General features: G+C 38.1%; 1 protein-coding gene, 2 long non-coding RNA genes and 3 pseudogenes across 4 annotated transcripts, besides 2 other annotated features; 2 read left to right on the top strand and 4 right to left on the bottom strand.

Moving 5' to 3' along the window:
• Positions 34,073-105,156, bottom strand: LOC124902897 (uncharacterized). Of its 2 annotated transcripts, XR_007063242.1 has the most exons (5): positions 104,869-105,156; positions 45,693-45,764; positions 42,399-42,496; positions 38,063-38,165; positions 34,073-35,654 (listed from the first exon to the last, which is right to left on the bottom strand). XR_007063242.1 is itself a non-coding variant. In XM_047429950.1 (4 exons), the coding sequence occupies exons 1-4, from the start codon at positions 104,939-104,941 to the stop codon at positions 35,469-35,471; spliced, it is 429 nt and encodes a 142-aa protein (XP_047285906.1). In that variant the 5' UTR covers positions 104,942-105,156; the 3' UTR covers positions 34,073-35,468. The 2 variants fall into 2 exon arrangements, 1 of the variants encoding a protein (XP_047285906.1); XM_047429950.1 differs by lacking the exon at positions 38,063-38,165.
• Positions 89,862-89,921: an enhancer, noted in NCBI's record as "active region_6101". NCBI's record gives its function as "activates an Ori minimal core promoter by ATAC-STARR-seq in GM12878 lymphoblastoid cells {active_cell/tissue: GM12878}" and the evidence as "EXISTENCE:reporter gene assay evidence [ECO:0000049][PMID:35858748]".
• Positions 102,549-102,837, bottom strand: RN7SL38P (RNA, 7SL, cytoplasmic 38, pseudogene; annotated as a pseudogene).
• Positions 103,954-194,268, top strand: LOC105369698 (uncharacterized). The gene is made up of 3 exons (XR_001749046.2): positions 103,954-104,279; positions 191,815-192,022; positions 192,120-194,268. It is a non-coding gene; the product is annotated as an uncharacterized LOC105369698 (long non-coding RNA).
• RPL21P102 (ribosomal protein L21 pseudogene 102) lies at positions 166,427-166,972 on the bottom strand (annotated as a pseudogene).
• Positions 217,386-217,887: an enhancer, noted in NCBI's record as "NANOG hESC enhancer chr12:24744672-24745173 (GRCh37/hg19 assembly coordinates)". NCBI's record gives its function as "activates a minimal SCP1, AML or CMV promoter by ChIP-STARR-seq in primed H9 embryonic stem cells {active_cell/tissue: H9 hESC(primed)}" and the evidence as "EXISTENCE:reporter gene assay evidence [ECO:0000049][PMID:30033119]".
• Positions 224,525-226,504, bottom strand: KNOP1P1 (lysine rich nucleolar protein 1 pseudogene 1; annotated as a pseudogene).
• Positions 225,457-242,661, top strand: LINC00477 (long intergenic non-protein coding RNA 477). The gene is made up of 4 exons (NR_029451.2): positions 225,457-226,669; positions 237,968-238,091; positions 241,836-241,963; positions 242,417-242,661. It is a non-coding gene; the product is annotated as a long intergenic non-protein coding RNA 477 (long non-coding RNA).

Below are 242,901 nucleotides of genomic sequence, written 5' to 3'. Positions count from 1 at the left end.
AGATATCTGCAATTCTATTTTTGTTACAGCACTGTTTACAATAGCTATGATTTGGAAGCAACCTAAGTGTCCATCAATAGATGAATGGATGAAGAAAATGTGGTACATGTACACAATGGAGTACTATTCAGCCAGGAAAAAGAATGAGATCCTGTCATTTGCAACAACTTGAATGGAACTGGAGGTCATTATGCTAAGTGAAATAAGCCAGGCACAGAAAGACAAACTTTGCATGTTCTCACTTATTTGTGGGATCTAAAAGAACTATTGAACTCATGGAGATAGAGCGTAGAATGGTTACAAGAGGCTGGGAAGGGTAATGTTGGTGGGGAGGACAGAGGAAGTGGGAATGGTTAATGAGTACAAAAAAATAGAAAGAATGAATAAGACCTCCTATTTGATATCACAACAAAGTTACTATAGTCAATAATAACCTAATTGTACATTTTGAAATAACTTAGAGAATAATTGGATTATTTGTAACTCAAAGGATAAACACATGAGGGGATGCATACCCCATTCTCCACGAAGTGCTTATTTCACATTTCATGCCTGTGTCAAAACATCTCATGTACCCCATAAATATATACACCTACTATGTACCCACAGAAATTAAAAATATAAAAAAGATAGTTACATAATCTAGTAAACACTTCTCATGAAAAATTTGTTTGTGATAATGATAAGCAAAGGTGATGCATACTTTAATCTCTGGCTTCTTCCAAGCCATTGTAGGATGCCACAAAACAGCTTTCTTAACATGCAAGTAGCCTAATAATTAACAGGATGGTTAAGGGCCATTGGCTGATCCTGTGATCTTGAGTAAGTTTCTTAAATTGGCAAAAAAAAAAAAAAAAAAAAAAAAGGAGATCATAAACATACCAATCTTGGCCAGGCGCAGTGGCTCATGCCTGTAATTCCAGCACTTTGGGAGGCTGAGGTGGGCGGATCACCTGAGGTCTGGAGTTCAAGACCAGCCTGACCAACATGGAGAAACCCCGTCTCTACTAAAAATACAAAATTAGCTGGACGTGGTGGCACATGCCTGTAATCCCAGCTACGAGGGAGGCTGTGGCAGGAGAATTGCTTGAACCCAGAAGGCGGAGGTTGCAGTGAGCCAAGATCGCACCGTTGCACTCCAGCTTGGGCAACAAGAGCAAAACTCCATCTCAAAAAAAAAAAAAAAAAATAGTACCAATCTTATTGGTTATAAGGATTAGTGAGAATATAAATATCTTACAACAGTTCATGTGTAAAATGTAAACTGATGGAATTTTATTAAAAATGAATGAACCCAAAGACAGAAAGGGGCTAATAGCTCACAAAAGTCCTGTGTGAAGAAGCTGTGGTGACAACTTGCAGGATCACATTTCTGTAACCAAACAGCCCACAGCCGAGATGTAGACGCTTCTTATGTCTGTAGAATAATCACTGGGCTTGTTTTCTAGCTATGTATGTATGCAACAGGGACAGTGTTGATCGAAACCCATGATCATTCCTCTCCACCCAGTGGAGGTGGTAAATGTTCCTAGGTTCAGAGCACAGCTGCTTGGGACAGGGGGATAATCTAGCATTCCCAGACTGCTTAGAGTGAGTTAAAAATGTGTGATTTACTCAAGTCTGGAGGTAAAAACCAGGGCTGGATTAAACAATGATGATCGATTATTGAAAAATAGACGTTTTTCGTTTTTACAAATATAAGTTCTATGCTCCCCATGAATACAACAGTGATGATTCATTTCATGCGTCAACTTAACTAGGCTACGGTGCCCTCTTGATTGGTAAAACACTAACCTAAATGTTGCTGTGAAGTTATCTTTTAGATGTGATTAATATTTAAATCAGTAGACTGAGAAAAGCAGATCACCCTCCATAATGTGAGAAAGTGAGTGGGCCTCATCCGATCCATTGAAGGCCTTAAGAGCAAAGACAGGAGGAATTTGGCCTTAAAACTGCAAATGGAAATTCTGCCTGAATTTCCAACCTGCTTGGCCTGCCCTGCAGATTTCAGACTCAAGATCATAACGTCAACTCTTACCTGAATTTCCAACCAGTTGGCTTGCTGTACAGAATGTGGACTCGTCAGCCTCTACAATTTTATGAGACAGTTGAATTCCTTAGAAAAAATTAATCTCTCTCTTCATGTATATATGTAGGTAGATAGATATAGATAGCAGTACAGTGCCTATTTATTCTTTATAGAATCCTGACAAATACAACAACAAACAACATTTTTACTTACAGTTTCCTCTACTAAGTAAAAAAATCACGTACTCTATTGTTCTCTTTGGACTCAGGCAAGCCTATTCTTTCAGAAAATTGTTCATCACATAAGGCACTAGTGATAGTGTACTCTAATCATAAACATAGTACCTAAGAAAAAAATAAGAATTCCAGGATGGGCAACGTTGCACAACCCAAAGTAACTAAATGAGGGCGGACATCAAAAGTGTATTTTCAGGCATCAATGGGAGAAATAGTTCTGAGTGTTAGGCCATGAAATGCCTTAAATTATTGTTATTATTATTGTGTTTAGGGCCTGAATCTATGCCCCGAGAATGCAACATGGCCAAAAGTAGACAGAAAAAGCTTTTTTGGTATAATTGAAGGATGGGATGATTTTGTCATGTAAGAGCCATTTTAACGATAAAAGTCAGCTTCATAGTTTTACTAAAATGTGTGGCTGCAGTGATCACCATGGCTGTCACCCAGACCTCCTGTCTACACAGTATGACAACCAGGTTCAACCCCAGACTTACTGGTGCTCCCACTACCAGGTTCAAGTTAGGAAACATCTCTGTAGTCATTTCAACTTTCATATCTCTGTATTCCACATCTATTAAAGTTATCTTTTGCAAGTCAGTTTTTGTAAACTCCTGAATAAAGAGAACAAATTGATCTGCATCTGCAGTGAGATTTGACAAGGCAACTTAAAAGGCAGTAAGGAGCTGAACAAGGTTAAGTGAGGGAGATGGGGATTATCCACAGCAGCTCTTCACCAGTTTGGTTCTCACAAAAGGAGAAGATGATCTCATATTTTGCATGAAGGAAAGGAAGAGAATTTTCCTTGGACTTGCTTGTTTCATAGTCATGAGGTTAACGGTTGCATTTTCTGCAAGAGCATTTTCCACCCAGTTTAATGCAAACTTTCTTTAACAGCAAACGTCCTCCTCCTGATACTATTCAATAATTATTATTCTTGCTAATCATTGACTTGAATGGCTAGATTTCACAGTCAAATGTACAAAGTCTGGTAGATAATTTTGTTTTTATATTTCCCTTTTATTCATAATCATTCAATTTCCCCACAGCCATCTAGGAGACTATGAGAACTTGTAATTATTTATGTCAATGTTTTCCTCTCCCACTAGACTAGTAATTCTTCAAGATATTACATCTAACACATTTTCCAATATTCTCAGAACAAAATTCTTTAATCACATATGAATAGTATGCATTGAGCCTCCAGCCTAGTGTCTGACATCTAGTAATCACAAAATATTTGGCAGACCTATCTGGGCACTATTTAGCTCCAAGGATTGAAGGCTTCTGGTTTCCAGGCTCAATCTCACCCAATGCATGAGTTAATTGGCAATAGGCCTGATGGTGCATTAACAGCTGAGGTTCAGGGGCATGAGCTTAGCTTTGCTGCCCTAATCCCAGCATCTGGTATCTCTTGGATGAGTCCTTGGGTTTCACCAAGCTAGAGCTTTCTTCCTAACCCACAAGATATGTGTCTATCCATCCTGATTGACTGGATTTCTGCCCTGGTATAGTTCTCTGTAAGAGGCAGTGTTCTCAGAGTCTTAGCCCGCTTGACCAGGGCCCAACCACCTTCTCAAGCCTGGACTTTGTCTCTTCCCACCCAGATATAGATGGGTCCAGTTTCCATCTAGATGAACATCTTTGAAACATAACCATGACCTCTTGCTCAATTATGGTTATTGCTAAACCCCACCAAGCAGTCTTTAACTCTTCAATACTAAGAATGGCTTTCATTAGACCCGAGTTTGCCATAACCCCTTGGATATGGTAATTTGAACTATTCCCTACCTCCTTCAGCTTGCCTGGCTCTGGTCTGTAATGCTTTGTCTGCCAGTTTGCTCCCTAGGTCTCAACTTAAAAGAACTCCCTCTTGGTCCAAAGAGGCAACCATTTAGCTTGGAAAATCATGTTAGCTTCTTGCTGTCTGGGTTTCCTCTCATTTAATTAATTTTTTTTTCTTTAGAGAGTAATGTCTTTTAAAACCCAACATTGCATCTACTGGATGAGTTTTGAATGTTTTGCACTCAAGGGATTGTTACCACACTAGCAGTATCAGCAACTGCTGGTCTGGGTGCTTTTTAGAAATGCAGAATCTCAAGCCCTCCCCCAAACTACTGAATCAGAATCTGCATTTTAACAAGATGTTTTATCTACACATTCACTTTTTTTTTGAGACAGGGATCTCGCTATGTTGCCCAGGATGGAGTGCAGTGGCTATTCACAGGTGTGTTCATAGCATGTGATATGGTTTGGCTGTGTCCTCACCCAAATCTCATCTTGAATTGTAGCACTCTTAATCTCCACATGTCACGGGAGGGACCCAGTGGGAGATAATTGAATCATAGGGGCAGGTTTTTCCTATGGTGTTCTTATGATAGTGAATATGTCTCATGAGATCTGATGGTTTTATAAAGGGCAGTTTCCCTGCACATGCTCTCTTGCCTGCCACCTTGTAAGACATGCCTTTGCTCCTCCTTTGCCTTCTGCCATGATTGTGAGGCCTCCCCAGTCATGTGGAACTGTGAGTCCATTAAAATTCTTTTTCTTTATAAATTACCAAGTCTCCAGTATTTCTTCAAAACAGTATAAAAATGAAGTAATACAACATGCTACACCCTGAAATTCCTGGCATCAAGTGATCCTCCTGCCTCAGCCTCCTGAGTAGCTGTGACTGCACGTAAGCACATTCAAATTTGAAAGTGCTGATCTAAAAAATCTCTCAGCATCACATCAAATACAGGGGCTAAGGAGAAACTATTGTGAAGTTAGAAATAAGATTCATTTGGCCGGGTGCAGTGGCTCACGCCTGTAATCCCAGCACTTTGGGAGGCCAAGACAGGTGGATCGTGAGGTCAGGAGTTCAAGACCAGCCTGACCAACATGGTGAAACTACATCTCTACTAAAAATACAAAAATTAGCCAAGCGTGGTGGTGCATACCTATAATCCCAGCTACTCAGGAGGCTGAGGCAGGAGAATTGCTTGAACCCAGGAGGTGGAGGTTGCAGTGAGCTGAGATCATGCCACTGCACTCCAGCCTGAGTGACAGAGAGAGACTCTGTCTCAAAAAAAAAAAAAGAAAAAAAGAAATGATTCAGTTGAAAAACAGAATTAATTTTATAAATAAAAGAATTCATTCTGAAGCTGAAGTGATTTTACATCATCATACTCAATGTAGCCTTGTGTTTGCTCGGAACCCAACATATGCAGGTTTGATTCTGAAATGTTCCTAACCTGCCAATGCTTTCTTGAGCTTTCTCCTGGAACTTCCTTTATGTCTGAGTTTCGTGTAAGTAAATTATCACTGTGGTCTTTGAAAATTACCACACAGGAAATAACAGGAAACTGTTAATTACTGAATTCCTGCATACTATTTATTCTTTATATTTAGAGTTACTGTAGAGCCTCTGGGCATATATGCACAATTAAAAAGATGAGAGTCTCAGCCAAGTTGCAGCTGTTCTTAAGTTTCTTGGAACACTAACCTAGATAAGTGCTTCCTTTTATGTTAACCTATGTTCTCTGCCAATGACAGTTGGTTGGCTGATAACCTGGGGGATGTGAGCCTGTTAATGAGGTATCACAGGTGCAGCTCTCAGCCCAAGTGATTCCAATGAGTTATCCTTCCCTAGTTATGAATGTAGTAGTGACATAGGATTCTTTTGGTGCCACTTCCCAGTCAGGAACCTCTGTGGCCGGCAGTACCTCTGCCCAGGCTTTGCGTGGGCAGGCTGCACTTGGCTCATTCCCTGGCCCAGATCCCACAACCACTGTGGCTGCATCCTCAGCCCAAGGAGGGACCATGTGTGCTGCAAGCAGCTTCCACAAATGGGTGCCCACATTCTGACGAGGGGGATGCAGTGGTGCTCAAAAACTCAGAGATGCTAGCAAATGTGGAGCTCCAAGAGGGCATCACAGCTTCTGCTCAGGAAGTCCCAAGGTTGGGGCCCCCAAGAAGCACTACAGCTCTCTCTTGTTCCTGCCTTTGCAGCCCAATGAACAGGGACGTGTCACAACTCATTCAGTCCCAACGTCTGCAGCTTGGCGAAGCATGTTACAGCCCTATTTGCTCCCACTGTTTGGAGGGTTCCCAGTTTCCAGTTCTTGTCCCACAACAAAGAAGAATGAAGTATACAGACACCAGAGAGTGAGCAAGGCAGAGAAGAATTTTATTGAGCAACAGAAAAGCTCTTGACAACAAGAGGGGACCCGAAATGGGTAGCCCTATGTGTGAGAGGGGGCCCAAAAGTGGATAGCTGTCTGTGAGGCTGAGTCTGGGGTTTTTATGGGTTCAGAATGGGGGAGTGTGTGCTGAGTGGTCCATAGGTGGTCCTGGAAAAAGCACCATTTGATTGGTTAAAAGCCATCATAGAAGTATTCACTCTGATCATAGATTCTATACTGAACTGGCAGCTCAGTATAGAATTTGTCTCCCACTGTTATCAGCAGGTTTCCTAGAACCTGAAATTAGGGTGCTGAGAGTCAAGTCAGTTGGGTTTAGCTCCTGTCAGAATCACAGTTCCTTGTTCTATTGTAGACCAGAAGTAATTCGTACATCGGGCTGGACTGTGTCTAAACCAGCACAGATATGAGGAATTTTTTCTGTTTTAACTATCCCCAGAGGAGGAACTGTAACTAACCCTTTCAGGAGATCTTTTCTCTCAAGTCTAAATCCTTTTTGCTATTAAGGAAAAATATTTTCAGACCAGACTTTGAGGCTCATGCCTATAATCCCAGCACTTTGAAACTTGAGGCCAGGAGTTTGAGACTAGACTGGGTAACATGATGAGACACTGTCTCTACAAAAAATAAAAAACATTAGCTATGCAGGGTGGCACATGCCTGTGATCCCAGCTATTTGGGAGGCTGAGGTGGGAGGATCATTCAAGCACAGGAGTGCAAGGCTGCAGTGAGCTATGATTGTGCCACTATGCTCCAGCCTGGGTGATAGAGCAAGACCCTGTTTCTAAAAAAAAAAAAAAAAAAAAAAAAAAAAAAAAAAAAAAAAAAAAATTATATTTTATCTATAGACAGGCTTGAAGAAAATCTGATTTCCATACAATAAAATATTATTTTGTTGTCAATAATTTTGCTTCTCTAGGTGAAATTGCAAGGTTTCCGCTCTGTGTCACGTTTTTTCTTATCAAACTTTGTACCTATCTGCAGCGTCTCAGACTCTGGGCTTTTCTCACCCTTCAGTCTGTGGACCTGGACAATGGGCCTTGGTAACATCCTAGTCAGTAGAGAGGTCACAGTCCTTTTAATTGGTACTGCTGTGATACTTCTGGGTATGACGCTCATTCTGCTCTTTTGCTTTACTCCTCCAGTGATTTCTTCAGTGTCCTTTTCTTTTCAGCCATGATGGTTGTCTCTATGACCTCTCATTAGCTTGTTTAAGATACTTTCTCCAGGCCAGGCATGGTGGCTCCTGCCACTCACTTTGGGAGGCCTAGGCAGCTGGATCACGAAGTCAGGAGATCGAGACCATCCTGGCCAACGTGGTGAAACCCCGTTTCTACTAAAAATATAAAAATTAGCTGGGTTTGGTGGCATGTGCCTGTAGTCCCAGCTACCCAGGAGGCTGAGGCAGGAGAATCGCTTGGACCTGGGAGGCAGAGGTTGCAGTGAGCCAAGATTGCACCACTGTACTCCAGCCTGGGCGACAGAGTGAGACTCCGTCTCAAAAAAAAAAAAAAAGTTTCTCCAATTTACCAATAAATATTTTGAAGTCCACTTCTTTTTTTTAAAACTTTTTTTTTTAGTAGGGTATCGTTCTATTGTTCAGGTTGGAGTGCAATGTTGTATCATGGCTCACTGCAGCCTTAACCTCCCAGGCTCAAGTGATCCTCCCTCCTCAGCCTCCCAAGTGGCTGGGACTAAAGGAGTGTGCCACCATGCCTGGATAATTTTTTTAAGGTTTTTTGTAGAGACAGTGTCTCACTATATTATCCAGGCTACTTGAGGTCTATTTCTAGTTCCCAGGTGTTCCCTTAGTCACAAAAGTAAAATTCGGTGTTACTAGTGACTAAATGAAAAGGAAATTCAAGGCAGTTGTATTATAATGCTGAGCATCAGACTGGAGTCAGGAGTTGAGACTCTTCCCTTCTCTGTTCCTGCCAACTTTACTCACTGGCTGCATAGCTTTGACCGATTGACTGCTGTAAAAAGAAAGGTTTCAAGTAGTGACCTCTGAAGTCCCTTCCAATTCTAAGCTTTCTCAACTCTAGAAATCTATCATTAATGGACTCAGATGGTCTTCTCCATCCCTCTCTTCCCTCATGATTCCCAGTTCTAAGAGGTGGCTTGCTTAACAATTACTCTTAGGAAAGAGTTATTAGCAAAGTTAAGAAGTGAGTAATCTACTTCTTAAAAAGAAACTATTAGGAAATATATACAAAATCTAAAACACTGTAAAGATCAATACCTTCATCATCCAGGCAGACCCACCTAACAAGTTTAATAATGTTACCATTAAAGTTTAATCCTCTGGGTATCCTCTCATCTATTGCAATCCCCCCTCTACTCTTGGCAGATAACCTCTCTCCAGGATAGTTATTTAATCTTTAATGTAAATTTAAGTCATAGTGTTACCCCTGCAAGGACTATTGTACTCAAGCCTCATCTCTAATAAGAAAATAAATAGGTTTTATATAACTTTAGTAGAATTTTTGGCAGATGGAGAAGACGTGGGGAGCAGAGAGTCCTTCCCAGTGGTAATAGCTGGCTGTGAGAATCATAATATACTTACATTCCATCCCATGTATCTCAACCAAGTGCATTTCCCCTGTTGCTGATGCTTTATTTACATTTGTAGGGCTCTAACAACAGGCTTTAATTCGGACTTTTGTTTCCAATTTTGTATCTGCTTAATCTTGTTCATCAGCTTTTTCACTAGAAACTGAATTTGGCAGGATATTGGAACAATAATGACATATAAGGCAGAGAGAACTACTCTAATTTCCATTAGTTTGATAATGAATTTGTTCAATTTAGAACAAATATTAGTCATCATGTCAACCTGAGCTGCCATTCACCTGTAACAAAATGTGGAGTTGCTGTGCTGCACTTCTGCCCACAATGTTTCCAATGTCCTCTCTTGCCTTTCCTTGCTAACCACTTACCAGCCATACTGGCCAACTTCCAGCTTCTCAAATATACTCAGATCCACCTCCTCCAAATCCATTTGCATATTCTATTCCTTCTGCTTGGAATGATCCCAACCTGATTTTTAGGACACTAGTCATTTCTCCTACTCCATTTCCTCAAAGAGCTCTTCTTGCTTCTTGGCCACCTTGGCTAGAGTGGCTCCTCACCTACATCATTCTCATCTTAGCACTCTCTTAGTTTTCATCATGGCACATAGTACAATTGCAATTGTTTTATTGATTTGCTTGTTTACCCTCTCCTCCATTAAAATATAAGCACTATGCAGACAGACACCCTTTCTGTTTTATTTATCAATTGCCTACCATAGTCTTTAGCAATAGGAGATGTTTAGTGAATATGTTTTTCAAAAAAAAAAAAGGAAGGAAAAAAAGAAAGAAAAAGGGAAGCAAGCTAGCTTTCTTTTTTAAAAAAATTTATATTTATTTAGAGATGGGGTTTGGCCATGTTGCCCAGGCTGGTCTTGAACTCCTGAGCTCAAGTGATCCACCAGCCTTGGTTTCCCAAAATGCTGACATTACAGGCATAAGCCACCACCATGCCAACCTAGCTTTCTTTAGGTATTAATCCTTTGCCTTTTTTTTTTTTTTTTGCTTATCCATAAAAAATGTCTACTGACTATGGTTCCAAGCGTTTTTTCCCCAATGATTTCTATTGCCTGGTAAATTGAAATTTTCTTCATGAGGTAATTGGTTTGAAAGAGAATCTTGGAATTTTTCAAGTCTTTAGAAGAGACTTCTAGCTCCTGTAGTAGTAGTCAACTCTCTTTGGAGGGTTATTGTAGATTAAAAAACACACATATACCTTTTTACCTTGAGATAATTAGATTCACACGCATTGTAAGAAATAATTCATAAGGATTCTATGTATCCTTCCCTCAGTTTCCCCCAGTGGTACTATCTTGCATTACTATAGCACCTCACAACCAGGAAAATTATTGTCTTTAATAAAGTGAGGGTTTTTTTTTTTTCAGTTCTAATTCTTTATCACTCTCCACCTCTTTCACTAAAGGGCTTGAGGTCACTTATAAAAAGGACAAATATAATGCATAAAATTAATGTAATTAATTTTAAAATTAATTATAAAGGAGAAATCAAGGTGAAAAAGTAAAAAAATATGTTAACACTTGGGGCTAATTCAAAGTTTATAACTTGGTTCTCTGCAAAGTCAATGGATTATAATTAATTTAGATGTGGAAATACACCGACTCTTCAGAGGGAGAGAGACAAAGACTTTCTTGCTTTCTAAAAGAATAAAAAGTTTTAATAAGAGACAACAAAGTATGTTTCTTAAAAAAATACTTTCCTCGAGTTGCAGTGAATGTGACAAGTAGAGAACCACAACGCTACATATCTACCTTCAACATGACATGAGACTTTATTATAGATCTTCCAGGCCCTATGAAACACTCAATGCTAAATTATCAAACTTCACTAAATGACATTATATTATTAAACTACTATCACAGGAAGCAGGCAATTATTGAGTCATTTACAAATATTCTCATTCTCCTCCTTCTGGGCCCTTGTTAAGTTTGTGATTTCCTGGCCCCTTGAAGATAGGCTTGGCCAGTGACTTGCTCTGACCAATAAAATATAAGCAGGGGTGACATGTGCCACTTCTAAGTGGAAGCATTTGATTGCTGGTGCTCAACTGCAAACTTCCTTTTCCCTACTTCAGTGGTCACAGAATCACAAGTTTCATGAAACATCTGTCATCTTGGGTCTGTGAGTGACTAAATTAGGCAGAGATCCCTGCTGATCTATGTTAGACATGTTGCATAAATAAGAAAAAAAACCTGGCTGGAATCATTGAAGTTTGAGGGTTGTTCATATTACAAATGTTAAAATGGCCTATCTTGATTGGTATTGAAAAAAAATCCCTTAAAATGTATTTATTTGACTATTCTATCAAATCAGGCTCTGATTCTTTGGGCTAGATATTGTCCATTTCTTCCCCTTACTGAGTAGGGAAAAGACTGGTCCCAGTATCTATAAATGGATCTCTCTGCCAATTTAGTCATAAGTAGGATTTACTCTTTGTGCTAAAAAGTAATCCACCCATGACAATCCACATGCAAATGACTCTAGTAACACATTGAAACTTTGGGAACATGACTAGCCCAATAACAACTCATTAACTAGTTAAAGGAGAATAGCAGATTATTAAAACCCAAACCTAGAGGGTCAAGTTACAAAGTGATTGAGACTCCGTGAAATGGAAGGTTGGCTGCGTTTGTTTTTGATACTCCTGAGACCTGCCATTGATGTGGCCTGCATCTAGCACTTCATCCTTAAAGCACTGTGTTATCTTTGGTGATGAAAGGAAGGGAGAAAAGGTACTCATAGGCAGCATTTTTAATTATCTGTTAATTGGATGAAATGGCAAATAAAGTGCCTAAAGGCCATATGCATATTCATAGATTGTCTTCAAAGGGTACCATTACTAAAGCCAATGAAAAAGATTATGAGTTAATATTGGATTGCGATTTAGGGCAGAGCAGGGCGAGACATATTCAGATATCTTTCTCCAAATAGTTACTAAGATTAATTTGTCTCCCTGGTTTTATATGAGGATGGCGGTGCTACAATTTGCCTGGAAGTAGAGCATGTTTGTCAAAGTAGCAAGTCCCACAGCGGGTAGTTGTTGGCAATTTTCCTGATTGCTCTGGGTGTACGATACTCTTAGGCACAGGATGAATATTTTACCCAAAATAAAAGTTTAGATAATATTTTTCATGATATTCATGTCTAATATGATTTCCATCAGAAACAATTATTTCTGCTTGTGGTAGAAAGCAAATACAATATTCTCTTTGTGAATTTCCATGGGAACATGAAAATAATTTTTTTTTAAGCAGTAGCAATTTTTTTATTTTGACAGAGCTTCCAAGAAAAGTATGGAAAAGAGATTTTGGGATACCATGTTGAAATTCTTTCTCTGCTTTGCAGAATATTTCGACATTTAAGATTTAATGTTCAAGTGACAATGCAGTAAGCATAAGTTCCAATTCCACAGGGCCCAGAATGGATGAGAATTACACACACTTTCCTCTGTCTGTCCTGGTTCTGCCCCGCTGCTGAGGTCACTGCAGGGGAAGATATGGAAGGAGAAAAAGCCACACACATCCCCAGGGCACCCTCTAAGTGCCTGAGTTTTTTTGTCACTATTTTCCTGCCACTTCAGATAACGCAAGGCAGCTGGCAAAATACAAATGCTCAGTGACCAAAGTTTGGAGATTTCCAAGATGAAAATATTTTCACGTTGTTAGTTTCATCTTTGTTAGTTGGGTCTATCTGAACGAGCTATTGACTTAAAAAAACTTTTTTTTAAAATTAATAGACTTTCTTTTTTAGAGCTGTTTTACATTTATAGAAAAATTGAGCAGAAGGTACAGAGCGTCTCTATTTATTCTCCTCTCACACCAACCTTCTTGCCAGATTCCTTTATTATTAATGTATCACAATGGCATAGTACATTTGTTACCATTGATAAACTAATATTGATACATGATTATTAACTAAAGTCCACTAGTGACTTAGTTTACATGAGGGTTCGCTTTTTTATTTTTGTGACGGAGTCTTGCTCTGTCGCCCAGGCTGGAGTGCAGTGGCGCGATCTTGGCTCACTGCAAGCTCCGCTTCCTGGGTTCACGCCATTCTCCTGCCTCAGCCTCCCGAGTAGCTGGGACTACAGGCGCCCGCCAGCAAGCCCAGCTAATTTTTTGTATTTTTAGTAGAGATGGGGTTTCACGTGTTAACCAGGAGAGGGTTCACTTTTTTTGCTGTATGGTTGTATGGGTTTTGAGAAATGCATAATGTCCTATCTCCATCATTACAGTATCATGCAGAATAATTTCACCACACTAAAAATACCCTATAAAAGACATTGAATTTTATAGCTATTTTAGAATTGTGTTACCAGTCTCATTCCCCTGAGGATACAGTCTAGCTCCACAAGGCTGTGTCATGTACCATCAGGTGCTCTGAAATAATGAGCAATGTGTGGCATGGTGGTGGCAGTTCCAGGAATTGGCTCTGCAGCAGGAATGCTCTGCCACCCCGAAGTCATTTAGCCTCTCTCATCTGTAAAATAAAGACAGGAGTATTACTTAATACATGAGATATTAAATGAGATACTACATAAAAGGGACTTAAAACAATGCCAGGCAGAGAGCAGATACTCAATACAGTTTAGCTGTAATTGTTATTAGCTGTAATTGTTATTACTCAAAATGAATATATAGATATAGAACTAAACACACATACACGCACACACAAGTGAAAGTGAAACTAGAAAAATCTGAATATGATGGGTCGGTTGTAGCAATCATCAACGTACTGCTTGTGATAGCATGCAAAAATGTTAACACTGGGGAAACTAAGTACATGTAGGATCTCTGTATTATTTTTTTATTTTTATTTTTTCAGAGATAGGATCTCACTCTGTTGCCTAGGCTGGAGAGCAGTAGTGCAATCATAGCCCACTGCAGCCTTGAACTCCTGGGTTTAAGTGATCCTGCTGTCTCAACCTCCCAAGTAGCTGGGACTACAGGCATGCGCCACCACACCCTCCTCACTTTTAAATTTTTATTTTCGTAGAGACAAGGTCTAACTATGTTGTCCAGGCTTCTCTGTATTATTTCTTCCAATTGCATGTGAATCTATATTATCTCAATAAACATTTCAATTTAAAATGATTAAAGTGGTCGTGTGGGCAAGGTGTTGGAGGAATTGCTTAAGATTTACAAGAATGCTAGTGATGAGCAACGATCACGTGGAATCATCCATCAATCCTAGCTAGGAACCAAAGCAGGCTGGGACAGCCTTTAGGAAAAGTTGGAGAAAATTGAATATGGAATGGGGATTGATAGGAAAGTTCTTAGGGAATTTTCTTCTTCATTTTTGTTGGGAGTGATCCAGGTATTATGGTTATAAAAGGGGGAAAGTGAGTTTAGTGCCTCAATTCTCCCTGCAACCCCATGACAAGCTGATTATTAGAAAATCTCCTTACACAACTCATCACTTTAAATTTACAACCACCCCTAGACTCTCAACGTCCACTCAAAATTTCTAGAAGTGACGCTCAATAACCCAAAGCAGGCCATTATTTTGCCCAAGATCTAAGCCTTTAGACACAGAAAAGAAAAAAAAAAACTCTCTATAAGAGGGTCACTAGCACCATGGGACACATTGTCAACAAGGAATTAATTAATCATACATAAGGTGCAGTCTTTCTCCCAAAATGGACTACCCAGATGTGAAATGGACTGACAGGCTCTACTGAGGATTTGGTTTCCTTGAATTTAAATGCCACAGATGTAGTTCCAGCAAGAAAAATGAATGGGTAATTATCACTATCACTTGGCCCAGTGATGGCCTGTATGTTTTAGATGCTTCCTTTCCATTTACTTTGACAGAGGCATTTAATGTCCTGGTTTGTTAAACACTTTGTTCACATAAACAGCTGTATCTTGGGAATTTCCTTATTGTCCAGTTTCTAGTTCTTGCAAATGATGACTGCATTTATTAGTAGGAACGTTTGCGGGTAATGCCTTTTCACCTACGAAGATATTCTGATTGCTTAGAAGTTTTATATAAGAACTGCTCTATCTCGGCTTCAAAGAGTTGTAATAACACATGCATTTTTTTTGTTTTGTTTTCTCTCAAGAGCTTTCGTCAACCCAGCTTCTCCCTCCTTGATCATTTCTGACAGAAATGTTACCAGCATGAACATGCTTGTAGTATTCCTGGAACTGTTCTGTTAAACCAAATTTTTAAAGGTATTTTGAATTCAAATTGTATGAGAATAAGCTCCTGTGGGGAATTTTCACCGAATATAAATATATGTTATTTCTAGTCCTATTCTTAAAATTATAAAATTTGTTTAAATATGTGTACTTCACAGATCAGATATTTATGACATATATTATCCACACCTCCCCACAGTAGTGGCTCTGAACTTTTGTGGAGTATTTCCAATAGGCTAAACAGTTAAAATCACATACAAGTTGCCAAGGCCATTGGATTTAGTTTTTTTCTGGCTTAGTATTATTTCTTTCAACAACTTTATTCATATATTCTGGATTACTTCTCATTTTTTCTCAAAGAAAATATTGTCTCACAAATCAAAGGGTTTTGTTGTTTGTTTGTTTGTTTTGCCTGAGAATGGGAAGATGTTTGTTTAGCTGATGATTTAGCCATCACAATATCCCCAGTTGTGAAGAAAAAAAATAGGGAGAGGCAGAAAAGTCTTGTTAACAAGTAATCTCTGGGTCTCCTTCAGATTCCATATTCTGTGGATCAACTCCTTGTTAGGTCAGAAGAACACCCAGGGGACTAATGGCATCTAAACATCTAACATTTGTTTTTAAATGATAATTTCTATCTCTCCAGCTACTCTCCCCAACTTGAAATGTCCCATTTGGTTTAGCTTTCCCCAGATTTAATTTTTCCCTGGCACAAAATTAAAGCTCTTTTGGTAAATATTAGCTTGCTTGAAACCCACTGAAGCTTGAAGGCAGTTATTTTCAGATAAGAAAAATTTATCATTTTATCTATGAGTAAACAGACATGAAATATTACTCTGAGAGATGAAAAAGGAGGACCTTATAAGTACATTAAGTCAAGTCTTTTTGATACATTTTCAAACAATTGCACCAGCAGTAGTTATGCCAAGAAAAATATGGCTCTTTAAGGTAGATCTCCTATCTTTGAAAGTTGAAACTAAGGAGGATAACTCTAACTTTCATTTAGGGCATTCAATTTGAATGCCTCCTCTACACACACACACACACACACACACACACACACACACACGCACACACACACACACACACGCACCTTCTGAGTATTAATTTGAAACTAAATACCTGGATTAAAATGTATTTCTAGATAGACAGATAAAACCTAGTAGAGTGTCATTTATAGTTTTTAACATGTGGAACAGTTTTTCTCTCTGTGTTCAGTGTTGACCCTTCTATGGCTTTAGTTGAACTGTTTGGTCTCATTTAGCCCTTGTTTAACTATATGACAGTCATAGATGAGTGTTATTAGGTAAGTCCCCCTGTCCCCATTAAGTGTCACTCGTGCTAGATTAGTTTAGTTTGATTTTGGATGTAAGCGCCTAAAAGCTGAAGTCCCTGTTTAGTACTACTGTAGTTTATCTCACAGCTCAATATTTTGGAGTTTTTAAAGGTGAAAGAGTATTTTGATCTCTTCAAAGAGCAAAACCTGTTCTCAGACGAAATCAGTCTTTAGTGGAGAACTGCCTCCTTTAATGTCTGATGAACACTTTTCTGGAATATAATTTTTGTACCTTCCTCCGTAAGAGTTTAAGTTAATGTTTTATTCTGCAGCCTTTCCAAGCAACTCCTGTTATTTTCACTTTGATCTTGTCCTTATTTTAGCTTTTCTAAAATAATCGAATTTTCATTGCTTGAGTTGAGTAGCAGGAGCATACATTCCCAGATAATGTGCGCTTTCCAACCCTTCCTCATTTATACTAAACATCTCAAACTTGTCTTGTCTTCAGTAATTAGAGATGTCTTCATTGATTTTGGCTGCCAGAATCAATCCAGGCTATTTTTTACATCAGACTTTGCTTGGGTTTTGTTTCTTGAGGTAGACACAATTACTTTTTACCTTTAAAAAGCCATGTAGGCCTTTCCTTCCGATCTTAAATTAGCTTTGAGTCTGACTTGTTTCCACTCAATACAAAGGAGCGTTGTTCCTTCTGTGTTTTCATGCCTTCTGGTCGGCGACTTCCCTCAATGTCCTTTCTATCTTTACAGTTCTAGTGCTTGACAGCAAGTCCCTAGGAATCCTTACAGTCTACTAAACACAAAATGGTGTTCTTTCCTCAAGGAAGTTATAATTTTGTGCAGGAAAGAAGGGTAGGATAAAGTCATATATTGCCATAGTTTATTATGAATGGCTAGGATTAATTTGGAAGTGCTTCCTAGATTATGTGGATTTACAGCCAACTGTATGGAAAATCTTCAGAGATTTCTGACTTCCTCTGTAACACTAGAAGACTTGTTGAGTAGATTTCTTGTATTTATCAATACTCACTTTACAACCCTAATAGAGGACTGCAGGTGGCAGATATGATGGTATTCGGTGGGTTGAATGTGGGTAACTTCTAGTTTAAAGTAAATGCACACTTTTTTCCTCCTTTGGGAAATGCAGATAAGTTCAGAAGACCCTCTAGTTTTTATTAATGGGATTATGAAAGGTCGTGTTAGTTGAAATTAATTCCATTCATTCTGGATTTGAATGAGAGGCAGTTAAGACAGGAAGGAATGGAACATCTGACTAACAGGTGTTGTTCCACGTGAAATTCTCAGCAGTAAACCAGGGAGCACAGGAAGCTGCCACATGCAACCCATGTAGGTGATGTGAAGGAAATGGGTGTTGGTGTGGGCAGAGGAAAAAATGAAAGCCTTGGCAATGAAGAGGTGGGTCAAGAGTGTGAAAGAACAGTCCAGAAAAGGGGTTGATGGGTTTTGAAGAGAAGAGACTTTTATTTCTTCTTAGTTCAGGCTATGTTTAGGTGTTAACCTAATTACTATTTACTTCCCTGCAAAATGAGAGAGTAAGTCCTTGCACAGAATGTTTGGCTAATGCCTGTGGCCAAAAGTTTTATAAAGTTTTGTAGTAATACTTCAAAAAGAAAGTATTTTCTCTAGCTCTAAGACAGTGTTTGAGATATATGGGAATCTACTTTTAGAAATTAAAATATTCTCTTTTTGGCATTCTTCTCTCTCTGCATCTTCTAAGGCTCATACTATTTTCTTAACTCACTTTTGAGTAGCCCTTGCATACCAGGTATTGAACAAGCTCCAGGCTCAGAAATACATGATCTCTGTCCTCAAACAAACTTACTTTTGCTTAATGTTTAAAAATGAGTAATTAGGTCATGAAAGGGTTTTACAAATATTTCAACTAAAACCCAGTAGCATTGATTAATTTCTAGAGGCAGCTAAATAAGACCCATTTGATTTTTGTTAAGGAAAAATCAGGGATTCTTCTTTGGTTATACCTGGAAGTGTTCATTTTTTTCATTGCTATATAATAGCTATTGCCCCAATTAATATGGAAACAAATGGAGATTTGCTTAGAATTGAAATGCTGTGTTGTGTAAGCGATTCTACTGATGAGTCAATATTTGATTGTTTTTGAACTGAATTTTTAATAATTTTTGAATTTTTTCAAAATTTTTATTATTTCAATAATTTTATTGTTTTTGAACTGAATGATATAGATACTAACTTCTATGACATCTACTTCACTTGTAGAAAAAGAAGGGGGAAGAAAGCAAGTTCTAAAAGTGTCTGATCATACCTCTCAACTGATTTAATAATGCTTAACCTTTTAGGATGGAAACAGGCACAACTTAACCAAAGAAAATGCCATTACTAAAATGCATTATCAATCTCCTGTGAAGCAGTGATGAAATGCAAAGGAGCAGTATTTTTTATGTTTGATGGAAAGATGTTGCAATGTTTCTTGTTGTAAGAAGCCAAATATTTAAAAATGAACATACACTCTCTGTTGCTCAATAGGTAAGAATTATATACTTTGAATGCCCCTCACTGCAGCTGGTTTACCAGACAGGTGTGTTCTCTTCCATTGTTTAGCCATGCAGCATGTAAGACATTTTAAAGTTGTTATTGGCCGGGCACGGTGGCTCATGCCTGTAATCCCAGCACTTTGGGAGGCCGAGGTGGGCGGATCACCAGAGATTAGGAGTTCGAGACCAGCCTGGCCAACATGGTGAAACCCCATCTCTACTAAAAAAATACAAAAATTAGCCAGGCATGGTGGCAGGCGCCTGTAATCCCAGCTACTCAGGAGGCTGAGGCAGGAGAATCTCTCGAACCCGGGAGGCAGAGGTTGCAGTGATCCGAGATCGCGCCATTGCAATCCAGCCTGGACAACAAGAGTGAAACTCTGTCTCAAAAAACAAACAAAAAAAGTTGTTATTAACGCTTTTTAATTAGATGTAGTAATTTGAAACATTGCATAGAACATTACAGTTTTTGGTGGTGGTTTTAGTTTCCATGCTTCATGTGTACATGTTTTTAGAAGTGCCTTCTATTTTTGAAGTATTTAGGGAAAAAAGTTGAGAAAGTAATACATCTTGGAAATTTTTTATATAGACACTGTATATTTAGGTTCATAAGTATATTTAAAATTGTTTTAAATACTAAAATTGTTTACTTTAGTACTGAAAATGATTTACTGTCTTTTACGGTTTCATTATTTATGTTTATACTGTAAAATATCTGCAGGAAATCTGACATTTCCTAAGAGGATTTTTTGGCCAAGTACCCACCTAAGTAGAAATTTATCTTGGCTTTGTGAAGTCCTGGATATATTTCTAAAATGAGCATAGTACTATGTGTCAGTTAGTACAGAAGTCTTCTTCCAGAAGGATATGGGATATCAGCTTGATCCTAACTCATTTTGTTTTAGAAAATGAAGCCAAAGGATGGATAAAGTTCTAGACTTGCTTTAAAAACCTTAAAGTAGCTGGACATGGTGGCACCTGTCTATAGTCCCAGCTACTCTGGAGGCTGAGCTAGGAGGATCAATTAAGGCCAAGAGTTCCAGGCTGTAGTGTGATATGATAGCTGCTGTGAATAGCCCCTGCACTTCATTCAGCCAGGGCAACATAGCGAGACCCTGTCCCACAAACAAACAAACAAACACATATGGAATAATAACGTCTCTCTCATTTCCAAAAATGACTGTGTTGGTGCATATTTGTGCAATGATGGGAAGGATGGGTAGGGAATAGAGTGAGTTATGTTAGTAGGAATTACACGTGGTCAAGGAACCATCAACTCATATCTCCAAGGGCCCAAGGCAATGTTGCTACAACATTTTCTCAAATGGACTTCTCTTTACCTGAGAAGAGTAAAATAATGTAGTATACGTTAGCTGAGGAAATTATTATTTGCCTATGAGCCCTGAGAGTAATCAGGTAATTATCACAGAAATCAGATAGTAAGCCCTTACGAAACTTAACATATTTTTTGCTTTCCTGTTGTATTCTTGCCAGACTTTTGTGGCATTCATATTTGTGGTAGGCAAAGTCCAAACATTTGGCTGTGGCAAAATGTTGGATTCTTAACAGCCGGGCAAGAACCAGTAGCAGGAGAGAATACAGTGAGTGAGGGAGCAGAGTCAGAAGATGTGGGCAACAGATACTGGTACCCTGGATTGTCTGTTAGCAGCCCAGCATCCCTCCTGCCCCTGCTACATTTACCTCCTGCAGGGGAAAACTCTGGAAATACAATTCTCAAAATCTCTTTTCAATATGTTTGTGGGCTACAGCCTGCCCAGTGACAGACCTTTGATTGATGCCCAGTGCAGAATGGAAGAGCCATTACTCTCCAGTGGCCACTGAGATCATTGATAGTGACTTCCTTTGGCTTCTGGGGTCCTCCTGGGAGTTGCCCACTGTGGTGCCACAGGTGGCTGATGATTATTGGAGCATCCTTTCCTGTAATCTTTGTCCTTCCTTGTGTGCTGAAAGCTGGGGTCCTGACCTTTACTTCTCTGCCCTTCCAGGGGTTTTTGTAAGCCTCTAATGGACTGTATCAGATATCTTTCTGTTTGAAACAACAGGGAGTGGCTTCCATTTTCTTAACTAAATCCTGACTTACCTCAACTGATAGACCAACTTTTGTATCTACATAATGTGTTCCTTCCACCGTCATGTGGCTATTTGTGTAGGTTCAAGGAAGCTGCTGATATTCATGACCAAATCCATCCCCAGATAATTTATATGAATCAGTGGTTGAAATGGAGAGATGGACCTTGCTACCATAAATTTTACTTTGTATCTACAGACACAAACTGGGCATCTCCTATCCTGAATTTACAACAGATTTCAGAGCACTGATTTATGTGCCAATTGTAGAATCTGAGAAGTAAGAAATGATCTGTAAGGCAATCACTTACATTCAAACATCGAGGAAGGTAAATGATCACATTGAATTTGTTTATTTCACTTATAAGTGCCCAATTTGATCAGTAGCTCCGGTCCTAATTTCTGTCTGTTAATAAAGAAGACTGCAAAATGATATACATGGGTCTTCCAGGGAACAGATGCTGAGATGGATTTAGGAATATGAGTAGTTTATGGAGAATAGTGCCTGTGAAAAGAGGAGGGATAGAAATCGGACGAGCAGAGCTTCAGAGCATTATGTCGTCTAACAGAGCCTTGGCCAGCCCAGTGGGGTGCGCTGGCGCTAAGATCTCCCATGAGAAGAGCCTTACATTGGGCAGAAATGGTCAAGCCCTAGTACCCCAGCTGTGCTCAGTCTTTTCTTGGGGGTTGTCCAGGAAGGGAATGGCTTGGACTCAAAAGCTGAATGCGATCCTGAAGGTGCTGGAGCTGAAGGCGGTCAGCCAAATGTGCTCTTTGTAGCTGAATGGCAAATTCTTGAATGGAGATCCAAGCAGTGCACCTTCATGGCTCTCATGGTTCTTAAAAGCATTTTAAGCCTTCAGCTATGCAGCAGTTTTTCCCTCTTTATTCCCATACTTTATTTTAATTTATTATAGGTTCTTAAAGATTTGGGGTGAGAGCCCCTACTCCCTTAGCATCTGCAGCAACATGGAACTGAAATGATAAAATTTTCAACCAGAACATTCCCTGTCACCTTACCATGACCCATGTTGTTTTTGATTGACAACACCAACAGCTACTCAAATGTAACACAATGAAGACAAATCTCAACTTCTAGAATCATGATACTACTCCCTATCTACTTCTTAAGCAAGACGCTGAGAATCATCTTTAGTTTCCCACAATTTATATTCTGCAAAAATAAGCAGAGTAGATATCAGACATTTACTGAGAGCAGATCGTGTGCTAGGTACTTTTGGGGGTACTCTTATAGTTTATTATGTATCCTTATTTTACAGATGAAGAAACTGAAACACTGAAACATTACAACTTAGTCACAGTTTTTACAGCCTGTAAGTAAATTTGCTGAGATTCAAATTCAGACATTTTGACTCTGACCATGTAGGAATAGTCAGTTGAGAGTTTGTTGAGAGCTATTTATCTGCCTGGTAACAATTTAACTCAAAACAATCTAACAAGACAAGTACTATTATTTACCTCTTTTTATAGAGGAGGAAAGTACACTAAATGATTAAAGAACTTAGCCAAGGTCAAACAGCTACATAGAAGAGCATGAATTCAAGCTTAGGACTGTAACTTGGGAGCCCGTGCTCTTTTAGGCATTTTTTTGTAGTGACGGCTGTGCAGTGGAGAGCTGATGCCAGCCTGCTGTCTTCAGGTACACTTGTATATATATATATATATTTTTTTTAGCGCCAAATTCTCAGGCTAAGCTTCGGTCATCTTTTCATTGTATAACTTGAATGTTTTCCACTGCCTCCATTACTCTGTTAAGGCTAGAACAATAAATCCATCTTTTTTGTTACCCACATCAACCTGTAACATGGCTGTGCCTTGTTAAATACCCGGAGAGGCACATTATCTGTAGGATTTATTCAACTGCCTTAGCTTAACAGGTTGTACTAGGTTGTCTTATGAGCACTCCCCAAACCTCATTGTACATCCCGATCTCTAGGAGGGCATTTCAGTAATAAACATCTCCATACCCCACATCAGAGCTACTGAACTGAAATATTTGGGGTTGGAACCCAGGCATCTACATTTTTATCACACATCTCCTGTTGGTTATTTTGTATTCAAGTAGGCACTGATCTCCAAACTGTGTTCTGAAGAGGCTCAGATGTCAGCAGAAAGGAGGTTTATTAGAGGAGATCTGACATACCTTACCTCAAGCAGAATAGCTCCACTTTCAGCTTATTTATACATTGGGGTTCCACTAGATATTATTTGATAAAAGTGTTCCATTCCTTTTTTTAACCACTACCATTCTCTAATCTGAAAGATTAGAGAAATATGTAGAGATCAACTCTATGTATTGTCTTGTCTAATACCTCAGCAGCATCACAAAGTTCCTAATGCTTTTCTTTCCCAGTCCGCCAGGATACTTCTTTTCATTGTGAAAATATTTATTGCATCCTGTCTCTTCTTGATTGTCATAGACAACTGGAATTGAGCTGGAAATACCCCCAGTGTACCATTTTTTAATTTTTTTCTCAGCACTGAAATCATTGCATGTATATAATTACAAAATGGAAACACTGAAAAAAAAACCTTAGTTTTTCTTTCTTTTTCTTTTTTTTTGAGACAAGGTCTGGTTCTGTCACCCAAGCTGGAGTGCAGTGGCACGATCAGGGCTCACCGCAACCTCTGCCTCCTGAGCTCAAGCGATCCTCCCACCTCAGTCTCCTCAAGTAGCTGAGACTACAGGCACCCACCACCACCATCATACCCAGCTAACATTTGTATTAAAAAAAAACTTAGTTTTTCATTGAATAGATTTTTACATATCTATATGACCTTGTTTATATATGCCCTTTTATATATTAACATGTTTTGGGGAAAAGGAGTACTTAATTTGCTTACTATAATATTCAAAATCTGAGTCAGGTGTATTTGGAAGCTGCAATCACTATGCTAAAGTGATGTTTCTGCCGCTTAATGGAATACCAGGTATTTTCTTCCTGTGTTGTAATGATTATAGACTATACCCCTAAGACTTCATGTTGTTAGTCTAGGGAACTTAGTAGGGAGCGTTGTTCAGGGAATGTGAGTGGACAATATTAAGCACAAATTTCTGATGACGCCTAGAGGTATAATGCAGAGTGTACCCATAATATTATGTTCACACAGAAAGTTTCAGAATTTTTGCCTGGTGAAAGTGATATGAACATGAAATAAAACACATACTATTTTAAAAACTATACTTTATTGTGTATTTATATCACTTTCATATCTGCTAATATATATCTGAGAAAATTACAAGCACCCTGAAGTTTTAACTTCTCAACTAGGGGCAACCATTGCCACACTTCTTTGTACACAAAACCTTATGGCTTTCACCAGCTCTCTGCAAAGCCGTGTGCGAAATAGTTCATGTGCATCATCGCAAACCATCTTTGATATGACTGTATAAAATAGCTATCATTTATTATCCCATTGACAGATAAGGAAGCCGAGGTCTAGAGAGGTTAGGAAACTTTCAAAGGATATATGTTAGGGAATAGAGGCAGTTGGATATAAACCTCAGCAGTTTAATTTTAGAAGCCAAGTCCTACTATAATGCTATTTTCCCCAGTCTTCCAGTGAAATGAACTGCAAATGTCAGCTCACCAATCATTAGCCAAATGCTTTTAATCCTCTCTGTCTTTTCCTATTGCCTTCTTTCAAGGATCTGCCATGCTCTTGTAGAGTAAACACTGCCTTTATCACTTTAGAAGATGGAAGATATAACAACTTGGCAGATACATGAATTATTTCAACTCTCTAAGGTTCAGGTCTTCTGAAAAATGGGCACATCAACCCTATAGCATTGTTGCAAAAATTAAATGAAATAATATGTACAGATGTGCTATACACAGGTCCTAGCCAAATGACATTTGGTAAATGTTAGCTTGTCTGCTTACCTGCTTTCCTCCTTTTATCTTTGTTACTAGCTCTGCAAAACAAACGAGCAGAGAGACACAAAAACCCTAAGCTGCTTTTTATTCTTTCATCAAGTATGCATAATTGAAGGTGTTCAAGGAAAGAATGGATGACTCTTTGATTGAATGGTGTGGCTGGAATTCAAGCCATTTTGGTGATTGGCTCAACCAGCCCTTCATTCACCTTAAATCTTCAATTCTATGATCCCATGGCAAATCACCAATCAGAATGTGTCATTTTATCTTTAAAGGATTTAATTACAGGTAAATTTTTTTTTCTCCTTGTTTCCTACCTCTTCCTATAGTGTCAAAAACAGAGATACGAGGCAGAATGACTTCCAACTCAGCCGCACAAAGGTTGCAGAGAATAAGTAGTAGTGCATTTATTTAATAGCCTGGAATTAAAATTGATGATAATAAAGCAGAATGGAAATACGTGCTTTTATCTCTATGGTAGTTTGGCTGTTGCCCAGATTGTGATCAATAACTCATTCAAAGGAAGTCTATGTTGCAAGAAATTCACTTAAGTTTATTTGGGTAATTTCTCTATCATTGGACATTTAAATTTTGTATTAGGGTTTACTTTACTTGCTGTACTTGGTAAAGACTACAATCTCAGTGTTTTAAACCAGTGTAAGTTTCTTTCTTGTTCACACAAAGCATAATGTGTATGTTCCTCGTCAGAGATTATCTTCCACCTGGTCATTCCAGGGAAGGACCCAGGGTCCTTTGATCTAGTTTTGTCATCATCTAGAGCTCTAGGTTTCTTTACTGTATTCTCTGTATTTCACCAACTTGAAGAGAGCATAGAGGATCACTCAGGAGATATTTAGGGACTAGTACTTGAAGTTGTATCATCACTTCTGCCCACATTCTGTCACCCAGAATACAGCCCCATGATCATCTCTAACAGGGGAAATGTAGCCCAGTGGTGTGTCCATGAGGGAGGGGAAACAGACTTTGCTGAATATCAGCAGTTTCTGTCGTAGGTTATTTTTTGCTATTATAAACAATGCTGAGATGAACACCATTTTTAAAATTTATTTCTTTTTTTAATTTAAATTCTGGAATACATGTGCAGAACGTGCAGGTTTGTTACACAGGTATACGTGTGCCATGGTGGTTTGCTGCACCTATTGACCAGTCCTCTAGGTTCCCTCCCCTCACCACCCCCACCCCCCAACAGGCCTTGGCGTGTGATGTTCCCCTCTCTGTGTCCATGTGTTCTCTATGTTCAGCTCCCACTTATGAATGATAACATGCAGTGTTTGGCTTTCTGTTCCTGTGTTAGTTTGCTGAGGATGATGGCTTCCAGCTTCATCCATAGTTCCTGCAAAGGACATTATCTCATTTCTTTTTATGGCTGTGTAGTATTCCATGGAACACCACTTTATTTCAATCTTTGTTCACATCATTAAACTTTTACTTATTTAAAGCGAAAAATTTGGGTCCAAGACTTGCTTTAAGACATATGTTAGCATTTTAATACTGCCCTTCTGAAAACTTGGATTAATTTTTTTCTGCCACCAACATTATGTAATAGTGACTACTTCCACATATCCTTATCGACAAGCATGTTCTTGCAGAATCCTAGTCAATTAGATATGAACATTAGTTTCTTCAACTGCAAAATAATATCTATGATACAGGGATAGTGTTGCTATCAAGTTATGTGGTTGTGAACGTGACTTATACATTATATTTGTATACATTTTTGTTTTGATTTTGAGAGGGAAGTTTGGATAGACCAGGAAGAGCTGATATTCATCTTCAAGTCCTTTCAAAAACTCAGTACCTTTATTTTGTTACCAAATTTGAAAAATTATAAAAACAGGCTTCTATTTTCCAAAATGTCCTCTCTTCTCATTCCTCAGTGAGAAACATCAAACACATCACAAAGTGACAAACTATTCTCTACAGATTTCTTCTCCTCCAGAAAATTTAAGGTGATGGGCATAGGTTACAGATAATTGAAGACTAAGAGCAATGTTGTCAACCAAGAGCTGCCTCTATTTTTAGTTGTCACAAGCATCTCCTGGTCAGGAGAGGAAATGATTTTAACATGGAGCAAGTTGTTGGGTATTTCTTTAACAACTGTCCTTTTCCTCTTCTAGATTAATCATGAAGCGCTAATGGCATCCTGAGAGCCCAGCAGCTCATGTATCTGTGTTACTGTTACAAATGCAATAAAACTGGATGCTGAGATGAGGACTTAGCCTCAAAATTATCTATCACTGACATACAAATGGCATGACTGTAGAAAAAAAATAGGAATAATCACAGAGTATTTCAGTGTTGAAAGGAAGGTGAGAAAGTTATCTATATGTTCCCAAAGACATTCAAAGCTGAACCCTTCAGTAAAACAGACATTAAAGGTTAGAAAATAATAACATTTATTGAATGCATGAATATGTATAGATGTGTGTATGGGCACGTGTGTGTGTGTGTGTGAACATGCACACTGCTGACCAGGTTGAAGGGTGGGGCAGGGCGAGGGGCAGAGGTTGAGTGTTGGAAGAAATAAGGACTGACTCATCACCTAAAGAATATTGAATTTAGTAGGGAGATTCTTAAGAAATGGTCATTTTAAGAATACTTACCTAATATGTATTAGTGAGAGAAAATTAACAAATTGTAGTATAAGTTCATAAGCACTAAAATAGCAAATCTTCTCTGTCTCCAACATAATGATAATCTACCACAGCCAACATACTGACTCCACCAAAAGTCAAGAGATTAAATTTTGTATATTTAGATATGGTTTTTAATTAGTGCTCTCTCGTATCCTGTGGTAGGCAGAATAATGGCCTCCCAAAAGATGTCTGTGTCTTAATTTCTGGAACCTGTGAATATGTCACATGATGTGGACAAAGGAACTTTGCAGATATCATTAAGATTAAGGACCTTGAGATGAGGAGATTAACCTGGATAGGTTGTATGGATGGACTCAACCTAATCACCTGAATCTTCTCCTTAAGAGCAGAGAAACATTCCCAGCTGAGGTTAGAATCAGTGGGCAATGTGACTATGGATGAATGGTTCAAGAGATGCAATATGGCTGGCTTTGAAGATGAAGGAAGATGGCTATAAGCCAAGGAATATTGGTGGCCTCTCAAAGCTGTGTCTTCCGTAGACTAAAAATGGCAAGGAAACAGATTCTCCCCTAAGTGCCCTGCTGACACCTTAATTTTAGCGCAGTGAGACCCATTGCAGACTTCTAACCTATAAGCAATATTGAGAACCCAAAGATAATACATTTGCATTGTTTAAGTTCGTGATACTTCGTTACAGCAGCAGTAGAAAACTAATGCAAACCCTCTCTGAAAGTCCTACCTGGGGAAGGACTTTCCCCTTTATTTACCATACAGTTGTTTTGTTCATGAACAATAGATGGTGCTAGGCATCCATGTTTCTAGTGTTGTCAGCCAGATCCTCTAATTTAACATAATTAAGACCATATGACAACAGTTGAAACATTTATTCATGAGTCTATAAATCACATTGTTACAGATTCTGAAAAACTGCATCAGAATAGTGATGAATGCAAGATGTTGGAGATTTGCTTGCTATAACTTAACAGTAACTACTTATTTAAAACCCAAAGAACAATGAAACCTATTTTCTCTTTGCTACATTGAATCATTTACCTCTCTTAAAAATGTTAAAATATAAACATCAACTCTCCTTCAAAACACTGAATGCCCCGAAGCAGCACAGAGTATGAAAGTGAATTGGAGGTCAGAAACTACAGGGAAAAAAATGTCTGCAATAGAAGTAATGCTGCTGTTGTTTGTTTTTTCATCTGTTGTGCGGTGCAACACTTAAGCAGCAAAAGATGACATTCTTTTTTTCTTGCAAATTATTCATTATATGTTTTCTTTAATTAATGTCGACTTTCAACAAATGCAACTTTGTGTTTTGTTCCTAGTGGACAAGGTTATATCTATTTGACTATTTTTTGAATAGTATAAAACATGTGTATATGTAGATTTTTATATTTGGTTGTTATAACTCTTAAAAGCATGATCTGTGCTGTGGTATTATGATGATTATTTAGAGACAGGGTCTTGCTCTGTCACCCAGGCTGGAGTACAGAGGTGCAATCAATCATAGCTCACTGAAACCCCAAACTCCTGGGCTCAAGTCATCTTCCAGCCTCAGCCTCCTGAGTAGCTGAGGTGTATACCAACATAATGGGTTAATTTAATTTTTTTTTTTTTTTTTTTTGTAGAGACAGGGTTTCACTATATTGCCTGGGCCTGTGATGAACACCTGGCCTCAAGAGATCCTCCTGCCTCAGCCTCCAAAAGCTCTGTGATTACAGGTGTGAGCCACCATGCCCAGCAATAATTTTTTTTTTTTGCCTCTGTTCTGTACTAAATTCTCTTACTCTAATTTAATAAAACAAGTGATTGATATCTTCAGTGTGATGATTCGTGTTGTATAATGCAGCATTTTGATACTCAAGCAAACCCATTATATTAAGAGGAAAAGATGGTGCCTTCTGGGCATGTAGGGAGCAATGTGTTTGGAGAGATTTAGAAACACTTGATGATCTCAATATCAGCTCAATCACTGTTTTCATTCCTTTTTCAAAAACAGTACATTAAATATACTTATTTTCTGAATAAAAGCAAACACAGCCCTGAAGGATGAATATCTTTCAACTGAAAGTGAAGGCACGCAAATACATACCCACTCAGAAAAACCACAAACTCATGGGAACTGAACATTTAATGCTCTGAAATTCTAAGACCACAGACTAGAAATATAGATAATGACAGGACTATCAAGGGGACGAAACATAATGTCAAGAAGACATCTCACTTCCGTCTAGGTAAGTGACTTCTTAATCTCTTCTAAGCACAGTTCAAGACTTTTCCTGAAAGCCTCCTCCACCACTCAAGGGCCAGTCCAGGAAGACATCGCTCCTCTACAGGTAAAAAGAAGGAATCACGGGAAAGACAATATATTTGCACAGTGACTACCCCAAATCACTGTTTATTCTGAGCACAACTGTTTTCTACTTGGGCTCTTAATTTAGTGAAATTAATGTTCAAAGAGACTAAATCATGTGACTAAAAAGAAATACAAGTCATTAAGGGCCACACACACATGAAGAAAGATATGCTTTAAAAATTACAATTAATTTGTAAAATCTACTTAAGGAAAGGAGAAACCAAAGCTGTGATTTCCTATTGAAGAATCAGGGAACTGGCAACAGTTTTAATTTTCAGCAGCGTCATAAAACAGGAGAGCATTTTATTGTAAATCCAATGTTGTGGGCAAAATGTTTCCACAAGCAAATATTAGAAATTTATAGAAATTATTTACGTTGTATTTGTGCGCTTCATAGGAGCAGCGTGAGGAATTATGTGTGATGAGTGGTAAAAGTGAAGTAGGGTGGGAGGGGGTAGGGGTGCAGAGATAAGATGGCCAATGGATGAGGCTGGTATCTAAGGGCTTATAAGAGATCAGTTTCATTTAAAACTGACTCAAATGACCACCAGAGGGACTCCAAAGTTCACTCATTGATTCTATACTTCAGGCAAGAACTGTTTTAGAAGATTCATACATGGTGTACTCATACACCATGCTAAATAGTTAAAATATAGATAAAACACAGCAATAGGTGTTAACCATTAATTCAGGGAAAGAAACTCAGTTGCTTAAAATTGAGAGCTTTCAAAGATCAATAGTGAGGGTAAGAAAAAACCCCAATAATCATCAATGAGAGATTTGTTAAATAGCTAAATTTGGTCTGTGTTCCCTGCTAACGATCTAAGACACTGTTAGGCAGGCAGGGTTTTATTTCTCTGGATTTTCAGTGTCTCTGTTCTGCCAGAAGATGTTGCTCCAATATAGCTAGGCTTTGGAGGACAAAGTAATGTGGCATGAAATGTGGGCAGACTGGGTAAAAATGTAAACTGTGCAAGTGTGTAGAATTAAGGCACAAAGATATCCATTATATGGGGAAAAGAGGGCCTTACTGTAGTATGTGTCCTCACTATAAATAGTTTAGCAAAATGTAAACATGAAATATTTCCCCAGTGATATTTGCAGCCACATAAACAGTAGCCCTACTTTTCTTTTCATTAAATCTCATTTCTTAATAAAGGGACTTCTGTAGGGTAAAATCTGGGCAAAACTGAATGATCTGTAACTTTTTTATAACCAAGTATAGTATACATAGAATAAAAACTGGAATTTAAAATCAGCAGTTTTCTTTTTTCTTTTCTTTCTTTCCTTTTTTACAAACACAGCTTTGCTTTAATGTATAAAATCCCATATGTTATAGAAACAACCACAGTGGGTACATTAAGGAAGACAAACTAACAAAGGATTAAGGAAAATGGAATACAGTTCTCTTTTCCATAGAAGTAGGGTTTCTTCTGATATTAGCAAGCAAAATTCAAACTGAATACTTCTTTTAAAAATCTTATGTATAGTCATTCAAAATTTTAAACCTGATTATTAAAAAGAATGTCTTTTAACTGAGTTAAAATGCGATTTCACTCACACTTAATCCAGAATATATTAATTTTACTTTCAAAATTCAGACCAGGGCAACTATTTTTTTAATGAAGATGTTTACACCACAGCAAGCAAAATAAATCAAGCATTTTCAATATAGGACTGCAGCTTACCCCGAGTGAGCTCAGCAAAGGTAAACAAACCAAGATATACTAAGACTTAGAGATAATCCAGTCTCCTTTTAGATACTAGGTCTCAACCTTCCTCCTCTTCATTTTTTTAGAAAAATAAAATTGGTAAAAATGAATCAATGGAATTTGTGAATGCCCTTTCCAGTTAGTTTTGCCAAGTTTACACTTACTTTGAAATTTTGGCCCAGGCATGATTTTGTCTAGAAAGTTTTCTCTGACTCCTAGGAAAAGAGACACTGAAAACAGAACAGAAACCCTGAAAATCTATAGAAATAAAACACTGCCTGCCTAACAGTGCGACACCCCATTGGTATTATAGAGTACTCTGTACCTGTTTCCGCCGTAGCATTTATTCTACGATAAACAGGGCCATGTCTTATTTGTCTAATGCTTGGCACCAGGCCTGCAAGGTAGACAGATGTTGACTAAATGTTCGTATGACTGAGCTAAAATGAAATTAATGAAGACTCAAAAAATAGGTCAATTAGTTCTTTGGCAATCAGTTTTCGGTTTCCTTCAATCGCCGATTGTAACAACCTTTGCAGAGCTTTGTAGAAAATCAAGACTCCTGCTTGTTAAAACAAAGCAAACCAAACTCTGCAGGGACAGACCTGATTAAGGAAGGCTGCCCCTAGTTGTGTTTGAATATTGTGTTGGGAATCAAATAGCTGCAGAAGAGGTCAGCGGGATTGTGCCTAGGGTTTGGAAGATGAAAAGGGAGAAAGTATCAGGGCTAATAACCAGATTTAAAAGCTCTGTGAGTTCCATGGGAAAAAAAAAAAAAAAACTTTGGAAGAGTGTGAAACACAGTCTGAGAATACATTTATTTTATTCTGTCTTAGATATGTGACTGACAGGACATATGGCGAAATACTTAATACTTGAACTCAGTTCAAGAATGTTAGGCAAAACAAAAAAAAAAAGGAAGAAAAAAGAAAAACCACATAAAATTGCCCTAATAGGTTTTGATTGTAGAACTGAAAAAAGTAATTACAAGACTTCAGTACAGTAACCTTTCAGGTCCAACTCAGAGATGTAATTTATTGTTTTAAACGTTTTACTTTCTCATTTTTTTCATTTTTCTAAGGAGAATTATTTTTTCCTCTATTGAAGCTCTATACAATCAGCCTTATTTCTGTCATCAACTCTGATATGTAAAGAAAAATTCTTGATCGATCCAGAGAAAATTCTGGTCCAATGATTAAGTCACAAAGCATTTTAAAAAGAAATGTTTGTGTTTATTTCATAAGTAACCATTTTCTATTTTATATGAAGGAGTTAAAAACTAGTGTATAATCTCATGACAGCTTTCATTGATCCAAAAAGAAACTCAATAACAGATTTGATTCTGTTTGGGAAGGAGTAAATTGCTTATTTTAAGGTTATTTCCTAACTATTTCTAGGCCCTTAAATTGTAGTGAACCAATAATCTGAACGATAAGCAAGCAATATTTCCTCAACATGGAGACTGGATCCTTAAACTAAGATAGCAGCCAGTGGAGTTGCCTTTTCCGTAGGGGAGAGATGTTAATAAATGGCTAAGTCTATGCAATACGTCGTGAAAGGGAGTTTTACACTTCGTATCTTTATTTAAGGGAAAACTTTTTCGTAATTAAGATTGTGATGTGATCTGGTAGAAAATTTTACACACTAATTAGATTAAGTGAAAAGCATGCAAATCTGTGTTAACTTTATGTTAAATATGCACAGACTATTCATTCAACAAATACATATTGAATGCCTGCTATGCGCCATGCATGTTCCAGGTACACTTGTCCCTCGGTGATATGGTTTGGCTGTGTCCTCACCCAAATCTCATGTTGAATTGTAGCCCCCATAATTCCCACGTGTTGTGGGAGGGACCCAGTGGGAGATAATTGAATCATGGAGCTGGTTTGCCCCATACTGTTCTCATGATAGTGAATCAGTCTCATGAGATCTGATGTTTTTATAAGGGGTTTTTCCCCATTCCCTTGGGTCTCATTCTCTCTCTTACCTGCCACCATGTAAGACGTGCCTTTCGTCTTCTGCCATGATTGTGAGGCCTCCCCAGCCATGTGGAACTGTGAGTCAGTTAAACCTCTTTTTCTTTATAAATCACCCAGTCTTGGGTGTGTCTTTATCAGCGGCATGAAAACGGACTAATACGCTTGGTATCTGTTGATTAGTTCCAGAACCTCCTTTGGATACCAACATTCAAAGATGTTCAAGTCCCTGACATAAAATGTGGTAGTATTTGCACATAACTTACATACATCCTCTCGTTTACTTTACATCATTGCTCTATTACTTATAATACCTAACCGAATGCAATGCTTTGTAAATAATGGTTATAACGTATTGTTAAGGGAGTAAGGACAAGAAAAGTCTGTATATATTCAGTACAGATGCAATATAAATTTTTTATTTTTAAATTTTATTTTTAATTTAAATTCAGATGGTACATGTGCAGGTTTGTTATATGGGTATATTCTGTGATGCTGAGATTTGGGCTTCTAATGAGCCCATTGCTCAAATAGTAAACATGGTACCCAATAGGTAGTTATTCAACCCTTGCCCTCCTTCTCAGATGCATTTTTTTTTTCCAAATATTTTCAGTCCACCGTTCCATCTCCACGGATGTGGAACCATGGATACGGAGGACTAACTGTACTTGGGATACATGAGTGAACCAGACAGACAAAGATCCCTGCCTTGTGAAGCTTGCATTCCAGCAAAGGGGTCACAGGATAAAAGCCATGTAGCTAGAGCCGAGTGAGCGAGGGGGAGGGAAGTAGAAAATAGGTCAAAGGAGTCTGAGGGGTCAGGATATGTGGGCTTCACAGGACACTGCTAAGGACTTTGATTAAACTCTCAGCAAGATGAGGGCTGCAACCTGGCTTACTTTGGAAAAGAATCCTTCCGGCTGCTGTTTTGAGCACAGACTGTACCAGCAGACAGGCCTGTTAGTTGGTAATTGAGTTATCCAGATGAGAGATGATGGTAGCTTGGACCAGGGTGGTAGACACGGAGATGGTAAGAAGTATTGAACTCTGGCTATATTTTGAAGGTAGAGTCAACAGGATTTTCTGCCAGATTAGATAGGGGCTGTGTGGGAGAGAGGTAAGGATAACTGGAAATACCGACAATATGGAGAATTGGAAGAAATGGGTTGGTGCAATAGGTATAGACAACTCTTCTGGGAAGAACTCATAGAGAGAAGAAGAAAGAAATGGCATTTTAATCATAGGAAATATGGGATCAGGAGAAAGTAATTTTATTTTTAATTAATTATTTATTTATTTTGAGACAGTGTCTTGCTCTGTCGCCCAAGCTGGAGTGCAGCACACCCTGCTAATTTTTGTATTTTTAGTAGAGATGGGGTTTTGTCATGTTGGCCAGGCTGGTCTCAAACTCCTAGCCTCAAGTGATCTGCCAGCCTTGGCCTCCCAAAGTGCTAGGATTATAGACATGAGCCACAGTGCCTGGTCAGTTTTAGATGGGAGAAATAACAGCATATGAATATGTGAATGGGATGATCCAGGAGAGAGGCAAAATTTAATGATGCTGTAGAAAGGGGAGAATTATTGCACTGATGTCCCTGTGTGGGCTAGAGGGGTCTAAGTGTCAAAAGTCCAAGTGGAGGGTCCAGCTCTAATAGGAAATGGAGTCTGGATGATTCATCTGTGAAAACTGTCAGGGAGAGAGCATATGTAACTGTGGGGGGACTGGAATTCTAATAAAGATCTGCTGGACACAGAGCTCAAGCTTTATGCACTTTGCTATGCTGCAGGAAGAGAAAATGGAGCTAATCATGCCATTAAACCACCCACTTCGACGACTGATATACTTGTCATAGTCCATGGAATGTAGAGAAGCATCATATTGTCTTGGAAAGCAGGGGCATCAGAAGACTTCCCGGATCTTCCATGGGGTGTGTGAGTTATCATTTGTAAAGTGAGAATGTGGTTACCCGTAGTGCCCTGATTCCAGGATTGCTGTGAGGATCAAAAGAAACAATATACATGGAAGTGCTTTAAGTTATGAAAAGATGTACGAAACATACTCTAATACTCAAGGGTAAACTGCCCCAAGTCCTTTGTACTTATTTCCTCTGTGTAGAATACTTCTCCCCTAGTTCTTTACACATCTCCCTCCTTTTTATCATTCCTGTCTCAGCTCAGTGAGGTCCTCTTTGACCATGCTGAAGCGATCCCCACTCCCCACTGCCTCAATCATTCTCTATCCCATTACTGTATCTTATTATCTTCTTAGCACTAATACATATTTAAAATGATCTTGCATAATTATTTTCCTGTTTATACATTGACTGTCTGTCTTCCCCTGCTGAAATGTACACATATAGGAGGGCAGGAACTTTGTTTTTTCTTCCCAGAGCCTAGAATAGTGCCTCACACATAATGAGTCTTCAAGAAATATCTATTGAAAGAATGACTGAATACTATTATTATCCAAATTAGAGATTACATTCCAAAATAAAATAACAATTTAAGGAAAATACTAAGAAACTGTTAGTTTTATTACTTAACTCTGCACAGCAATAATGAATGACTTTAATTCAGTGTAAGCTTCCAAAATAGTTCACCAACCATTCTCCTCTTCTGTGATTTCCCTCCAGGAGAAAAATCTTATTTGATGTGCTTAACAACTGTATTAATTCATCACCGTCACAAACATGAGAGAGTTGTAGCAAATTGCATATGTTTAGAAACATTCAATAAATATTAAGTAAAGAAAGGAGACCTCTCTCTTATTTTAATAGAGTTAGTGTCTCCCTTCTTAGAAAATGTTAATGTTCTTTTCTTATTTTACTTGATTACAATAAAGAAATACTATGACTTAAGAGAATGTCTAGGAAGGGAAGTGTACTCACAGTCTGGGCCCAAGGCCCAGTAGGCTGTTCTCCCTTCTAAAAAGGCTTTCAAGAGACAGTCTTTGCACCTCTTTAATCCTCACCAAGAGTTCATGTGATTGTGTATGACTCCTTTCATGTCATATGGACTGAGCTCTCAAAAATGTGAACTCATAAGTAGTGGTCATTAGGCCTTTGCTTCCAAAAATCCAGTTATTTTCCAGTGAGGTTACCAGGCTTCACACACCAGAACTTGTCACAGAAAAATTAACACACAGCTTTTGCTAATGGGTAGACAGGGAAGCAAAGTGAGAATTGACCCACTATGTTTAATAATAGGTGACTATAAAGCGATAAAATAGATTTATGGAAGGACTGTGGGCTAACTTTCCCCCTATGCCCCCATAACATTTCTTTACTTCCTATGTTAATAGATGTGGTGTGACTTGCAGGATTTTTTTGCAGCAGAAAATAAAATTTCTCTTATTTCAAATATTATAGCTATCTTGCATTCCTTCTTTCTTTTCTTCCTTTTCCCTTCCTTTCTCATTTCCTTCCTTCTTTCCTTTCTTCATCTTTCTGTCCTTCATTCCCTTCCTTCTATTCTTTCTCAGATGCTGCCTTTCTACATAATGAGACCTCTCAAGGAGACAGTAGTCCATCCTTCTTAGAACTTGCCAAGAAAGTAGAATAATTCTAAAGTAATAGAAAGTCTATCTTCGTTGCATTTCTGTTAGAAAGAGATTTCCATCATCTGTTTGCTTCCCTGTGTGAGCATTCAGAGCCCTGTTTGCAGCTGCAGAGATAAGAACTGTGAGTTTTGCTGTAGACTTGAGTCTGACCATGGTGATGGCCCACCAAGCAACAAAGGGAAAGAAAGTCTATAATTTTCCTTTCCTTCCCTACACTGGGGCACCAAAGTCTAAAAAGGTAGAAATTCTTATTGAATTCTCTTAATTACTGAGAAGATGTTTCCAAGGAAGACCATGTGGATTCGAAGCAATGAAAATCAAGTTCATTTTCTCGTGGAACTATAAAATGCAACTGCCTCATCATTTATTATCCATATTTCTAGCCTTTTGCAGAGCCTATATCAGCCCTTATCTCTTTGATTATAACTGTTTACCTGCCTTCCTCACTAGACTATGAGTCCTACAGAGTAAGTTATCTTAGTTACTTTGAATTCCCAGGGCTTGCATAGTATGGATCACATAATAGACAGTGAGTAAATGTTTTGGCAATGAATGAATCAATAAACGAGTTACATTCAAGTATACTTCTTACTGAATTCTGTGTTAAATTTGTGCCACACAATCTGTCACAGTGCCCCAGGACTGCCCATCCTCGGTCCTCCCTCTGTGGATTGGCCTGGAAAACTCTGTACTGCCTTTAGCAGATGGTGATATGTGAAAGGTACAAACTACAGACTAATTCACATCAAGTAGGTTTGCAAGAAACTTCAGTGCATGACCACCAGCAGGCAGAGAAAAATTCCAGAAACAAAATTGCAGATACATTTATGTAGAACATTACCGTTTTCAAACTGCTTTCACTCCCAAAGAAGTGATTCTGTCCAGATGTTTTTCAATATGAATGACACATTTCTGCAGAAGTATCAATATTTCGATCTCTTCTCCTTCATTAAAAAAAAGTAAAGCCAAAATTATTTATATAATTCTTCTTGGACCAGTCAGTTGTAGTTGATACCAAGGACACATAGTTTCTGATGATGGAGTTAAACTAGTAGAATATAGGACAGGTGTGGTTCAGTAGAACTTGCCCTGTCACCATTTCAATTCCATCCTCCAGGTTGGAAAAGAGTCATTATTTGGACACCTTATGAAATCAGGGCATGATGGAAGAAACGGATGGATGATTAACAATAGTACAGCTGTGCTTTTTCTTGTCATCAAATAGCAGTGTTTGGGTCCAGACTCTATTTTAAAAAAAGGAGGGGACAAAAACAATCTAGCAGTAATTTACAACAAACTCACAGAGCACACACGATATGCTCATAAACTGGCCCATAGTTTGTTGCCTGACCTCAGCAAAAGGAGGTCAATGTGATTTCATCACCCAGACCTCCACATTCAGAAGATCCGGGGGTGGATACGTTGCTGGCCATATACGGAATAAAAGTAATGATGTTAAGTTTTTAAAAGAGAATATATTGTAAACTGTTATTTCCTCATTGCTTTTGATAGAGGTTTTTGTTTATTTGTCACCCCTCTCCAAACAAAACAAAATCCAAGCCATTGAGGATGAGGATGGAAATCTTGTACAAACAGTACAGCTTTTCTTGAACTTCAATAGGGCCGAAGCAACGGAGATCTGCATGCCAAAATCAGTGCTCATATCTGTCTCATAAAATTTAGAGAAGACTGTAACTTATGCAATGTAGATTATAAGATGAATTGAAGAATGATAAATCAGATCAATCTGGCACAGGGCATCCTGAAGAATAGGTTAATAGGTATACATTGAAATTCTATCACATGACTGAAAGCTAAAAATTAGTTAGATAGGAGAAATAAGGTCAAGAAATCTATTGCACAACATGGCGACTATAGTGAGTAATATACTGTGTTCTTGAAAAATGCTAAGAGAGTGGATGTAATGTTCTCACCACACAAATGATAACTACATGAAGTAGCGCATATGTTAATTGGATAGATTTAGTCATTCCACAATTTATATATATTTCAGAGCACCATGTTGCACACGGTAAATACATATTATTTTATCTGTCAATTCTTTTTTTAAGAAAGTTAAAAATCAGCCATTAATTTCCTTTGATTTACCTCTTTTCTTCAGTTTCAGTTTGAAATAGCAGCAACAATATATAGACTTTGGGTATAAACTCATCTTTCCCAAGGACAAATGGTCAGTAAGGGAGGGTCCACATACATACATTTATCCAATTTTGAGGGCAATTCATTTTTTTTTTTATTGTTAGGAAGAATCTTGATTGTGAAGGTGGTTTTTAAAGCAATGGCTCCTGAAATCCTCCAGAATAAAGCAGTAACATACTGTTGCATATATAGATTTTTAAAAATCAGATTTGCAGGGTCAAATGATCCTTTGAAAGAAAGTTAATTTTATGTTAATATGATTCATGTAGTCACAATTATCCAGGTTACTGAATCAGACTTCCGTTTTCCTTTGCCTGAGAAGTAGCGTGGCCTCTTTTTATGATACAGTTCCCCTTGAGCGTCCCAGTAGGTTATCAAAGTGAACAAACACTTAAACCTTCTCCAAGCCCCACCTGCTGAAATGGAGTTTTGTAGAACTTGGCATTGGCATTCAGTTATAGTCAACTCCTGATTGGTTATGTGGGTGGATAATATTGATTATTAAGATTAAGCTGGGCTGGGTGTGGTGGCTCACACTTGTAATCCCAGTACTTTGGGAGGCTGAGGCTGGAGGATCACTTGAGCCCAGGAGTTTGAGATCAGCCTGGACAACACAGTGAGACCCCTGACCCCCATCCCTACACACATAAAAAAAAAATTAGCCAGGCATGGTGATGCACACCTGTAGTACCAGCTACTTAGGAGGCTGAGGTGGGAGGATCACTTGAGCCCAGGAGGTTGAGGCTGCCGTGAGCTGTAATTGCACCACTGCACTCCAGCCTGGGTAACAGAGTGAAATCCTGTCAAAAAAAAAAAAAAAAAAAAAAGAAGAAAAGAAAAAAAGAAAAAGAAGAAAAAGAAATAAAAAGAAAAAAAGATTAGAGTGATTTTTTTTCACTCAGGAACCTTAATCACAGAGAATAGACTGGAGGTTAGACGTATTGGCCAACGTAGCACCAAGAGAGAAGTTTCTTGATATCTTTTTATTCTTAATATAGGGGAATTGTGCTTTCAAGTTTGTCATGTATCTGTGGGCAGTTTGGTGTGTCTTTAAACAGACAATTGGATTTCTTTAATCTTTTTTTGTTTTTTTTGACGGAGTGTTGCTCTGTACCCCCGGCTGGAGTGCAGTGGCATGATCTCGGCTCACTGCACCCTCTGCCTCCCAGATCCAAGTGATTCTCCTGCCTCAGCCTCCCGATAGCTGGGATTACAGGTGCATGCCACCATGCCTGGCTAATTTTTGTATTTTTAGTAGGGACAGGGTTTCACCATGGATTTCTTTAATCTCATGTAAAGTGCTGTGCAAATGCAGCTCAAGTCCATTTTTCTAGCCAAATAGCTCCTTCTGATTCCAAAAGCAGAGCCTGAGACAAGGACTTGGGTACAGGTAGCATTTTGGAAGGTGAGAGATTCGGGAGAGTGAGACAAGAAAGACAGAAATTCAATAAAGTATGTGTCTCTGAGCTGCTTGCTGTTGTGGACAATAGGGGCTTCAGCTTTTCAAGAACCATGTACATTGCTTCTCAGAATTGTTCCTCTGAAGGACATGGAGGTGAGGCACTTAGCTCTCATTACTGTGAATTCTCCCCAGGGTCATTCTCTCCTGCACTTCTGGGTTTGCCCTCTGGGCAGCTTGAGCAAGCTCTAGAGGCCTTGGGAAAGAGCTTGAGACTAGAAAGCTGAGAGACCATGGGCACTCAGGCTGGGAGGCTCTTGGTTTACATGAGAACTGCACTGCCCTCCCTGTTGCAGGTACAACCCAAGGTGAATTGAGAGGAGACACTGTGGAACACCAAAAGCATGCACTTCATCCTTCTATGTAGACTTTTTGAGCCATAGCTGAATAAATTTTATTTTAGTATATGTTTTCCTTAATGAACATTCTAGTAAAACGGATACTCCAGGAAACATGTTGATCCTGGGGTGTTGAGTAGGCCTGGCATACCCATTTAGAAGGCCAGAAATAAACTTGGATTTGGAAATCATAGTGGGATATGCAACTTGCCTAGGAGTTCTCCAGGGATGGTGGGCACAAGCAGTACTCAATGGTGCCAGGAGGGAAGGTAGCTTCAAACTTGTTTTTCGTCTGTCCCCTTAAGCCTTCCCTTAGCTTCTCCAGATTATATTCATCTCTCTCTTTTAGTTTTTAACCATAGAACTTGGAGTTTTATTACATTTTATTTTATTGCTGAGAACTTCTCGTGGCTTGAGATATGACTGTGGATCACACAACTCATAAGATCAGAAGCCTGACCCAGGCTCTCTAATTCCAAGCCCAGTGCAATTTCTGTTAACCAAGGTTACCCCAGAGAAACAAAAACTGGCTGAAAGATGGAAAATATGTCCAGATGAAGGTCTGTTTGATCAAATAGTGTGTTACGCACATTACAATGTATTCACAGGCTGGGGAGCTTTCTCAAGAACAAAGAGTCCAGAAAATTAGTCTGCAGAAGGCAGTTTGGGGTTTGGTCTCTGTCACCGAAGGGAAGAGGTAAAAACATTTGTTGAGTGCTTGCTCTAAGGATGGTGTTAGCCTAAGCCATTTCTGTACAGTTGATTATTGTTACTCACAGTAGTTAAATTTTATAAAGTCGCTGTAAACTCTGAAATAGCAAATACTGAACCACTGCTCCTAAGGGAAATACAGGGTTAGGTTCCTGCAAGCCTCTGGTCACAGTATTGTTGTTAATTGGTCAATACATAACCATGTTTTATGTATGTTTCTGTTTAAGGACAGAAATCAACATATATTGTTGATTCATTACATTGAACTCTTGGCCAACAGCACTACAGCTTCATGCCTGAACATAGCTTATCTAACACATTTTCTCTAGAAGGCATGTCACAACCTTCTTGCACTTAGGAACACTAGATAGCACTTCAGCACTATGTTTGTGGAGGCATTATGAACAAAGAAATTACAACAAAACCCACAAAATGCAAAAAATGTGGCACTAAAGAGACCATGAAAAAGACACTTGTTTACAGTATGAGAGCTGAAACAAGAGGCATACCTGGTTCAACCTCAGCTGAACGTGGATTCCAGGTGACTCAATGTTTTTCCCCACTCTGTGCATGTCTGAGAATGACCACAAAGGCTCCACAAGCATTGCTTTTGAGATTACAAATAAATGTTAGCAAGTAGGGGAATTTGCAAATAGGGAATACACAAATCATGTAGATTGACTATATGTATCTCATTTAATCTCCATAAAAACCTCTGAGCAATATATTGCATTTCCCTCCACTTATAGGAGAAAAAAGTGACATAACTGGCCCAAAGTCACAAAGCTAATGTGAGGGCAACAGGAATTTCATAGTTATTGTTGTTTTCCTTTTTCAATTTAACTGTAAATAACTCAATATGTATCTTAAAGATAATGACTCTTCTAAAGACATTAACACAATGCCATTATCGCACCTAAAATAGCAGTTTCTTAATATGAAAAAGTCACCGTTAGTTCTCCAATTTCTTCCTAAGTCATTCTTTTACAGTTGGTTTGGGGGATATGTCTCTTAATTATCTTTTAACTGGTAAGTTCTACTTTTTTCTCCCTCCCCCCACCCCTTGTAATTTATTCATTGAAAGACAAGGCACATTGGGAGGCCAAGGTAGGAGGATTGCTTGGCCTGAGGAGTCTGAGACCAGCTTAGGCAACATAGCAAGACCCCATCTCTACAAAAAAATTTTAAAATGAAAAATTAGCCGGGCATGGTGGTGAGCACTTGTAGTCCCAGCTACTCAGGAGGCTGAGGTGGGAGGATCACTGGAGCCCAGGCTGCAGTGGGCTATCATTGTGCCACTGCACTACAGCCTGGGTGGGAAGGAAGGAAGGAAGGAAGGAAGGAAAGAAGGAAAGAAGGAAGGGAGAAAGAGAGAGAAAGGAAGGAAGGAAGGAAAACACAATCATTATCTTTTCTGTGTTTCCATTTTCTCCCCAACAGCAACAAAGCTCATAAAAAACTTGAGGCTCAACTTTAGTAATCATGAAAGATCTTGTTAACATAGCTAGCACAATACCTGTTTTCTTATTTGCTGCCTGTTCTCATCTTTCCATTCTATTCCTATTGTCTCTTCATTAAGTTTCTTTCAATCCATTTATATTTTTTCCATGACTGTATTGCATGCATTATTATAAACCATCTCAAAACATTTTTCTTTGCATATGCAAGAATATTCCTATAGACACATATATGGAAACAAACTTGAGTCCACTTGGCTCTAAAGCCGAGGTTTTTCTATTCTCCTTGTTGTCAACCTCTGGGCTTTATTTTCTCACCAACCTCTTCTGGTAAATGGGTATGCTAACAATATTTACTCTCTTGCTAGAGTTGCATTTGGAAGAAAGAAGATGGTCTATGAGTCTGACACACATACTTAAATACTAAATGTTTGCTGAATGAGAGATTAAATGAATGATTAAATGGAAATGCATCCTAAACCACAATAATGCTATGTAAGTGTTGTTAAAAATTACAAATGATTGAATAAAACAGTCTGAACAGAGAAAACAGAATTCCCTCTCAGGATAAAGTTGTTATTGCTCACTTGTAAAGCTAACTTCATTAAGGAAGCAGATGATTTAAGGCTGTGGGTTTTTCCTTTTCTTCTCTTTCTCTGGTCATTTTCTTGCCCATGAACACTACCAGGATAGAGGAGTAGAGAAAGGAGGTAAAAGGTCAGCTGATCTTGCCTTTCTGTTGAGGATCTGGAAGGCAGTTTTTGCCAGGGAAAATGTATAAAGTTATTGAGATTGTTGTTGTTTTCTTTGAATTTCAATTATCTATATTTTTTTCTGTCCTTCACACTAAAATGTAAACTTCATGAGGGTAAGAGTTTGTCATTTTTTTTATTGTCTATTTCCTTTCCTAAAATGGATCCTGATTAATAGGTGCTCAATAAATATTTGTGGAACTGATTCCTAGATGTCGCTGATGCCTTGATTATAGTTAGATCTGGTTTATGAATGCAATGGACAGGCTAGTCACAGTGCTGGCCAAAGTTCACCCTTCCTTCTAACAGAAGTTGTCATGCTCCTAGTTTTCTCTACAAGGAAGATGTCTTAAGCTTTTTCCTAAGCAGGGGTGGCCATGTTTTATAAATCTCCTCCATCTTCCATCTAAATATATGCACCTGAACCAAAATTAGTCAAATTCATAGTACTGCAAGTGACATATAAGCAGTACTCAAAACCTCACCTGAAGAAGCTCGATGATGGGAAAACCATGAAGGGCCAAGAGAAAACTAAAGCTGTGAGTAAGCCAAAGTTATGTGTATGCAGAAGCTATAAAAATAGAAACCAGGAGATAGTAAAGAAAAGGCATTTGGTCAAGGGTGACAAATTTGGTTGGTAATGACAAGAATGGGTAAAACAAAGACAGAGATGGGTTGAGTGACTTAATGGCAAAGCTTTGATAAGTTTCTATGCCTTAGGAGGTGTCTTAGGTCAGGTTTTCTGGAAACAGATTTGAGGTGGGAGATTTGTGTGCAGGAAGAGAAAGGGAAACAGAATTAGGCAAAAGGAGAGAATGAGTTCTGATGCAACAGAGCTACACCTGATCTAATGGGAGTTCTGGAGTTGGGATGGCCATCAAAGTTGTGTCTGAGTGAAGCAAGGGGCATAGACCAGTCCTTGTACATGGGCTGCTTCCTATGGAGGTTCATAACCTTGGGAACTGGTGGCTCGCTTTGGCCAAGGGCGATTCGTGCAGAGAGTCTCCATGATTAGGCATCACTCACAGTAGTGGGGAGGGGAGGTAGGAACCTTAGTCTTGAAAGGGAGATCCGAGCATTGAACCCTGGTATCCACAACATGAAAGTGTCAAAATAACTCCATTTCCAGCACTGTCTTAGATCCCTCTTGTTTTTTTCTTTTTTTTTCCATGGAGTCTCACTCTGTCACCCAGGCTGGAGTGCAATGGCCCAATCTCGGCTCACTGCAACCTCCATCTCCCAGGTTCAAGTGATTCTCCTGCCTCAGCCTCCTGAGTAGCTGGGATTACAGGGGCCCGCCATCACATCCAGCTAATTTTTGTATTTTTAGTAGAGATGAGGTTTCACCATGTTGGTCAGGCTGGTCTCGAACTCCTGATCTCAGGTGATCCACCCGCCTTGGCCTCCCAAAGTGCTGGGGTTACGGGCATGAGCCACCACGCTCGGCCCCCTCTTGGTTTTAAACTATACTTTTATCTCTGTGAAGCCCCGACGCATGGCTGTTCTTAGCTCCCCCAAATATTCCTGTCTCGGTGTTGTATATATACATACCTGCATATAATTACCTCTCCTCCCATTTCTTCAAGTTGCTTACCTAACATAAGAAGTGCATCCTTTCTATCAAGCACTAAGGAGACGGGCACGAACATTAAAGGATGAATGCTGGCTGGAAGAATACAATTAATATAATCAGCTTTAATATTAATAGACCCACTAACATTAAATCAATACTGAACCTTCCTATTTATGAATGAATTCACTGAAATCTATGAATCCTGTACCTACATAATGGATATTGATTCTTTCTTTATGAGAAGTTCAGACTGTGGAAAAGCCATAAGGGCAAGGTTTGGATTGATTTCTGTAAGTAAGAGAGATAATCCTAAGAAAGTTGCAAAGGCCCTGAAGATACACAGGCTGAAGTGACAGAACAATTTTAGGGAAAGTCTGTCTGCATGGCCTATTGGTTTCAGGATGACCTTTGGAGCTAGAAAGGCCCAGACATGATACCACCACTGTATTACCTTGGGCAAGTCCCTAAACCACTCTGAATTTCTGCCCTTCATTTCTAAAATCAAGATTGCAATACGTTACCCAAAGGGTTGTTGTGAGAACTAAGTGAAACAATATATGTCTCCCATGATAGTGCTTGGTATGTAGTAGCCATCCTTTTACCATTATCGCAGCCAGTTCTATTGACTGCCTGGACTCCTGATTCGTCTTGCCATGCAATTGAATGTAATGAATACTCTTGGGTATGGTTCTTCCTTATCCTTCAGCCAGATTCCAGTGGCTCTAGAGCTGCTCTGGGAATATACAGTGGGAAAAGTATCCAAGGACCTAAATAGAACCCTTAACTTAGCCAAGCCTTCCCAGTAAATTAAAATGGGCCCAAGAATTTCCTTGCCTGCCTCAGCCCCTTACAAATGGCTCAGACTGAGGGCCTCTGCCAATGGCTCAGCTCTGCGAAGATCTGGTTAATTCAGCAACACTCCTGGGTTATAGTATGCTGGGTCTCCTTTTCCTCCTTTGGTCTAGGTGCATCTCTTGAACTCTTCAGAATACCAGGAAGATTCCTTGAACTGTTACTGAACTCGCCAGGAGTTTGTCAAATCACTGTATCCATGATGGGTGGAAGTTCCATAAATTGTCGGCTTCTAGTTTCCTTGCTGGGCCCTTCAGGTGCTAAACTGTTACAGTTCCATAGCCAGAGCTGGATCTCTAGGATGGTGAACTTCGGTCAGAACATTAGCTCCAGGGAATAATATTTCTGGTTTTAGGCCAGTCCTGTGACAAAAACTGTAAAACCCCCAGGAGAACGAGGTGGTGAACACCGACACTCTGGGGGACCATTCCAATGGCCTGCATTCAGGTCTGTGGTCTCCAGGCACAAAAAGTAATCCTGATATGATGTGTTCTTGTAATCTAGGGAAGGCCTTTAAAAAATGTTGGAACAAATAGTGTCCCAAATTGGTTCCGTAATTAAGGTATGCAGAGCTCGGCTTCAAAGATCCCTTCTGCCTGTTTTAAGGGATGCTGTTAGTGAGCACATAATTGTATATAGTAGCTGTAGAGCCATTACAGGAGCTTAGTCTATACAGAAAGCTTTGGATATTAGGTGCTTCTGGGACATTGCTTCTACGGTAATGTCTCATCTGCAGATATTACCCCAAATGTGCACTTTTCCCCATTATATTTTATTTTTTAAAGCCAGAGAGTTTGCATTTGGGTACAGTTTTGTAACAGGATGAATAGGTACCCAAAAGATACTTCGATAGCTATGAAAGGTAAAAACATAATGAGAAAACTAATAAAGATTTCAAGGATACAATTCTCATGACCTGTTACAGTTGCGTGTGGGGTAGAGAAGCAGCACTAGGATGGCCCCAGAGAGGGAACATTCTATTTTGTTTAGAGTCAGCCCTATGCCAGACACTGTTTTAGGCACTTTATCTTATCCTGACTAGGTCAGGATAGTAGGAGATTGGAAATTCAAAACAAGCTGGGGAGTTTTGTTTTCCCTAAAGGTTTTGGTGGAAAACAGATTAAACATGGGACCATGATTAAGAGAAAACCATTGAGGACAATGATTCGATTCCTTCTGGACAGTCGGTGTCCAGCCCGTATTAGTTGAAAATCTTTCTTCCTGTTTTGTAATGAATATGCCCTTAATATGTAAAAATTATCAAACAGTTGAAGAGTAAAACCAAATAACCCGAAGCAGTGGCAGGGTTAATGAGAAAAATAATCCAAATTCCTTGCTTAAAATGGCTAATTTTAAGTAGTAAAGGAATTATTATTATTATTATTATTTTAGTAGACACTAAATCATGTTCGAGTCCCGCACCCCCCAGCCCCCAACACACACACTTTTAACTTTTATAGTCTAATCTGTTGCATAACGGACCACATACAAAGACTTGGTTAAGAAAACCTCCTCCCAGCCTGTTGCAATATTTATAAAGCCCTTGCTTTTTAACACACTGTGAGAAGGGCTTAATAAAACAAAGGGCATCATAATTTATTGTTTTAAGATTATTGATTCAATAAATTAACAATAATTTCCATGAAGGGTAGGAACCCTGGTGCCATAAAAGTTTATTTATTCCTCCTTTAACTAGCATTGATTAGAGTATTCAAATTGTCCCAGTACTCTGTAATCACTCTTTATAGGTGAAATGCCCTCCGCTGTGCAGGAGACAGTAAAATAAACATTCAACCAGAAGTGACAATGGTGCCTTTAAAAACAAGAAACACTTGATTTTTTTTTTCCTTCAAAAGGAAAGGAATAGTTCAGATAGTGCTTTTAATACAGGCTGTGTGCCTATTGGACGCTGCTCCCTGATATGCTGCAATCACAAATTGTAAGAGGCTATTGCAATTGTTAGCAAACAGGTAGGATCTAAATGGTGATATTTATATCCCATAACTCCAACTAAGAGATCTTTTTGCTGTTGTTGTTTGGGTTTAAAGTATCACTCCACATTGCATTTAAGAACTAGGTGGATTTTTTTCCCCACAAATATATTGTTTCAGTGCTTTTGTTTCTCAAGTGGTGACTGAACCTTCAAGGTGAGGTGGTGAGGGCATTGTAAAACTGTTAATAACTTGAACAAACAGGTACTGCTTTTTATTTCACAGCCACAGTGCAGATTCGTTGGAAGTAACTATCTGAAGGAATGAGAACAATGGACATCGAAGGCCTGCACCTGGGTTTCCCCTGTCCTCAGGACCAATACTTACTTCATTAGCATACTAATATGATAGGGTCATCTTTTGCTTTCATATATTCACCCATGCTGTGTCTCTTCTCTCTTTGGCGTCTGGATAACATGTTTTTATTTTTGAGCTTCAGTGCTGTATTTTTCAGTGTGATTTCTTTTCTTTTCCAACCAACAAGAAGTCTGTGTCCTGAAATATGACTTAGAACCAGGCATTTGCGGTAATTAATAAAGTGAAATGAAATAAAATACAATAAACCTCTTAAGTAACTAAAGGCTTATGATTTACATAGGCTTTAAATGATTGTTGGTGTTAAATTGTTTCTCAGAATGCAACTCAGGAATTTGAAGTTGTCAGATTAACTGCTGTATTTACTGGTCTGTTTGATTAGGTGAGCATAGTTTATATTCCCTCTTGGAGACCTAAATAGCAACCATTTCCTACCAAAACAGCACTGAGAACAAAGGCCCCATTCACAGGGCAGTGGGCATTGCTCTGTAGGCCTTTGTATCTGAAACAGCATGGTTACTAAGTACCTCTAAAAGGAAAAGGTGCAACTAATTTTTAAAATGTACACGTTAACAGGCAGAAAAAGAATCACATTGCATACCAAACAAATGTATTCCATGGAAAATGAATGGAGTGTTTTTTCTACTGCAGGCCTTCTTTCCAAGGCTGTAATAATAAAAAAAAATGATGGTGGTCATTTTTGAAGGACATCGGACAACAGAAAACCAACATTGGCAGGCATACTCTGGTCTCCTCATTTTCACTATTTGCAAACACCCTCAGGATGGATTCACATATTTTTGGTCAATAACCATCCTTTTGAGAACTTCCTTAGGCTGGGCTCTGTACTAGGCATTGGAGGCATACAGTCCAATAAGCCCTCTCCTTCCTTTTCTCCTTAGTCTTATTACTTACGTTTCAGAGTTCGAATGATGTCATGGCATTGGTTGTTTCAATGACAAAGATAGAGTACAGGGGAGGGATAGCTTCTTGGAGAAGATGACCGCTAAGCTGAGTCCTAGAGGCAAAGGCTGGGGCAGGAAATCCTGGTAGAGGGAATCACACCAGCAAAAGTTGGGAAATACCAGGGTCTGTACAGGAAGCGACAAAAAGCTTCTTCTTCTCCTTCTTTTTATTTTTTTTTTGATATGGAGTCTTGTTCTGTCACCCAGGCTGGAGTGCAGGGGCACGATCTCAGCTCACTGCAACCTCTGCCATCCGGGTTTAAGAGATTCTCTTGCCTCAGCCTCCTGAGAAGCTGGAAGTACAGGAACACACCAACCTGCTGGGCTAATTTTTATATTTTTAGTAGAGACTGGGTTTTGCCATGTTGGCCAGACTGGTATGGAACTCCTGACCTCAAGTGATCCTCCCACCTTGTCCTCCCAAAGTGCTGGGATTACAGGCATGAGTCACCACGCCCAGCCGAGGAAGCTACAAGAGGCTTCTGTTGCTGAGTCATGAAGTGGACTGCAAGAAGATAAAGAGAAAGGAGATAGCTGGATCCAGAGTCCCTCTTGTACCATGGTAAGTAATTTGGACTTGATCCTGTAGGAGACTCTGTGATCCTTGGAAGGGTTTTGAGGGATACAGAGACAGATAAAGCCGGCCAGTCTGCACAATCCAAACTCCCAAGAGATGAATTGGTCAGCTGTTCGTTTAGGGTCCCAAAGCAAATCTCATCACACTGGTCAAATGTATTTTCTGGACCTTTCTTTTCTCACTTCACTGTCTACACTGTTTGAATTCACCAGATAGCCACTCAATATTTCACTTTTCTTGGAAAGTTACTGCATCAATCATTAAGAGAAGTCATTTGTTACCTACGAAGACTCACAGCCATCATATTATTGGGGATTTCTGAAAGGATAATATGGGATAACTCCAGATCCTTAGTGTCCTTAGAGCCTTAGGAGTTTAAAGGAAACTCAAAAGCATTCTCCAGAGGAATAGGGGTAATGAAAAATTATGCACGAAAAGTTTTTGAAACTAAATAAACACAACCTGGCCTCTCTCACCTCAGCTGCCATATTCTGATAGTTATTTTCCCTTTACAATGCAATAAGAGTAAGGGGATATTTCAGTGAATCACATGCTCTTTCAGTTACATATATTGGAAAAACACACTCTCTTAACATAACTGGTATGTCATTCAGAAGTAAAATATTTAATTTCTGATCCCAAACTGATCACTTCAGCTAGCCATGTGGGTTGGCAGGACAGTTGTGTACATTTGCCAAGATTCCAACTTTTTAACCTCTGCAGTGGAATCATCATTCTACAATGGGAGAACTACATATAGGGTAGAACAGGAAATTGGCATATCAGTTGAGTCTGGACTCGATTTTCCTCTACCCTGTTGTTTTCACCACTTCTATGAGGATAAATATCATCTTGTGTGCTTGCTAGGTATGCAGATTACCAGACTTGTTCCCTGTAAATTTTGGTGCAGAGAGTCTGTTTCACGGCCCAGGAATCCATTTTTACTAAGCACTCCAGGTGTTCATGATCTTTAGGGGACTTTGGGAAACATTGCAAAAATGATTAAGTAAATTGAGTAAAACAGCATTCTTCGACTTACTGTATATTATTAAGCTTTAAATGGAACACTGTAATATAGGGCTTACTGAGCATCAAAATAATGAGGAGATGGTTGGGGTTATACATTTTATAATTTTGCAAGCCATTTTAGTAGAAGGAATGATGGCAATATAAAAGCAACTGTGCCAAATTTTTTTATTGGGTCTCCAGATCATTTTACTAAAGTAAGTACTGCCGATTAGGTTGGGGTAAAAAAATGTGGATCGGGCTATAATATTTTCCTTTCATTACAAAGTGAAACAGATTTATTGGCACTTTGGTTAAGAAAAATAAATTATTTGTTTATTCCAAAGACACCTACTGCCTGCTTATGACAATAAAAGTCATCGTTTGGGTCTATGGCAACTGCTATGTAATCTTTCTCATTGACACTATGTCTCAATATAAGCCATTAAAAATTGAAACTCATTTAAGGTACAAAAATATGCTTTCCAGCAATGGTTTTTAAGCTATTTTTTGTGGCAGCTGAACACTTTTTTTCCAAAACCCGATATAGTTTCCAATATAGAAACAAGTTAGGAGCAGCTATGTTTTCAGCAGCGGCTGCGGAGTAGGGGGAGGGTTGTCTACCGGGTTTTCCCAGCTCTGACCAGATTCGTCAGCTAAATCAGCACCTTCCTAATTTATCAGCCTCTCTGTGGTAGACGAGGAGAGTTCAAGTCTTTAGGATAACAAAAAAGTTGATGTTATATGACAAACGATGTTATGGTAACTCCTGCAACACCTCCAGTAAATGAGCAGGACAGAGTTTGAAAACCTTTGCTTGAGTTTTTCTTCAGAGATGATAGCCTTGGTTCATTCAGCCAACACAGTGCCTACCACATACTAGATACCAATGAAAGTTTTACTGCGAGTATTTTAATAGTATGTTAACACAGTGTCATAGATTTTTCAGAGTTTCTATTCTTTCACAGAGAATTATTATGATCTTAATAAAGCACAGAGGACCTGTGGAGGAAATGGAAGAAAATGTTTCTGCCCAACTGATAAACATGTGCATGCACTTTCAGAATAACGTCCCACCAGTAACAGTGATATCCTAACTTTGTGTGTGGGCAGCCTCTGGTGTGCAGCAAGATGGACTGGGATTAGAAGGCAAGACTGTTTCTGTTTAACTTGCTTTGCGCAGTGCCGTCTGCAGGTGGGCACTCAACAAAAGCTGCCAGTCTTAGCATCCAGAGATGTGGTTGTGATCAGTCATCATATTATTAAATTATTCATCTCATATTAAGTGACCACAATTTCAACATTGGCTTCTCTTGACAGATGTACAATTCATATAGACGATTGGAACTATATTCGGTGCGTGCTGTGATTTCATTTGCAATGCCACTCATAGTGGAAGAAATATGCCACACTTTTTTAAGCAAACAGGCTTCTTTTCACAGTGGACAGAGAATACTGTTAAACAGAGGAAACACAATATCCCTTTTCATAGCAAGAGATCAAATGTCTGCAGAAGAGTTTAATTTATACTTCTCCATGTGCCAGAGCCCAGTCTGAGACATAGCAGCATTTAAGTCCTTTCAATCAGGGCATAGTTTCCACCCTGGATGACTTCATCTCTTTAAAAATAGAATAAATGGAATTCAACATTATACTATGGGTAGGGATTATAGGAAATTAAAAGACATATAGTGCTCAACACACTAAATAATTGTGACATTGAGCTGGGAAAATAGTACTTCTGCAGAAAGTCTTTTCTGGGTATTATTTGTTAAAAAGGTTTTCTCTAGCTTTCTGGGAGAGTAGGAGAAAAGTATTGCAGTGTGGACCAGGAAGTAACTTTTATACTATGTGTGCTCAAAGTTTTTCCTCTTGAAAATATATGTAAGCATTAAGTTAGATCAGAGGTGCAACTTGAGTTCACGGTCCACCAGTCCTGCTGTCCGAGTCTTTCTGGATTCTCTGGTTTTGAAAGATTCTATTGGAGAATCTTTGGTTTTGCTGTGTTGATGATGATATGCTGAAAGTCAGCAATCTGCAGACTGTGCTCATCTGAAGTTTGTTTAGATACAGGTAGAGAGGTTAGGAGGAATCCCGTTTGGCTCAAAGAAGGCTCTGAGGTTAAAATATGATAGCATACTCTACGAACATCCTAAAATGTAAGCATGCAACATGCCCTGAGTTGTTTTTATAAAAACCAGAGTTTGTTTGTTGGTTTATATAGAAATTACCAAGAAGAGGCAAAGCTATGATGTTGAAAAGTAAAAGGGAAGCAAATTGTTCTCTGGAGGATCTTTTCATCACAGCTTACTTGCTGGCTGACTTTTGACATGACTTAAATGGTTATGTACGTGAGGTAATGTGATGTGTGATCCTAATAAATGAATATACACACCAGACCCGCCTGCAAGGGGTATATTACAAATAAGTCTTCTGTTGATGAATGATGAAAATACAATACCTTCATTTTGTTGTGCTCTCTTTACAATCATGTCTGTGGCATTAAATGGTTGCAGTGTTGAGATTTGCTCGCCTTTTAAAAAGAGCTCAGTGAGTAGGCTTTCCCTTTAGGAAGATTACTGTGGGAAAAATGGGGGCTCTGAGAGAGAGCAAGTACAAATCCATTGCAGGTGAGCCAGCACAATTTAATCACATAGTATATATTATAATACATCCCTAGGAATTCATGTTTGGTTTGAATTTGCCTGCCCAATCGGCCATAAGGAGATAGAAATGGCTTACAGTGGTTTCTGGTGCCTTGAGCTGAGTGTATGCTACTTTTCTGTTCACACATACTCAACAAAGGAGGCGGCAGCAGCTGCACAAAAGAGTTCTAGGGAGAGAGATGTACAGGTAGGAGTTTTTAAATCTTGACATCCTGATAAGATTTCAGCATGGCTTCAAAGCTTGTTCAAAAAAAAATGACCTATATTGCCAGTTTTTCTTTTGAAAATCCTAATCTGTTGCTAAAACAGAGCAAACCAAGTTCTCTTTTGTGAACTTGAGTAAACACATTCTTCATCACCATCAAAGATTGTGGCAAGACGAGGGAAGGACTTGCCTTTGTGATTCAAGAGTCCTTGATGAGTATTCTGTGCATATTTGTGGGTACAGTCATATCTTTCAAAGAACAACCCAAACCAAATACTTCTGGTAATCTCCAGGCTTTTAATGTGTGACAAAGCAGGGTAACGGGTTCAGGCATGTGAACTGGAGCCTTCCTGCGCATGTAGCACCAGATCAATAGCCCCACTTGCTCTTCTGGGGCACCTGCTTATGGAAGGAGTTCAAAATATCAGAGAAATAAGCATTACACAAACAGATGGGGAAACTAAAGCAATGAAAAGCTCTTGACCTGGCCAAAGTCAATAAGACTGGTCAATAAAGGAGTGGAGAGCAGAGAACTTAAATTGCTGAGCTCTTTGTTACAATATCATTTACAGAATCTGATGCCTTTGAGTTGGTGCGAAGGGTGACTAGGGTGAGTCTTGAGGTCATAGAGACTAATGTGTTCCACCACAGAGAACGGAGTGCTTCCATTTACCCAAATTACAGTTATTCTTATTCTTTGTGAATGTTTCAAGGAGGAAAAATGAGACTCCGTCTTGTTGGTGGCTTCTATGGTACTCTTAAAATGGGAAGTAAATTGAAAATGGGTTGGTGATGGAAACTGTATTAGTCAGAGTTCCCCAGAGAAACAGAACCAATAGGATACATACACACACACACACACACACACACACACACACACACATACATATATATATATATATATATATATATATATATATATATATATATATATATATATATATAGAGAGAGAGAGAGAGAGAGAGAGAGAGAGAGAGAGAGAGAGAGAAACGTATTTTAAGACTTTGGCTCACACTATTGTGGAGGCTTGGCAAGTCCAAAATCTGCAGTGTAGATCGTCAAGCTGGAGACCCAGGGAAGAAATGATGCAGTTTAAGTGATGAAGGGAGGCAGCTGGCTGAATTTCCTCTTCTTTAGGGGAGGCCAGTCTTTTTCTATTAAGGCCCCCAATGGATTGAATGAGGCCAACTCACATTATGGAGGGTGATCTGCTTTACTGAAAGTCTACTGATTTAAATATTAATCTCATGTAAACAACACTTTCACAGAAACATGTAGAATAATGTTTGGCCAAATACCTGAGTACCATGATTCAGTCAAATTGATACATAAAATTAACCATCATAGAACTCTAACAGGATAAGTATTGAGATGGGAGACCCTCTGCGGATGCTGGGTGCTAGAGACCTGGCCATGCAGGATATAAGCAAATATGTTTTCTGGTGGCAACAGATAATTTTCCTTTTCATTGGTTATGGTGAGAAGTGGCCTGAAAGTCATTTAGAATAAATTTCATACTCACAAGAAACTAATATCATGGAGAAAAAGATGCGCTGGGAAATTTTATCATCAGAGAAGATCACGTACTCTCATATAGCACACAAATAGATATGTAAACCTCTAAGCACTGGCCCAAAACTTGAAGTAAGTCATTTTCAAATGAAAAAAGAAAATTCAAATGAACATTCAAAACATGATCTATAAAGATCTATTAACAAATATATAATTTGCTTCTACTATAATATGGCACATTATCAGGTCCTGATTAATTATTCCCTTTGATAAGGTTGGCAAGGTTTTAAACACTTCTTCAGTCTTATAGATAGAAAGGTCAGCTTTGGAAATCATCCCTTAACAAATCCCATAGGTAGATAAGTGAGAGTATCTCTGTATATATGTTATCTCTGTATTATTTTTATATGAAAAGTACTTCTGCCAAGCCACTAACTCATTGGGTGTGAGTGTAGATAATTACGTGTTAATGTACTTTTCTCTTTTGCCCTTACAGGCGCATATACATATACATGTACAAAGGCATGAGGATAAGAACTCTACTTCTACTGTGATAATATCAGTCAATCAATATTTACTTTTGGGTACCTACTATGCACTAGGCCCTGTGCTAAACTCCAGGAATACAATGAGAAACATGATGTTCACAATTTATCTTCTATACGACTTGGAACTTATATTCTGGTGAAAGAGAGAGATACCAAAAATTAACAGACAAATAAATAAAATAGTTATAATCAGTGCAAATGTTATAAAGTTAAGGGATAGGAGCTTAATGAAGAAAATAAAGAGACCTACTTTAAATAGAGAGATAGGCAAGGAAATTGCTAAGTAGTTAATATTTAGCCTGAAGCTCAGAGGATGACAGCATTCTAGGCAGAGGAAGCAGTCATTTGACAAATTTGCAGGAAGAGGAAAAAACTCGGATACTAGAGTGGTTGGTGCAGAGCCCAGGGGTCATATGAGTTGAAACTGGGAAGGTGAACAGGACCTCACAAATCATTATAAGGGCTTTAGATTTTATTCTGAGAGCTACAGGAAGACACTAAAGTGGTAGAGTGACATTAGACAAAATTTATATTTTAACAAGATAATTATTGCTGCTATATTGAGCGTGGCTTGGTGAGAGGTAAAAATGGAAGATGTGAGATCAACTGAACTTAAAATAGTCCGTGCAATGAGATGAAGGTGAACTAGTGTAAGGTAGTAATGGAAGAAGAGATGAAGGAAAACAATCTCATTCAGATATATTTGGAGGCCAGTCATGGTGCCTCATGCCTGTAATCCCAGCACTTTGGGAAGCCGAGGCAGACAGATCGCTTGTACTCAGGAGTCTGAGACCAGTCTGGGCAAGATGTCAAAACCATGTCTCCACAAAAAAAAAAAAAAAAAAAAAGAAAAAGAAAAATTAGCTGGACATGGTGGCACACACCTGTGGTCCCTGCTACTCAGGAGTCTGAGGTGAGAGGATTATTCGAACCCAGGAGGTTGAGGCTGCAGTGAGCCAAGATCACGCCACTGCACTCTAACCTGGGTGACAAGAGTGAGACCGTGTTCTCAAAAACAAGACAAAACAAAACAAACAAAAGCTATATTTGGAGCTAGATTTGACAATACTTTCTATCGTATGGATATGGGGCAGGAGGAAACAAAAAAACCAGAATGACACTTCTATTTCTCATTTGAGCAACTGAGTGGTTGGTGGTGCCTTTTACTGAGAAGAAGTCTGAGCTTCTGATGGGGAAACAGTTTTGAGGAAAAAAATCAAGAATTTCATGTTGAATTTGTTAAGTTGCAAATGTCTGCAAGATGTCTGATTTAAATAAGCAATATTGTGTATGAGTATGGGGCTTGGAAGTAAGGTCTAAATGGGAAGAAACTTTTTGGGTTATCAGAATTCACATGGTATTTAAACCCATGGGAATGGTGAGATATCTGAGTAAGTGATGCAGAGAAGATAAGAGCCTTTTCATTTCAGCCCTGAGTTAGATTTCAGCTCTAATCCAAATAGATTTGGAGATTCATTACAGGAGAAGCAACTGGCCAAAGAGAATGGGAAGGAACAGCTAGTAAATTTCAAGGAAAATCAAAGTGATGTCTCAAATGCCAAGAAAAGAGGTAATGCCAAGATAATACACAACAAATACTGAGGATAGAGAAATGTCCATTGAATTGACACGGACATCATCACAGGAATAGTGCCCTTCCATTGAAAGTGCTTAGAGCAGAAATCAGATTGCAGAAAATTAAAGTATAAATGGGAGGTGAGCAAATGGAGAGAAATGTACGTAAATCATTCTTTTGAGAGATATAGGGATGGAGGAGAGTAGAAAAATGGAGTGATTGCAGAAAAGAAATGTGATTTCATTTTTAACGGTAAGTCTCAAGTATGTATGTTTTCTGATAACATTGACTTGTGATGCATAAGAAAGTACAACCGAAGGAACCAAGAAGCTACTCTGGAGGTTGAAGTGGAGATAGAATAAGAGCACACATGGATAAACTGAATGGCAGTTTTAGTATGACTCATATGGAAAATATCTATAATAAACATTCTAATATACTTTTCCCTTTCTAACTCAAATCTATTCTAAGCAGATTCTTCAAGGTTTAACAGAATACCTCAACCTGTGAAATAACTTGCTGTCATTGTGGCATAACCTTTCAGAGAAGGAGAGATCATTATTGAGAAGGTAATTCAAGCTATAGTATTTCTTTAAAAGAAAATGTAAATGTCTCTTTAATTTCCTGATTCTTTGCTTCTAAATCTGCAATGTCCAGTTGATCTGCCTCAAGAGGCTTAGATGGCAGCAAAATCTCTCTCACCCTTTGTAAAAATCAGCCCAGTAAAGCTTGTGGCATTCAGGATCTGAGGTTCTCATGATTTCCTGTGCTGATTTTAAAATAACTCTATATTAGACAAAATTTCAATCTCTAAACTCAGCCTCAATTAATGTAACTTTCTTCATTTATATAAAATTGAATTTGAGTCCTCATTTGGACAAAAGGCAAAAGCATATTTTCAGTCAATTCAGGGTCACTTTTACTTGCCTTGGACAGTTGTTATGATCTGGATGAATCGTGTAGTGCCAGGATGTTTGGATGAAAGTGGCACGTGCTCCTCTTCTTTGCAATTTATCCATGTCGTCATCTGCTGAGGTGCCCTTATTATCTGGTCTTCAGTCATAGGTCCACATAGATTTCTCTATCAGTTTCTCATCCCTTCCAGTCCCTGGGCTTTTGTGTCATGCCTGACCTCCTCTTGGATACCCAGGAAACACTCCACGGATAGCCTACAACTCTGGGCTGCAACAAACTCTGTGAGGCTGCTTCAGGGACAGCTGCCTGGACACCTGCATGGGCCCTTTGTGCTCGGGACTCTTGAGCTATAGAAAAGCAGAAGGCAGATTTCTCTCTGTTCTCACATTCCACAAATCTATCCAGGAATTTCTACCCACCCCCTCCTAAGAGTTGGCCTGTGGTCAGGAAGATGTACAAACCAGGGATCCCGTTTCTTTAGCTCTCTACCATCAAAAGCCCTCAACCTTGAACTCCTCTCTTTCCTGAATCAGAATAATATTTATTTAGTTTGAGAGCAGGGTCACCTGGTACTATATATTCCAAATCTGCAATCTGTGGCCTGACCTAAACTTTATAACTTTTAAAAAACAACTTTATTGAGATATAATTCTGATATCATACAGCTCACCCATTTTCATTGTACAATTCAAAGGTTTTTGTGATTCATAGAGTTATACAGTCATTACCACAATTTCTAACCTAAACTTTTTTGAAACTTTACAAAGCCAAGGGTTTGATTTTTTTTTTTGCATTACGTTTCCAGGAGCACTGAAAAGGTACCTGAAGGGAAGGAATGGACAAGCATAAAGGAAAATACATATAGGGAAATCTTGACGAGATATGAAAACATTAGCCTGCCACAATGCACGGTTCCCAGTGGCCCCCAGCCTGACCTTGTGGCGCTCTTGAGTGCGGTGTAAATACCTGTGCAATATGGATCTGGTCTACTGCATAAAGCATGGTTGAGTTTGTTTGCAGAAGGTCTTCATCTTTCTCTACTGTTCCTCATTTCATCTCGTTTAAACTTATAAACTTCTGTTTTACATGATTCATCTAACTTCTGAGAACGAAGCTGCCCAGGGAGCCTGCTATTAGGTTGTTTATTCCATCCGCATATTTATGTCATGTTAGCCTGAGCTTTGTTTCATATGGAACTTGTTCCAAATTCAACCTGTGTCTTCTTGTACATCCAGGTATTGCCATCATACTGGAAAAGCATTCTGGCTTAGGACATGCTTCATTTCTGTGGTCAGGATTTGTGGGGGCTCCACTGGATCAAGGCACTCCCCATAGGCCTGTGATAGCAATGGTCACTGCCATTTGTTGGGAGCTTACAAACTGTCAGGCACTGTCAAGTTCCTAACATACGTTATCTTGCTCACAGTGAGATTGCAGAAGCCCATGAGCCACAAACTCATCACTTGCGTATAAAAGGTATGCCTGAAGATGCAACATTGTGTTGTTCAGCTAAGTAATTGTATGCGATGGCTCAATTATGTTGAGTCATAACAGGAAATCTTGACCCTTCCCCTACAATTTGATAATTTTCACAGATCTGGGCAAATCTGAGTATAGATCCAAATTATCTTAATTTCTTAATGACCTAAAGCCAATGAATCAAAACCTTGTCACAACACCTCGCTTACCTGGTCTCACGTTTCTCTAATTTCCATCAATATGTGGCAAAAAAAAGAAGAAAATAAAAAGAAACAAAGAAAAAAATTTCTTTTTATAGAGTTCTGGCATTTATGTTTTTTATTTTGCTTGAGAAAGGGAAATGGACAAAGAAGTAAAAAGAGCTATCGGAAAAACTGCCAGCCTAGCAATTAGCATTTTCTTGGATCCTAAGGAAACTCCTGGCCATATTCAGTGTTTTGTTTTTGTTTGTTTTGCTTTTGCCAAAGGTGAAGGCCAGTGTTGCAGGTAAAATATTTTACTTTTTGTGTTGCCAACATTTATTCCTTATGGCTGTTGTGCCTCTCTGTCATATCTCAGGGCAGAAATTCCCTTATGAGCTACATGATTAGGAATGCAATGAGGACTATTAAATATATTTGAATACAGGCAGCAAAATTGCCACGCAGCCCATCTCAGGAGACCATCCAAAAGTATTATGTGTGCGCACGAATGAATCCTGCCGATACACAGTCCCCTCATTTAGTCCTCGATTTCATTCTTCCTTTCACGACGATCCCCTTTAGTTTAAGTTCAGCCTCTTAGTCCCCCAGCAACCTGACTCCCAAACTTATGCTAATGTCAGGAAGCAAGCACAGATGTGAAAAACGAAGGGGTGAGGGGGGAGAGTGGAAGAGACCAAAAGGAGCAAAATTACAAACAAACGGAGAGCTGAGGTTTGCAAGGCTTCTTTCCTGTGATCTTTTTGGAGACAGGCCTTCTACACACGTCGCTGTTCTATCACAATGGTTCTGTGCCTGGGTGTTCAACTTTCAGCCATGAAAATAATTGCCAGAGTACCTGTGGTTATTTGAAGATTAGACATAACGTTTGGTGACTTTCAAATAGGGGCAGCCAGGATTCCATTTATATAAGCCCCATGCAATGGAAAAATCCAGATACGAAGTTGAAAACATTTCAAGAGCAATAATATAATAGCAATAATAGCTAATGTTTATTGCGTGTTTGGTGTGCTTTGTGCCAGAAGATAATGACCTGCGGACTCTACTATTATCTCATTTATTCCTTATACCAGTCATATGAGGAATGCCCCCAGCTAAGAAGCTAAGGTTCTTGGAGATGCAGGATGATGCCTGAGGTCACACAGTCACTTAGGGAAAGAGGCTTTAGTGATGCCACTCTTTATCACTATTTCCTCACTGCCTTGTCCTCATAGCTAGCTCTTCTTCTGAAAAATTTTTTAAAATAATGAAAATAAAAAGATAGGTTCTCTCAGTCAAAAGCCTTGCAGAATGAGCAGTACAAAGTCCAGGAATGGAATGTTGTTAAAAGTTCCCACTTAATTTTTTTACTTATCTGACACTTGAGTGCCACATGGAAACCCCAGAAAATGACAGACCAAAGCCTTCTGCCGGGGGATTCAGGGTACCCATTGTCCTGCCTCCACCTGGCAATGTCTCAGAGCCCCAGCCCGGTCCCATTAGTGCCTGTGGGCGCCGCAGGCAGCCTTTTGGAAATGGAAGCACTCTCCCCTGCCTGCCCTCCACTCTCTTGTGAGGTGTTAACACAAACACCACACAGTCCAGGATCGGTTCAATATTTATTTTAAAATTGCTTTTTTTTTTTCCAGCAAGGTCCCAGATTTTGGAGGCTTTGGGGTGGCTGAACAACTGAATATGTGCCTCCAAAGATGTCATAAAAATGTGGGTAACTGAGGGTGAAGTGTGCATACATACACACATGCATTTGCCTTATGAAAGTGATCTCTTAGGAGTGTCAAATGTTCACTGGCCAAGAGAAACAAAAATGAGGAGGTATTTAGGACAGATAAAGCTGAGCTGATTACAATGGAAACATTTATATATATTTATTGAAAAACACTCAGACCACCTCAACGTTGTGTTTTTTCCTTTTTATTAAAGTATGATATACATGCAAAAAAGTGCATAAATCATGAAGGCACAGTTTGACAAGTTTTTGCAAAGTGAACACATTACTGTAACCAGTACCCAGATTAAAAAAGAAAATATGGGCCCCAGAAACCTCTGTTGTTCCCCTCCCAGCTGCTGCCTTCCCTCCAGGCAATCACTTGACTTCTAACCCATAGATTAGTTTTGTGCATTTTTGAGTTCTACGTAAATAGAATCATATACTAAGTTCTCCTCCATGTGCCTGCTTTCTTTGGTTCTATACTATGTCTGTGTATCTGCATATAGCAATAGTTTATTCATGCTTGTTTTATAGTATTTCATTTCATAAATAGACTGCAAAATATCTAATCTGTTGGTAAACTTTCAATAGTTTCCAGTTTGAGGCTATTATGAATAGGACTGCTACAAACATTCCTTGTGCATGTTTTTTAGTGAAGATATGTTTCTATATCTGTTAGGATAGTCATAAATGTTAAAAACAGAATTCTTACCAGTTTTATACTGTCTTACGTGTAACATTTATTTCATGAATTTTTGACTCTATTATTAAAGCATTAGTGTTGTATTCTTTTCTTTTTAATCTTGCCTCCTTCTGAACTTTGTTTTCTTTCTTCCTGAACTTTCTTGCTTCCTAAAACAAAACTGACCTCAGACACTGGGAAAAATCTAAAATGCATAGCTCCAAGCTCATCATCTGAGGATGTAATAATGAGTGTGTTGTTGTAAATTACTTTTCATCATGGTCCGTGCTGCCTTCAAAGGTCAGGCCTTCATCCCTTGTGTGTTCTGTGGGAGTACACGGTGCATGTGACCAAAAGCAGAGCTGTTTCCAACAAAATTCAGTAAGGTTTTTGCCCTTCTCACAAAAGTTGTGCTTTTTTAAGGTAAAAGAATCTACATTTGATTCTCTGAATCTAGCTCATTTTAATATGAGCCATTTTTGTATGCAAAGGAGTGCTGACACCAGCAAGTTTTATAGTACTGATTACTATGGAAACATTTATCTATAAATATAAAATCCTTTAAAGCTTAGCCTTTTATCTTTATAGAAAAAGGCCTGTTTATGTCATTTCTAAGATTCCAGCTTTAATGTAGACATGAGCTATTCTAATGCCAAACAAGATAACCTTAGTGTTGGAGCCGTGTGAGTTTTGAAAAGTGGAATTTGTGCTAAAACTATTATTTTTTGATAAAATATTAATAATGAAACGAATTTTATTTTATTTTATTTTATTTTGAGACAGAGTTTTGCTCTTCTTGCCCAGGTTGGAGTGCAATGGCACGATCTCGGCTCACCGCAACCTCTGTCTCCCGGGTTCAAGAGATTCTCCTGAAACAAAAATATTTTTAAAAGCACACTTAAGCCAAAAGCTCTGGTTTGTTGAATTCCTTTTGTAGAATTTATATTGTGAATATGTCTCACATTTTTTTCCTTTCTAACTCATTGTTCCCTCCATTCTTTGTGCATGTGTATGTGGGTTTGTGTGTGTGTTTGTAAGCTGTGATGATGGCCAAAATGGAGATGATTGGTTTGTTAACATTTTCTGTTGGCACATTTATGGATTTTTCTTCTTTAAAGTTCATGTAAAATCAGAAATGATGATGTAATATGTATGTTATTATCACTTCTTTTTCCTCTTTTATTAAAACATAGCACTTTAGTTATTTTTTAGGCTATTTATTTTTTATATAAAAATTAGATGTATTTATTTTGGGGGTACATGTGATAATTTGATACATTCATATAATCAGATCAGAGTAATTGGGATGCCCATCACTTTAAATATTTATCTTTTCTTTATGCTACAGACATTTGAATTATTCTCTTCCAGCTATTTTGAAATGTATGATCGACTGATGTTAACTATAGTCACCCTACTGATCTGTCAAACACCAGGTCTTAAATAACTAGAGGTTTATAAGAGAAAAATACTGCAAAATAAAAGGGGAGAGGATGCCAGTCGGCTCACAGCAGAGCATCTGATGCTTCCTGCTTCTCAGTGGTGATGGGCGAATACATTTAGATTAAATGATGGGAATTTAATCCTGACTTCAAAGGTCAGGCCTTCATCCCTTGTGTGTTCTGTGGGAGTACACGGAGCATGTGACCAAAAGCAGAGCAGTTTCCAACAAAATTCATGGGAAAGGCTCTCTTTCCTTCCAGGCACATCTTCACCTGAACAAGGTAACTTTTGTCCTCATATTTTTCCATCCAAATTGGAGTTGTATGTTGCCCAAAGAGAACATCTCTCTCTACTTTCACTCAAACATAAAAGTTTACCATTATTTTTCTTCAAATGTCTTCATACCTCAACTCTATCTCTCACCGAACAACTGCAAGTTACACCAAAATAACTACAGTCCCCTTAGTCAAAACCCTCTGAGACTCTTCTAAACATCAAGAAGAGGATAACTAGCAGCATCCTTTTCTTAAAAAATTACACTACAACAAAATAGATAATTGGCACCTTTAAAGCAGCACCTTATCAATGCAGTTTTACAGAACCCGACAAATGACTAACAAGGAGAAAGGGAGGAGAGTGATGCCTTGGCACGGGAGGAAGGCATATTCTGCAATCTTCTGTGCATACCAGTTGTCGTGGAAGAGCTGAAGTGCTACGTGACAAATTCCAGAGGAGCTGCTTCCCACCATTGCTTCAAGAATGGGAATGAAACGTTAAAAAACAGTGGCTGTCACAATGGTGGAAATCAACTTTCTGATTGCCGAATTCCTGCATATTTGTCTTGACGGTATATAAATAGGGGTTAGAAAAATCTTAGAGACACCATCAGTTTAGGCATTTTAAGATGTTGTCAGGACCAACTTCAGTTGCCAGATAAATCCTGTCTGAAGGGAAGTGAGAGCACATTGACAGAATATAGTGGAAATTATTATGGCAACATAGAATTGTAGAATCATAGGATTGGAAGAGGGCCAGAGGCTTATCTATTCTGGCCACCCATGTCTTAGCTCCAGTGTTATAGACACAGAAGAAAAAAACAAATTTAAAAGGTGTTAAACAATAAGGGCCAGAGAGTCAAATATCTTTTCAGCATTCTCCTTTGATCTGTTATTTTCTCTTTCCTTTGAGCACCAGGAAAAGGGATTCAACTATGGAATATATGTTTAATGCTGCAGACAGCAGCAACACATATGGTATATGCATTGCTCTTAAGTGGTATAGACGGGGCTGACTGGGGGATTATGACATAAGGAATGTTCGCTGGCACACTCCTACCTTCACTGTCTCCATGCTCCTCACCAACCCTTCTTTCTCTCTTCCATGCCAAGCGGTACTTCCCCTCTAGGCTTAATCCAACCTTGATTTCTTCACTTGTAACACAGCAATAATTTTACACACTTCACAGTGTTGAGAAAATTCCATGAAATAATGTCAATGATGTCTTTTTTTTTTTTTTTTTTTTTTTTTTTTTGAGACGGAATCTTTCTCTGTCACCCAGGCTGGAGTGTAGTGGCATGATCTTGGCTCTCTGCAACCTTCCCCTCCAGGTTCAAGCATTTCTCCTGTCTCAGCCTCCCAAGTAGTTGGGATTACAGGCACCCACCACCATACCTGACTAAGTTTTGTATTTTTAGAAGAGTCAGGGTTTCACTGTGTTGGCCAGGCTGGTCTTGAACTCCTGGTCTCATGTGATCCGCCCACCTCAGCCTCCCAGAGTGCTGGGATTACAGGTCAATGATGTGTTGAGTTCCATGTTCAGCACATGTTAAGGCCTCAGTAAGTGATATTTTTAATTATTTCTGCTAATTGCTAAAGGTGTAATACATCCAAGGGTATTTAGAATATAAAATGGGACTTGAATATGGGAAAAACAATCAAAAGATGAGGTTGATATTTGAGAGCAGAGAGCTACCTATTCCACAATTATTTAATGGACATCTACTATATACCAAACCCTCTGCTTGGGGGCTGGGAATAGAAGTTTAAAAAATACTTATTTTTCTTAGCCTCATAGAATGAATAGTCTAGTGAAGGAAACCAACCATGAGCCATAACCACACAAGAGTCTGTGTAGCTATAATTTTTTTTTTTAAAGACAGGGTCTCCCTCTATCACCCAGGCTGGAGTGTAGTGGCAGGATCACCACTCACTGCAGCCCCAACCTCCCAGGCTTAGGCAATCCTCCCACCTCAGCCAACCGAGTAGCCAGGACTACCCGCTCAGGCTACTGCACCCGGCTAATTTTTGTATTTTTTGTAGAGACGAGGTTTTGCCATGTTGCCCAGGCTGGTCTTGAACTCCTGGACTCAAGTGATCTGCCCATCTTGGCCACCCAAAGTGGTGGGATTGCAGGTGTGAGCCACCAAGCCTGGTTCCTACAATTGTTAATAAGAGCAATAAAGGAAAAATACAGGAAGACGTGAACCTGTATTATGTGAACATCAAATTTCAAAAGAGATGGTCAAAGAAGCCTATCTGAGACGTGACATTTAAGTTGAGTTAGGTGAGGAAGAGGTGGGAGACACCTCTTCCTGACAGCACAGATGGGTGTATGGGTGCACGTCTTGGGAGACTGGCCTTGAGTAAAGTGGGAGGAGTTGTAAAGAGAAGAAATTGGCTTACATGAGGAGACTGACTGTCTTTGCTCTTCCCCTACCCAACCCCCACGGTCTATTGGTTCCACTGCCAGGAACTCAAGTTTCGGGGGAAGCCACACTGCAGTGACTTCTCAGATTGAATTGCAGGGGACTGGGGCACTTCCTTCATTTCTCACAAAGCAGATGGCTGCTTCCCTTTTCATTCCTTACTTAAAAGGTACTGCATAAAACTCAGCCTGTTGTCTCAGTATTTGTCCACCCAAGTGAACCTCCCGGGTCTCTGAAGCCAAGATTGGGCCTGAAAGCACCTTTCAGTCCCAAACCTTAAGAACTGTAGGATTTGATAAACCTAATATGACCCTGACTTTCTTGTTACTTTTTAACTCAACTGTGAACTGAGCTTAAAATCTTTCAAAGAAAACCTAGGGAACTTGTTTCAGCTAGACCTAAACTCATGGGTTTTTTTTGTTTTTTTAAACTAATAAACCAGAATTAAATCAGAACATTGAACAGGCTGAACCTAAATAGTTATTTCATTTTGTTTGAGTATCTGTCCTGAAGAAAGAAGATTAATTGTGGGGCCATTGAAAGATTTTTATGTTTGGTTTCATTGCAATCAGAAATTGCAATCAATATTAATAGATATTTGGGAAATTTCAGAATGTTGGTTTTCATTTTTCTGAAGACATTTTTGGCAAGAAATATGTATTTCTTGTTGTCAGCCTAGGACTTCTACATTCCCCCTACAATTTTCAAGTGCCTCTAATTCCTGTAAGAACCAGAAAATTGAGATTTATGTCAAAATTAAAAAATAAAAATTAAAGATTTGGTTCTTTCTTGGTGCTCCCTCTTGCTTTCCATTATAATTGTGTTTTATGTTAGTCCTGGTAAAGGAAAAAGCAATTTGGGAGTGTTTTATTTCTAGTCAAAAGTTTCTTTTTTGTGAAGAGACGTGGAAAAGCCAGATGAGATGGGGCAGTGTAGTGACATGCAAAAACAATTTTGACTCAAGAGATAGAGTCCATTTGAGAAAACCCTTTTGGGTCTGGATACTGCAGCGAGTTGCATTTTGTCCCTTGGTACCAACAAGAGCAGGTTCTACCGAGGCAGTGAGTTCCTCTTAATGCTTCATTGTTTGCAAAGCATTTCATAAGTTGACTTTGGGTTCTAGACACCGAGTCCTGGGTAATTGCTCAAAATTTCCCCTTTGTTTGAGCTCCAGTTGAACCGAGCCATGGTGCTTAATGATAACCTCTCAATTAGTAGCAATGCTAACAAAGAAAGTTTCAAGTTGAGTTGCTAATGACCTAGTTTTTGACTTTCGAAAATAACCGGAGCTCTAGTAGGATCTTTCAGATAAATTTGAATTCGGTTGCAAACAACGTATCTATACAAACACAAACCTTCAACTCCTACCCACCCTACCCCCGCCACCCTACCCACAGAAAGATCCATTTTGGAAAGAAAAACATTTCTGAGTCCATTAAGTTCTAAACCACTTTTATATTTTACCATTTAATTCTCATAATAATGCAGTGACATAGGTTTTATTATCTCGATTCTTCAGATAAAAGAATTGAACCTGCTTTATGTGCAGTGACTACGTATCACACAGTTAGTAGGGGGCAGAGCCAAGATTTGGCGTTTTTTTTTTTTTTTTTTTTTGACTCTGCAGTTTATTTTTCATGATGCACAAATAACTGTAGTGCAAAAACAAATAATATAGAAAGTCTTTTTACAAAAGCTGGCCATCATTACAATTGGGTCCTCTGTCTCTGCAGGATGGGTGGTTCCACAGCACTGTGTCGGATTGGCTGAGAGTGCTGGTAAGATTGGAATGGGATTTCCTCTGTTATCTTCTGTGTTAGAAAGGACCAGAACTGTTAAGACTAGTTCTCCTCTCTATACTCTTACTCCAGAATGAACTCTTGAACCTGTGGGGACAGGAAACTCTGTGGCTTCTCTCCCTTTGGTCCCAAGCATCTTTAAAATATGCCATCTGCTTATTGTTGGACCTGATGACTCATCACTTCCTGGTTTTCTTTTTCTGCTTTGTTTTTTTTTTTTTTTGAGACGGAATCTTGCTCTGTCGCCCAGGCTGGAGTGCAGTGGCGCGCTCTCAGCTCACAGCAACTTCCGGGTTCAAGCGATTCTCCTGCCTCAGCTTCCTGATTAGCTGGGATTACAGGCACACACCACCATGCCCTGTAATTTTTGTAGTTTTAGTAGAGACGGGGTTTTACCACGTTGGCCAGGATGGTCTCGAACCCCCGAACTCAAGCGATCGGCCCGCCTCGGCCTCCCAAAGTGCTGGGATTACAGGCGTGAGCCACCTCGCCTGGCCCTCTGCATCTTTTAATTGTGGACTATACTTCCTAGGGCTTCTTGCATTTCAGTAATGGGCTGAGTTTTAATTAGCTAATATCTGTAAAGTCTTTGAATGTCTTAGGGGGAACAAAATGCTAAGTAAATTTAACACTTTACACAAATATTAATATTTAGGGAGTTAACAATTACATGCAAAACTGTAATACAATAACTCATGGAAATCTTTTCTCACCTATGTTAATAAATACAAAATTTCTATAGACTGTTAGCATCAATTTTGCAAACTCAGAACTAAAAGAAATTTAATATTTGCATTTCTGGTCTTTTTGTTTATATTTGTAAATCCAAATTTACAGTGACTGGAATGTAAAGTTCTCAGCTGTAGTAATGTCTGGGTTAAAACTTCAGACTTTGAAGTTACCACTTGCTTGAGAGGAGTAAACTGGGAAGACAGTTGATGTTTCTGCTATTATAAAGGTGGGGCCCTTTTCAATAAAACCTCTGGAAGGATTGCTCTGGATAGATTAATATGAAGTTATTGTAGTATTTCTTGTTTAAATACTTTGGATGTAGCTTTGGAACTATAGTTCTGAGGCAACCAAGAGAATGGGGCACCCCTTACCCCCACCCACACGTATACATAATCCCACTGGAATATTGAGTACGTGGGGCTCATTAACTAAGTAAAGTGTGAGTAATGTAATGTAAGTAATAACACTGACTTACATTTGGTGTTGCCAAATATTTCTCCAATGTGACATCCCCATTAGAATCTAGCCAGTCAGGAAAGTGGAGTTTAGTTTTTAAGGGCCAAATATTATCCTAAACTGTAATCTACACACCCTGCCACCTCTCATTTGACTAACTTCTGAAGTTCAGAGATACACAGTCATGAGACAGGAAAATACAAAAGATAGTGCATTACACATATCACATACTCAATAAAACTTTGTTGAGTTAAATTAAATTGAATTAAACAGTGACTAAACTAATCCAGATTAAGACATTCCATCCTTAACAGTTCCATTTTTGTTGTTGTTGATTTTGGACTCACTTCAGAGAAAAAGAACAAAGTATCCTTTTAGAAACTTATTTTTTTAAAAGTCCATTTTGGTTTCTTCCAAATCAAATGTGAAGCCTAGGGGAGTCTGAAATTATCCTTCTATTGCCTACAGCTCAACAAATGACAAATCACCTGATGAAAAATTTATCAAAATCACCAAAAAAAAAAAAAAATCCCCTCTTTTTATTATGTTTCCTCTTTCCACATCTTTTTTCCTCACTGCAACATATTATTTCTAGTCTTTATGGAAAAGATGTTTTTCTTTTGAGAAAATGTTGGTAGTTTTGGCTCCAATCTTAAGTAGCACTTAATATTTCCAGCATGGGGCACTTAATATTTTCTAAGAAAATTAATTATCTTAAAGGGATCAAAATGTAGTAGCCAACATTGCTGGAATTCATGCTATACTGCAGGATAAGAAATGAGGCTATGAGCCTCAGTTTCCCCATCTGTAAAAAGAAACACTTAGACTAAGATCAGTTTAAGCCTTAGCATTCAATGAGGTTCATTCAACATCATGAAACCTCAAAATGTTGATGTTCAAAGGCCTCCCCCAGGAAAAGAATCCACAGGAAATGCCACTTGGTATCCAGGGCCACTGCGCTCCTAGAAGGGAATTTGTTGGGGTATTGTTTATTATTGGAAAGAAGACTGTGGGACTTGAGAAAACTCAGAAATCTTAGGTCATATCTACATACATAGTTTTTTTTGTGTTGGTCTTTTTAAAAATTGCAGAATAGTGCATTTTGTTAGTATGGTTCTCATGTACTGCCGTTGGTCCACTATGTAATAACAAATCTATGGTTTGGCTGAAATACTCACTTTTCAACTGATTAGGTGACATTATGTGGACATAACCTTAGACCTGGCTAATTTAGATTTGCTTTATACAAACAACTGAACTTTTTAGCTTATCCTTTCACTTTATCATGTAAAAATCTTAGACTGCAGGAGTTGGAATGTACCATAGAGATTTACACCAATCTCATCATTTCCTAGTTGAGGAAACTGTCAAGAAAGAGAAATAGAACTTAGGTTTTCTTTCGCTCTAGTTTTATACTTGATTTTGTAGATGATTCTGGCAACATGCCTTAGGTTTATGTGGCTATAATAGTGGGAAATTCTTATATCCTCAAAACTGTCATTTAAAAAAAATAAACATCCTGGCTTTGAAAAAAATTAAACCCACTACAGTGAGCTATTTTAGTTGAAACTCACTAACATTTAATTCTAATAATTGAGTCTATCTATCCATCTGTCTGTCCATCTATTGATCTAACTATCTAAACCACACTTTGAAGATTAAATGAGATCACATATGTAAGGCATCTAGCTGGTAAATAGTAGGTACTCAATACATGTGGGTTTCCTCTTTCCTGCAGCCCACCCCTGCTTGCCCTGCCGTGCACAAATGAGTGTGTTCCTTCACAACCCCCAGTTGAAAACAGAGATCTTCTAGATCTGAGCATTATCACAAAGACAGCAGAAAATGTTTAGAAGAACGCTTCAATGGCAGCAGGCAGAGAAATGCACTTGTAAATGGATCCTATTTCTCAGATATCTCGGGCCTTCTTTTTATCTTTTGTTAATGTGCAGTGATTGTGGTTGGAACAAAATTTAGCATATGATTTTTGATTCATGTGAAGCATAATAGTTAGAGTCTTAAAATTATTGAGGTATATTATGTAAAATAATTTTATCTGCTGAAACACTGACTTTTACTATACTATAGCAATTCCTGCTTTCTTATTCCTAATAGCATCTTGGGCATATTTTATCATTTACCAATCACCAGTAGTTAAACCGTAGTCCAGACCTGTTTAAAATTTCAATCTTATATCCAGTTTAAAACTTTTTTCCTTCCTCATTATAGGGTAGATTTGTGAATTAAGGAGTTTGAAGCGGGGAAGGAGGCAAGCTGCGGCACTGTGTAACATCTTCCTCTCCCTCTTCAAAGTTTAGCTCCTTCAATTTACATACAGGAAGGAGGAAGCAAGAAGGGAAGGAAATAACTACATTATAGTGTTCTATGAGGTTGACTGTCCATATCCTCCCATCATCTTCAGTCATTTTTTAAATACTGACTGTGGGGTAGGAGTTACGGTAGTGGTTGTTGGTAACAGGGTCAGTTATGTATTTTCTAATACAGCCGATTACAATTGTCAGAAGCTCATTGGTGGCCATCTCTGGACTGGGCACTTTGCACTATTACCCTGAGCTTTGAATCATAACTGCAATTTTGGAGAACAGAAAAGTCCCTCCTACTCAACATCTATTATAGCAGCCTAGTAATTCCTGAGTCAAATTTATATTTATAAGTATACCTTGTGTGTTTGTAGTGAATTGTCTGTAGGATAAAACGATGTAACTGAGAACCTTTGATGAGACTGTCACTGAGGACCACACTGCATAAGGAGGTAAAGTACAAGATTTGGATGTACGTTAGGTTTCCTCAACAGAGCATTTCTTACAATTCTTAACCTTTGATTCTCAATCTCTCTCTCTCTCTCTCTCTCTCTCTCTCTCTCTCTCTCTCTCACACACACACACACACACACACACACACACACACACTCCAATACTGTTCTTTCCTAGCTTTTCCCTTCTCAGGAAATGATGCCACTATGCATTGTGAACTGCCACAGCCACAGGCTTTCAGAGACATAGGATAACAACACGGTCATGGAACTGAAAGATTCTTGGGACCTTATTTGACAACTGCCCACTCTTTCCCCAATTTTGGTTGCTTAAACTAAGTCACTTTACTATCATAGACAAGAAAGTCCTAACATATGGAATAATTTATGCCATCTCTTATCTTTGAATACATATTTGCACAATAAAGTCCTAATATATGGAATCATATATGACATCTCTTATCTTTGAATAGGTATTTACATTTTACAGTCAAAAAAATAGAGTAGAGGCATCAAATCCAGAACAGTGCTAAGTGATCCTGTGATGGCAAAATGTTACATATAGGCTCAAAGCAGCTACTGATTAAGGAAATTTTATGTTGATTTATTTTGGTAGAGCAAAACATTAAAAGAAAGTATGTACTTAAGCGAGTTTGAACCTAGAACTCAAACTAATGTATCCTTCTCTCTAGAATCAGCATTGAATTCAATTCGAATCAGCATATATTTACTAATTCCTACTACGTGCAGAGCATTGTTCTTATATCTAGGGGAAAAAGTTAATGGATTTAAGGGATCACTTTGTAGACTGTCTTTTTTGATTATCTGAAGGAAATATATTTTTGTTACAACTCAGTTACAGAAAGATAAGATTTGTATGACAGATCTATAAACCTATTTCTTCTAGCAATATTTTCCAAAGTCTCAAGGCAATAATGTTTTATTTCTACCCAGCTGGAAAAATGTTAAATTACTCACTTAGCAATTGTAATAATAAACTTAATTTCACACAGTTTGAGCTATCTTAACTTTGTCAAGGCTTGGATTCTCAATATTAGTCTTTCAAATGAAAGCAACAAATGTTTTTGTCATTTTTCTTAAAATTAGACCTCTAGATTATGTCAATTCTTAAAAAGTGGAGTTGAAGGTGATAAAAGATGTTTGAACTGTCCAAACTTACTATACAACTTGTCTTTAAAACCTGGTCCAGAGTGCACAGTTGAGATGTGGCAGATCAGTCTCAATGACTCTTCCAGTCACTTTATATCCATGGTCACTGGATGATCTCTAGGGATGTGGAAACAGTTTGTCTTTGGTGACTACCCACTATCGTCTTTGTTATGCCTTTTCTGGATACGTGTCTCTGGGATGTCTTACAGTTGTACTGCATTCTGACTGCTAAAATCAGGTGCGATAATGCAGGCTAAATATTATCTCAGTGTTACTCTTTTTTCCCCTTTTTGTTCTACCTCCCCTCACTTATCCCTCTACAAGCACATCAAACATCTTATTCTTTCTTGTTGATGATTCCAATTAGATAGAGGGAGGGGCTTGGTTCAATTATCTTGAGTTTTGAATGACCACTAGCTGGCCTAGTGTATTCTAGTCCCAGGAGCATGTATATTTACAAGTCAATTTTTCTTTAATCTAGGAAGTGAAAGCTCAATGGTGGGGTCTCAGGCAATAGAACAAGAAAAGCTTTAAACTTAGCTCTGAGGGAAGAGCTATATTTCGTTGTCATTTACCCCTTGCCATTTTACTTACCTTTGTGAAGTGTTTCTATCTTATACATTTTCCTAAACAACAACTTTAGAACACACACACACAGTATGCATGTATTCAAATTCTTAAATTCTTACAGAAGTCATAAATTTGTCTGGTGTCAAGAACTGTTAAGGGGCTGAAATTTTACCCTACTTGCAAGCTAAGTTAGCCTGCCACCATTTCATAAATGTGAACAGAGGACACAAGACTCTTGGATAAGAGACAGAGGACAGTTTATTACCAACAGCAGCAACACAGCCCTCAGCCCCCTGAGCCCTAATTCCCACAGGATGAGCCAAAGAGGGCTAGATGGCACCCAAATATGTAGTAGGTTGTGTTTCAGGAGAAGAACCTGTACATAGAACACCTGGATCTTTCATAGTAAGAAGTCTACATAAATGCCCTTTGCTCTGGAAGGAAACATTGTCTTTTACACTAAGCTCACAGCTCAACCAAACAAATTCCCCTCTCCCATCTTTTTCTTTTTTCTCCACCAAAAGCTCTCTATCAAGTGGCAGGGGCATCATTACTTCTATTTCAAACTTCAGGGACCCCTTGACTCTGCAGCCACAGATATATTGCATTCTTGCCATGGCTGCAAAGTTTGCACTCTCTGGATGATTCAGACATTAACCTTCTTTGAGGATCCAGCTTACTCAGGGGAACCTGGTGGTCATTATCAAGAAAATGTCTTAAGGTTTTGCCCAGTTTGTTACCTTCAACAGCACTGTAAGTCCAACCAGGGCAATAAGAACCCAGGTACTCATCAACACCTCATCTATGGTTTCACCTGGGAGTTTGTCCTGGAGAAATCTCTCTGAGAATGCTAAAGTTTCCTTGTTTCGTTCAGTACCTATTACAAGAAACTGTAAGACCTTTTCTGTCATCTCCAAGTAGATTTAGAATGGGTGTGATAGGTGGGTGTGAGCCATAAGATGGGTTGACTCTTACCATTCTTCCTTAAGAAGTATTATGAAGCCTGCTCTTCATCTCCTAAGCATATCAGGTCAAAGTTTTATTGATGTACCTGGTTTCTACCTATATGGTCAAAATTTCATTCCTGTTATACTCAATGTAAGTTGTGTCTCTGTAACTCTTGTCTGAAAGGGGATATACCCAGGATGAATCTTGATGCCATTTGTTCCCACTTGGAGGGCCTGATGCTGATTGGCAGAATGGAAAGTAAGTCTCCTCCACCTCAGGGAGTGCTAGCAAAAACAGGACAGCATTTGGGCAGCTTTCTTTGAATCTAATTTCTGGTATTTAGCCTTCAACCACCTTCCAAATGCCTCCTCATTAGTAGGCAATAAAGAGGAGAAACATTTATTGCCTGGCACACTATACTATGTGGACAAAATGTTCACCACTGATTTTTATGAACTTCCTTTATATCCCTTTAACTGGCCTGTGAGGCCTCCATTCTTTCTCTCCCATAAAGCCATGTGTCTGTCAGCATCATCTCATCCTCATCTATAAAACTGTCAAACACTGTGAATAGTCTGAGATTTTACCTTACTTGCAAACTAACAAGTTAGGCCACTACAGTTTCATAGATGCTGGTAGAAGACACAAGACTCCTAAATCAGAGACAAAGAACAATTTATTATTTGCAGCAAGAAGTAGACAGAGAGTCCACATTTTTGTGTCAGTTATTTCAGATTCAATTTGCATAGGGTGATATGAAAAGGGCCAGATGATACCTGCACACATAGTGGTTTGTGTTATAGGAGAGATATTCTGAGCTTACTGGAATAGAATATTTTATAATGGTCAGTAAGCATACCTGTTCTTTCATCCAGGGGGATATGCCATTTTCAGCTTCCAAAGCTATAAGCAAACCTACTTTTTGCTCTGGAGAGAGATACTATCTCTATATTCAAAGGCTGTTTCTGATAGAAACTTCCTTGAAAAGATGATCTAGAACAAAGGTCAACAATTCTCTTTCAAGATGTGCAGAAATATAATACACCCGTGGAGAACTGTTTCCCTACATCTGGGATTACAGGCAGCCCTTATTTCATGATTATAAGGGACCCATTGAAAACAATAACACAAGAAAGCCAGCTTGGGAAATATTAATGAGAGTTTTGGTTTCTTTTCTGAGAGTTGGAAAGTACATTTCAATGAACAATATATTTAGCAGTGTATCAAATGTTATATGAAGATATGTCAAATGTTATATTAAGATCACATGTTTATAGAAGATACACACTGAGATTTCTTCTGCAAGTTTTCACATGACACATTCTCATGACCTGTCACTCTTCCTAATGAGGGAGACAAGATCATAGTATTTTAGTCAATGAGCCTGGACTCAACTCATTTCATTGTATTCCTTAGATTGCAAAAAACCATTGAACTTTATAGCAAAAGTGGATTCAGCAGATATTTTGCATTGCAAGTATTGAACTGTGTCTGCAAGGCAGTGGTGCCAATCTGAAAACTTTATTTTTCTGTTTAGGAACATGATAGGATTTTATCTTACTAATAAAAAGAAGCATCACTTTTCTCTTCATCCTGTGACCTCTAATATGTACATGTTTTCATTCAAATGCATCTTTCCAATAGCTAAAATAATTGCACAAGATTTGTATAATTTGTTTGACAAATAGGTAGATTTCATGTCCACTGTAGTTACATTGATTATAGGGAATTTTCCACCACTGGGGTAAACTGAGTTAGTCTTAAGTACTAATTAGCTTTGGATCGTTCATATTTGGCACTCCTAGTTACTGTGTAAATTTAGGCAGAGTAAGTAACCCCTGAACCTTAGTTTTTTACTCTATAGAATCGGGGGATAGAAAATTCTCTTATCAGCAAACTTATAAGGACTACTGGGACAAAATCAAAGCATCTAAAAAAACTTTGTACAATGCATAGTACATGATAAGGTCTCAATAAATGTCTGTCCCTTCCGTCTTATGTGGTTTGACTATATACGGATAGAAAGCCCTCATTCCTTATTGTCATGTTTTTCATTGGTGCACAGATTCCTCACTAATTCAGGAACAGAAATTAATCCTCCCTGAAGGACTTTGCCTTCTTACACCAGAGAACCAACTCCTCTGCCCACTTATTTGATATTGCATTGTTTATCATGACCTCTAGGATTGCAGCCATGTTGAATAATGAAGACTCACTATATAAACACAGACAAGTCCTGAGATGTGATTCCATGTGAGAGCTTCTGACAGAGGGGAGTGTGTTAAAAAGCTAAAGAACAGATTTGCAAAGCCTAAAATCCTTAGAATCTCAGCTTCAAATCCTGGCAGGATTGAATTAGCTTTTTTTTTTCCTCTGGAGTAGTTAAACTTAGTTTCATGTGTTTTGTCTGAGTACTGCGTGTGGGAGTGGGAATCTATATCATTCAGATGGAAGCTTTCATCTGTTTCAAGCCTGTATGTATATTAAAACAGCCATGAAATTTTATATGTGCTAAAATCCTAAAAATATCAGCAGAGACCTTAAGAGAATCAGACAGTGGGTTGAAGAAAGATTTAATATTCAGTATTTCTCTTTTCTATTTTTTTGTTGCATTCTTTTTATAAAAAGTTGAGTTGACAGGGGCTTGAAAAATGTACTTTGAAAGCCAAGCAATTGTCTAGTTAATGCATTCTATTAAGATGACAATTGCAAACAGTTTAAAATAAAACAAAACCACCACCTATTTTTCAACAGCAGGGTTTTAGGACCCAGGTTGTTCAAATGAGAGTCTTAAATTTTCTTTTTATTTAGCTTAAAAAAAAAAAAACAAAACAGCTCCAGTAGTGTTGCCAACATAATCTTAAATTCCCTTCGTTTGAGCATACAGAGAACAAGAGGAGGAAGTACAGATGCCTCAGAGGGACAAATTGCATCAGTGGATGGGAGTCTATCCTGAAAAATGGGTATTCCTAGCTCTTAAATTGAGGTCATAGTTTCTTGTTCTCAGAGTTCTGTATCATTTCTTTTTAAAATAATTTGTCAAGTTCAGCATGCCTTGTTTGCTAGACAGCAATGTGACTGTCCATCTCCTAAAACAATCAAGATTGCTTTATTAAGTAGAACCTAATGCATATCTGCACCAGAACAGGATTCCAGGAGGCTGGAGAATACATTCTGGAGCCATCTGCAGACTAGCCTTGGGCTTCCAAGCCAATGTCCCAATGGCTAAGGAACTGTAGATATGTTACTGAGTTCACTTACACCTTCATTCCGTGACCCTGAGGACAACACACCTTCATTGCACTCAACCCTAGACCCCATATCTTCTCCTTCTACCCACTCCTCCACATGAAAGTCAGAGGTAGACATATGAGTGCCTATTTTTGGTAAATGTCATGGTTTTTCACATCACTGAGTAAGCATGAAAATTTCTCTCTAAATATTTGAATCACTTCATTTATAGTCAAAAACACTTTCTCAAAATGAACATTGTGAAGCCAACCAATTTGACTACACATCTGGGTTTGAACCCCAAAGAGGCAGAAACACTATAGTTAATCAAACTAATTTGTATTGCTATTCTTATCTGGTGGTCTCACTTTGAGGAAACCACAAAGATGTCATTTGGGAAGTGTCAGCTTTAGGGGTGGGGCTGAGTTGGGGATGTTGGTCCTTTGATGGTAATGGTTGTATAAAACACAACATAAAATTGTGAAAAAACATTTGTAGTGAACTTTTTTAAAAACACATTTACTTTTTAGAGCAGTAGTTTTGAATTATGACAATTTGGAAAGAATGATGCAGTATGACATGATGCAAAGAACAAATCCCTGACTTTAAGGAAAACTGACCCCCAGTCCTGCCTCTGCTATTATTCAGTTTTGTTGGGTTGGGCAAGTCACATACCAACATGGTGTCAATCCCTTCTTTATAAAATAAGAAATTGGTTTAGCTCAGAGTTCCCCAAATTTGTACTTCAGACCTGTGAAGTTGTCTGCAAAAGTAAAAGTAATTTTGTGATAAAATAAATTGAGAATTACTGCATACTATGCTGTTCAAATGTACACTGACATATTGATATCTGTGAAATGTTCTGCAGTTGGACACATGGTTTAACTTTCTTTTCTTTTCCCTTTTCTTTTCTTGTTTTTGTAGGGACATGGTCTCACCTGTGTTGCTGTGTTGCTCAGGCTGGTGTCAAACTCCTGAGCTCAAGCGATCTTCCTGCCTCTGCCTCCAAAAGTGCTGGGATTACAGGTGTGAGCCACTATGCCTGACTTTAGTACAGTATTTTCCAAAATTTTTTTTGTCTGGTGACATACCTTAATATCTCTTAAGAATAGAGTATCACAGATATCTTTTGGAAACCCTGGGTTCAATGATCTCTAAGACCCTTTCCAGTTAGCATTCAATTATACTAGTAACTCTGTTTTTGTTATTTATTGTATTTTGTCAATAAGGAAGTTTTTTTGTTGATTTCCGGTAATTTCTCAGTTGAAATAATTTAGCTGCCTAGGGATTCATTAGAATGAGTCATTGGTCCTCCTGCCCCATGTAAGGTACTTTCCAGTTTTAAAGTTTATGATTCTAAGATTCTAATTTGAGATCAGCGACAAGTCTTCTTATAAGAAAAATTAATTGTATTCTTTTTTTTTTTTTTAGACATAGTCTCACTCTGTCACCCAGCCTGGAGTGCAGTGGTGCGATCTCGGCTCACTGCAAGCTCCGCCTCCTGAGTTCAAGTGATTGTCCTGCCTCAGCCTCCCGAGTAGCTGGGACTACAGGCACCCGCCACCGTGCCCGACTGATTTTTTGTATTTTTAGTGGAGACGGGGTTTCACCGAGTTAGCCAGGATGGTCTCGATCTCCTGACCCGTGATCCGCCCGCCTCGGCCTCCCAAAGTGCTGGGATTACAGGCGTGAGCCACTGTGCCCGGCCAATTAATTGTATTTTTTGCCTTCTAGAAAACCTTATGTTGCTTCATATTCTTGTTAACCTGCAAAATTTTTTTTCCAAATTCTCATTTTAAAAGAATAATAGATTTATCTATAAGCAACAGAGACATTTTGTACCCTCATGGTTAGTAGTTTTAATTTTTCGGAAAAATCATGTTACTCATTACGTAATATCTGTAACTAAATTTTAAACTATGGATTGGTACAAGTTTACACAGGCATTAAAATTTCCGATTATTCCTTAGGACATTACATAGGAGTATATGTGTTGTTGATTTTGTTATTAAAACACTTTCTTTCATTAACAATGTACCTCTTCTGTTCAGAAAAATGAAAAGGAAAGAGTACATGACCACATCTTTAAATAGATGTTCAAGTTCATTTAAAAAGATTATTTTTTATTTAAAACATTACAACCTCATCACCTGCAGACTATTTCTTTCATCAAAGTGGCTTAAGATGTATTGCATTTTGATAAAAAACTGCTTCCAATGGCTACAGCATCAAAAAGTAAATACTATGTATTTTATTTACCATGAAAAAGGTAGTGAAAGTTTCCCCAGTTTCTTAATCTGTAATTGGTCACTCTTTCTGTAGAGAGATATTGAGGATGGTAAAATACTCCCAGTACCCACAAGGTGGCATGGCCTTCTTGTTCAATCCAGTTTCATTTATTATTTCTGCTTTATCTGCTACTATATTTTAGATTCTGCTCTTTTATTAAAGTTTTGAATTTCACTTTATGGTTTTATTTTTCTTCACTTGCAGCCAATGGACAGTACTGGAATTTCTAGACAGAAATATATTTTTTAAAGAAATATTAAAGTAAAACTCTTCTACATCTTCTATTGTTTCAGTCCACTTTGGAGCTGACTTTAAATTATTTGACTGTGTATGAAGCCTAGTGATTATAAACTGCCTAATAAACACTAGATACTCAATAAATATTTGCTGTGGAATTTCATGAGTTGTCTTACTGAAAAAAAGGTATTAAAATACTCATTTTTTACCAGAACAATTTATGGATACTTTATATCTTTCCACTTGCTGGTGAAAAAGCTCTGCCTCTTTTGCTCAGGAAGTACTGTTATTTTACGGTATTATAAAAATATGTCATAAATTAGGGTGAAATCTCCATCCTATCTCAATTATAAAAAAGGCACGGTGAATTCACTTCAGTCCTTTACTCAGTAAACATTTGTGGACCCTCTCTCTGTACCCAGCACTGTGCCAAGGGCTGAAGAAAACATAAGGATGAGTAGAACATGGATAAGGGAATAAGCATGTAATTGCAAGAGCAGAATCATCACTCACCCATTCATTCATTCATTCAACAAATATTTATTGAGTTTACTGTGTTTCAGGTGTTATAAGAAGGTAAATAATAAATAAAATGGCCAAAAATCTTACACTAGAGTAGACAGACAATAATCTAGATAAATAAAATAAACACATAAAATGAGTGAACTCTATAGTATGTTCAATAACGATACATGCTAAGGAGAAAACATAAAGCAGAGAGAGGAGAGAAGCCTCTTGGGCCAGGAGAGGATTAGGTTGGCTATATTTTTATTTTGGGTCATGAGATAAGGTCTCTGTCTCTCTCTGCAAAACGACCTGAAGAAGGTACAGAAGTGAACTGTGTGGTTGTCTGGAGGGAAGAACACTCTAGGCAGCAGAGACACTAAGTACAAAGGCTCCCAGTGGGACTGGGTCACTGTCGCGTACTCTGTTGGGGTTGCTAAAACAAAATGCCATCAAATGGGTGGCTTATAAACAACAGAAATGGATTTCTCATAGTTGTAGAGGCTGGGAAGTCCAAGATCAAGGTAGAGTCTCTCTCTGGTGAGGGCCCCCTTTCTGGGTCACAGACTGTACCTTCTCACTGTGTCCTCACATGGTGGAAGGGATGAGAGTCTCTCTGGGGTCTCTTTTATAAGGCACTAATTTCACTTACGAAGGCTCTGCCCTCACGGCCTAATCACCTCCCAAGGGCCCCATCTCTGAATACCATCACTTTAGGGGTTGGAATTTTGGCATATGAGTTATGAGGTGGGTACAAACATTCAGACCACAGCACTCATTTAATGTGTGCTACCCCAGAGTCCTACATAAAATGAGATGGGAGCAAAGGAGACTGAGGGGCTCCTTGAGGAAAGTGAAAGAGGATTTAGCTGAGGAAGAGAAATCTACCCCACACCCAGTGGACAAAGGTGCTCCTGGTTGAGCAAAGCCATAGAGGCATGAAAGCCAAAGATGTGGTTGTGTGGGAAGTAAGAAGAAAAATGAGGCTGTAAATAGGACGAACATATAATAGTCCTGTATGCACAACCCTATTTTATATCCACTTGGGGGGAAAAGCAGTGATTTCACCAGATTAATTTTGAGGGAAAAAAATTTAGGTAAATCATAAAATACAATGAACAGACAATATATGTGCAGGATAATATTAACTTACTCGAATCTGTTTTCCTCTCCAAAAAAAATTTATATTCCTTCTCATTGGGATTACAAAATTTTGACTTCAGGATGCATAAACAGACAGATAGTAAAAGTTTTGAGCATTCTGTATTTTCTAGATATCAGTTCTGCTTTTGTGATAAGGCCCCGGATGCAGTGTCTACCTGGCAATGCACTAAATTTTAGATATCTGAGATCTCTACAATGGATAGCATAAGTCTCTTTTATGAGAGGTTTCGTCAGAGGAAGAGCTCAAGTGATTCTATCTGACGGCTTCTTTTTCTAGGCTTTAAACCTTTAGTGGGGGTCAGATAAGGGGATGGGAAAATATCCCTTGATTGTTTTGGAGAAAACTTAATCTGACACTTTAAATGTTAACTACTTAGGGGCTAAATGAATGTATACATCTGCTGCTGCAGTTATGGTTCTTAGTTTTCGGGTTTTGTTTTTTTAAGGCAATACGGTGGATTTAAATTTCAGGCTCCCACTTCAGGTGTGCAAACTACCATTCATTCTTCTAAAATTCAACTTAATTTCTATTTTCAGATATCATTCCACTGGCATGTGAGGAAACTTAGTTCCAGGACTATTATTGGAACCCTTCCTTCACTGAGGTTGTGGCACTTGATAGTTGTAATTAAGGCCGAGATGTTAGGTGAGGTGGGGTCTGCTCCACACAGACTGACACAGGGAAACTGTCAACCCTCTGTCCACAGGGCACCTCCAGGCCTGTGGGCCCCCTGCTAGTACTTTGACAACTTTGGGAGCAGGAACTTGCTGTTTCCTGGCATGCTAGGGCCAAGGGAATCCTTGCAAGGCCATGCTTCGTCACATACAAATGAATGCTAATTCCCTAACTGGGTTCATGTTCTCACTCCTGGGATTAGCCATTATTTCTTCAGGATCCACTTGTCTTCTTTGCTCTCCTCCCCAGAAGCCAGAAGAAAGTGTTTTGAGGTCTTGAAGGGAAATCCCTCTGCCTTTGTGACTTCCCTACTAGCTGACCTGTAACCTAATTATCATCATTCTCCTAAGTGTTGGGCTGTTGAAAACCAAGTGTATGAAGATCAGAGGATATTTTCTGGCCCCACATAGACCTGTTCTGATTTTCTGTTCTAAGCAGGAAAGGGAAGAAGAGAAACACTAAAAAGAAGGAAAAAAGTATTATTTTACAAATATCATCCTACCCTATTTATATAATTTCGTACACATACAGGCTGTGTACATATATATATATATATATTCATATGTGTGTGCCACTGTAACTAAGGCATTTATTCATATGTGTGTTCCCGTGTTTTTGTGGGAAGGCAAAGTTACTGATCTCTGCTGGGCAATCTTAGGCAACTCCTTTAACATCTTACAGTGTTAATTTTCTAATATATAAATGGTGAACATTAAGGCCTTCAACTCCTAACTGGAAGCTTGTTGTAAGGATTAAATGAGGTAATTGTGGGGACGTGGTCGATCACTAGGCATTTTATATGGTTTGGCTGTGTCCCCACCCAAATCTCATCTTGAATTGTAGTTCCCGTAATCCCCATGTGTCATGGGAGGGACGTGGTACGAGGTAATTTAATCATGGAGGCAGTTACCCTCATGTTGTTTTCGTGATAGTGAGTGAGATCTGATGGTTTTATAAAGGGTTTTTCCCTCTTTTGCTCAGCACTTTTCATTCCTGCCATCATCTGAAGAAGGACGTGTTTGCTTCCCCTTCAGCCATGATTCTAAGTTTCCTGTGGCCTCCCCAGCCCTGTGGAACTGTGAGTCAATTAAATCTCTTTCCTTTATAAATTACCCAGTCTTAGTCAGTCCTTTATAACAGCATGAGAAGGGACTAATACAGCATGTATACACACACATACAGCTCCAAGAACACACTTCTGTTTTTAGTTCAAACACTGTGTTTTGAATTTCAAGTGACCCTATGTTTTCAAGAGCACTAAATTTAGTGACAAAACAAAATTAGTAGACTTCTTAGATAGAATATTAGTTTATATTTTCTTTCCTAGGATGGGTAGGAAATTTCACTATCCTTGCAGATCCTCCTGTTTGTCCCAAACTGTAAATCTCTTCCATTCTGTCTGTTTCCTTCTTAACACGAGTAGCAACTTCACAAAGACATTATGTTGTCCACATCTCTCAGAATGCTGTGGCATGTTCAGGGCTGAAGTATGGGATGATGTATGGAGTAGAGGAGAAGTAGAAGCCAGAGGTTTGCATCTGCCTTTGGACAGCATAGCCCTAAGTTCCAAGCCAGCTTCCATTTCTGTTCCTCAAATGATGGGACTGTGGGAGGCAAAGCCCAGGACATCTGAATGGATGAACTTGCATGGGGCAACAGGAGAGGATCTGGCATTCCAGGCATGCCAGCTGCTTCTCCCCTTCCTGGCCCTTCCCCTGTCTACACTGCATTCACCCCCCAACAGGTTTGCACATACACACACATCAGCAGAGTCCTGTGACCTGGAACAAACAGATGAGGGTTTTCAGATTGTATTATCCCCCACACTTATGAACGTGGCACATTTTAATTCCTGTCTTTTCTTTCTTTTTTTTTTTTCTTTCTGATTCTACTTAGCTATTTTTTCCTCACCCCATTGCTCTAAGAAAGATGAGTGTCAGGTATGGTTTGGGGTTTGTTTGGGTTCTTTGTTCCATAGAAAAATAATAGCTATCACTTACTGAACACTTACTATTTGCCTGGCATTATGCTGAGCACCTTACATTCATTATGTAACTTAATCCCTCAACAAACCTATGAAGTAAGAAGTACTATTTCCTTATTACACTCACAGACAAGCAAACTGAAGTTTAGCAAGGCTAAGTGGCTTGCCCCTGGGTCACATAGTAAGTGGCAAAACCAAGATATGAACCCAGGCAGTCTGGCTCTAGAGCTTATGCCTTAAGCATGACATATGGATAAGGAAACTGAGGTACAGAAGGATTCCAGGTACTCATTCTAAGTTCCAAAGTGAAAAAATGTTTTCGTCCTGATAGTCAATCCAGTATTCCATTCCATTGTCTTTGATCAAGTTCAGATGCCAAGTGGAAGAAAGAGCTTCATTTGGGAGCATTGCTTGCACAAGCCCTGTGCATCAGATTTCAGAGCCCTGGTTTCTTGAGGATGAAGCAGAACCTGTTGCAAGCTTTCCCTGATCGGGTGCCTCAACTCCTTTTCTACATATTGGCAGAGGTGGCTCCAGGACCCCAAACTGAAGCATTTGGGAGGAATAACTTTAAGAAATATATAGTTATAAATACAAAATTAGATGTATTTATTTATTTAGAATGAGACATGAAATCATATCAAGTGACAAATGTCAGAAAGCTAACAAGTACACAAACATCCTGAAATCTATAGGAATCATATTTTTTAATGAGTATAACCTTGTTAATACTTTTTTCCTCAGTTTTTTTTCCTATTTAATTTTCAATGCTTTTTTCTATAACAATAAAAAAGTCAGCCCTTTCCTTAGGATGGTTGATAGATTTTTATTTAATTGCTAGTTGAGATGTACAAAACATTGGCAACTTTATACACAGACACGCTTGCTTTGGGCAGCGTTACTACAGGTTTTTGCCATATCAACACCAGAATTCTGACAATTTCTATTTCACAAACTTTATATTCAAAAAAAAAAAATGTGTAGTGTATTTGTAGTTGTATATACAACATTATCAAGTATTGTATTAGTCTGTTTTCATGCTGCTGATAAAGGCATACCTGAGACTGGGAAGAAAAAGAGGTTTAATGGACTTACAGTTCCACATGGCTGGGGAGGCCTCACAATCATGGTGGAAGACAAGGAGGGGCAAGTCACGTATTACATGGAAGGCAGCAGGCAAAGAGAGAGAGAACTTGTGCAGGGAAACTCCACCTTGTAAAGCCATCAGATCTTGTGAAACGTATTCACTATCATAAGAACGGCACAGAAAAGACCTGCCCCCATGATTCAATTACCTCCCACTGGGTTCCTCCTACAACACATGGGAATTCAAGATGGGATTTGGATGGGGACACAGCCAAACCACATCAAGGATATTCCTGACAGAATAGAACTTCTATTATGACTAAGAATTAAGAAAAACTCAATTCTTTACTTATACATTTACATGTTACAGAAGATTTATTCTCAGACTAACTTGTGATTCCATCAATTTCAAACCTGGGCTGCTCTCTCTTACCCACACGCTTTCAGTGCTGGGTGTCATGGCACCTGTTCCTATCACAATAGAACCTCTGACCTGTACCTCATGGCACAACACCAGGAGAGTCGGCACAGTGGGCAGGAAATAAAACTCAACACTACACTAAAATGGCTAGCAATGTGCCAACTACACATGAATATTGCTTCAAACCACATCAACATGTCCCACTGAACCAAAAAAATGTGCACCTCCACCCAACCTCCCCTTGGAAGATTCAAGAAACAACCATGGCCACACCAACATCATTGGAATGGGGAAAAGTGGAACAGAAAGTTGGAGTAAAGAGGGATAACTTTCTTTTTTTCTTTCTTTTCTTTCTTTTCTTTTTTTTTTTTTTTTTTGACAAGATGTGACTCCATTGCCTGGGCTGGAGTGCAGTGGCACAATCTCTGCTCACTGCAACTCCATGCTCAAGCAATTCTACAATTTCAGCCTCCCAAGTAGCTGGGACTACAGGCATTCACCATCACGCCCAGCTAGTTTTTGTATTTTTGTATTTTTGTATTTATTTATTTATTTTTTTGGTAGAGGCGGGATTTTGCCATATTGCTCAGGCTGGTCTCAAACTCCCAGACTCCAGCAATCCTCCTGCCTTGGTCTCCCAAAATGTTGGGATTACAGGTGTGAGCTACCATGCCCTGCCAAGATAGCTTTCTAAACCAAAATATATATACTTAATATCTTATTTAAAAAAAACCCTCATGGCACATATTTCTTTACCCACTCTCAGATTTTTGGATAGAAAGAAACTATGTGAAGGAAGGACCCTGGAGCTTAAACTTCATGAGCTTTATTGGGCAAAGGAAGTCTTTCTAACCATTATGATATTTTTTTCTTCATATGAAAAGAGAATGAGTATTCTTCCCTTTTGGACCATATTTAAGGAGCGTTTTTCTCAAACTTCTTTGTAATAAAACCTTGACTGCTTAAGATGTATTTGTACTTGGTTCATCATTAGCTGTTGAGGCATTTTTTGCATACCCATCTTTTTTGGACATAGGGTCATGAGAATTCAATTTAAAAAATCACAAGTCCTTGAATATTCTCAATTTATCTCTGTGACACTAGGCTTTAAAGAAAGCAGGGGCAGAGTTGGAACTTGACTAGCAAATGACCACAGTTATGGTTGTAATACTAGTCAATTATGACATAAAAATACAGTGAGTCACAGTGGGACACCAACCTAACTTATTGGAAGCAAAAAAAAAAAAAAAGTTAACCAGTTGTTTTGTTTTCCTATATAAACAGCTGGTTTAATTTTCACATTAGATAAATTCATAAATTTCCTCATATGTATAATGAACAAAGTCCTGCCTCCTCCTAAACTGAACAGAAACCATGTTTATTTTGCTTACTCTCATGTCCCCAGTTTCCAGAATGTTAGCAACTACAGGGTAGTTAATATATAAATATTTGGTGAAGGAATGAAATCAGAAGACATCAATTATTCAGCTTGAGTTATTTCTATGCCACATACAAATACACATGTCCTATGGCTGCCATAGCAAATTATCACAATTTAGTGACTTAAAACATTATACATTTATTATCTACAATTCTGAAGGTCAGAAGTCTGAAATGAGTTTTATGAAGCTAAAACAAAGCCATCAGCAGGGTTTATTCCTTGTGGAGGCTCCAAGGGAAAATCTATTTCCTTGACTTTTCCAGCTTTTAGAGGCTTCCTGCTTGTCTTGGCTCATGGCCCCCTCCTCTATCTTCAAAGCACATGGTTCCAACCTCAGATTCTTTTATCCCATCTCCTTTCTGATGTTTGATAGGGAGATGGGACAAGAGATCTTGCCTCCCTCTTATAATAAGGACCCTTGTGATGACACTGGGCCCACCTCGATAATCCAGAGTATTCTCCCCATCTCAAAACATTTAGCTTAATTCCATCTGCAGAGTCTCTTTAGCTACATAAAGTAAGATTTTCACAGGTTCTGGAGATGTGGATGTAGACATCTCTGGGGGCCATTATTCTGTCCACACAGTTTGAGAAATCACTCCCAGAATATTTGTTTTTAGGGACAGTTACTGGAATTCATTGAATTTAGACCTGGTTTCTGGGCTAGTATTTTGTCATTGAGACAATACTTTTACTAAAGCAGAAATTTTTAAAAAGCACTTTAATGTCAAGAGAGATTTACTGGACACAAAGACCACAAAGAGGTCTATATTAATACTGAGAAGCAATATAGACTTGGGGGAAATTTGCTCTCTTTATTGTAGCAATTTATAATCTGGATGAATGGATATATCACAGATATTTGATTCTCACCACCCCTCCCGTATCAGTTTTTTCCTTATTGCCTCTACAGTTCTGGGAGATACTCAATATGCTGTATGAGTAAGGACTTGCTCTTCTCTGTTGCCTCTCTTCTCCTCTGTATGAGTTACACTAAAACTAACTTGGCTCAAGTGACAAGATGAAGATACTTGTTTAATGGTGTTTCTCAGAGAGCAGACAACAACTTAATTAAAGAGGGCATATGATAAATGAAAATATTTTCAGGAGAATATGAGTTACAAATTACCTCAATACAAATTAATAAGCAACGGAACTCCTGACACAGTCTAGGTGCTCAATAAATATTTGTTGAACTAATTACACATTTATATGTAGTATGAGGATTACTTCACCTCCATACAGCAGCTCACTTCTATAGACACCTTGGCTGGGATGTAACAGTGACTCTAAAGGCACAAACTCCACAGTTAAATGATGAAAAGACAAAAACAAGAAGGAAGAGGTCCTGGGATCTAATGAGGACCTTGTGGACAATGAGCATGAAGAAATTCTTTTGAGAGCTGGGGTCTCCCATTGCACATTGGAACATCATAGTGCCAGTGCCTAGGTCTGACTCAACAAAGCACCACCACTGAGTCATCTGACCACTTCCTGGGTTTTCCCCCTTGAAGCCTTCACACCCAGGGTCTGCATGCACCCCACCCTGCAGGGGATGATCTCAACTGGGTTCATTAACTAAAGCCTTGACAGACCCTTCTGATGTAATGGTCCCTGTGAAACCCAGAGTCCCATCTCTGGAGACTGTGAGGGAAGAGGGTTTAAGCAATGACAATTAGTTGGGAATTTTTTCCTTCATGTCATCTGTGAGAACCATCTGACCTCACAAGCAAGACTCTCTGTGGTGAGAAAGGGTGGTGTGTGCCTTACAGGAAATTCGAAAATGACTTCAGGGCATTACATACATGATTAGCAAGAGGGTAAAATATAGGATTGGAATCTTGCTTCTGATTTTTAGAGTAGAAAGAAAATTGGGCTAGGGCGGGGGAAGAGAGGTCACTGAGGAAGGGTGTATTTGATGATACAGCCTGAAGGAAAAAGAGCTCTCCATAGCCTTCCTCATTTCTTCCGCAAATATTTATTGAGCACTTGGGATGGAGCAAGTCACTGTTCTAGCCCTTCCTCCTCCTCATCCCTGTTTTCTCCTCCTGCCAACTTTCTTTTTGTTGTTCCGAGTTTGAATATTTTTCACACTCAGAGCTGTATAAACTTCTCTTCATCACCAGATTCTTTGATCTATGAACAATAGCAGCTCTTTGAATAGCAGAATAGGAATATCTGTTTCATAATTTCACTTTTTCTACAGACTTTGAACATCACCATGTCAGGAAAACGTAAAGTTAAAGGGTTCCCATGGTTTGACCACACCCTGACCTCCTTTTGGTTTTCTTATTCCCTTTTCATAGTGTTTTTATTTTTTACCCAATTTGGTCACACTCTTTTGAGGCTAATTATATACTGGCCTTGCAATCTTCACAAGATTTGCACATGACAAGTTCTGATTTGCTTGTTAGTCAGTGAAGGCAATCTTCAAAATGAAGCTTCATAAATAACCAAAAGGAAGATTTCATACTCAACAGTAAAGCTAATTTATACTTACAAGGATTTTTCCATGATGCATTATACAGTGTTAGGCATAATATTTTAATCTCCTACACTTTAACACACATTTCAGCCATCCTGACTTTGATTGACCTATGGCGTCTGGATGCTTCATAATGTATTGTGGAACATACAGCACTACATCATATTATGGGCTGTAATGTGTTATTATGCAATTTCTTCAGACTCTCTCTCCTTCACTTTCTTTTTTTTCTTTTTCTTTTTTTTTTTTGAGACAGAGTCTCACTCTGTTGCCCAGGCTGGAGTGCAGTGGCAAGATCATGGCTCACGGCAGCCTCAACCTCCTGAGCCCAAGCAATCCTCCCACCTCAGCCTCCTGAGTAGCTGGAACTACAGGCACGCACCACCACACCTGGCTATTTTTTTTTTTTTTGTATGTTTTGTAAAGATAGGGTTTCACTATGTTGCCCAGGCTGAACTCCTGGGATCCGCCCATCTCGGCCTCCCAAAGTGTTGGGATTACAGGCATGAGCCACCGCGCAGGGCTTCTCCTTCACTTTCTTACTCATATGTACACACACACACGCACGCATGCACAAGCATCTATGCACACACACACAGTTAGATGCTTATATTAAGTGGTCCCCAAACTTAAGTGATATTTCTCCCTCTTCTATGACATTGCCCACTAGTTATTTTCTGTTAGCTGAACAAAAGCAATTCCATTCATTTCTGAGAGACTCTAAAGACGTGTTTACATAGATAGCAACTCATGCCAACAACCTAAATGTGGAATCATTCTTCCTAGGTTTCCCTCAGCACTCACCATATAGTACCATCAATGATCTAACCAAAAAATAACCTGTTCAGAGAAAATGTGTTGTCATAAACAAGGTGCACAGAGATCTGGGTTCTAGAAATTGCTCAACTGTTAATTAGCATTGTGACCTTCAGGAACTCATTTAACCTTTCAGAACCTTTTAAACCTCTCCTATCTACTTCCTGGGTTAGGAGGATACAATAGGGTAATGTCTGTGAAAGGAGCCTAAACGACTGAATCGTTCACATGAGCAACTTTTAAAGTCAACCCTATCCAACTTTGCAGAGCTGTTTTAGAATAAAAAATTATTTCTTTGTGCTCAACCATATCAGTTGTAAAACTATTTTAGAAGTGGGGATTGATTAACTTTTAAGGCAACCAACCACATTTATTCAAAGAAACTGTATGAGCACACTATATTAGGCACTACAAAATCCTAATTTGTTTACATTCCAAGATTCAAATTCAGGCCCCTTCTGTGACACTCAAATTCCGCACCTCTATACCTAATCAGACTCAGACACTTTACAAAATACTGACAACTTGTGACAGCTGTAAGTATAGCTATCCTTCAAAAATCCAGGTGGACAGAGACTTCGCTTTTCATAGGATTTCCCACATACACAACCAATTAAGAGATTAAAAGGACATACCAGTTTTAAAATGTGTTATTCACTGACACAGGCAGTGTTCTGGCACTGTGTTTTGACTGCACTGACAGGAGCATATTTATAGGGAAGAATTCCACCTAGATTCTTTTGTTCAGCTCATTACAATTGATTTGTTACTGGTGTAAACTCAGGATTATTATAATAATTAGTGCAGACATTAATGTAATGAAATAGTGTTTTCCAGCTAAAGTAATATTCAAACGCAAGCCTGGTTTTCCTCCACTGTTAACTGGAGTCCTCCGAACACTCCGAGACTGAGGCGGTTCTTGATGCTCCATATTAAGCCGAGGTTCCTTTACTTTTATTCTTTTTTTGGTTTCACTGTTGAACCTTTCTAGGTCGCAATTACACTTAGTTTCTATAATGCAGTGCCAATGAAGTGACAAACGCTATCGCATAAGTCAAAGGCAGGATTTGGAGAGTGCAGGTGTTCAGAAGTTTGCACACCATGCAGTGTTTGACTGTGGGATTCATTATGGCTTACGGGAAGATAGCAGCCCTTGAAGGGCTCCAGTGACAGAAACACATTTGCAGCTTGCTGCCAAGCCATACAGATGTGGAGGCAATGTTTAAAATCATCTAATAGAGATGTGTTCAAGATCACCTGAGCCACCTTTGTGGCTCTAGGGCCAGGTTTGTTAGAGCCACAGGCTCACACACCTGCCAAGAAGTGTGAACACCCCTCCAGGTCTTTGTAAAATGCATCTGTGTGTAACTTTTGATAGCTTTTACAAAACATGCAATTACTGTTCAGAGTGACTTTCCTTCAGCTGCTTTCTAGTCATGGGAAGTAGGTGGAAACATTTCTCAGTGGGCTGGAATTCCAAATGCCACTTGGATCCTGGGCTATGGGCCTTTTTATATTGTTTGTGCATGTATTTCAGGCATGTTCGAGCTGAGGGGCTTAGCGTTCAAAGGGCACGTAGTCTGGAAAAATCACAGGTTTCTGTTAAAAATTCACCTTTGTAATAAATGTGGGAATGGCGATTTGAAGTAAATAATAAGAAATCATTAAGTTGTGGTGAACAAAATGTGCCAATTTGCTCTGACATTTCACAGTATCAATTGCCTTCTTATGTGTCAAAATCATGAATAAGATTTTTTTGGGAGGGGGGTGTTGGAATGATATGTTGAGTTGCAAACTCGTTAACAGTAGTCATTGGAAATGGAAGAAAATGGTGTTGAAGTAGTTGCTGCAGCCTTGGTGGTAAAGGGAATGAGGAGGCTTACCACAGCTTTCTCCTGTTGCCTGAAGCCTGAGACCCTGTAACAATCTCCAGGACAGTCACCTGAGAGGGAGACCCACCTGCATCTGAGCTGGGGGACTCTGGGCTTTCATAGCTTTAGAGATTTGGGAGTTGCAAATCAAATTCTTCATATTTGGCCATATGAAAAACATTCACCCTCAGAAAACTTGAGTGGAGGCAATGGTGACCATTTTACATTAATTTATTTTGGTCTGCGGTTAATTCTCTAGCAGCTTCAGTTAGCACTGGAGTCTTTCAGCACCACGGATCCTTTCTTCTATCACATGAACCTTCTTTTCTCCTTCACCCTTCAGGTCCAGCTCTGTACCTTTCCTCAGAAGTCCCCTTGCGGGCACTTCTTTCCATTGGAACTGCTCCGTTGTGGCACAAGAATTATATTTGCTCTCAGGCCAGAGGGTGTGAAATTCTTTCCTAAGGTTATGACCTTCCAGAGGAGACCCTGGCCCTCATTCTAGGAAGTCACGGCTTGCAACATCCTCTCAGGGAAGTTTTTGACAAATCACACTGTCAGCGATGATAAAGAATAGTAAAAGTTCAAGTCAACCCAGTGCTCTTGCTGAAGGCCTGGCCTTGTCAAGGCTTCTGGTGCAACCTGCAACCTGCTGCCTCAACCCCACCCCCATGCCTCCACAGACTCTTCCTTGCTAGCAATGAATCACGTGCCTCTGCTTTCCCAATTGAACCCTACTGAGTCTCTTCGGCCTCTGGGCTTCTCAGCCTGGATCTTTGCTGTGGAGAGCCTTGGCAGGACTGACGCTGTTTCTCCAGGTATGTTTTACGCTATTAACAACACTGTTTTTAACAGCTGTATAGAAGCTTCGCACAAGAGAGCACCGATTCCATTTGTATGAAATTCAAGAATAGGCCAACTAATCTATGGTGACACAGATCAGATCCCCTGTGAGGGTCAGAGTGTTTTTCAAAGAGGGCAATTTCTGGGTGATAGAAATATTTTATATGTTGGCTGGGCTGTTGGTTATACAAGAAAATACATTTGTCAAAACTCATTGAACTGAATACTTAATATCTGTGCATCTCACGGTTTATAAATTTTACCGCAGTAAAAATAAAAACTGTATCATGGGGGGAAAAAGAATAATGAAAGTTCCAGTTACACACAGTTAATAATGACAAGAATCAAAATGTGTAGCGAGTCTAGCTCAGGAAATACCTTACTTAGAGATATTATTCTTTTCTCTCCTTTCCTTTCCTTTCTTTTCCTTTCCTTTCCTTTCCATTCCCTCCCTTCTTTCCTTCCATCCGCCCTTCCTTCCTTCCTTCTTTCCTTCCTTCTTATTACATTACTTCTGTGTGCTTGTATATCAAAAAACAAATGGTACGTTTCAATGAAGTGATTTGCATGGAGTTTAATAAACGGGCTATTGGCAAGCATTTGCATGGACTGGAGTAAGGAAATGAACAAGGTGTAGTGCACAACTGTGGGTCTTAGTAACAGCGGGGAGCCACTGCCACCCCTAGGCCTGAAGGGATAACAGTCAGAAGAGTTCCTGCAACCCAGAAAGGAATGCTCTATGGAGCAGGCCTCCTGAGAGGAGCCACGGCCTTAAAGAAAGGGACACAGCCGGCCGGGTACGGTGGCTCACGCCTGTAATCTCAGCACTTTCGGAGGCCGAGGCGGGTGGATCACGAGGTCAGGAGTTTGAGACGAGCCTGGCCAAGATGGTGAAACCTCGTCTCTACTAAAAATACAAAAATTAGACAGGTGTGGTGGTGCACGCCTGTAGTCCCAGCTACTTGGGAGGCTGAGGCAGGAGAATCGTTTGAACCCAGGAGGCGGAGGTTGCAGTGAGTCGAGATCATGCCATTGCACTCCAGCCTGGGCAACAAGAGCGAAACTCTGTCTAAAAAAACAAAAAAACAAAAAACAAAAACAAAAAAAAAAAAAGAAAGGGACACAGCCAATTCCCAGCTACTTGGCTCATTTCCAGACCTTATTGTCTTCTTACCTCTCAGTGCCCAGCCGGGGCCTCCCAAAGACCTACACAACCAGAAGCTAACTAGAAGGGAGCTTGCAGTCCGGGCTCCCAAGATACAGAGCTAGGAGAGGGGTGAAAAGTGGATGTGGGGGACAAGCCAAGGATGTACAGCCCCACTGGTCACTGGAGTACCCCCGGTGTTATGAATACAGCAAAGGCAAAAAACCCTGCTACTCAGGAATCATACATCCTTGATGGAGGCACTAGAAAAAAAAAAGGAGGACTAAAATATGTAATCAATACGTGGGCACAGAGAAGACAGAGCGTCTAAACCAGATGGAAAACTGAGACAGAGCGGGTGTTGGAGACAAGGCTGGGGAGCACTGTCATCAAAGGCTTCCTCCAAGAGGCATGGCCTCTGCTCAGTCTTCAATAGGGTGCAGGTAGAGATGGAAGAGAGCACATGAGAGTGGGTGGGACAGCTCGTACAAAGGCCAAGCAGTGAGAGGCTGGTTCCATGTTGCAAAGACTGGACCATATGGTAAAAGGACAAGAGGCTGGAGGTGAAGCTGGAAGAGAAGACGAGGGCCAGGTCACAGACAGTGGTGGTTGGGTGCAAACTTCATTCTGTGGACAATAGATAGCCACTGAGATAGTCTCAGTAGGCAAGCAACACAGCCAAATGTCACTTTCAAAGATTGTGCAGTAATGAGGCAGTGTCTGTGCTGGTTTGAGGTGAGGTGAGATTGGAGTCTGGAGACGAGTTAGGAGCTAAGAGTGAGAGAGTCAGTGGGAGGCAAAGAGAGAGACACACAGAGCACTCCTCTCCAAAGCCTGGAACACCCATACCTGGCTTTCCCTCTCTGTATCCACACAACGTACACATTCCCTGCCCATGTAAGCTGCTCCTACTCCTGAGCCATGCCAAGAAGGAATGTGTCTTTCCATCAGTGGACTCCTCAAACTAAATTTTGTTTGAGCTCCCCTCCCTGGTGTCTCTTCTCTGCTAGGGCTGGGCTGAATGTTCTTCTCCAGGCCCCCAAAGGACTCCCAGGTTCAAGCTGTTCTCCAGGCTCCCAAAGGACTCCCAGGTTCAAGCGATTCTCCTTGAGAATAAACCCCTATGTCCTAACATTTACAGCATTACAGTGAAAGGAACTGCTCATGTCTCTATTCCACCCACTGAGAAGTGAGGTTCTTGGAGGCTGGGGCCTCATCTTTTGTACCCCTGTATCTGCAGATCTTGGTCCACAGTAGGTTTTTTATAAGTTCCCTGCCTTAAATTGAACTGAACTTCTGACCTTTTCTCTGCCTAAGCTCCCAGCTTTTGGAAAGATGGAGTTGGAGAGAGAAAGAGCATCCTCTTGACTGGCCAGATTCACTGAATTGACCCTGAGGCTCCAAAGGGTGACAGATAGTACAGTCAGATCACATCACATGTGAATTCCCACCCAGATGTCTTGGTTCTCTAAAGTTCCCTTTACCCCAGAGTTATTTCTTACCTTCTGAAGATCCAAGAGCAACATCAAGTGAAATAGTATTTTGGAGAAATTTGTGAACTATAAAGAGACACATAGCATTGACTTATTGTATATCAGGTATATTAATTAATAATTAATTTCTTTCTTTTCTTTCTTTTTTTTTTTTTTTTTTTTGAGATGGAGCCTCACTCTGTTGCCCAGGCTAGTGCAGGGGCATGACCTCAGCTCACTGCAACCTTCACCTCCCAGGTTCAAGCAATTCTTTTGCCTCAGCCTCCTGAGTAGCTGAGACTACAGGTGCCTGCCACCATGCCGAGCTAATTTTTGTATTTTTAGTAGAAACTGGGTTTCACCATGTTGACCTGGCTGGTCTCAAACTCCTGACCTCAAGTGATCCACCCACCTCGGCCTCCCAAGGTGCTGGGATTACAGGCGTGAGCCACGGTGCCTGGCCAATAATTAATTTCTTAGATACCTGGATATAGTCAGTTTACATATGAACACAGGAAACACTGAAAAATATACCAATCAGATCAGGCAGTCTCCAATAAAGCCTGAAGCATAAGGGTTCAAATCTGCTATATGTGCTCTTCTATCCTAAATTTCCTCAAGAAAAGATGAAATAATCCAAACAGTGAGGCAATGCTGCTGGCCTGGCTATCCCAAAGGACGTAGTGGTGGAAGGATGTATTACAAGGAGACAGTTGCTAGGAGGGTAAAGGCAAATTAGAAAGTTACAATTTACTGGCATGTACTTTTGGGGCCAGACAGCTTATCTTTAATGCTCATTACAGTCAGGTAGCGTAGATGTAATTTTTATCCTCATTTTACAGATAGGTTCTCTGAAGTTAAAAATTAGTTTTTTCATTCACCAGACACTTATTGGGCCCCTATTAGATGGCAGGCACTGTGTTAGTTCAGCACCTTTTCGAAAGCCACTCAGCAGAGCTGGGTTCTGAACTCTCATCGGTCTATATGTCGAAAGACTGTGATCTTTTCACTACACAGTTTTCCTTTTCCAGCCCACTCAGTGGTAGCTTTGGAGCAAGATTTCCATTGTATTAGTAAAACAGTGACTTTTTGGGACACTGTGTTAGTGCAATATTTTCAAACTTACAGGGTTCAGATAGCATCTCACCTAAAGCTCCCAGCATTTTAACACCAAGTCTGCTGAAGCTGCAGGCAGTCTAATTCAGTCTTGTGCACAGTTCTCTATGTGGGCAGCATGCATCTGTAGAAGCTTTCAGTGGGCGGGATTTAATTCCCCATACTTTTAGTTATGTTGTTACTGGGACTTTAATATGTCCTGAGTTTTGACAGAGCAATTATAAAACACATGTTAGTTATTTCTGTGACAAATATAGGCTCCATGGATGCCTTGAATAAACTTTTCTTTCCTTCATACTGTACTACACCCAACCCTCCCCTTCACGGCTCCCTGTGGCCTACTTCAGGGCAATTAATAAGAAAAATATCTTCCCTTCTCACACCTCTCAGATATTTTAACTTGAATGGGACTCTTATGGCTGGTGGCCACCAGCTTCAACATCGCTCCATGCTATTTTCAAAGATTGTTGTGAAATGTGTGGGAACAAAGTCACAAGGCCCACCACTGTGTGCTCAATAGTATAATGGCCATGCCAGTTGCAAGCCATACTGCAAAGACCAGTTTAAAAGCAAGCTCCCAGAGAGTGAAACACTGGGTTTGATGACATCAAAGGTAGATGCTTCTCCTTCCATGGGTCTCTGTTCTCCTCTACGGATTTTCCACCATCAAAGTACCTCTCTATGAGCGAAGTCAAATCTTTCTTGAAGCCACAAGTGAATAATTCAATTAATAATTAATTTTTGTTTATTTAGAAAGCTATGGGAGATTAAGGGAAAAAATCTAATTATAAAAATAAGAGCTAAAATTTATTTAGTTCCTATTATTTTTGAATACTTACTATGAGCTAGACAGTATGCTAAGGAATTTACGTACATCTAATTTTACCCTTACAAAAACTCCTATACCATAACAAAATTCAGCCATTCATTCATCCACTCAATCAGTCATTCAGTCATTCAACAAACATGCCCTTAGCATTTACTACATGTGAGGTACTATTCTAGGTCTTGGGAATACAGTTTTGAATAAGATACAGGTCTGGGCCGGGTGTGGTGGCTCATGCCTGTAATCCCAGCACTTCGGAAGGTTAAGGCAGGCAGATCACAAGGCCAGGAGTTCAAGACCAGCCTGACCACCCCATCTCTACTAAAAATACAAAAATTAGCTGGGAGTGGTGGCACATGCCTGTAGTCCCAGCTACTCGAGAGGTTGAGGCAGGAAAATTGCTTGAACCTGGGAGGTGGAGGTTACAGTGAGCTGAGATTGTGTCACTGCACTCCAGCCTGGGTGATAGAGCAAGACTCCATCTCAAAAAAAAAAAAGAAGACTCAGGTCTGATTGAGTTAAAATCTAGCCATGAAAGCAGATAGCAAACAAGAAGGTAAAGATAATTTCAGATAGTAATGAGTGGCATAAAGAAAATAAAATGGGATGGTGCAATAAAGATTGACATTACATAGAGTAATCAGGAAAGAACTCTTTGAGGCTGTGCCAGACCTAAGTGATAGGACAAAGTCAGATGTACTTTTATCTAAGAGAAGAACACTCTTAAAAAAAGCATAAGCACAGAGATCCTGGAATTGTAAATAAATTAAGAGAAACAGGAAGAAACCTAGTCTGGCCGGACCATAGTTAGCAAATGAGAGAATATTAGATTAGGGATAAGATCATAGATTAGTGCCGGTACTTACAAGGCTTTGTAGGCTATGGAAGGAATTAGATTGTATTCTGAGGATCAGAACAGGAGAGTGGTGTGGTCTGATTTATAATTTTAAAAGATCACTACGGAAAATGACGTGTAGGCATCTGAGATTATAAACAGAGAGATAAGTTACAGGACTATTGAATAGTTCAGGAGAAAGATCAGGGTGGTTTAGACTCTGGTGGTAGACATGAAAATGATTGCATATTCAGGACAGAGGCAGGAGAAGTTTTGGAGGTGGAGCTGTTAGGCATTAAGATAAATGTGGGTGAAGATGATGGGAAGAAAATGAAGGATGACTCATAGTTTTCAGCTTGAGCAGTTAAAGTGTGTCATAATTGAGAGGGGAATGAGTGGGGGAAGAGTGGGGTTTTTTGTGTGTTCTTTTTGGTGGGGATGGGTTGAGGAAAATCCAGTTTTGTTTGACATGGATTTTAGGCATTCAATAAAGATGCCAAGTTGGACAGATGGGTCTAGCACCTGGCAGAGCAGTCAGGGCTGGACATATAAATTTGGGAGTTATTAGCATTTTAACTTTCAGGTAAAGACTTGGGACTGAATGTGATATCCTAGCAATAATGCAGAAAAGGAAGAAAAGAGTTCAGGCCTGAGTTCTAAGTCACTTCAAGACTTAAAAGTTAGGTAGAGAGAGAGGATCTGGCAGAGGAGTTTAAAAGGGAGAGGCCAGTAAAGTAGGTAGAAAACCAGGAGAGAGTGGAGTCACCAGATGCCAAGAGATGACAGTGAAGGAAAGTGATCTCTCATGTTAGTTGATGTTGACAGGTTGAACAAGATAACAGCAGAGAGTGACGATGGAATGACATGGAAGCCAAGGAAAGTGAAGCTTGAACAGAGAGAAATGAGAATTGTGGAAGTAGGACTAGACAGAGGCATAGACAGATAGAGTCGCTTGCTCAGAGTTTGAACCAAATTCAAGATTTGAACCCAGGGAGTCTGATTTCAAAGCTAGACTAATAAACTTATCTCTGTGTCTGGGAAAAGGATAAAGTCATCCCTATCCCTTCTTTTATGAGTAACCACTGCTCAGTGACATTAGAAAGACAATGAACTGTGGATGTTCTCTGATCTAGAGAAGGGCTGTGTAACTCTGACCAGATAGGCACTGTGGGGCAGATTGTGCCAGGAAAGGCAATATGGTAGGAGATATTTTGAGAGAGCATCTTTCAAATTACATAGTTTAATTATTTACATATGTATAGCTCTTTACATTTCATAAAGCATTATATTATACATTCTCTCATTTGATTTCCACAGCAACCCAGTAAGTTAGAAATAGTTCCAACAAGAAGGCATATACCTGAAGGGCAATTCATGAGAAAAGCAGGGCCAAGATTCCAGTTACATGTGAATCATTTGAGAGATTAAATCATTTTTGTTTGGTTTTCTGTCAGCATAGCTAGTTTGACCTCTGTCTTGATATGAATGCTGAAAACCCTCTACTATTATACTATGCACTCATCAATTCATCCACTCATTCATCCACCTGTCCACCTATCCATCCATTTGTGAGAACTGCACTGCACACCTGGCTTTAGCTTTGTCATAAGGTCTTCATCATCAAATCCTGGTTCTTATCCTTGAGCAGTGTATGCTCGTTGAGAAGAAAAAGTAACAAAAGTACATAAAGACAGCATTGGCTATGATCAACATACAGACATGTATGGTGCCTTATGTGCCAGGCACTTAACTCTCTTTTCTTCCTTTCCTGCATTATTGCTAGAATATCACATTCAGTCCCAAGTCTTTACCACCTATAAGTTAACATGCTAATAACTCCCAAATTTATATGTCCAGCCCTGACTGCTCTCCCGGGTGCTAGACCTATCTGTTAATCTGTTATCTGCCAGGGTTAATACAGATCAAAATTTGCTGGTCAGAAGAAGCATGATAAAACCCAAAGAAGAAATTGGTCAGTTTGCTCTGAATGAGGTAAAATGACTTCATAGAAGTGTTGCCAGATTGGATTGATGGATTTTAAGGTACAGGGGTAGATGCAAGGAAGGGAAGGTGTTGCAAAAGATTTACCACCAATTCTTCAGGCAGAAGGAGTAACATGAGTGAGGGCATGGAGGGGTGAAACAATGTCGGTGTGTTTGTGCAATTGCAGTTAGCTTAGCATGTCTAAGCACAGGCTAGAGATAGAGGGTGGGTAAAGTGATAAATAAGATTACATCAGTGTTAGTAATAGCTAATGACAACACAATAATTATTTCACTGAAACTTCAGACAAACCCAATGAGATGAATACTACAATTTCTCCCATTTTACATATATGAAAACTGAGGCATTAAGAATTTAAGTAATTTGCTCTAGATCACAAAGCTAGGCAGCTGAAATGAGATTTGAACCTAGGCAAACTGGTTCCAGAGTTCCATTCCTCAAGCACCACATTGAAGACCTATTTTGCAATTCTAAAATTTGTTTTTTTCTCTACAGGAAATGGGAATCCAGTGAAATTTCATATGCAGTCACTTTAGTAGAATCTCATGGTTCCTTGGGTAGAATTCAGGCTTTTCTGGATAGAATTCAGGGTATCTATGAACTTGGATAGAAAAAATATGTATATATATTTTAACAATAGGGTCTTGCTATGTTGCCCAGGCTGGAGTGCAGTGGCTATTCACAGGCGATCCAACTACTGATCAGCACCGGAGTTATGACCTGCTCTGCTTCCGACCTGGGTCCATTCACCCCTCCTTTGCCAGCCCCGTAGGCCCCGCTAACAGGAGGTTACCATACTGATGCTGAACTTAGTGCAGACACTCAACTGGCATAGCTCACTACAGCCCAGAACTTTTGGGCTCAAGGGTTCCTCCTGCTTCAGCCTCCCAAGTAACTGGGACTACAGGCACATGCCACCATGCCCAGCTACATCTTTATACAAATGTCTAACTGTACCATAGTGTTTTCTTAAACTATTAATTTAGGTAAAAAATGTCAGTAGTATTCATGGCACCTGTGACTGAAATATTTTCACATCTCATCAAATTTGTTTTTGGTATCTTGAAATGATATTTACACTCTGTGCTACTCAAAATTACAATAGTTATTAGACCTGATACTAGATCTTATTATTTAATGCATTAATGAGGATATGCATACATTATTATATCACGAATTTATTTTTAAAATTTAGATAGCTGTATTTCAATGTAACTTTTTTGTAATTCTCTACATTTAAAATCATTATTAAGAGAAGAGATCCACAGGCTTCTCCAGTCTGCCAGAAGAATCAAGGTACACATACATTTGATATAGTTCAAATTCCCATGCTATATAAAAATCCCCTTGATTCCATTATTTAGAGGCAACTGTGTGGAATTAGTTTGTTTCCAGTGACTGGGGAGTTCACTAATAAATAAATACCTATTGTTTCTTTAAAGCTCAAAAATTTTAAAGAATTCTTTTTTATATTGGAAGTTATAACTGCTTTGTTAGACTTTCTCTTCTCTCCTCACTTTTAGAATTGCCCTTCCCTCTTGAGCTACATTCCTTTTAAAAAATGTGAAAAATTTCTGTCTGGTTTCTTTGAAATCTGTTTTCCTGAAGGCCGAAGTGGCTTTCTGACTCTTCCCAGAATTCCCACTGCTCACTCTTACAAATCTCCAAAATATAGGGGTAAATATCTCACAAATTTCCTGTCCCTGACGCATCATCATCTAGCCCTTCCCTGAAATTCATAGTTAAGTTGCAGTTCCCCTTATCACTTCCTCAAACATCTGAGAGATGAAACTATTAGTAAAGCGAGTCAAGAATTTACCAGATACATGCTTTTAGCAGAATGAAACTTTCAGCAGCTGTGTAGATAAAGCCTCGGCCCTACCCCCATCACTTCTGGATCCTGTTCTGTGTCAGTATTATTGGCTATATTCAGAAAACACTATGCATCTCCTCTCTGGCCATTTAGTGTAAAGCTGACTTCCATGACAATATCAATTCTATTTCTCTCTCCTTTTATCATCACCCAACTCATCATCGCATTTCTACACATTGCTTCATGAATTTTCATACAGGTGCATGCTTTCCTGACAAGTTAGATCTATTTCTTTTGTAAAAGTTTATCTTTCCACTGCCATCTTCCAGTTGGCAATCATCTCCTTCTTCCCATCAAGTCACATTGATTTCTGTTTTCCTTGGCTGCCACTGTAAATTTGCTGCAAGGAAAGGATTAACAGTTCCTGGAGACTATCTGTGCTGCACCGGGTATAACCACAGAGTTAGAAAGGACTGCTACCGGCACCCCTCAAAGGAAACTTGGCAAAAGAAATCCACTTCCCATCACCTTGCCACAGCTGCAAATGCCATTGTCAGGTAATTTATATTGAACTTTTAAAAAGTGTTTCAAGACAGAAAAATAGTGGGAGTTGGTAGAGGCAGTGCTGTTTTTACACTTCTCATTTGTTCCTTGGTGTCTGAGATATAAGTTCACTCAAAAAAGAATGTTAGGAACTAGTTTTACTCCAAATGCCAAAAGAACAGTACTCTTAGCTATTTTCTGACTAAAGGGGGCTAGAATAATATATAGAAGAAATTAATCAATACTACTTCTTTCTTTTCCCAAGGTGTTTTGTTTCCATTTATAAGTCTGAGATGAAATCTTTCAGAAAAAAGAAAAATGAAGGGTGAAAAAGCAAAGTACCCAGTTCTGGAATTCCTGAACCTAAATACATATACTTTTTTCATAGTATTTTTGAAGTTATATTTACAGAGAACAAATCTATTCATAACACATGAGCCAGTTTCTTTGGCTCATGCATTTATTTTGGTAGAGATTGGGATAAAACCAGTACAACCTTTAGAAGGTAGTGACTCAAAACAGTAAGAGGCTCTATGGCTGAGAATGCCCAGATGGCTGGTTTGTTTGAGCATGGAAGATAAGTAAAGATGCCGCAATGCTTACCGTTACTACTGGACAAAATCTTGCGATGGCCTATTTGAAAGGCAGTAGGAAGCCGAAGTCCAATAACGATCATAAAATGAATATTGAATAAGCTATTTACTCTGGTGTAGTGAAAGACATCTACGTTTAAACCTGAAGATTTAGAGATCTCATGTATCTTCTCGTCTAACCTAAGAATTCAAAGGATGAGAACTGGTAGGCCACAGAACTAGATGGCTATGAAGTGAGCCAAGAGCACGAGGCTCCTAACTGCCAGTCTCTTGCGCAGCCTATTGCCTTGAAGAAATTGCTGGGCACATTGATCCCTCTCCTTTTCTCCTCTAGCTTCCACGACATCATCTCTTGGTTTTTCTCTTGTCATCTGACCATTTCCTCTAAATTTAAAGTTCTTCAATCATAGGCTCCTGCTTTTTAAAATGTTCACTTCACCTAAGTTTTCACCTTTGGGCTTCTTCTCTTTTCAATCGACATTCTCCTTGGGCAAACTTTTCCCCTGCTGTTACCTCAGTTACCAAGGGAGAAGGGAAGAGGGGGCAACAAGCATCAAGCACAGCACAATGATTCACTAAGGATAGGAAATATCCAAAAAGACTGTAAGAAGGGGAGTTATTTATGGCCAAATTTTCAGCAAAGTGGTGGGTCAGAAGATCCAGAGATTAAAGAGAGTCGTTTGGGGGAGAAACACAGACTACTTTTAATTTACAGAAATTTGGAAGAGAGAATATGGCAGCCAACTGAAAGAGACTTTTGGTTTTATTTTTAGGATGGGAGATAATTTGAGCGTATTGATTAGCTGAATGCAGGGCCAATAATGAGGTGGGCTGAAAATGAGAGGGTGAGAGAACTGATGGAGTGAAATCCCAGATAAGTTATGGGAAGCCAGGGTCAAGGGGACAGATGGAGGGACAGGCCTTGAACAGCAGAGCACCTCATCCTCTGAGAGTGGACAGAAGAGGTAAGGATGGGTGAATGTAGATCTGTTGATATGTTGGGGGGACATTTGGGCCAATTTATGACAGATTCTTTCCCTTTTATAAGTAAGTAACAAAGCAAGATGTTCTTCAGAAAGTGAGAGAAATCTCACAAATATCAGCCCTCATATTTGAAATGAGAGGAATGAAAGCAAATGCTTTCATTCACTCAATAAGTGAGGTGAAGAGACCATAGCTAAGAACACATCAAGAATTCATGCACAGCACTGAGGAACCAGTTGAAGCTGGAAAAATATATTTGTAGTGGTTCACATCTGCATGGTAATTTTTTCTTCAGTTATGCTTATTTGACTAGATATAGGAGAATAAAATTCACATTATTGATCCAGCATTTTCCTGAGAAGAATTTGGTGCATGGAAGGTACACTAAAAGAGACAGAAATTTAAAAGATTGTGCTAGACCGTTTTTGTATTGCTATAAAGAAACAGTAGAGATTAGGTATTTCAATTAAGAAAAGAGGCTTTATTGGCTCACAGTTCTGCAGGCTACATAGCCATGGTGCCGGCATCTGCTCAGTTTCTCGGGAGGCTCCAGGAAGCTTTTACTCATGGTGGAAGGCAAGGTAGGAGCAGGTACATTACATGGCAAGAGCAGGAGCAAGAGAAGGGGGAAGATGCCACAGAATTTTAAACAACCAGATCCCTCAAGAACTCACTATTGCATTGTGAGGACAGAACCAAGCCATGAAGGATCTACTCCTATGACCCAAACACCTCCTAACAGGCCCACCTCCAACACTGGGGATTCCATTTTAGCATGAGATTTGGGCAGGACAAATATCAAATCCATATCAATGATCAATCACACATCCAAGGAGTAACGACACTAGAGGATTTGAAAAGCACTTACATCCAATGGAATACAGGCATTTAAGCACCTACTTGACAGTTTGGTGAGTTTTACCAATTTTTTTTTTTTTTTTGAGGTAGATTCTTGCTCTGTCACCCAGGCTGGAGTGCAGTGGCACGATCTCTGCTCACTGCAAGCTGCGCCCCTCGGGGTTCACGCCATTCTCCTGCCTCAGCCTCCTGAGTAGCTGGGACTACAGGCACCCGCCACCACGCCCGCCTAATGTTTTTGTATTTTCAATAGAGACAGGGTTCCACAGTGTTTACCAGGATGGTCTCGATCTCCTGACCTCATGATCCACCTGCCTCGGCCTCCCAAAGTGCTGGGATTACAGGCGTGAGCCACCACGCCCAGCCCCAAATATTTATACTAATATAACCTTCACCACAATCAAGGTATGGAACAATTCTATTACTACAAAAAGGTTTTTTTCTTTACATTTAAACACCTATTCATTACTGATAGCCCTCTTCATTCCTTTGTGTAGATTTGTTTCCACATGGTATTATTTTCCTTACACTTAAAAAACTATCTTCAACACTTATGTTTATTTTTATTTATTTTTTTTTTATTTTTGAGATGGAGTCCCACTCTGTCACCCAGGCTGGAGTGCAGTGGTGCGATCTCACCTCACTGCAACCTCCACCTCCCGGGCTCAAGCAATTCTCCTGCCTCAGACTCCCAAGTAGCTGGGATTACAGGCACGTGCCACCATGCCCAGCAAAGTTTTGTATTTTTAGTAGAGACGGGGTTTCGCTATGTTGGCCAGGCTAGTCTTGAACTCCCGACCTCAGTTGATCTGCCCACCTTGGCCTCCCAAAGTGCTGGAATTACAGGCGTGAGCCACTGTGCCTGGCTGAAGAAGCTATTTCGACACAGCTCTTTCAACATGATAAAAAAAAATCATCAAAGTTATAGATTATGATCATTATTTTTTAAATTACCAACAAGAAGAAATAGACATCCTTTCCTCATCCTAAACCTCTTCCTCCCATAATCCTTTTCTGCTGAAGAGTAAGATGCCAGTGGCTTGAAAAACAGGATGGAGATCACAGGCAATGAGGACAACGGTGTAGGACTTAAGAAACATCTGACTGACAAGACAAGTGATATTTGCAAAAAAATTAGTTATTTGTCAATTTTTCTCATTTAAGAAAAGGTCATCAGTTTCTCTAAGCATTTTTTGTTAATTGAGGTATAATTAATATATGATAAAATTCACATTTTTAAAGTGTACAACTAGGTAGTTTTTAGTATTTTCACAAAGTTGTGTAACCACCACCTATAGTTTCTTAATTACAGACAATTTTTATCACTCCAAAAGGAAACACCAAACTCATTAGTATTCATGTCTCATTTCCCCTCCCCGTCCTGGCCCCTGGAAACTACCAATCTACTTTCTATTTCTATGGGTTTGTCTAGTCCGGATTCCTCAGTTAAATAGAATCATATGACATGTGGCCTTTTGCGTCTGTCTTCTTTCATTTGGCATAATGTTTTCAAGGTTCATCCATGTTATAATACATATCAGTACTTCATTCCTTTTTATGGCTGAAAAATATTCTATTGTAGGGATAAACCACATTTTGTTTATTCACTCAATTGATAGACATTTGGGCTGTTTTTACTTTTAAAATTATGAATAATGGTGCTATAAACCTTAATGTACAACTTTCTGTGTGGACATATTTTTATTTATCTTGGGTAGATACCTAGGAGTGGAATTACTGAGTTATATGGTAACTATGTTTAACTTTTTTGAGAAACTGCCAAACTGTTTTCCAAAGTGGCTACATCATTTTATATTCCCACCAGCAATGTATGAGAATTCCAGTTTCTCCACATCCTTGTCAACACTTGTCATTGTCTGTCTCTCTGATTATAGCCATGCTAATGGGTATGAACCTCATTGAGGTTTTCATTTGCATTTCACTAATGAATAATGATGTTGAGCATCTTTTTATTTATTGGTTATTTGTACAACTTCTTTGGAGAAATGTCCATTGAAATCCTTTGTTCCTTTTTAAATTTTTTTTAAATTGTTGAGTTGTGTAAGTACTTTATGTATTCTGGATACCAGTTTCTTATCAGATACATGATTTATAAATACTTTCCCCCATTCTGTGGGTTGTTTTTTCACTTTCTTGATGGTTTACTTTGAAGCACAGAAGTTTTTAATTTTGATGAAGTCTAATTCATCTTTTTTTTCCCTTGTTACCTGTGTTTTTGGTCTTATGTCTAAGAAACAATTGCCTAATCCAAGGTCATAAAGATTTATGCCTATGCTTTCTTCTAAAAGTTGTGTACTTTTAGCTCTTACATTTTGGCCTTTGATTCATTTTGAGTTCATTTTTGTATATGGTGTGATGTATTCTCAAACCATTTTGATTGATCTACATTGCTGTATTTTGAATGATCTTCATCTTAAACACTGATTTCTCTCATAAAATTGTGAAGGTTATATTATTTTACTGTCAGTTAACACATGTGTTTTTCTATCTAATAATCAATATATTTTCCTCTGTCCTTAAAAATATAGAGGACAGCAACTCCGTATTTTTTAAGCTTTCTCTTTTTCCATTTTTCTTTTAGGGCTATGTACTAGATAGTAAGCCTGACCTTGCTATGTTTCTTAGTTCAATTAGGGGAAATGCTCATTTAAATTTTAAATAGCTCTCTTAGTACTCGATTGTAAGACAGATGTGATAATATTTTTAGAACCCAGCTTCAGAAGACAGTTATACACATTTTATTTTCCGGATACAGAGGTTATTTGTATACCTATACAAGTCAAATAATTAAAGTCAAACCTCCTTTAATCGTGGTAGATGAGAAGGATGAATAGACAGGGTCATTAGTGTCTGATTCAGGAAATCCTTGAAGATGTTTAAATGAGTGATTTTAAATTAACTGTTTTACCATAGCTACATAAAAATGGCTTTGTGGAAATAATTTCCTTTAGCAAAAATACTTTTTTCCAAATTTTTTAATAAAGATCTTTTTAAATGACTATTATATTCAATCAAGTGGATGGATATACCATACTGTATTAATTTTTTTTGTTTCAAAATCCTATCCTTTAAGTGGATTCTAAATGGATTTATCATATCCTGTACAATATACCTAACATTTGGGTTAGCTCTAGCCAAGCTTATTGACTAGAGCTATGAAAGTGTTAGTTTTTCTCTTTCTCTTGTGGCCAACTTTTAATGCTCCTTATAATAAGTAACTATTAAATACCCAAAAGATATTCAGTTGTGTTAAAAGAGCCATTTATAAACATTTATTTCTCTAAATGTAAGTTTCTATATAGTTTCATTTAAGTCATTTATATTCTTACTTTCCAGAGTGAATTAACCAAATGAAAAAATTCTATTAAAATTGGCCTTTTAGCCTAAAAGAACAAAAAATGACTTGTGTACTTGGCAAAAGGACAGAGATATTGTTTATCTGGACAAGGCAGCAACCAGTGAATGTAAAATAATGATTTTTTTGAAAACTGCCTCAACATACCATTGAGTATTCTCACACACTTTCTGGTGGGCTCTTCTGTGGCTCTGGTCTTCACACTGGCCTTTGGTCCACAATGCAAATCATAGGTGTTGGGACAGGTCGCTATGTGAAACTATTCCCGTAGAAAGAAAGCAATGCAGCTTCCTAATACAAGGGAAAAAAAGAGCAAAGAAATACTTAAGCTCTCAACTTAAAATATGCAAGACATTTGCTTATTTGCTTTGTCAATATTAGAGAATTTCTTGTTACAGGATATTAGCTGAGGTTGAGAGGCCTTAAAAGTCCCAAGTAAGATATTAAAAACAGTTAACATTTAAGAATCATTGAGAGTCCTTTTCCCTATTTTTTAAGGCATATGCTAATCATCAGTTGAAATCAGGTATTTCCTCTCATGGAGTACTATTCCATAGTTAAGTAAAAGATAGGGTTTCCTTTGAAGTATCTGATCACTGCTTGTTGTAGGGGAACTGACAAGGAAGGGCATTCATTATGTTTTTTTAACCATATAGAAACTTGATTTAACAGTTTATAAGGATGACATTTATTTTAAGCTATTGCATTGAATATAATATTTCCCTAGGACTGTATTTTCATTTACTCTTAGTATATTACCCATTATTTTATTTAGTCATGAAACTCACTTATTTAATTCAAATGCTTTCATTTGCTCAATAAGTTTGCTCAGTAAGAATTAATTGAGTAGTAACCAGCACCAGGCACTGGGATCCATAACACTCTCCAGGAGAGAGACCAGTGGGTTATTTTTGGGCTTAATATGCTAATGGGTTGGGGGTACAAGGAGCCACTGTATTCAAAACAGAATTGTGTGTTGCTTCTTGAGGCAGGGAGGATACTGTATGTATCTTTGTATCTCCAGTTATATTTTAGGCACCCAAGTACATTTTTTTGAATTGAATTGAGTAGAATCATATAGTGTTTGTCTTGGAAATGTATATCAAAGATCATTTAGTGTCTAGTCTAAGAGGTTCGTAGAAGTGTCCAGAGATTGCCAAAAGGCGGGATGAGAAGGCAGATTTCTAAGAGTCCCCAACTTATATTTTAATTAGTATAGCCTCCATTTTATTTACTAGGCACCTGTATAACATTTTGGTTTTTATTAAGATGTATCTACTACTAAAGAAATTTAGAAAACCACTGATAATTCAATTGCCTCATTTTACATTAAAATTTCTGTAATTTTACAAATAAGGCAAATCTATTTTTCAGCATACTGTATCAGTTACACATTATTTAATCTTTTAAACAACAGATATAGTTCAGATCACGTCCTCTGCCCTTAATTCCTTTTTTTTTTTTTTTGGTAGCTGTTTAAAAAAGAAATGGGGGAGTGTGACAGCCTAAAAATAATTTTCTCAAGAAATGATGAAGCAATAGAGTACAAAAGCCTTTGAAGATCTCTAGCAAGCTATGTCAGTGTCTGTAATGTGAAACTGCTTGAGGTCTCTTCAATGCTGTGTGCCCTCACACTGTGAATGAATTCATTAAAACAATGCAGAATTCATCTGGGGCAAAAAAATAAGGAAACTAATTTTTACATGGCTACGGAGTGAGGATAAGATTCTCTCTTAATTTCCTTGGCCTAATGGAGAACACATACATATGCTATCAGCTCATCTCTATCATTAAAAATAAGTTAGAAATGAGAACATGCACAATCATATCAAGGCTTGTCGATTTAAAAAATCCACCCAAGAAAGATGTTTTGGAGATTACTGAGACTCTCAGCTCCCATCAAAGGTGAAAGGAGATTCAGAGAGCAAAGCATCAGTTAATGTTGAGATCTTTATTATAAAGCAAAGCAAAATTGCCTCCTGCAGGTAACTTGGTGTTGATACCTGCAGAAAGAGAGTGCTTCCAGATGACTGATCTGATCGTGTGTCATACACTTAAACCTAGGTAGTCCAGGCTTAAGTCAACAAGACTGATTGAAAACTTTGAGGGCCATGAAATGACGACACTGTCATGAAAGATGTGTCTCTTTGCAAGCAGAAAATTACAGAAAGCACTAAAAATAAGCATTTTTTTTTCCTACAACTGAGATTGTGGAACTTTTTTAACTCCAGAGAATGGAATGCAACTCTCTGGTGGACTTTTGTCTTCTATTTTCAAAAGCGTTTCTTACAGCTGAAAATTTCAAAGGCACAGTTGAGACTAAATGTTATTTACAAATTCCAGAAGTCTACGAACTTCCTTTTCTTCATAAAATGGTCATATCAACCCCAGCTGAATATTTTGAGTTCATGTGTCTATCAAAAATGTAGTGAACTAAATGCCTACGAAGTCAGCTGAGGCCACATGATTACTGAAAAACACGATACAAAAAGTGAAGAAATGAAGGCAGTCCTCATGGTCCCTTGCGCAGTGGCAGGCCTATCACACCATTTTAGTGTTTAAATGCCAACATGATGAAGCAGCTAAAAGCAAAGGTCATTAGTCTTCCGTGGATATGAGAAAAATGGCTATAAAAGTAGCAAGGAAGGAGTAGACAGGCAGTGAGCGAAAGCACAGCAGGTTGCAAAAGTAGAGTTAGAGAGTAGTTAAGGCAAGATGGGGAGAGGTTGAGAGGGTGGAGAATGGATGCCTGGCCAACGACAGAGAAGTAGAGTCACAAAAATAAGGGATCAGCATATAGAAGCCACCAAACATTTACTGAAATGGAATTGAGTAACATTAGTAATAGGTAGTAGGAGACAGAGATGAGTTGGTGTAGACCCTTTCTTTCCTTTTTCTGCATTCCATCACAGTAAAAAGTAAAATGATATGATTAAATTGTTTTTCTAATGAAAAAGAAATGACCACTCATGACAGCTCTTTGCTGAGTGTCTAAAATGCGTGCTATACGTATCTTGGTAACAAAGTATATTTTGTCCTTATCCCTTAAATATGTTATAATTCTAGTTGTACTTATTACATAAATTCCCTAAGGGACAATTCACCTTTGGTTGCAGAGATGTAATCTTTGTATTTCTTATAACAATTTTTCTGAGTTTTATTTTGTGACCTTTTCTCAGATGACCATTTTGAAAAATAAATTTTTGATTTTTTGTCAATGTGAAATACTTGGTGTACTCTAAAAAGACACATAGGCTTATAACAAAGCTTAAATAAAACCAAGCAAAATGTTACTACTATGCTCTTTCAAACTCTGCTTTCTACAACGGCAACCACTTTCAACAGAGGCTTTATCTCTCTATTTCCAGATACTGTGTCTGTATGACAGTGCACTTCTCTTACACACCCCCCCCCCACACACATTTCCCTAGAATGGTAACGGGCAGTTTTTCTAATATGAACTATAGACTTTAAAGCTCTTGCTAAGTGTGTTCTGCTGAACAACTAGAACACTTTTCTCATTTCTGCAAGAGTGCCCATGATTTGTGGCACTGGCCCAAGCAAATCCAAAAATCAGCTTTAGCAGAATATAAAGCTCACAAACCTGGACCTAGACTCAGTCTCCAGCTTTTCTGGGAGAAATTTTACATACTCCTTGGTAATTTGGATGGCGTTATTGTTATTCAGAGTTCATTCTTCTAATTTGAGTCACATCTGTGACTGCTTAGCTGAACTGGGAGCCTCAGCATTAAGCTCTATCTTCATTTGCTCAGGGGACACATGGTGTGTGTGGGAGCCATCATGCTTTGTTTTTACAAATCAAACTCTTAATTAATTACTGAACATACTGCAATTCACTAATCAAGCTGTATTTTTTTTCAGACATTTCTGACTGGTAAATATCTAGTCATCTGGCTTTGCAATATATCCTCTTGTCCTTGCTTTAGACAAAAATGGTGGGAGTCATTGGAAATGTTTCTTTGTATATGTGATTTGTTCATTGTCATGCATGAACTTGGAAGAAAACAATTTCTCATTGAACTTTGTATTTGTTTAGGCTACATTGAGAGACAGTGTTTTTGAGTCAGAAGAAGTATTAATTGCAAAATTGTAAAGACTTGGGTTCAAATTCTGGCTTTGTCATTTCTAATTGATTGAACTTTAAAGTTTCCTATTTGTAAAACGTGTTTTGAAAATTAAATGAGAAAAAACACATACAGCACTCACTACTGTGCTTGGCATCTAGCCAGGAGTGAAGTTGCTAATCATTCATTCCTTTACTCCAACGAATACTTACGGAACACCAACAATTTCCTAGGCCCTTGGGCATGGAGGAAATAATGGCGGGCCAGGTAGACATAGCATCTCATCACATGAGGCTTACACTCTGGAGGGGAAGGGTCCTAATAAACCAGAAATAAATAAATAAGCTAAATATTTGCATGTATATTATAATCTCTCTCTATTTTGTTTTCTGGATCATTGTGTACCTATCTCATTTTGCCTGTAGATGGAAAGATGAGCAGTATCTTACACCCTCTTCTGTGTCAATATCACCATTGCGTATATTAGGAAACATATATCTATTGAATAAATAAAGGAACAAATGTAAGAAAATCTCTAGGCTGTCTATATATTTAGAATGGTTTATGCCTATAAAATTGTTTTATAGGAATATTTTATTAAGCATATGATTTACAAAATTTAAAAACTTCTTGAGATGTAAAGAGGCAGTGTAGTGCAAAGGTTAAGAATAATGAGTGCCCTGCACCCAGATGTCCCGAGTTCAAATTGAAGTAAAACTGGTTACTAGCAGTATGACTTACCCTCTCTGTGCCTCAGTTCCCCCACAAGTAAATATGAATAACAAATATCTATGTAACATAGTTCTCATGCAGATCAAAGCAGTTATTTCACGCAGAGCACTTGGAACAATGTCTGGTTCATGGCAAGCACTTAATATGTAAACATTAGTTATTTTTCTTTAACTGAGAACTATTTTTCAAATAGGGATCTATAACCAAATGGGAGTTCTTGGGAATATACCCAGGAATCTTCAATTCTGTATACAAAGTTTATATTTTGCATTTTCATTTTGATGAAAAATTTCTAAATATTAAAATTAGCTTATTTTGGAATATCTACTAAGCAATTTCAGTGACCATATTTGTACTTGCACTTAAAGTTGCTTTAGGTGATCACCTGACATGACCATGTTTAACTTTTAGTTTCTCAATCTGGGATTCCATATATTCTTGGGAGTTTACAAATTTTCAAGACAGAAAAATATTATTTTAGAACATTCAGCATATATGTGTTATAGGTCATAATAGAAATGTTCATGATGCAAAATTATCTGTTATTCAACACATATTTACTGTGGTCATCATTAGTGCTGTCTGCCAATTGTTTTGAACTCTCTGTCTTCAGGTCACATGGTAGGATGTCACTTCTTAGCCTTGTTTGAGTTTAGATGGTAAGGATATCAGGGGGCTGGCCAATGAGTGGTGAGCAAAATGGACACGTTATTTCTGTACTAAAGTGTTTCAATGCTGATGTAAGACCTCCTAGAACCTATGTTTTAAGTTTTAGCTGTTCATTGGCTGCAACCTTGAGCCTCCCTGCCAACTTAAGTTGGGTATGCAGCATTTGTGAGAAGTAATCCCTCCGCTGACTTAACCTATCATGGTTTACATGTTGTTTTTCACCATTACACCCTGACTGGTATGTACCTTTATTTCACCTACTGTGTTCAAAACATGTTGATGTGTTGTATAAATCAGAAGTAATCCAGTTTCCTAGTGCAGCCTTCTCCTCTCAGTGTATGCCCTGCCAAATAATATTTTAAGGACTAAGTTAATGTGAGCCCTCTTGTCTGAAACTACCACTAGTAATTCCATCAAGTTCATGTTATTCTCTCTGATAAATGAGAAGAATAATAAAACACCTACAATCTCTACACTTCTCACCAGATGGTAAGTAAACAATAAGAATTTATACCTTTATTCCTACAAGAGAAATGGAGAGCTGACCCAGAAAAAAATAAATATTACTTGGCAAGATGTTCAAACTCCACCCAACCCTCGATATGCTTAATCCCAGCTTGGATCTCTATTAGGTTGCCCAGCAGTGGTTCCTGGAGGCAGCTTGAGGCAGGTGCAGAGGGCAGTGGTTACTGTTAACAGTGGTTCCTTGATGCCCCGTTTCCTGGTCATGATTCTCAGCAAAGCCTCAGCAGCAATCCTTTAGAAATGATATTGCCTTTTTTACTCTCGGTCAGTCACAAGACCCAGCTGAGCCCACTGGAGGCAATGTGACAGTCTTTAAAAGAATATATCTTTTAGACAACTGCATGTAAGTGTCACTCTGGCTGCAAGTTTAGGTCTAGTTGAGCTAATGGAAAAAGGAAATTGTCTTCTTGCGTTTATTACCATGCAATCTAATAATATCTCTGCTCTGCCCCAAAGTGAAACACGGGCCCAATGTCCTACAGGTTCTTTCTCATCCCCGAGCTCACTGTCCAAATCTTTCTGAGATATTCTTCCAGGGGACTGGAGTTTATATCCCAACATTTTCTCATGGCAGGACCTGAACTCAAAGAAAGAGGCCCGATCTCAACCAGAAAATCTACTTCATAAACCACCCATCCCATATGTTCAGTCTGGATTAGGTGCTTGGAAAAATTACCCCCAAGACACAAAAAGACATCCCAGCTCACATCTAAAGCTCTAAAGCAGGAATATGGAAGTGAGATACTTTGTCTTTTAGCAACATTTAGACCTCATGAAACATTAATGAGTACATTGGAGAAATTTTTTCTCTGGAAGCACCAGAAAAGAAATTAATAAGTGCTTAATATAAGCGATTAAGCTACCATATTGCACAAAAGAGGGAAAGAGGGAAGAAATAAGGCCAGAAAGTTTTATGGGGACATGACCACGAAGGATTTTTAAGACATATTAGAAAGTTTGGCTTTATCATTAGGACAATGGAAAGTCATTAAAAGATCTAGGTAACATGGTAAGATTTGCATTTTACATGATCACTCCGCTTTTAGTGCAAGATGTTGGGGTCAAGACTTGGAGTAAAGACAGAAGTAAGGAAGTTGCTTCAGACATTCAGGTGAGAGAGTGGAGGCTTTGACCTGATCGGGTGGGAGATTTAGTATGCAGTCACAAACTTGGGAGTCAACATAGAAGTGAGTGTTTCACAGCGACCTGAGGAATTGAGAGAGCACAGGGAATGTATGGAGAGAACAGGCTCAAGGATAGACCCAAGAGGAGCATCAGTCTTCAGAAGCCTGCCCGAAAAAAGAGTTGCTGAAGGAAACTGAGGAGTATCAGGAAATAGGTATACCAGGAAAGAGTAGTCTCACAAAGCCTAGAGGCGACATTATTTTTAATAGTGTTGTTGTCTGGGTGCGGTGGCTCACGCCAGTAATCCCAGCACTTCAGAGGCCGAGGCAGGTGGATCACAAGGTCAGGAGATCAAGACCATCCTGGCTAACACGATGAAACCCCGTCTCTACTAAAAATATAAAAAATTAGCTGGGTGTGGTGGCAGGCCCCAGTAGTCCCAGCTACTCAGGAGGCTGAGGCAGGAGAATCGCTTGAACCCAGGAGGCGGAGGTTGCAGTGAGCCAAGATTGTGCCACTGTACTCCAGCATGGGCAACAGAGTGAAACTCTATCTCAATTAAAAAAAAAAAAGCAGTGTAAAAAAAAATGTAGTATTGTTAAGAGTTACATACATTAGGAACCGAAACCTTTTTGTTTTCATTCAAAATTTTTTAAATTTTTAATTTAATTTAATTTTTTCCTTACACATAATTTTCTTTAGTAATCTTTAACTGAATTTTATTTTATTTTTTATAATGTCAATTTTTATTATAGATATGGTTTGAATGTTTTGTCTCCTCCATATGTCATGTTGAGATGTAATCTCCAATGTTCAAGGTAGGGCCTGGTGAGAGGTATGGGGCCATGGCAGCAGATCCCTTATGAATGGCTTTGTGCCCTCCCCACAGTAATGAATGGTAATGAGCTCATGTGAGATCTGGTTGTTTAAAAGTGTGTGGCACTTCCCCCTCTTCCTTGCTCTCTCTTTTGCCATGTGATATGCTGGCACCCCCTTCACTTTCGACCGTGATTGTAAGCTTCCTGAAGCCCTCACCAGAAGCAGATGCCAATATCATGCTTCCTGTACAGCCCATAGGACCATAAGCCAAATAAACCTCTTGTCGTAAATTACCTAGCCTCGGGTATTCCCTGACAGCAATACAAAATGGACTGATACAAAGAGGTACACATGCCGGTTTGTTACACGGGTGTATTGCATGATGCTGAGGTTTGGGGCACAAATGATCCTGTCACCTAGGTAGTAAGCATTGTACCCAATAGGTAGTTTTTCTGCCCTCCCCTTTCTCCCCCCAAGTAGTTCCCAGGGTCTATTGTTTCTATCCTTATGTCCACGTGTACCCAGTGCTTAGCTTCTGCTTACAAGTGAGAACAAGCAGTATTTAGTAACCAAAACCTTTCTATTGAATTTAATAACCAAGAGATTCCCGTTGGAGCAAGTGGTGTCAATGGACCACAGCAGGAAAAATTATACTGTGGTAAGTTGATGAGTAGAAGAAAAGTGAAGAAGTGAAGAGAACAAATATAAGTAGCTCTTTCAAGAAACTAGGCTTTGAAAGGAAGGAGAGAAAGGAGAAAAGCTGCAAAGAGACACAGGGCTCAAGGAAAGTTTCTTTGGTTTTACTGATAGTTTTAAGGAGAAAGGGAGAAGACCTGGAGAAATGGAAAGAAGGACTTGCTCCAAGGAACAAGCCAGAATGGAATTCAATGTATAGGTGGGGAGATTAACTTTACACTTTAAGGACAATACCTCTCCCATTGCACCTGGAGGGAAGCAGAGAGGATGGCTGTGGCTACAATTACATTTCCAAGTTTGGTCACAGTCAGTTAAGGGAGTTCTTATCTCCTGGCTATTTTCCTTTTGGAGTAGGAGGTGAGAGCATCTGTTGAGATTGAGGTTGAGGTTGGAAGTTTGAGGAGAGTGGAGATTCTTTGAAAGGACTGCTATAACGAATTGGAGACAGAGCTGAAGATGGAAACACGAAAGTCTTCCTTCCAATCTGGGGAAGATTATATCTTGCTCACAAATGAGATGTTAAATGAGATGACATATGGTAAGTCATACATGGTTGGTACAAAATAACTCAGTAAATAGTAGTTATTATTATTATCAACATCCTTTTCTTTTCCTTCTCCTATTTTGTACCACAACACTAATTCTAGCTTTTATCTATAGCTCCACCTCTTTCCTTCAGTTTGATCTGTTTGGTGTCTTTTAGTTTCTTTCCAGCCTCCCTCTGCAGTTTGGTGGTTTTACATAACACCTTCTTGATACTGTCCAAACTAATATGGCCTGGATCCCAGGGTATCTCCTGATTCTCCCAGAAGGACAGTTTCTCATCTCTCTCTAGAGCTCATCTTCAGACCCCAAAAAATATTGAGTTCAGGAGACTCTGTGAGCTTTCTGTAGCTCCCCAGAGCTTATTTGCAAGTTTAATATAATAATGGTCCCAGTTTCCAATAACACGATTCCATGAAAATAAATAGGTTAGAGGATCATATTTCATTGTTTATAATATGATAAAGCTGAAAGTATGACTTGAGGTTCTTGCATGCAAAAGGAGGCAGCTATTGTGTCTTTTATATTTGCAATTGCCAACCCACATACCATAGGTTAATGTATCTTAAAAAAAAAAACCCTCACTTTTATAATAAAACAAAACTGATATCCACAATGTTGCTTCTTCCACTGTTTGAGCTGCTGTCAAAGACACTTTGGCCCGTTTATCCAGTGCTTTCTCCCCTCCTGGAGCTCTCAGCTTCAGCTTCAGCTTAGGACCTTCTCTCCACACTGCATGACTGGAGTCTTGCAGGGATCTTGGCTCTGACGATCTGTCTACATTTCAGAGTCGGAGAACATAGGACAGCCATCCTGCCTTTTCCCAACTCCTTGTCCTCATTTATTATCCTAGGCAGGCTTTTCCCACCTCCCACTCCCTGGACCCAGCCATGTCCTGCTCCTCTCACCCATTGCCACTTCCAGGTGGATAATACCAAACTGAATGCTTTATAAGTGGATGAAAGAGTTAAAGGCTCACAATAGATGATTACTGAACACTATGGAGAAATTAAGCCTCCTTTTTAATAAATGATAAGCCCTTCTCATGTCTGGTGATCCAAAACTGTATTTCATGAGGCTGACCATGCATATATCAAATCATAAAACTCTTACAACTCATACCCTGACTGCATTTTCAGGGGTATCTACTATATATTTCAATCTTATTATTAAGGCAGTGGAGCTTCATCAGTGCTCACTACATAAGAAATCATATGAAAGTCTATTATAACTTTAAAAGTACACAAGAAATGTGGCTTTTGATGCCTGGTAGAGGGGGCATGTAGACATACCGGAAACATCATCAGCTCTCTATCCCATTGAAGTTTGTTTGAAAGAAACTGAGGATGCAGGTACAAAATGGCTGAGTGATTTTTTTTTCTGACCAACGGAGCCGCTCGTTAGCAACTTGAAAGGATGCCTAGATCCAAAATAGTATTAAACAAGTGTTTCTTCAATATGAGATCATTATGTTTCTCTTCTAAATCCAAATACTAATTGCAACCTTGCTGTGAGCATACAATATTAAGGCCATCATAGCCATGGCAACAGAATGCAACATGAAGTGGAATCCTATCATCTGCACAGTGTTGTTAGTGGTTTGGGTGGCAGACGAGCACTTTCTTACAACATCGCTATACAACATCGCTAATGTCCAATTCCACAGAGGGGATTGCATTGCATACCTTTAGGCAATTTTGCCACACAGGTTCTGTTATCTTTGAACATTCTGTGTATCTCTATAATTAATTTCAATACAGGATGGCTTGTTAATCCACAGACAAAAATACAAGCACAAATTAAAATTTCAACAGGCACTTTACAATGGTCATTTACATTTCAAAATTAAACCCATAATAAAAACTTTTGTGTACTTATAATTGGACTGATTTTTAACACCCAATGATAAACATCTATGTAAATAGCCTCCCAAAGATTTTACACTTAAGAAAAAAAAGCACTTTAAATGAGCTGCTTAAAGTCACCTTCTCTGCTTTGCATGATAATTGTAATGCAAAATAATAAACAGCACAGGGCACCGAGTACAACACTTTTAGGATGATAGGGTGCCATTTATATGAAGATAATTAGGTATTTAAAACCTACCAATACCAATTTAAAAACCTACCAATTAAAAAAAAAACAGTGTGCTTACAGTAAACTCATTGAAATAAATTTCCATTCGCCTTTGCTGTGCTTTCATTGCAAATATGTCCACAGCTTGTACAGACCCAAGGACTCTGTTTTTGTGTGTAGGAAGTGAGGTGTAGATTAAGAGTTCGTAACCCAACCTCTCTTTCTCTAAAAAGAAAAAGTATTTTGTGGAAATTTGCTGTAAACATATGAACCATATGCCATTGTTAAAAAGAAAAGAAACACTTGTGTTGGCGGAAAGACTTGTTACTATTAGGAAGATTGAGGCGTGAACAGAACTCCAAGCTCATTTTCTCCTAGATTTTGTTGGAAAGAGCAAAAGAGACAATGGGATCTGCCATCAACATTCAGAGGCAAATGCATTGGGCTTTGCTTTCAGAGTTATTGAAACAAAATTCACCTTCTCAAGAATTTACCTGAGAACAGACCATGAAATTCATGCAAAAGCAAGAAATAAAAAGGCCATGCAGTTTTCTCAGATATGTAAAACATGCCATGTCATTTAGAGTGCAAGAAATGGGTAACACTTGAGCAGTAAATTTCTAGCAGATCAGCTGATTTTTTCAAACCATTATTAGTGTTATCTTTATTCGTTAATTCACTCATTCATTTATCAAACATTTAATAGTCTCTTGCTTTGTGTTAGACAGTATACTAGAAGCTGGCAATTCAAATATGAATTCAACTCAAAGAGATGAAACATACATGTAAACATACAAGTAATTTTGGTAAAATAGGGGAAACTTATTAATGAGTTCTATACAAAGTGCAATGGAGGCAGAAAGAACAAAATGACTTAATTTCCTGTCAGAAAAGATTTCATGACAACAGGTAACATTTGAAGTAAGTGTTGAAGGGTAATCAGGTGTTTGATGGAGGATGAAGAAAGGAGAAAATTAGGTAGAGAAGTCTGGAAGGGACTTTAGAAGCTGCAGACATCAAAGCAAGGGGCTTTGGTACCTGCAGGTACATAGTTCTAGATCACAGGATGTTTGTCTGCAGTATATTCAGTGCTTCCCTATTTACCATTCTATTAAATCTTATTTCTTCAGCCTGATCTACAAAGCATTTCGTACAAGTTTAGGGGGAATATTGTTGACATAAATAATTGTAAAGCCCAGGAAATTATTATAGGCAGAGCTGAATTTAAGTGTTCAGAAGAATCTTTCTCTGTCTCTAGAATTTGCTTTCCTTAGTATTGGCTCCATCCTTAGAGCTACACCATATAAGTCTAGCAAACCCAGCAGAAATTTTGATTTGTATAAGGAAGGATTTTTTTCCAAAGGAAAAACTGGATTGTTCTTCCTGAATTGTTCACCAACTTCCCAGAACCATTTATTGACTAATCAGAGTTATTTTATGTATACAAAAAAACTGGGACAGCCAGTATTCTTCACTATATATTTAGTTAAATCGTGAGTTAATTCATTCAGTAAACGTCTATTGGATGCTTACTATATGTCAGGTACTGTTTCAGTGATCCGTGTATATATCTTTGACATATTTTTATTTTTAAAATCTTTGCAATTTGTTTTATTGTCTGTTGAGTCAATGTTTTAAAAAATGTGGACTACATAGTTCTGAAGATACTGAGGCTATTTTAGACCCAGAAATAAAAGATGTGGAATCAAGCAGTGTGAATGTTATATCCCTTTCAGTTCTCTTTCATATTTCTAATTATGTCAGCAAAAAGTCTGTCTGGTTCCTGCTTGTCTCTAATATCCTTTTAACGAAAAAGAACGAGACTTTGGTTTAGAAATTTTGATAGGCTCGTAGATAGACAAAATTTAATGACAATGTTTTATTTGAAAAATTTTATAACTTTTATATAATTTTAACATGATTAAGGTTCTAAAAATTTTTAATATAAAAATTTTATTTTAATTTATATAATTATATCCTATTAAAGACAAAAAGTGCTGGTTTTCTAGTTATGCTGCTTCTTCTTATGTAAAGTTATTTATGTAATATATAGAAACTGTTTTAAACAAAGATTTGAAGTAATTAATTTGTTGGTAATATGTGAATGGAGTAAAAATTGTGAGGACAATATGCAAACAACTGAAATGTGCAATATCCCATAATAAGGAATGACTCTCCTGCCATTCTAAAATTTTTAAAGGGAGCAACTCTTCTTTCTCACTACTAAGTACCATATTCGATATTGGTTTAAGAGTTACTGTTTTTGTCACTTGGGGACGTGTCTTTCCATTTCTTTATAGAAACATAACTTTCTCCTTTTATACGCAACTTAATTTTAGGCTTTACTATATGTTTGAAGTGTTGTATTTGTGCAGAATACTGGCCAGAACTCCAGGGCACTCAGGCAGGAGAAAGAAATAAAGCATATTCAAATAGGAAGAGAGGAAGTCAAATTGTCTCTATTTGCAGATGACATGATTGTATATTTAGAAAACCCCAGCGTCTTGGCACAAAATCTTCTTAAGCTGATGAACAACTTCCGCAAAGTCTCAGGATACAAAATCAATGTGCAAAAATCACAAGCATTCCTATACACCAATAACAGACAAACAGAGAGCCAAATCATGAGTGAACTCCCATTCACAATTGCTATAAAGAGAATAAAATATCTAGGAATACAACTGACAAGGGATGTTAAGGACCTCTTCAAGGAGAACTGCAAACCACTGCTCAAGGAAATAAGAAAGGACACAAACAAATGGAAAAACATTCCATGTTCATGGATAGGAAGAATCAATATTGTGATAATGGCCATACTGCCCAAGGTAATTTATAGATTCAATGCTATCCCCATCAAGCTACCATTGACTTTCTTCACAGAATTAGAGAAATTATTTAAATTTCATATGGAACCAAAAGAGAGCCCGTATAGCCAAGACAATCCTTAGCAAAAAGAACAAAGCTGGAGGCATCATGCTACCTGATTTCAAACTATACTACAAGGCTACGGGAACCAAAACAGCATGGTACTGGTGCTAAAACAGATATAGAGACCAATGGAACAGAACAGAGGCCTCAGAAATAACGCCACACATCTACAACCACCTGATCTTTAACCAACCTGACAAAAACAAGCGATGGAGAAAGGATTCCCTATTTAATAAATGGTGTTGGGAAAACTGGCTAACCATATGCAGAAAACTGAAAGTGGACCCCTTCCTTACACCTTATACAAAAATTAACTCAAGATGGATTAAAGACTTAAACGTAAGACTTAAAACCATAAAAAACCTAGAAGAAAATCCAGACAATACCATTCAGGACATAGGCATGGGCAAAGACTTCATGACTAAAACACCAAAAGCAATGGCAACAGAAGCCAAAATTGACAAATGGGACCTAATTAAACTAAAGAGCTTCTGCACAGCAAAAGAAACTATCATCAGAGTGAACAGGCAACCTACAGAATGGCAGAAAAATTTTGCAATCTATCCATCTGACAAAGGGCTAATATCCAGAATCTACATGGAACTTAAACAAATTTACAAGAAAAAAGCAAACAACCCCATCAAAAAGTGGGCAAAGGATATGAACAGACATTTCTCGAGAGAAGACATTTATGCAGCCAACAAACATGAAAAAAAGCTCATCATCACTGGTCGTTAGAGAAATGGAAATCAAAACCACAATGAGATACTATCTCATGCCAGTTAGAATGGTGATCATTAAAAAGTCAGGAAACAACAGATGCTGCAGAAGATGTGGAGAAATAGGAATGCTTTTACACTGTTGGTGGGAGTGTAAATTAGTTCAACCATTGTGGAAGACAGTGTGGCAATTCCTCAAGAATCTAGAACCAGAAATACCATTTGACCCATCAATCCCATTCCTGGGTATATACCCAAAGGATTATAAATCATTCTACTATAAAGACACATGCACACATACATTTATTGCAGCACTACACACAATAGCAAAGACTTGGAACTAACCCAAATGCCCATCAATGATAGACTGGACAGAGAAAATGTGGCACATATACACCATGGGATACTATGCAGCCATAAAAAAGGATGAGTTCATGTCCTTTGTAGGGACATGGATGAAGCTGGAAACTATCATTCTCAGCAAACTAACACAGGAACAGAAAACCAAACATGGCATGTTCTCACTTACAAGTGGGAGTTGAACAATGAGAACACATGGACACAGGGAGGGCAACATCACACACCAGGGCCTGTTGAGGGCTGGCGGGCTAGGGGAGGGATAGCTTTAGGAGAAATACCGAATGTAGATGATGGGTTGATGAGTGCAGCAAACCACCATGGCACATGGATACCTATGTAACAAACCTGCACATTCTGCACATGTATCCCAGAACCTAAAGTATAATTTAAAAAATATATGTTTAAGGCAAAATAAATAAATAAAATACTGGCCAGAACCAAGACTCTGATAGAACTTAAATTGGTGGTAGTAATCGTTGTTTTCAAAGTAGCCAATTTGTTTGCATTCAGCTGTCTTCTTCTTGACCACCCCAAGCTAGACTTTATATATGGCAAAGCCAAACTTACCTGACCAATATTTGTGAAATAGAATTTTTGCCAGATGGCCACTCTGAAAGATTCTATAGCAAGAAGGTAAAGTTCTTCCGTTCTGAAAGATCAGAATTTTGAAAACTAGACTAGAATTTGTACATAATCTAATGCATTTATGTTTTATAGATAACCAAGAGTCCCTTTTCTAAGGGACTACTAAATAACTTTGAAAAATATTGTACGGTTGGCTGATTTTAAATATTCATTTGCATAAATTATCAATGTTTATTCATATTAAGGCAGGGCAAATTTCTTATTCTTCATTATATTTAAATTAATGTATATAAGGTTCAATCAGAATTTATGTTTCCTAATTTTTATTTTTCTGTTCAGTTATTAATAGTGGAATAAAGCAAGGCATTTTGTCCTTGTTATACCAGCTTAAGATATTTGTAGGCTATTTGCTTACAGATAATATGAGTTTATCAGAAGTTCATGGGCTTGAATAATAAAAAAATTTGAAGTTTGGAAGAATAAATAGGAAACAGAAGAAACAGGAAAAGTTAATGAGTTCCCTCAAAATAAGAGGGAGATGGAAAACAGCTTCAAAGAGTATATCAGAATCAAATAAATGGCTAGAAATTAATTGGGAAACTTATATAATGTAAATAAATAGAAAAATATAGAAAGTCATCATAAACAGGAAAGTGACCATTTATTTTCTTATTTTTTTTTCACTTTAAAATACAAAAACATGTAGGCCTTTAACTGACTGTAAAGAAGTCACTGTAAGGCATGAAGGTGAGAGAAATTCACTTTTCTTTCATTGTGCATCTCAATGTCACATGCTTTGCTTTGTCCCCTTTTGTTATCTCCAAAACACATGCATATCAAGTGAAAAATAATATATCAGAAATATGGAGAAATAAATCTTTACATACCAAAAAAACTGAACTATTTCTACTCCCCAAAATATTTGCATATTAACAGTGCTGTAAATACTAAATTAGCAGAAATAATAAATTAAATTGATTCTACCATGATTTGCTTAAATTATTTTGCATATCTTCATAATTATACCTCAAAAGAAGAAAATAAAGGATAAATTATAAGTGGAAGTTTTATTACAATGTTAATAATAGTTGATATTTAATTGTGATCACAACTTTAATCTTATCTTTTTCCCACGAATAGCTCATCTTTCTTCTTATTATCTTGTTTTCAGTACAGAATTATCACCCACTGGTTTTCAATTACAGAGATGCCCGTATTGATTCTACTCTTGATTTTAGCTCACAACTGAAAAATTACTCATTTAAGCCTATAAAGCTGTATTCTGTAGCTAGTTTAAGCTCTTTTAAAAAATTATGTCGACTCAAAATACAGAAAGATAAAACTCATAAACAGTACTGTTCAGTTATATGAAGCTATTGGGAAACAGACTTTAAATTATTTTAACTCAATTCACTATTAAAATGTAAGAAGACAAATAGTAATCAAAAATGTCATCACCATATGGAGGAAAACTTGATGTCAGTCACAGCATTTATAAAGAACAGGTGGCGCTTAAGCAATCAAAAACCCCTTATGGAATTATACAAATGTAACCTAAATTCCATAGATCTGTGGTAAAGTGATGTACATAAATTAGACAAAAGATCTTTTATTAACACATACATTCTAAATTGTTTGACTATAATTTCCAAAGTTTCAGAAGGAATGAAAATATTCTCCCATACATCACATTGTTTACTTCTACATTTTCTAAGGAAATAATTGCATTCTTTGTTTCTTGTCAAAGACTGTGCACATTATTTATTTTAAGAGGGAGCTCTGTCTCTGAAACTACTGTAGGTGTTCTAATATACTTCATCTCAGGGAGCTGGCAGTGGGAGTGAGGGGAGAGGCAGATCCTGGGGGTGGCCTGGTCTTGAAGACCGTCAGCCGGGCCATTAGTGTGTGACTGGTCCCAGCTCCACAAAGGGGACTCACTATTCAGCCACAGCACCTGCTGTCCAGAGAAGCTGTTTGGAATCCTCTCAGTCTGAGAGCAGTGCTGGTTCTCCACAGTGTGCAAATCTTAAACCAAAGCCAAATTTTCTGAACTTAAATTTTACACAGTTCGGAGGAAGCCATTTGGGGGATAAAGAAAGCTGGCTGGAGCAAGTGAAAATACTGAAGCAAAACCCTAACTTCAAAATGTTTTGAGGAAGAGCAGATTAGTATTTTGACCTATGCTTTTGTAGCAATTTTTAAATTCTCACAATAAAAATCTCCTTATACTTTGATATTTCCAAATAATGTTAATAGTTATGCCCATTGATAATTGGAATAGAACTCTCATTTTGAAAACACATTCTGGGCTTGTATTTCATTTGAGGTCTTCTATGTGACTTGAGGAGAGCAATTAGTGGCCGCAGATTTTCCACTGTTAATAGGTGAGCCTTGTAATTACCTCCGAAAGGAAATTCCCCTTTCTGAGTTCTTCCATATTAATCTAATTTCTGGAATTCACTGCGTAGTGTGAAATCCCAGATGGCGGACTGGAGTGCTACTGACTCAGTTTGTTTCACATTTTTATTCAGAATTCACATAAATGTCAACTTTCCGCTGATTTTTTTCTTTAACAGGAGAAGAAAATTCAAGGTTAAATTTTTGAAGAAAATAAATTGAGTTCCTCTCAACTGCACAGATCTACTAAGCAGAAGTCAGTCATTAAGATCAGGACTAAGTTGTTTCCATCATTTTATGTATTTTAGTGCTTTTATGTTCACTTTCTTTTTAGAGTATGTTAAAAATGCACAAGTTGCTTTTGACCTACCTAATATCTTGATAATTCCTCTGTGCTTAAATTATGATATACCCAATCGTTGATTACAAGGCAGCTGGTAGCAGTAAAAGTTGCAGATTCAAATTTACTTCTCACGTACGAAACTACCTTAATCTTAAGGCATAATTAAACTCATATTAACATTTCCATATACTGACTCTTACAGCACTTATTGTGTGCTTCTCTTAGAGCACTTGTCACTTTCTACCTGGCCCAGTATACATATACATACCTCCCCTGAACTTCTGTAAGAAGGAATGGAAACTTGCTTATGTATCTATCACTGATCCTGTGTCTCAAAACACCTGACATGAAATAAAATCAATAAATATCTGCAGAATGAATAAAACAAAAGATAAATGAATGCATGTTATATTAGCCTCTTGATATTTTCTTTAGGGTGCTATTTTAAAAATGTATCAAATCAGATCACAACTATTCCCCCAATAATGAATGGATTTGTTATACGGCTTCTGATTTGGGGATAGCATTGGATATCAGTATTTATGCTGACAAATCTTATGTCAGAAATATTTTCATTCATATTTTTAGATTTATTTAGGTGGATTCAGTGTTAGTGTCATTTTTGGTCTAAAAAAATGAGTATACCACCTTCTACCTAGTATAGCCTGAGTATGTGAGGCGGTAAGGGGCTGTTTCTAAATTATATTAAGCATCTTTAAATACCACTTAGGGTGAAGGGAAGAATTGCTTAACTTTTTTTTTTTTTTTCAGAATATTCTAGGGCACACTGTGAGTTGCTAAATTATAAGTAAATAAATAACATACAAACATATATATACACACATACACATGCACACACACAAACAGGGAACATAGAAGACAGGAGTATGCATTTTCCTGTTGAGCATATAATAGCAAAAATAGTAATAATAGTTGTTAATATTTATTTAGAACTGCCAATTGTTGACAATGCACTGTGCTAAGTGCTTTATATGCAATTTCCAACTTAATTCCAACAATCATCCTACACTATAGGTACTACTGTTACCCTCTTTTTTCAGAGAAAAACACTGAAGTTTATGGAAATTCAGTAACATGACCAAGGTGATGGGTGATAAGTAGCAGGATGAGGATTCACACCTAAGTATATCTCACCCTATGCCTTTATTCTTCATTTTGCTATGTGGTCCCCGTGTTTGTGTGTGAAGTTGCTGGTCATTAGCATGACCAGCGGGGGTCCCATATCCAATCAAAGATACCCATGTTTGCTTCTTATGTTAAATCTTTACCTCCTTCTTCACCCATAAACATAGGGCAGTCAATGCAATCCAATTGCCAGTGAAATTTCGAATAAAATTTCTTCTCTGGAAATGTGCACTGAGGTTAGAGATTTAAGTGTCACCCCCTCATCTAGAGGGTGTAGAGCTGGTGCCCTCTTGTAAGAAGCAGAAAGAATTTGAATCCATCTGCGAAGTCACCTCTTTCTGGTAATCAGGGGATCTTCCCCCACTGGGTTCAAAGGGCTTCCCTCTTCTTTGTTGTGCAATTTCTAAAGCATTGTGCAATACATAAAGAAAAGACCAAGAACATATCATTGCCTTGGAAACTGCTATGGAATTTGACAGACTGTAGGTTGTTCAGAGCAAATGTTCTGTTGCTGCACGGAGTCCATGCAGTAGCAATGACTGGCAAAGTGGCTGAATGCTCATCTGTTAATCTTGATGTCAACTTAACTTGTCATCCCTGCCCTAAGGATAGGGCGGGAAGTTTGTCTTGTTTGGCTTTCTTTAAATAAGGACATTTGAATTATTTCATTCCCAACTGTCAATGATGAAATACAAAGACAAGGGCTATAGACAAAACAGCAGCTTTCTGGGGGTAGCTATCCATAGCTGATGGAGATGACAGCATTTGAAACCTCTATATTTTTATTAAATGAATTCTAACAGCATAATCTTGGGAAGCTATACTGCTTCTTTTAAAAATAATTGCAACTCTTATGCCACATTTATAACAGCAAAAGGTAAAGAAAAACCTTCTGGCTGCAGACAATACTACTTACTGTGGTCCTTTCTAATGAAATGTAAAAACAAATAAAACTCAGTAAAAAATAGGAGGAAAAAAATTAAGAAATGAAGGTAAGGAGTCAGTCCTTGGGAGCTGTTTTCCAAGAACCAAATGTGACTCTGGCTAGTTGTAGCATTTTATTTATTTGTTTGTTGGTGGAAACACTGAGAATAAAAATAAAAGTGATCCTTTTGTGATCCTGTTTGGCCGTGACAGATTCCTTCAGCATTGCCATAGTAACTGAGAGAAGTGCATTTATGAATAGACTTAGATTTCTAAGGCTTGAGTTTCCTGCCAAGAAGAGAACACAGGGTGGGGAAAACAGGGGAAAGTCAAGGCAAAGGAAAAGAAAACAGATTAAGGTGTTGATTTCCAAATTCTCTCATTTGGAGGTGCAGGAATACAATGGTCCGAGACAATCTCACCTTCTTGGGCCACCTAAGATTTTTAGACATTAAAATTCTTCCTTTTTCAGCAACTTTAGGCAATTTCTTCAGTTCATTTCAATACCAAGAAGGGGAAAACAGCCCTCTGGATCATCAACATTTATGCATAGGACGAAGGAGAAAGCCCTCTGATATGGCTAGATAAGAACACAGAGCAGAGTTAGCAAAGGTGAATGTAAACTGGGCAAGGGAAGTAACAGTCACACTTCAGGCAAATGACCTCCAGTAAAGAAAAATCACTCAGCCACCTTGTCCTACTTTTCTTTTTGCTGAGTGTCTTGATAAATGTTTCTCTAAATAATAATAGAAAGAACAATGAAAGAGAGGTGATAAATGGTGACCCACACAGTTCTGTCAGAGAACACAGAGATGCACCATGGTGAGCAGGTGCATAAGATGGGCAACTACTGCACAATCCCAGCTAGTTTCTGGCAAGAAGGAACATGAGCTCACTGGTGCCTGATCTTCCTATTTTTCAAGAGAAGCTGAAAGTCAGGGTTTATACATGAAATCTTTTGATGTTTTAGGCATGCTCAAAGATTTTAAAATAACATTAGGTCAAACCTAAAAATGGCTGGGCGCAGTGGGTCACACCAGTAATCTCAACACTTTGGGAGGCCGAGGCAGGTGAATCACTTGAGGTCAGGAGTTCGAGACCAACCTGGCCAACATGGTGAAACCCCGTCTCTACTAAAAACACTAAAATTAGCCAGGCGCGGTTGTGGGCGCCTGTAATCCCAGCTACTCGGGAGTCTGAGGCAGGAGAATCACTTGAACCTGGGGGGCAGAAGTTGCAGTGAGTCGAGATAGTACTACTGCACTCCAGCCTGGATGACAGAGTGAAACTCTGTCTCAAAAAAAAAAAAAAAAAAAAATTAAAAATTATCTTTAGGTCATAGATCACCAGTTCCTGACTTCCAGAGTGTGAGGCTAAACTCATACTTGTATCTCTGGAGCAAGAGCCAATAGTAACAAGGAAGTGACCAGAGATGAGAGATTCTAGAGATGGAGATGGGCAGCAGAGGGGATGTAGTATGAAACCTGGAAGAACTATGATCACCAGTCTCCAGGGCTTGAGGTAGAAAACAGATGCTTTGGGTTTCATATTTTAATATTCAATAAATATTTGTTGAGTGCCTGTTCTACGTCAGAAAATATGCCAAACAAACTTTCCTAGGCCACTTCGTTCTCTAATTTTTTGGTTTTGTGATATAATTGTTTTAACAAATAACAAACAGATGTAGGATTATACATATTCACACATATAGGGCTATATGTAGTATGAACATAAAATTTAAACAACAATAATAAAATGAACACCCATCTATCTACCTCCCACTTTAAGAGACAGCCTATTATGTGGACTTTTGGGCTTGTTGTATGTTGTTTCCAAATTGCATCCTTCTTTCATGCCCAGATGCTGTGATTTGAATGTGTCTTCTCCAAAATTCAGGTATTGAAACTTAATTGCCAATGTGATGGTATGAAGAGGTGGGGCCTTTAAGAGGTGATTAGGTCATGAAGGCTTCTCCCATCATGAATGGGATTAAGGCTCTTACAAAAGAGGCTTCACACAGCCTTGAGTTCACTTGCCCTTCTTCCTTTCTCCATGTAAGGACACAGCATTTCATCTCTTTGGAGGATGTAGCGACCCGGTACCATCTTGGAAGCAGAAAGCAGCCGTTACTGGACTATTGAACCAGCTTGAGCCTTGATCTTGGACTTCCCAGCCTTTAGAACACTGGGAAATACATTTTTGTTTTGTGTAAGTTACCTAGTCTCAGGTATTCTGCTATAGCAGCACAAAATGGACTGACTATAATCACTATTTTCAATTTTGTATATATAGCTTCCTTGTTTTTTTTTTTAGTTTTTGTAGTTTAATCTAGTTGTTTTCATTTGTTTATACATGATTAATTCTACCATAGTTGTATATATGTATAAACTAGAATATATAAATACCTATTATAAAGTATTCATATTTCAGGGTTGAGAATCCCTTGAGCAGAAATGTTTTGAATTTTTTTTTAATTTTTGAGTATTTGCACATACATAATGCGATATCCTAGGTATAGGACTGAAGTCTAAACATGAAAGTCATTTATGTTTTTATACATCTTATACACATAGCTTGAAAGTAATTTTATCCAATAGTCTAAATAATTTTGTGCACCTGCACATGTAATCAGGTGTGAAATTTTCTACTTACAGTTCATGTTTTGGATTTTGGATTCCAGATTTTTGAATGAGAGATGCTCAACGTGTGCATAGTATAGTATTCTATGTATATGGTATATTCGTTAACATTGCATTTTATAGGTGTTTAGTTTTTTCCATATTTGAATTCTATACTCTATACAAAGGGAATTACACTCCATAAATTTTTCTAACTTGCTGTTCTTTTGGTTCAACAATATTTTTAAGTTCATCCATATTGATATTTATAGATATACTTAACATATTCTCATTGCTATGTACTTATTTATTCCATTGTATTATGGAATGTGTATATCCATATTTATTCCATTGTATTATGGAATGTGTATATCCATATTTATTCCATTGTATTATGGAAAGTGTATATCCATTCTACTATTAAATATTATTTGGGGTGTTTCTGGTTTTTTTGCTGTCTTGAACTATGTTGCTATCCACATTTTTATCCATGCTTCCTGGATTAATGAGGATTCTCTAGAGAAACAGAATCAATAGGCTACATATTCATCTGACATATACCAAGAGGCTATATATATCTATTATAAAGAATTGGCTCATGTAATTATGGAGGCTGAGAAGCCACCAGATTACAGCCAGTAAACTGGAGACCCAGAAGAACCAATGTTTAGTTCCAGTGAAGAAAAGTCAATATTTTAGTTCGAGTCCAAAGGTTATGAGACTTATGTCTCAGCTCAAAGCAGTCAAGCAGGAGGAGTTCCCTTCTACTCAAAGGAGGGTCATTCTTTTGTTCTATTTAGTGTTGATTAGATGAGCGCTACCCTCCTTAGGTAGGCCAATCTTTTTACACAGTCTACCATTTCAGATGTTAATCTGATCCAAATACACCCTCACAGACACATCCATAATAACGTTTAACCAAATATCTGGTCACCCTGTGGCCTAGTCAAGTTGACATGAAATTAGTCATCAGACATCTTGATGCATTTGTGCAAAAATTCCTTAGGAAATATTTTTTAAGGGCAATTGCAGATCATAGAGTATGTACATGTTCAACATCAGTTTGTTTTTCAAAGTGGTTGTACCAATGTACATTTTTTTTTTTTTTTTTGAGTCAGAGTCTCGCTCTGTCACCCATGCTGGAGTGCAGTGGCTCGATCTCGGCTCACTGCAACCTCTGCCTCCCAGGTTCAAGCAATTCTCCTGTCTCAATCTCCTGAGTAGCTGGGGCTACAGGCGCCTGCCACTATGCCCGGCTAGTTTTTGGTATTTTTAGTAGAGACGGGGTTTCACCATGTTGGTCAGACTGGACTCAAACTCCTGACCTTGTGATCCACCCTCCTCAGCCTCCCAAAGTGCTGGGATTACAGGTGTGAGCCACCACACCCGGCAGCAATGTACATTTCTACTAGCAATCTATGAGAGTTGCCAATGCTCCACATGCTTGGCAAAATTTTTGTCAGAATTTTTGACAATGTAATGACTATAAAGTAGAGTCTTATTTTGGTTTGAATATGTATGTCTCTGATTAATAATGAAGTTGGATGTCATTATATGTTTATGGCTCAGGCATGTTTACTTTCCTGTGAAATTCTTCAGCTCATTGACAATTTTTCAAAGACTGCACATCTTTTTCTGATTGAGTTATAAGAGTTCTTTACATATTCTGGATACTAATCATTTGTCAGTTGCATGTGTTGCAAATATCTTTTCCTGGTCCACAGTTTGTCTTTTCACTTTCTTTATGGTGTCTTTTGATGAATGTAAATTCTGATTCTTAATATTTGCATTTATATTCATCAATCTTTTCTCTTATAGTTTTTGGTTTTCCCATCTTATTAAGAATTCCTTCTCAATCTTGAGATATTTTCTTTAAATTTTCTTCTAAACATTTAAAAAATGTTCCCTTTTTGGTGAGAGCGGTGGCTCATGCCTGTAATCCCAGCACTTTGAGAGGCCAAGGCAGGCAGATTGCTTGAGCCCTGGGAGTTGGAGACTAGCCTGGGCAACGTGGCAAACCCCATCTCAACAAAAAAAATATGAAAATCAGCTGGGTGTGGTGGTGCATGCCTGTGGTCCCAGCTACTCAGGAGGCTGAGGTGGGAGGATCGCTTGAGTGTAGGAGATGGGAGTTGCAGTGAGCCAAGATTGCCGTGCTGCACCCAGCCTGGACAATAGAGTGAAGGAGTGAGACCCTGTCTCAAAAACAAAAAAAAAAAGAAAAGAAAAAGAAATTCCCCTTTCAGGGCGCCTCTGCCCGGCCGCCCCTTCTGGGAAGTGAGGAGCCCCTCTGCCCGGCTGCCACCCCATCTGGGAGGTGTACCCAACAGCTCATTGAGAACGGGCCATGATGACGATGGCGGTTTTGTCGAATAGAAAAGGGGAAAATGTGGGGAAAAGATAGAGAAATCAGATTATTGCTGTGTCTGTGTAGAAAGAAGTAGACATGGGAAACTCCATTTTGTTCTGTACTAAGAAAAATTCTTCTGCCTTGGGATGCTGTTAATCTATAACCTTACCCCCAACCCCGTGCTCTCTGAAACATGTGCTGTGTCCACTCAGGGTTAAATGGATTAAGGGCGGTGCAAGATGTGCTTTGTTAAACAGATGCTTGAAGGCAGCATGCTCGTTAAGAGTCATCACCACTCCCTAATCTCAAGTACCCAGGGACACAAACACTGCGGAAGGCCGCAGGGTCCTCTGCCTAGGAAAGCCAGAGACCCTTGTTCACTTGTTTATCTGCTGACCTTCCCTCCACTATTGTCCTATGACCCTGCCAAATCCCTCTCTGAGAGAAACACCCAAGAATGATCAATAAATACTAAAAAAAAAAATTAAAAAAAAAAAAGAAATTCCCCTTTCATGAAAGATCTTAAATCACATGGACTTCATTTTTGCACATAATATAAGATAGGAATCATTTTGTTTCCTATAAGGATAGACAGTTCTTTCCACATTTTTTTTAGTCTATTCTTTCCTCACATGTCAACAATCCAGCTTTGTCATGTGTCAAATTTCCATGTATATGTAAGTCTGTTCTTCTGTTTTGTTTAGCTATCCTTTTGCTGATAATATGCTTTCTTCATGCTACAGATTTACAATAAGTTTTGATTTCTTATTAGTGGAGAAAGTCATTTCAAAAGTGTTTTAGCGATCCTTGGCCCTTTGCTTTTACATATCAATGTTAGAATCAGTTAATTAATGTTTATGAAAACAGGATGTTTGGAATACCATTGAACCCATAAAGCAATTAATATTAAAATACTAAATCTGGCTGGGCATGGTGGCTCACATCTGTGATCCCAGCACTCTGGGTGGCAGAGGTGGGAGCATCACTCGAGGCTAGGAGTTTGAGACCAGCCTGGGCAATGCAGTGAGACCCCCATCTCCACAAAAATTTTAAAGATTAGCCAGGTATGGTGGTGCATACCTGTAGCCCAGCTACTTGGGAAGCTGAAGTGGGAGGACTGCTTGAGCTGAGGAGTTTGAGATTATAGTAAGTGATGATGATGCCACTGTACTCCAGCCTGTGTGAATAATAAAGAAATAACATAAAAGAAAAGAAAATATTAAATCTCTCTATTAAAGAACATCATGCATCTCTGCATTTATTTAGATCTTCCTTAATGTCTTTAAATAAAATGTAAGTTTTATCTACTTAAAATTCTTAGACATTTTACTTAGATTTATTACTTGATTACTTACAATTTTGTTACTATTTTAAGTAGTCTCTTATATTGTTACATTTTCTAGGTATTTTTGAATAATTATAGCAAAGTAGTTGACTTCTGTATGTCAGTTTTACTTCTGGCAAATTTGTCAAGTTCTCTTATTAATTCTTATAAATTCTCCATGAAGTCTTTTAGGCTTTCCATGCAGACAATCAAATCATATGTGAATAATAGTTATTTTCCTTGATGATTTTTTTTCTTGTCTTATTTGCTAATCAGGGACTGTGGTATAACATTCGCTAGAAGATATTCTTAAACGTCTTTTCTAAGAATCAACTTTTGTCTTGTATTCTCTCCACTGTATTTTTAAAAATTATTTTATTGATTTCTGCTCCTCTACTATTTCCTTCATTTTGCTTTTCTTGGGCATATTCTGTTTTTGTTTTTCTACTTTCTTGGTAGGATGCTTAGCTTATTTATCATAGTGTTGCTCTTTTTGGATCTACACATCAAAGGCCATACACTTCTCTTTACTGCTTTTGCTACCTTTTACATTTTGATAAGTGGGTCTTTATTTGTGTTTCATTTTGATTTTTTCCATTTAAGCATACCTTAAATTCTTTTATTATTACGTCTTGTACCCATTGGTTGATTAGAAGTATGTATTTTTTTTCAAATTATGCCTTAGCCTTGTAATGTTCTGCATCACAAACAATCTCACTTCTGGGGTAGCCAGCGCTGTTATGATCAGACCTGAGAATAGTGGCAGCAAAATCTTTAGAGAAACAAAAGAGGAATGGAAATGCAAGTGGATGGAGTAAAATATAATTATTTTAAAATGTGTCTGTACAGATTTTGTTTCTTTAATAAGCAGGTTCTTTGTTATGTTGAATCTATGAAAAAGATCAGTCCCTAGTCACTCAATATTTTTGCGCTTCTTTACTCTTTTAGTTTTTTCTTGCTTATCCTGAGACTTGGACTATCTTTCTGAAGCTGAGATAATTTTGCTATTCCCCAAATGGGGGATTTAGAAGAAAATTCTTCATTTAATGTGTAATATTCGGTCTTACTGAGAAAAGAGCCTAAGTCAGGAGTTCTTTTATATGCTCTCATTACCCATCTAGAAACTAACCTCCGTCATTGTCATATACCCCATCTTGCCCCTAATTATTACACAGAGGATCTAAGGCCAACCCCTTCATTCATGCACTAAATCTCAGCCCCTCTAGTCTACCTACGTATATTGCTTCAGCAATTCTCTGCAGCTCTGTTACTTCATCAATACTTTCTTCGTTATTAGATTATTCCCAACAGCCTACAAATGTGCAATAATGTGTACAATCGTTAAAAATGAAAACCTCTGGGTCCCACATAGCTCTCCAGCTACAACTCTAGTTCTCCCTCTTTTTCAGAAAATGTCCTTAAAGGAGTTGTTTATAGGCCCTGACTCCAATCCCCCTGCCCATTCTCTACCCACTAGCCAACTTTAGTATTTCAGAAAATTTGTAAGCATGTACAAAAGTAAACAGAATAGTTTCCACTTTCAGTAATGGCCAAGTAGCTCTTATCAGACAAATGGCAGCTATACATTCTGAACAAAATATGAAAAACAACTACCTGAAAACTCTGAAGAGTGAAAAGAGTCATGCAGAGATTGAATGGGAGTTGATACATGTAAGAAAAGCGTGACACGAGGGAAGTTTTCTAATTTTTACAGCTTTTAACCTGCAAGTTGGCACCACATGGGGTAGCTAAAGCTCAGGCAGAAACCTGGCTGGATGTTTTACTGGCACAAGAAATTAGAGAACAGAGATCAGGATAATTGGTAAGGGAGGCAGGATGTAACAGAAAGAAGACAGCCACAGACAGGAACCTCAAATCTGCATAAAAACTTTGCCCAAATCTCTGGCTGAACTACACATGCATGGAATGGGCACCAAGCAAACCCAACTAAGGCTGAAAGAATTGAACTGATATTTCACTACTTGAAGTTTCTGTTCAGCCAAGTTAACTATCTGCCAAAGCAAAGCAAAGCAAAGCAAAGCAAAGCAAAGCAAAGCAAAGCAAAGCAAAGCAAAGCAAAACAAACCAAAAAAGACAAGTACACTTTGGAGGAACATTACAGAATACAGTCTCTTGATGTATTATTCACAATGTCCAGGATTAAAGAGAAAGGAGAAAATGTGACTCCTATCAAGAGAAAAAATCAATGGAGACCAACCCTGAGAAGACTTAGATGTGGGAGAAGCAGCTATTATAATAAAGCTCAAGGATAGAAATGAAAATATGCTCATAATTAATGAAAACATAGAAAACCTCAGTAGGGAAAAAGAAACCATTAAAAAGAACCTAATAGAAATTCAAGAACTGATAAATAGAAAAGTAAAATAAACCTCTATTACTGATCACCCAACTTTTACAATTATGAACTTATTGCCAAATGATGTTGTTTCCTCTTTATCCCCACCAAATTTCACTCCTATCACCACAATGTAACTTTGAAACAAAATCTGACACCACAGCATTTCATATATAAACATTTCAGATGTTTTACTCAGAGATAAGGAACCCTTTTCAAAAATCAGTCCACAATACCATAAAGAACCTAAAGCAATGTATCAATAATTTCTTGACGTCTAATATCTGGTCAGTGTTCAAATTTCCAATTATATGTAATTGGAAATATATACATACATACACTGTGATGAAATCACCTAATGATGCATTTCTCAGAACATGTCTCTTGTTAATTTACAGCCAGTTGTCACTTAATAACAGAGATATGTTCTGAGAAATGCATCATTGGGTGGTTTCATCACAGTGTGAATATCATAGAGTGTACTTACACAAACGTACATGGTACAGCCTACCACACACCTAGGTTATATGGTAGAGCCTTGCTCCTAGGCTACAAACCTGTACAGCGTGGTCCTGTACTGAATACTGTAGGCAATTATAATTGGTATGGTAACTGTGTATTCAAACATATCTAAACTTAGAATAGGTACTGTAAAAATACAATATAGAAGATGTAAAATGGCACACCTGTATAGGGTACTTACCGTGAATGAAGCTTGTGGCTTGCAGGACTGGAAGTTGCTCTCAGTGAGTCAGCAAGTGAGTGCAGAGTGAATGTGAAGGTCCAGCACATTGCTGTACACTACTGTAGATTTTATAAATACTGTGACTTTGTTTACATTAGTTTTATTAATTCTTTTCTTCAGTAGTAAATTAACAGCTTACTGTAACTTTTTTACTTGCTAAACTTTTAAATTTTTTTAACTGTTTGACTTTTTTATAATAACACTTAGCTTAAAACACACATTGTACAGCTGTTCAAAAATTTTTTATATCCTTATTCTATATGCTTTTTTCTGTTTTTAATTTTTAATATATTTTTGTTTACTTTTCAAACTTTTTTTTTAAAAAAACAAGACACAAACGCACACATTAGCCTAGGCCTACACAGGGTCAGGATCATCAATATCACTCCACATCTTGTCCCACTGAGAGATCTTCAGGAGCAATAACGCGCGTGGAGCTGTCACTTCCTATGATAACAATTCCTTCTTCTGGAATACCTCCTGAAAGATTTGCCTGAGGCTGTTTTCAAATTAGCTTCTTCGATAAGGAGAAAGAATACACACTAAACTAATGATAAAAAGTATACTACAGTAAATACGTAACCCAGTACCCTCATCATTTATTATCATTATCAAGTATTAGGTACTGTACATAATTGGTTGTGCTACCCTATTATACGACTAACAGTGCAGTAGGTTTGCTTACACTAGCATCACCACAAACATGTGAGTAATGCATTGTACTATGTTACAACAGCTATGACATCACTCTGTGATAAGAATGTTTCAGCTCCATTATAATCTATGAGACCACCACCATGTATATGGTCCATCATTGACTGAAAAGTCACCATGCAGTATCTGACTATATTTATCAATTTGGCTATTTGAATAAGAACTATATTCTGCAAGGTTCATGCATTGCAATTCATTCATGTGCCTCTTGTCATCTATAGGCTCCCCCTTTGTCTTTTTTTTCTTCAATATATCTGTGAAATAAATCAGATGTTTTGTTCTGCATTTTCTAAGAATCTGGGTATTTCCAATTGTATCCTTATGGTATCATTAATACGTTCTTCTTTCTTCTTCTGTATTTGTCATACATTGGTACTTGTATTTAGAAGATTAATCAGATTCAAGTTTATACATTTTGAGATTTTTGATAAAAATACTCATAGATGGTGATATATTCTTCCATCGGCAGGCACATAATGTCTGATGGCTTCCTCTTTGTGACATTAGGAGTCATTGATGCTCAAAGTCCAGATCTTTTAGTTTGTTACAGTTTGTAAAACAGCAGTATTCTTATTCCTTCATTTCCAGCTGGTGAGCTTTAGAAAGTGTAAATTTCTCAACATATACATTTTGGTACAGTTCGGATAGGAAATACCAGAAACATGCTAGATATTCTTTTATTTACCAGTTTTCTACTAACGTATGTCAGAAGTAGCATTTATTCTAGGATGAGATTTGTCCTATTTCTAAAGTATGGACATTTTGGGATCTGTACTGAATGGCTAGTATATTCTCCACTCTGGTTGATCAAAACTCCAATGTCTCCTAGATGTGTTCACACTGCCAACTCTCCAGGACTTGTTCATTTCCTTACATCTCAGAATTGACCTAGGCATCTGGACTTAATATTCAGTCATAGACTCAGACACCCCTAGCCATATTTCTGAAGCTCTCTGTTGGCTTAACTCCTTTCCAGTACTCTGCCTGTCAAATTCCAGATTTTTCCATCTGTCTAACTCCAATCTCTGTCTTTTGAATTGAGAGCCTGGGACACTAACTTTGTTTCTTTCCTCTCCAGGATCCTGTCCTGTATTGCAGGCTGTCCAGTGTTTAAAAATAGAGGTTCAAATATTTCACCCTGTTTTTTAGGTGTTTGTAGCAGGAAGTTTAGTGTGGAACCAGTTAGTTCATCCTGGTGAAACTCTCACAAGTCCTTCTGGCATGACCCTGGGAACCAGAAAGCTTCTCTGCTAGCTGATATGACACAATGTCTCCAGTTAATCTTGTACATTTTGGCTGCAGATTTTGCATCAGTGTTTTTCTCTAAGGATCCCTTGTACCTTTTATGGGAAATGGTATTTGAAGACTACGACCTGGGTGCTAGAGAAATGCATTGCTACTGAGTTATTTTTTGTTTCTAGGTTTTTTTTTTTGCCAGAGCTAGGATTTATCTAGGTTGATACCTGCACTGACAGCTATATGTAGATATACAAATCTTTTATATTATTTCTTCCTGAACCCACTCCATCAGGTTTTTACACTATCGCTATACTAGAACTTTTCTTATGAAGACCACCAATGTCCTTCTGTTTTCTAAATCCCTTGGTCAATTCTCAGTCTTTTATGTTTTCGACATATCAGTGGCCTTTGACACAGTTGATCCCTCTCCCTCTTCTGAATTACTTTATTCCTTTATCATCCAGGATATCATCATTTTCTACTCAGTATCTCCACTTGGATAGCCCAAAGGCATCTCACAGTTAACATGTCCACACATATACTCTTGATTTCCCTCCTGAAGTTTTCTTTTTACATAGTATTTTTCATCACAATGAATAGTAACTCTACCCTTCCAGTTTCTCAGGGACAAATCTTGGAATAAGTCTTGACTCCTCTCTTTTTTCCAGACCTCAGATTCTATCCATTGAATCTAATTCTCTTGGCTCCACCTTCAAACTATATCTAGGACTTGACTTCTCACCACTTCCATCATTACAATTCTGTAATTAGCCATCATTATTTCTTGACTGGATTATTGCAATAGTCTCCTATCTCATCACCCTATTTCCAGACTTACCTATAAAGCCTCAGCCAGAATAATCTCATTAAAATGTAAGTCATGTCATATTATAGCACCATCCCAAATCCTTTGAAATCTCCTAACTTTGGAGTGAAAAAAACAACATTATTAAAATGGCTCACAAGACTCTACGTGACTTATACTATCACCTCCTCTGACTTTACCTTCTTTTATTCTCCCCTCAACTCACTCCGTCTACACCAGCCAGACTGTCCTCCTTTTTATTTATTTATTTATTTATTTATTTTGATGGAGTCTAGCTCTCTCTCCCAGGCTGGAGTGCAGTGGCGAGATCTCGGCTCACTGCAAACTCTGCCTTCTGGGTTCACGCTATTCTCCTGCCTCAGCCTCCCAAGTAGCTGGGACTACAGGTGCCTGCCACCATGCCTGGCTAATTTTTGTATTTTTAGTAGAGACGGTGTTTCACTGTGTTAACTAGGATGGTCTCAATCTCCTGACCTCATGATCTGCCCGCCTTGGCCTCCCAAAGTGCTGGGATTACAGGCGTGAGCCACCACGCCCAGCCCCTTTTTATTTCTTGAGCATACCAAGGATGCTCCTCCCTTAGGAGTTTGTACTTGCTATGTCCAGGACCGGGAGTACTCTTCTTCCAGATATTTTCATGCCTCATTCTTCTCCTCCTTTCGGTCACCTTCTCTGTAGCATTTATCTTATCTATCATCCCATATAATTTCCTTATTTATTGGTTTAGTATATACTCTTTGTCACTAGACTCTTAGTTCCACGAGGACAAACAGAACATCTAGAACACATCAGAAATTTAATATGTTGTTTAAAGAATGAATGAACAAATATTTACTGAGCACTTACTATGCGCCAGGGACTGTGCTGCTTGCTGGTACATGTATATAACATATAATCCCTGCCCTCAAAGGAAGTGGGAGAGGCAAATGAGCAATTTGCTCATACAAAGCTTTTGACACTAGCCTTGCACTTCCATGCATCTAGTGTATTGTTATGATACATAGCCCTTTGACCTTTGTGAAAACCAGCCTCTAAAAATAGCCTAGGGAGCCAGCTCTGAGAAAGCCAAATTGGGAATTGATGCCACCACTTTTCGTAGCTTTAGGAAAATCCAAGAACCTTTCTGCTTCTGTTTCCCCAGCTGTAAAATAGGATTAATAGTTCCTGCTTCACAGGAGTCTTTTGAAGATTCTTTCATTCATGTAGTAATATTTATTGAAAATGGTAAGTGCTAAGTAGTATTATGCCTAATTAATTAGGTCCTCATCTCCCTGGTGTGGGCTATGGTGTCTGGCTGGTCATTAATAAAATATGCTGGAAGCTTTGCAGATTTTCCTTTCAGAGCTTTCCTGATGGTTGCATACTCAGTGCACGAATTGAGCATCCAACCTTGTAGTTAAATACATACAGCTGCTTGAGTTCTACCACGCTCACATTTGTTTAGTTCTCAGACAATACAAAATTGGAAGGTGCTAAAAACACCAGTTAAGAAAGAAATACTACAAAGGATCCCAGGGTGGTTAGTAATAAAACCTGGAAATAAAACTAAGTCTCAATTTGAAATTTGCCAGATAATACCAATGGGAATCCTAATACCTCTTCTGAAAAATTCAAGTGGGAGTGAGATAATAGTCAAATAATAAGCTATATTATAACTAGGTGCCATGGACTACATTGTAGGGGGAATTGTAAAAGGATGTAGGATAAGACACCAATAATGAATGATATTTATATTAATGTTATATCACAACACAGGAAAAGATTTTTTTTCTGAGAACATACTTACAATAAAACTATTTTAATCTGGGTTCCCCAGAAAGCAGACCCTATCTGCTATTATTTTACAATAACATGCAATCCAAAAGAGCAGGCATGAGGCATACACAAAGTGAAGCAGAGAAGGAGGTGTCTTCGTTCATTTTGTGCTGCTATAAGAGAATGACACAGACTGGATAATTTACAATGAACGAAAACGTATTGGCTCATGGTTCTGTAGGCTAGGAAGTCCAAGATCAAGGGACCAGCATCTGGTAAGAGTCATGTGCTGTGTCATCCCACAGTGGAAGGCAGAAGAGCAAGAGGGGGCAGAACTCATCCTTTAAAAAAAATCTGTTTCCATAGCATTAATCCATTCATGAGGTTGATGCCCCATGACCCAAACACATCCCATTAGGCCCCACTTCCCAATAACTCCAAATTGGGGATCAAGTTTTCAACACATGAACGATGAACTTTGAGGGACACATTCAAACAATTGCAGAGGGGAAGCCAATACTAGAATGTGTTACCAAGCTGGCCATTGCTACATACAAGTGATGACTCAATATGTGGGAACACATCCTTCTGTCCTTTCTCAGATGACATCGTAAAATTGTTGAATCTCAGGACTTACATCTTACGTATTCATTCAAAGATTCCTACCTTCCTGAGCCTTCCAACCCTTTCACACTATGCCAAGGAAATTCTGGTGTCTTGATGTCATTTACTGTTTGATCATCATCGTATTCAAGTTTCAAGGGGCCATTCCGATAAGCTACTACGACTGGTTCCAGGAATTCTTGACAAAAGTATGTGTTTCATGTCAATAACAGTTCCTGCTTTACTGGAGTCTTTTGAGGATTCTTTCATTCATGTAGTAATATTTATAGAAAATGGTAAGTGCTAAGTAGTATTATGCCTAATTAATTAGGTCCTCATCTCCCCGGTGTGGGTTATGGTGTTTTCATGTCAATAAGATCTCCCCTGTGTAGCCTTATACTGCACATCCTCTGTCCCCATCTGAGTCAGACATATATTTTAGAGTTGGAAGGGTGGAATATTTAATACTATCTCCTACCTAGTGGAAGAATTCTTCTTGAAATACTGTTCAGCAGCAGTCATTGTTTGCATAATTCAGTGACAAGGTGTTCACCATGTTATAAGGACACCTATTCCATATTCCCATTGTTCCTAATAGATAATTCTTTTTTCTATTGGTCAAAAAATCAATCCACCTATAATTTTCAAGTAACTTTAATTTGTCTTTACTATTCTTTGTTTATTTGACTTCTCTTCAACTTTGCATATTACGTCTGGAAGAGTTTTTTTTTTTTTCCTTAGAAGCCTATCTTCTCCCAGCTTTTGTGATTCTCTATTTTTACTTTTGTAGCTATAGGTATTTTCTATCAAGCCTCCTTTGTCAGGTTCTCCTGAATTTGTCCCTAAATGACCATATTTCCCAGGCTGCTTCTTTGGTCACCTGGTTTTCTCCACCAACACATACATCCTGTGTGTCCTCATACAAATATCTAACTTCAGCTTCCAACTCCTGGTTCTTCATGTCTGACGCAGAGCACTCAGAGAATCCAAGCTTTGTGTTTTCAATCTCTGCTGAATATCTTTACTTGGATGTTCCATAGACTCCAAAGTTGAAAGTGTTCCAAACAGGACTCAGATTCTTTTTGTGCCAAATCTGCTTCTTCTGCTGTTCCCCTATCCTGGTGAATGGGACTACCAGGCAATTATTTACTACTATGGTTTGAATGTGTTCTCCTCAAAATTCATGTTAAAATTTAATCCCCATTGTGATGGTTTTAAGAGGTGGAGGCTTTGGGAAGTGATTAAATCATGGGGGCTCTGCCTTCATGAATGGATCAGTGCCTTGTAAAAGGGCTGAAGGGAACTAGCTCAGACCCTGTTTGCTCTTCAGCCCTTCTGCCAGGTAAGAACAAAGCCTTCTCCCCTTCTGCAATAAGAAGATGCAGCAAGAAGACCCTCACCAGCTACTGAATGCAAGCACCTTGATCTTGGATGTCTCAGCCTCCAGAACCATACGTTTCCATTATTTATATTTATTTTATTTTTTATTTTTTTAAATTTTTTTGAGATGGAGTCTTGCTCTGTCACCCAGGCTGGAGTGCAGTGGCGCAATCTCGGCTCACTGCAAGCTCTGCCTCCCAGGTTCACACCATTCTCCTGCCTCAGCCTCCCAAGTAGCTGGGACTACAGGCGCCTGCCACCACACCCGGCTAATTTTTTGTATTTTTTAGTAGAGACGGGGTTTCACTGTGTTAGCCAGGATGGTCTCGATCTCCTGACCTCGTGATCCACCTGCCTTGGCCTCCCAAAGTGCTGGGATTATAGGCGTTAGCCACTGTGCCCGGCCTCCATTATTTATAAATTATTCATTCTGCAGTGTCTTGGTACAGCCACACAAATAAACTAAGACATTTACCCAAGCCAAAATTTTATAACAAAACCTAAATGACTTTCTTCCTTCACAAGTCTGCCCTCTGTGTACACCCTGAATGGATTCTAAATTCTTAAAAATATTTCTACTCAGTTAGGTAAGTGCTCAAACAGACTTTTAGTAGTAAATTTATTATGCCTCAAAACCCTGTTTTTGAGGAGTGGAGGTGGAACAAGATTGCCAAATAGAAGCCTCTACCGATTGTCCTCCCTGCAGGAATACTAAATTTAACAACTATCTACAGAAAAAAGCACCTTTATAAGAACAAAAAAACAGGTGAGTGATCACAGTACCTGGTTTTAACTTCATATCACTGAAAGAGGCACTGAAGGAGCAAAGAAAGACAGTCTTTTATTGCCAGTGCCACTCCTCTCCATCCCACAGCAGTGGCAGTGTGGTGCTGAGACAGAATCTGTGCATTTGAGGGAAGGAGAGCACAGTGATTGTGCAATTTTGCATTGGAACTCAGCACTAACGTGTCACAGCAGAAAGCAACACTGGGTAGAACTCAGCCAACGCCAATGGAGGGAGCATTTAGACCAGGTTTAGCCATAGGAAAATCACCCACCCCAGCAGTTGCAACTTGAGTTCTGGTAAACCTCACTACCACGAGCTAAAGGGCTCTGGGGTCCTAAATAAACTTGAAAGGCAGTCTAGGCCACAAGGATTGCAACACCTAGGCAAATTCTACTGCTGTTCTGGGCTCAGAGCCAGTGGACTTGCGGGGCATGACCTAGTGAGACACCAGCCTGGGCGGCCAAGGGAGTGCTTGCACCACCCTCCCTCAACCCCAGGCAGCACAGCTCATGGCTCTGAAAGGGATTCCTTCTTCCCACTTGAAGAGAGGAGAAGGGAGAGTTAAGAGGACTATGTCTTGCAACTTGGATACAAGCTCAGCCACAGTAGGATAGTACAACATTCAGACTCCTGAAGCCCCCATTCCAGACCCTCGCTCCTGGATGACATTTCTAGAAATACCCTGGGCCAGAAGGGAACCTGCTGCCTTAAAGGAAAGGAGCCAGTCCTCAAAGGATTCATTACCTGCTGACTAAAGAGCCGTTGGTCCCTGAATAATTAGCAGTAATAGCCAGGTCGTACACACTGGGGGACACACTGTCCCAGAGGGAAACTGTTGCCGTAAAGGAAAGGACCCAGTCCTCAAAGGATTCATCACCTGCTGACTAAAGAGCCCTTGGGCCCTGAATAATGAGCAGTAATAGCCAGGTGGTACACGCTGCGGGACTTGAGTGAGACTCTGAGACGTGCTGGCTTCAGGTGTGACCCAGAACATTGCCAGCTCTGGTGGCTATGGAGAGAGAATCCTTCTGCTTGAGAAAAGCAAAGAAGAGTAAAGGGCACCTTAGGTGCCAGCTCGGTCACAGTGGGGTAGAGAACTAAGTGGTCTCTTCGAGTCCCCAGTTCTAGGCCTAGGCTATTGGACAGCATTTCTGGACCTGCCCTGGGCCAGAGGAGAGCCCACTGCCCTGAAGGGTGAGTTCCAGGCCTGGAAGCATTCACCACAGCTGGCTGAAGAACCTTGGGCCTTAAGTGAACATTGGTGGTAGCCTGGCAGTACTCCCCATGGGCCTGTGGTGGTGGCCATGGGGAGAGACTCCTCTGCCTGTGGAAAGGAGAGGGAGGAATGGGAAGGACCTTGTCTTGTGCTTTGCATGCCAGCTCAGATGCAGTAGAATAGAGCACCAGGCAGACTTCTAAGGTTTCTGACTCCAGGCAGTGGCTCCCAGATGGCATCTTTGGACCTGCCCAGGGCCCAAGGGAACTCACCATCCTTAAGGGAAGGACACAATTCTGGCTGGCTTTGCCACCTGCTGATTGTAGGGCCCTAAAGGCTTTAAGCAAACATAGGTGGTGGCCAGGTAGTGGTTATAGTAGGCCTTAGGCAAGACTCAGTGCTGTGCTGGCTTCAAGTCTTACGCAGCATAATCCCAGTGGTGGTGGCCAAAGGGGTGCTTGTGTCATTCCTCCACCAGTTCTAGGCAGCTCAGCACAGAGAGAAACTCCATTGTTTTGTGCAAACAATGAACAAGACTCTCTGCCTGGTAATCCAGAGTATTCCAGATCTTATCCAAGATCACCGAAACAGTACTTCTACAAGTCTGCAAGAAGCACAGCATAATGGGCTTGGGGTACCCCCTAATACAGATACAATTGCAGTGACCAAAAACTCAGATCACAGCACCCAAGTCACTTTGAATATCTAAAAAGCCTTTTTCCAAGAAAGATGGGTATAGACAAGCCCGGACTGCAAAGATGACAATAAATACATAACTCTTCTATGCCCAGACACCAGTGAACATCCACAAGCATCAAGACTGTCCAGGAAAATATGATCTAACCAAATGAAGTAAATAAGGTACTCAGGACCAATCCCAGAAAGACAGAGATTTGTGAACTTTCAGACAGAATTCCAAATTGCTGTGTTGAGGAAACTCAAAGCCATGCAAGATAACACAGAGAAGGAATTCAGAATCTTATCAGATAAATTTAGCAAAGAGATTAAAATAATTAGAAAGAATCAAGCAGAAATTCAGGAGTTGAAAAAAATGCAATTGACATCCTGAAGAATGCCTCAGAGTCTCTTAAGAGCAGGAGAGATCAAGTAGAAGAAAGAATTAGTAAGCTTAAATGTAGGCTATTTGAAAATGCAGGGTCAAAGGAGACAAAAGAAACAAGAACTTTAAGAAATGAAGCATACCTAGAAAATCTAGAGAATAGCCTCGAAAGAGCAAATCTAAGAATTATTGACCTTAAGGAGGAGATAGAGTTAGGGGTAGAAAGTTTATCCAAAGGGATAATGACAAAGAACTTCTCAAACCTAGTGAAAGATATGAATATTCAAGTACAAGAAGATCATAGAAAACCAAGGAGATTTAACCCGAGAAGATTACCTCAAGATATTTAATAATCAAACTCCCAAAGGTCAAGGAGAAAGAAAGGATCCGAAAAGCAGCAAAAGGAAAGAAACAATGGAGCTTCAATACATCTGGTGGCAGACTTTTCAGTGGAACACTTACAGGCCAGGAGAGAGTAGTATGACATAATAAAGTGCCAAAGGAAAAAAAAATTAATCCCAGAATAGTATATCCAGTGAAACATCCTTCAAATATGAGAAAGAAATAAAGACTTTTCCAGACAAACAAAAACACCAGACATGTCCTACAAGAAATGCTAATGAGAGTTCTGCAATCTGAAAGAAAAGGATGTTAATGAGCAATAAGAAATCATCTGAAGGTACTTTTGTCACCAGTGACAGTAAGTACACAGAAAAACACAGAATGTTGTAACACTGTAACTGTGGTGCGTGAACTTGAATCTCAAGTAAAAATAAAAACTAAAAGATGAACCAATCAAAAATAATAACTACAACTTTTCAAGACATAGTACAGTAAGATATAAATAGAAGTAAGAAAATGTTAAAAGGTGGGGTGACAAAGTTAAAATGTACAGTGTTTGTTTTTTCTTTGTTTGTTTGTTACTTTGTTTGTGCCATCAGTGTCTTTAAGTTGTCCTTGGTTTAAAATAATGGATTATGAGATAGTATCTGCAAGCCTGTGGCAACCTTAATCAAAAAACATACAATGCATACACAACATATAAAAAGCAAGAAATTAAAATATACTGCCAGAGAAAATCACCTTCATTAATTGGAAGACAGGAAGAAAGAAAATATTTAAGAAAAGACCACAAAACAACCAAGAAACAAATAACAAAATGGCAGGAGTAAGTCATTACTTATCAGTATAACATCAAATGTAAATGGGCTAAACTTGCCAATCAAAAAACATAAAGTGACTGAATGAATAAAAAAAAAAGACCAAATGATATGCTGCGTAGAAGAAAAACACTTAACCCATAAAGACATACATAGACTGAAAATAAAGGGATGGAAAAAGATACCCCATGCAAGTAGAAACCAAAAAAGAGCAGAAGTAGCTATACTTACGTAAGACAAAAAAAGATTTCAAGACAGAAACTATAAAAAGAGACAAAGAAGTTCATTATATAATGATAAAGTAGTCAATTCAGCAAGAGGATATAACAACTTAAATGTATATGCACCCAACACTGGAGTACCCAGATGTATAAAGCATATATTATTAGAGCAAAAGAGAGAGATAGGTCCCAATACAATAATAGCTGGAGACTTCAACACCTCACTTTCAGCATTGGGCAGATTATCTAGACAGAAAATCAGCAAAGAAACATCAGGCTTAATCTGCACTATAGACCAAATGGACCTAATAGATATTTACCACATATTTCATCCAAGAGCTGCAGAAAACACATTCTCCCCAACACATGGATTATTTTCAAAGATAGATCATATATTAGGCCACAAACAAGCCTTAAAACATTTTAAAAATTTGAAATAATAACAAGTATCTTCTCTAAACACAAGGGAATAAAACTAGAAATCAATAACAAGAAAAGTTTTGTAAACTATACGAACACATGGAAATTAAACAATATGCTCCTAAGTGACCAGTGGGTCAATAAAGAAATTAAGCAGAAAATTTAAAAATTTCTTGAAACAGGCTGGGCTTGGTGGCTCATGCCTATAATCCCAGCACTTTGGGAGGCCGAGGCAGAGGAGGATCACCTGAGGTCAAGAGTTCAAGACCAGCCTGGCCAACATGGTGAAACCCCGTATCTACTAAAAATACAAAATTTGCCAGGCATGGCAGCAGGCACCTATAATCCCAGCTACTTGGGATTACTCAGGAAGCTACCACTTGGGAGGCTGAGGCAGGGGAATCACTTGAACTGAAAGGCGGAGGTTGCAGTGAGCCGAGATTGCGCCATTGCACTCCAGCCTGGGCAACAAGAGTGAAATAGCGTCTCCAAAAAAAAAAAAAAAAAGAAAAGAAAAGAAAAGAAAAAAGAAAAAAAATTTCTTGAAACAAATGATAATGGAAATACACATATCAAAACCTATGAGATGCAGCAAAACAGTACTGAGGCAAGTTTATAGCTCTAAGTGCCTACATTAAAAAAGTAGAAAAACTTCAAATAAATAACCATCTTAAATGACTAGAAAAGCAAGAGCAAAGCAAACTTAAAATTAGTAGAAGAAAAGAAATAATAAAGATCAGAGCAGAAATAAATGAAATTGGAACAAGGAAAACAATATAAAAGATCAACAAAATGAAAAGTAGGTTTTTTGAAAAGATAAACAAAATTGACAAACCTTAGAGAGACTTACAAAAGACAGAAGGCACAAATAAATAAAATAAGAGATGAAAAAGGACACATTACAACTGATAACACAGAAATTCAAAGGATAATTAAGGGCTACTATGAGCCATTATATGTAACAAATTGGAAAACCTGGAAGAAATTGATAAATTCCTAGAAAAATTCAACCTATCAAGATTGAACCATGAAGAAATCCAAAACCTGAGCAGACAAATAATAAGTAACAAAATTGAAGCCAAAATAATCTCTGAGCAATAAAAAGCCCAGGACCTGGTGGCTTCACTGCTGAATTCTACCAAACATTTAAAGAACGAATACCAGTTCTATTCAAACTATTCCAAAAATAGAGGAGAAGGGAAAATTTCCAAACTTATCCTATAAGGTCAATATTACCCTGATATAAAAACCAGACAAAGATATCTCAAAAAAAGAAAACTACAGCTCAGTATCACTGATGAACATTGATGCAAAAATCCTCAACAAAATACTAGCAAATCAAATTCAACCACTCATTAAAAAGATCATTCCTCATGACCAAGTGGGATTTATCCCAGGGATACAATGATGGTTCAACATATGCAAATCAATCAATATGATAGCTCATATCAACAGAATGAAGGACAAAAACCACATAATCATTTTAATTGATGCTGAAAAAGCATTTGATGAAATTCAACATCCCTTCATGATAAAGACTCTCAAAAAACTAGATATTAAAGAGCATACTTCAACATAATAAAAGCCATATGTGACAGATCCACAGTGAGTATAATACTGGGTGGGGAAAAACTGAAAGCCTTTCCTCTAAGATCTTTAAGAAGACAAGGATGCCCACTTTCACCACTGTTATTCAACATACTATTGGAAATCCTAGCTAGAACAATGAGACAACAGAAACAAATAAAGGGCATCCAAACTGAAAAGGAAGAGTCAAATTATCCTGTTTGCAGATAATATCTTATATTTAGAAAAACCTAAAAACTTCACCAAGAAACTATTAAAACTTAACAAATTCAGTAAAGTTGCAGGATACAAAATAAACATACAAAAATAGAATTTCTTTTTGCTAACAGCAAGTAATCTTCAAAAGAATCCCATTTATAATGGCTATAAATGAAATTAAATACATAGGAATGAACTTAACCAAAGAAGTGAAAGATCTCTACAATGAAAACTATAAAACATTGATGTAAAAAATTGAAAAGGACACAAAAAATGGAAACATATTCCATGTTCATGTATTAAAAGAATAAATATTGTTAAAATGGCCATACTTCCCAAAGCAATCTACAATTCAATGCAATATCCATCAAAATACCAATGACATCTTTCGCAGAAATAGAAAAAAAATTCTAAAATTTATATGGACCCCACCAGAAAAAACAGAATAGCTAAATTTATCCAAGCAAAAGAACAAAACTGGAGGAATCACACTAACTGACTTCATATTACACTACAGAGCTATAATAATAAAAATGCCATGGTACTGGCATAAAATCAGACACATACACAAATGAAACAGAATAGAGAACCCAGAAAAAAATCCATACATCTACAGTTAACTCATTTTTGACAAAGGTGCCAAGAATATACATTGAGGAAAGGACAGTGCCTTCAAATAATTGGTGCTGTGATCCATATGCAGAAGAATGAAACTAGACCCCCCTCTCTCTCTCACTGTATACAGAAATCAAACCAAAATAGATCAAAGGTTTAAATCTAAGACCTCACACTATGAAACTGCTACAAGAAAACATTGGAGAAATACTCTAGGACATTTGTCTAGGCAAAGATTTCTTGAGTAACATCCCACAAGCATAGGCAACCAAAGAAAAGATGGACACATGTGATCACATCAAATTAAAAAGATCCTGCACAGCAAAGGATACAATCAACACAGGGATGAGACAACCCACAGAATGGGAGAAAATATTTGCAAACTATCTATCTGACAAGGGACTAATAATCAGAATGTATAAGGAGTTCAAACAACTCTATAAAAAAATCTAATAATACAAGTTTTAAAATGGGCAAAAAATCTTAATAGACATTTCTCAAAAGAAGACATACAAATGGCAAACAGGTATATGAAAAGGTGCTTAACATCATTGATCCTCAGAGAAATGAAAATCAAAACTACAATGAGATAACATGACCTTAGTTAAAATGGCTTTTATCCAAAAGGCTTTTATCCAATAACGAATGCTGGCAAGGATGTGGAGAAAAGAGAACTCTCGAACACTCTTGTTGCTAATGTAAATTAGTACAACCACTATGGAGAACAGTTTGGAGGTTCCTCAAAAAGCTAAAAATAGAGCTACCATATGATAGTAACCCTACTGCTAAGAATATATCCAAAAGAAAGGAAATCAGTAAATCAAAGCTATATCTGCACTCCCATGTTTATTGTAGCACTATTCACAATAGCCAAGATTTGGAGGCCACCTAAGTGTTCACCAAACAAATGAATGGATAAAGAAAATGTGGTACGTATATGCAATGGAGTACTGTTCAGCCGTAAAAAGAATGAGATCCCAGCCCCAGTTAGGGGCTTATAGATGAAACTCCCATCTCCCTGGGACAGACCACTTGGAGGAAGGGATGGCTGTGGGGGCAGCTTCAGGAGATTTAAACGTTCCTGCCTACCGGCTCTGAAGAGAGCAGTGGATCTCCTAGCACAGCACTCGAGCTCTGCTAAGGGACAGACTGCCTCCTCAAGTGGGTCCCTGATCCCTGGGCCTCCTGACTGGGAGACACCTCTTGGCAGGGGTAGACAGACACCTCATACAGGAGAGCTCTGGCTGGCATCTGGCAGGTGCCCCTCTGGGATGAAGCTTCCTGAGGAAGGAACAGGGAGCAATCATTGCTGTTCTGCAGCCTTTGCTTGTGATACCCAGGCAAACAGGATCTGGTGATCCCCTAGCAAACTCTAGCAGACCTGCAGCAGAGAGGCCTGTCAGAAGGAAAACTAACAAACAGAAAGGAATAGCATCAACATCAACAAAAAGGACGTCCACTGAGAAACCCCATCCGAAGGTCACCAACATCAAAGACCAAAGGTAGATAAATCCACAAAGTTGAGGAAAAACCAGCGCAAAAAGGCTGAAAATTCCAAAAACAAGCACTCCTCTTCTTCTCCAAAGGATCACAGCTCTTCGCCAGGAAGGGAACAAAACTGGATGGTGGATGGTGAAGTAGGCTTCAGAAGATGGGTAATAACAAACTCCTCCGAGCTAAAGGAGCATGTTCTAACCCAATGCAAGGAAGCAAAGAACCTTGGGAAAAAGTTAGATGAATTGCTAACTAGAATAACCATAAATGACCTGATGGAACTGAAAAACCCAGCATGAGAACTCTGTGTAGCATACACAAGTATCAATAGCCGAATCAATCAAGTGGAAGAAAAGCTATCAGAGATTGAAGATCAACCTAATGAAATAAAGCATGAAGACAAGATTAGAGAAAAAAGCACGAAAAGGAATGAACAAAGCCTCCAAGAAATATGGGACTGTGAAAAAACTAAACCTACATTTGATTGGTGTACCTGAAATTGACGGGGAGAATGCAGCCAAGTTGGAAACACTCTTCAGGATATTATCCAGAAGAACTTCCCCAACCTTGCAAGACAGGACAACACTCAAATTCAGGAAATACAGAGAACACCACAAAGATACTCCTCAAGAATAGCAACCCCAAGACACATAATCGTCAGATTCACCAAGGTTGAAATGAAGGAAAAAATGTTAAGGGCAGCCAGAGAGAAAGGTCAGGTTACCCACAAAGGGAAGCCCATCAGACTAACAGTGGTTCTATTGGCAGAAACCCTACAAGCCAGAAGAGAGTGGGGGCCAATATTCAACGTTCTTGAAGAAAAGAATTTTCAACCCAGAATTTCATATCCAGCCAAACTAAGTTTCATAAGCGAAGGAGAAAAAAAATCCTTTACAGACAAGCAAATGCTGAGAGATTTTGTCACCACCAGGCCTGCCTTACAAGAGCTCCTGAAGGAAGTACTAAATATGGAAAGGAAAAACCAGTACCAGCCACAGCAAAAACATAGTAAATTGTAAAGGCCATCAACACTATGAAGAAACTGCATCAACTAACTGGCAAAATAGCCAGCTAGCAGCATAATGCCAGGATCAAATTCACACATAACAATATTAACCTTAAATGTAAATGAGCTAAATGCCCCAATTAAAAGACACAGACTGGCAAATTGGATAGAGTCAAGACCCATTGGTGTGCTGTATTCAGGAGACCCATCTCACATGCAAAGATGCGCATAGGTTCACAATAAAGGAATGGAGGAATATTTACCAAGCAAATGGAAAGCAAAAAAAAAAAAAAAAAAGAAAGAAAGAAAAAGAAAAAGAAAAGCAGGGGTTGCAATCCTAGTCTCTGATAAAACAGACTTTAAACCAACAAAGATCAAAAGAGACAAAGAAGGCCATTACATAATGATAAAGGGATCAATTCAAGAAGAAGAACCAACTATCCTAACTATATATACACACAATACAGGAGCACCCAGATTCATAAAGCAAGTCCTTAGTGACCTGCAAAGAGACTTAGACTCCCACACAATAATAGCTGGAGACTTTAACACCTCACTGTCAATATTAGACAGATCAATGAGACAGAAAATTAACAAGGATATTCAGGACTTGAACTCAGCTCTGGACCAAGTGGACGTAATAGACATCTACAGAACTCTCCACCCCAAGTCAACAGAATATACATTCTTCTCAGCACCACATCACACTTATTCTAAAATTGACCACGTAACTGGAAGTAAAACACTCCTTAACAAATGCAAAAGAAAGGAAATCATAACAAATAGTCTCTCAGACCACAGTGCAATCAAATTAGAACTCAGGATTAAGAAACTCACTCAAAACCACACAACTACATGGAAACTGAACAACCTGTTCCTGAATGACTACTGGGTAAATAACGAAATTAAGGCAGAAATAAATAAGTTCTTTGAAACCAATGAGAACAAAGACACAATGTACCAGAATCTCTGGGATACAGCTAAAGCAGTGTTTAGAGAGAAATTTATAGTACTAAATGCCCACAGGAGAAAGCAGGAAAGATCTAAAATCGATACCCTAACATCACAATGGAAAGAACTAGAGAAGCAAGAGCAAACAAATTCAAAAGCCAGCAGAAGACAAGAAATAACTAAGACAGAGCAGAATTGAAGGAGATAGACACACAGAAAACATTTATGCAGCCAACAAATATATGAAAAAAAGTTCATCATCATTGATCATTAGAGAAATGCAAATCAAAACCACAATGAGACACCATCTTATGCCAGTTAGAATGGCAATCATTAAAAAGTCAGGAAATAGCAGATGCTGGAGAGGATGTGGAGAAATAGGAACACTTTTACACTGTTGGTAGGAGTGTAAATTAGTTCAACCGTTGTGGAAGACAGTTGGAAATTCCTCAAGGATCTAGAACCAGAAATACCATTTGACCCAGCCATCCCATTACTGGGTATATATCCAAAGGATTATACATCATTCTACTATAAAGACACATGCACACGTATGTTTATTGAAGCACTGTTCACAATAGCAAAGACTTGGAACCAACCCAAATGCCCATCAATGATAGACTGGATAAAGAAAATGTGGCACATATACACCAAGGAATACTAAGCAGCCATAAAAAAGGATGAATTCATGTCCTTTGTAGGGACATGGATGAAGCTGGAAACCATCATTCTCAGCAAACTAACACAGAAACAGAACACCAAACACGGCATGTTCTCACTCATAAGTGGGAGCTGAACAGTGAGAATACATGGACACAAGGAGGGGAACATCACACACTGGGGCCTGTTGGCGGGTGGGGGGCTAGGGGGGGAAAACATTAGGAGAAATACGTAATGTAGATAATGGGTTGATGGGTGCAGCAAACTGCCATGGCACATTTATACATATGTAACAAACCTGCATGTTCTGCACGTGTATCCCAGAACTTAAAGTATAAAAAAAAGAATGAGATCATATCATTTGCAATAACATGGATGGAACTGGAGGTCATTCTGCTAAGTGAAATAAGCCAGGCATGGAAAGACAAACATCACATGTTCTCACTTATTTGTGGGATCTAAAAATCAAAGCAATTGAACTCATGGACATAGACAGTAGAAGGATGGTTACCAGAGGTTGGGAAGGGAAGTGGGTGGGGTGGTGAGGGGGAAGTGGGGATCATTAATAGGCATAAAAATATAGTTAGAAAGAATGAATAATATCGCGTATTTCATAGCACAACAGGGAGTGACCATAGTCAATAATAATTTATTTGTACATTTTAAAATATAATAACTTAAAAGAATATAACTGGATTGTTTGTAACACAAAGAATAAATGTTTGAGTGGATGGATACCCCATTTACCCAGAAGTGATTATTATGTATTGTATGCCTCTATCAAAATATCTCATGTACCCCATAAATATATACACCTACTGTGTACCCACAAAAATTAAAATAAAATATTTTTTAAAGTAAAAATAAAAACTAGAAAAAAACTGCATTTTTAAGGACTCAATGCAGGTATCTCTGGATTTTGGTCTTCTATCTTATCATCACTCACATTGTTTTATGCTTCCTTGTGCTAACCTAATTTTCCACCTATCCCTTATCTTCCGAACCCTCCCAGTATGCCCCTGGAACTGAGTGCCATGAATATCAAACTTCATGATATCACCAATCTCTTCTGGTAATATTTCTTATGCCGCTTTCGTCAATTCCCCACAATTCTCCACCCGCCCTGCAATTCTCTTCATCACCAACATACCTCAGGGTTGAGAGGCTCCACCGTATCTTTGACTCTTGACGCCAAACTTTGTACATTGTCAAAATTCAATATTTTTAATGAGTGGACCTGTCCCCTTCACTCTATCCCCATTGCTGCTGCCTTAATTCAGGTGTTCATCAACCATAACTTAGACTACTATAACTACAGTCAATTCCCATTGCTTGCGTATTCCATGCTTGCTCATTTGTCTACTCACTAAAATGCATTTGTAACCCTAAAGATCAATATTTGCCGTGCTTTCACAGTTATTCCTGGACATGAGCAGAAAGATGGTAAAAAATTTGTCACCCAACAGGCCCATTTTTAGCTGTGGTTGGACAAGGCAATGCCCTGCCTTCTTGTTTTAGCTCTCATACTGAAAAAAGTTTCCTTTCCAGGTCTACTTAATGCTAGTGCCACATATCTTGCATGTGTGTGTGTGTGTGTGTGTGTTTGGTGGTTCCACTGTTTAAAATGGCCCCAAGCATAGTGCCAAAGTGCTGCCTGGTGTTCCTAAGTACAAGAAGGCTGTGATGTGCCTTATAGTGAAAATGCATATGTGTAGTAGGCTATCCCGTCTAGGCTTGTGTATGTACACACTGCCATGTTTGCACAACGATGAAATCACCTAACAACACTTTTGTCAGAATGTATCTCTGTCATTAAGCAATACATGATTGCACTTGTATTTTTACCACTTATTTTATGCTCTTTTGCTTTTTCTGTATAGTCACACATTCGGTTTCCTCTTCTTGGAATGTTCTCTCTTCTTCCCTGTCCTTCAGCTAGTTAACGCCTCCTTATTGCCCTAATTGCCCTTATTGCCTACTATTGCCCTTATTGACTCAAATGTAGTTTTCTCTGTGGAACCTTCACTGACCCCAGTGTATGGTCTGAATACCCTTTCTCTGTGCCCTGGGAATACCTTTAACATAGCACATACTCTGATGCTTGGTTTTCCTTGTCTTTCTCTTTCACTATACTAAAAAATCTTTCAGATTAGGAATCATGTCTTTTTTTCCTCTTAGTACCAAGGACAGTGCCTGGCATATTTAGTACCTTGTAAAAGCTAAATATATTTTTATACTGTGAATCCAGAATGAATGAATGAATGAATGAATGAACGAGCGGTTTAATAAAATCTGCCCGCTTCAAATATTTGAAAAGTTTTCAGGCTAAACATCCTAAGTTTGTATACTCTTTCTCAAAGGGCATGTTATCCAGACCTTTCTTCATGTCTTGTCACCAAGACCCATTCCAATTATTAAAAAGTTAATTTTAAATCATACATCTGGAACACTGTGAGCCATGTATGAGATATGGTATTAAGAGTGCAGAGTATAATTGTCTTTTATTTCCTTTGATTAGTACACAATAAATAGAAATGAATGAATGAATGAGTATTCATGAAGCCTTAAGATTTTTCCCTTGCTTATTTTTGCCTACATGTCACTCTACTAACTCTATTTAGTTGCTGTTAATTAAAATCCTTATGTCTTATATACATATATATACATATGTACCTGAAAGCCACAATGACCTTATTTTTGATTTCATACCTGAAATTTATCAAAATTATTTTAGTATAATCGTTTATTTATTTAGAAATTCTCCTGACCATATTATCAGCTTTTCCAAATTTACACATATATTTCATGATGGAGATCATACAGTCTAGTGGAGGAGCATAGGTTTAGAGCAGGGTAACTTCAATTCAAATCCCATCTCCACTTCTTGAGAGCTGAAAACCTTGGCAAATCACTTAACTTTTCTGAGTCTCATTTTTCTCATCTGTGATTTGGAGATATCATATTTTTATAGGACTTTTATAAGTGTTGGAGATAACAGTCACAAAGAGGTTAGCCCAGTGTGTGACATGCAGAAGACTTAGAAAAATGACAATAATTTATAAACAGATAACTGAGATATTTTTAAAATGCCCCCCTAAAATCTAGATAAGGCTAAAACATCAGCTTAAACTTCAGCTAGTAAGCACATTTAAAAAAAAAGAAACTAAATGAGTTTTGGCTGGGTGTGGTGGCTCACTCCTGTAATCCAGCACTTTGGGAGGCCAATGCGGGTGGAGTCAGGAGTTAGAGACCAGTTTGGCCAACATGGTGTTTGTATTTGGCTAATCCAAAAATTAGCTGGGCCTGGTGGTACACACCAGTAATCCCAGCTACTTGGGAGGCTGAGACAGGAGAATCACTTGAACCTGAAAGGTGGAGGTTGCAGACAGCCAAGATCGCACCACTGCACTCTAGCCTGGGCGATGCAGTGAGACTCCATCTCAATAAATAAATAAATAAACAAACAAACTAAATGAGTTTAGCCCTCGGCCTGTGTGATCTTAACTGAAACTTGCCCCTGATCCGCTTCTGCTACTTCTTGTAGTACAAAGATCTCTTTTAGCACAAAAATTGTAGGTTAAGATAATTTACTACTCTGATCTAATTGATTATTATTTATTATCCCCACAAATAGTCCAGAGAAACATGAGGACTTCCCCCCACATTATTAACACATGATAATAGCCAGGGGTGGGGCATATGTATGAAATGATTCTCGGTTCTCAGGAATTACTGATAAATACGCTATCCACTCTGTTTCCAATCTGGCATTAGTATGCCTTTGCTTATTTTAGCATTTTCTGCTAGCACTCACCGAGACTCTTGCCTTTCCATCACTCAAGTTGGCTGCTTGCTTTGCAGTTCCTTTTTTCGACTCCTATCCCAACTTTGATTTTTGTTGATTTAAAAAAAAATTCTTATAGATTTAGTAAGTATAAGTGTAGATTTCTTACATGCATGTATTTCATAGTGGTGAAGTCTGGGCTTTTCGTGTAACCATCATCCAAATAGTGGACATTGTACTTGTTAGGTGATTTCTCATCTTTCATCCTCCTCCCACCCTCCTACCTTCCAAAGTCTCCAATATCTATTATTCCACCACATGGCCATATGTACACATGATTTAGCTCCTGCTTATAAGTGAGAACAACTTTGCCTTTAGCAAACAGAAGCGCACAACCTTGGAGCAGGTACAAATTTGATCTTCTCTTTTCTCCTCTACCTCTTCTTTTCTTTCACTTCTTTAAATCATCATAAATCTCACCACTCCCCTCTCCTCCTCATGTTCCAAACAACATCCAAGTGTCATTTTGGTATGCTCTGGTCTCAGTGAGTCCTTGCTGATCCCCCAAAATGGCTATGTACTTTCAAAAGAGCTTTTTAATAATATTCTCTATCACTTTTCTGACGATTGTTGTTGGGGGCAGTATTCTGTTGTTTTTGTAGTATACCATTTTCCACTTGTAGAAAATTAGGACATTTACCTATTTCCAGTCTTCTGCCATCACATCTCTTCTCCCTAAATACTCAACGACTGCTTCTGCCAGTGTTTCTGAGATCACACCTGTGCAGCCCCCAGTCCCCTGGGAATAATTTTTCTAATCTGGGGACTTGAATTTATTCAAAACACCCAGGAGCTCTCTCATCATCTCTTCACCTAATTTGAGCTTTATTTCCCTCTTAACCATGTTTATTCTACTCTTTTCTGTTTGAAGATCATTTTTCCTTGATAGAGAAAATAGAAGCAAATTAGGAGATGAGTAGTTCATCTTTCTTTGTGTAATTTGTTAGCATAATAAGATGAAAAATCAAACACTGAATCTCTTTTTCCTTGTTGTTTTTCATTCTAAGATAGCTTTAAAAGTTTTTTCCACCTGGTCTTTGGCCTTTTTGCATACCTAAGCTTATCCTCAGGTTCAGTTTGGATCAAATTCTCTAGCTTTATTTTTTATTCTGTTTTCATTCTTGGTTATGTATCACTCTCTATCTTTAGATGCATTCTTTTTAAACATAAACCCAACAAAACTCCCCAGCAGCCTAAGTAGTTTCCTTCAATCCCTCCCTCCCTTTTGTCATATGTTTATATAATTAAAAATTGAATTTGAGACCTTCATATTTGAGAGTACCCACATCCTCACCAACTTGAGCCATGGAGCTGATTTATTCATGGTGGGGCCTTCATCCTGAGCTTAAACTGCCACTGGAACAAATCTAGTAAGCTGGTGTGGCAGGACTGCTAGAAGTCTATTGAGCAAGGGACTGAGGAGCTTTATGGCACCAAATGTTACCTATGAAGAGATGAAGGCAGGCATGTCAGCTTGGCCCAAAGGTGAAAACGCTCTGTTCAGGAAAGGAGAATGAGCCTGAGTAAGTGTAAGGTGGTGGCTGTCACTTGAATTGATTCCTGTCCTTTGTCTAGCGCTCTCTCTCTCTCTCTTTCTGTGTGTGTGTGTGTGTGAGAGAGAGAGAGAGAGAGAGAGACAGAGTTCTTAGCTGAGGCTATCAGATATGTAGATAAACTTGCCTCAAACTCCCAATTCCATGATGTGAGAACATCCAAACCCAAATCCTCTTTTGATTTCCACAAATTCTTAGAATTGGGCCATTTCTGAACACTCCAAGAAGTAAGTGTGTGTGTGTGTGTGTGTGTGCATAAGTGTGTTTGGGGGGGATGGATTGCCCAGTCTGAAGTCTTCAGCAAGAAGCTTAGAGGCCAGATCCAGGGAAAATGTGAGTTATTATCATTAATGTGGTACCTTTGAATTAACAGCATGGTAAATTGGGTTGAGAGGGATCATCTGTTTTTTTCTTTGACCTTGTCAAAAGTTTTCAAGGATAAAGACTCATTATAAACATGCACACACACATCACTGGTAAATAGGCAAGTATAGCACATAGTAGGTGCTTAATAAATATTATTGAATTAGTAAAAAAATTCAACTGGTAGACATAAATATAAATAATATGCCACATTATTTGGTTGCCATGAGTTCTAAACGACATAATTATTTTCTCCTAAATTCCCTGTGATGCCCACCTGATCAAATAGTTCTCCCTTGTATTCAGAATTAATTTCAGAGATGCAGCTCCCTCTATCACTACCTCCTGCTTCTGTGAAATGACACTGTCAGCAGGCAAGTCAAGAATTTATCAGACATTCCACTTTTAGCAGAGTGATTTTCCTAGCAGCTCCCTTGATAATTGAAGTCTCTCAATGCCACTACATTTGATCTCCTTCCAGTTATCTCATGTGGGTTAGAATTACATTCAGAATCACATAAATAAATATAACATATTAGAATTAGAGAGATTTTTATTTGTTCCTGTTTTTCTTTTCATCCTATTATGTTCAAAACATCTTTATATCATCATATTTTGTATGAAACCATACAAAACCCTACAAAATTTCTGTTGCGAAGAAATGTCCCATTCTCTATCTTGTATATTTCTGCCATGTCCTTAGCCAGGAAAAAAAAATTTATATTGGAAGAAATTGATTATCTTCAAGATCTTTTATTGGTTCTTCTTAACTTACCCAAGTCCAAAGATTCATATAAATGAAATTTGTCCTTTCCCACAATGTATTATATTATCCCTCCTCACCTGCCTGAAAAACTTAAGACCCATCAGAACGTAAGCTTTCCTTGGCAAAGTCTCTCTTGTACTGCCTTTGGACTAGTACTCATCCTTGTACATATTTCTAATACAAGGCATTTCACACTATTTTATGATACCCTTGCATCAGACAATAGTAGCATGAAAATAATTCAGCCTTTTCTCTACTTCTGGTTGCTAAAGAGATTATCGGCCTGGCCAGATCTTTTTCTTCCCTTATTGCTAAGAATTTTTTTCTGGTAGATTTGATACTGAGGAGATAATCGGAGATAATCTCTGTGTGTGTGTGTGTGTGTGTGTGTGTGTGTGTGTGTGTGTGTGTGTGTGTGTGTTTTGAGACGGGGTCTCGCTCTGTCGCCAGGCTGGAGTGCAGTGGCGTGATCTCTGCTCACTGCAACCTCTGCCTCCCGGATTCAAGCGATTCTTCTGGCTCAGCCTCCCAAGTAGCTGGGATTATAGGTGTGTGCCACCACGTCCAGCTAATTTTTGTATTTTTAGTAGAGATGGGATTTCACCATGTTGGGCAGGATTGTCTTGATCTCTTGTCCTTTTGATCTGTGCGCCTCAGATCAAAGTGCTGGGATTACAGCGTGAGCCACTGTGCCTGGCCAGGGATAAATTTTTTGAAGCAAAAATTTAGTGAGGGTTATAGAGTGGAGGGAAGGAGAGAAAGAAATGTTCAGGGAGTTTGAGGAAAAGGCAAGAACAGCTGCAGTAAGAGTGAAATGGATGAGAAAGGGATTTTTTAAAGAAGGGTTATACTTCATTTCTTAGACCTTGAGATACACAAGTCGACTCACTTCAAATCTGTATTTTTCATTATGCTTCTGTAACTACTCTGAGACTGGACCACATGCGATTATGATTTTCATAGGGTTACATTTTGTTTATTCCTCTCTCTGATCTCTTCTGTAAGTTCCTCAGGCAGGAAAAATGCTGTTAATTTCTGTGTCTTCAGTTCTTAGCTCATAGTAGGTATTTAATACATATTTGTAGGACTAAAGACTAGAAGTGTTTTTAAAACAAATGGGGAAGTCATGAGTTTCCCAAAACTGTAGAGCTCTGCCCTTTACCAAGCCTGAAGTGTTTGAACTTTTAATGTCATCAACACTTCATTTGAAATTTCTCCTTGCCTAATGCCATTTAATTGCTGCTAATTTTAGTAGAAAATAAATCAAGGGATTTTCTTATATGATTTAACACTATGCATGCATGCCATAATAAACAATTACGGTAGGAGATTTAGGGAGAGATATATGAGTTTGTCTCCTCTTGGGCCAGTTAAATCTAACTGTTAAACATATCTGCTACATGACATCCTGCTCTCTCTCTCCAAGAAGTAGCTCTGTGACTGGGCTCTCTAGTCAAGTCAGTAGAGGCCTTAGGCACTAAAAAGTTTAAAGTGGCCCTTTCCACAGAAACATAGTTCAAAATTTTTTTAAAGGACTAAACTGAAAAACAAAAGGAAGCAAAGTTCTGCTTTTTCCCATTATGTATATTTGAATTTAAAAAGAACTATCAGGTATAAAAATCTTTTTAAAATGTATTTTCTTTCTTTGTTTTTTTCTTCCTTCCTTCCTTTCCTTCCTTCCTTCCTTTTTTCGTTTTCTTCCTTGCTCGCTCTTTCTCTTTCTTTCTTTCCTTCTTTCTTTCTTACCTTTTCTTTCTTGCCTGCTTGCTTGCTTTCTCCCTCCCTCCTTCCCTCTCTCTCTGTTTCTTTCTTTTTCTTTCCCTCCTTCTTTCTTTCTTTCTCTCCTCCCTCTCTTTCTTTCTTTCACAGCCCAGACGTTATTTATTCATTACCCTATTATGCCATGAATCCATAGGGAATAGGTTCCAGCAGGCTAGGCTCCATTCCACTAGCTCTCAAAGTGTGCTTCTCTAGGTGGAGCAGGCTGGTACTTCACTTGAACCCAGGTACCTTTCTCTTTGGCGTCCTTCTTTTTCTTATCATTTTCTTCACGCATTTCAGGAAGCTATCCCAGGTCTTACAGTGCTTAATGTGCTCAATACACACATTAATTCCCTTGGCAAGAATCTTGCCCTTAGCTTGTTTGTTTATAGCAATGCCAATGAATGGCATGCTGGGTAACATTGTAGACTCTTCCAGTTTTGCCATGGAAATACTTGCAGGACATTCCTTTTTAAACAGTATCCATTCCCTTGATGTCTGTAATATCACCTTTCTTATCGATTCCTATGCATGTGGCCAAAGAAACAGCTCTATGTTTTTAAAAGGCCTAGAGAACACACATCGGGTGCCTCTCTTCTTTCCCTCTGTGTTTGTCATTTTGGTGAATTACTGGAGGAGGATGGTTCTGGCCAAGATGTATTTTTTTATTTGATTTTTTAAATTAATTTCTGCTAGTGCCCTATAAACATGCACTTTTTCAGAATTAAAGGTGGCAAAATGTTGGTTATAAAACTAACACTCTAGCATCCTCTTATTAGTGAAGAAATGATGAAAGTTTGTAATGATGAGAAACTTATGCATTTAAGTTTGAGAGATTTAAACACTGTTTCAGGTGAGGAGTTATTGAAATCTAAAGAGCCCAAGGCAGGCTTTTTTAAAATGCCACCAAGTCTGTTATAAGAAAAATAATCCAGGCTTTTACAATCTCGTTCTAATGTTCTTCTGACCATATTCGATATTTCAATATAATTATAATTGTTAGGGCAAAAATGTAATAAAAGCCTTCTATTGCCTTCTTTGGTTTCCTCTTTTATGTATTAAAAGGAGAAAATATTAATCACTCAAGTATTTATTGAATCTTTACTATTTATTGAGAATTATATGAGGTGCCATGAGAGATTCAAAAAAGAAACAAAGAAATATAAAGCATAGTTCCTGCCAGCTAAGAATTTATAGTGTTGCTGCTATTGGTTAATGAAAACCTGTAACTGTTTAAAGGCTAGAAATGATAACAATTATGCTAATGGTCATTAATTATAGTAATCACAATGCAATTTCTCATTTGTATAGCACTTTAGAGTTTACAAAAACATAGTCTCATTAATCCTCATAGCCACATGTAAGCTTCTGTTTCTTCCATTTGTATAGTAGTAACGTCTGTTTCTTATTTATACAGTAGAGCTGATATAAGATAAATTTTTTTTAAATGAGAATGTTTGTAATAAATTAAACTTGGAAAATCTTTTGCAATTTAACATTGAAAGGTTGTACAAGAAGGGTGAATATCAACAAATACAGCAATATTAAGATGATAGAGCAGCCAATCAGAAGGAGAAACTCTCACTTTACTTTTTTAAACAATTTTATCATACTGATGACATACAATAAATTGCACATATTAAAGTGTATGATTCGATGAGTTTTCAGATATAGGAATGCCCATGTAACCATCACCATAATCAAGATAATAGGTGTACAATCATTGCCAAAATTTTCCCCCGCCTCTATAGTTTTCTTCTCCTGCCCCTCCCCACCCTGTCCCCTTTTTCTAGGCAATCATTGATGTGTTTTCTCTCATGAAAGATTAGCTTTCATTTCCTGTAATTGTATTGAAATTCAACCACACATTATGTGTCCTTTCACTCAATTATTTTGAGATTCATTCACGTCATATCAGTAGTTCATTCCTTTTTATTGCTGAGTAGTGTTTCATAGGATGAATATACCAGTTTGTTTATCCATTCACCTGTTGATGAATATTTAGGTTTTTTCCAGACTTTGACTATTACAAATAAAACTGCTATGAACATTTGTGTATTAGTCTTTATATGGACATATGCTTTTATTTCTCTTGGGTAAATATCTAGAAATAAAATGGAATGGCTGGATTAACTTTTTAAGACACTGCCCAATTGTTTTCCAAAGGGATTATGCCATTTTACATTTCCACCATTATAAGAATTACAATTCCTCCATATCCTCTCCAATACTTGGTATAGTCAGTCTTTTTAATTTTAGCCATTGTAATGGGTATATAATAGTACCTCATTGTGACTTTAGTTTATATTTCTTTAAGAACTAATCATATAAGCCTCCTTTCTACTGCTTATTTGCCATCTGTATATCTTCTTTGGTGAAATGCATGTTTAAATATTTTGTCTAACTTTACTTTTACTGTTTTCTTATTATTGATATATCAATTCTGAATACAAGTTCTTTATCAGATATATGTTTAGCAAATATTTTCACCAAGTCTCTGCCTTGTCTTTTCATTCTGTTAACAGCATTTTTTAATGAATAAAAGTTTTAAATTTTGATATAGTCCAATTTACCATTTGGTTTTCTTATGGATTGTGCTTTTGGTGTCACGTCTAAGAAACATTTGCCTAATCTAAGGTCACAAATGTTTTCTCCTATATTTCCTTCTCATCATTTTATAGGTTCCAATTTTATATTTTGGTCAATAATCTGCTCTGAGATAATTTTTGAATATGGTGCAGAAATTCTCGCTTTAATCTCAGATAAATTTTCAGATTCGACTGTGAAACAGTATGCCAAGAAGTGTTGCAAAAACTGTTTTGTTAGAATCATTTTCAGTTGGAAAAAGCATTAAGGAACTTACTAAGGAAATAGCCCTGCATATGCAGAAGATGGTACAAACTGAAAGTGCCATTTGTCTATTTTCTGATACTTGGCATAATTTTCTGAAATAATTTTGACAGTATCAAGGAAACTAAAATTCAAAAAACTCATGAGTTGATAATTTAAGGCTACTAGACAATCTTTTCATGCATGATCCAACTTCTACTCGCTTATCCCCTTGAAAATACAAAGTAGCACAATTTTCTCCCCAATCCACTAGAAAATTCCATATATTTCCTTTAAGTAACCTATTGCTTTGAGTTTTTTTTCACGTGTGTGACACTCTGATGTCTGGAATGATATTTTAGAGTAGTCATTGACTTCATGTACTGCATTTTTCAAGGAGAATATTCTCTTGAATACTGGCCTTTATATTGGGTTTTAGCTGGGAGATAGTATCTTCTCAAAAACTGTAACTTACTGTCATATCCATTGTTCCACATAGATTTATTCCTTGTAGTTTAATCTTTGTAATTAAATGTCTAACTAGGTGCAAGATAGGCTACCAGAGTTCTATTTAGAATAATGACTAATGTCGTCTTATTCAAAATTGAGGTCATGACCCTAGGAAGTCCTATAGTGGTTTTTTGGGAAATACAAAAATTTCCAAAAGTATCTCAGAAACCCAAGTTCTGTAGAGCACTTAGCTAGCTTGCATGCAGCCATCAAGGTTATATGCAGTTAAGGAAAAGGTGACCTCTCCTATCTCTAGAGCCTTTCCCTGTCTTTTGTTGTTGTCTGACTTGCACATACCTTAAGATGCATATAGGGATTTTGGAATTGAAACATTCATTCCTATCCTGACTAATGCTGGTACCTGCAAAATAAACTGTATACTTTTCATGTAGGAAAGATAACATGAAAGGAAGTGCAGATTTCAAGGGAAACAGAGAAAAAAACTTCAGAGTAAATTTTTATGTATAAAAATTACATAGGTACATCTAGGATTACCAAATTTGCATCAACTAATAATTTGTTCAGCTGAATTAATTTGTCAAGTTAAGTAGAGGTCTTATTCATAAGCACAGTCATCCCCTCTCCATTACACTCCTGTACTTTCCTCCCTCCAGAGATAGTGTAAAAGCAGAAAGAGCACCTTAGCTCTTCATTATTTGTTTTTACCTTTCTTCGGGGTACTTTAGATAGAGATGGCTAGATGCTACCTGGTGTCTATCCTCCCTTTCTTAGTGACAGAGCTCAAGTGTTTCAAGGAGGACAAGGTATCCAGCTAGTGGACTACATTTTCCAACTTCTTTGTGGCTAAATGCAGGTACACGGTGAAATTCTGGCTAATGAGATGCAAGCAGAATTGTTTTGTGTGATTTCTAAGTGAAGAGTTTACTCATTATCTGCTTTTCTACTTCTCTTATATGAGAGGGCAATAAACCAATTTAATTAACTACTATTGGGGGGGTTTCTGTAATGTGCAGCTGAACCCAATTCTAACTGAACAATATGGCATTATTATAAGCAAATTGTAAGAAAAGGTGATAAAAGGGCAAAGCCAGCATCTCAGCATTTCTTGGGAAATAATTTACAATCTTCTTCTTTAGGCAGGGACTCCTTAGGCAGGGACTGAAAGATTCAAAATCTGAAGTTGTTGTTGAATCTCATTTTGAGACTTTCAGTCCCTGCCTAGAGACAACCAGGAGGAAGCATTGTTCTAGGGAGTGTTTGTGTAACTATTTTAGAAAAATCACATTTAAAAAAATCAAATTAGTACATACTCATTATAGAAAATGTAAGAAACTCAAAAATAAATATAAGAAGAAATGGAAGTGTAGAAAATAACCCATATTTCAAATATCTAAAGATAACTATATGTAATATTTTGATACTAACTGGGGTCTTTTTCTCTGCTAAGTTTCTATAACATATAAATAAATCTACTTATATGCACATATGATTTTATACCTTGCTTTTTTCCTCCTAAAATGTGATAAAAACTTATTTTAATGGCTTTATTATATTTTATTGAATAGGTTATAGCATTATCCACCTAATCATTCACACGCAGTTGGATGTTTTGTAGGTTTACCTGATGAAATGATGCACTTCTAGAAAGGTTTATGTGTATAACCCTGTTGAAGTTGTGACCACACAGTTTGGTCCCAGAGCTGTGCACATTTAAAGGGGCAGAGTATTAACATAAAAATATAATTGGAAAAGTGTTCTGTTCTTTATTCTTGTCTCAAAGCATTCCTTCTCAAACCTGAGTGTGCACAGGCTTGTGAAAATCCTGATTGCTGTCCCCTACTCCCTCACCAGATATTCTGATTCAGTAGACCTGTGGTGGAGCCTGGGAATTTGCTTTTCTAACACATGGCCAGTTGATGCTGATGCTTTAAGAATCACAGTCTTATCAACACATTAAAAAGTTTCATTCATCTTATTCCTCATACTTTCATATCTCTCTCCTTCCTAATTCTCAAATCCTAAAGTCTCCAGACTTCCTTTTGCTAATATCCCCCCAAAATTTTCAGTACTCCCCATCTCTGCTTTATCTAAAAGTCACATGGCTGTTACTCTCTGCCAGTCTCTTTGTCCCTCTCCACTTTCCTGCCAACCTTTAGTTCTTGACTTTTCTTGACATGCTCAGATTCTGCCTAACATTAGCATTCTGGCCAAAATAGACTCATCTCAGAGATTGGGGACAGGGATTGAGTTGTGATTGACAAAATTCTTTTTACAATGGAGGGGAATCTAAGAACTCTCCAAAATTTAAATTTCATTTTATCACAAGTACTGAAGGCTGTTTCATTAGAATAGAGTCCCAGAATCCGAATTTCTGAGGCAAGAGATGTGAGCTGCTTAAATCTGGATCTATATTGACAGATTAAGAACACAGATGTTAAAGCCTGACACATATGACTTCACATCCCATTTTTGCCACCTGCTCATTATGTGAATTTGGGAAAATCAAACCCACTGAGCCTCAGTTCCTTCATATGTAAAGTGCTTAAAAATTCTAGCATTAAACTAATAGGGTAGTTTTGAGGATTATATGTGACAATGAAGGTAATGTTTAGCAAATTTCCTAGCACTTGGTAAGAGTTCCATTGATGTTATTATTGTTGCTGTTGCAAAATTACTTCTGAAAGTTCATTCCAGATTCACACTCCCATCAATAGTGTAGCACAGTGGTAACTGGGAAGTTCTTAGTATCTAACTACAATACACAATCTTTCTCTCTAGGTTAGGGGTGTCTCCCTAATTAACTAAGAAAGTCTGCCTACTAGAACTTGAAGGGAACCATGGAACTAATGATTCACAACATAGGAGACTTACTGAGGCTTATCTATATTCTGACTTTGAGTTGGTGCAAAATGAAGTCAAATTAAATGGGTAATTTCCTATCCTCTAAGCTAAAATGTCTTTCTAATTAATTTTGCCATCCTTCTGGTAAGAAGAGTCTTAGTAGTTTTCAGCAATAGCTCGGACCATAGTAAAAATGGGTCCTGTGTGGTTATCAGCCTGTGACAAAAGCATGTCATGCTTTCTGTGTTTCTCAATCAAATAACTGCAATTCTATTAATTCCATCGTTCTTTCCTTGCAGCTTTTGTTTTTCAACGACTCACTTATTATGGTTGACTAAGTTATTAAAACTGAGTTTTACTTTCAAATTTCCTGTTGCTTTTATATGATATCAGGAAGTAAATTTCTAGTGCCTTGGTTTATGTCTATCAAATATTTTCATAATAAGAACTACTTCATGGGTGTAATAAACCGGAAGTCTCGGAACTCATGAAAATAAACTTTCTAACTCTGGGAGAAATGCATCATAAACCTCAAAATATATCCAACAATCTACTTATTACTGGTAAAATCAGAACAGCTTTAAAATCACAAACAGTAATTTGTTTCAGGAATAGCAAATGAGGCTTCCATTGCGTACATTAAACTCTATTATTCAAGAGAAACATAAAGTAAATCTTGTGTGAGCTGAGTCGATTTTTGTCTTACCACAAAAAGAGGCAGTTGGATAAAGAAGATGACCTTTGTTAAAAGGGAAAAAATCTTCAATACCCGGTGTTCACTGCCAGTGGGTGTTCTCGTGTTGGCTCTTAAAAGAAGCAGGAATCCTATTGTCATTTCTTCTAGCTTTAATGATGAAATTTACTTTCAAGTTTGTGTTTAGTCTCAGGCTATAAAAGTTCAGTACCTCCCCAGCACTTGATTCTGGGTCATGTCTTTGGGACCCTCAACATACTCTGGGACAAAATAAGTGGCTACAGATAAGAAAAAAAAGCTCTAAGCTTCAGCATGAAGTGCTGAAACTGGTACAAGAGCTAGGCTGTTAATAGCAACCAAATTGATTTTGAACTTCGGGAGATTTGCCTTCCCCCTGACTCTCAAGGCCTGGCTCTGACTTACATTAAAGCTCTTTCTGTTTAAATAGACAGAGGCTGTACTGTATGAAAGGAGAAGAGAGAGATATAAGCCATGAATTACAAAAGGACAAATATGTATGCAAAAGCAATTAGGGGCTTTGAGGGAAGAGTATACTTTATAAACCATCCCTAGATAGTAAGTCTATATTATTCTTGAGAATTTTAGCAAGACATCAGAATTAGGTTGACCAGGCTTATTAGTAGTGGAAAACAAATGAATACTCCTAGTTTGATAAAACATTCATGACTCCAGATAACTATATTTCAGGAAGAAGAATGAATTGTATAATTTGCAAAATTTTGCCCACTAAGGACATAAATGTTCTAGGAGCCCCCAAAAATACAACTGAAAAATCACTCATAAGACTTTTAGGATATCAATTATGGCGTTTCATCAGGAAAATATTGGTGAACCCAGTTTAACATTCTGCATCCTCCTCAGATCTTCTTTTTTGCCTTTGGCAAATCATGGAATTAACATAATAACAATTGATTCAACTATTTTGTGAGGCTTCAGAATATATTGGTTCTTTCATTTATTCATTTACATGAATGGTATAATGGTATTTCATTATCATTCAAAATCTTTGCCTTCAAGAAGTCTCCACTTCGTTGAATATGAGGCCAAATTTTTCTAGCTCGTTCACCTCAGCGGTCCCTTAAATGGTCAGTAATGCTCTGAGTTCACCTCCCAACATGGAGATCAGGAATTGACACTCAGGCTGGTTTCCATAGCATAAACACAGTTTTTGACTAGGCACTCACTTCTTTCACTTCGAAGGCCATCTTGCTGAGAGGAAAGAGGCCCTTCCTGTCACTCTATCTCTACCTCCACCCCTAGTGCTCCTTCCTTTGATAGATAGAGTTTATATTCTTATACTAGTTGTCACAAGAATTTAGAAAATGAAAGTTGATCTCTCTTTAGAAAATGATTGGAAATCTCTGTTCTAGATACTACCTATTCTACCTCCTCCCCAGTCTTGCTTTTTTTTTTTTTTTAACTTTGGTTAATATGCTATATATAATAAGGAGAGATTACACCTGTTCGATCTCAAACAATAGAAATAATTTTAAATTTATTAGGTGAAGACAGATTTAAAAAAAAGCTCCTTAAAATCCTAACAAGTATAATTTGTATAAGAAGTGAAAAGCACTTTTTGAATAAAGCAATGGAGTAATTCTTAAATGTATGGATAATAACAATTGGATATTAATGACATGATATAGCATCGTGTCTGAAACTAGAAAATAACATCAGGCATTGTGATTTCAAGACTTGGTGATGGCAACAAAATAAGACTTTTAATGCTCTAGGAGTTGCATGAATAAACCACAACTTGGACAGTCTTTTTGGTATTTAGTTCAGCTTCAGTGTGAGCATTAACTTTTCTACTACAGGTTGGAACATAAGCAGTTGGTAAAACATGACTGATAAGACTGTTCATGAGATTTTGAATTTTTGGCAACAAATGTATTGTTTTAAATTTAAGTAAGTAATGAAAATATATGCATATTGCAAAAAAAATTCACAGAAATACTTGGACTAAAAATGAAAGAACTCCATCACTTCCATCACTTCTGTCCCAAATCACCTCTTTCTCTCTCTACTCCCATTTCTCACTTTCCTTCCCAAGGAGCAATTGCTACTAACAGTGTGGAGTTTATCCTTTTAATGGAATTTATATATGTGTGTGTGTGCTTGTGTGTATGTGCATGTGCATGTACATACACACATGCATAAAAGTAAAAGTTGTTTTTCTCAGACTGTATTACTCTGCAATTTAATTTTTTTCACCAATATATCTAGGAGATTGCTAAATGTTCAGAATATATACATCCCCATTCTTTCTAACTGACACATTATACTTCCAATTCTGTGAATATACTGTAAACTATAATCTATTTAATCATTCCTCTTAATATAAATACTTGTGTGATTTGTTGGTTTTCACTATTATAAGCCATGTTGAAATGAATATCTTTGCACATTCATATCTGAGTACATATACATGTATTTTTGTAAGATAAATTTTAAAGTAGAGTAATTCAATTTTAAAAATACAACAAAAAATCTACCCAAAATGCTAACCACTTTACCTATACTGTATGAGTGTTAGTGTGTATATCTGTCTTTGTCAACACTAGATAGTATAACTTTTAAAATTTCTGACACTCTGGCAATATATGTGTATGTGCCTGTATTAGTTTACTTGAATTTCCGTGATTACTAATAATGATTTGTTTTTGTCATTATATGAATACATTACTTTGTTATTATACACATACATATGCTATGACTTGCTTATATCTGTCCTTTTCTCATATTTCTACTGTACTGCCTTTTTATTATTGCTTGTGAATTTTAACCCCTTGTTGGTTATATAATTTTATCATTTTTGCCTGGTCTGTTATTTCTCTTTTTCCTTGAATTATGGTGTTGGAGCATATAAACATTTAACATTTTTATGTACCCAAATCTGTGGTTAATTTCATTGCTTCTGAATTTGGGTCTTGCCTTATTAAACCTTCACCATACCAAGATTATAATAATATTTCCTCCACATTCTTCTAATATTTTCATTATTTATTATTTAGTTGTTTAATCCATTTCCATTTTTTTGTGTATTTTACGTAGGTGTCTAACAACTTTTTATCCAAATTTTCAGTTTCCAAACACTAGTTTATTGCCTAATTTCTCCTGATTGCAAATGCAGCCATTTCTAAATGTCTACGTATGTGTATCTCTTTCTGGTCTCTCTATTCTATCCCATAGGTATGAGTTTGTCTCTTTGCTCAAATTACACTACTTAAATGCCTATATTTAAAATTTTGCATTGGTATACAATAAGGCAAATGCCCAGTATTATTTTTTCTTAAAATTTTCTTGGCTATTCTTTTACATTGTCTCTTTTTTTGTGAATTTTTGGATCAGTTTGTCCTAAACTATAACAAATCCTGTTATATATTTTGCATTCTTTATTAATCAATATTTGTAGTGGTCACAGAGCTTTACCGTTTTTAAATCAACATTAAAATTTTTCTTTAAAAATCAATTTATACTTTCAAAGAACTGAAAATGTAGTTGAAGAAAATAATTTCTAGAAACTCTTTATGAACTGTCTCCTTACAAGGTCAAGAAAAATATTATCACTTGCCTCAAGATAACTTAAAATAAGAGCATCTCATGTACCCCATAAATATATATACCTACAATGTACCCACAAAAATTAAAATAAACTGTTTTTTTAAAAGATCACTTAAAATAGTAGAAACATTTTTAGTAGAAGTGATTCCTGAAAGCACAGCAGAATCATCTTCACATAGTTCCTCCCTTCTGGGGAGTTTTAAATATCTGGAGAAATGACATCACCGATGTAGCTTCCCAAATATTTATGATGTATCAAGTCAGTGAGAACATCTAAATGAATGATTCATTTCATAATGAATAGATTGTGTTTGATCACTGATCTTTTTCTTAAAGTTGTTGAATAGGAAGACTATATAGGAAGTCTTCCTACATGAAGCTGTGAATAACTATGGTCATAATGCTTCAACATTCTGCCAAAGTTTGGCACATAAAAAGATTCCTTACTCTGCACTTTAAAAGGCAATGGAAAGAGAGAAAATTCCAAGATGACTTGTTCCATCATGTCACACATTTTAAATCCATCAAGCATTCAGACAATAACTACAATTATTCCATTCCCCAAGTGTCCTTACAGAGCCTAATATCTACATACCATATCCCCAAACCAACCATACACATGCATACATATTTTTTAAATAGACAAAGATTTACAGATGCACATATACATATATGCATATATTAACACACACATATATATGCTTCGCCACATGCATATGGATACATTGGAAAGAGAAGAGCAAACAAACAAAACAAACAAGCAAAAACAAGGCAAAAAGATAAAAATGCATGCAGAAAAAATTGTGGGGGAACCATGGGTGCACAGTGAAAGAAAGCATAGAAGAGAACAGATATGCGGGGTAAAGGTGGGGAATGAAAACAAGAAAACTATTAAACAGTGGTAACATTTAAGGCAAAATGCAGCCACATCAGCAAGTATTTTATATGACCTAGATTTTCTTGACCTTCTCACCTTTCAAAATTAAAAGCAGACGTAAGATTTGAGAAGGGCCATGTGTTTTTCTAAAATTGCATCTGAGATGAGCTTATTAAGATTATGAAACTTCCTCATTTGACTAAGAATGAATTCACATGTTAGCTCTAAATGGGTACAATATACCTCCCAAATATAAAACAAAATTGTTTAGAACATTGTTCTATGCATATATGCTGGGATAAAAATACCTATTTCTTAAGGAGGGAACATAATGTACAGCATCTAATGTCAGAGAATCATATCTAAATTTTCGTACTTTCAAATGATTTTTTTGATTAAAAAAAAAGAAATGCTTTTATCAAGGTTGCCTGCAGTGCAGAAAAGGGCACTTAGTTGGGAAATATTGATATTACTTGAATAATGGGCTTTTACACATTTAGCTCACTATTTATCTACATGATAGAGCTTCATTTTGGATACCTGAGAGTAGAGTTCATTTCTGAGTTAATGCAGCCAGATCTATAGACAGTCATTCTGGAGGGCACCGAGCTTCTGGGATACCATGCTGTGGGAAATATGCCCCCAATGCACTCATGAAAGGTTAAGTATCATACAAGTGAGCACATCCAAATTAAGGGGCAGCCTTTGGCTAAATGCCAACTTTTATCTTCCTAAAAATAATTTCTATCGATATGGCAACTTGCATCCAAAGTTAATGAGGTAGTGAATGATCATCATTGTGCCATTCATGATTCTTTTTGCTTTTTTCCCAACACAAGGAAAGAGACCGGTCAATTGCATTTATTACAATGTTTCAGGAATTAACTACCATAGAAACTCCTGTTGGTTTTCCTCCCACCACCCACTTACCATTTCTCAGAAATGTGGAGTAACCCTAACATGCTATTTGCCAATGCATGGGGCATGCAGATTTACTTCAGTATTCTTCATTCGTCATTTGGGGATTGCTAGAATCTTCTCAGATCTTAACAGAATGGCAGGTGTTTGTGCACAGCCCCTGGTTAGTTTTGTGTGTGTGTGCATTTTAAATATATAACAGAAACATGCAAACATGGCTCTGCTGGACAGAAATCTCCTACTCCTACTGCCTCTTAGCATGGTATGAAGAGTTTCTCTCAGGGTAGCATGAAACATTTGCCATCATTTTCCATCAGAAGAATATAAAGTAAATATAAAACTCAGAATGCATTGTTTGCAGGGCACTCCCTGTCTCTGACAACTTCATTTTTCAGAATGCAATGCTGTACTGCCCTCCTTCCCCTCTGGGCTGAGCTGCAGTACTAGTAATTGTAGACTTCAAAAAAATGTAGGAAGAGGGCTGCTGATAGAATAGAGTGTGACCTTATCAGAAATCAGTCCCAGGAGATGGGTGGAGGGTGTTCTGGGAGAGATGGTTGTCATTCTCAAGCTCTATTTCATGGTAGGGTTGGGTGTGTAGGGGACCGAGTGAAATCTCTTTTCATCTTCTGGCTTAGCTCAGCTGTTTCAGAGATCAATGTGGTTAACGGTAATTTTACACAAGATCTTACTAGTTATTAATCATTACTTAGTTCAACAAATATTAATTTTGTTCTACTACATTAGTCATTAAAAAGTCAATAGTCTTGGTATTCAGAGTTGTCATGATCTTGTGTGGTTCTGTGTGCCTGCCTGAATACTTTTATATAAAATTAGAAGAGGGAGATGCAGTAACTATTGGCAATTTCCCATCCTAACATAAAGACTCCACACTTCGTTGTTTTAAAAGCCATTTCCCATATCATTTCATTAGATACTACAAACTGTCTGGTAAAAATGGCTTGAGGTAATGAAAAAAAAAAGAAAAGAATAAGAAAATAAGAAAAAAGATAAAAGGCATTCATATTGGGAAGGAAAACATTAAAAAGTATTTGAAGATGACATGATTGTCTATGTGGAAAATCTGAAAATATCAACAAAAAATCCAGGAACTAATAAGCAATTATATTAAGGTTGCAGGATACAAAGCTAATATACAAAAGTCAACTGCTTTCCTATATACTAGCAATAAGCAAGTAAACTTTGAAGTTAAAGGCATATTATAATTTACATTGGCACCCATAAAAACGAAACACTTAGGTGTAAATCTAACAAAATATTTGCAAGATCTACATAAGGAAAACTAGAAAACTCTGATGAAAGGTTTAAGAAGAGCTAAACAAATAGAGAGATATTCTATGGTCATGGATTGGAAAACTCAACATTTTCAAGATGTCAGTTTTTCCCAAATTTATCTGTAGATTCAACATAGTCTCAATCAAAATTCCTGCAAATTATTTTGTGGATATCAACAAACTGATTCTAAAGTTTATATAGAAAGGCAAAATACCCATAATAGTCAACACAATATTGAAAGAGAAGAACAGAGAACTAACACTACCTGACATCAAAGCTACTAAATAGGTACACTAATCCAGACAGTGTTGTATTGTCCAAAGAATAAACAAATAAATCAATTGAACAGAATAGAAAACTCAGAAATAGTCCTACATGAACATAGTCAACCGATCTTCCACAAAGGAGGAAACGCAATACAGTGGAGCCAAGATAGTATTTTCAGCAAATGCTGAAAAAGAAAAAAAATAATAATCTAAACACAGGACTTATAGCCTTTATAAAAACTTCACTCAAAATAGATCATATACCTAAATGTAAAATGTATATATGTATAAAACTCCTAGAAGATGACATTAGAAAAAATCTGGATGACCATTTGTATTGGGCGTGGCAATGACTTTTTAAATACAACACCAAAGGCACAATTCATGAAAGAAACAATTGGTAAGTACAATTGTATTAAAGTTAAAAACTTCTACTCTACAAAAGATATGTCGAGAGGATGAGAAGACAAACCACAAATATTTGCAAACGATATATCTGATAAATGATTCTTAACTAAAATATACAAGAATCCTTAAAATCCAACTGTAAGAAAACTAACAACTCCATTTAAAGATAGGCGGAAGACCTGGACAGCTCACCAAAGAAGATATATAGACGGTAAATAAACCTATAAAAAGATGTTTAACATAATATGTCATTAGGGACTTGCAAATTAAAACAAAAATGAAATACCACTACACACCTATTAGAATAGCCAAAATTCAAAACACTGACACCACCAACTGCTGGCAGGGATGTGGAGAAACAGGAACTCTCATTCACTGTGGGTGAGAGTGCAAAATGGTACAGCCACTTTGGAAGACAGTTTGGCAGTTTCGTACTAAACTAAACATACTCTTACCAATTGCACCCCTTGATACTTACCCACATGAGTTAAAAACGTATGTCCATGCAAAAACCTGCACAGGGATGTTTATAGCATCCAAATTCATAATTGCCAAAACTTGGAAGCAACCAAATTGTCCTTTAGTTGTTGAATGAATAAATAAACTGTGGTACATCCAGACAATGAAATCTTATTCAGTGCTAAAAAGAAATGAGCTATAAAGCCATGAAAAGCAGGGAGGAGCCCTAAATGCGTATTACTAAGCAGAAGAAGCCAATCTGAAAAGGCCACATACTGTATGGTTCCAACTATACAACATCTTGGAAAAGGCAAACTATGGAGATATTAAAAAGATCAGTATGTGTTAGGAGGAGGGAAGGATGAATAGAGAGAGCACAGATGATTTTTAGGGCAGGGAAATTATTCTGTATGATACTATAATGGTGGATACATGTCAGTATACATTTATGAAAACCCATAGAATGTACAACACCAACAATGAATCCCAATGTAAACTATGGACTCTGTGATAATGATGTGTCAATGGTGGGGTATGTTGATAATGGGGGAGTTGTGCATGTGTGGAGGCAAAGGGAAATCTCTGTACTTGTTGACCAATTTTGCTGTGACCTTAAAAGCGCTCTAAAAAATAGCCTTTAAAAAAAAGCCAACTTGAGATAAAAATTTTCTCTAGCAAATTAGCAATTTGTTAAAAAATGGAATAACTTATTGATATTCATAACACATAGTAAAATGGACAGTTGCATCAATCATCCGTCACTTGGATTTTTTTCTTCACAATTTTCTGTTTTGTAATTTTTTCAATAAGTAATGTGAATTTTTTTTTTTTTTTTTTGAGGTGGAGTCTTGCTCTGTCATCCAGGCTGGAGTGCAGTGGTGCGATCTTGGCTCACTGCAACCTCCACCTCCTGGGTTCAAGCGATTCTCCTGCCTCAGCCTCACCAGTAGCTGGGATTACAGGTGTGTGCCACCATGCCTGGCTAATTTTTGTGTTTTTAGTAGAGACAGGTTTCACCATGTTGGCCAGGCTGGTCTCAAACTCCTGACCTTGTGCTCTGCCTGCCTTGGCCTTGAAAAATTCTTACAATAAAATTTTTTAAAGAATGAGTTGAGGTAGAGCATTAAATAATTTGCTGAAGGTCACATAATTATTGGCTATGCAACTCAGACTGGAAACAAGCTTACCAAATGGTTTCCAGGAACTCAGACTAGAAACAAGCTTACCAGATGGTTTCTAGAGTACTATTCAGTTCTCAAATAATCCAAAACTGGAACAAAAAGAATTCTTAGCAAAGGGAACTTCCTTTCTCTACTAAATGGTGCAAATGTGAAAATACGTATTTCTGCCAGACGTGATCAATAGAAGCAAGAACATAAACATCAGTAACAGGTTCTTAAGGGCAGAAGAATGAATGATGTTCTCATGCACACAATTACACAGCCCCTAGAGGAGCCCCATGCTTTAGGTGACTTTGTTGAAAGCTAAAATCCTTACAGTAAAATCCAATCCAAAGTAGGTCATTCTGTTGAAGGCAGAGGTGACATGTTCCAAATACGTGGTCATCTGTTGGTAATAATAAACTCAGAGATTTTGGGAATTTTTATAGGAATGACTTCATAGATTGTCCTTCAAGTGAATGTCCCTACAAGCCATTTCTCCCACCAAGGCTTTTAATAGGCACAGAGTATGAGACAAGTAAGTTATTCTCACTAATGAAAGCCTGGAATGATAGTAACTTTATTGCTGATTTGCAGGCAGATCCTCTGGACACTAAATAAACAGGTAGGAAAATAAATATTCCATTATGAAAATTAGGAAGTCTAACAGAATTTACTCTTGTCTAAATAAGAGAAAACCCATTTGCACATGTAGCTACTGAAAGGTTTTTCCCCGTGAAACAGTTGAACAATGTTTGCCAGAGACCTTAGCACTCTGTTCTGGAACACACAACAAGGATTATCAAAGCCTGAAAAATGTTTAAAATGTTTGATGAGGTGTCCTAGGCATCCCTCTTGCCATAGGTTAACCTCAGGAGTCCCCATGGATGTTGCCTCAGTAACATGGGCCCCTGCTGTGCCGTCAGACAATAATTGTATCCTGCAAGCCTACATACATCACTAAATAAATTAGCCTGCTGCACAGATTTTTTTTTAATTTCTCTCCAAAATGTTGGAGACTAACTGCCAACATTGTGTTTCTTAGATAATACTTGTTATAACCCTCTTTTTGACGATAAGCCCATCTTAACATTCCTGGTTAAATTCTCTACCTAAAAATGGGATATTCATGCTATGTACTATGGCAAGTAACCAGTTCAACTACAATCCATTTACACAGAGAGAAAAACAGATGAGAGTAAAATGCATTTTAGGAGACTTCACACTTTTCCTTGTGTTCTTTTCTCTTTCCTCTTGTTTCCTTCCCTCCTTAGCTTCTCGGATCCCTCTATTTCTCTGCTTTCCTGTTTCCTACCTAGACCTGTCTCTTGTCTTATATGCTAAAATCAATTAGTTCTGCTTTAGCTCCTCACCCACTAAAATTTCTACTTCCACTATATCAGCTAGGCCTGACACATTAGGTCATTAGGTTAATTCATATGAAGATATAAATGCCTGATAAAACTAATTCTCCAAAGGTGTACTTGCATTTTAAAAGAGGTGTTTGTTCATTGAAATTAATTTTTAATTATTAAAATGCTTGAGAACTGCACTGTGTTGAAGAATAACCTTTGTCAAACTATACTCCCTCACCCTAGTAAACCACAAAGTCAGAAGAATAATATCTAGAAACCCAATTTTTGAAAAGTTATCATTAAGCATGTAAGAGAGATAGCCAGCCAGGGTCTTCCCTATGCCAGTCAGCAAAAGAAAAGCTGGTATTAAAACCATGCAATTGGAGTCACTTCCAAGATGGCCAAATAGGAACAGCTCTGGTCTGCAGCTCCCAGTGAGATCAATGCAGAAGACAGGTGATTTCTGCATTTCCAACTGTGGCACCTGGTTAATCTCACTGGGACTGGTTGGACAGTGGGTGCAGCCCATGAAGGGCAAGCCAAAGCAGGTGGGGGATGTCGCCTCACCCAGGAAGTGCAAGGGGTAGTGGTATTTCCCTTTCCTAGCCAAGGGAAGCCGTGACAGACTGTACCTGGAGAAATGGTACACTTCCACCCAAATACTGCATTTTTCTCATGGTCTTAGCAACCAGCAGACCAGGGCATTCCCTCCCATGCCTGGCTCTGTGGATCCCAGGCCAACAGAGCCTAGCTCACTGCTAGTGCAGCAGTCTGACATCAACCTGCTAGGCTGCAGCCTGGCGGGGGGAGGGGTGTCCACCATTGTTGAGGCTTGAGTAGGTAAACAAAGTGGCCAGGAAGCTTGAACTGAGTGGAGCCCACCACAATACCGCAAGGCCTAACACCTGTAGACTCCACCTCTGTGGGCAGGGCATAGCTGAACAAAAGGCAGCAGAAACTTCTGCAAACTTAAATGTCTCTGTCTGACAGCTCTGAAGACAGCAGTGGTTCTCCAAGCACAGCATTTGAGCTCTGAGAACAGACAGACTGCCTCTTCAAGTGAGTCCCTGACCCTCGTGCAGCCTGACTGGGAGATACCTCCTAGCAGGGGCTGATAGACACCTCATATAGGCTGGTGCCTTTCTGAAAAGAGACTTCCAGAGGAAGGATCAGGCAGCAATATTTGCTGTTCTGCAGCCTCCACTGGTGGTATCCAGGCAAACAGGGTCTGGAGTGGATCTCCAGCAAACTCCAACAGACCTGCAGCTGAGGGACCTGACTGTTAGAAGGAAAATGAACGAACAGAAAGGAATAGCATCAACATCAACAAAAAGAACATCCACACCAAAACCCCATCTCTAGGTCACCAACATCAAAGACCAAAGGTAGATAAAATCACAAAGATAGGGAGAAACCAGAACAGAAAAGCTGAAAATTCCAAAAGCCAGAGTGCCACTTCTCCTCCAAAGGATCACAGCTCCTCGCCAGCAACGGAACAAAACTGGGTGGAGAATGACTTTGACGAGTTGACAGAAGTAGGCTTCAGAAGGTTGGTAATAACAAACTTCTCCCAGCTAAAGGAGCATGTTCTAACCCGTCGCAAGGGAGATAAAAACCTTGAAAAAAGGTTACACGAATGGCTAACTAGAATAACCAGTGTAGAGAAGACCTTAATTGACCTGATGGAACTGAAAACCACAGCATGATAACTTTGTGACACATGCACAAGCTTCAGTAGCCAATTTGATCAAGTGGAAGAAAGGATATCAGTGATTGAAGATCAAATTAATGAAATAAAGCAAGAAGGTGAGATTAGAGAAAAAAGAATAAAAAGAAACCAACTAAGCCTCCAAGAAATATGGGACTATGTGAAAAGACCAAATCTATGTTTGATTGGTGTACCTGAAAGTGACGGGGAGAATGGAGCCAAGTTGGAAAATACTATTCAGCATATTATCCAGGAGAACTTCCCCAACCTAGCAAGGCAGGACAACATTCAAATTCAGGAAATACAGAGAACACCACAAAGATACTCCTCAAGATAGCAACCCCAAGACACATAACCATCAGATTCACCAAGGTTGAAATGAAGGAAAAAATGTTAAGGGCAGCCAGAGAGAAAGGTCGGGTTACCCACAAAGGGAAGCCCATCAGACTAACAGCAGTTCTCTCAGCAGAAACCCTACAAGCCAGAAGAGAGTGGGAGCCAATATTCAACATTCTTAAAGAAAAGAATTTTCAACCCGGAATTTCATATCCAGCCAAACTAAGCTTTGTAAGCGAAGGAGAAATAAAATCCTTTACAGACAAGCAAATGCTGAGAGATTTTGTTACCACCAGGTCTGCCTTACAAGAGCTCCTGAAGGAAGCACTAAACAAGGAAAGGAACATCCAGTACCAGCCACTGCAAAAACATCCCAAATTGTAAAGACCATTGAAGTAAAGGCCATGAAGAAACTGCATCAATTAATGGGCAAAATAACCAGCTAACATCATAATGCCAGGATCAAATTCACATGTAACAATATTAACCTTAAATGTAAATGGGCTAAATGCTCCAGTTAAAAGACACAGAATGGGAAATTGGATAAAGAGTCAAGACCCATCAGTGTGCTGTATTCAGGAGACCCATCTCACGTGTACAGGAGCACCCAGATTCATAAAGCAAGTCCTTAGAGACCTACAAAGAGACTTAGACTCCCACATAATAATAATGGGAGACTTTAACACCACACTGCCAATATAAGACAGATCAATGAGACAGAAGGTTAACAAGGATATCCAGGACCTGAACTCAGCTCTGCACCAAGCAGACCTAATAGACCTCTACAGAACTCTCCACCACAAATCAACAGAATATACATTCTTTTCAGCACGACATCACACTTATTCTAAAATTGACCACATAAGTGGAAGTAAAACACTCCTCAGCAAATGTAAAAGAACAGAAATCACAATAAATTGTCTCTCAGATCACAGTGTAATCAAATTAGAACTCAGGATTAAGAAACTCACTCAAAACTGCACAACTACATGGAAACTGAACAACCTGCCCCTGAATGACTATGGGTAAATAACAAAATGAAGGCAGAAATAAAGATGTTCTTTGAAACCAATGAGAAAAAAGACACAACATACCAGAATCTCTGGGACATATTCAAAGCAGTGTGTAGAGGGAAATTTATAGCACTAAATGCCCACAAGAGAAAGCAGGAAAGATCTAAAATCGACACCCTAACATCACAATTTAAAGAACTAGAGAAGCAAGAGCAAACACATTTAAAAGCTAGCAAAAGGCAAGAAACAACTGAGATCAGAGCAGAACTGAAGGAGATAGAGACATAAAAATCCCTTCAAAAAATCAATGAATCTAGGAGCTGGTTTTTTGAAAAGATCAACAAAATAGACTGCTAGCAAGACTAATAAGAAAAGAGAGAAGAATCGAATAGATACGATAAAAAATGATAAAGGGGATATCACCACTGATCCCACAGAAATACAAACTACCTTCAGAGGTTGCTATAAACACCTCTCAGCAAATAAACTAGAAAATCTAGAAGAAATGGATAAATTCCCAGACACATACACCCTCCCAAGACTAAACCAGGAAGAAGTTGAATCTCTGAATAGACCAATAACAGGTTCTGAAATTGAGGCAATAATTAATAGCCTACCAACCAAAAAAAGTCCGGGACTGGACAAATTCACAGCCAAATTCTACTAGAGGTACAAAGAGGAGCTGGTACCATTCCTTCTGAAATTATTCCAATCAATAGAAAAGAGGGAATCCTCCCTAACTCATTTTATGAGGCCAGCATCATCCTGACACCAAAGCCTGGCAGAGACACAACAAAAAAGAGAATTTTAGACCAATATCCCTGATGAACATCGATGCGAAAATCCTCAATAAAATACTGACAAACCAAATCTAGCAGCACATCAAAAACTTATCCACCATGATCAAGTCGGCTTCATCCCTGGGAGGCTAGGCTGGTTCAATATACGCAGATCAATAAACGTGACCCATCACAAAAACAGAACCAATGACAAAAACCACATGATTATCTCAATACATGCAGAAAAGGCCTTTGACAAAATTCAACAGCGCTTCATGCTAAAAACTCTCAATAAATTAGGTATTGATGGAACATATCTCAAAATAATAAGAGCTATTTATGACAAACCCACAGCCAATATCATACTGAATGGACAAAAACTGGAAGCATTCCCTTTGAAAACTGGCACAAGACAAGGACGCCCTCTCTCACCACTCCTATTCAACATAGTGTTGAAAGTTCTGGCTAGGGCAACCAGACAAGAGAGAGAAATAAAGGGTATTCAATTAGGAAAAGAGGAAGTCAAATTGTCCCTCTTTGCAGATGACATGATTGTGTATTTAGAAAACCCCATCGTCTCAGCCCAAAATCTCCTAAAGCTGATAAGCAACTTCAGCAAAGTCTCAGGACAGAAAATAAATGTGCAAAAATCACAAGCATTCCTATACACCAATAACAGACAAATAGAGAGCCAAATCATGAGTGAACTCCCATTCACAATTGCTACAAAGAGAATAAAATACCTAGGAATCCCACTTACAAGGGATGTGAATGACCTCTTCAAGGAGAACTACAAACCACTGCTCAACGAAATAAAAGAGGACACAAACAAATGGAGGAACATTCCATGCTCACGGATAGAAAGAATCAATATCGTGAAAATGGCCATATTGCCCAAGGTAATTTGTAGATTCAATGCCATCCCCATCAAGCTACCAATGACTTTCTTTACAGAATTGGAAAAAACTACTTAAAAGGTCATATGGAACCAAAAAAGAGCCTGTATAGCCAAGACAATCCTAAGCAAAAAGAACAAAGCTGGAGGCATCATGCTACCTGACTTCAAACTATACTACAAGGCTACAGTAACCAAAACAGCATGGTACTGGTACCAAAACAGACATATAGACCAATGGAACAGAACAGAGCCCTCAGAAATAACGCCACACATCTACAACCATCTGATCTTTGACAAACCTGACAAAAACAAGAAATGGGGAAAGGATTCCCTATTCAATAAATAAGTGGTGCTGGGAAAACTGACTAGCCATATATAGAAAGCTGAAACTGGATCCCTTCCTTACCCCTTATACAAAAATTAACTCAAGATGGATTAAAGACTTAAATATAAGACTTAAAACCATAAAAACCCTAGAAAAAAACCTAGGCAATACCATTGAGGACATAGGCCTGGGCAAAGAATTCATGTCTAAAACACCAAAAGTAATGGCAACAAAAGCCAAAATTGACAAATGGGATCTAATTAAACCAAAGAGCTTCTGCACAGCAAAAGAAACTATCATCAGCGTGAACAGGTAACCTACAGAATGGGAGAAAATTTTTGCAGTATACCCATCTGACAAAGGACTAATATCCAGAATCTACAAAGAACTTAAATAAATTTACAAGAAAAAAAACAACCCCATCAAAAAGTGGGCAAAGGATATGAACAGACACTTCGCAAAAGAAGACATTTATTCAGCCAACAGACACATGCAAAAATGCTCATCATCACTGGTCATCAGAGAAATGCAAATCAAAACCACAATGAGATACCATCTCATGCCAGTTAGAATGGCGATCATTAAAAAGTCAGGAAACAACAGATGCTGGAGAGGATGTGGAGAAATAGGAATGCTTTCACCCTGTTGGTGGGAGCATAAATTAGTTTAACCATTGTGGAAGACAGTGTGGTGATTCCGCAAGGATCTAAACTAGAAATACCATTTGATGCAGCGATCTCATTACTGGGTATATACCCAAAGGATTATAAATCATTCTACTATAAAGACACATGCACACGTATGTTTACTGCAGCACTATTCACAATAGCAAAGACTTGGAACCAACCCAAATGCCCATCAATGTTAGACTGGATTAAGAAAATGTGGCACATATACACCCTGGAATACTATGCAGCCATAAAAAAGGATGAGTTCATGTCCTTTGCAGGGACATGGATGAAGCTGGAAACCATCATTCTCAGCGAACTATCACAAGGACAGAAAACCAAACACGGCATGTTCTCACTCATAGGTGGGAACCGAACAATGAGAACACATGGACACAGGGTGGGGAACATCACACACCCATGCCTGTCGGGGAGTGGGAGGCTGGGGGATGGATAGCATTAGGAGCAATAGCTAATGTAAATGACGAGTTGATGGGTGCTGCAAACCAACATGACACATGCATACCTATGTAACAAACCTGGACGTTGTGCACGTGTACCCTAGAACTTAAAGTATAATAAAAAAGAAAAGAAAAGAAAAAAAAACATGAGATTTGCATTTTAGATCTCACACTGTATCTTAAGACAGAGCGCATCTGGGAGTGTTTCAAGTTAATAGTTGTTAAAATAAGCTATTTTTGTCATATATCCTAAAATAATCACGCTCACAATGACATGAAGGTAAAAAGGAAAAATTACAATTTCTTTCCATGACCTTGTGGTAAAGTTACAAAGCCAAATCCATAATTTTGATAAAAGCTTCATGTATGAAGTCAATCTATACTATCAATAGACTACCAATCACGAGAAGATTCATTAAAAAACCCATGTTGTGCAGCATTCAGGTTGCTTCATGCTGCTATATAATAACCTCTGATGGAATATTCAGATGGAAAACAAGATTCCTAAAGAAAACATATGTTTTATATGGAGAAAGTTTTACCTGATTCGCTTTACCCTTCTCCCCAGGCTCCAGACTCACTTTCACAACTGCTTGCTAAACCTCTCCTTTATTCTTGCCTCCCATGTCTACTAGCTGCAAACTTTTACCAATGTTACCTACACAAGATCATTTAGACCCACCTATTTTATCATCATCACCCTATTTCATGCCATTTTTTATCTTACTCCAAGGCTCTTCTAACAGCCCCCAAACTGGATGCCTCCATACCCAGTCTGGAATATTCTATGCACAGGAGATAATGGCTTTCCATGAGATTGCCTCAAACACAGGCTCTAGATGACCCACTGAGGTAGGCCAAACTCTGTGAAAAGATGTTCAAAGCCAGATTTGGTCCCAAATACCTTTACAGTTATTTCTCCACGCTTAATCTCTCTATCCTCTGGCAACCAAACTAGACTGACTCCGCCCTGTTTCTAAACAGAATTTTTCCCATTGGTCACTTGCTCATTCTCCCCTGATCCAGGCCCCGTTTGTTATTTTTGCATGTTGAAATCCCATGTATCCTGTAAATTACTGCTCAGTCTTTAGAGCTTTTTCTGATACACCCAATTAGATGGAAAAATCTCTCCTTTACATTCTTAAATACTTTTTTACATTTCTGTAAAATTAGCATTTTGATTTATTATTAGCATTTATATACTTCAATGAGATTATAAACTCTTTGAGAGAAGCTATTGTATTTTACTTGCCTTTCCACTAACATTGCTTTTTACAAAGTAAAGAGCTCAATATATATTAGAATTGAGATGAATTAAATTTGACATATTTCTCTGATTTGGCTTCTACTTGCATGTAACTTTTTTTGAGTTCCATGTGTTGTCTTGAGAAACAGTATTTTCATTATACAAATTTTAAAATAAATATAGAATGTGACATTTTCTCTCCTTTCTCTCTTTCAATGATGATATGTTTTCAAAGATGTTAATTCCTGTGGGGGTAAAATTTTCATGGTGTTCCTGGAAGCCAAAGTTTTTTGAAAGAAGTTCCAAACATGCAATTGTCTGTCTCTACAACTGGAAGTAGATTTGAGGCTCAGCAGGGTGTTATCACAATTTTTTAAGAGATGATATATTTGAAACAAAATATTTAAGTTATAATAGTCTGGTGCAAAAAACAATTCCTTTTTCTTTCCCTACAGCCATCATGTATAACACTCTTCTTATTTCTGATACCTTACAAATTTCCTGCATTGGCATTAAAGAAATGTGTCTTAATACACATCATCTTGCCCTCCTGGAGAAATAGACTGAATTTGTCTAGGTGTTCTAAGAAAGCATACTGTGTATTTGGCCTATTTGTGGCATAAGTAGAAAACTACCACGTACAGACGCTGCTATTGTTACCTTCGAAAAAAAGAAAAAAGAAAGACATAAAAGAAAGAAAAAAGACTGTTTTAAAATTTACTTGGACTGTGAATGCATGGGTTCCATTTCCTGAAGTGTAGAGTGAATATAGACAGTTAAATAAATAATGAAAGTTACAGTAAAACCTGTGTCCCGCTAATACTCTCTTGATATTAAACAAGGGCAGTTTTGTCTTTAAAATACTAACCCGTTTCTTCTTATAACATTCAATCTCTTCTAGGAATTTCAACTGCTTTTGAACTTATAGATTGTTTCAGATTATTCACAGTAAGTGGCCTGTTTCTCCTGGAGTTTCTTTGAATTGAGAAGCCCCCCAGGGATGCCAGAGGAGAAGGGAAAGGAAACAAACCTGACTCACCACCGTCTAGTTAGGTTACAGTTTAAAGTGAGTAACGAAGCTGTGTGACCAGCAGCGTGACCTTCAGCTGGTAAGTGCTCCTCGTGGATTTACAGTTAGGAGCCTTTTAATTCATGTTCTAGTCTTGTCCAATATAGGACTTAATTAATCCCTCTGTCTTTTTGCAGCCTAACTTGGAACAATAAAATGAAACAACTTCTGGAGATGCTATATGGCTTTAATTCCATAGATCCATGGTTTGCTAAATCTCAACATTCAAATATATTAATGTTAACCTCTCTGATTGATACTGTTTTTTGGGGTGGTGATTATTTTTATATATGTCTATACAAATCTGGTGTTATTGTCTGTATAACTTTTATTAATTCATGCTATTTTCACTCTGACATGGTCTCACTATTTTAAAAGGGAAAGTGCTGAAGAGTTTAGAATAATGTTTTTTTCCCCTTGGCTCACAATAAAACCAATGTGAAAGAAGGGATACAATCTTGCCCTAAATAATTATATTGGCTAAGGTCCAGTTAGGTGAAGAATATTAGTTCCTAATCATTCAAATGGCAAGAATTTCTTCTTCACTCAGCTGCACAGGCTGGAGTTCAGTTTCCTTGGAAGGGAATTTGTATTAGTATCATGTTTTAGGAGCATCCATTATTTTCAGATAGAATTACCTGAATGTAAATAATTCCAATGGAGAGACAGAAAAATAGCAATGTATGAATACTGAAGTTTAGGAATAGTCAATCTCCATTTTCTCTGGATTCGGTAACAATCTATGCTTATGATCAGTATACCTCAAGGGAGATTAGTAATATTTATTGAACTTTCAAAGTGCTTGGGAGTGATGGTCAGAGGAGAAGCTGAGAACATGATTCCTGCATTCGAGTGTCTTTCTTAAAAAAATATAAGATCTGTTGAGGTTGCTCCACGTATTTTCATTCGATATGATAGTGTCCTAGAAAGCTATATGTAAATTTATGGTTCTGCAGATTAAATCTGGTTTTCTTATTTTGTTTCAACAAAATCTTCTTACCTGCTTTACATTTTTATTTGTCGGTCCAAGCAGATTCATTAAGGTTTGAGAATCCAGTGATAGAAAATTGTTGCAAAGTACATGAAACAAGTACTTCATCACAGTTCTCCCAGTTCTGAGAGGTATGGTGGGCTTAAAAAGAAATACAGACCTGTTCTCAGTTTGCTTCAGAAAACAATCTTGCACTAAGTAAACCACCCATTTCACATTTCTCAAATCCAGTGTTTGCTCAGTTTGTTTTGTTGACACTAGGCATAATCCTCTCCATGGGTAAGCTGTTGAGAAGTCCCTCTAGGTGAGCGAGCTGCTCCCTGCCATCTTCTAAGTGATTGCTTCTTCTCTTACTGCAGCTCACTGTGGCTGTGATCATGGCTCTCACCTCACCAAGAGAAACTGCCTGAGCTGTAGCAACCAAAGTTGGGACAGGAGTACAGTTAGTACCACTTTCCCCAAAAGATGGGACACCCACTATGGATTCATGAACTCCTCCTTATGTCAGAACGCAGATTATAAAACTGAATATCTTGTAAGGGCACCACGCTGTGTGCTAGGATGTAGATTCCTTCTCACTGACTCAGGGAGGACATTCTCTCTCTTTTTACTTATGATAAGAAAGGTATGCCTGGCCTATATTGCAAAACTTCCATGCCTGTATAAAGGGCATTCCCACTTTTTTCAGTTTAGTCTTCCACTGAGGGACAAAAGATTCTGAACAAGATCAAGGGGATAAGGCTGCACGGAATTCTCAAAGCTTCAGCTTTCACAAGTAGCACCTAAGGTTGCTGAATTCTATGTTAGTTTTATTTTTAATTTTTAAGGAACCTCTGTATTGTTTTCCATAATAATTGTATCAATATAAAATCTTACCAAGAGTGTACAAGGGTTCCCTTTTCTCTACATCCTAGTCCATACTTGTTGTCTTTTGTCTTTTTGAGAATAGCCATTTTAACAGATGACATAAAATCTCATTATGGTTTTGATTTGCAGTTTCCTGACGATTAGTGATGTGAAGAATTTTTATCATATACAGGGCCTCCTCGACTTATAATGGAATTCTCTTCCGATAAATTCGTCGTAAGTTGAAAATATTGTGACTTGAAAATGCTTTTAATACATGTAATCTGCCAGACATCATAGCTTAGCTTCGTCTACCTTAAATGTGATCAGAACACTGACGTTAGCCTTCAGTTGGGCAAAATTATTTAACACAAAGCTTATTTTATAATAAAGTTATTATAAAGAATTTCACATCAAAATTCAAAATTCTAAGTACAGTCTCTACTGAATGTGTATTGCTTTTGTACCATCATAAAGTTGAAAAATCAAAAGTTGAACCATTGCAAGCTGGGACTGTCTTGCACTTGTTAGCCATTCGTATGCCTGTTTTTGAGAATTCTATATCCAGTTCATTTGCCTATTTTTTATAAAGTTACTTGTTTTCTTCCTATTGAGTTGAGTTTCTTATACGTTTTGAATGTTTACCTCTTATCAGATATGTGGTTTGCAATTATTTTCTCCCATTCTATTCTTCACTCTATTGATTGTTTTCTTTTCTGTGCAGAAGTTTTTATTTGGATGTAATTTCATTTGTCTATTTTTGCTTTTGTTAGCTGTGCTTTTGGGGTAATAACCAAATAAGCATTGCCAAGACCAATGTAATAAAGATTTTCCCCTATGTTTTCTTCTAGTAGTTTTAAAGCTTCAGATCTTATGTTTAAGTCTTTAATTCATTTGGAGTTATTTTTTGTATGTGGTGTGAGATAAGGGTTTAATTTCATTCTTCTGCATGTGAATATCCAGTGTTTCAACTGCATTTGTTGAAGAGACTATCATTTCCCCATTGTGCATTCTTGGTAAATTTGTCAACAATCAATTGACAATAAGTGTGTGGATTTATTTCTGGAGTCTCTATTCTGTTGCATTGGCCTTTATATCTGCTTTTATGTCAGTATTATACTGTTTTGTTACTGTAGCTTTTTAGTACCGTTTGAGATCAGGCTGTGTCACTCCTCCAGTTTTGTTCTTCTTGCTCAAAATCGCTTAGGCTATTTGGGGTCTTTTGTGGTTCTGTATGAATTTCAGAATTGTTTTTCTATTTCTGTGGAAAATGCCATTGGAATTTTGATAAGATTGCATTCAATCTGTAGATGATTTGGAGTAGTATGAACATTTTATATATTAATTCTGCCAATCCATGAACATAAAATATCTTTCCATTTACTTGTGTCTTTCTTTAATTTCTTTCATCAGCATTTTATAGTTTTCAGTATACAGATCTTTTACCTCTTTGGAAAAATTTTATTCCTATGTATTTTATTATTTTTGATGCTATTGTAAATAGATTTTTCTTAATTTCTTTTTCAAATAGTTTGTTTTTAGTGAATAAAACCACAGACAATTTTTGTATGTTGATTCTGTACCCTGCAACTTAACTGAATTCATTTATCAGTTCTAAGAGTTTTCAGATGGAGTCTTTAGAGTTTTCTATATTTAAGATCATGTCATCTGCAGACAGAGACAATTTTACTTCTTTCTTTCCAATTTGGATGCCTTTATTTCTCTATGTTGCCTAATTGCTCAGTCTAGGACTTCCAGTGCTATGCTAAATAGAAGTGCAAGAGTAAGCATCTTTGTCTTGCCCCTGGTCTTATAGGAAAAGCTTTCAGGTTTCAGCTTTTACCATTGAGTATACTGTTAGTAGTGGGCTTTTCATATATGGCCTTCATAATGCTGAGTATATAGAAGGAATAATGTATATTTCTTCTATACCTAATTTGTTGAGAGTTTTTTTTAATCATGAAAACATGTTGAGTTTTGTCAAATCATGCTTTTTCTGCATCTGTTAAGATTATCATGTTTTTTATCCTCCTCCTGGCAATGTGGTACATTACATTTATTGATTTCAACTTGTTGAACTATCCTTGCATCTCAGGGATAAATTGCATATGATCATGGTGTATGATCCTTTCAATGTGCTATTGCATTTGATTTGCTAGTATTTTGTTGAGGATTTTTGTTCTAATGTTCATCAGGAATATGGACCTGTAAATTTTTTAGCTTGTAGTGTTCTCCTCTAGCTTTGGTATCAGGGTAATGCTGGCCTGATAAAATGAGTTTGAAAGTGCTTCCTCTTCTTCAACTTTTTGGAAGAATTTGAGAAGCATTGGCATTATTCCTTCTTTAAATATTTATTAGAATTAATTAGTGAAGCTATCAGGTCCTGGGTTTTTCTTTGTTGGGAGGTTTTTGGATACAGATTCAATTTCCATACTCATTATTGGTTTGTTCAGATTTTCTATTTCTTCATGATTAGGTCTTTGTAGGTTGTATGTTTCTAGGAATGTATTCATTTCTTCTAGATCACTGTGTTCTTCAGAATTTTTGTTAGAGTCTTGATTATGGTTTCAATATCTTTGAATTTTTCATTTTGTTCATGTGTTGTTTTCCTTAGTCTCTTTAGTCATTTGTCTGTGTTCTCTTACAGCTCACTGAGCTTCTCTAAAATGATTACTTTAAATTACTTGTCAGGCAGTTTATAGATCTTCATTTCTTTTGAGTTGGGTATTTGTGCTTTATTCCATTATTTTTGTAGTATCATGTTTCTCTGCTTATTTGAGATTCTTGTGGGCTTGCATTGGTGTCTGTGCATTTTAAGAAGTAGGCACCTCTTCTAGTCTTTGCAGACAGACTTCAATAAGGAAAGCCCTTCACCAATCATTCAATTCAGAGATTCCATCTACAAAATACAAGCAAATCAAATGCAGGGTCCACCCATAGGCACATGCTGCTGGAATCCTTGGACTGTGGCTTGGTGCATGGGTCAATGGGCAGGTGGGCCTGGTGCCTGGATCCACAGAGGCCAGCCTGGCACCTGGGTTGTTGGAGATGTCCTGGAACCTGGGTCTGTGGGGGCTGTCTAGAGCCTGGAGTTGTGGGGACTGGCTGGGAATTGGGGTGGGCCTGGAGCCTGGGGCCACAGGTTTCAGCCTGGCACTAGGGTTCTCTGGGGCAGACCTGGTAAGATTAAGATAGTGTGTAGAAAAGCTGGATATTATTTTACTCTCCTTCCCCGAATGGAGGGCATGTCAGTCCACACTGTATGGGCTTGGGTTGGGGGAGGAATTACATGAGTAATGTAAAACTGTCCTTTCTACCTCTTCAATGTATCTTTTCTTATTTCTGTGTTCCACCCATCTGCTGTAACCACTGTCCTGAATTCCTTAGCTCTTGTGAAGGTATTTTTATATGTGAATGGTTGTTCAGATTGATGTTTCTGTGAGAGGAAGAGCATTGGAAATTCCCATTCCACCATCTTGCTGTAGTCACTCTCCCAGTTACAATGAACTTTTTGAAGGGAGAATAATTTGATCACTTGCAGAAACCATCTACAGCAACCTTTCAGCGATATATTTATAAAGTATCTGTCACCTGGAAGTTGCATAATCAGAGAAAGAGACTGATCCAAGAAGTAAATGAAGCAGATGATAGAATCAGCAGAGGGAAGGGATGTGATGAGAAGAGTAAAGTTTCAAAATTGACTCAAAACCACACTAAAAAGTTAACTCAAAGTGGATCATAGACACAAACATAAAACCTAAAACTACAAAAATTCTAGAAGAAAACATTAGAGAATTTTTTGTGACCTTGAGTTAAGCAAAGATTCCTTAGGATATAAACATCACAAATCATAAATGAAAAATTTATAAATTAGATTTCATCTAAATTAAAGTCTTTTGTTCTTTTTGAAAGACATTGTTGAGAAAATGAAAAGTCAAACCACAGACTGGGGGAAAATGTTTAAAAATCATGTATTCAATAAAGAACCGAAATCTAGAATACAGAGTTCTTAAATCCTAATAATAAGAAGGCAAACAGCTCAATTTCGTTAAATGTGCAAAAGATTAGAATAAATATTTCCCCAAGGAAAACATGCCAATGGAAAAATGTACATGAAATTATGCCCAATGTCATTATTCATTGCAGAAATTTAAAACACAATGGCATACTACTACACACCAGTTGAAATGGCTAAATTATTAATAAAGAATGACCATACCAAGTGTTGGCAAGAATATGGAGCAACCGGAACTCTTATACACAGCTGGGGGGAAAGAAAAATGCTACAACCAATTTGAAAAACAATGAGACAGTTTTTTTTACAAAGATAAGCATATGCTTAATATATGACCCAGGAATTACACACCTAAGTTTTTACTGAAGAGAATTGAAAGCATATAACCACATAACTACTTATATAAATGTTTGTAGCTCCTTTATTTATAATGGTCAGAAACTGAAAACCAGTTTCATCAGCTGGAAAATAGATAAACAAATTATAGTGTATTTATACAATAGGATATTACTCAATAAGAAAAAGGAACAAACTACCAATATATATAATATGGGTGGAAAAAAGCCAGATGTTAAAAAATATACACTGCAGGATACCATTTTTTTTTTAATTCTGGAAAAGGCAAAATATAGTCAGAGAAATCAGAACAGTGGCTACCATGAGTCAGGGTATAGAGAAAGAGGGTTGACTGCAAAAGGGGCATGAGGGGACTTTTTGGAGTGATGAAAATGTTCTATATTTCAATTAGGATGGTGGTCACCTAACTGTACACATTGGTCAAGGATTATCAAATTTTATAAAATTTAGTTAATTTTACTGGTTGAAAATTATGCTTAAATAAAATTAAATTTCCTGAATTGAAAAACAAAATCAGTGAGGAAGGGAATTAAAGAGACTAGTGTAGACACTGTCATGTTCTACGTTGAGGGAGATAGCATGCCACAATACTGAAAAATACCATTGTCATGGTGCTGAGAAAACTGGGTGTCCACATGCTGAAGAATGAAACTAGACCTCTAACTCTCACCATACACAAAAATCAAACCAAAATGGATTAAAAACTTAAATATAAAGACCTGGAACTATAAGACTACTAGAAGAAAACATCAGGGGAACACTCCAGGACGTTGTTCTGGGCAAACATTTCTTGAGTAAGACTTCAAAAGCACAGGAAACAAGGAGAAATGGAGGAATGGGATCACATCAAGCTAAAAAACTGCACAGTGAAGGAAGTAAAAGAAAGTAAAGAGACAGCCTACAGAATTGGAGAAAATATTTGCAAACCAGTCATCTGACAAGGGGCTAATGAATCAGGATATACTAGAAGCTCAAAAAGCTCAGTGGGAAAAAAAAACAAATAATCCAATTTTAAAATGAGCTAAAGATCTGGACTAGATATTTCTCAAGAGACAATATACACATGGACAAAAGATATATGAAAAAACACTCAATAGCACTAATCATCAGAGAAATGCAAATCAAAACTACACTGAGATATCATTTCACCCCAGCTAAAATGGCTTATATCCAAAAGACAGACAATAACAAGTGCTGTAGGGATGAGGAGAAAGGAGAATCCTCGCCACTGTTGGTAGGAATGTAAATTAGTACAACCACTATGGAGAGCAGTATAGAGGTTCCTCAAAAAACTCAAAATAGAATTACCATATGATCCAGCACCCCACTTCTGGGCATATATCCAAAAGAAAATAAATCAGTATTTCAAAGAGACCGCTCCACTCCTGTATTTATTATAGTGCTATTCACAATAGCCAAGATATAGAAGCAACCTAAGCGTCCATCAGTGGATGAATGGATAAAGAAAATGTGATACATGTATACAATGGAATATTATTTAGCCATAAAAAATAAAACCCTGTCACTTGCAACAACATGATGGAACTGGAGGACACTATGTTATCAAATATGCTCTCACTCATATGTGGGAGCTAAAAAAAAATTGAAATGGAGATAGAGAGTGGAATGACAGTTGCCAGAGGCTGAGAAGAGTAGTGGGGTGGGGGAGGATAAAGTGGAGACAGTGAATGGGTAAAAAAATAGTTAGATCGAATGAATAAGATCCAGTATTTGGTAGCACAATAGGTGACTATAGCTTACATAATTTATTGTGTATTTAAAAATAACTAAAAGAATGGAATTGGAAGGTTTCTAACACAAAGAAATAATAAAGGTTTGAGGTAGTGGACACCCCAATTATCCTGATTTGATCATTATACGTTATACACCTATATGAAAACATTACGTGTAGCCCCTAAATATACAGAAATATTATGTACTTATAATAATTAGAAATAAAAACTAAAAAATACCATAGTCTCACTAACTAAATGCATGATCTTCGCCAACTCACATAACTTCTCTCACACTCAGTTTCCCCAAAAATATAACAAGGAGATTGAACAAAATGACTTTTCTGTACAGCTCTGAAATTGACAAAAGTTTAGGTGTTTTTATATCAAAGATAGCTACTCTTGGGAATGTTAAATCAACAATTTTGGTGCCATTTTATCAGGCTAGGTTAATAAAACTGAAAAAGGAAACTCTGATTTATGTCGTTTGACAGTATTTCAAAACAAGTTGAAATGGAAAGGTTGAATAAGCAAATACAGGAAAGAAAGCGGCTCCCTAAATAAAATTTTCACATAAAAAATTCTTCTGATGTACCTCTATTTGCACAGAATGTTTTAACAGTTCTGAGGATTAGTCACTATCAACACAGACTAGTGGAGTTTAGGGTATCAAAAACACATGGGGTTATATTAAGTGGTAGACTTGAAAATATTCATTGGTGCTTGTCATTAGGAAAAAAAGAAACAATAGATGAAGTGTTAAAATGGTGGAAATTTAACAGGGAAACCTTGTGTTTTAAGTGCCACAATGCTGAAATAACTTCAAGAGATTGGCTTACACTCAAACAGGAAATTGACCAAATCAACTTTTGGCTTGAGATAATGAAGTGATAAAAGGAGGGGTGGGGAGAACCACAACTCTGAGTGAGAAGGAAGCAATGGAAGTTCTATGTTATGCTACAAGGCTGTTTCTGAAAAGCGTTCTTAATTAAACCTCTCCATTCAGTGCCCACAAAACCTAAATACAATACTGAATTTGTGCCTTTGGGAACAGGTATAATATAAAATAAAACAGCAGTAACAAATTGGACCAGCAAAAGCACCTCCATCTTTTCCAGACAAAACCCTACACCACTGTTCTTTATTGATGGTCCTATTTCAGGCAGTAACAAGGCAATTAAGAAAATAAAGTTATTGTGAAAGCAAAAGAAGAAGGGACCAAATGGCACAAACAAAAACACCTAAAAATGAGCACTGTAGTTCCCCAATTCCTGCCTACTCCAATCTGTCTGACTGGGATTGAGCTGAGCTCAGCTCCAGGACCTGGTATTTGGAACTTGACTTTAGGAGGCAAAGCTTGGTAGCAGGACCCGGCAGCAAATCATGTGAAACATCTAGCCAATATAGTAATCCAGCCAAGACTGAGAAAATAGATGAGGATCAAGCCAACTAGCCTCAGAGTCCAAAACAGAGTTAGTAAATAAGCACAAACAGCCTGGGATTAAACTAATAAGGCCTTTAGAAGTTGCATCAATGTACCTAAGAAAAATGTTCTCTCTTTCTCTCTCTGAAATTATTTATTTTCTTATGCCAACTTGAAAGATTGACATCAATCAGAGTTGCCACAGGACTCAAAATGGTACAGCATATTTTAGTTTGTACATTGAGAAGTCTTCAAGAAGCTGAATAATAAAAATGGTTAACATTTATAGAATGATTTCTATGTGCCTAGTACTGTCTTAGCACTTTACAAAACAAAATATTTTATGAGATAGGTACTATTGTCATCTCCATTTTACAATGACACAGAGAGTTTAAATAACTCACCAAAGGTCACAGAGTTTGAAAGTGACTGTATTAGTCCATTTCATGTTGCTACAAGAGACTACCTTGAGACTGCATAATTTATAAAGAAAAGAGGTTTATTTAGCTCATGGTTCTGCAGGCTGACAAGTTCAAGGGCATGGCCCTGGCTTCTGGTGACGCCTTTTGTGCTGTGCCACAATATGGCAGAGAAGGCCAAAAGGGAAGCAGACATGAGCAGAGAGAAAAAGACCTGAGGCGTTTCCCTCGCTCACTACTGCAAAACAGCACTAAAGCCACTTGAGGAATTTGCCCCCATAACTCAAACACCTTCTGCTAGGCCCACCTCCCAGCACCACCACATCAGGCATGAAATTTCACATGAGTTTGTTGGGGACAAACCAACCACATCCAAACTGTAGCAGTGGCAGACCAAGGATTAGAACCTGAGAAGTCTGGCTCCAACTGTTATTAACAACTACTGGTTGGAGTAGCCTGAGAGGGTGCCTAGATCCCCGATCTAGAATGAAAACCAACCTTGGGATGAAATTGATCCCTGGAATAATAGACCCAAATGCAGGTGCGGGAGGAAGTCTGGTCCTGGAGGGTGTGACAATAGTCAGTAGGAGGTGGTACAGTCCAGCAGTCAAACCCAAAGAGGTTCAGCCTGGGTTTAGGGTGTTCCAACAGGCAGAGCAGAAGCACTGGCAGGAAATTCACATTTTCAGCAGAGTCCCTGGCAAAGGTTTCAGGATGGCCCATGTTCAAGAAGAACTAGAAATATTAGAAATGACACCAAGATAGAACTCAAGCAAAGAAAATGAGAATGGGATCTACAAAAGAGATAGAATGAATCACTATGTTTGCACCAAGGCCCCATCTCCCCCGGGCTGCTCTCATCCAATGACTGAGTGTGGCAGGAATACTAAGACAGACCCTTTCCTGGGAGATTTGAAACTCCTTTGATGGGCTGCTTTGGTTTGGGGATGCCCCGAAAAGCCTTGCCACTTTCCTTAGATGGCATGGTGGTCTAGTAAGCTTCCAGTCAACACTCCTTCCGCCTCTGTCTCACATTAGGATCAATGGTGTCTCACGGTTCTCCCAGCCACTACACTTCCCCCTACCCCACCCTCATCTGTGCCAGCTCCCACCTTATTTCCTCTCACAGACATTTCCCTTAAAACAGTCCTTGTACCTTTAATCCCATCTGGGCTTTTACTTCTCAGAAAACCCAGACTAACAAAAGCATCTAAATTTGTATAGTGCTTTATAGAATATACGTATAGTTGTGCATATATGCTATGGCTTATATATGTAAATATACTTTCTCCTTTGACCCTGTAAGAATTCTGTTAGGCAAGCAGGGGAGGTACAATAACATCATTTTACAAGTTGAGAAATTGCAGCTCAGAGAGTTCAAGTGCTGTGTCTCTGGGAGGCAGCCTCTAAGATGATCCCAATGATTCCAGCCTCCTGATATTCATGTACCTGTGTAATCCCCTCCCCTTGAGGGTGGATTGGACTTATTGACTGACTTCTAATGAATAGAATATGACAGAATGAATGGGTTATCACTTTTAAGATTAGATTATAAGACTGCAGCTTCCATCTTGAGTGTTTTGTGTTGCTCTCTCATGGATCACAAACCCTGACGGAGAACAGCTGCCATCTTGTAAGGTAGTCTTATGGAGAAGTTCATGTGGCAAAAGACCAATGCCTGCAACAACCACGTGAATGAGTTTGAAAATAGATCCTCTCCCTTCAACCCCAGTCTGATGAGACCACAGCCCTGGCTGACAGCTGGACTGCAACCTCATGAGAGACCTTGAGCCAAAGACACGCAGCTAAGCCACACCTGGATTCCTGGTCCACAGAAACCGTGATGTAATAAATATTGATTATTTTAAACTGCTAAGTTTGGGGGTAATTTTTAAATAGCAGTAGAAAATTAATATAGTGTCCAATGTTCCAAGTGTGAGTAGGAGAATATGCCATTGAAATGTATATCAAAGCTTTGTCTAGCTTCATTTTCTTCTCATCTCTACCCCAATTTGCAATGCCACATTTCTCCATTCTTTCTACAAACAAACTTGAGTCACTAATTCTTTTTTTTTCTTTCAGTGGTTATGGTTGATTAATCATTTTTGCTGGGGTAACATACATCCCCTAAGTCTCAGTGGCTTTCAGCATCAGACATTTATTTTTGGCTCATGGGTGTGTCAGTTAATAATGGCTCTAGTGAACTTTGTTTAGGTCTGTTCAGTTTTGCTCTACGTATCTTCACAACCAAGGCTAAGGCGCCCAGGCTAAAAGAGCTGCCCTTATCTGGGGTGCTGTTCTCGTGACAGAGACATGAACATAAGAGCCCAAACTGAACCATCCAAATGCATTTACAGCTTCTGCTCAGAAGTGCAGCACACTTATTCACATTCTATTGGTCAAATCAAATCATTTAAGCAACCTAACAATGTGACAGGGTGGTATATTCCGCCTAGTGAGGCATGGGAAGTTATAAGGCAAAGGACATGAACTTTGGGGGTGGGGGAGCATGAATTTATAATACATGAGAACCATAGTTGGGGAGAATAATATAACCTATTACATATGATAACAAGTGGTTATGAATCTAGACCATGTCAATGGTTGAAGAATTAATGCTAAGACTTTTTTTTTTTTTACTTTTTTTTTTGAGACAATAAACCATGGTCAGTCATTCTGGATGTGGCTGCTTTGCCAATTCCTGTTCCGAATGGCAGTCTAGTATTTTCTACCCTTTTGCTCAACAGTTTCAGTGAGGATAGATGTTTTCATAATGTATCCAGACTGGATACGAACCTCACTGTCACCCAGACTGGAGTGCAATGGCATGAACATGGCTCACCATGGCCCCAACCTCCTGGAATCAAGTGATCCTCCCACCTCATCCTCCTAAGTAGCTGGGACTACAGGCATACACCACCACATCCAGCTATTTTTTTTCTTTTTTGAGGACACAGGGTCTCGCTATGTTGCCCAAGCTGGTCTCAAATTCCTGTGCTCAAGTGATCCTCCCATCTCAGCCTCCCAAAGTGCTGGGATTACTGGTTGGGGCCACCATGCCCAGCCGACATTTTAAAAATTAAAGCATGGGGCTGGGCGCGGTGGCTCACGCCTGTAATCCCAGCACTTTGGGAGGCCGAGACAGCCGGATCACGAGGTCAGGAGATCGAGACCATCCTGGCTAACACGGTGAAACCCCGTCTCTACTAAAAATACAAAAAATTAGCTGGGCGTGGTAGCGGCCGCCTGTAGTCCCAGCTACTCTGGAGGCTGAGGGAGGAGAATGGCGTGAACCCGGGAGGTGGAGCTTGCAGTGAGCCGAGATCGCGCCACTGCACTCCAGCCTGGGCGACAGAGCGAGACTCCATCTCAAAAAAAAAAAAAAAAAAAAAAAAAAAAAAAAAAAAATTAAAGCATGGAGTGTAATAAATTAGTTTCTTTAGGTACATTATGAAAACATCTGCCTTCACTGAAACTGTTGAGCAGAAGGGTAGAAAAATACCAGACTGCCGTTCGGAACAAGAGTTGACAGAGGAGCCACATCCAAAATGTCTGACCATGGTTTGGTGGTGATATTTTTTCAGTTATAACTTTTAGAGGTGGAAATTGGTTTCTTTCAATACCATGTCCATTTAAAAGACACTTTTTCTACTTTGTTTTTAAAATGGGCATGAAGTCCCATGGGAAAACATGAGATTTCCTTATTCTATGATCCATAAAATAGTTACCATACCCTATCAACCCTGAATTGGCCAGGAACATTATTAGAATTTCTGAAAAGTTGTTAACACTATCCCTTGAAGGAAGAAATAAGAAAAATAGAAGATGCAAATCTTTTTTTTTTTTCCACAACCAAGCGTTCCGGTAATGATTTTCCACTCTTTGCCTATCTTGATGCTTTAAATAGAGCCTAGTTTAAAAATATCTGGTATAATAAAATAAGAAATAGGCAGCTAGCAAATTAGGAAGTAGGTAAAGCTAATTAAAATAATTCTGAAGACTACTGGAGGTACAGTTCTACTAGATTTTTTTTTTTAGAAATGTCAATATTTCAACCTTTTCTGCACAGTATTTTCATAGCTAACTTTGAGCTTAACTTCAATGGCACCACCACACATTTAAACATAACTATCACAGTAATGATATATTCTGATGTCTGGCAGTGCTGCTTATTTAGGCTTCAGCCAGATGCTAAGCCCATGCCGTGTGTTTTTCTTTCTGACAGCCCTATACCAAAGTACAGTGGCCACAGAGGAGAAAACGGAGAAATTAACAACACAATGATGCACCTAGATATTCAACGCAAAGTCATCCTGCTGCAGGGGAGATAGTACTTAAGGAAAAGGCACATATAAGGTGAACTTTCTCTCCCTTTGCCTTAGGCTACCTAATGATGAGAGAAAGCAACATTTTCAGGTTTGCATGAGCTTAATTCCAACTTCCAGGCCAAAGATTGGACCATCTTTTTTTGTTTGTTTGTTTGTTTGTTTTTCTAGTAAGAGGAATAAGGAACTTCAGTTCTGTGAGCAAGTCCTAGCCTCCAGTTCTCTCAGAACTAGTTAATCTGGGTGGAAAAATACTTAGATGTAGCTACCTGTTTATGTTCAAGGTTATAAATTTGCAATGTGATTTTAAAATCTCAGCAACATCCTAAAACAATATAATTAGAATATTATTCCCTGAAAGTCTGTTAATGCAGGTTGATCACCCCTTCCGTCTTTTTTCTAGGTCCTCCCCTACATTAGGGGATCTCTAACGTTGCTTATGTTTTCATTTCTTCACACCTATTTTTACTTCATATATATATATATTTCTCACACTTAACCAGACATAAAACTGAAAAGCATTTTTATTATTTGTTATATTTATTTTTATTATTTGCCATTTTATATTTCAGGCTCTTTTAAAAGTAAACTTGCAATGTAGATAATTATATTTGTCTCTTTACATAGACTTTTTCTTTCTTACTTACGCACCTCATTGTTTATTGTGGCAAGGGGTCCTGATTAGGAGATTTCAACATAAATAAAGGATCTCTATTTCTGTTTCTATAATAAAACAACAGGCCGGGCGCGGTGGCTCACGCCTGTAATCCCAGCACTTTGGGAGGCCGAGGCGGGTGGATCACGAGGTCAGGAGATCAAGACCACGGTGAAACCCTGTCTCTACTAAAAATACAAAAAAAAATTAGCCGAGTGCGGTGGCGGGCACCTGCAGTCCCAGCTACTTGGGAGGCTGAGGCAGGAGAATGGCGTGAACCCGGGAGGCGGAGCTTGCAGTGAGCCGAGATCGCGCCACCGCACTCCAGCCTGGGCTACAGAGCAAGACTCCGTCTCAAAAAAATAAATAAATAAATAATAAATAAATAAATAAAACAAAACGAGATGTGAACCTTGGGGCGTTGACACTGAGAACCTCCAAGAGATGTGATTATAAACAACACTTAAACACTGAAGTTTTTAATAGGTGAGTCCCATGTGAAATGATATTAAATATGTTCTATTGAGTATTTGATTCCGTGAAGAACTAGGTTGCTTTGTAATTTTAAAGGAATTAATACTCATAAACAAAATTTTAAAATTATTTTTAAATACATAAATCCATCTATGGTTTTGGAGTCTCTCTCTCTCTCTCTCTCTCTCTCTCTCTCTCTCTATATATATATATATATATATATCTACTGGAGTACACAAACTTGAGGCCTAAATTTCCTTGTAAAACAAGTTGAATGACATCAAACTTCAAGTTTTATTATTTTATTTATTTATTTTCTGAAATCCATTAAACTTGCTATTCTTGGCAAGTAATAGGAACTTCAGTTACTCCTTCTCCAAGATTTGTCACACGGTTAGATATCAAAAATATAAGGCTTCAGATATCAAAATAGGCACCAATTAAATAAAACTGTACTTTTTTTTTTTTTTTTGAGACGGAATCTCGCTCTGTCGCCCAGGCTGGAGTGCAGTGACGCGATCTCAGCTCATTGCAAGTTCTGCCTCCCAGGTTGATGCCATTCTCCTGCCTCAGCCTCCCCAGGTAGCTGGGACTACAGGCGCCCGCCACCACGCCCGGCTAATTTTTTTTTTTTTTTTTTTTTTTTTTTGTATTTTTAGTAGAGACAGGGTTTCACCGTGTTAGCCAGGTTGTTCTCAATCTCCTGACCTCGTGATCCGCCCGCCTCGGCCTCCCAAAGTACTGGGATTACAGGAGTGAGCCACCGCACCTGGCCAAAACTGTACATTTGTAAAGGGTATTAAAACCTATTGAGAATGTGTATTTTAATATTTATGATTGTGATTTTATTTATTAATGGTTTGTTGTACTTGAAGATACTTACAAAAATACCCTGTTCTATTAAACATATTTAAAATACAAATTAATGAATAAACATAATGTTGTACTTATTGTCTAAGCATGTTGTTCTTTAACTTAGCAGTCACATCTTGGAGTCTGATGCATTGGCACTTTGTGAGTTATGAGACTCACATAATGCATACTTTACCATTCTTATTTTTGCACTCAAAATCCACACTCATACATGTTTGGATACTAAAATTACATGTATAGTTTTTTTTATATACACAAACTCATCATTTTAACCAAGGATATGAGTAATAACAACTACATAGTCATCCAGGGAATGCCATTAAAATCTGGCATAACTAACAGCAACATTTCATTCAAATTCTTTGGTGATTCAGAACACTTGATTAATGCTCTTTCCGTCCCCTCAACAGTGTTTCCTGTTCTTAGCCACATGCACAGCCACAAGCAGAAGCACCCAAACTCTGAAAAAAAAAAGCCATTATTCAAGTAGGACTGGAAACTAAGTCACTCTCAAGAATTCCAGTCACAAATCAAAAATTAGAGGGAGTCAGAGAAATGGAAATACCTGGCTCTCCATTAGAACTGTTTCCAAATATTTATTATGCATCTATTCATCACTGATTAAAAGAAACATTATTAACATGTTTGCTTCAAAGCAATAAAAATCAGCCACCATGAACATTATATAATTTATTTCTGTACAGTGCTACTAACAGAACTTGAGACTTGGTTCCATTTTTAGTCAAGGCTCTCTCGTCAATGACTAACAGAAGCAACAGAAGCCCAAATTAAATTGTCATATTGACGGTCCTGGGCTATGCTATTTGGCAACTCTGGTGAGTGGAATCTCCCAGCATACTAGGAAGGCACGGTGAAAACTGACATTTACATCAGACCGTGGCTACTCAGATTGCATATGGTAAAGAGAGTTATTGACAGTGGAACCATATTTTAGGCCATATTTTAGGTAGCTGCTGCTACCCATTAGACACAATTTTATTTTTATGTAATATAATTTCATTTCCCCAACAATGGCTAAATAATGGGTGGCATCAAACAAAATGAGGACCTCTGTCAAAAGGAGTCAACTCTTGGGTGGAGATGATTGTCTTTATCATGTGCTTTAAAGTTGGAATAGAGGCTCTTGCTCTCTAAATTCAGTCTTCATTGTCATGTGAAATCTGCCAGTAATAATTCCTTCTATTAGTGTACATCTTCAGATGAATGTTTTTAACACAAATAATTTAGAGAGGGATGCCCAAATTACTCAACATCTTCAAGCATATGAATTGTCAGATGTTTTATTCATTCATTAATTTTTTTCATTCATTCACTCACCTCTTTTATGCCTACCACTGAAATTTATAGACCACCATCTACATGTCATGCATGCTTCTATGTGGTGAAAATCTTGAGGAGTGTCCTTGAGTGGCCACCTCCGGTTAGCAGCAGAATACCAAGCTGGTAGTAGTACCCAAAGCAGGGAAAGAGGCACAGGAAAGGGAAAAGACATTTGCCAAATCCGACTCTGCTACTTCACAGCTTTGCCTAAAACTGGCAATGGTGGTCCCCACAGGTGTCCAACCCCAACCACAACTGGTGAAGTATGCAAAAGCTGCCTTGAAAAAGGGAAGTCGACTTCGGAAATACAGGATTCTCTAGAGTCATTTCATTGGTTGAGAACAAATTTTCATTAGCATTTAAAAAATGTTATGCACTAAATGCTTTAGTGGCAGAATCCAGTTAGTTTCATGGAGAAAATGCTCAACATACTAAGATGTACGTGTTCAGCAAGTCTAAAGTTGAGAATTTCATCATCTTGATCAAACCAACTCCTCTAATTTTGTTAAGTGGTTACAAACACAAGACCTGAAACCTCAAAATCACCTTCCTATACATTCCAATCTCATTCTCACGTCCCATATTGCATTATTGACCACGTTTTTTTGTTTTCAGTCTCCTTTTACAATCCTGTTGTTCTTCCCTGTGTGCCATCTCATTCTAAGTTAATATATTACCAACTTATTTCCCTGCTGTCAGTGTTTTTTGCCTTCCTAACCCTTCTGAAAACTGCCACTATAGTATCATTTTGATCATGTTGTTCACACTTTTGGTGCAATGTAAAGACTTCTAAAACTTAGCTTCAGACCCTTCTTGTACCTCAATTACAATTTGTGCTGCCACAGGCCTTTGACCCTGCTGAGCTTCAGAGAAAATCCTAACTCCTTAGCATGGTACACATGTATGTTTATTGCAGCACTGTACACAATAGCAAAGACTTGGAACCAACCCAGATGCCCATCAATGATAGACTGGATAAAGAAAATCTGGCACATATACACCATGGAATACTAAGCAGCCATGAAAAAAGGATGAGTTCATGTCCTTTGCTAGGACATGGATGAAGCTGGAAACTATCATTCTCAGCAAACTAACACAGAAACAGAAATCCGAACACGGCACGTTCTCACTCATAAGTGGGGGTTGAACAATGAGAACACATGGACACAAGGAGGTGAACATCACACACCGGGGCCTGTCGGCGGGGGTGGAGGCTAGGGGAGGGATAACATTAGGAGAAATACCTAATGTAGATGACGGGTTGATGGGTGCAGCAAACCACCATGGCACATGTATACCTATGTAACAAACCTACATGTTCTGCATATATATCCCAGAACTTAAAGTATAATAAATAAAAATAAATAAATAAATAAAAATTGTCCATGTCTATTTTGCCATCTTTTTATGTATAGCCACTCATTTTAAGGCTTCTGTTTCAGTCAAAATTGTTTACTCACCACTTCTAAATCACTCTTCATTTTTCTCCTTCCCTATATGGCTCATAATGGTTTTACAAACGCATACATAGCTACAAATTTGAGCTTTATGTAGCTTCTGACCGATCTTAAAACTTCTCTGAGTCTGATTTTCTACTGTAAAATTAAGTTTTATCATATCTAACCTCTCAACCATATAGGGTTTTTGTGAGGATCAAGTAAATCAGTATTTATTGACTTCATGTTGTATGCCAAACACTTTGCTGGTTTTAATAACATGTCTTATTAAAACTTTCCAAAAATTCTGTGACATAAGTAGATCTTATTTTCACTTTACAGATAAAGAAACTGAGGCAATAATTTGTAAATACTTTGCTATTTGACAACTATAGAAATGTATATATTTGTCTGTTTGTTCCTGATACTAAATCTTCTAGTTGACGCAATCTTAGTATTTTCTCCAACTACATTTTAAGTTCTTCTAAGGTGTAAATGATTTTGTGAATTATAACATGTTCTCTTGTGGTAGTTAATAAAGGTATTAATTGCTTTGTAAGTATTTCCAGATTTATTTTGATATACAGCTTATGTGATTGGCTGACGATTTTACTTTTCCATGAAAGGAGCTTAAAATCTTGCCCCCCAAACTTTTTGCCTATTGGATAACAGCCATGCACGTGAAAATAAAGAGGGATACCAAGAACATGAGATAAGCCTCACTTATGTGGGCTGCCTCAGAGTATGTATAAGTAGGTACAAATACAGATATTTCCTCTTTGCAAATGTTTTTAAGTGTATTAAATAGGTCAAACAAAGTTGGCCTAATGAAGGGGAAAATATCAAGGGTAATTCAAAACCATATACAGCATATTTTTACAATGTCTATTAGTGATGAGGTAACTGAGGATGCCATCACTTCACTAGTGATAAACACAATAGACGCAATAGTGACAGACGCTCATCAGACACTGGCTTTGAGAACGTGGCTTTGATGATTTACAATAGGGAAAGCAAAACTAGTTTATACTTGAGCAGGGATGTGTTTATTCTACTTATCTGAAGTTAAAGCCAATCATCACAGTGGGTTGAATGACCTTAAATCTTCATATTTGAGCAGAACTTAATGGACCATTTGCTGATAGATAAATTCCAGAAAATAAACCAGTTCCCAAATTTGTGCGTGTGTGTGTAGATACATATACACATATATATCATATATTATGTTATTAACTAAAAACAAATGTGTTTCTTTTATAGAAAAGTATAAATAATGGACTTTAAACAACTTCCTAAATAAACAAAGATGCTGTGGTCCAAAGGCTAGCTCATTCAACTGAATTTTTAAAGCCGTATTTCAAGTTTACCTAATAATTAAACATTCTTAGTTGAGGAAATGTGAATTTGATTTCTCCGTATATTTTCTTTTTCTTGATTAGAAAGAACATGCCTTGCATGGTGCTTTGATCACTAGAAGTAACCATTTTAGGTTGAGGTCCTGTAAGTCCATTCTTTTCAATATGAGACAGAACTCCTGGCACAAATTACATTTCCCTTATTGCATTGTGTTCAATTTCAAGTACCATTCTTACATCTTAATACAAGAAATATGTGTGACATTGCACCTTTTTCTGAACAATATGCTTGGAATGAAGTATGTTGTAAGGAAATTAATCCATCAACCTCTTAAGAGGGGATGATGGTTTAAGGAAACCCAGTCTGTCTTTTCAACCCATCAAGGACATGTATTTTGCCTTTATCCACTAGAGGGGGTAATGTTCTTCCATCCTAAAACACCATGGAATTATCCAGACATGATTTAAATTCACAGTGACCTTGTTTATTTTGAAATGAGGTCAATTAAATACTATATAATACAATGGATGCCAAAATCATCCATAAAAGTTGTTTTGAAAACATTTGTGACACAAAGATCAGAAGGATTTGTTGTTCTTGTTGATACTAAAATTTGCCAAATCCACGGTTGTAAAGATGGGTAAATTTGTTTTAGTTGTGAGAGGAGAATTTGTATAAAGTAATGCTTTCCATGACCATTCCAAAAAATACTATGCAATTTTTTATGTGATTGATTTCAATGTATTAGGGTTGATAATTGGATTGTTGTCTGTTTCGTTCAGTAAGGAAGAAGGTCATCTCTTTTTTATTTTCTTAAGATATATTTAGGAAATATTGGGAGAATTAAATAGATTTATAGAAGTTTATAATAAATATCATAAATACATAAATGAAATGTGATATAACATAGGTGATTAGTAGTACAAGGATTGGGATATGTGAAGATCAATAACATACTGCAGAGTTGATTTATTACATATAAATATATAATTATCACTGTTTATCATGGTAATGATTTTTCTTTTAATAAATTCCAAGTCAATAAGACAAGAATGTTTTTTTCTTTAAACCTACTGAAAAATAGTTTGAATTGCAGAATAGCTAATCCTATTTAGTTGTTAAAAGATAATCAAAATAATTGGTTAGAAATAACCAGTAGCCAAATTGATGAAATTTCATGATTATAATTAACTGTGCTATTAGGTCAGTTGTTTAGCTATTTCTATGAATAAGAAGAAGCCTAATCAAAATGCAGAATAATTAGTTCTGTTGAAAAGAAGAGATATAATTTGTAAAAAGCACGTATGTTGCATCAACCATATTTTTCATAATTCTAATTACTTTCTCAAATAAAACATACTTCTGGTTCCTAAAGATTATTTCCCTTGAGTAAAAGCTGCAGTAGTGGTTTCATATGGGTGAGTACCAGACTCACCATATAACTTTTGAAATTATTGATGCCTAGAGGGCCCCCTGTAGCAATGTGAATTCAGCAGGTCTGGAGTGGTTGCAGCACGGAAATTTTTTAAAAATTCTGCATCGACTTTAATCTGCAGCCCTGGTGGAGCATCACTGCATTGCATGAGGAGTTAATTGTACCTGACTAGGTTTTTCTTCTTGCTTTCCACCCCTAGAAGGCATACTATTAAAAATTCTTTGGAGACAAAAGAAGAAAATTATGGTAAATTATTACAACTTTTTACAGGAACACCCCCTATTGTATGAGTGAGAGTTAAGGCCTCAAAATACCTATGTGTGACAGTGAATTCCATATTATAGTGAAAATAAACATGCTTTTGAAGTCCTGTGTTGTTTCTTAGTAATTTGTGCTGCCTGGAGATCTTCCAAATACAGCTAACAAAGGCTTGTAGAAAGGACTTTCAGCATCATGAAAAAATTTTTGCTATAGACAAGAACGAATATTTACAAAACAATAATCCCAAACAGATCCAAACCCTATAAATAAGTATTGTTTTCTTGAATATTACCATAAAAATACAGTTATTTTAAAACTGAGTAACATATTTTCGTACTATATACATTAAAATAAATTATACTGAGGTGATAACTCAAATGAAGGTTTTATAATAACTGGGAAGTTAAATTATATGCAACCAAAAATAATGCATAGATGACATGCACATTTCATGTCATCTATATGTAATCTATAATTTATTTTACTATAAATAGGATCTTCAATACACATTATAATGGTTATTTATAGTGCATGATTTACTTTAATTAATATAACAACAAACAGTGGAAATGTAAAAAAAGATCCTTTTTTTTTCTCCTAGAGAGATTTTTTTCCACTCTGTTTTTCAACACTTAACTGAGAAAACACAGTGACTACAAAGGGCAGCAAGTTCCCAGGACAGTGGAAGGAATTAATGTGTGTCCAAATAATTGCAGTGTAATAGCACACCTGTATATATCAGAGATATTGGAAGCCATGAATGCACAGAAGAAAAATGTCCATCTCTGCCTATAAGAAGCCTAATGGTGAAAGTCATAGTTGTGGTCACGTTGGGGTGTGTGTGTGTGTGTGTGCATGTGCTGATAGGTGTGTGTATCAATAGATGAAAGAACAATCATTGAAGATTCAGAAACAGTCTGGGACTCATGAACTCATTCAATTTCATCAAAGTTTGTGGAGTTTCACTCGGTACAGACATAACATTTTCTGTCAAAAAGCAGATAATTCCCGAGGAGATATGTCCAAAATTAGCCAGAACATCAATGTAGAGTACGATCAACATGGAAATTGAAAGTGAGATAGAGTGTTTAAAGAGGGGAGATCTCCCCCAAGAGGTATGTGTCATTAAAGTCCAGGTAAGATTGTTTCTGGAGAAAGGAATAGCATCAAAAGTCAGAGGCAAGAAAGCATGGGAGAATACCTGGGAACAATTCTTTTCCCACTTCGGAGCATGGACTCTGCCCCTTCAACCCAGAGCACATCTTCTACTCTGGGAGCAATTTCTGAGCTCTTCCACCCAGATTAATACCTGAACTTATATTAGACTTATAATTAGAACCAGTTAAACATTTAATTATATGCTATTTTGCATTGTTTTCTGATTCTTTATTACTTTTTCAAAAATTCTTAACCCTCTACGTTATGAATTCTTTGAGGGCAGGCATTGATTTTATACACATGTGATGTCTTTCACATTGCCTACTATGCTATTCATGTGTACGGTGTGGATTTGGTAAGTATTTGTTTATTAACAGAGAACGTGACCAAATGTAGTAGTGGTAGGGTTGCCACATAAAATATAGAAAACCTAGCTAAATTTGAATTTCAGATAAATGACATAAATTTTTACTACAAAAGTACTGATGGGGCATGCTTATACTAAAAAATCATTCGTTTTTAAAAGTCAGAAATTAACATTGTTTTGTTTTGTTTTACTAAATCCGGCAGCCCTAGATGGTAGTGTATCTTTTATGGCTTTGTCAAAGTTTCCAATGTACTGAATATGAATTCCTAAACTTTCATCCAAGAATAAACTTACTAATAAGAATAGAAGAAAAACGACATTTGTGAACCAAAAAGCCAGTGACTGAAGATGAGCGAATGTACACAATTTGGTGATTGAACAGGAAAGGACGAATGTGAGAGCCTGCAGACTACACAGAAGAAAGGAGATGATACAGATTGGAGAAGAAAGTTGTCTGAAGACATAGATAGGATGGTGAGACAGCAAATAAGAACTTTGGGAGGCTGAGGTGGGCGATCACTTGAGCCCAGAAGTTTGAGACTAGACTGGGCAACACAGTGAAACTCTGTCTCTACAAAAACACAAAACAAAAAATTAACCAGGTGTGGTGGCATACGCCCATAGTCCCTGCTACTTGGGAGGGTGAGGTGGGAGAATCACCTGAGCCCAGGGAGGTCGAGGCTTCAATGAGCCATGATCGTGCCACCGCACTCCAGCATGGGCGACAGAGTGAGACCCTGTCTCAAAACAAACAGGCCAGGCGTGGTGGCTCATGCCTGCAATCCCAGCACTTTGGGAGGTCGAGGTGGGCGGATCACCTGAGGTCAGGAGTTCAAGACCAGCCTGGCCAATGTGGTGAAAACCCCATCTCTACTAAAAATACAAAATAGCCGGGCATGGTGGCAGGTGCCTATAATCCCAGCTACTCAGGAGGCTGAGGCGAGAATCGCTTGAACCCAGGAGGTGGAGGTTGCAGTGAGCTGAGATCGCACCACTGCACTCCAGCCTAGAGGACAAGAGCGAGACTTTGTTTCAAAAACCAAACAAACAAATGAAAAACAAAAAGAGGCAGGAGAAGCCAGTTTTTATGAAACAGCAAAAAGGGAATTAAACACTTAAAAGAGAAAAAAGAGCAAGGCTGAAAAATTGAAGAGAAGTGGAGTAGAAAAAAAAAAGCAGGTGATGAAAAAATAGAAATAGATTGAGGAGGTGTGAAGAATAACAGACCCCTCCCTTCTCTCCTCCCCACCTATGCGCCCAGGGGATTTATCTGTTGCTGCTGGTGGTGGTGCAGATGTCACCAGTCACCCTGGGAGCACAGATAAGGATTCACCTGCTCTTCTTCTCAGGAGAGCCAAGGTGCAGAGCTGGCCAACAATTACAGCAAAAGAAGCATCAAATCAACTGGAGTGAGGGAAGCAGACAGGGCTACGGAGAGGAAGCAGTGAGAGCATGCACCAATGTGCATACACACACACACACACGCACACACACAAAATAGAAACAAACCAAATCTCTGCTTACTGGGATGGTGTGGCAAAGATAAGTTCTAGGGAGGAAACATGGGCTAGAATAAAAGTCTTTAAAACACGGGTTCATATGATATACCATGACAAGAGTAAAGTGTAAGGAACATTTTTTAAAATTTATGACAAATAATTTGTATTTTATTGTCTGGTGGCTCTTTCTGAATTGCTCCAGACAGCATTTTTTTCTTCCCAAATTACACAGGGAAGGATAGAGAATACTGAATCTCCTATCATTGGCTTTATGTAGACTGGGAGACTTCTTTTTCCTTCCTTCAGGAAGTGTTGAGGCATTAGCCAACCAGGAAACAACCACAGGTAAGTAACACTTTTAATTCATCTTCAAAATTCTGTGACACTTGCCTAGAGTCCTAGGTCACTGCTTGATGGGCAGTTGTGTAAGCCAAGAACTTGCTTCCTCATTTTAGCTCCCTGCCTAGTTTAGTGGCTTATTGCTCATAATACACTGGTAAATGGGATGAAATACAAAATAAATTTGGATGATCTTGAAAATAAACCTTACTTATGACTCTGCTTCCTAACACAGATTTTGTATGTGTAGGGGAAAGATAGGAGGTGGTTTGCTGAAGAATTTTATTGTTTTGTTTCCAAAACTAATGAAGAACAAAGAAAATCTGAGCTGATGGCTCAAGTTTGTTTTCAATTCAACTTCAAAGAGGGAAAACCTACTTTCCTAGGGAGCTGTGGAAGGGCTGCTCAACTCTCCTGACTTGAAAACCTGTAAATCAGCTGTGCTGTCAAGAGACCACTTTCCAGGAATAAACCATCATTTTCTCCTCTGTCTCCTTCTTGTCTTTCATGAATACCATTAGAGAGAATTAAGAACTATAGGCTACATACTCTTGTATTTTTATAGATTATTAGTTGTATGTCCGAAAACTAATGTTAAAGTACTTGTGTCAACCTAGAAGATGATCTCTAGAGGCAAGCCAAAGGGTTCTGTCTTGTCTAGTTTATCATTATTTGTCGGAGACTTAGATGAAGATATAAAGGAATGCTCATCAAATTTGCATGTGAGTATTATTTTGGGAGTAGAGAGAAATCCATGTATGATGGAATTAACATCCGCAAAAGCCAAAACCAAGAACTCTAACACGTGAAAAGAAGGGCCAAATCTAACAGCATGAAACTTATGTAGGTAAATTTAGATCATAACCCTTGGATCTCTCTCTCTTTCTCTGACACACACAGACACATACAAACACACGCACAGCTGCATTCCTGTCAACTGAAAGGAGCATGGCTTATTGGCACCTGAATAACAAAGGTTCATGGATTTTTATTTCAATAAAACCCAGCAATATGATGTGGCTGCTGAGAAAGCTAATGGCCCTTTTGAATGTGGTAATAGACTTGTAATGGCTTGAATGAGGGAAGTGATTGTCTTGCTCCCAGAGCTGGCTGGAACAATTCTGGTGTGTTACATTCAGTTCTGAGGATCTGGGAAACATTGAGAAACTAGACTACATTTGAAAGGGAATAATCCTTGAGTAAGGAAATTCAAAACGATTCCCCATGAGTTGTACCTGAAATATTACCTATAGAAGAGAAGGGTCATAGGCAATGAGAGTTAGCTCAATTTATTCATCAAATATCTGAAGGGCTATTAAATGGAAAAGAAATCAGACATGTTCTCATGAATGGTAAAGCTAGAGCTAATAAATTGATGTTACAAGGAAATAGATATTGGCTCAATATAAAGAAATACTGTCTGTCTGAACTTAGAATTAGTTTACAGGAGTTCATTCCCCAATAGTAGAAATTCAAGGACAGGCTTGGAAAACCACTGGGTTAGGTGTTAAGGGATTCCTCAAAACGATAAAGGTATTAGATAATATTTAAGGCCCAGGAAACAGTATAATCTGGTCAGTAAATTTACATTTTCTCAAGTCAAACAAATTGGATCCAAAATTTAGTCTATGTGAAACTGACAAAATATGTAACGGCTTTTTTCCTCAGTTTCATCTTCTATAAAATAAAAATATTAATAGAAATTAATTCAGGATTATTAGGAAGATTAACTGAAAACATGCATGTATAGTGATTAACACAGAGTAATTATTTAATAGATGATGCTTTGCTTCATTTTAAGATTTAGGTACCTTCCAATCCAGGCAGTTGGAACTCATTTGTTATAAAAGCTTATGTTTCATCTGGACAGTCTGCAATGGGTCTTCTTTCAAAATTCCCTAGCGGTACAGAGCTTGGCATTAATTAATTAATTTATTTGTCATCCCTCAGCGTGATACAGAAGCTATGAAGAAGGCTTAGAATTTATTCACACTCTGCCAGCTAAGACGGGAGTGCAGTTATAGCGTAATAAGTACCTAGAAAATGTTTATTTCTCGTCAGTAGTAATGTTACCTTGGGAAAATGTAGAAGAGAAGAGGTAAATACATAGGTCTTGATTTCAATCTTATGACAAACTCCTCACATATAATTTGCACCCCATTAATTAACTTAGAGTGTTTTTTATCATTGCTTCTGATGTTTGCTATTAAAATATAAACAGTACTACAAGGGGGAGCTACGACTCTGAAAATATGAGTTATGGGCAATCGGAAGAGACGTTCTGGATAAGAAGACAGGGAGGGATGATGCATCCAGGCTAGTGGGGGAAGCAATGAGTACAAAATATTTGGATCACAGGGCAATAGCATTCAAAAATGGACCTCCAGATGTATGATATACATTACCTTCTTCTCTAAAGATAGTCTTTGCACACAAGAAATATATATAGGTATACATTTGTGTATATATATATGCAAAGATTATACCTTTAGAGAAGAAGGTAATATATACTGAACACCTTTGCATACATGTGTATATAACTATGTGTATTCATGTATGTGTATGTGTATATATGCAGGGATTTGGGATATTAAGCATATCATGGATATGCAACCTGTGCAGTTGCACAGGGCCACATGCATAGCAGGACCCCACTCTTGGTTTAATTCTATGCTGTATCAGGATTAAAATTCTTAGTAATTTTTGAACATGGAGCAAACTTTTTAATTTTGCACTGCATCCTGCTTATACATAGGGGTATGTGTGTGTGTACATAATCTTCAAAGGGAAAGGGACTTTACTATTTGTCTAATTGAGCATTTCCTCTTACCTCCATTTTATCATTCTCCATGCTTTTCTGTTACACAGATGCCTCATTATTGTTTTTGCTTTCATTTTTATACATATTTACCTTTCATTTATATATTATATAAATATATATATATACATACATTATATATAATTTTTTTTCAGACAAGGTCTTGCTCTGTCACCCAGGCTGAAGTGCAATGGTGTGATCTCGGCTCCCTACAGCCTTCACCTTCCGGGCTGAACCAATCCTCCCACCTCAGTCTCCCAAGTAGCTGGGACCACAGGCGTGCACCACCACACTCAGCTAGTTTTTGTACTTTTTGTAGAAACAGGATTTCATTGTATTTCCCAGGCTGGTCTTGAACTCTTGAGCTCAAGCAATCTGCCTGCCTTGGCCTCCAAAAATGCTGGAATTACAGGTGTGAGCCACTATGCCCAGACTCGTTTTTATATTTTGAATAACACCAGTGGTGAATACTGATATAATCCTTCTAGTTATTTTTAAATAAATATAGATTAATATATATGTATATTATTACTTTTTTACATACATGAGATCATACAATCCATCTTCAGTCCTATTTCACTTGAAGACATGCATTAGAGATCTTTACAGATAGGCACATATAGATCATCATGATTTCTGGAGATTACTAATGCGACAGTCTGTCCTCCTTATCCATGGGTTTTACATCGGTGGATTCAACCATCCTAAATATTCAGAAAAATAAATGGATGGTTGCATCTGTACTGAACATGTATGAAAACTTTTTTCTTGTTATTATTCTCTAAAAATACAGAATAACAACTATTTACATAGCATTATATTGTGTTAGGTATTATAAATAATGTAGAGATGATTTAAAGTATATGGGAGGATGTGTGTAGGCCATTTGTAAATACCAAGCCATTTTATATAAGGAACTTGAGCGTCCATGAATTTTGGTACTTTTGGGGGACAGAGTCCTGGAACCACCATGGGGTAACTATAATTTAGTAGGTCATCCATAAGTTATTACAGTACCCTGGGATGTGATTTATCTGAATGGGAAGGTCTGGATTATTTTAGTGCAATAGGTAATCTCTTGTTATTTCTGCATATTTCGGACTTCAACTGCCTTTTGGCCACGTTTACTCTACACTTTCCAGCTTTGTAAGACTATTTTTTTTGTTTGTTTGTTTTTTGAGACGGAGTCTCTATCTGTTGCCCAGGTTGGAGTGCAGTGCCACAATCTCAGCTCACTGCAAGCTCTGCCTCCCGGGTTCATGCCATTCCTCTGCTTCAGCCTCCTGAGTAGCTGGGACTACAAGCACCTGCCACCACGTCCAGCTAATTTTTTGTATTTTTAGTAGAGACAGGGTTTCACCGTGTTAGCCAGGATGGTCTCGATCTCCTGACCTTGTGATTCACCAGCCTCGGCCTCCCAAAATGCTGGGATTATGGGCGTGAGCCACAGCACCCGGCCTGTAAGACTATTCTTAATAGAAAGATAGAAACAGTATAGGAATGATGTCATTGGCCTACCACCCTCTCTTCTGTAAAAATTATGTAAATTATCTTAAACAAGAGACCTAATTCTTCCTTTTTATTTTTCTGCTAAGTAGCTAAAAATCTTATTTGGTTGGCTTCAAGGTTTTTTCCTTTGCCAATAATCTCTACTTATTCTGGACTTTTATATTTTTGGACAGTGTTTTCACATATTCATGTCATTCTTTGGTATTCATTCTTATCTCCTCTTTTTGTGAAGTGTGCTTATCTCCTTCAAATCTGAGCTCAGCAGACAGTTCCCTGGGCTACGTTACGTGCCCCTTTGCTTTATCCTCACTGAAATAATTAAGTTACTACTAATTAAGGTAATACAGAGAATCCCCCTCAACAACTTCTCGGTAGTTTATTTGTTAGAATCTCTGATAATTGATCAAAACAATTTTCTTTCCTCTTTACAAATAAGTTTCAATTCTTGACTCACATACCCAAAATAAGCATAAATAATGAGGTTTTGAGGAGACATTAGTAGTATCCAGGTACAGAAGAAGTACATGTGCCTAAACCAAAGCAAGCCCAAAGTGGTTTAGTATTAGTCATAGCATTAGCAGAATGAATGAATGAATATATGCATGAATTTAAGACCAGGACTTTATAATATTTGCTCCTTTAGATGAACATATAATTTAGCTAATCTTTTTAGTTATTACAGGGTTTTTTTCTTCTCAATTTCCTTTCTTGCATTTTAACCTTGATTAAGCTATGGAGTAAAATCATAAATTAAATGTAAAATTCTTACATTTTTTGAAGGACTGATTCCTTAAAAAATCAGAGTCTCAACACAATAGTAAGATATTGTGATTTTTGTCCTAAAGCAAAATGGGATACAATAATAAGGGATGTGACCACTGATCTAAATTGTTGTAAAAGAGTAAAATTAAATCAGAACTCTGAAATAATATGAGCACATTCTTTGTGTGTTTACCTTTTTTGGTCCATAGCTTTTATCAGATTCTGAAAGAGGTTATATACCTCCAAATATTAGAAAACACACAAGACACAATTTTATAATAATAAAAACAGACGAAATTAACATTTTAGCATGTATTTAGATATGTAGACTATGTTAATTTCAAAAGTCAGTTGTAAAGCTCTTGTGATAACTGAAAATAAATTCACCATCCACTTTTGATTAAGAGGCCTAAAACTAAATTATGATTTTAAAACTTGTAAGGTATTTTCCACATTATGCTCTGTTTTAACTATGGGTTCTGTAGAATATATTTCTATATTAGTTGATATGATCATATGATATTTTTTCAGCCTGTTAATGTGACAGATTACATTGATAGAGTTTTGAATGTTAAATTAGCTTTGTGTAATTAGAATAAATCCTACCTGGACATGGGATATAATTCTTTTTATACATTGTTGGATTTGATTTTCTAATATTTTGTTGAGGATTTTTTGTCTGTCTTTGTTCATAAGAGAAAGTGGTCTGTCACTTTCTTTTCTTGTAATGTCTCCATCTGGTTTTAGTATTAGGGCGACGCCTCATGGAATGAGTTAGGAAGTATTCCCTCTGCTTCTAAAGGAGATTGTGGAGAACTGGTGTTCTTTCTTCCTTCAATGTTTGGTAGAATTCACCAATGAAACCATCTGGGCCTCCTGCTTTCTTTTTTAAAAGATTAATAATTATTGATCCAATTTCTTTACTGGCTCTAAGGCTATTCAGGCTATCTATATCTCCTGGTATGTGTTTTGGTAGTCTGTGTTTTCCATGAAAAAATGGTTCATTTCATCTAAGTTATCCAATCTATTGGCATATAGTTTTTTAATAGTATTTATTTGTTATTTTTTTTTTCTGTTAACTTTATTTCTGATGAAATATTAACTTTTTTGCTTGTTTTAGGCTTAAGTTTCTCCTCTCTAATTTTCTAAGGTAAGCTGAAGTATCACATTTTAGATATTTTTCTTTTACAACATACGCATTTAATGCTATACATTTTCTTCCAAACATTTCTTTGCTACACCCCACAAATTTTAGTAAATTATAATTTTATTCTCATTTAGTTTGAAATGTTTTTAAATTTCTCTTGAAACTTCTTCTTTGGCCCATGGATTATTTAGAATTATGCTTTTTAATATTTATATTTCCAAATATTTGTGAATTTTCTAGACATCTTTCCTATTGATTTCTACTTTAATTAAACCGTGGTTGGAGAACATACTTTGTATAATTTTCGTGTTCTTAAATTTGTTGAGGGTGTTTTATGGTGAAAATGTGGTCTGTCTTGGTAAATGTTCCTCAGAAGCTTGAGATGAATGTATATTCTGCTGTTGAATGGAGTAATCTATAGATGTCATTAGATCAAGGTGATTGATAATACTGCTCAGGTCATCTATAGCCTTGATTTTTTTGCCCACTGGCTCTATCAAAGGGATGGTGAAGTCTCCACCCATAACATTGACACAGGGATGGTGAAGTCCCGCCTCTAACAATGGATTTGTCTAGTTCTCTTTTCATTTTTATTAGTCTTCTTTCATGTATTTTGACACTCTTGGTAATGCTTCCATGTTTACGATTGTTGTCTTCTTGGAGAATTGTTCCCTTTATCCTTATGTGGTACCCCTTTTTATTCCTGATAATGTTGCTCATTCTGTAGTTGGCTTTGTCTGAAATTCATTTAGCTACTCCAGCTTTCTTTTGATTACTTTTAGCATGATATATCTTTTTCTATCCCTTTACTCTTAACCTGAGTGTTTAAGTTTAAAGTGGGTTTCTTGTAGATAACATATAGTTGTATCTTGTCATTATCCACTATGACAATAGTGTCTTTTATTGGTGTATTTAGACGATTCACATTTAAGGAATTATTGATACACAGTTGACATTTGAACAATACAGGTTTGAACTGCGTGGCTTCTCTTTTTTTTTTTTTTTAGTGTTTGGGTGACCCCAGGCAATTTTATTACTTTATCCCTGAACTTCAGTTGCCTCATCTATAAGATGGGGATAATAATAGCACCCATTTCATAATTATGAAGATTAAATACATTAAGGAAAACACTAGTATGTGCCTAGCACCTGGTAAACACTCAACAAAGGTTATCTGTACATATTGATATCTCAGACAGGGACGGAATGTTTAACAGAAAACAGGAGGTTTTAGCCACTCACTTGTTCTCCTGGCTCCGGAAACATGAGCTGCCCCGCCCCAGTTTGTCCAAGCCCATCAAGATAGTTGTCCTTGTCCTTAATCTCCACAGGTGTTCAATGTGAGCCAACTGTCAGATGGCATTCATCTTCACAATTGAATAACCCATTTATGCCTAGTGTTCCATTATTGGAACGCTAAGCTTATGGGAGTTATTTATATCCTACTGTTCAAGGTCATTACCAAGATCTGACTTTTCACACAAAATAATTTGCAACCTCCAGCATAAATGGGATAATTGTGGCAGTTTTGGGGAGACGAAACTTTAGAGTTTAATCTTCCAGCTTGACTGACTTGGAAGCATTCCTGTCAATATAAAAGATCTTGTTCGGGGCGGTGGAGAAGCCGAGGCCGGCTCCGCGGCTGTACTTTCAGCTCATGGCCAGGCCATATTCCCGCTGCAGGCTCTGCTGCAGACTGTCGGCCACCTTCTTACTGAGGGCCACGTTGGACCTTGCAATCGGGCTGGGTGGGGCGGGAGGGTGGGGGTGGGGGTGGGGGCTAATCGAAGGGGACAAGTTTTTGAAGCCACCCGTAAGTTTGAGAAATTTCAGTTTCTGTTCCTCGTTCTCAAAACCAGCAGTATCCCACTGGCCAAACTGGCTTCCCGTCCACTTCCTGGTTTCAGAAGCTTCCGTTTTGCCTGACTGGCGATCAGTCTCTTCTTGCAAGGCCTTTCGCCCCTGGTCTATGTGCGCCTAGTCCATGTTGCCTTTCTTTTCCAACACCACCTCCAAGTCCGTGTCTGTTTCCTCCTTTCAAGGGTCTCCTGCTACCCCACTCTCTTTCCTTTTCTTTTTCTTCCTTTGCAGAGCCGGCTCCTCAATGACTGGCTGCTTTACCTTCTTCTTGGACTTCATCTTTTTCTTCGCGGGGGTTTTAGGGCCATCTCCTATGGGGATGTATTCCGGAGCCTCCACTTTGACTGGCTTCTTTTTACTTCGTTTCCTAGGGCAGCTCTCCATGGACCTGGAGGGCTTGGAGTGGCTTGGGAGGGCGTCTCCCTCCTGGTGGATTTTTTTTTCTTCTTCGCCTTCCCACCGTGTTCCCTGGGGCTCTTGTGCTTCCGCTTCTGCCCCAAGGCTACCTGTTCCTCACCCTCCTTCCCCACTGAGCAAGTGTCCACAGCATCCCCGACCTCGCAGAACCAAGGGTCCTGGACTGAGAAAGCTGTGGGGTCCTGGGCCCCCTTTTTTTCCTTCTTAAGTTTTTTAAGCTTCTTGCCAACTCTGGTTTCCTCCTCACCCTGTCTGGGGTCTGGGGAGATTTTCACCCCAGAGGCATGGGAGATGGCCAGAGATGACTTCCTTTTCTTCTGCCCACTGAGGAACTCCAAATGGCCAAGCACCTGGTTCCTTGGGCTGGATGACTTCTCTGTCCGTCTGGCACGCAGCGTGGTCTCAGGTTCTACGTGCCCCTCGCAAAGGGTGCTGACACCCTTCTCTTTCTTCTTTTTCTTCACTAGAGGCATCTCAGGTGCCTGCCCGTGGACCACACTCTTAGAGGGGGCTGTGGCTTTTATAGGAGAAACATGGGCAAAGTAATCATCATTGTTTAAAATTGAGTATTGAGTCCCTGGTTCTTTGACCACTTTCTTCTTCTTTTTCTTCTCTGGGATCCCAGGGCCCAGGTCTACTTTCCGGTGGGCCAAACTTCCCCGCCTCCACGTGAGAGCCGGCTCCGCCGTGACCCGGAAGTCCACTTTCGGGTTGCACGCGTGGCTTCTCTTACACACAAATTTTCTTCCACTTCTGCCACTCCTGAGACAGCAAGACTGATACCTTATTTTCCTCCTCCTCCTTGGCCTACTCAACATGAAGATGATGAGGATGACGACCTTTACGATGATCCACTTCCATCTAATGATTGGTAAATATATCTTTTCTTCCTTAAGATTTTCTTAATAATATTTTCTTTTCTTTAGTTTACCTTATTGTAAGAATCCAATATATAATATATTTAATACAAAATATGTGTTAATAGACTGTTTATGTTATTGTTAAGAATTCCAGTCAACAGTAGGCTATTAGTAGTTAAGTTTTTGCGTAGTCAAAAGTCATACACAAATTTTCAACTGCATGCAGGGACAGCACCCCTAACCCCCACATTGTTCAAAGGTCAACTGTAATTGGATTAATAGCTACTATATCTGTAACTATTTTCTCTTTATTGAATTTGTTAATTTTTTTTTTTTTGCCCCTTCTTTTCCTGCATTTACTGGTTTAACTGAGCATTTTATATGATTTCATTTCATCTTCTCTCTTCATGTATAAATCATACTGTTTTTTTAAAATTGTGGTTTTCCCTAGATTTTAAGATATAAGTTTTTTTTTCTTTTTTTTTTCTTTATTATTATTATACTTTAAGTTTTAGGGTACATGTTCACAATGTGCAAGTTAGTTACATATGTATACATGTGCCATGCTGGTGCACTGCACCCACTAACTCATCATCTAGCATTAGATATATCTCCCAATGCTATCCCTCCCCCTTCCCCCCACCCCACAACAGTCCCCAGAGTGTGATGTTCCCCTTCCTGTGTCCATGTGTTCTCATTGTCCAATTCCCACCTATGAGTGAGAATATGCGGTGTTTCGTTTTTTGTTCTTGCGATAGTTTACTGAGAATGATGATTTCCAATTTCATCCATGTCCCTACAAAGGACATGAACTCATCATTTTTTATGGCTGCATAGTATTCCATGGTGTATATGTGCCACATTTTCTTAATCCAGTCTATCACTGTTGAACATTTGGGTTGGTTCTAAGTCTTTGCTATTGTGAATAGTGCCGCAATAAACATACGTGTGCATGTGTCTTTTTAGCAGCATGATTTATAGTCCTTTGGGTATATACCCAGTAATGGGATGGCTGGGTCAAATGGTATTTCTAATTCTAGATCCCTGAGGAATCGCCACACTGACTTCCACAATGGTTGAACTAGTTTACAGTCCCACCAACAGTGTAAAAGTGTTCCTATTTCTCCACATCCTCTCCAGCACCTGTTGTTTCCTGACTTTTTAATGATTGCCATTCTAACTGGTGTGAGATGGTATCTCATTGTGGTTTTGATTTGCATTTCTCTGATGGCCAGTGATGGTGAGCATTTTTTCATGTGTTTTTTGGCTGCATAAATGTCTTCTTTTGAGAAGTGTCTGTTCATGTCCTTTGCCCACTTTTTGATGGGGTTGTATGTTTTTTTCTTGTACATTTGTTTGAGTTCATTGTAGATTCTGGATATTAGCCCTTTGTCAGATGAGTAGGTTGCGAAAATTTTCTCCCATTTTGTAGGTTGCCTGTTCACTCTGATGATAGTTTCTTTTGCTGTGCAGAAGCTCTTTAGTTTAATTAGATCCCGTTTGTCGATTTTGGATTTTATTGCCATTGCTTTTGGTGTTTTAGACATGAAGTCCTTGCCCATGCCTATGTCCTGAATGGTAATGCCTAGGTTTTCTTCTAGGGTTTTTATGGTTTTAGGTCTAATGTTTAAGTCTTTAATCCATCTTGAATTGATTTTTGTATAAGGTGTAAGGAAGGGATCCAGTTTCAGCTTTCTACATATGGCTAGCCAGTTTTCCCAGCACCATTTATTAAATAGGGAATCCTTTCCCCAATGCTTGTTTTTCTCAGGTTTGTCAAAGATCAGATAGTTGTAGATAAGTGGCGTTATTTCTGAGGGCTCTGTTCTGTTCCATTGATCTGTATCTCTGTTTTGGTACCAGTACCACGCTGTTTTGGTTACTGTAGCCTAGTAGTATAGTTCAAAGTCAGGTAGTGTGATGCCTCCAGCTTTGTTCTTTTGGCTTAGGATTGACTTGGCGATGCGGGCTCTTTTTTGGTTCCATATGAACTTTAAAGTAGTTTTTTCCAATTCTGTGAAGAAAGTCATTGGTAGCTTGATGGGGATGGCATTGAATCTGTAAATTACCTTGGGCAGTATGGCCATTTTCACGATATTGATTCTTCCTACCCATGAGCATGGAATTTTCTTCCATTTGTTTGTATCCTCTTTTATTTCCTTGTAAGATATAAGTTTTAAAATAATCTATGTCTGCCTTCAAATAATGCTATTGCACTTCAAATGTAGTGAAGTTTCCCTTAGAAGAGTATTCCCAGTTCTTCCTTTCTCTCCCTTGTGACATTGTTGTCGTTCATTTAATTTAACCATTTGCTCTAATCACCCAAAACATTAATAACATACTATTATTTCTTTATACAAACTATTATTTTTTAGACCACTTGATAATTAAAAAACTTTATTTTACTTTCCTTTATTACTTCTCTAATTCTCTTCCTTTCTTTATATAGTAGACTCAAGTTTCTGACTTCTCTCATTTTCCTTCTGCTTGAAGAATTTCTTTCAATATTTTTTGTAGGTCAGATCTGCTAGGAATGAATATCTTCAGTTTTTGTTTGTCTTAGAAAGTCTTTCTTCTTTCAGTTTTGAAGGACAAAGTTTGCTGGGTATAGAATTCCAGGATGGTGGAATTTATTCTTGCAATGCTTTAAATTTTTTACTTCACTCCACTGTAATTCTTACCTTTGCTTTTCTGGCTTATTTCCTGTCATCTGGCTTCTTCTAAAAGATTATCTCTGTGACTTTGGTTTTCTGCAGTTTGAATATGGTATGCCTAGATATGGGTTTTTAAAAGTCTTTATTCAGCATGGTGTTATCTGTGCTTCCTGAATTTGTAGTTTGGTAACTGTATTAATTTTCTAGGGCTGCCATAACAAATTACTTACCACAAAATGAGCCATTGATAACAACAGAAATGTATTCCTTCACAGTTCTGGAGGCTAAAAGTCTGAAATGCAGCTGTTAGCAGGCCCATGCTCCATCTGAAACTTCTCTAGGGAAAGAATCCTTTTTTGCCTCTTCCAGCATTTGGTTGCTGGTCATCCTTGGCATTCCTTGCTGGTAGCTGCATCATTCCAATTTCTGCCTCTATCTTCACATGGCCATCTTTCCTTTGTGTGTATGAATGCTTATAAGGACAGCATTCATTGGATTTAGGGCCCACCCAAATCCAGTATGACTTCCTCTTAATTAATTAAATCCACAAAGACCTTGTTTTCAAATAAGGTCACATTCTAGGGTTCTGAGTGGAAATTAATTGAGGTGGTGCAGTCTTCAAGCCCATACAGTGTCTGTCATTAACTTTGGAAAATTTGTGGCCAATATTACTTCAACTATTTCTTCTGCCTGTTCTTACTTTCTTCTCCTTCTGGTATTCCAGTGATGCATATGTTACATCTTTGAAATGATCTCACAGTTCTTGGATGTTCTGTTCTGTTTTTTCATGCTTTTTTTTTTCCTCTTTGCATTTCAGTTTGGGAAGTTTCTATTGACCTATGTTCACTATTTCTCTGTTCAGTCACATCCAATCACTGATGAACTCATCAAAGCCATTCTTCATTTCTGTTCCAGTGCATTTAACTGTTAACATTTCCTTTTGATTCTTTCTTATAGTTTCCACTTTTCTCTTTCATTACCCATCTGTTATTTTATGTTGTCTTCTTTTCTATTAGAGCCCTTAGCATATTAATCATGGCTATTTTAATTTCCATCTGATAATTTCAATCTCTAATATCAGAGTCTAATTCTAATGATTGCTTTTTCTCTTCGGACTGAGTTTGTCTTGCCTTTTGGCATGCCTTGTAATTTTTTTATTGAGAGCTGGGCAGGTTGTACTGGATATTAGGAACTGAGATAAATAGGGCTTTACCATGAGTGTTCATATTAATATAGCTAGGAGTCAGGCTGGGTTTGTGTTTGATGTAGCTATACGTGGCAGAGGCTTCAAATTCTTCTAGCATTCTTGCTTTTGTCTCTCTTGACTTTGGGCTTCCCTAAATACTCCTTCCCAGAGAAATATCTCTGTCTTGCAATTCTTTAGCTATAATCCACTGTTATTATACTGACACCCTATTATGGTGGTGATAAAGTGTGGGTGAGGGGAGAACATTCTATAATCTGATGAAATCTCAGTTTTTTAGTGGGCCTGTGTCTTGGGGCTGAGACCTTCACGAGCATTTCTCCTGTGGCATAGTTTCCCTCTCTCGTCCCCTGTCCCCTAGCTCCCTACTCCTTTTCCTGGCTGCAGGACTCCCCATCTGTTTCCTTGAAGCCCTACTATGTTTTCTCCCTCTTAGGTGATATAGGTGAGACCACAAGGCTAGAGGGGACTGGAGTGGGAGAAATGTCCTTCTCCCAACAGGAATAAGGCTCTGGTAGAATAGACTTTTGTTATGGAAAAGGCTCTGAGTGTGCTATTTCACAGTGATTACCTATCTACTACCTTGCCAGAGCTAGGAGAATATGGATCTTCATCAGTGAGAACCTGGTGGGGTTCCTGGTCCACCAAAGTTGGGTGGGTGCTGTTTAAGATAGAACATTTCTAACTCTCATACTAGTCCAAAGTTGGGCGGGTGCTGTTTAAGATAGAACATTTCTAACTCTCAAACTAATTCACACACAGCCTCCAGCAGGTCATCAAAATTACCATTTAAATGTTTCTGCAAATGTTTGGCTTACCTTAATCTTCTGATTCAGGTAAGCAGATCTTGACTGTGTTTCTCTGGATGTGCCTGTCTCTCCAGATTTTAGAGTAATGGTTTGCCCTGAGACCTGTTTTCTGATGGGTCCCAGAAAAGTCACTGAATTTTGGAATGATGACTTCTAAGCTTTATATGTTAGAGCTGAAACCAGAAACCTATCTTGAGTTATTTTTAATAATTTATTCATAATCTAATTTTCTGCTTATTTATAATAACAAATGTAAAAATCCTTTAAAATGTACAATAATCATTTAAATTTTCTTCACGTATCTGGTCCCATTTTCTTGAATATCAATGTATACCACTGAGATTTGTTGTTTTATCTTTCCTGGCGTTTCTGTGAGGCAGATATGAGCTGTGTGACCTTGGGAAAGTTACTTATCCTCTTCGTGCCCCAGTTTCCTCATTGGTAATATACAGTATTAATAGTACTTGTCTTTTAGGATTATAATGGAGATTAAATGAGATAATGTATATAAAAGCTTAGCACCATAAATACCTGGCACAAAAAAAATGTTCTCAATACATGTTAATTTCTTATTAACACTTTTATTGTCAATCTCACTCTCCAAATAGAAAAAATAAACTTAAAAATTCTTTTAAAAAATTCACTTCTTACTTCTGGATTGTTTGTTTTAGAATTTTCTTCACTTTGACCTGCAGCTGGAGGCTGAGCTGTGGGAGCTGTGGACTTGACCACATTGAAACTTGGTCAGACAAAGTGCCATCATCCTAATTGTGTGCCAGGGCCACAGTTCACTGAATTAGTTCCTCTGAAGTTTCCTTTCTCCTCCTACATGCCAGCGCATAATACAGCATAGACAATTGCTTCAGATCAATTCAACATGAAAGTGGCCCCTGGAGAAAGGCACTAAATATTCTAGTTTGCTAGTCTTTTGCAAAATTTTGAAATTTACAAAAAGAAGCTTTTTAGTCTTCAATTATGATAGAAATGTCGTATTTTAAGATTTCAACTGGTGTATTTTAATTTTATTTTCTTAAGAAGTAACCCTCTCATTCTCAATTTTGCTAGTATTGTATTATATTGGGGTATTGGTGGTAGAAGGAAGATGGGGTGAGCAGCTTCAAAAAAGATTTTGCATGATTCAAAACTATATAACCATAAGCTCATTTCTAAAACTCCATTTACAGCAGGGGCCAAGGCTGGAAGTTCTGACAGTGGCCTTAGGGGAGCATTCTCTCCTGAAAACTGTGGAGTTGAATGATGATGAACACCAGTGCAAACCGGGCACATTTAAAGAAATTCAACTTTAAAGGATGACTGAATCTTAAAAAGTCTTTACATGAACTTCCAATAGGCAGGTTTTTTGCATTTACATGTAGAAGACAGAAGAGATCCAGTTTCTGTGTCATAATTTCTTTCATTTTTTTATTACATTCAATTCCATGAGTCTATTTTACTTTTTATAATATCATTTCCTTTCTCTTGAAATTATGGTAAATTTTCATAAACATGTAAATGTTTTGTTGTTCAATGCTTTTATGCTGTTAGTGGGACAGCAAAGGTTTGTCTACCTAGTATATTCCAATCTAATAGTCTATCCAAGAATGATGGTTTTCTAGGCTTTTATTTAATACATCCAACAATGGAATTCTATAACCTCTTGGTTATTTCTATGAGTGTATAGCATCTTTAATTTGGACCAATTGTTTTTATAATCCAATAGCACTTGATGTAATTACCTTTTAAGGTTATGAAGTACTTTTGTAGCCATCACCTCATTTGATCTTTATAACAATGAGTGAGCAGGGAAGGGCAAGCAGCTGTTGCTAGATCCTGAATAGCCAAATGCACATGCTCTTCTAGAACTGTGGGTATCAAAGCAGTCTTCTAGGAATGGTTTTTACATAAGGGTCTGATGTCTCCTGGTGAGATGTACAGAAGATTTTGCATTCCGTGTTTCTAGGATTGTCATTCCAAAGAAGACATCAAGTTTGCTCCTAATTTTTGGTACTAGGGGTGCAAAGAAATTGCTAAATGTAGGGTACTCCAGAAGGCATAGAACTGATTCTGAAGTAGGACAGAAAAATGACATTAGTCACCATTAAGGAAGGTCTTTTCTAAATAAAATTAATTCCTGGTTCAAAGTAATTCCCCCACCTCCCTAGTTAGTTGATCATGATCATTGTAGTTTCTTTTATTTTCTTTATAGCACTTACCACTCTCTGATCTTATTTATTTTTTTTTTGACAGAGTCTCGCTCTGTTGCCCAGGCTGGAGTGCAGTGGCGTGATCATAGCTCACTGCAGCCTTAATCTCCTGGGCTCAAGTGATCTTCTTGCCCCAGCTTCCCAAGTAACTTGGGAGTAGCCACCACATCTGGCTACCTTTTTATAATTTTTTTTTTTCCAGAGATGAGATCTTGCTGTGTTGCCCAGGCTGGTCTGATCTTTCTGGATGTTATTACTGACTTCCTTTGCATCTGTCTTTCTCCTCTAGAATTCCTGATTTCTTGGAGCATGTACTTGATCTCTTTTTTTTTTCTTTTTTTGTATCACTGAATCCGTAGCCCCTAGAATGATAACCAGCAAACAGTAGGTGCTCCAAAATTTTTCTCCTTGCAACATCAGTTCCAGATATGGGTATGAATAAACTTAAGGGTAGTGTCTATTAAATGATCTTTATGCTGATCTTCAGGGAGCTTGCTGTAATTACTTAGCCAAGAGGACTATAAAACTCTTGCTCAAAAATCTTTATGAATAATTTCAGTTGTTCATATAAAAACCTCTTGTTCATTCAACCAAGTTCTGATCACTGAATGGCTAAATTTCTCTTAATTTGGTCTGTTTTTCTCACCTTCTGTGTCCTCAAGTGTGGCAGTTATGGGAGAACCTGCTTTAAAGAGTATAGTTGGCTGATCACCTCCAGCAGTAGAAACTGCTGATCTACCATGCATTCCTGCCGAGACTCTGGTCTCTCTGGATTGCTTTCAAACAATAACTGAGCATGGTGGGGCTACTAGAGCTAGCCCTTCTACTCCCAACACAGAACTTTTCTATGAACAATCTTTATTCAGGATACTCGAATCCCAACTGATATGTTTGGCTCTGTGTCCCCACCCAAATCTCATGTTGAATTGTAATTCCTAATATTGGGGGAGGGACCTGGTGAGAGGTGATTGGATCATGGGGACGGATTTCCCCTTTGCTGTTCTCGTGATAGTGAGAGAGTTCTCACGAGATCTGATGGTTTAAAAGTGTGTAGCACTTCTTCCTTCGCCCTCTCTTTCTCCTGCTCTGCTATAGTAAAATGTACTTGCTTCCCTTTTTCCTTCTGCCATGATTATAAGTTTCCTGAGGCCTCCCAGCCATGCTTTTTGTACAGCCTGCAGAACTGTGAGTCAATTAAACCTCTTCCCATTGTAAATTATCCAGTCTCAGTTAGTTCCTCGTAGCAGTGTGAGAACAGATAATATGCTGACCAAGCCAGACAAGACTTTCTCAGAGCCACAGTGCCATCTAAAGCCCTTCCCATCCAATCCTGCTTCCTTCCCTCTCTCCTTTCCTAGGTATCACATTGCATCACAGCCTGCCTAGACCTGTTCTCACATCCCTCGCAGGCATTTCTCCCAACAAATCTCTTGCATATCTAATTCCATCTTAGCATCTGCTTCTTGGAGGACCGAGACTGCCATAGCACCATATTCCAGGCCATCTGCGTTTCTCTGTGTGTCACTGCAGCAGCCTTTTTACAGTCCCACACCTTCAATTTTTCTCTCTACCAATTCTCCACATTGCAGCCAGAATGATCCTCAGAAATTACAAATCTCATCCCTTCCTTCCCTGCTTACACTTGCAGGGTAAAGAAACTTCTTTAAAGATGTCTATAGGACTTATCTTCTAGTCTTACTCTCCTGCCTGTCCCTTTGCCACTCCTCATGCCTCCGTAATCTAAATCAACCTGTTTTCAGTTCCACCAATGAGCAGACGATGTTCACATCTGGTACTTGGGTCCATGGTTTCGGAGTTGTGCTCCTTCCTTTCACCTTTTCTCTGCTTCCTTTGGCTCACACCTGTTCATCCTTCATCTCACAGCATGGATGGAATTTCTTCCAGAAAACTTCCTTGCTCTCACCAAGTCTGAGTTAGGTACTCTCTCTATGTGTTCTTATATCATTTTTCATTTCCCCTTTATATCAGTTACTATTCTTTAGCATATGGCAAAAACTGAACTTAAGCTAACTGGAGTCAAATAAAATTCATGAAATCTATTGGAAAGATACTAGAGTGGATCAAAATTAAGGGAAGAACCAAAAAAGGAACAATAGAAAGGCAGCTCAGATGACCTCTTGAGCTGGAATAATGGGCTCAAATGCCCTCAGAACTTTTCTCCCTCTCTTTCTGTGTGTTTGACTCATTCTTTTAGGTTGGTTGCCTCCATAAACTTGGATTCATGGCTGACAGCAGCTCCTGGGCTTACATCCTCACAGCTTGGGGCCTGAGGGAAGAAAAAGCTATTTCTCCTAGCTACAGATAAAAGCAAACAAACAAAAACCAGTAAAGACTCTGATTGGCCAGTTTGTTTTGTGAGTCCACTTCTTTCCCAGTCACTTGCCCTGGGGGGTGAGCAACTATACTATTGAACCATACTATTGAAGAGACAAGTTTAGATCTTATATTCAGTCCTCAACCAATCACTATCTTCAAGGAAGAACATGAAAGAAAAGGACCATACAACTAAAGCAGTGGGAAAACCCACTCCCCTAAAAAATAGAGATTTTCAGAAGATGAGGAAGATGCTATATTGAAAGAAAAATATGTATCTATCTATAAAGCTTAATAACTGCATTCAGTTACAGGTAACAGAAAACAGCAAAATATTGGCCCAAAAATAAGGGTTTTATTTGCCTCCCAAAATGAGAAGTCCAGAGGTAGGCAGTCAATGGGTCTTGGGAAACTTTCTAATCACTTCTAGAATCCAGGTCACTTCCTTATTCCTTCTGAGCCATCCTTAGCGTGCACTTGTCACTCCTAGCCGTGAAATTGCTACTCTAACTTCTAACATTATGCCCATGTTTCAGGCAAGAAGAAGGGGAAGGGCAAAAGCATGTGCTAAGTCTGCTTGCCTTTTGAAGAGCTTTAATAGAAGCCCAACTTAGAGACTTTTTCATTGGCAAGAATTGTGACCCTTGGCCACCTCCAGCTGTGGGAGAGACCTGGAAGCATAGGATGTTAGCTGGACACACTATTGACCCAAACAAAATCATGACTCTCTTAATGAAAAGAGGAAAATAGATATTAGGTAGGCAATTAGTAGTACCTCTCTTGTAAGCCAGACAATCCAGCTGAAAGGGTAAAAAAAAAAAAATTACTTCCAGGACTCCTTAAAAATATCATTCACAGATGGCTTTTGTATAAGATGACAACAACAGCAAAAAATAACTACAACTTCTGGGGCTTACAAAGTACCTGGGACCAACACAAAGGAAGTACTTGGGGTGGAGGGTGGGAACCCTAGTAATTGATGATGCAGGACTGTGTTCTGGCATGACATTTCTTAAGGGACTGGGACTTGATCTTACCCTCCTGTTACAAGCTGATATGTCTGCCTACCATGGTTTCATGGATGTTGCCACAGAACATATGAGATTCCTGAGTCAGACAAAGGACTATCGCCCATGGCAGAGCAAGCAGCATGAGCATCATTATGCTTGCATTGGTTCCTCAGGGGAGACATTGAGCTTGGAGAATCCACCATTTGAATGGAAAGCAGTAAGCAAGTCTGCTTTTTGCCTGGGAGGGAGACATTACTTACCCTCTAGGTTGCTGCCTGCAAACAATCTGAGTAATGGTCTGGGTAAAGAGCAATTGGGGCATTGCATTTTTGGCAGGCCCAACAAGGTGAGCAGGGATGCAAAAGCCTATAGGAGGACTATTTCTTAAAACAATTCATCCCTCAATCCTGTGCAGGATTAGCTTCCAGTGAATTTTTATGAGTATACCACTTTGTTGGTCACTCTGATGAACTTGACCTACAGAGGTTGGGAACAAATCTGTTCAATTTGTTTTGTATAGCACTTATTAAAGGGTTCTATTAACCAAACTTTAAGCAGTAGTATGAGGCCAACCAGAAGTCTCTATAGACCTCATCCAAGCCTCAGAGGGTCCCAGTTTCAACCATCTCTGAGTAAATCTTAGGGGGACCAGTATGTCTTATGTTAGACAGCCAGGATGTAGTATAAATTCAGTCAATTATCCATTACTACTCACAGAAGTTTAAATGATCTTTGGTATTGTTGTCCATAACTACAGGGAATTACCAATAAAACAATCCTCATTTGTAATGGAGAGACATTCATGGCTCACTTTCCCTTGCATAAAAACACAGGTCACAGCAGTCAGGGATGTGTTGTGAAATTTGATTTGGATCACCAATACCTTGTTTCATTTAAGCCACCTGAGTAGTGTTACCAACTAGTTGCAGCCTTGATGTTACACATGGCATAACCTAAGGATGCTAGGGCACCAGGAGAAGCAGATGAGTTTTTATCAGCCAGAATGAAACAAGGTTGTGTCAATCTGTGTGTTTGTACATATTCAAGAGGAGTCTATGTTTGAAGCTTCTCTCTTTCTTTTCTTTTGTTTTTAGAGGCAGTGTCTCACTCTGTTGTCCAGGCTGGAGTGCAGCGATATGGTCATAGCTCACTGCAGCCTCGAACTCCTGGGCTCAAGGGATCCTGCCACCTCAGCTAAGGCCTGCAGTAGCTAAGACTGTAAGCATGTGACTCTACATCCTCCTAATTAAAACTTTTTTTGTTGTTGTTTTGTAGAGACAGGGTCTCCCTATATTGCCCAGGCTGGTGTTGATCTCTTGGGCTCAAGCAATTCTCCCACCTTGTCTTCCCAAGCCACTGGGATTACAGGTATGAGCCATTACACCCGGCCTGAAGCTTGTCTTGATGGCAGAATGAACAGTTTGGGGCCAGCCAGGTCCTCATGAGCTTCTCTGATTTTATAGCATAGAGATGGGGATGATGAACCAGCAGCGTGTCATATTGCCGGCTTTAGCTTTTTGCCTCAAGCAGACCATGTGATTACTTGCAAGGCTGTGGTACTGGGACAAAGAGAGCATTAATTGTTCCTACCTCACACCTAGCACCTTTCCTGGTCTGAGGTGTTCTCTCTCTATGTCTGGGCCATTCCCTCTCCAAGTGTGGGAGCTGTTCTTCTTTCACAGCCACAAAACTGATGTGTCCACTCCAACAGTTAGAGCTTTCCTTTTCCCTAATCACCTCTGACCCAGACTTAGGTTTTTTGTCTGGAAGGAAGAGGTACACATGAGACAATGAATTTTCACAAAACTTACAGAGACCCATTATGCTCCCCATTTTGACCCATGTGGGCCATGTAGGGGAGCTCAGTGAACAGTGTACTAAACCAGGTGGTCATCGTTCTTATGATCTATGACCTTGTTAAACCCAAGAGATAATCCTAGCAGAATTAAAACTTGAATCCCCTAGGCCCACTTTTGATTGGGCTGCACCCAAGGAATGGACTGAACAGAATGGCCCAGAGTTGCTGTCAGGGAAAGAGAAACATGGTATGCTAAGGAATGGTAAGCATTACAGGCTATACACACGGTGGGATCACATGGCAGATGAATAGCCAAGCTTGGAGAATCTGATGCTTTTATAGCAAGCATCTACTCTTTGTTTTGGAGGGAGACATTATCTTATCCCTCCAAGTTTGATTACTGCAAACATAACCCTGAGAAACGGCCTGGGTAAAGAGTGGTCAGGTCATTGCATTCTTGGCCTACCTGGCATGACCTGCAGCAGCAGGCGAGACCCATAGAGGAGTGTCTCTCCTTATAGGAATCTAAGAAATGGTCCTCAGAAACTCTTTACTGTTTTCACTGATAGAAAGTTTGTCTTAATGTTACTCAGTGTCCTTGAGAAGGCCCCCAGTAAAATGTTCTGGTTTGGTCTTAGTTTCAGGAATAATTGGGCTTCTCCCTAACAATTGTAAATATTGAAATGGACACTTTTTCTTCCTTTTGGCTGCTAGAGAGGTTGAAGTGAAATGTGTGGCTCAAATCTAGCACAGTCCCTGGCACAACTAGGTCTTCTATAAATCATGTTAATAAGGATACAGAATTTTAAAGTGGGATGTACCTTTTGTGGCTCCATTTTATTCCCCTGATCTCTTATCCTTTTGTCTCATTTTCACAGTTATTTTAATTTAAAACTGTAACAAAGATCCATAACTCTTATTTCCAATAAGCTGGAATTCATCTCCGGGTCTTCTACCTTCTATTCCAGGCTCTGCATTATGTCTAGTTCTATTCTCTTTGAAGTTGGAGAACAGCTGGTTAATACCTTTATCTCAAACGATTTGCAGAGAAGTCATTCAATCACGCTTCATCTGTCTCCTCCTTCCCTGTTGGTTCTATTTCCAATGGTTTAGTCAGTTTTGTTGTTTTTCTGTGTAATCCAGATTCTCTTGTGTTTTGTGCATGTAGACCTAGACCTTGCAAAAATAGCCTTTATTAGATGTTACTTTGAGGATTTCTTCTCATTTTCTTTCAAGCCAATTCAACATTCTTAGATCTTTCAGCTATGTATATTATTGGATAACCAACTTAAAGCAATTTTTATTTCCACAGACAATACCATACTCATTTATGGTATTGTCTATGTCCCTATCATTTATGTCCCTTGCCCCTCATCTTGTTTTGGATAAATCTTGTCACTATTTCCTTCAGTTTTTTTTTTTTTTGGATTGGAAAATTTACAAGGCTTTCTATGTTATAATTTCCTGCCGTAGGAAGGCAGAAAAGTGCATTGTTAGCCCCTATGTCCAGGTAAACACTCAGCATTCAGAAGCTGCCAGCAGGATTCAAATATTTTTTATTATATAAGAGTTTGATCATTTACTTGCTTAGGTAAAAAATATTAAATATAGCTGAAAATTTACTGGACCTGTCACATGGTCAAAGAGATGGCTGAAATAGAAGTGGTTCATGACCAAATCTGGTCAGTGGAGTAGTGATCCAATTGATTACTCTGTCCTGGAGCAAAACTACCTGGATAGTAGCCATTTTGTGCGTGCAAAACAGTTTAGTCTGAATGGAAACACTTAATTTATTCTTTTTTAAAAAATCAACCCATGAATGAAGTTCTGAATTTGATGAGCATCATAAGAAAGTAGGGGTTAGAAGTCCCAGATACTTAGAGACTAAAAATGTATTTGCTCTTCAAATAATTTTCTGAGATTCAAATAAGAAGGACATTTGTTTAAGTGATATTTTTAAACACCCTCTTTGTTTTATGTGCTTTTCTTGAGCTTTCATTTGTTCACCATATTTCACATATCATATAATGCAATTGGTGATACCATGTTGCAAAAATTTGGTACCACCAAAATTATATTTGATACCAAAAATTATAAAGAAGTAACAGAAACAGGAGTTATCATGAGTTCACAGACCCAAATACCTAAACCCTACTGGGACCCAAGCTTAAAATATTATTTCCCTGCTTGACAATTAGTTCTGTTACCAGTTTTGAAGCAGCGAAGCATATGAATCATTCCTCTTTTCTTTATAAATAAAATCAAGGTATCTCATTGCATATAAACCTCCTCTATATATTTATGATAACATTTTATAGCAACTGAGAACACAGAATATATTGTGTAAGCTAAGTCTGAAACAAATGCACATATTGAAAAAAAGTACACGTGTAAAACTACTTCCCCCACATTATATACTCATTTTTTTAAATTAAAGGAAAGAAGTAGAACTGAAAACCAGTAAATTAAGAGACAAGATGTGGCGACTGTGTGTTGTTTCACTTGAATAGAACCAATTTTGTTTTTCCGTCTGGTTTTTCTCCCAGGAAGGAAAAAATTTAACAATCAGAGTAATAAACACTTTTCACTTATAATAAGAGCAATGTGACTGTGGTTTTGGTTGTGCAAAGTATCTGGGTTTTATACATTATTTCCACTTTTCAAAACTGTGGCTAAAGAGGAGTTTCTTCTAAATGCATACAAAAATCGGAAAGTTTTAAAAACTAGAATTCATTCTTTAGTATATATGCTGCCTCCCATTTCAGTCAACGTCGGCAACAAAACCAGTGTTGGCAGTTTTACCAACTGTTTTTCACCAGTTCAGTTGGTTTTGGCTCTCCGTTGTTAATATAGTACTACCGATCCTTAATTTGTAGAACCACAGGGGGATGTTTAAATAAAAGAACACTCGATTTCATAGTAGTTTTTAAATGAAAACATATGTATCTGTAATAGGGCTTTAAAAGTTTTGTTTTGTTTTGTTTTGTTTTTTTCAGTAAGAGCTTAATGTGTGGCATCTGTTAGGTATAGGGTGCCTTTTTCAGTTTTTCCGAAGAGGTACAGTAGACCCAGGAAAGTTAATAGTTTCGATGTCTATATCTCAGATGTTATGGGGATTAAGAATGCCCAAGGAAGATTATTGTCAGTTATTTCTCCTTCCTTAGATAATCCCTTAAATATTTTAGAAGAGAAGGAGCAAGAGAAGAAGATCTCAAAATACTTTTTCAACACTGGCTGGTTTTGAGAAGCTCACTTTCAAAATTTGATATGGACATTGCATTTGACGAGACAGGTAAATAAACCTGTCTCATCGGGGACTCTTATAAAAAAGTATTTTAAGGTTCCTTTGAAGGGTATCAGTGTTTGGGCCCATAACTGCTAAACTTAAAATTGACATCGTAACGTTATATGTTACTCTCTTACTAACAGAGTAAGGGTTGACAAACTACCCTAATTTAGAAAAATATAAAAATGGATAATTCATAACCATTAAGATGACATATTTGGTCTCTTGTATCACCTAAATTTCCCTCTATCTCCTATGTCACAGGATTTTTTTTTTTTTTTTTTTTTTTTTTTTGAGACCGAGTCTCACACTATTGCCAGGGCTGGAGTGCAATGGTGTGATCTCGGCTCACTGCAACATCCGCCTCCCTGGTTCACGCGATTCTCCTGCCTCAGCCTCCTGAGTAGCTGGGATTTTAGGCGCCCGCCACCACACCTAACTAATTTTCTGTATTTTTAGTAGAGATGGGATTTCACTGTGTTGGCCAAACTGGTCTCGAACTCCTGACCTCGGGATCCACCCGCCTCAGCCTCCCAAAGTGCTGGGATTACAGCCATGAGCGACCGCGCCCAGCCGTCACAGGATTTCATACTTATTAAGATCCCTCTTTCTTCTTTAGGATTCCCAAGTAACTTGTCTCTGCTATTTTTAATGTATATGACCGAATAAATTCAAAATGAGCCTTATGAAAATAGGCTAAGGTCAAACATTGTATACTCCTAATATCTCCTAGCAGTCCATGAATATCTCCAAATACGTTGGAGGGATTGAGATGGACTCAAAACTTATTAGAGAATCTTGAATACTGTGGGCAGTGTAAAGCCCTCTCCTATCAATAATATTTCTTGTTGCCTTGGGAGGCAACTAGAATATGATGATGGAAATGATACAGAGGTCAGTTATATGCTTTTATTTCCCCCATATTTTGAGAGCTGCATATGGTA

This window comes from Homo sapiens, chromosome 12 (genome assembly GCF_000001405.40).
Source record: "Homo sapiens chromosome 12, GRCh38.p14 Primary Assembly".
NCBI lineage: Eukaryota > Metazoa > Chordata > Mammalia > Primates > Hominidae > Homo > Homo sapiens.
Note: the sequence above shows the minus strand (reverse complement) of the source record. Positions and strands in the feature narration are given on the sequence as shown.

What these genes read in the sequence shown, in the direction of transcription:
- LOC124902897 (XM_047429950.1), bottom strand. Translation starts at nt 104,941, where the DNA reads ATGATCGTTATTGGACTTCGGCTTCCTACTGCCTTTCAAATAGGCCAT. An exon ending in GATTTTGTCCAGTAGTAACG is followed by an intron (nt 45,765 to 104,868) that starts GTAAGCATTGCG and finishes GTATTCTTCCAG; the next exon opens with CCAGCATTCATCCTTTAATG. An exon ending in TTCAGCTGAGGTTGAACCAG is followed by an intron (nt 35,655 to 42,398) that starts GTATGCCTCTTG and finishes TGATCCTCACAG; the next exon opens with CAATCCTGGAATCAGGGCAC.